The sequence below is a fragment of the Gopherus flavomarginatus genome, chromosome 9 (genome assembly GCF_025201925.1).
Source record: "Gopherus flavomarginatus isolate rGopFla2 chromosome 9, rGopFla2.mat.asm, whole genome shotgun sequence".
NCBI classification, from domain to species: Eukaryota; Metazoa; Chordata; order Testudines; family Testudinidae; genus Gopherus; species Gopherus flavomarginatus.
In genome coordinates, this window is record NC_066625.1 from 90,474,303 (window position 1) to 90,762,660 (window position 288,358).

A 288,358-nucleotide genomic window follows, 5' to 3' on the forward strand; every position below is an offset into this window, starting at 1 on the left:
GCGAGGACTGGCCCCCACCGGGGAACGGAGGAGCGGAGCCAGCGGCGGCCGGAGCGGGCTGGCCCCCAGGAGCAGTGACCCCCGGCCGGGCCGTGCCCAGCATGCCAGCCCCGCTCCGGCGCCTCCTGCTCCTGCTCCTGGCCGGAGCCCTGGCCCTGGCGCGCTGCGCGGAGCAGCCGGACGCAGCGGCGGAGAAAGGTCTGTACCCAGCGGGCGGCCCTGGTGTGCGCTTCGGGGAGAAGCCGCTGCCGGTTCTGCAGCAGGGCGGAGAGGGAGGGAGGCGGCGTGGGGCGAGCTGCCTCCCCGGGCTGGCTGCAGCCGTGTTTTCCGGAGGCTGCAAGCGGCTTCCCCCGGGCGCCTCGGGGTGGGAGCCGCAAGCTTTGCTCTGCTCCTGCCCGTGCGTCCCGGGAGAGCTAATTCTGGCCGGGCCATTCAGCGCGACAAGTAACGCTCCGCCCGCCGCCGGCTCTGGGCTCAGCGGCAGTGACCCCGCGATCCGTCTGCCGAGCGGCTGAACCGGGCGCTTGGCAAGGTCCTAGCTGCGGGGCAGATGGAAGGGCCCCGGGAAGCGGCGGTGCCCGCTGGCCCGGAGAGGAAGGGGCATTTGTCTAAACCTAAACGCTGCCCTTTCTCCAGCGTTAGCAGCCCTGTAATGGACCCGCAGCAATAAACTCCTGGCTTGCTGCAGGTGCCAAGAGATGGAAAGAATCGGGAAGGCTGGGAACCTTTCCTCCTCAGAGCCATAGAATGGTAGGACGAGAGGTCCCCTGCACTCAGGGCAGGACTAAGTATTACTTGGCCCAGACCAGCTCCTAGAGAGTCCCCCAGAGCCAGGACCCTTCATCACTCAGATTAGAGATGAGCAGAGACAGAGGAGGAACAGTGCAGATGCCAAAGAAGTCAAGAGGTTTGGGGAGATCCCCTGGTATACAGGGTGCTTTGGTACCTTCCCCTGGGGCATGTGCCTTGACTGGGTCATACAAGTGGAACTACAGTACAAGCGTTAAGTAGTCACCACATTTATCACTAGGGGGCAACTGTTTACCTAAGTAGACTTTGTCTCAGAAATCACATCCGCTGCACAGTGATTTTCCTGGGCAATCTCAGCACACTTTTTACTTTGTCCCTTTTGGTGTGACAGGCATTTTTTAATCTGTAAAATATATTTACAAGGACTGTTTGTTGCCTGCAGTATTGACAGACCAAAGGATCCATATGTCTTTGAGGCCGGTGTGCTGAATTGTGTGTCCTGTCCCTTTTATAATGGATACTCCTGGGGGAATTCTATGTCACTGTGCATGCACAGAATACATGTCCCCCGCAGATTTCTTTGCTTCCTCACAGAAAAATGACCTGATGGGGAAGCAAAGGGAAGCCACGAGAGCGGTCACATGCCCCTCCATGGCAGTGCAGGCAGGTCGGTTTGGGTGCTGGGAGCAGCTGGTAGAAACATAAATCACCATGGGGGCTGGGAGGATGGGCAGTCACGCATGTGAGAGTGACAATTGGGCCTTTTGCTCGCTATTGCGGCATGCTTGGCATGGAGGGGCAGGGCTTCGGGGTGTTTCTGAGGAGGTAAGAGTGGGGCAGGCTCTGTCCCCTCAGGCAGAACAGAATGTACACTCCTGGGGGAATTCTGCACCACTGCACAATGCAGAATTTTGCAGAAATTAATTTCCCTGCAGAATTTCTTTTCCTCCCACAGAAATGGGCTGCTGCTAGCTGCCACTAGGGGCCACTGGACCCAGCAGAGCCCAGCTCCAGGGCCAGATTAACCTTTTGTGGGCCACCATGGAAGCATTGGAGCATGGCGCAGGGAGGTCAGTCCCCAGAGCGAGGGGCCAGCCAGGGGCAATGGGGCATGGCATGGCAAGGGCGGCCCCGCTCCACCCAGTGCAAGGGCACTATTTACAAACCGGCAGTTACCCCTTCCCCTCGGGGGTGGCCCCATGCTGTGCCACACAGCCCCCCAGCCCAACACACACACCCCTGACTCCCTATGGCCAGAGCCCCCCTAACCCACTATGCCCAGCTCCCCCCACAGGCCCTCCCCACATAAATGCCCAGCGCCCTGCACACCACCCCTGCCCAGCGCCCCCCTGCCTATAGCCCCACCACAACTGCCCAGCACCTCCCCACAGAACCCTCACTCCCTCGTGGCCCAACACACACACATTCTCCTCCTCCCAGCCCAGCACCTCCCCCCCAGGCTCACCACAGACCCACTCCCCCATGCCCTGTCTCAGGGCACAGTGTGGAGCAGGCTGGGGCCCCTTCTGAACATGGGCCCAGCTCTGTGGAGCCACTGGCACCATTGTAAACCTGGCACTGCCCAGCTCGCACATAGAAGACACTGCTGGGGGAGGGAGAGGGAGCTAGCGGCTCCTGGCAGCTGTAGTTCCCAGCATGCCCTGAGGGAAGGAGAGGACAGCGCTCAGGGCAAACCTGGGACCAAACATCAGACTGTTCCTCCCTCTGCATCCCTGGGTTCGCGGGAGGGGAGCAGGTGTCTGGGCTAGTGGGGCCATGGCTGGGCTCTGGGGGGAGGAGGTGTGGGTATCTGGACAAGGGGAGTGCCCCGTGATTGGGCTGGGGGGGGATAGGGTGCATGTATCTGAGCCGGGGTGGTCCCATCGATGGGCTCTAGGGGTTAGGGGGTTCAGGTGTATTGGCTGCAGAATTTTAAAATTTGTGTGCAGAATTTTTTATGTTTTGATGCAGAATGCCTCCAGGAGTAAATGGGGTTTGGGATTCTCTTCTGCGATTGTTCATTTCTGTTAATTGTTAACTAATTTTAACAATTCTGTGGTTAGGTGATAGTTTGTGGCTTCTCTGGAACTCAACTCTGGGGGAACCAAAGTACACTTTCCTAGAGTACTGGGCTGTATTATTCATGTTTTCCTCTGTCAGGTGCTTCAGAGGGAATGACTAGAACAGGTAATCATCAAGTGATCCATACCTTGTTGTCCAGTCTGAGCTATGGGCAATCAGAAGCTTAGGGACATCTAGAAGCTGTGTCCTTGACCATCTTAGCTAATAGTCATTGATGAACCACATGAACGTATCTAATTCTTTTTTGAACCCTGTGATAATTTTGGTCTTCACAACGTCCTCTGGCTATGAGTTCCACGGGTTGACTGCATTGTGTGAAGAATTACTTCCTTCTGTTTGTTTAAAACCTGCTACCTATTAATTTCATTAGGTAACCCCTGGTTCTTGTGTTAAGTGAAGGGGTAAATAACACTTCCTTATTCACTTTCTCCACACCAGTCATGATTTTATAGACCTCTATCATATCCCCCCTTAGTCGTCTTTTTCTACATTGAGCAATCACAATCTTTTAAATCTCTCCTCACATGAAAGCTGTACCATACTCATAATCATTTTTGTTGCCCTTCTTTGTAACTTTTCCAATTTTAATATATCTTTTTTGAGATGGGACAGCCAGAACTGCACGCGGTATTCAGGGTGTCCATGTACCATGGATTTATAGGGAGGCAGTATGATATTTTCCATTTTATTATCTATCCCTTTCCTAATGGTTCCTAACATTGTTAGCTTTTTTGACTGACACTGTACATTGAGCGGATGTTTTCAGAGAACTATCCCTGGAGAGTCTAAGATCTCTTTGAGTGGTAGCAACTAATTTAGACCCCATCATTTTGTGTGTATAGTGGGATTATTTTTTCCAATGTGCATTACTTTGCATTTATCAACGTCATCTGCCATTTTGTTGCCCAGTTACCCAGTTTTGTGAGACCCCTCTGTAACACTTCTCAGTCAGCTTTTGACTTCACTATGTTGAGTAATTTTATAATGTAACGCCAATATTTAAAAAGGGCTCTAGAAGCGATCCCAGCAATTACAGACCGGTAAGTCTAACCTCAGTACCGGACAAATTATTCAAAACAATAGTTAAGAGTAAGATGGTCAGACACATAGAAAAACATAAACTGTTGAGCAATAGTCAACATGGTTTCTGTAAAGGGAAATCGTGTCTTACTAATCTATTAGAGTTCTTTGAAGGGGTCAACAAACATGTGGACAAGGGGGATCCAGTGGACATAGTGTACTTAGATTTCCAGAAAGCCTTTGACAAGGTCCCTCACCAAAGGCTGTTATGTAAATTAAGCTGTCATGGGATAAAAGGGAAGGTCCTTTCTTGGACTGAGAACTGGTTAAAAGACAGGGAACAAAGGGTAGGAATTAATGGTAAATTCTCAGAAGGGAGAGGGGTAACTAGTGGTGTTCCCCAAGGGTCAGTCCTAGGACCAATCCTATTAAATGTATTCATAAATGATCTGGAGAAAGGGATAAACAGTGAGGTGGCAAAGTTTACAGATGATACTAAACTGCTCAAGATAGTTAAGACCAAAGCAGACTGTGAAGAACTTCAAAAAGATCTCACAAAACTAAGTGATTGGGCAACAAAATGGCAAATGAAATTTAATGTGGATAAATGTAAAGTAATGCACATTGGAAAAAATAACCCCAACTATACATACAATATGATGGGGGCTAATTTAGCTACAACGAGTCAGGAAAAAGATCTTGGAGTCATTGTGGATAGTTCTCTGAAGATGTCCACGCAGTGTGCAGAGGCGGTCAAAAAAGCAAACAGGATGTTAAGAATCATTAAAAAGGGGATAGAGAATAAGAAAGAGAATATATTACTGCCATTATATAAATCCATGGTACGCCCACATCTCGAATACTGTGTACAGATGTGGTCTCCTCACCTCAAAAAAGATGTACAGGCACTAGAAAAGGTTCAGAAAAGGGCAACTAAAATGATTAGGGGTTTGGAGAGGGTCCCATATGAGGAAAGATTAAAGAGGCTAGGACTCTTCAACTTGGAAAAGAGAAGACTAAGGGGGATATGATAGAGGTATATAAAATCATTAGTGATGTGGAGAAAGTGGATAAGGAAAAGTTATTTATTTATTCCCATAATACAAGAACTAGGGGTCACCAAATGAAATGAATAGGCACCAGGTTTAAAACAAATAAAATAAAATTCTTCTTCACACAACGCACAGTCAAACTTTAGGACCAGACTTCAAAGAGAAACTGCTGAGCTTCAGTTCATCTGCAAATTTGACACCATCAGCTCAGGATTGAACAAAGACTGTGAATGGCTTGCCAACTACAGAACCAGTTTCTCCTCTCTTGGTTTTCACACCTCAACTGCTAGAACAGGGCCTCATCCTCCCTGATTGAACTGACCTCGTTATCTCTAGCTTGCTTGCAAGCAGATATATATACCTGCCCCTGGAAATTTCCACTACATGCATCTGAGGAAGTGGGTATTCACCCATGAAAGCTCATGCTCCAAAACGTCTGTTAGTCTATAAGGTGCCACAGGATTCTTTGCTGCTTTTTCAGTCAAACTGCGGAACTCCTTACCTGAGGAGGTTGTGAAGGCTAGGACTATAACAGTGCTTAAAAAAGAACTGGATAAATTCATGATGGTTAAGTCCATAAATGGCTATTAGCCAGGATGGGTAAGGAATGGTGTCCCTAGCCTCTGTTTGTCAGAGGGTGGAGATGGATGGCAGGAGAGGGATCACTTGATCATTGCCTGTTACGTTCACTCCCTCTGGGGCACCTGGCACTGGCCAGTGTCAGTAGACAGATACTGGGCTAGATGGACCTTTGGTCTGTCCCGGTATAGCCGTTCTTATGTTCATGAACATTTTTATTAATTTTTTGGGGTGGCAGTTTTGAAACAACTGTAATTAAAACAATCAAATTAAACTCTATCTATTGAGGAATAAATATTAACATTTGAGCTACTATTGCTTATGAAGTTCCTTTATGAGAATTTAAAAATTTATTTAACTTAAATAACTACTCACCCAGAAAACACTTTTTCTTGTTTCAGAGGGAGACTGTCTGCTCTTCTCTACTACTTGTCTAATAAAACTTTCATATTTATTTGGGATTGTTTCCTCTGGCACTTTTTGTAAGACTGAGGGGTTAACTCAGGTGTCCTGACATCATTCCAGTTTGAATAATTTTATCTGCTCATGTAATTTAGCTGCCTAAATTCTCCCTCTCCCTCTCAGATAATCTTCACTTCCTGTTCTGAATTACTGTGGTGTATTCCTTTGCTCTTTTAAACAGCTGACACTTATCATCCCATATGTGTCTCCAGTTCAGAGGTGGAAAGAATGATCCCTCCCTACTGGGAATTTGTAGAACCAATAAACATAATGTGCAGTGGGATCCTTTGGGATGAAATATCATCATCATCTTTATATCTGATCATTGCAAATGTTTTCTTCACAGAGACGGTTCTCCAGCAATATTCTGGCTATGACGTTGTTCATCCAGTCCGAGTTGATGAGAGTGGATCTTTTCTGTCCTATGATCTGGCTTATCGCGCAATTCACAAAAGGGCCCTTTCCTCAAGGAACAATTTGCTCTCCTTTTATGAGCTGCATTACAAAGGACAGCATCTAAAATTCAATTTAAGCATTAATAACAATCTCCTTGCTCCTGGGTTTGTTAGTGAGAGACGATATGGAGGAATCACCAATGCCAAGATCCAGTCTTATAATCACAACTTTTGTCACATGCTTGGAGAGGTCCAGAACTGGGCGCTGAAAGGTGGTTTAGCAGCTCTTAGCACGTGTGATGGGCTGGTAAGTGTTCCAGTTGAATCCTGAAAAACGGCACTTTAATCACAGGGATATCAAAGTATTAGAAATGATGGGTAAAATCCTGGCTCCATTGAAGACAATGGCAAAACTCCCATTGACTTCAATAGAGTAAGGGCTTTACCCTTCAAATTTGATGCTGAAGTTAACATCAAAGCTCCAATTGACTCCAGTGGTGCAGGTTCATGTCCTTTCAGCTTACTTATTTGGACTATGCTTTCTTGTCCTCTTTCAGTACTCCTGTGGAAAGTAGATTTCAGGTGTGAACCACTGAAGACGGTCATATCTCGTACCTCCTTCGTCTGCTATGGTCCAAATGTGGGATCACAAAGGACTACATTAAAAACAGCCAGTGCAGAAAGCTTAAAGAGATTTATGGTGAAACTAATGTTTTCTGGACATTGGTGCCAAAGTCACACTCCGCTATAACTAATTTAAATCAGTGAAAACAGCAGGTTTGCATAGGAAGCTGCTAAATTTGGGTCTGAAAAGAAATGACCTTTCCAGTGAAGGAAAGATAAAAGGTACAATAAATCCAGTCTGTTTCCATTTGTTATTAGACTAGAGCAGGGATCGGCAGCCTGTGGCATGCGGCCCATCAGGGAAAGACGCTGACGGGCCGGGATGGTTTGTTTACCTGCAGCGTCCGCGGGTTCGGCCGATTGCAGCTCCCACTGGCCACAGTTCGCTGTCCTAGGCCAATGGGAGCTGCTGGAAGCGGTGGCCAGCACATCCCTCAGCCTGCCCTGCTTCCCACAGCCCCCGTTGGCCTGGAGCGGCGAACCACGGCCAGTGGGAGCCATGATCAGCCGAACCTGCGGACTCAGCAGGTAAACAAACCAGCCCGGCCCACCAGGGGCTTTCCCTGACGGACCGCGTGCCAAAGGTTGCCGATCCCTGGACTAGGGGTCACAACTGCCTGCCTTGCTGAGAATTAAACAAGTCCAAGGGTAACATTTTCAACAATGCCTAAGTGACTTAGCACTCTAAATCCTATTTTCAAAAATGACCAAGGAACTTAGGAGTTGACGTGGAAGTCTCATTGAGTGCCCAGGTCATTTTTGAAAATAGGATTGAGTCTTACATCACTTAGGCACTTTTGAAAATATTATCCTCTATCTTGATCAATATCATTAGATCCAGACATCGCTGTTTCCATGCAGATGTCTAGGGGCAACAAATATTCTGATTGTCTTACAGCAGGCAGTGGAACGTATGAGATATTTGTCTTCTAGTGCCTGGCCCCCAGACAGAATAAAGGGACCGGCCGCTGCTACATATTGAGGAAATCCTTTTTAGCTGAAGTGATAGAGGCCTGAGGTTTTGGAGATAAGGAGGACTCTAGATGTGGTTCCCCAGCAGGAGTGTGTGTGTGAGATTCATCTAGTAATTGTGTCTGTTGCCCTGCAGCATGTTTTAATCTTAATGTATTTAAACAAAAGCAATATGAATCTGTGCATTGCATTAGTCCTCTGGAATGCGATGCTTTTTTAGAATCAATAACCTGGACAGGTCACAGATTTGTTTTTGTTTTTTAGGCATTTGCCACTGAAATTCTGTGACAAAATCATTGATGTTGTAGGTCAGATGCTCAGTTGGTGCAAGTCAGTGTAGCTCCATTGCATCTGGCCCCGAAAGCCCTCTTGCAGATTACAAAGCAGTGGGCAGCAGATCGAACTCTGCACATAGCATCAGTTCATCTGTTGGAGAAGGTGAAGGTAGTAACAGCTAAGATCAAATATTTGTAACTATTAACATTCAGCATAATGTATTTGGAATTTAAAAAGATAAAATTGGGGAGATGGTTAAGGTATCAGCTAATCACTGCAGAGATCAGGAAAGGTGTGATCACCGTGTGCAGGGCGTACATCATGGAGAGAATAGTGTAAGATGCTGAGCACATCCTGGGAGGAACAGAGGACCCTTAGTTCCTACTGAAGGGAACAGGAGCTATCAGTGCTCAGCATCTCCCATTACATTGCAGATCAGGCCCTTTAGTTGGAACTTTCCCCCTAAGTTCTACAACTGAAGAGAAGAGTTTCTGGATTTCGATGTAAGCCTGCTGAGTAAAGAGTAGGGTGGAGATGCAGTCTAGTTGCCTGGGCAACTCAGTGGGAACCATGGAGTTCTAATGCTGCTGCTTACGCTGACTGCTTCTCTGGCCTCGGCTGATTTCCAAATCTATGAAGTTGGGATGGGATAGTAAAACTACTCACTTCTTGAGATGGACAAACGCAGGGAAAAAATATATTCCCAAGCATTCATTCAGATAAGAGGTGAATTCCTTTAGGAGGAGCCCATAGCCCTTTGAGTCACATGTTTGCAAGTGTCTGAGTGAAATATTGATTGCCAGATTGTTCATGGAAAGGGGAAGTGTCATGAATGCTCATGTGAATGTATCTGCACATAGATACCCTATGCCAATATATAGGCAGACTGGAAGTGTTCACAGGGCCATCTTGAAAGCAGTTTATAGATAGGGGACTTATCCAGTCAGGAAACAGAAACAATACCAGATGACCAGCCCCATAGCAGGAGTTAGGCATAAACAAATACTCAGAGCAATAACTGTAAATAGTTCATAGGCTGAAGTATGTTCACATGAGCCATTCATCAAATAAGAAACAGATTAGTGAGAATTGAAGTCTATTTGCAGATAATCCAGAAACAAGGAACTAATGTCAACAAATGCATTGTTTGCTAGGGATAACTCAGCCAGCTCAGTCCCTTTCATAGGGGTGTTGATAGGACTAAATAGCTAGTTTGTAAAGAATAGTGATGAAGAAAATTGCAGTATAAATGCTAAGGATTATTATTATTTATTTAAAAGCAGACTTACTAAAGTAATGATTGATGGGAAAAATTGTTAGACTAGAAGAACTTCACAATATGTAGTTTAGCAGAGCTGGTGAGCGGCTATTTATCATATCATCAAGCTATTTAGAATCATAAGAGAATAAACAGTTTAATGCTCCCAAATCAGTGAGCTTTTCAATGTGGCTTTATATTTTTTTTAAAGCTAAACCTGAATTTTTCAGCAGACAGATGTTAACACCTAATGCCATACTATAATGTCATTTATAACAGTTGCTGAAAGTAATGCAGCATGAGCTGTAGCTTCATTATAAAGGATTAATCACATATCATTTGGAATTATGCTAAGAATTACAGTATGTAAACAAGGAAGACAATACAGTTCTGCAGAAGCTGGAACTACAGGGGTAGGACACAGTCGCTTACTTTTATATATGATGGTAATACTTTACATTCTAAACTTAATGTGGCTTCCATCCAACTTGTAATATACAAGCGACCTGACTTGAAATTTCTGCCTGTGACAAGATCAAGTGTAATTAGCATTCCTCAAGGCCAAATACCTCTGTTATCTTTTTGATCAACATCTGGTCTAGCATTCATTATTCTGTGTAAATTATAGTAATTACATGTTTAGTAGTATCTTTCCCCTGCCTTTCTAGCTTTGTGTTTTTATGACCACGTTTCATCTCTAACAGATGGTTTTTTAAAAAGACCATCTCACTTAGATCCTTGCTGTCCAGAAAATTAAAGTAAAGCAAGCTTTATTCCTTTGCCTGCTAAGGGTTTTATTCTGCTCTTTCTTACGCTGGTTTTCTGCCTGTGTAATTTCATCAACTTCAGTGGAGTTACTTCTGATCTACACCAGTGTAAGTCAGAATAGAATCTGTCCTGTGTATTGTACAGGAATTATGGAGATGAAATAAGGAATTATCACATGCAATATGGAAAAGTATTAATAAAATTGTAAATATTGATGTGAGCAAATCTCATCCATTAGTAATTTTTAATTTTCAAATATTTTACCAGGAGAAAATCTCCTTGTGATGAAACATGTCCCTTTTGAAGGATATTCTGGGCAGTTATCAGACAGAGGCCATGATACACGTCCACCTTCCATTATGGAGGGAAACACAATAAAACATATTAAGAAACTCATTGAAATCTCCATAAGGAATAGAGCTGTGTAAGGGACAATGTCTCCTGGAGCTCCCATCTCAGCACCGCTGTGGCTATGCCACTGATATATTGTAATCTTCCCAGAGACAGCATTAATATCTCGTGTTTCTGAAAGTCTCCTTGGTACTCCACACTGCAAAGAATGTACTTGGGGCACTCCTGTTCCCCTCTGAACACTGAACTACAGAAGCACCAGCACCATGCTTGTGGAATTACAGGAACCGTTCAGAGAACCATCCCGGTCTAGAGCTGAAATCCTCCCAGCACATTCTAGGGGCTGCCGTAACCCTCCCATACACACCCGACAGCTAGCTGTGCTTTACTGCACACGCGTGTGGTGTTTCCCCTCCACACATCACAAGTACAGATGAAGGCATCATTCAGCCATAAGATACATCTTGGAAACAATGTAACCTGAAAAATTAATGGTTTCATTCTTAAATGAGAAAACAAGTGAGGTCACACTGGCAGTGCTAACAGCTAACCCTCTGGGCCTTCGTTCCTTAATGTAGCTGCAGATTGTCATGGGTCCACTCACTGTAGGTGGCGCCTCCTCCTGGCAGCTCTGGGGAATCTTTCCAGGCCCAAAGTCCCCTTCTGCTGCTCGCTGCATGCCCTGCTGCTGCTCTCTCTCTGTGGCCACTCTCCTGCTCTGGGCCCTGCAGCCTCCTCTTCGTGACCAGGCGCTCTGACCAGGTCACTGTCTGTGTTTCTCCTTTCCCTGGTACCAAAGTCTCTCCTGTCAAATGGGCTCAGGAAGTCTTCCCATTCACTGCCAGCCGGTGCCGCTTCCTCAGTGGCTGGAGGGGAACCCAGACCCACCCCCTGCTCTGAGTTCCATCTCCGTGGCCTTTTCTTCCGCAGCCAAGGTCTGTTCCCTCCTGGACCTTACTACCCTTCCCTAAGCTTCTTCCCTACCTTCTGGCTCTCCCCACCCCTCTGGGTTTGCAGCCTCACAGCTGCCTCCCCCCAGGGAGTGACTGCAACCTACTCCCTGCAGCCTCTCTCTGCCATCAGCTTCCTGGCTTTATAGACGCCCCACCTGTTCTTGCACAGGTGAGCTTCCCCTAATTAGGGTCTTCCTCTCAGCCATACTTCTCTCAGCTTGCTGCCGAATAGACTAATTGGCCCATCTTGCCTCCATTAACCCCTTTAGGGCAAGTGTGGGTGGACACCCCAGCACACAGACAAGAGAGAAATCAACCAAACACCGACTGGAAGGTCACGTGAACCATCATTAAAGAATATGGCTCATGTGGACAAGAGCCGGAGACCCACGCTGTCCTTGGTGTCCCGGCCTTGGGATTTGCAGTAGAACCACTGTCTCCTCCATAGGCTAGAACACAATCTTAACTCCTACATTCGCCTGATAGAGCTGGGCCCAACTGGGAAGCTCTGGTCCAAATACGAACATCTCCAAAGTTTGGATAATTGATTTTTTTTATTAGTGTTTGTGGGCTCCAAGGGCAGAAGGCATCAGGCACACCAGGGTTGAGAGGCCATTCTGTTTGTCGGAGACATCATGGAGGATAGCAATAGACAGGACTAGGTGCTAGTTGGGTTGGTGGGGCTGGTGTTAGCAGCAGAGAGAAGAGAAGTGACACCATAAGAAATTAATTTCAGCCCCATGAGCCTGATTTTCAAGCTCCAGCTGAAATCAGTGGGGGCTGTAGATGCTCAGCGTCTGGAAAATCACAGACCCATAGTCTTTTCATGGAAACCTCTGAGTTACCACCACTAATTAAGGCCACAACCATGCAATTGGATCTGTACGGCTAGACCCTTGCACAAAGCCCATTAAAGACACTGAGGCCTTGCATGTGCATAAGGGCCTGTCTTTGTGAATCTGGTTGCAGGATCAGGGCCTAATTTGGGGGGGTAAATCCTGCTCTTCGGTGGTGTGCAGCTCCTGCTGGACTCTGACAGACCCAGCCTGTGCATGTGAGGTTGGCGCATGTGAGTAGCATTTTGGCTTCACTGTGGGATGAAATAGCAGGAGAAAAAAAGGAGTGTGAGGAAGTAGCCTACACCAGAGCACCTTTGCATGGCCTGGGGTCATGCTTCAGGCAGCCTGCCTCAGTTTCCCCCTCAAGGGGCTCCTTAAGGAAACTCCACACACCCTTTTTGTCCAGTCACAACACCCCCTAATGGAGTCTGGATCAGATAAAATAAACTCAAGGATGAAACTTTAAGTCCAAACCAAAGTCCAGCCATTTAACCCTCATCAGGTTACTCCCAGTCCTTTCCTGCCTGTAGTCTCAGTTCGCCATCCCAGGGATCTCCTCTCCACACTCCTAGTGGTCTGTAATCACCATCCTTCCAGGCCTTCCTGCCTGAGCTAGCCTTCCTGCTTTGCCAGGCCCTACCTGGCTATCGTCTCAGTGCCAAGTCCCAGGACTTTCTACTGGAGCCAGCCCACTCCTAGCAGTCCCTGCTCTCCGTCCTCAGTAGCAAGTACTCCTTCACTGCACTCGGCTTCTGCGCTTTATAGGGAAATCACCTGATCCATACCCAGATGTGCCTCTTCAGTAACCATGGTTGGCCCCAGGCCTCTGACCCTTAAGGGGCAGCCACCCTGTAACAATGAGCCATAAGTGCCAGGAAATGCCCCTTTTCAGGATCTTTGTAACGACAGCAAACAAACAGCATAGCAATAGCTCTGGCAGCCCCCAGGAAAGCGAATTCCGTCATGTCTGTGTAGGCCTTGTGGCTGGAAGATTTCCACCGTGTGGATCTAGCCCTCTGGGGAAAGGAGAAGCTAATTGCGTGGAGTCAGGGCACATGAAGCCCGATGAACTGATGATCATACTTACAAACGTCTCCTGGAATAAATGGGAGAGTCTAATAACAAGGCTTTATTGTGCCACATTTTCATCTTCCTTTGGTTTTTTTCTGTCTGTGGCATGCAAAAGTAATGAAAATGTCAGATCAAAAGCATAATAAACGAAGCTGAAAAGGAATGGGTTATTATGTAAGCATCCTACACAAAAATCCACTTCAGACAATCCAGACACAGAGCAGGGCCACTCCACAGCAATGAACTCAGCTAAGAACCCACAGAGTGCTGTTACAACATGAAGATACAGTCAAGTCACACAGCTAGCAGCACTGCCCTCCCGCAGCTCAGGGATCATCTGCTACTAAGAAACCTACAAACTCCTACCCTAAAGCTCCCCATTCCTAGGAATGAAACAGATACACAGAGCAAATTCAGAGAGGTTGAAGTCAGGAGAATGGGAACGTTGCCTAATAGTAGTTACTACGGATCTCGTTCGATATCACAGATCTGAGACTCAAACACAGAGCCCATAGGGATCAGCAGTGGGAGAGTTTATTAAACAAATGAAAGCATTAGGATTTCATTTCCTGCCAAAGGAAAGATGCCAATAGCACATGCTCATTGTACCGTCCATGCTATCGTTTGGCTCCATGAGTAACTCTGAGTTTCCTGGCTTTGGGTTCCTGCAGTGAACTTGGACCCCTGTTCCTCTGCTTCCCTAAAGATGTTCTGATGCGTGAGCATGAGAAGCCAGAGCCTGGAACTTTGGATTAAGGGTGGTTAAAAACCATGGGTGCGTAGACAGTGTAAATGGGCAGCAGCAACTAGCTTGAATTTAGAGGGACACCCTAATAAAAACACTGCAGTGTTCTACAAGAACTACTCAGAATACTGGAGTAGCCCTGTATAAGATGTAGCACTTTGGTCTGTTACAGAAGAATAACAGAACTTTTTAAATAAAGGCAGAAGCAAAGAGCGATTTTAACACAGGAGAGAAAAAGAAGCTTGCAACTGACTCGCACATGTAACCTTACTGTTCTTTCTTGGTGTTTTCTGTGTCTGTTTGTCTTCAGAAGCCTCTGTCTGTCTCCGTCTAAATCCTTACTGTTATTGGGCACCTCAGCATCAAACAGCCTTTCCGTTTGTTTCTAACTGGAGGCAGTTAAACTTTGCAGTGCAGGCATGAATTTTGCTTTCTGAATCTCAAATCTGGACTATGTTCAGTCCATGCTGGTTTGTTCTTCTGTGTGTGGGAGCTTATAGTTCTCAGCATGGATAAAGAGGCAAAAGCAACGTCTTTACAAAGCATCTATTTCTGCATGACAAATTCTGCAAACCCATCCCACTGTAATTGTTTTCACCATGAGTCAATGAATCATAGAAATCACACCGACTTTCTCTCCCCCTCCCAGAGAGGTGTATTTCGGCTCGCAAACGAAGACTATTTCATTGAACCTCTGGCTACAAATAAGCATGAGGACGGTACAGCCCGTCCCCATAGGATCTATAAACGTCATGCTCCAGAATATGAGGAAGAAGAGTTGATAGTGGAATCCAGCAGAAAGCGAGACAGGAAACAGCCCGATAACTTGGGAGCATGTGGAGTCCAAGGTATTTTATCTACTTTATTGCAGTTTCATAGTGAGTCAATAGTTGCTAGAGGAGAACTGATTTTAATAATAGGACAATGAAAGATAAACACTTGGGGTCCCATCCTGCTAGGTGCTGAGTGCCTTTGATATTAAAGCTCAGCATCTACCTCCTGTGCTAAAGCATTCAGCATACTCACACACAACTCTGCCTGTAAGAGGGATAGAAATTGAACATTAATTTGATGCTAAATCACACTGAAATTTGGGGGTTTATTCTGTGAATGTATTGTACTGCAGGTCAAGTGTACCAACTAGCAATAGGCTGGCTAAAAAGAAAGCTCTTAGGCCACCCAGAATATTTCCAGCAAAGACATACTCCAACTGCAAGTGCATTTATGCCCCAAAAGGGACAGAGCCAGAGCCTTCACGAAGTCACTAATGCAAGACAAGTTTTGAAGTGGACGATGCTCCGGTACTACAATGAGGGTAGCACAATGAAACTCTAGGATAGATAGATGTATCAATAGCGAAGAGAGTGCCAAGTTTCCAGAACTGTAGACAAACATTATTTCCACAGGCATTTGTATTATGGAAGGGCTGACCGCTTTTCAAATTTCTGGTCATGAGTGAGTGACAGCTGCTAAGGAATTTGCTTGTGGAGCACCAGGCAATCATTTTGTGGTATTCACAACTTGAGTCCCACGAGTAACAAGGGTTATGCTAGAGTGCAGTATTTTTATTGTCACATGGCAATCATTTCTCGTGTGCATGTGCTCAGGCACTGCAGCCCTAAACCACAAGCCACTGATTGCCATGTTTTTCTTCTTACTCCAATGTGAACTTTCTGCTTTGTGGTGACTGTTTGTTTTCTTGCAAATATCAGTTTGTTGTGACTTAGCCATTGGTTGGACTTTCAGAGTGGAATAGTGGCCCCACTGAAGTCAAATTCTTCCAGAGCGGTGGGCTTTTGGAATGTAGGTGGGGATTATTTGATCTAGAATAGCTGATCCAAAAGAGGAGAGACGTGAAGACTCAAATCAGCAGCATTCCTTTCCAAGAAGAGAGCGTGCCTGGAAAGACCAGTGGGCCATTCCATATATTTCAGCTTTTAAGGCCAGTAGGGGCCATTATGGTCACCTAGTCTGGCTTCCTGAATAGCACAGGCCACCCACTTCCACTTAGCTATTCCAGTATCAAGCCCACACCTTGTGGTTGAGCTAGCAAATATCTTTTAGAAAGACATCCAGTCTGAATTTAAAGACTTTAAGTGATGGCGAATCCACCACATCTCTCGGTAAACTGTCTCAACAGTCCATTATCCTCACTGTTCAAATGTTGCTCCTTAACTGTAGTCGAAATTTATCTAGCTTCGTCTCCAGCCACTGAAGCATGTTATGCCTTTGTCTGCTTGATTAAACAGCCCTCTCCTGTCAGGCATTCTCCCCATGTAGGTGTGACGGGTTAGATCACAGAACCCCTTTGGGGACTGCCAACTGATGTGCCAAGACTTCTTCTGCCCTTGCTTTCCCTGCCAGCCTGGGACTCCAGCACCCTGTCTTGTTGAGCTAGACACACCTGTCTGAACCAGCACAGACCCAGGGTCCGAACCACATGCCCCAAAGCTGCAGACTTCACTGAAAGCAAGTTAAGAAGTGTTCCAGTCTTTAACACTCAGATGCCCAACTCCCAATGGGGTCTAAACCCCAAATAAATCCATTTTATCCTGTATAAAGCTTATGCAGGGTAAACTCATAAATTGTTCACCCTCTGTAACGCTGATAGAGAGATATGCACAGCTGTCTGCCCCACCCCAGGTATTAATACATACTCTGGGTTAATTAATAAGTAAAAAGTGATTTTATTAAATACAGAAAGTAGGATTTAAGTGGTTCCAAGTAGTAACAGACAGAACAAAGTGAATTACCAAGTAAAATACAATAAAACCCACAAGTCTATGTCCATTACAGTAAGAAAACTGAATACAAATAAACCTCACTCTCAGCTGTTTCAATAAGCTTCTGTCACAGACTGGACACCTTCCTAAGTCTGGGCACAATCCTTTCCCCTGGTACAGCCCTTGTTCCAGCTCAGGTGATACCTAGGGGATTTCTTATGATTGCTGCCCCCTCTGTTCTGTTCCACCTTCTTATATAACTTTGGCACAAGGCAGGAATCTTTTGTCTCTCTGGATCCCCACCGCCCTTCTAAATGGAAAAACACCAGGTTAAAGATGGATTCCAGTTCAGGTGACATGATCACATGTCACTGTAAGACTTCATTACCCACTTACCAGCACACATGTGTACAGGAAGACTTACAAGGAAAACAGAGCCATCAACAGACAATTGTCCTGGTTAATGGGAGCCATCAAGATTCCAAACCACCATTAATGGCCCACACTTTGCATAATTACAATAGGCCCCCAGAGTTATATTTCATATTTCTAGTTTCAGATACAAGAGTGATACAATTATAGAAATAGGACAAACACACTCAGTAGATTATAAGCTTTGTAATGATCCCTTACAAGAGACCTTTTGCGTGAAGCATATTCCAGTTACATTATAGTCACACTCATTAGCATATTTTCATAAAATCATATAGAGTGCAACATCACAGTAGGTACTAACACACCATGATCACTGCAGCATCACCCAAGAGTTTCCAAATTACATTTTGTACCTCAAACATTGACTGTCGTATTGGACAGTAACTAGAGGAGATTCGATTTTGCAGGCTTGGTAGTGAACCTGTGCCAGCCTCAGAGGAGGAGACCTGCATCTAGTCCCTTATGAAATCCTGAGTCTTTTCACAATGATGCTACCACTCTCTTCAGAGGCGAAGGATAGCCTAATGATAAGAGCAGCAGCCTGGGGATTGAGAGACTCATAGTCAATTTCCTGCTCTGCCACAGACATCTTGAGTGGCCTTGGGAAAGTCATTTATTTCTCTGTGTCTCAGCTCCCCATCTATGAAATACTATTTTCCTACCTAACTGGTGTTTTGAGGATAAATACGTTAAAGACTGTGAAATGCTCAGTTACCGTGATAATGGGGAGCTGTGTAAGTATCTGAGACAGACATCTCAATTGCCAGGGCAGGAAGCAAATGGTATATTATCTGCCTTGTGCGCCAAGGCAGAAAGGTTTTAATGCACAGTTCATTGGTTACTAGCTCATTTGGAAAATTTGTAGATTGGATCCACTGCAGAACAGGTGAGACCCTCCAAAGCTGATCCAAGAGCCCAAATCTTCTCAGCACTTGCTGCCACAGAGAGTATCAGCAGCACAATCGCGTGTCCTTCTGACACTGAAGGAGATGGACAAGGGCTGGTTAATAATATTGGCTAATATTCTTCACATCCTTACCGTGGCTTCTCTGCGGCTGTGGAGTATAGTAGAATTCCGTCCAAGGTGAAGTAGGGTGCATGGTACAGAGCAGCACTGGACAGGAGCTGCATTTTGTTCCCTGTGCAAGTACAGTAAATAGCAGAGGAGCAGTAAATCTCTATGTGATGGGTAACTCTTAAGACACTATGGACATACTCTGAACATATTTGGGGCTTGATGCAGGAATCACTGGGTGAAATTCTATAGCCTGTACCATGTGGAGGATGAGACTAGATGATTCATAGATTTTAAGGTCAAGAGAGTCCACTATGATCATCTAGTCCAGAGGCCCCTGATCTGTGGGGCGTGCCCCCTAGGGGGCATGGAGGAATGTTCTGGGGGGCATTGCTGGAGCCTGGCCAGCACCCATGGGGGAGGGGTGGGGAGCAAGTGCCACTCAGCTCCGCTCCTGGCCCTGGCCCCAGCTGCTGGCCCTGCTCTCAAGGCTCTGCTCCTGGCCGTGGCTGCTGGCCCCATGCCCAGGACCCCCACTGCTGGCCAAGGCCCTTGGACGAGGCTCTGCTCCTGTCCCTAGCTCTGTCCTAGCCTCGGCCCCCTTTCCCCTGTCTACATCCCCTCTCCCAGAGCCGTGGCCGTACTCTACCACGTACCTAGGGAAAGTTTTTCCAGTGGTTAGTTACTCTCACTCTTAAAAATTTACACCTAGGACTGAATTGGCCTAGCTTCAGCTCCCAGACGTTGAACCTTGTTCAGCCCTTGTCTGATAGATTGGAGGGGTCTCTGTATCAGAAGTCTTTCCCCATGTAGGTATTTATACACTGTGATCAAGTCATCTCGTAGCCTTCTCTTTGTTAAGCTAAATACATTGAGCATCTTTAGTCTATCATTACAAGCAAATGATCCCTTTTGGCCTTAAAAATCTATTAATTTATTATAATGAATGAATGAGTGAATCCCCCGGGGCCTCATTTGCCCAGATGATGATGCATGTAAATTTCTACTAGAGTATGGACTAGTAATTTAGTCCAAATCACACTTTGGAAAAGAGCATGTAGAAAATCTGTAGGATTTCCATTACTCTGGTCCTACCACTTTGGATTATTAAAGAGGCTGATTTTATGTATAAAGCAATACCCAGCAAGGTAATGGTACATTCGCCATATATATTGTTTTCTGCCAATGCGTCCTGCTGCATACAGTGAACATATACATACAGCAGGGTGAGTATTTAGGATAGTGTTTGCAGTTAACATTATATACGCACTTCCTTTGGTGTCCAGAACTCCATGTTTTCCCAATTGCCCCACATCATAAGACCCACATAAGTCAAAGCTTTACAGTGAAGTTTGCAACAAAAATGAGTTCTAAGTAAGTTATTTTCATTAAACTTCCATGATGATATCTTAACACTGGAGACTTCTCAAATTATCTGGATATTTGAGATTCTTTAGGACTAGAGGGCAAACTTTCTCTCATTATTTAAAGCACAATGCAGACAGTAAACATGGACAAGTTTATTGTTAGTGAAGTAATCCTGAACCTTTCAAGCCTGGACAGAAAAGCAATTCCAGCTATTTATGATGCGGTTAGTAAAGCTCTTATTCAGCCTGTGATTGACCCTGACACAGGGGCAGTATCACAGGAGAACTCTCCACATGAGACTGCCCAGTTGCTATGTGTAATTAGGCCCATTCAAGCTTCCCTTCAGCATCATGCCATCTTTTTTCCCAGGTTTTTTTTTTTACATGAACGCTCTTGTTGTCTCTCTCCAGGGTGGAACTCCTGGTGGCAGGCCCAAGGGATTCTCAGAGGAATTCCTTCTCCTGTGCAGCCCCACAAAGCCTGAGGTTAGGTCTTGGTGACTTTTCTAGCTTGGTCAGGACCCTTGGAGACCTCTAGGATTTGGTGTGAGCCATCAATCCAGTTTATGGGGTAGTGAATTTATTGTATTAAGGAGCTGTGTCCCCTTGGCAGAACCTCTGGTGCTGCATGGGTGACAATAATCCATATTGTTCAGCCACTAGTTTTATTGATCTATCACGTATGTGCCCAGACATTCCTTGATGGTTGCCTAATAAATTGGTATATAAATAAAAATATTAATAACTCTGCAATGTAGGTTTCCTATTGCTGTTTGAGTTTCTCCATGGCCTGCGTGCAATATTCCAGGGCAGAGTTCCAGTAAAAGAACTTGATCCAAACCCACATTTGGATTTCTCTCCAATACGCTAATGCCACCAAGCAACAGAAAGAGTTCAGAGGCCTTTCTTCTAAGTGATCTTTTGAACATGTGGCTCGACAGAGTAGGTAAGAGGGAGTTAATGGTCTGTGAGTCAATGGTTTGTGTCTTGAGGGCTCTAGTGGCTTGGATGGGATTAATTCCTTTTTAAAATAAAAAATCCTCTTATATTCCACCAAGCTTTCAGCCATTATCGAAAGCCCATTCCCTTCTCCATTCTTCAGAATCTCCACAAAGCCTGGAGACGTCTGAGAAACGGAGAGAGAGATGGGAACAGAAACAGCAGAGGAAGCGAAGAATAAAGCAGCGCTCCATCAGCAAGGAGAAGTGGGTGGAGACCTTGGTGGTAGCGGACGCCAAGATGGTGGAGTATCACGGAAGTGAAAATATAGAAAAGTATGTGCTGACCGTAATGAACATGGTGAGTTCTGGGTTCCATGACCGTGAAATCTATTGGTGTCCTTGGAGGCCCAAATGTAACCCATACGGGTCAGTGGCATAGATACAGGTCATTTGAATTCCAGGGTTCAGCCCTTTCCAGCGATGCCAGTTGCTTGTGCAGGGGAGGAAGGCTGTGACTAACGTTCCCTTATTCCCCTATGCACACATGTAAGGCAGCTGACAGTTCTCTGCTTGGTAAACAAATGCAAGGTAATAGCCTGCCTTCATTTTGGGCCTGATCCTAAGCAACTGGTGTCAATGCAAAGATTCCCATTGACTTGAGGGAGCTTTGGATCAAGCCCTTCATGCTCACGACTCCTGAAGATTTCAGTGTTAGTACCACACATCAGAGAGGAGCTGCGGAGAAGATGCAGTCGTGTTTAGCAACCTCATCTAGAAACAGCTTCCTGCAGCTCACCAAATAATGCTCTGAGCTGGGGCCAGCTGACCCGGGACCGAGTGAAATACTAGCCTGGCTAGCACTGGGTACGTGAATGGCTTTCCTAGGAGTGTGTCACTGTGAACAGTTAAAGGGAAAGAGGCAAGTAAAGCAGCCAGTAATAGGTGATGAAAAACCCTGGCACAGAACTAGGAGAATGTATGTTATGTGCCGTAAGGGCTGTAATAAAAGTCAAACGCAGGCTCGAAAAGTTAATTACAGTAATTGCATTCAAATGCTTCAGCAGTGAACATTGCTGCTTAATCTTTCAGAGCTCAGAGATACATTTAATTGGAAGCTAGGTGGCAGCTTGGGTTAATGAGCTAGCCCTTCGCCTCCAGAGACCCACATTCAGTTTTGTCTGAGGTCACAAGTGAAATGAACTTTGTGATCTCAGTCTAGTCACCTGGTGCTATTTGCTCATATCATAAAACCACCAGACAGTTTAGAATAATTTGGCACAATTAGCCTGTTCCTCTCTTAACACAGTTCTGGATGTGGCTAGTGGTTCCAGCAGAAGACGATGGGGGCAGAAGACTTGAGTGCAACATCATTTACTCCATCATTAGTGACCAAGTTGGAACAGTTCCCCTTGAGAAACCATACACAATCATTACACAGTGTAAGCACATTCCCATGCACATTTTTGGTTGAAATTCACAGCTCTAATGATTTCCAGTAGCGCTATAGGCATGTCATTCTTGTTTAGGTCCAGCTCTGGGTCTGAACTTCCTTAGCTTTGAACCCACCCCTGATTCTAAGGAACTTCCGATTTGGGACTACACTACCCAACCGTGTCTTTTAAGACCATGCTTCTCTATCCGATGTGTTTGCCATGAGTATTGCAAGCAGAGTGATTGCTTTCTCCCACCCATTATTTTCTCGGCTGTTTATATTTCTGCAGGTGGCAGGTATATTCCATGATGCCAGTATTGGAAACCCTATCAACATTGCAATAGTTCGTCTTATCCTGTTAGAAGATGATGAGGTAAAAAGAAAACAATGTGACTCATATTTTTGGTCCATTTCCATCTTGGCAGCTGAGTATGCTTCTGTATGGTCAGTTGAGAACTGGCCATGAAAGCCGTAAACTCTCACTTTCATCTCATGTGCATGGCCAGAAAGATCTTGCACAGAGTAAACACAGGCACTAGAGATTTGATGCTGTGATTGCTGCATGGGTGGGATTCTCTTGGAAGCCAGTGGGAGTTCCACAGGCAGAGACATTGTAGAATCTGGCCCTTATATTGAGAAGTAGCCACTTATTCAGTAGTTCTTAAAGGATTCCTGACAAAATGCAAGTATCATCCTCCCCATCCAGCAACCTCTGGGAACTAACCCTACTGCCTACTGGACATGCCATTTTTCTCTTGGCAGCATTTCCATTAACATTAGAGGCAGGGTGGCTCCACTCTGGCAGAGATGTGACTGTGAGTTAGGGTGTTTCTCAGCAGATGTTGTAGTCTTTCTAGTTTCCAGAATTGGCTTTGTCCCATAGGAGCATCCCAGCTAGCAGCACTGTATGATGAATGTGAAACGTTGGTTGTTTGTGCTTCCCAGCTGCAGTTATCATTCTCAGCTAAGCCTGAAGTTGCTCAGCTGTTTGATCTGTTTCCCCCAGCTGTGTCCTTGTAAAAGATTCGACAACCTAATGGGAATATTTTCCTGCAGGTTTTTTTAACTCCCTTCACTAGACTGTCTAACATATCCACTTGATCATAGTCAAATGATAGTAAAAAAGAGGTGGATTCTGAGCTCAGCTATGTGGTGTAAATCTGGAGTAATTCCATCTAAGTCAGTGTAGTTACTTCCAATCTGAATTTGGTGTAACTGAGGTCAGAATCTGTCCCCGGTGTCTCTAAGTGACAAAAAGGACAACACCATGACAGCAGACTTTTACTTCCTTATGTTGGCAGGAGGATTTGAAAATCACCCATCACGCGGACAACACCTTGAGAAGTTTTTGCAAATGGCAGAAAAGCATCAATGTGAAAGGAGATGCCCACCCACTACATCATGATGTAGCTGTCTTGCTTACCAGGTATCCTGCTTTGTGTTTTCTGCGTGTGCTAGCTCTCTGGTTTCAGCAATTTACCAAGTAGTTAGAAATACCTACAAAGCTGGGAGATAGAGAGAGACACTAGGATCTAATGTGAGAGAGAGAGAGAAAGAGGATGCTATTTAAATTCCATTTTCCTTATGTGGGCCCTTTTTTGAGTCTTACACGTGTAACTAGAGATGCAACCTGCTGTTTTGAGATTAGCCTATTCCCAAAATCGGCACTAGCCTCAGAGTTCAGATCCAAATCTGGAATATGGATTCAAATTTACCAGCATCTGGGGCTGTTAAAATGCAGGGTTTTGGTTTGACCCCATCTCCATTTTCCTGACCCCCATCGGGGATGTTCACTTGTATAAACTTTCTATTTTGTCTTATGGATCAAGGCAGGGATTTGCAAAAGAGCATCAGGGAGGGTGCCTAATTCCCAGTGAAATCCTGTGGGATTTAGGCACCTAGATTCTTCAGGCTTCTGTGAGGATCCCAGCCCAAGTGTGTTTTCCTTATGGGTAAGGGGTACAGCCTGCATGCTTTAAGCCACTGCAGTCTGGTCTATGGAGATATCAAGTTGTTTCAGTAACTCCCAAAGCATTCACAAGCACGGCATCTCCCACAACACTCCCATTTTCTCCAGGAGATCTATTTTGCAGTAGAAATAAGACACTGCAGGGCAGTACATGCCTGTGGGGTTATTGTTATTGTCCTTCTTGGGTGGCTGTAGTCACAGCCATAGCTACCTGGGGTTGCCGTGATCCCCCAAGAAATGCACTGGCCTGTCGTGTCCCATTGCTTAATTATTTCCAGCCCCAGCTGTGCTTTTAAAGTCCAGTTAATGTAACCAAGCGCCTTTTGATTTTAAATTAATCAGGCTCCTTAGTAAACTGGGCTCCTAGGAGAGCAAATGGAAAAAGAGGGTCATAAATCTATTACATTCAGATGTATCCACTCTTTGTTTCTGTTTAGCCACTTAATATGTTGTCACCTTTTATATACACACTATATATGTTACAGCTGGGTTAGTTAGATACTATGTCATGTCCCAGGGTGGAACACCAGTGCCCAGTTAGCCATGGGAGGCAGATATAATGGCACTGTGCAAATTGTATCCATCAGGTACACAGTAGCGAGAGCCTGCTATATAGAAGTGAGACCAGAGTCCCTTCTATTCAGGGAGATGTTTACAATCCCCTACTCCAGGGGTCAGCAACCTTTCAGCAGTGGTGTGCCAAGTCTTCATTTATTCACTCTGATTTAAGGTTTCGTGTGCCAGTAATACATTTTAACGTTTTTAGAAGGTCACTTTCTATAGGTCTACAATATAGAACTAAACTATTGTTGTATGTAAAGTAAATAAGGTTTTAAAAATGTTTAAGAAGCTTCATTTAAAATTAAATTAAAATTCAGAGCCCCCCAGACCAGTGGCCAGGACCTGGGCAGTATGAGTGCCACTGAAAATCGGCACGTGTGCTGCCTTTGGCACATGTGCCATAGGTTGCCTACCCCTGCCCCACTGAATACAAACCTTGCATTGCTTGCAACATTCAGAGTTCCCCTTTCAATCTAATCGCTGAGCCCACTCCAGAGTTTTCAGACAATAGTTTTGCTCAGTTTTATTTTGACACTTTGGAAGGTGCTATGATTTAAATAACTGATTTGTCCTATGTGTGTGTTTTGTTTTTTCCCCTGAATGTAAAAGGAAAGACATCTGTGCTGCAATGAACAGGCCTTGTGAGACTCTGGGTCTCTCTCATGTGTCAGGAATGTGTCAGCCTCACAGAAGTTGTAATATAAATGAGGATACAGGACTTCCCCTGGCTTTCACCGTGGCACATGAACTCGGACACAGGTACTTAGGGATTTGTTTAATCTCTTTCATGACCCCTCTCCTGGAAAGAGACATTATTCAGCTCTTTAAAGAGTGCATGTGGTACAGAAAGTGGGAAAATATCCATCTGTACTCAACCTTGCCTTACGCAGGCAACCCCTCTCAAGTCAGTGGAAGTTCTCAGTTTACCCTGCGGGTTTTGCTCAGAGAGTTTCATTTTTAGAACTTTGTTATTTTCTAAGTTTAACCTGTCTCTGCACACTCCCAGGAGTCCCAGCTCAGTTACATTCATATGTCAAATCCAGTCTGACTGAACTCGGTGTCTCTGACTTCGAGGCAAGCTGAGTGGTGTTCTGTAAATGGGCTGGCCCAAGAGCAAACTAGAATTCGTGAAATGTTTTGAACAAAGCTTTTTAATTAGGAATTCTTCAAATTTAGTTTATTTATAGAATTGGTGGCAAATGTTTGGTTTGTTCTCCCAACCTGTTTAATGCAATTAACCTTTGGAAAGGTCTTTTAAATAATCAAATTAATACAGCTCCAGGAAACCATTATATATTTAAATGTTAATTTCATCTCATATTGCGAATATCACATTTCTGTGGGTAAGTATATATTATCTGAAGTTTAATTAAATCAGTGTGGTTCAATAGTCTCATCTTTTCCTTATTTGGGTTTGCAATAAGAAAGACTACTTCAAAATTCTTTAATATTTACATAAAAATATATATTTTAAGGAAAGTACCATGTATTGATACTGACTTAATGCACTGACTTGCATTAAACTTTGGACTCATCGATCCATTAATTAAATGTTTGTTTTACATTTTCCCCTCTACGTCCCCATTGGGTTTGATATCAGCTATGCCACATTGATCCTCTTCTTTGCAGACATTATTTCTTCCACATTATTTCAATTATATTTTTAGCAAATGCCTCAGAAATATACAAAAGTGAATAATGTGTCAAATTGGCTACTTACAGCCCTCGTCCAGACTAACCCGCGGCATCGGCGGGTTAAAATCGATTGCTCGGGGATCGATATATCGCGTCTAGTCTGGACGCGGTGTATCGATCCCCGAGCGCGCTTACATCGATTCCGGAACTCCATCAATCCTAACGGAGTTCCGGAATCGACACGGAGAGCCGCGGACATCGATGCCGCGCCGTCCAGACTGGTGAGTACCTCGATTTTAGAAATTCGACTTCAGCTACGTTATTCCCGTAGCTGAAGTTGCGTATCTAAAATCGATTTTAATTCCTAGTCTGGACGTGGCCACAGACAGCTACAGCTATAGTAAACCACAGCCTTTAAATTAAGTAACACCATTTACTGCCTGCTTTGTTGTCCCTGTCAGCACCTGATTCACTGTCTTTTATATCAGTTGCCCCTGGGAGCTTTCCATATTAGCTGTAGTTACTGCTGACAGTGTATAATAAATATATTTCTAATTCCATGCATTTCAGCGAGTGGGAAAGCAATAATAAAAGAATTATTAAGCTTGGCGGTTGTGCATTTGCAAAAGCACAAAATGAACCATTTGCGGGAACAAGGAGCTAGGCAGTGACTCCCCAAGGTTCAGACTGTGAACAGCATGTTCCTGTACGCCAGTGTCTGCAGTGATTATATGAGACAAATATTTGTTCATAGAGAACAAATTGGAAACAAGCTAATTTTCATCATCATCTTTAGGCAGTTGGGCTTAGCCAATCATTCTTGCACTGAATTCTCTGGACCTCATTCTGATCTCACTTGCACTGGATTAAGGCCAATGTAATTCAACTGACTTCAGTGGAAATACTCCAGACTTACACCAGTGTGAGAGGAACAGCAGGCCTCTGGGTTAGAAGGACGTAGAGTAACTATGGAGAGGAGATTATGAGGCTATAGTCCCTTCAGTTTTGTCTGTGGGCAAAATTTTCAGAACACCTAGGGGACTTACAGTGGGGCTTGGTGCTTTGGAAAATTGTACCCTGTACTGTATGGGTTTTACATATATCAGACAAACTCACTGGGCCAATTTTAAGTGCATGCCACCACTTGGGACTCCACACCGTGGGAGCCTTTCAGTCTTGCCAGTGTTGATGCCCCACTGCAAAAATTGGGCAATACTGCAAAAAAAGAGCTGCAAGTATCTGCTCGAATTTTCTCTAACTTTGCTTAGTCTGCACTCAGTGCCCTTTGTGCATTCACTTCTCAGGATCATTTGTGCAAGCGTGTTTTACTGGCAGCACTATTCACAGAAAGTACATTGCAAAGTTGAATGTACGAGTACTTGTGGAAACCAAATGTTAAATTCATACTTGTGGCTGTAGCATGCTTGCCCAATCAAGGAACAGAAACAATAGCCTGTGACTTATCTGACCAATCATAACTAACCAAATATAGCTTTAATTCAGCAAGAATCAAATACTTTCTGTGGTGTTAAAAAAATAATCACGTGAAAGTGCATCAAATTTCTAACAACTAAATCTGAGGAAATTGTGAACTACTCACAGGTGTTGTGCAATCAGAAAAGGAGGCTAACTGAGTGCTATATCATCTGTTGTGTATTATCCACTCAGCTGTGCTTATGGTATGTGCTGTCCTGGTCTCCACCCTGCCCTCAATCAACAGGCAGCAAATCCACCTCATGTCCACATCTCCAGTTCCAGAACTGAAACTCAAAATTGCCTAGGGAGGTTGTGGAATCTTCACCATTGGAGATTTTTAAAAGCAGATTAGACAAACCCCTGTCAGGGATGGTCTTCAGTGGTTGTTAACCTTTACTGCAGCCTGCACCCCTCTGGTTCTCAAAATATGTTCTCGCACCCCTTATCACAAATCATTGAAGTAGGTCAGTTGTTTAAACCTAGATATATCATAACATATATAACATATCATATCATATATCTATCGCCTTCATTCATAGAATGAAGGAGATAGAATTATATATTTATTTTAATTTCTCAGTAAAATTAAGAATACATGAAAAATTACACACTTTTTTTAGAATTGCATATTTATTATTATTTCTTTACAAAGGCAACAAATCCTGAATTTTTTCCTAGAATGGCAGGGGCACCATTGGTGCAAATTGATCCCCACACACCAACCGTTATCTTATGCTTAGATTTGATGAAACAAAGTATTTGTACTTACGTGCCTGTGCTTAATTTATGTTTTCGATGATTTACCTTCTAAAAAAATCTGGCATGTCTCACACCACCAGAAAGAGCATCTTGCAGCCCCAGGGGGTGCACACACCCCAGGTTAAGAACCACTTTAGACTCTAGATAATACTTAGTCCTGCCATGAGTGCAGGGGACTGGACTAGATGACCTCTCAAGGTCCCCTCCAGTCCTATGATTCTGTGTCTCCGTGCCCTGCTGCAGGCCCTGCATAAAGTGCAGTAACTGGGGGGATTCCCCACATCACCCAGCCACCCACTTCCCTCCACCCATGGATTAGTTATTGGTAGTCCAGTAGTGCATTAAGGCCCTCACTGCGACTGGAGCCCCATTGCGCTGGGCACTGTCTATACACCCAGGAGTCCCTACCCCACAGAGCTCACAGTCTAAATAGACAAGGCAGAGAGGGGGAGTAGCTTGCCCCAGGTCACACAGTGGATCAGTGACAGAGCCAGAAATAGATCACAGGTCTCCTGGTTCCCAGTCCAGGGTCCAGTCCATTGAACCAGTTGGGTTCACAATGACAGTGATGTAACTTTTATTGCATTGGATCTGGATTCATTACAGTTGCTGATGAGGTAAAGTCTCTGTACAGAGCAGTGGTGTGTTAAGAACAGAGTAACTGGGAGAAACTGTCATGGGGCTTTGTACTGTAAGGCTTGATGTGAATGTGCTAGAAAGCAAAGCACCTGTGTGGTTGTATCCAAGCATGCGGCTCACCTCTCCTTTGTGGGACTGTGCTCTTACACAGTTTTGGGATTCAGCATGATGGAAGCGGCAATGACTGTGAGCCAGTTGGGAAAAGACCTTTCATCATGTCTCCACAGCTCCTGTATGACACCTCTCCACTCACCTGGTCCCGCTGCAGCAGGGAGTACATCACACGATTCCTCGAGTAAGTCCCCTACCCTCTCTCCTTACCTTCCTTCAATATCTGTGCTAGCGTCAGGGCTCATCAGTCAGTCAGGAGTCTGGCGCCATAGTCAGAGGGGGCCTGGATGAAATGGAGAGCAGGTACAGAACACACCTGATTGCTACTGGCTGGCTGCCTTCAGCATGGGCTTGGAGTGGCTGGGCTGCCTAGTCATTGTTAGGCAGTTCAAGGACTTGGCAGTGGAAGGAGGACAAGCCTTATGTAGGGGTGAGGAGGGAATGGGAGTGGGGGTGGAAGTGGGTTTGCCCCTGAGGAAGAATTTTCTGGAAGAAGAAGAGGGCTGAAGTGTGGATGGACTTGGGGCCTGTGTAGCCTTGATCCATCCACACCAAGACCAACACTACAACAAGACTTGGTAAGGACACAGGGCCTCCAGAGGTGGCTTATCTCATCTACTGATGTCTCATGGTTAACATTCTCGGGATGCATTTTTAATCTTCATTGTGCTCTATTTTCAGTGCCTTAAAAAGAGAGCTGCAAGCCCTTTGTTAATGGAGGAAAAGCTCGGTTTTTTTCACTAGCACTTCTGGAGATAACTTCTCAGCCTCTACTGTAAATGGGATTTTGACTTCTTGAAGGAGCGCTTCTCACTGAAACGCAGCTCAAAAGGGCTTTCAGTCTTGGGTGGAGGTCATGCAGAAAGGACCATTCAACAATGAGCTGTAGATGTTCTTGATATTGGCATATCAAGGCAGAGAATGGGACAGAGGATTGGGACCTTTTGTAATTAGCAACCAATGTTTCTGATATTCTACAACAGTGTTTCCCAAACTTGGGACGCCGCTTGTGTAGGGAAAGCCCCTGTTGGGCTGGGCCGGTTTGTTTACCTGCCACGTCCACAGGTTCGGCCGATCGCGGCTCCCAATGGCCGCAGTTCGCTGCTCCAGGCCAATGGGAGCTGCTGGAAGCGGCAGCCAGTACGTCCCTCAGCCCACGCCGCTTCCCACAGCTCCCATTGGCCTGGAGCAGCGAACCACGGCCATTGGGAGCCACGATCGGCCGAACCTATGGACGCGGCAAGTAAACAAACCGGCACGGCCCACCTGGGCCTTTCCTTACACAAGCAGTGGCCCAAGTTTGGGAAACCCTGTTCTAGAACATGCATCACTTGAAATCTTCGGTTGTCTTCAACAAATGTTAGTGCCTGATGTGCTCTCTGTATAATGAGAACTGAGTGGAGGAACTGGGGGTGAGTGGAAATGTGCAACCTCATTCTTCCCCCATTTATTGCTCATGAGCCTTCGTGTGTCCAGACTCCATATCACTGGTATCTAATTTTGACAGCTGACAGAGAACCGTTTGGGGAGTAGAAAGGAATTTGCTTTCGGACAGCACCTTTCATAGTCAATGTATTCCCAAGGGGCTTTCCCAAATAGGGAGTTAGATGACGGGACTTGGGCACTGTGGAGCAAACATCGGGGTCCAGTTCTCTGAATTGCTGGTCCCCACCTTGAGATGCAGACAGCTGCCCTTCATTCCCATTGGATCTCACATCTTGCTGAATCAGGCCCTACGTGAATGACAGTCCATTCACAGGACTGACCATTAGAGCCCTTTGTGCAGAGTGGGAGTGGGCGTGCTGGATTGGATGCTAGCAGTGAAATCCTGGTCCCATTCATAGAATCTCAGAGTTGGAAGGGACCTCAGGAGGTATCTAGTCCAACTCCTTGCTCAAAGCAGGACCAATCCCCAGACAGATTTTTGCCCCAAATCCCTAATCAACAGGAATTTTGCCACTGACTTCATTAGGGCCAGGATTTCACTTTAGGGTTATTCCTGTCTCTTACCGAAAATAAAGCATTGTAGCAACGCCACTGATCTCCTTTCTAAACAGCCTCCTATTTTCTTTCCCACTGCAACACATGATCTATGACTGCCATCCAGCCAACCGGTGTCAACTCACTCTCAGGCTCCGGAGCGGTGTAAAACTTCAGTTACATTCTTTTCTACATTTCATTACCTCGTGCCATTGGCTGTTAATCCCGATTCCGAATGCACATTTAAATCACACAAAACTTTCTGGATTACATGTCCTTATGTCATGTCACATAAACGTGTGGTGTTATGCTGTATCCTACAGAAAAGAACCCGAAGCACTATAAAATAATGCATCTGAGGAAGTGGGTATTCACCCACGAAAGCTCATGCTCCAAAACGTCTGTTAGTCTATAAGGTGCCACAGGATTCTTTGCTGCTTTTATAAAATAATAGATGTTCTTTTGAATGCATGTGTTAGATTGTTGCTCTCAGTGTAGATCCTTAAGATGCATCCAATTTTCTCTATTTAATTACTAGTTGGGATACTCACAAGTGCAGCACATGTGCAGCTGTCACATGTGCATGCCCAGAAATACTGGTTCTGCTCTCACCCACACAAGTGTCACTCCGGTGGTTTCAGTGGAGTTACTCCTCATTTACACCAGTGCAAACTAGAGGACAACCTGGCTGAGATTCCAGCCATAGGGAGACATTGCAGTACCTGTGCTTTAGTTCATGTCATTTTCCCATCATAATGAACTTCACAGTTGGAAGAGTAGGAATGTAGCCACTCTATAGACCCTGCTCCCCACCCCTGCAATAGAAGCAGCAGCACAGTACAAGGAAAAAAGGGGGCAGCTCAGTCTGAAATGTTCCACCCCCCTACTGCCTTGCACTGGCAAACAGGATGGACAGCAATCTGGGCCCAGACAAGCACTACAAGTGCCTGTGATCTCTTCTGTTCTGCTTCTCAGGCATTCCCAGCGCCACTGCAAACATGACATGCGAAAACACAGGCACTGGCTTGTGCCAATTGCCTTTTTCATGCTCTCGCGACCTGGTGTTCTCATAGCAAAGCTTTACCTTGCTTTACCCTCTGCTCTGCACTGAGTGACTTTCCAAGGCAAACGAATTCTGTTTGTCTCTGGGCAGGAGGTATTCCAGGCTGCAGCTAGGCCGAGCCACATTCTTTTGTACAGCTGTTTATTTTTAGCACCACATAGCTGACTCTTCGGTTTGTTATTGGGTTCTTAAGCCTGGTGCCTAGAGATTTACATCCATCAATAAGTGCCTTGCATTGCTGGGACATTTCTCTTCATTATTGCAGGGAAAAGAATAAGGGGGCCTTCACGAAGCACTGCTAGGGGAAATTGTGCTCATCTGTAAGGAACTGAGCAGCCAGGCAGAAGGCCTAGCTATGGGCATGGAGTGAGGGTTGGCTGTGTCACTGATCCCCCATCTCAGGTACTCAGCTCTAAATGACAGCCAACAGCTCAAATACACAGCCTTGACCCTCAGGTGGTGTAAGCTAGTGTAGATCTATAACTTCAATGGAGCTATGCTGACTTTCACCAGCTAATGCTCTGGCCCTCTACTTTTAACTTCACTTTTAGAATAGGAATTTCCTGATCACCGTAACCTTGAGCTGCACTTCCCAAGAAAGAAAAGATTCATCTGGATGCATTTCCAGTTAATTTCTGTTTCTCTGCTCCCCCAAGAAGGGCAGCTCTTCCTTCAAGGAGAGAGAACACTTCAGCAAAAGTATTTCATTGTCTGTGACATCCCTCAGGCCAGCGAAAGGGGATGGTGTGAGCACAGAAATGTCTGTGTTGTTAGAATAATGTTGGCAGGAAAGTAGGGAGGTATAAGCCAAGGAATTAGACCCTTGTGACCCAGGCTTGCTAGATGTGCCTGTAACAGTCTTTACATTGAAAATTGCACTGTCCAGTTTTGTACAAAAGAGAGAAAGAAATCAATAAAAGATTTGAACATGTGAAAACAATGTGTATGTTAAATGGAGAGCTGCCCTGGGCATGCATCCATGTGAACCTGCCTGTCTTGCTCGGAAGCCTCCGGGCCTGAACATGTGAGGGGCTGAACAATTCACATGAAGATCAGCAGCACTCAGCTGAGTGAGGTCCCAAAGACCAGAGATGGCCTCGCCCTAGCGAGTCACCTCTTCCTACTCTCTCATTGTGACTAAATTTTTTTTTAAAGTGACCAGCATCTTTTAAATCTAAGAAATCCACCATGAGTCTGGAGGAGCCTATGAATCTTATTGCCCCCAACAGCTAATGGAGACCCTCCTTTGGCTCAAGAAATAGCTCTGCTGCTCTAGGATCCAAGGGTCGCTGGTGCAAGTGCCAGCAAAGCTGGCTATTGCCATGAGTAGTTCAAATCATCCTGCAAGGCAAGTCTGGTATGGGGTCTGACAGCTTAAATAATAGACTTAGGAAGCAGTAACAATTGTGCACTCGCAATCAAGTGCATTGTTAAAGTAGGGCACCTAAGTAGTTTTCTCTCTCTAGCCTTAGCAGAAGAGAGTATTAAGACTCTTCGGTGTCACCCAAAGGGAAGATGTTCCGTAGTGAAAATAGAAGACTTACTTTACTATGGGGGGAACGAACTATGCCTGTTTCCTGTCCCATCAGTGCCAGATTTCTCCCAGCCCTCTCACTGTCTAGGCCAAGGGAGAGAGAATACTTTGGACAGAGTGACAGAAGTACTCTTGGAGGTAAGGGCCTGGCTGCCAGTCTGACAGGAGCTGCAGCTCAATGACCCACAAAATGAGGGAGGATTTTGGCTTCCAAAGATGATGCATGAACACAGGAAAAGGGTTTCAAAGGCAGATGCCAAGAATGAGAAAACGAAGTGCTTGCTATCTTAGTGCCACTCCCTCTGTGTGATCTGAAAAGCAGGAGGCATCCAAAGGTTTCCATGTTGTGACGGCACTCTCTGGCTCAATGGCCATCAACTAGTCTAACCTCTTGTGTATCACAGCCCACCAACCCCAATCACACACCAACCCCAACCACACACCAACCCGAACAACCGAAATGAGACCAAAGTATTCCAGCCCACAGGAGACTAGACTAGCATGCGCCATAGGCAGGGGGGAGCTCATGGCATCAAAACCAAAATATCAGGAGTAATTATTCTTTGTCTGTTTGTTACAGTTATCTAGAGACTGAATGGCCGTACCAAATGCCATGGAGAGATCAAGGAGCAGGTTTTTTCGCCCTTGTTCTTTCGACTGAAGTTTCACATCAGACAGTGAACAAGCCAGGCTTAAGGAACAGCAATGAAATGCCATGGGTGGAGGTGACGCTTAGAGTCCAATTCTTACAGCTTGACTTGACATGGCACTGAATGCATTGTTTCCCTTTCTATAAAACACCTCTTTGATGTTTTTCCATGAGCAAGTAAAGAAAATAGCTTTGGAGCTGCCAGGCAGTGACTTTGCTCAACTCAGAAATGAATGCAGGAATATAATATTTCATTCCAGTTCAGTGCTATAGTACTCACAGAAATCTAGACCTCTCAAGCATAGTCTAGATGATGGTGTGTCCTAGCTAGAATTAGACTTAGATACATGTGGCTGGAAAGACACAACTAATTTCAAAGCAACGGTCTGTTTAAAAGTGTTGGGCACCTGTCCCGAAAGGAAAGTCGCTGGGAAGCTGCTTGTGGAAAAAGATCCATGTAATTTTAAATCATTGCGTTTTCAATGGGCTGCATGGGGCTGCAAAGTCAATGCTCTGTGATAGGAAGGGTGAGGAGATGGGCAGCCTTGCTGGCAGAGACATTGTGCGTTAGGCCAAAGGAGGAGTGCTGTCTGGGACCGGACTGGCCACACCCTTTGGAAACATATAGGGTGTCTATCCTGGGGGTACACGCTACTCACTGCGTGTTGTGGGGAAGTGTATCTGACTGTGTGATAGGCTGTAACCCCATGTAGTGGGAGGCCTTGTTTACGTGAGACCGGTGGGCCAGTTTCACTTAAATCAGTTTCTAAATCAATCTAGTTAACCCCCTGTGCAGATACTCCAATTCTGGTTTAAGACTGTCTTATTTTGGGTTAATTTAAACCTCTTCCCAGTCGCCTTAAGCTAAACTGCTATAATCCATGTGTATCAGAGTATCCAGGCAGGGGTTTGCATCAGGTGAATGAAGTTGGTTTAAATAAACTCCTTAAAGTTAAACCGGTGACACTTGTTCTTATAGACAAGCCCTTGGATAATACAGCAAAAGCATCTGATGGCAATGAAAGCAGATCAGGAACATTCCAGAATTAAAGGCCCACAGGGCATCCTCTAAATGTATCCTTATGCCTCACTGACTTTTACTAGCCTCTGAAGACTTTAGCATCTGATATACCACTATCAACAAACCTGGTCATCTTTGCTTCTGGATGTTTCAAGAGGTAAAGAACACGAGTGATGAGACTGGGGAAAGTGGCAGTGAGGAACATTCGCTCGTATGCATACAGTAGTAGCCACGGAAATGCAGCCTCCTTTAGAGGTGCTCTCCTCAGTACCTACCAGCTTCATTTTTGAGGGTTGTAGCTTGGAGATGCAGCTCTGAGGGTCAGTGAGCTTTGGTGCTGACCATCTGTATTAGTAGGTCATTGACATTAACTGTATGATGTATGAAGCACCAGGACATCTTTCATTAGCCCTGTTTGCTCTGATAAGACCCTTTCGTCTAAGTGATGAAACTGAGGCCATGACTTCCTCAGAGCGAGGAACTTGGCTGTGACCTCATTATACAGTTAAAAACCTGCCACTTGTTCCTAGTGAACATGCCGTTGGTTGTACTCCTCCAGGGAGTCGCTGAGATGCTTTGCGATTGGTGGTGGGATTCTCTTGTAGCTCATCTTGAGACAAGTGCATGGTACTAAATCAAGCAAATAGTGCTTGTCCTATCTGTGAATGCTCATCACTGTGGAAGTCAAGGGCGTTGTAAACTGACCTGAATTAGGACCCTAATGCTGAAGCAATAGGTGGTTGCAATTTTATAACAGCTCCCCCAGGAGTGCTCGCTGCTCAGATTGTGATTGGGTAAGGAGGTTCCAAGGAGTCAGGAGTTTAAAGCCTCCTCAGGCTGTTGCTACACGCGTCTGTTTTACTATTACACTTTAATAGCTGATTTCAGGTCATAAGGCTGGAGAGGATTGTGAAACTAAACCCATTCCAGCAGCAATATTGCAGGCTCAACCCTCTTACCAGTAAACTAGGAGTTACCCAGAGAAGCACCACTAGGTTTAAGTAGCCAAATGGTCCCTCACAGCTCAAACAGGATCCTCTGGTCCATATTCCCTTTCTGGTGAAGCTCTTTCAGTTTCCTAAAACCAGCAGGATTTGGACAGATGTCAAGATTTGAGACTCATTGGAAGACATTTTCTTTGCTATTACCTTGATTTGTTACACATTAGAGAACTGTCAGATCCTCTTGCGTCCTACTCTCATCTGCCCATTTCAAATGACAGCCGTTTAACCCTATCCTTTCCTTATCTCCCCACCCCCTGATTTATAGGTGCCCCATTCATATATTTAGTAAATTAGCATATTTTGCAAATTATTGCAATTATAACAAATTATAACCATTTCCAGCAAATGCATGTAACACATGTGCTTGCCAAGGGGCTTTGCCTTCTTCCTGCCCTGTGGGTATGAGAGCCTTGATTTCCATGGGGAAAGCTAATCACTAAATTCTCCCTCCCCAAGCCTTTCCCAGAGTATACGCACCTCCATTACAGGCTAAGGGAGGCATTTTTTCAGAAGCTGTTGTTAAAAGGACTGGAAGGAGATCTCTGTGTTTGAACCCCAGGCCTGTGCTCCAATTTGTTTTATTCTGGAAGAGTCAGGATGCTTCTGACTTGCTTTATCTGACTAGCTAACTAACTAAATAAATAAATACTAGCCAACATGTTTTTAAACAGACCAGTGTTTTGATGTAAGCTTGGCTCCTTAGAAAGACAGAGTTAAATCCTGGATCAAGGTCTGCTTCCCCACAGAGAAGACAAATTGACTTGTGTGCACTTTACTATGTGTGGGTCTCTTGGACAAGGCCTTTCTGCCGAGATCCCATCAGCTTTGCATGGTTTTTGAACTCTTATGGCATTGGCTTCCCTTGAAAAACTACCTGTTTGTCCCACATTTCCCCTCGCTCACTCTGGTGCATGGTGGTTGATGGCTGCTTTTCACTTTGGAAGCAGCTGCATTTTAGCAGAGCTGACTATAAATGTGACTGCACTGGGATCCTTATGTACTGAAAGCACTGCCTAATGGAAGACGATATTGCTGTTATGCCTTAAAATTTCCACTTCTCCAAAATACAGAACTTAAAAGAAGATTAAAGTTTGCCTATATAGCTGTTGAAAAGGATTTTCCATCTCCTCTAAACGCACCATCTCTGCCCTAGAATAATGCACTCTACCGGTTAAACTGTATCACCACTCATTTTGCAATGCAAGCACAGTGGCATGGCTGAATACATAACTTTCTGGATATCCATGAAGCACAAGGCAGGAGGAAAAAAAACTGTGATGGAGCGGAAACCATTTTATTTGTCTTTTTCATCTCTGACTTTATCTCCTCTATGGGGTTAAAAATCCTTTGTAACATAAACATCCTTAAAGATTTCTTTCCAATGCTGGTAAACATTTGTTTAAAAATATTTTGCCTGTCCCCTCCTGCTGTGGTGCTTTGAAACACCATTTGGACTTTGTTCCTGAATCTCATAAAACGGCTGCTAGTTATGTCTACATCTTGTGATTCTGTGGACGTAAACATTGTCACAACTTGATGTGCAACTGTTATGCTTGGTCTCCTACACATACTGGCATCCTCTTGAGCTCAGCAGCTGGCCTTTCTTAAATAACATTGAGTGAGAACATAAACACGCTGATGCCTCACGACTGAAATAAATGCAGCAGTGCAAAGTCTTTTCCACACACACATTTGCGATGCCCTTACTTGTCCTACACCACATAGGAAGCACCCACAATTTACTGTGCTAATTTTAACTGGGAATAGATTAGGTCTGCTAATAGATTGGGTCTGCTCAGTGGTTTGAGCATTGGCCTGCTAAACCCAGGGTTGTGAGTTCAATTCCTGAGGGGGCTGTTTAGAAATCTGGGGCAAAAAATCTGTCTGGAGATTGGTCCTGCTTTGAGTGGGGGGATTGGACTAGATACCTCCTGAGGTCCCTTCCACCTTGATATTCTATGAGTCCCTCCCTGACTTGCTAGTAAGATATCCTGGCTGTTTATTTCCATGTCGGCACTAACAGCATCTCTCTAGCTGACCTAATTTTGCAGCTCTTGACCTTAAGATGTGCTCCTTTCAGGGTAGCTGTGACAAGGAGCCTGTGCGCTATTATATTTTAAATGACCTGCAGAACTGGTGCTGTCTTTTCCACCTGATAATAACCATTGCACTGCAATGAGCTCTCAGAGACCTTTAAATGAAACAGGTAATGGAAGCTATTGTTCCATGGCTGGGGTGTGGAGTGGGACCGCATGCAGGTTCCTTGAGTAAGGGATTTATAGACAGGGCTTCAAAAGCACCAGGCACAAAGCCAGATGCTGGGAACAGGAAAAATTATCTCCCATAATAGGAACAAAGCCAAGAGCTCAACCCTTCAGTATGCTCTTGCAAGGAGAGAATTTAAAGTGCAGGCCGTCTGCCTCAAGCCTGCCACCTCATCAAACTCTAAAGGAGCAAAACTAATAAACAGAGCAGAGGAAACCAGTGCTGTTCCATCTAGGCTTAAGGAAGGGGCTGCAGACTCAGACTTCCCTCTCAGATTAACCTGGTACAAGAAAAACCCTGACAGCTGCTCTCAGGGAGGTGTAATTTTATAGCGAACATTTCTCATCTTGGCAGGTTGAGAATGTGTCCGAGCAGTATTTTGCTCTCCGCTTTGTGATAGCTCATTTAAGCTCAGTAATAACTTACTTGAGTGCTTTCAGGGTACCACAGTAAAAAGCAGGCTGCCTTCCCATCTTTGACAATGGGGTTTTAGGCTGGAGTTGTTTGTATTCAGACCCATGAGTGGAAGCTTTTTCTTCTCTTGCTTTAATGTTAAATTGAAGTTTTCAATGGGGTCTTGCACACAAAGTGGGCCATATCCTGGGAGTTTCACCACTAACTTCAGCAGGAGTAAAGTGAAATTCTGAAATACTTTACAGGCAGAAATAGAGCAAAGAGGTAGGTAATGCTTGGGAATAGCTGTTCTCGTGCAGCCAGCACAGAACATTGTATGTACATGCACCAGGGTAAGCGCTGGAAATCCTCACAGCCTCATTGGCTCAGCTGAATACCTAACATTGAGCTCACTGAAACCTCTTGGGCTGAGTGGTTGTAATTCCATTGACTTCTATGGAGTTGCCGCCACTTTCACCAGCTGTGCTGAGTCGGCAATTGTGGTCCGGAAAGCCCGTGAGAACAGGCTCTCCCATGAAATCTCGGCTCCAGCAGGGTATCAGAGCAAAGAGCTACTGGTGCTCACCAGCTGCACATGACTCATCGCTGCCATTTACGCACCAGAGTTATGACTCTTCCTTTGTTTTTAACAACAATTCTAATTTTCTACAAGAGCCCGTTTTGCTGGGTCTCTTCTTGCCCTACATTGATCCCCGTCTGCTTGATTCTGACTTGTCCGTTTCATGTTTGCAGTCGAGGCTGGGGGTTGTGTCTGGATGACCCACCTGCCAAAGAAGTGGTAGACTACCCCTTGGTTCCACCAGGAGTCCTCTATGATGTCAGCCATCAGTGCCGGCTGCAGTATGGAGCATACTCCGTCTTCTGCGATGACATGGATGTAAGTTGGGGTTGGGTGTTCCTGCAGCTTTCCTTTACGTAATGATAGAATTTGTGACTGCTGAGTGACAGTCTGAACAGTGAGAATCTTTGCATAGAACCTCACTCTCTGCTGGGGAAGGGATAAATAAATTCTGCATTATGAATTGTTAGCGGAAAAAAGACCATTGTCATCTTGGCTGAATTAGGAGAGAGGTTAGTTTGTTTGTAGAGCCCTCTGCCCCCAAAGCTCCCCTTCCAATAGACCCAAGGAGCCAGACTGACAGCAAACACACTGGTTTAAGGAAAGGTCATGTTAAAGGAGAGGAAAGTAAGGGGGCTATATATGGGAAAGCGAACATCCAAACGGCCAGAGAAAAGGATGGCCAGAAGGGGAGTTCTATAGACAAAAAGGTCACTGTGGCTTTCTTTGCTGACTGATTAGATCAGTGGGATAATTCAGTGTGTGAACACGTTTCCATTTCAAATAGGTCAGATTTGGGCTGGCCCTTTGGAATGCTCAGTAACCCCCAGGCTGTGTCCACACTTGTTCTCCGCAGAACGTCTGCAATACGCTCTGGTGCTCAGTGGGGAACACGTGCCACTCCAAGCTGGATGCTGCCGTCGACGGCACAAAGTGTGGCGAGAACAAGGTAATTAGAGTAAATTGTATTCGCAGCCACAGTCGATTCCTTCTCCTGTATGTAAGGGACAATGTTCACCACATTGGTTTATTATATAAGTCAAGAAATAGGACAAGTTGCAGAATGTAATTCCGCAGCATCAGAACTACAGCTGCGAACATACCTAGAAATGGATACATTCGGCTCCATTGGGTTTGTGTGTTCTGGTAGTTACTTAAACGTTCAGTACTGTGGAGTATTCAATCAATGTATGCTTCAAATCACCGAGGCAGCCAGGTGCTAATGTTTGCCATGTCACGGCTATCAGCATAGCTTTGCTAAGGTGAGATCTAGAAGGACCTAGCTACGTATATTTTTTCTGGTACATTGGGTGAACTTGCACAAGGATCAGCACACCTGTGCGGTGTGGGGGAAATGGAGGATTTGATCTCTTCTGCTTAACTTTAAAGGTAACGGGTAAAATCCAAAATTTTGCAGGCAAAAATACACCCCTGCATCAGAATGCTTAATATAGACCAAGTCATGCAGTCCTTACTCTGGCACAATTCCAGTGGCTTCCAGGGAGAGATCTGCACCAGTAAGAATGATGGGACTGGGCCCTAAATCCACTGAAGCAGCATAAGAGGCGGAGTCGTATTTTGCTCCATGACTCGTTCACATGGCAGCTGTTGGCCTTACGGGCCTGACTTTCCAAGCATTGCATATGCAACTGTAGCCTCATTCACACTCAACTTTCTTCCAGCCCAGCAGAGTGCAGCTAGAACTAAAGAGGAGAATTAACAACGAGATTGAGGCCACCATTCCACCTGCTTTTTTGTAGTAGCAGCACACAACAGGCAGAGAAATCCTTCTGTGGCCTAGGGCTAGGGTAGCGGCTCCTATGCCCCCTCTCCAGGGGCAGAGGCTATGGCCAGAGAGCAGCCACAACCAGCCAATCCCTGGCTGCTGTAATGACCCTTTGTGGGCTAATCCCAGTGAGTACATCACAGAGCAACCCCGAGATGCTTGTAAATTGCACCTTGGGACCAGGACAGTGACTTCGGGTTCAAGTAGCATAAAACAGAATAACTGTAACATAAAAACATTTGCACATCCCCCCTATCCTGAGTAGAGCTAAATGCAGAATGGCTGGTGCCAATAATCTGGCCTGAAGAGTTTAGTTCAATTCTACAGATCATGAAGGACTCCTGAGGCTTTCCCTGTAGAACCTGCCATCTTACCCATTCTCCATGTTAACGGGGTAGCCAGCTGGTAGAGTCTTTGTTATGACACCAGAACCAAAGCATTAATCTCAGGTGGGACACATGCTCTGCCTAGGCACTGCCAGGAAGCTGGACCGTGAGTTGTGGTGAAATAGGTGTGTGTGAAACCAGTTTTACTCCCATGTGCACACTCACTAACCAAGTGTCGCGGCATTTCCCATTGTGCTGTGATACACACTGCTCTCGTTCGGAGTTCTCTTCCCCGTGCTGCACATTCACCAGGCTGGGATTTGTAAACGAGTGCCGGTTAGTGCCTTGTAAGAGTATTGTAGAACGTCAGCTGGCCTCACTCTTGTCTGGGTTACTCTGCAGTGGTGCTTCAATGGAGAGTGTGTGCAGGTGGGCTACCGCCCAGACGCTATTGATGGAGGCTGGGGAACCTGGAGTTCTTGGTCTGCTTGCTCTCGGACATGTGGTGCTGGCGTGCAGAATGCAGAAAGGCAGTGCAACAACCCCACGTAAGTTAAGGCTCTTGCTTTGTCCGGGTGTGATTAGATTCATTAACTAGGTAACTTCGTTAGGAAAACCCCATTTACAGCACATATCTGAATATCTTCTTATCATCTAGCAAGGTATGACCGTGCCCCAAGCGCAGACCACTTGGGCTCTGGCCTAATGATGTCTCACGCAGTGAAACAGTAACAAAGCAGTGACCCCAGAGAGGGTATTTTCAAATGCCATTAATTATATCTTTTAAAACAGCATACCTCTGAAACAACACAAGCAGTTCAACTCATGGGGCTAGCTAGGAATCTGTGCAGTGGAAGGTCTGGGGATTGAGGTTTAGAGTTTTCTTTGTCTACCTTTACATACAAATCACTCATGATTAGTCCAGGCAGAAAGCACCTGAAATCCAATTCAAAGCAAAGGTAAAGACGAAGCACTTGTGAATGTAACACATATGCAATGTCTTTTTTAATGCCCAAAAGAACAAATGTTTCTTTAAGCAGATTCAGAATCACCGGGGGAAATTCCAGCACCATTTACTGCGCTTTGTTCTCAATGAGCAGTTTGCATACAGGTTATAACAAAGTGTATGAGGCACAACAAGAGGATTGCTTTCTGTCAGACTTTAATGTGGCAGTGGCCAAATGTGGCGTAACTTTCTAAGGTGGCCCTATAATCAAAGCATCTGATAACAGACTATGGTGTAGCATTGTCTGTTCCATGATTTCTGGGCTGACCCAGCTGGTCCCCAGATGTCTCTTCCTTCCCCCACCAGATAACTGTTGGACGGTATTAGAAACAAAACTTTCCCAAAGGTTACAGAGTCAGAGCCTGTGACCCAAGGTGAGGAGCAGGAGTTATAATGAACCATAGCGACACACTGGGTTTAAAGGATGTGGGGCTATGTCATGCCGTCAGTTCATAAGCAGAACTTCCCATTAAGTCTATGATGAGTTCTACTTAAAAGGCAATGGGGCACCATCTGGGCAAAAGATAAGAAGGGTTTTTAAAATGAGCCCCCAGAAAAAGTGCCAGGGCTGGTGGTAAAAAAGAGGGGGGATAATCTGTAAAGTGGGGACTGCCTCCAAGCTCCTTGCAGAGGAATATTTTCACAATGGTCTGTCCTTCCAAATGAGCTTTGAAATGACATTCCAGATTTGCAGAACTAACACAGACCTCACGATGTAGGTGCATGATTAACAGCACTCCCTCCCCCGAAGTGTTTTAACGCACACCCCTGGTTTTCTTGAGGTCTTTTGAGTACACAATCAATCACAACCACAAGAGCAATTTTATGGTCTTTACTTATTTTTCAGGTGGCATTCAGCCTTTCATGGCTTAAGGAGTTTCAGAATCAGATAAAGAAAGGTCTCTAATGAGCCCAGAATAGGTTCCTTGGTTAACCACTTTCACAAGTACATCATTTTAGCATGTGCAATTGAACTTGGTTTTAAAAAAAACTTTATGTAATCTTGTTTCTAGGTCAAGAGCAAAGTTTATGTTTGACATGAGTTTTGCTGGAGGAGTGCAGTTGTCGTTTACAGAGTGTTTTAAACACAACCACAGGCATGTGGGAGAGCAAACACTGCAAAGCTGGCAAAGCTCGCCCAAGGAAATTATTTGTTTTGGCTGCTGTAGGTAAATCTCTTTGGCCTTGCCTTTCAGATGGAGCAAACGTGTATGAATACGGCAGTTTTTCTTCTTTAGGTGTTTCCATAACCATAAAACATAAATTAATTTTATTTTCTTTAATTCAAGTTTCCTCTGAAGAAACTGTTCAGGGAAAATGTAACTTCCTTATAGTCATATGGAAATGCGCCATGGGAAATGTCACAACAAGCTCAAGTTGGCAAAGGGTTAAGAAGCAGGAAACAGCTACAAATAGTGCCCAGATGTGCTGGTAGCTTCCAAACAGAGAATAACTCTATTTACAGAAAAAGAGTTCTACTCATTTAAAAAGACAGAGAGGAGGGTTTTTTGGTTTTTTTTTTCTTTTGGAACAACCTTCCCATTCTACCGTAGAGAACAATGCAGAGCTTGGGCCTCCTACATGCACGGTGAAAAAACTCTTTCCATCATTTAGAAACTACTAGCATGGAGCATTGAGGACCTGATCTCAAACCCACTGAAATCAATTGAAATGGAAAGGTTCCCATTTATTCCATTGAGTTTTGAATCCTATCGGACATCAAGTGGCCCTTCCACCTCCCAGTGGCCCTGGTGGCCTCAGGACAGCCCTGCAAACTGCCCCTCGCCTCAGTGTCCCTTCTTAGTTCCACAATCAACTCTAGAAGAGGCTTTTACAAGTCCAATAACAATGCTCCTTAGGAATTAGTTTTTTAACAAAGTTCAAAATTAAACACAAAAAATTTTCCCTCCGGCCTTAAGCTGGACACTGCCCCAAAGTCCCTTGGTCTCAGGGATTTCTTTCTTGAGTAGGCTTCTCCCTGCTCCTCCTAGCCTGGCCTCAGGATCTTGCCTGTAGGAGTCTCTCATTCTCTACAATTTCCTGAGCCTCTCCCTCTCTCTAGCAATTTCTTGCTGCCCTTTGATTCTAATTAAATCCCACATCTCATCCCCGGCAGGCAGGTTAATTGTGCAGGCTGGCAAGCTGCAGCTCTCCAGTCCTTAAAGGGGCAGGCCACCCCACTACAATACCCTTAATGAACTGCCCTTCCACTATACAAATGGTGTGGAGATGGGGGAGGAGGTGCTTTCAACTGCAGACACGTGTTCTTGGCTGGGCTGTGATCCAGTCCTGCAGTCCTTGCTCACATGAGTTGCCTAACTGAAGCCATTGCTCATTTTCTTTAATAGCCCTCCAGACGTCTTTGCATTAATATAATTTTGAGCTCATCCTAGTTCTGCTGTAGTCCACTTTTGACTAATCACCTTTCAATGGTGGGAAAAAAGTTCAATACCCATAGCTCCTCCAGTTTTTGGCCTCTCTACTCAGACTCCTTACAGAATTGCCAAGTAGTGCCAGTTGTTCCTTCAGAGTAGATCTGAGGCCGATTGGGAGCAGTGCGGGAAAGATGGTGGGGACAGTTGGTTGCAAATGCTGACAATTTCCCCCAAAAATCATCATCATCATCATCATCATCTTCTTCTTCAACACATCTCTGTTTGAGGTCAGTGACTTTTGTAGTCTTCTTCCAAAACTCTTGATTGTACACCAGGCTGTCATGCAATTGATCTCTCTAAGGTCCACTGATATCGGGTCCACGTATTGATTCTTTGGCCTACTTTTGGTCATCTTCCATCCATGATGATTGCAAGGGCATTCCTATCAATAACACTCTCAGGTCTCCATTGGATACATCCATATCAACGTAGCATAGCCTCCCTCAACTTGTCTTCAATTGAGGCAACCCACATAAGAATCCTCACAACCTCATTTCATTTCCTTTCATGGAGTGTCCAACCATTTGATCATCTCAGCATCTTCATTTCCATGGTGGAGAGCATACCAATTCCTTTTCTTGTGACTGGCCAAGTCTGTTCCATACATCCCAAAAACACTGTGCCAAAAAATTCAAACCAGCTCTTCTGTTGCAATTTTTGGGAACTCTCTCTGCATCATATGAATTCCAGTGTTCTATATGTGAATAGATTGTTATGAAATCACTTATGCTGCTGGTATCAGGCACTTCGGCATTTATTATATTACAGATAGAGTTTGGCAAATAACAGTTTTTTCTCTTCACTGGAAAATTTGAAAAGTGAAAAAAAAATAGCTTGAGGTTAGACAAAAACATTTTTTTTTATTTTTAGCAAACTGAAAAGTTTGTAAAAAATTAATTTTGGGTCAAACAATGTTTTGTTTTGATTTTGACCACTTAACATTTTTGAATATTTTAAATTTTAAATATTTAAAAAATAAAATTAAAGGAAATTTAGAAACAAAAAGTTGTTTGAAGCCAAAAAAAAATCAAAACATTTCAGATTTTTGTCTCAAATGAACAATTTGACAAAATGGACACAAATTTGGAAAACATTTTGGTGTCCCCCAACTGCCTTTTTGCTTAAAATTATTTAAGATGAAGATTAAGAGGATTAAGAGAGAGTTTCAGCTGAAAAATTTCACCCAGCTCTAATTAAAGTAGCACCTATAAACAAACACCAGTTAGGGTCACAGTGCTGGACACTGAACAGAAAATAAAAGACAGTTCCTGCTCCCAAAGAGTTTACAATCAGTTCAGGTGACGGTTTATAAAAGGGAAGGGCCTGAAAAATAGTTCTAGTTAGTGTGCCTGGCTGTTATCGCTAAACTCGATGTAGGATTTGATGGGATATATTATTACACATCAGACCACGTCCCCAGTGATATCAGTTACACTGATAAAAATGACGAGTAACTGCTCACCAATATAAAACTAGTATAAGTGAGATCAGAACCAGACCCAATGAGCTGATGTGAATTCAAGTTAGGTTATGCAGCTTTATATATATTTCAGTTAGTAAAATATGGTATTGCTCCTTGCCACCTCTTCATGGTTCTGTGTGTGTATGATCTTTGGACCTTTTCCTCTGTCCCGGAAGTGTAAATAAATAGTCATGACAATTGTTCTACTAGCATTTGTTGGCCAAACATCTTTAAAAAAAATGTATCAAGGGCAAACTGTAGAGGTATGGGCAATACAGAGGTTTCTGTAGTGATGTGAACGATATGGAGACAAATGAGAACTCACTTACACCTGACTATTGAAAAGAAAACAGAGTATTCTACCTGGCAAAAAGTCTCTCCAGTGCTATATTAGTGCAAACATTTAGCACATAATAATCACATGCAAAATCAAGTGTGATGATCAAACCTTTTGTTTAGCATATTTGAGATTTTCACTCTTCTAAAGCACTCATGAGAAGGACATTGTTTCAAAGGAGAACAATAGACATATGGTTAACTAAACAATCACTGTAATTAATCGTCATTTTATAGATTTAATAACTGTGTTGTACCATGTGCTCCAGCCACCTGTCACAGACCATTAGACTCAAGGAAGGTAAGCGGTGGATGTTATTTTCACAGCACTTGGAACACAAAGGGCTCAGTCTTGCACCCACAGAAAACAATGTCAGTTTTGCCATTGATTCCAGCTGGAACAGGAGCAGACCCAAGGTTGGAGGCCTGTCCTTGGGAAAGCTGAAAAGTAGCACTCTCCAACACAGACCCAAAATGGGCCACACTCTGATCTCTGCTACACTGGTGCAAACCTGGAATAACTCCAATGAGGCTTCATTTCAAGGATAGAATGTTTCCATGTTTATACCTACATGACAAGAGGACAGGACCTGTGCCTTCTATTTATTAATACAGAAATAGACTTGATGACAAAAGAGGATCTCTGTTGAAATGTTTCCAATAGCTGGGCCATTTTTGACAAATGTGTGGCCAATTCAGGAAGATTCTGGTTCCAGTAATCCATGCTGTTAGCCAAAGCAATCTCATCAGGGCATACTTGTAAAGATGGTAAAATAGATGGCTTTATGCTCTGTGGAACGTAAGCAGCCAGTTTTATCTTGAGAAATGGCAATCATTTGTCAGTTACTGAAAACACTGAGGAGATGGCTGAGACTATAGGTTCCTACGTAGATAATGATTCTTGACTGCAATTGCAGGAAAGAAGGGCTTCAAACATTACCATTGACGCTTAACTTTAATAACCATTTTTATACCATCATAAAGTGAGGCCGTAAAATTGGCCATATTGGTAACAGTAAAGTCACACTGTGGAGGTAGATCCACAATGTACATTTGCTTTTTAAAAGTTTTACAAAAAATCTTATAAAGAAGTCATAGAAATTATTTAACTTGTGCTTTATTGTATTCTATTCTAATTTTTAAAAAGAAAATAGGGTTTTTTCCCCCGTTTGGCTTTAAATATTTCCCTGCAGTGTGGTAGCCCAGACAGTGCAACATTCTGCTAAGGCAGAAAAACTCAAAAGTGCAATTGTCTAGAAACAAACCCAAAAGGAATTAGTCAGGTTTCATTGTTCTAGTGGAGTGAAATGCAAAATGTAAACAAGCAGCACCCCCGATAAAAGTCAATTATACTTAAATTCGGTCACTTTCGCTAACTTAAATAGTTATTGAAAAGAGCTCAGATCCCACAAATTTTCCTTTGATGCCACAGCCCAGAGGTCTCCTGTGCTGTTCAACGTTGTGTTACAGCTCGGGAAGCTAGTTGTTTGCCCACGGCTGCCTGACTGGGATATTCCATAGAGTCAATGGAGAGGTTCAGCCGAACTGGAGGCCATTGCGACAGCCGTGGGCCTCAGGCTTCACACCTTTTGATGTAACACAGACACTGGCAGGGCCTCAGATCTTCCTCTCACAGCCAGGTCAGATTGGCTCTTTGGGAAAGTTGCTTCTGAATGCAGCCATTGTTTCAGGCCAGGGGGAAAAGGGCGGGGGAGAGAAGGCAGGAACCCTGCACTAAATTGTAGCTTCATTATTTTTTAATTGGTGTTCAGCTCATTTCTGTTTGAAAGTCAGAATTGTATGGGCTTATTTGTTCACGAAATCTGTTGAAAGATGAGCAAAGGACTTGGTTCCAGGGATCAAAGCTTCCTTCCCCAAGATGGCAAACAATGTTGCCTCTCTCTTTTTTTGGAGGGGTGAGGGGAGATGATGTAACCTGCCAACAAGAGAGCGAGGTCTTTCAGTAAAGAAATTCAGCTTGACAATGTTCACTTAGTAAAAGCCATCTTTGAGCTGCCATGTTAATAAACCACCAGCAGGTCAAGTTCTAATCCCAATGGGTCCAGAAGACACCTCTGCCAATTACATCATCAACAAGGTTATTAATCTAGAAACAAGTTGTATAGCAGGGATTCAAGGCTTTTTAAATTTCACTGTGGAAAACTGGCTTTATGATGGATTTAGGTTTAACCTGGAATGTTTGCTGCTTTTATGGAGTTTCTCAAAGATTTACGAGCAAAGAGCCTGATACATCATTCACTGAAGTCAGTGGTAAAGCTCCAATCAACCTCAGTGAGGATCTGCCCCAGAATAAAGAAATGTCCCAATAACTGACAATATATCAGCAGGGGAACGAACGAAGGGATGTGATTATAAGATACAGAGACACCAGCCATTGGTCCAATGTGACACAAATAACTTCCTTTTGTGGCACTTTCCATTTGGGTATGTTAGAGCTGCAAAAAAGTGAGCTCCTTATTTGTGTTACAGTTGTAGGTCTGTCTGAGGAAGGAGAATCATACTTATTAAAACTAGCGACAGATCTGAACCAAAACTACAGATCCAAACATACCAGAGCTTCACAGTTCAAATCCAGATCTGTCTCCCCTCTCTAGAATAGTCCTAATCAAACACCTGACTTCAAAGTTACACACTCAAAGTTACACACCTGACTTCAAAGTTACATACACCCTGAAATATGGGTATGTTCAGATCTGGGATGGAAGGCTGAAACTCTGAGCCATCGCTGGTTAGCACAGGTAATGCTTTCCATTCCATGTGATTGTAGAGTCCACATGGCTATGTTCTGCTCTCTGCTCTGCTGGGGTAAAGCCACTGAATACAGTGGAGTTATTCTGGATTTATATTGGTGCAACCTGTCATAGGGTATCAAATTATGTGGACTTTAATTGAGCAAATCTCCATTGACTTTAGACAGGGTTTTGCTTGACTAGGGAATCTGACCCAATGTGGTAAATTAAAAGATTAGCAGCCAATAGGGATAACACTGAGTAACGTGCTCCTTATATTCTATGATAAGTTAGTGAATTTCATCCTAATGTGTTGCACCTGCTTGTGTTTTCTGTTCTCCTGCTTTTGATAACAGACCAAAGTATGGTGGTAAATACTGCCTTGGGGAACGGAAGCGATTCCGGGTTTGTAACATGAAGCCGTGCCCCACAGACAAACCATCCTTCCGCCACCTCCAGTGCAGCCAGTTTGATGCCATGCTATATAAAGGGAAACTCTATAAGTGGATGCCAGTACCGACCAACAGTAAGTCCAACCTCCTGAGCCTCTATTTGCAAAGCTAGACCATTATTTTAAATTGATTTTACTAATGATCTGTATCAATGGTTAGAATCCATGCACAAGGCCAAGAAGTTTTATCTTTCAGTGCTGTCATAATTAAGGCATATTTATTATTAATTTATTATTTGCGTTTCTGTAGCATCTAGGAGCTCAAGTCATACAGTAGAACCCCATTGTACTAGGGACAAATAGAGAACGAAAAAAGGCAGTCTCTGCCCCAAAGAGCTGACATTCTACGTTGGCAGCACTTCAAGTGAAGGCGTCATAGGTGCATTTGCAGGTTTAGTTTATGGGTCAGAAGATGATTATTTAGAGCAGAGGAAAGTCCTGACAGTGCAAGTCGTGGTTCTGTAGCAGGGATGGGAGAAGACAGGACATGGGTAGAAGTGTGCAGATACTCTTGGCCGTGAAGGTTTATTTACAGTCTGTTTGGAACCCTCAGTCAATCCGTGTGAGTTGCACTGCCGCCCAGAAGATGAATACTTTTCCGAAAAGCTCCGGGATGCTGTCATCGATGGGACTCCATGTTATGAAGGGAACGCAAGCCGGGATCTCTGTATCAATGGGATCTGTAAGGTATGCTTTGGTGTAGTCTTTCTTTATGAAATGTGTCTTTGAGAACCTGTGCAGAGGTGCAGAGCTATTTTGCTGACTCACCCTAGAATCCAGGCCAGATGAATCCCCTTAGTTTCAACTCCAAGTGGCTCTCTCAGGAAGAAAGACTTAGAGGGAGAGACAGGAATCTAGCTGGGAAAAGTCCAGTTATGTTTGTAAGCACAAGACTGATCTTAGAGATTTGTTAAATAAAGGCAAACCCAGGACTGGTGTTACTGTTCGCTCTATTGTGTGTGTTGAGCATGTGAAGGAATGGTATAAGGGCTTTGCCTGCTTGCACCAAAACAGATGTTTTATTGACAAACTTTGTTATTATTTTCATGCGTGGGAATGATGGTGTCCTTCCTGACTCGCGTGGATGGGGTTGCATGAAGATAAGACATGGCCATATTTGGATCCATGTTGTGGATGAGATTTGGCCTTCAGGAATGGAAGTTAAACAATGGACACATCTGAACAAAAGAACATTTTAATCTTAATATAGAATCCAGACCCTGTGGGTTTCTGATTTTTTAAATTTTTATTTTCTGTCTTTGAAATGCTATAAAAACTAATACTGGCTTCAGGCCGAGCTCTGTTGACTGACATCTGGGAAGGACATTTCCCAAACTCACGATACCTAGAACAAAGTGCTGCCAAAGCCAACTGGGAGGCAGATAAGGAGGCATGACAGCCAGCCTCAGGAAGCAATTCCTTTGGCAGAAACACCCTTTGGCAAAACCATCTACAAGGTGTCGCTGATGAAGAGCAGACTGCACAAGTTTTGCAGGCTGTCTTGCTACTAAAACCCACCTCAGGACTGTCGAATCATGCCTGCCTTGGAATCCTGTAGGAGTCTTCTTTAGATTTCTGTGAAGACTTTTCCAGGGGACAGAGGGATGCAGTCTTGCAAAATCTTGCTCACACTCATAGCCCTTACTCAGGTGAGTAGTCTCAAGATTTGGGATATAACGAATACGCCTCATGTTTTATCAGAAAATGTTTTCACAAAGAAAACTCTCTATTTTATATTTTATAACTAAGCTCCATTTTTACTTATTAAAATAGAGTCTTACCCAGTGCCCAATGATGTTAACGGAGAGCGCCCCAAAGTCTTCAGTGCTCATTGGATCAGACATGTAGAAGGCAATTGGAGGCATCTCAGTTTTGCAGTCCATGGACCAAATTTATTGCTATCTTAAGCAGCTGCAACAACATGGACTTGCATTGACAGGGCTGCCCACTCTCTGAAAAGTGATGGTGGTTTCCAGGCAATTACATGTGAGTCACTTCCCTCCTCTTGCAATTGACATCACCAATACTGCCCAGAGCAAGCAGAGAAAGAGTGACCCAGACAGCACATGATTGGGATTCAGCTGTTTGATCAGAGTTCCATCCGTGGCAGGTGCATGGTACCTGCAGTAGCTCTTAGGTAAAAATGTACTTTGAAGGACTGCCACGAAGATGGGAATATGTACAATGTAGGGGTGAAACTCCCCCCCGTGCGGATGACCAGACAAGTCCTGACCTCCACTGAAATCACCCTCTGCTCTGTACAGAGGTGATTTGCACCCTCATTCCTTGGCCAGAGATGCTGTTTATTTGTGGGTCCATTGTCCAGCCCCTCTCACAGTTGCAGCACATGGTTTCATTTGCAGCCAGCTGTATCAGCCTGCAGACCACATAGGAGCAGATTTTCCATTCCATCGAGTACAATGAACCATGCAGGGATTACAACCGTTGCACTTGTGCTCCATGGCTGGGAGCTTCACCGCCTGGGTTAGCTGTGTGGAATAGTGGCGTGCACAGAGAAACAGTAGCTGGCCTAGTGCAATGCTCAGGCTTCTGTGTCAGCAGCATGCTCCTTCAGTGACTTGCCAAGAGCTCTCTCGTTCCCAGACGGCTTTCGCCGCCAGATATTCCCCAACATAATTAATGAAAACAAACCCAGCCGACTACAAGCACAATACAGGCCAAATTCACCAACAGCTTCCTTGTGCTTGGAGGGAGTTATGCCCTATCAGGACACTCCTTCTGTGGACCTGCCCTGTTGAGCCTGCTCATTCAGTGTTCCAGGTGGGTCATTTACCCTGCTCTGGCTGTAGGGGAAGTGGATCTGCAGACAGGAACGCAGCATCTGGCACTGACCTGTTCCTAGGAGCCTGGGAAAATGCTTGGGCTGGGGTTGATAGTGTTTATTTGGTATTAGCCTGTTAATACAAACAAGCCTGAAGGAGGAGGGTGATTTCTGGCTCTATACATCATGTGTTGACTGCACTAGGAGGAGGCTGGGAAGCCACCCATGTGTGCCAGCAGTGAGCTCGACCTAGAGTGAATGGATAAAAAAGAAACAGTCACCAGACAAGGGAAAAGATAAGTCCTTATCTTCCCGCTCATGTGGGTTGCTATGTACTCACCAACATCACTCAGAGCAGAAAGGCAGCTAAAAGCCGAGCAGCAGCGTGTTTGAACATACTCAAGTCTTGGCTGCTGCCAGTCGGAAAGAGAAATTACTGGACTCAAAAGAGGAAACACAGTGCTGCCTGTTCCCCTTTGTTGGTATTGCAGAACAACACCAGCACTACAAGACTTTCCCAGATCTGTGTGGGCTGCTGGGTCTTTGCACTCCACATGGCACAGAGAGGAGATGGGGAAATAATCAATAAGCAATTATCTTTGCAGCTGCTTATGTCAAAACCATTCATGAAAAATCTCACTCTTCCTTAGAAACAGCTATTCAGATTTTGTGGCCAACAGAGCCAGAGTCCAAAGCCCGGTGGCAGTTACTCTGCCGAGCAGTACTCACAGAGCTGGCTCCACTTTTAGTATAAGCTCAAAGGGTCGCAATCTTCATGTGGCACGTACAAGTGAAAAATGAGATTTAGCAGCCCTGTGCAAATGACAGGTTAGTCAGCCAGAGCTTGCGGCACACAAAAAGCTGGCGCTGTCTTAGTCTCCGACACCAAAATTAAAACTAACTCCTTGGCTCAGAACAGGCTCTTATGGTAGGAAAAAGTAACAACATTCTTTCCCCATCACACAAATAAAACTGTTTTCCTGGACACTACTGAACCCAAATGGGACAACTCGCCTATTCACACTGTGTGAAGGGGCACTTACCTCTTGAGTGCCTTCAAGTGTCTGGGTGTGGTACTGCAGACTTTTTCCCACCCCTGGCACCCGGTACAGGCTGCCAGCCAACCTGAGCGGGTCTTCAGTGGCATGGCCCTCTGGCCATATCACAAAGTCCAGATGAACCTGGGGGTATTAAAGAGTCCAGTAACTAACAGTCTCTTTGCCCCTGCTGGGGCCTTCATCCCTGGCTCTGGGCCCTTTAGATTTGACCTTTTTGTTCAGGCTCCCAAATGAGGCTTATCCTCTTCTTGGGCTTCATGGCACTTTACCTATGGCTGATAGGGTTGGCCCACCCTCTACTCCGGGTTTCAATCCAGGGACCCTATGCACAGCAACCAGGTACTGTTTATTCAATCTGTCACTGCTGCTTCCCTGGGCCCCTTGCTACTGGAACCTTTGATCTCCAGCCCTAACTGCGGGCCCGTGTCCCTAGGTCCTTCTCCCTCTGCAGTTGCAGTGTAAGTTCAGCCAGCCATGAGTGCTGTCTACTTGTCGGCCTTTGACTAAAGAGGAGCACCCTCCTTCACCCCTCTGCTCCCCACTGGGAACTGACCTGCTAAGGCCCCTCAGGATCTTTTATTTGAGCCTGTTGAGCTCTGACTGGTCATCACTAGCCCTTCTAGCCTTTGATGGACCAGGTCTTTCCTCCTTCCAAGATGGCCGTTCCAGTGAGGCCTCTCTAAGCAAGCCTAGAGGATGCAGCTTTGCGGCTTTTTTTTCTGCCCATCTTGCGGTTTCTTGGGACGGAGTGTAGCAGAGCAGCGGGGCCTCCAGCAGGGGACACGAAGGCCTGGTACACGCTGTCACACACACATACTAAAAGGACCCTTTAGGCATTCACTCCAGGGCTTTTATTGAACTAAAATCAAATGGATACCTTTGGTACTGAAGGGCGAGACACTGGGCACTGCCATCTGCATGTGAGTGCACACAGTATGTTAGCAGAATATAAAAAATCTCCCTGGCACTGCAGAGAAACTGCACTGGCAGATCTACCAATCAGAAGGCTGCCGTCTCCCAACTAAAGCATGGGATTTAGCACTAACGAAGTCCAACAATTCTCTTCTCCTATCTGACCAACTCCCTCCTCTTAGGTTCATGTAACAGAAAACTATGAAAGAAATGAGCAGAAAGGTAAAAGATTGGGCTTTTACAAATAGTATTGCATCCAACTTTACATCAAAATCGGTGTAAAATTGAAAGAGTGCAAACAAATGCTAGATGCTCACGGACAGGCCCAGAAGAAAATGGAAACAGGTATATGGACTGCATTCTTGTCAAGGTATGTGAGTGCCTAACTTCAAAAAGAAACCCAGGTGCTGCATATGCGACAATTTAATAACTTACCAACACGAGCTGGCTTTGGTGAATCTTTAGTGAACTGCCAGACCTGACTCCTTCATCCCTTCTGAGCAGGACAGATGGCAGGAAAAGTGGTCATGAGTAAGTGCACAGTTAGAAATCTGACACTGTATGCCTCAGCATAAGGAACATCCGGCTGGCTTCAACCCTGTGTAAGTGTTTGCAACTTCACTGAAGCTAAACAGGCTGCATCTACTTGTGCCCTGATCCCTAGATTAAGATGAACCGAACTTCAGGGCCGTTAGCTGAGGCCGCATTGTTTGTAAGAAGAGAGATGGAACCAGCGCTTGGATACTACAACTACACCCTGGGATGGTGAAGTGAAACAAAATAGAAGGCTGTAATAGAAATGTAATAACAATACATAATTCTTCAGTGATGGCCATGGACAAAACGGTTCAGGGCACAATCACCAAATTCATGTCACCTAAACATCCCCCCACCCCGTTCTCCTGGGACAGGCAGGGGCCTGATCGAGACCCCCGGATCAGCAAGGCTGCTCTCACTTACACTGGCAAAAGCAGTCCCCACTGGGCTATTGTGTTGGCTGAGTCTTGGCAGAACACAGCATACTCCAGCCCCGGACATTATTATTATCATTTGGAATTAATAGTTTTGTAGAGTCCAAGGAGCCCCAGCCACGGACCAGGACACCATGGTGCTAAGCACTGTATGTGGCCTTTCCCTGCCCCTAGCCAGAGCCCCAGCCTACCCCATGTACCAGAGAAGCAGGAGGAACTGCCTGTATGTAAGTTCAAGATTTCCCCCATGCCAGAATCTGACCCTTAATCTCCCTGGGTAACCCATGTATCTGTCTTCCTTATTTCGCATCCTACCAATGACAAATGGTACACTGCCAGGCAGGCTACTCAGTGAGCCTGGTCCTGGTCACATTCATTATTTCCTGTGAGGACTGGTGATCCCATCATGACTCTCTGTGTCTCGGGCACAGCTTGCTGGCACTGAGAGACACCTGCGTGCTGTGTGATGGAGAAACAGACCCATTAACATTATTACAGCAGGCTCCCATGCACTTTCTGAGACTCTGGAAGTGCATAATGCAGCTGTTGGAGCCAACAGAAATTGCACTTCTCTCATCATTTAAAACCAGAGCCTTGTGAAGAGATTTTCAGTACTGAGTGTGAGCTATGGGAGTTCTTGTGTTTCAGAACGTGGGCTGCGACTATGAAATTGACTCCAACGCTGTTGAGGATCGGTGCGGGGTGTGCCATGGGGATGGATCCACCTGCCAGACTGTGAAAAAGATGTTCGAGGAGAGCGAGGGGCTGGGTAAGGCTGTCTGTCACAACCATCTGCCAGCCTGTCCCTGAACTTTTGCTGGTTCCTGTTCTGACAGGGAACATTTGTGAGCAGCATGAATTGGTGAGAATGCACGGCACCTGCCATGTTCCATGACGGACACATTTAGGAAGGGAAGCAGGTCATTAAAGGTTAAACAAATACTAATAAGATATAGCAAGAAAAGGAGCTCAGAGATTTTGCAGGTAGAAGGGACAAATCCACCACACAGATCCTTTTCTCCAGGAACCCTGCAAGCTAAGGCCGGAGGCTGCTAGATTGGCAGGCAGGGGATGTGCTGTGGAATGCACGTGTGAGCAGCATGTACTCCTGGCCAGTTCATGCCAGTGGCGGCAGCATTTGTAGTAACTTTCTGGGGAATAGATAAGTCTTTACTTGGCAGATCACCATGCTGCTTAGGGGACACAGTGCATGTGGATGGCCCTGGTTTTTCAGGGTCCTTGAGGTACCCTTCAAGGTACTCTGCTTGACTCAGGACAACACAGTTACCTAGAGCGAGTCACTTAGCATCTTTGTGCATCAGTTTTCCCTGTCTGTGAAACAGGGAAAACTCCAACCTCACAAGGAGACAGTAGTTCATCACAGTTTATAAAGGGCTTTGAGATCCTTTGGCAGAAGGTGCTGTAAAAGTGCGGTGTACCGTTATTACTATTTATCATTATGTTTTTGAGCACCAAATTCCCTCACAACTTTTTTTTAAAATAGGAAAGCTCTGTTTCTGTTCCATGCTTTATATATTAAAATGCCAAGATGGTTTTTGTACAGATAGATAGAGACAGCACTTCTTTTCATTAAAGAAACATGACTGGAACTTTGTAAAGTATAACCAAGCAACCTTAATAACTAAACGTGGCCCTGAAAACTGAGCAAGTGGACAGAATGAGGTTAGGTCAAAGATCTCGCCTATTTGAATAAGAGAGAGAGAGAAAAAGATTCTGAATTGTTGTTTTAAATGATTTTCTTAATACAAACACCCTTAATCTGTAGATCCAGTTTTTCCCTTTATCAGCAGTATGGGGGGATGGGCAGGACTGGTTTACAAACAGGAACTCTTCAATAACGCAACTGTTAGGAAATTCCACAGGGGAAAGTATGGTCAGCAATAAAGAGAAAGTAAATTATTGGCAGTGCAATTGTTCTGAAAGGCATTGGCTATGACATGTAGGAAGCTAAGGGAGTGATTCCATCAATATCATTCATTTCATTCTGATTTATATTTGTTAGAGAACAAAAACTTGAAATCATCTTTTACTATTTAATCTTGCTCCTTTTAATATCACTGATACTTTTGCACTTGACTTCCAGGGGGCAAAGCTTTAGCCTTTGGAACAGAGACATGTTAAATTGATTATCATCCCAGTGTTTACTGCTTGGAGGAAAAAATATCCATTTACAGACCTTTGCTGCTAGGCCATTGTCTGCACTCTGTAGAGAAATCTGAGTTAGCTGGACCTCTGGGTTCACCTTAACAGAAGGTTTTAGAGGGTTTGGATGGTCAATGTGGACAAGGTAAAAGCACGTTAAATGCATTGGTCAAGGCTCAGTGGGGACACTTTCAGTTCTGCAATGGAATGGACCAGCAGAAAACACAGCCTGGCTCCATGTAAGATTCTGCATGTGGCTCACTGGAAAGAAAGATGTGAAAAATACAGGAGCAGGTATAAATACATGAAAGGATGGGGTAGCTTTACTAAGTGTGAGGTCAGTCTAACGAGATAAATCACCTAACAGCAGAATACCAAGGGAGGAAAAATAACTTTTGAAGTGGTAAGAGAGTGGCCCATTATAGACAGTTGACAAGAACAGTGGTTCTCAAACTGGGGCCACCGCTTGTGTTGGGAAAGCCCTTGGCTGGCTGGGCTGCTTTGTTTACCTGCCACATCCACAGGTCCAGCTGATCGGGGCTCCCACTGGCCGCAGTTCGCTGCTCCAGGCCAATGGGAGCTGCGGGAAGTGGTGGCCCCAGTTTGAGAACCACTGAACAAGAAGGTGTGAGTAACAGAAGGGAGAAATTAGTATTGGGGAAATGAAGTTTAGGTTTTGTAGTGACCCTGAATAAAGACTGGGAGTGGTTGGGTCATTACAAAAGCTAAACTTCATTTCCCCAATACTAATTTCTCCCTTCTGTTACAAACACCTTCTTGTCAACTGTCTGTAATGGGCCACTCTCTTACCACTTCAAAAGTTATTTTTCCTCCCTTGGTATCCTGATGTTAGTTGATTTATCTCATTAGACTGACCTCACACTTGATAAAGCAACCCCCATCCTTTCATGTATTTATACCTGCTCCTGTATTTTTCATTTCATACATCCGATGAAGTGGGTTTTAGCCCATGAAAGCTTATGCCCCAAATAAATTTGTTAGTCTCTAAGGTGCCACAAGGACTCCTTGGTTTTTTTTGCTGATACAGACTAACACCGCTACCCCTGAAACCTGGAATGAAAGAACTATTTTATCTGAGGCCCCAGGTACTCGCTGGTGCTGAAATCAGCAACTAAAAGACAAAATGCTCTGTTTAATCAGCTTGGCGGCTCTCATTGCTCTAGCCAGTTGACTGGAAGTGATTGATTTATCTGGCATGGGGTTCTTCTGTTTGTTCGACTGCCTGAGACTGACAGTCAATGAAATTCCCAGGTTACGTTGACATTGGGATGATCCCAGCTGGAGCCCGGGAGATTAGAATTGAGGAAGTGGCAGAAGCAGGAAATTTTCTGGCTTTAAGGAGTGAAGATCCAGAGAAATACTTTCTGAATGGCGGGTGGACCATCCAATGGAACGGAGATTACAAAGTGGCTGGGACAACCTTCACCTACGAGAGGACTGGAAACTGGGAGAACCTCACATCCCCTGGGCCCACAGGGGAGCCCGTCTGGATCCAGGTACTTATACGATGTTTTATTTTGCCATGTAGCCACATGTGACAGGTGCAAAGATCTGTGTGGGGCAGATCAACATGCAGCAAAGCTCTTCACAAATATAAACTTAGAAAAATGCCAGTGACAGCTAGGAAGGGCACTTAGTCCTCATTCGCTGATAACATAGCTCTGATTATTAGAAGTAGTATTATGATATTGTCTTGAGACAACAACCAAAATCTAGGCCTCACTGAGCTAGGGACTGTACATTCACTTAAAGTCCTTGCTCCAGAGAGCCTGCAATCTAAATAGACACGATGGACAAAGGATTTATCTTCCTTTTACAGAGGGGGAACAGATACACAGAGAATTAAGTGACTTGCTCAAGGTCACACAGGAATTCTATGGCAGAGCTGAGATTTGAACCCAGAGCTGCCAAGGCCTTATCCATAAGACCATCGTTCCCCTTGATTAGGGAAGTGTTAAGCTTTAAAGCAGAGCAAATGTCTTATCATTCCGAATTGGGTGTAATTTCTCTCCCAGTATGATTTCAAATCAGCAAAGCACAGCTGAGCCTATCAAAATATTTTCAATTCGTGGTAATTGCAGCCAGTGGAATAATTTTGATTTTCCTTGCTGAGTCCAATTTAAACAGTTGCTCTGGTTAGACAGCACACCTACAGCTATGCATAACAGAACCTGGCAAACCTACCACCAGATCCTGCCGAATGAAGTGTGCATTTGGTGGAGCTCAGAGCAACCGACTATTAAAAGTCTCATGCAAGGAAAACGTTGGACTGGTTATCACACCATCTCGCTGCTGCTTGAGCTGAGGAACGAGAGCACTTGCATTCGCCGTCTGCGGAGCCAAACCGCAAGTGCTGTAATCTCTTTATAGGAACTCAGCTGTACTGTGCTGGCAATCAGATACACCTTAGACTCTGGAAATCCCTTCTGCTCTTCCCTTTCGCATCAGAGCTCACAGCTGCCAGTGGGATTTCTCTATAGAAGAGCACAGTATGCCTAGTTCTCTCTGCTCATGGGGCAGTCAGAATTTCAGCACAAACTGGTGCTTTGACGGCAACTAGTAATCGTGCATGTTTCTTTGGGACCAGCTGTAATTAGCAGCCAGAAGGATTCGCTTGATCTGACACGCATATTTCCAAATTAGTGGGTGGATCCAGCCCATGTTCTTTGCAGCTGAAACTAATCCAAAGAGCAGCATTCCTCAAAACATTTACACAGGAGAGAGAATACTAAAAGAAATGTCTATTTCCTGAATCCTTTTTCTTATCTCATAGGGAAAGGGGAAAGAGATCACAACATTTTTAACAGGGTTAACAGAGCCCTCAAGATGCTTTGACATAAGACCCCTTGGCCTAGATGCCCCTTCCTGAATGCAGCAGCAGTGTTGGGTTGGTTTGCAGTGCAAGGCCATGACAATGCCATTATCCCATTACAATGCAGTATTGTGACCTGGTGGCATCTCGCCAACCCCTCAAGCATCCTGTAGCCAAGAGTCTTGGCATGAGGGTCAGCCCATGGCCTGCACTAGGGCACTAACTATGGCAGGGGGGAGGGGGCTGATGGATATATATACAAATATAACATTTGGTTTGCAGTGTTAAAGGCTCTGCAAATCAGCCTGCTTTGTGGGAGTAATGTCAGCTCCGGATGCTCACGGGAGTGAGGGGAGAACCACAAACGATGAGAATCTCTTACTCAGGGCAAAATCCAGACCCTCTGTTCCCCCCAGCCCCCAAGAGTCATGTTTCTAGGCTATAAAGAGGCATGAACACAGCTCTGTAATAGCAGCAAGAGGGAAGCACCAAGAAACTTTCTGAGGCAAACGGAGACAAAGATTTTGCCCCACTCTTATTTTAAGTTATTGTTCCCGAGGAGATAAGCCAAAGTTCGGGGCCTTGCAGGGTTGCTTTCATTAGAATAATACATTGATGATGTGTATCAGGTATATTCTCAATTCAATCTTGTTTATTTACCAGAAATGTCCCCAAAATCCTTTCTCCCTGAACACAGCAGACACAAGCAGCAGCAGGCAGTTTCCTTGCTCAGAAATCCCCAAGTCTGACACACCAGCAAGCTCTGTACCCACAAAGCCCTGTCCCTCTGCTTCCTCTCCGGGTCACACTCACAACTCTTTCCCCTGTCTTTCTGCCTCCAGCATACACAGCCTGGAACCAGTATCCCAGCCCTGGCGCCTGTCCCCAGGGAAACCCCTCAGCCCATGGTTTTGCTATGACCTACCATGCAGGCTAGTACAGGTGCTAGCCCCAAAGTCACCACCTGGTTTTACTACAGGGCTTGATTGTCCTTCCATTGAGCCTGAAAAAGAGTGCCTGCCCCATTGGCTTTAACGTGGTCTGTGATGGCTTTGGATCCCAGATCCCTTGCTGGCAGCCATCATCACCTTCCAATGTAATGTTACACAGGAATCAGCTGCAGCTTGAACTATTAATCTAAATTTCCATTTGGGGATTTCAAAAAAGTCTCATCTAGGACTTTGGAGACCCCAGTTCATTCCCGTCCTCGGCCACAGACTTCCTGCAAGATGTCAGGCAGGTCACTCAGCTTCTGTGTGCCTCAGTTCCCTGTCTGCGCAAAGGGGCTAACACTGCATCTCCCCTCCCAGGGCTATTGTGAGGATAAATGCATTAAAACGCGTGAAGTGCTTTGAGATCTACCAAGGAAAAGCACTAGAGAAAAGATTATTATTTGCCATCCATTCAGATTTTGCTCCTGTGGTTCAGCAGGTCACCAGACACCCTCCCCCCGCCTCCCCTCGAAGGAATTGGAGTTCTGTCTGCGTAATTCAGCAGGCTCTTGTTTGTAGGGAAGAGTCCTCTTCACTTCTGCCCATTCCCTTCATCTATTAATCTAATTACTTACTTTTAGCAAGAGCAACAAAGTTTCTTTTTCCTGCCCAAACTTCCGCTCAGTGTGAATCTGCCTCATATTAACTAGCATATAGGTTTGTGTCTTTCAGGTAGCCAGACTCACTTCACTAATGAAGTTTTGATCATTTTTCCTTTTAAAACACGAGCTCTCCTAGGAGTAGCCAGCCGTCCCCTCTCCCTCATGTTTAAATACCTTTCCAAACAGCACTACTCTGCAGTAAAGGCCGGGCCCATGTCACTATTTACATTAAATAACGAAATTGTCAGAAGTTTCTGATTATGCAGGCTCAAAATTTTATTCCAGTTGGATCTCTGCCAACTTAACTTCCAGCCCAGGAGTGAGTCTTTAAGTTTTAAAAATAAAGGGGGCTGATTTCTCCTCTCATTTTACACCACTTTGCACCAGCATCACTGTTTGACTTCAGTGGAGCTACGATCATTATAGACCAGCGTTGGCGGAGAAGGCCCATAAAATGCTGCCCAGAGACAGCTCCCTGAGGGGAAAGGAGCCTATACACAGAGTGACTGTGCAGTGGTCTCCTGGGGACATGCTGTGGGGATGGGTTTATGTGGAATTTGGACTTCAAGCTCCAACGCAAACCAGTCAGACCCCAGGACATTCAGAACAAAGCCTGACCTTCCCCTTTGCCCACATCCTGTCCGGTCATTGGCCGATCTCGCTGTGGCAGGAGCCAAGGACAGTGCTCTACCACGGTCATGAATTTTTGTTAGCTTTTGTCAACTCTTGAGTTTGGGAGGTGGGAGCGGGGGGAGAACATCAGAAATCATTGAATCATAGAAACATAGGTGTGAAAGGGACCTTGTGAGATCATCTAGTCTATCCCTTCGCTCTGAGGCAGGACCAAGTCAGCTGAGAGCATCCTGGACAGGTGTTTGTTTAACCTGTTCTTAAAAACCTCCCCCATGACAGGGATTCCACAACCTCCCTGGACCTCCCTGTTCCAGAGCTTATCTATCCTTAGAGTTAAAAAGGGTTTTCTACTGTCTGACCTAAAGTTCCCTGGCTGCAGATTAAGCCCATTACTTCTTGTCCTACCTTCAGTGACCATGGAGAACAATTGATCCCTGTCCTCTTTAGAACAGCCCTTAACACATTTGAAGACTGTTATCAGATCCCCACTCAGTCTCCTTAAACATGCCCAGCCCTTTTAGTCTTTCCTCACAGCTCAGCTTTTCTAAACCTTTTATCATTTTTGTTACTCTCTTCTGGATTCTCTCCAGTTTATCCACATCTTTCTTAAAGTGCGGCACCTGGAACTGGACACAGCACTCCAGCTGAGGCCTCACCGGTGTTGAGGAAACCAAGACAATTATTTCCCATGTCTCACATGCGACAATCCTGTTAATATCCTCCAGAATGACATTAGACTTTTTCGCAGCTGCATCACATTGTTGGCTCATATTCGATTTGTGACCCATTGTAACTCCCCCAGACCCTTGTGAGCAGTACGGCTCACCTACCATCATCCCCATTTTGTACTTGTGTGTTTGACATCGCTGCACGTAACAGAAAATGATGCCCTAGTTCTGGGGTTCAGCTAGGGGGACCTCAGCCTAGGAAGGATAGTTATTATTATTTGTGCATGTTCCTAAAAAGTCAGTGTACATTTTAAGAAATCCACTGCACAATTCGTCTGCTGGGCAGCAGGGATGGGGGAGGGGTGGATATAGGTCCTTTGCCCTGGTTATTGCAAATGTTAATTTCAACAGGCTCTTCTCTTTGCTTAGACTAGAGCAAACAACCCAGGGAGCAGAGGGAGCAGTTAATGAATTTCAGAGTTTATTCATGCCAGTGGTGAGCTGTTTACTTTAACATTCCCCTCCTTCGCCTCTCCTCCCCTCCCTCCCACTCCCATTGACAGGAAAGTCTTTTTTTCTTTTTCCAAATGATGAGAATGTGTATTAGGTTTACTCCAGCTGGTAGGTTCCTCAGGAGTTCTAACCCAAAAGTTCCCCACCTATCCTGGGCTCTCCTGTGATGGGGCTGGGCAGCCTGAACTCACGTCTGTTGTCAGCTCCCCAGGAAGCCTTTTCACAAACATGTATGTTTGAGGCACCTGAGGAACGCTCTGAATAAGAGCAAGACGTGAATCCCAATAAATCACTGCTCAATGGCAGTTACAGAAGGGCTGGTGCTTATTTGAAAATTGTCCTGTTCTGCAAACAAATCCCACCATTTTACTTGTCGCCCTACTCAATGTAAAAGCATTGCTGGAAGTAGTATTTTTCAGAGCTGCTTTATATTTTAATTGGCTGTGGCTGCGGCTGCTTGTGGGGGGCTATCAATCTATATGAAGAGATGGTCTGAAAAGTAACAAGGAAATCGAATAATTTTAAAGCAATTATTTCTATGTGGATTTCACAGAAGCCAATTCTCATCCCAATTTTCAGCTATGGATCTGGCTGCGCAAATGCACGTACTCACTGCTGCAGACACCAGCCCTGGTTGGTTTAACACAAAGTCTCCCGGTTGATGGAACCTCTTGATGCTTTTGAATGGGAGTTACCTGAGAACTGTTCTCTTTAGGACTATGAGCCTGACGCTTCTATTAAAGTCAATGGGCACTTGGCACTGACTTTCATGTCAGTAGAACCAGCCTCTACCCTCTTGTGGTTCATAGTCTGTTCATTTCTAACATCTGCAGTTCCACATCTGAACAATCAGTTGCCCAAAGGTTCACACAAAATGCAGCATACGATGATGCCTCTTTGAAATACAGCCAGAGCAAATCACACGTGGGCATTTGGGTTTATTTGTTGATTTAACTGCGTTATTCCGTTTTACTGCCCCTTAATACATGGAAAGACAGATTGCATCTGCTTTCTGAGCTGTGTTAATTCAAGGGGGAAAAGCAAAGGCAAAAGGAAATAAGACACTCCCTCGGTGCAAGGCAAGTTGTTCTCAAATACCTGAAGGGGAGGAAGGGGCTCCCTAGGAGTTCTTGGCTTTGTAATTTTGCAGATAGAATCTTAGACCACAGATTTCCCTACTTAATTATTTCCCCTTGTGTTTGCATTCCCGTCCTTTGCAGGCTGCCTGGGTAAAAGGTAATGACAGCAACAGCTGTCATGAGAAGCCTGCCTGTATCCTTTCCCTGGGATGCAGAGTTTTGCTGTATGTGTCAAATGGAACCCCAGCCCCCAGCATCCACAGCGTTATGACATTCCCTTCCACGAGTGGGGTGGGAGGGAGACGGGAGATCCTGGGGCCTAATCCTGTGCATCCTTGAACTCTGTGTTGTCATTTACGCCTGTGAAAGGTGAGGGCTTGCCTCTGCCTGCTGAAGTCAGTGGTGCAGGATCATGCACTCAGGGCCGTGGGAGTGTTTGAAATTACCACTGGTGTAAATAAGTGGGGAATTCTGATTGGATACTGTTTCATGCCCACTTTGTACAGGTGCACATGGCAGCAGAAAGTGCAAAGCAGTGGACTATCAGGCCCCATATTCTTATTGACCCTGTATTATTTGCATGTTATGTCAGGGATCTTCTATTTACAATGAATATATTTCCCATCATTCCTCCACCAGTTTTTGACAGTCCTTTTCCAGGAGGTAAATACTAGTTTCTGTCTCTACTTGTAAACAAACACCTGTAGGCAAAGTATCTCAGTCCAACCTGGGACACCCTTCCTCATGCTCTTGCAAACCCAAGCCTTTCTTTGCAGAAGCTAATTGTAGAGCAAGTCATGCGTTCCCAAGCCTAGCTGGCCAAAAGATCTATGCTATGCTTCATAGCACAAAAGAAGTTTTGCATAATTGGCCAAACTCTCAGGCAGCGTAACTTTGGCAATCCAGCCAGTGACTTTTATTTATTTAGCTTATATTTAATTAAATATTAACTATAAGAAGTGCCTGATACTGCTGCCATGTTATGGGACCCTCCCAGTCTCTTACAGAGTTTGACGAACTGGTTCAAGACCTCTTAATACCGTATTTTCATGCTCTTCATGGCACCTCATGCTCCCTTTAGGTGTCTCTTCCTGCATGTTGGAGCTACCAGTCTACCATGATGGGTTAGAAGTGGTGGTTAAGTAAGCAGCAACCTATGGTACTTTGGCCATATTCTCTGCTTTGATGGAAAGGGTAGTTTGATAAATATCAAGTAAGCAGATATGTTAATACATTTTTAGAAAGAAGTAAGAGAAATCATGAAGTTTTCTTGTCCTAATATTGTCAGTATCATTTTCCCTTGTTAATGTTAACTATTCAGAATGCCTTACACCAGAAAATCTCTGGAAAGCTTCCTGGGATTTGTAACCTAATTAAACCCTTCTGACAATGAGGTTTCACTATTCATCAGGAGGTTCTTGGAAGGAAGCCCTCTGCTGCACCAAAGTTCCAAGAACAACAGAGCTTTGGCGATAATGGAAGCACTTAGGCTAAGAAAACAAGGCTAAGCCCACAAGCTTTCATGAGTGCTGTGGCCCTGCTTATTGGTATGTGAGGCAGCTTGGATTGAATTTATATTAACCAGTGAATCCATTTCAGTCATGTGGAGAAAGAGCCCCACATTTCACATGGGAGGAATGCATAACATTTTTTCAAGTGTGTTTTTGCTAACTGAAGATTGTTCTGGATACTTTTTTCATCTCCGCTACTTTCCGTCTGTCTGTGCTAGCAGTTCTTAGACCATTGCAAGTCAGTGTGACACCATGCTGATTCTTTGCTTGATGCCATATCACCAGGGGCTACGGTCTCAACAGATTCTATTTGCTAACCAGAGTTGGGTATGGGCAGTATTTGGTTGGGAGTCCTCCAGGGAAAACCTTCAGGAAACGGTGTTAATCAGTGGCACTTTTGTCTCCAAGTCAGTAATGTGAGCCACCCAACTTTATTCAGATGTTTATGACAACAGTGGAAATGACGTAAGCCCAGAGACTTATTTTAAAAGCAAACGTATTTTACCTCCTCTAACAACGATTTAGCCAAAGTCCTCATTTTATGATTGACCAGCTCAAATGCTTCACAGCGATGACTTCTAGAACATGCTTCTGCCAGAAGATTTTTGTTCCCACTCTCTGTCTCTCTCGCATCGCCTATTAAAATACAAACTTTAATTGCATTCCCTTCCTGCTTCCTTCTCACACTGTCTTAAGACAAGTCAGTTTTAATGGTTCAGACATAACTGTTTTTCCTGATGTTCTGCCGCATCAGCATTTCTTCTTTGTCTTTCTCTGGGGTGACAACAGCCAGTCTCACCTACAGAGCCAGGAAAAGCGAGAAGCTCAGAAATTCCCATCATTTATAAAATTCCTTATTGGAGATGTCAGGAAAAGCAATTTACATGAACTAGCCTTCAGGCAGCTCAGAGCCAGGTAATCATGCAGCCATCCAATGGTTCCCCTCTGGTCCACACAAAAGTTCGGTATATTCCACAGAGTGAGGAAGAGGTCGTCCACTGAGTCTGCAGTTAACACAGTCTGTTCCCATTCTCCTTTCATCCAGTTAGAACTAAAGATGTATTTCAGCCTGCACTCTGGAGCCAAAACCCTTCTCCCCTTTGGAAAAGCTTGGCCCTGAACTTCATGGCTTGCCCTTTATATAAGTAACTGAACCAAACAACAAAGCATTTTGGAGAAAGGGGGAGGGATAGCTCAGTGGTTTGAGCATTGGCCTGCTAACCCAGCATTGTGAGTTCAGTTCTTGAGGGGGCCATTTAGGGATCTGGGGCAAAAGTACTTGGTCCTGCTAGTGAAGGCAGGGGGCTGGACTTACTGACCCTTCAGGGTCCCTCCCAGTTCTAGAAGATAGGTATATCTCCTATTATTATTGTTATTTTAGTCCTGATCTGGCCTGCACTTGGCAGCTTGGCCTCATCTCTAATAGAAGGGAAAGCCTTTTAACTATTTCCTAACCATAATACCCTTGCAATGGCTAATTTTAACACCACCAACCTTCACTAAGCTGATGTGGTGCTAGGAGGCACTGTGCTTCGGAGGGCTGAGGTCTGTCAGATAAAACATAAAACCAAAGTCCTGACAGTCTGGTTATCAAAGGTCCTCTGGCACTTCTATGGGGGAGGAGGGAAGACAAAACTAGAGGCGTGAGCCCCATGGATGTGAGTAGGTCTCCACTGGATTAACTACATTGCACCTACTGCAACTTCCTTGTTGCTTCACTTGGATTTGCCAGTTTTCTCACTCTATTCTAAAGCTACTGGGCAGCGTTGCTGGGGTAATTCTGATGGCTGAAGCTCAGTGGTGGGGAAGGAGCAGTGATCTTTATAAACACTTTATTTTTATACTTTTGAAAGCACTTTGTTGCTTGCAAGAGGTGCTGTGTGTGAGCTAGAGTTACTCTGGTGCGGTGTGCAGTTACTGGTGAGAATATGCTTCAGGTTGGCAGGTTGTCTGTGGGCGAGAACTGGCCTGCCACCCAAGGCCTGTGAAAGTGTGGGCTCTGTTGATCTATGTGTACCCAGAAGCCTCCTACTGCAAGACAAACCCAAGAAAGAAATCAAGAGGTCTCCACTGACCATCACATACAGTCCCCAGCTAAAACCTCTCCAACGCATCATCGGGGATCTACAACCCATCCTGGACAATGATCCCACACTTTCACAGGCCTTGGGTGGCAGGCCAGTCCTCGCCTACAGACAACCTGCCAACCTGAAGCATATTCTCACCAGTAACTGCACATCGCACCAGAGTAACTCTAGCTCAGGAACCAATCCATGCAACAAACCTCGATGCCAACTCTGTCCACATATCTACACCAGCGACACCATCACAGGACCTAACCAGATCAGCCACAACATCACCGGTTCATTCACCTGCATGTCCACCAATGTAATATACGCCATCATATGCCAGCAATGCCCCTCTGCTATGTACATCGGCCAAACAGGACAGTCTCTACGGAAAAGGATAAATGGACACAAATCAGATATTAGGAATGGCAATATAAAAAAACCTGTAGGAGAACACTTCAACCTCCCTGGCCACACAATAGCAGATCTTAAGGTGGCCATCCTGCAGCAAAAAAACTTCAGGACCAGACTTCAAAAGAGAAGCTGCTGAGCTTCAGTTCATCTGCAAATTTGACACCATCAGCTCAGGATTAAACAAAGACTGTGAATGGCTTGCCAACTACAAAACCAGTTTCTCCTCCCTTGGTTTTCACACCTCAACTGCTAGAACAGGGCCTCATCCTCCCTGATTGAACTAACCTCGTTATCTCTAGCTTGCTTGCATATATATACCTGCCCCTGGAAATTTCCACTACATGCTTCTGACGAAGTGGGTATTCACCCACAAAAGCTCATGCTCCAAAACGTCTGTTAGTCTATAAGGTTCCACAGGATTCTTTGCTGCTTCTATAGTTATGGCAGATTTGTTGCCAATGATCCCCTGAACAAGAGGCAACAGGCCAGATTCTGAGTTCATTTTAGGGTTACCAGATAGCAAGTGGGAAAAATTGGGACACTCTTTTTGGGGAAGGGGGTATTGTTGCGTATATAAGACACAGCCCCTAATGGCAGGATGGTCCCAATAATATTGGGACATTTGGTCACTCTAGTTCATGTACACCAGTGTCGATGAAGTAGCTCCGCTCAAAGTATTGGCACTGAAATTGGCCCAGAATCGGTGTGTTCTGGTTGAGCTTTTCAGCATTTAAAGACCCTCCCACATTGCAGGGGCCTAGAGCTCATGCTTCAGCCCGAGCCCAGAAGTTTACATGGCAAGGAAACAGCCCAGCCGCCCTCACGAGCCCAAGTCAGCCGGCACATCGAGCCGCATGTTGTCTTTGCTGTGTAGACAACCCCAAGGGCCTTGTGTATTGAACAAGACTCTCTCCAGTCCTCTCCAGATCCCTATGTTGAACGCAAATGTGTTTGTGTATGTTATGCTGCTGCATAGCAATGTCTTGACCTATAATAGAAGCCAAAAAGCCCAATCAATGCCACGTTGCTGAATGAGCTGTGACTTTGTCTCCTCACAGCTATTGTTCCAGGAGACGAACCCAGGGGTTCGATACCAGTACACGATCCGAAGGGAGCCTGAGCATGAGAATGAGATTCAGCCCGCAGAGTTTTCCTGGCAATATGGCTCCTGGACTAAGTGCACTGCCACCTGTGGGGCAGGTACGTTTGTCGATCTTTTCATGCAGTGTTACGATTACAATCAGCAGCTTTGCCCTCGCACGCTGCTTTACTATAGCAAAGGGAGTAGAGATGATTTTTTGTAAAGTATTCCATGCACATAGAAACCAACAAGTTCTGGTACAGCACATCCCATCAAAAATCAGTTTGATCAGATCTGTCTCACGCTAAAATATTTGCATAATCATCGGGGGTTACCACCACAGTTAAGGTACCAGAATAGGTCCAGTTCTCATGGGAACAGTGTGACCTCCCCAATAAATAGGTCTGAAACATGCCAGTTCTGGCTAAATCTCTATAAACATCATGTTTAAAGGGAACAACACAAAATAATTCATTTGTGCCACATTTTACATCACAACCTAGGAAATACACATCAGAACAGTTTGCTGACATTTGTCTTAGAAACTCTTTGGTCTTAGGTTTCAGTGGGTTTGTAACACAGAAACAGCTGCTGGGGTCATAAATATCCAGACCAGACCCCCTGTGGAGCTCAGGAGCTTGGAGTCTGCACTTTATCAGCTTTTTCCTCTTAACTTGGTGTCCTGTTACCATGCTGGTTGCCTGGAGGTTTCAGGGCCTTCTGGTTGATTCAGACAAAAGAGTTTTAAAGAAGTTGAATAAACATAAAGTTGCCTGTATTTGGGTTTGCACAACACTATTTTAAAAAAACAATTTCAAGCAACTCGCAGAGGATCAGACTTGAGAGATTCCATGGAAATGCCTCATCCAGCAGATCCCTAAAGCATGCAGGGCAGGGCTCATGCTGTTCCTTGATCTGTATCCGTGATTCGCCTGTCCCCTCCCCAAAGTCAACACACCAGGTCATCAGTCACCTCCCCCTGCCCTTTTCCCTCAGGTTGCCTTCCATTCCCTCCACAGCTTCTCCTATGCTCTCCTCCTTGCTCTGGTGATCAGTCTGCCTGTTTCAGGATGTGTGTAATGGGCTACTCACCACAAGGCACCCCCTCGCGGCCAGACGTCACAGCTCTCTCGCTGAGCTAGTGCCCCCTGCCGGGGTCACACCAGCACCGGGACTGTGTCTCTGCCTCGGAACTCAGCCCTGCGGCCGGGACACCCTCTTTCGTGCACCCTTTCCGGCTCCCAGTCGTCCCGAACTAAAAGTCTAAAAATGTCTCTAACGGAAACAAAAATCCTTCCACCCTTTCTGGGGCTTTTCCTCAGCCAGGCTTCAGCTCAGCCTGCTGGGCTCCACCACCCTTGTAGGCCCCCTTCCCTGTGACTGGCTGGGACCCCAGTCCCACCCTCTGCTATGGGGTCCAGGCCAGGACCCGCTCCCAAAGAGCTAGCTCCCAAACACCCTGTCACCCAACCAAAGTGAGCACCCCACATCTGACCTTTCAGCCCTCATCCTCCAAGGGAACCCACACAACACCTTCAAAAGACAAGCCTGGGAACTTAAATTCGCTACTCTGGTAGACTCATGCTATAAACCATGGACTCACCAGTGACTCTGATTTTATGGCTCATCACAACTCTTTGTAACACACCCCACTGTCTGCTCACCCTTAATTGCCCGCTTCATTTTAAATGTAAATGGTCTCCTATAGCGTGTGTAAACCCCTTAAATTTGACAATCTGCCCCACCTTGTATTTAGCTCAGACACTCTGTTTTCCTTCCCTAGACCTGAAGAGGAGCTCTTTGAAGCTCTAAAACTTGTCCTTTCTACCAACAGAAGTTGGTCCAGTAAAAACTATTACCTCTCCTACTCTCTCTCTCATATCCTGGGACAAACACCGCTCCACCACCGCCAATGTACATTTTGCAGTGTTAAATAATGACACTTGGTCAGGCTGCATGTAAACTACAAGTCCCAGTGAGTTTCCAAACTGTCAGCATTATGGAGACAATTTATCCCACAGTTAGAAGAGTGGGAGGCTAAGGGGTGTCTAGCTGTCTGTGAGTTTTACAGAACTACTTGTCCAAAATGAGGAAGGTTAAACTTTCAAGTATTTGTTACAGAGCTACAGCAGAGAGGCATATACATTGCTACATGTCTTTGAACTTTAGATTTCTTTCCTATGATCCCATGGCTTCCTTGGGAGGTTGAAGCTTTCGAGGTGTGTATGTGTGTGTGGTCCTCTATCTCCTCGCCAGCTTCTCAGAGGCAACAGAACACTTTGTTTTGATTTTACTCCATAAACAGAAATGAGAAGAATCTGTCTCTTGTTTTGGTTTTGGCTTTATAATGACATATTATCTTCCTTTCCCGTTAGTTTTGAGGGTGAGCGGTGACACAGCATGGGGCTATAATGAGAACTGTGGTCTAGCAGTTGAATGTAAAACTTTGCAAGGCAGCTACACAAAGCCAAAGAGGCTCACACTTGAGTGCACAGTTTGCAAATGTAGGCGCCTCCGCTGCACTGCTGACGGCCTTATTCAGAAGCCATTCTGGATTATATTATATTATTATTATAGTCAGCATTTCCCGCTGCTCTGAGAGTGAGAGAGAGATTCAGTGACCTGGGTACATGGAAAGTTTGTGGAAAATCTTGCATGATTTTCCTCTTTGTCTTTCACACATAAAGTATTTGTGTGTCCACTGATCCCTGTGGAAAGTCATTAGAAGCTGAAACGCTGCCTAGCACACATTCTTTATTTTGAAAGGACATATTTAAACCCACCTTAATGATCAGCTCTGTCAGGAAACTCGCCCATTTCCATTCTTTTAACTGAATTTTATGTTTTATGTGCCAAGGCACCTTCATTTTCCAAAGAAACATTTTTTCCTGTCCTGCAGTGGGTTCTAAGAAATCTGTTTCTAACTGAATTGTTCTTGTGATCAGTTGAGAATGTTTAAGAAGTCTGCATAGCCATCTCTTATAGCTCCTCTGAGACTGGTACCTTGAGATGTATGGACAGTAATCTCATAGGGCACGAGGCACACATCTTGTAAGTATTTTTGGAACTTCCAAGTGGTTATTTCTCTTTTTAAATAATTGTCAAAAATAAAAGTATCTGACCCAAGTACGTAAAGATAAGGGGGCCCAATCTTTGCTCCCACTGAAGTTCCTGGGGGATTTTCACGCTGCTCCATTCTTCGGTGGCAGTTCGGCAGTGGGTCCTTCATTCCCTTTCTTCCTCTTCAGCGGCAGCTGCTGAATTCCCGCCGAAGACCTGGCTGTGCCGCCCCTTTGAATTGGCCACCCCAAGCACCTGCTTCCTTCGCTGGTGCCTGGAGCCGGCCCTGCTAGTGGCCTGTGCCAGCTGCTTCAGCCAAAGAAACTCTGCACTGAGTAGATCCATAATAACTTATCCCCAGAGAACATTCCTCCCTAGCCCCCAACGGTTAGAGGTTAGCGTATGCCCTGAAACATGAAGGTTCCTGGCACATCTCAAACTCCTAGGCTTTTACACTGGATCTCCACTTGGTTGGGACTTGTCCCCCAACTAGCACACTGCTGTGTGATAAAGGATTGAGATACAAGAGAGAGAACTTTGCTCACGCATTTTTATTTAGAATCCATTTCACTTTGGGATTTGCTTGTTTGTTTTAGTTAATCATGTTTCAGAAAAGATGGAAGAGGAAATAAGGTGGCCATACAGAGTCACAGCTACCCAACCTGCCCCACTGAGTTGATCCTGATCCTATTTACCCCATAGTCAATCGGAGTCACTCTGTTGAAGTCAGTGGAGATGTAAAAGTGGTGTGAAATTGGAATCAGGCCCATTGATTTCCGTGGTAGGTGGGGGAATGTCTGAGAGGGTATTTGTTACTACCATCTAATGCCATAGGGCTTGGCTGCAGTGTCACTGTCTGTCCTAAGGAAGGAGCAGCACCTGGTTGTGCTATCCCGGAGCACAGCAGGAGTCACAGTTCTCTCCCTTCCTTTCCCTTGCTGCATGGGGGAAGCTGCATCAGTCATGCACCCAGCACAGCTTATTTCCCACTCGGCTTGTGCATGTCAGCTGCTCCCCTGCCCATCACACCTCCACCACCTGCACAGGAGAGGGAACAGCAGTCTGATGGCTCCACGCTCTCCTCTGCCCACTGCGATGCTGGAAGCATCATGCCACACAGTAAGGGGACCAAGAACAACAGTTTGTGCAAACTTCCCCTCGTCTGGCCGAGGCCCCTGCAGCTCAGGTTCGAAGGCCAGTGGTGTGGGAAAGCTCGTGCTTTACTTGTTCTGTAAATAAACAGGACTTCAGGCACCAGGGCTGCTAACCTCACACATTTCACAAGCGCCAAATACCCTCTGAAAATCCTCACTGACAAAGCTGAGCCAAGCGGTCTGGGAGTTTCCTCTTTTCAGGAGAGCCCAGGAATTCCCTCTGCCTCCTTACTTCACAGTGACTCGGTCTTATCATTAGTTACGCTCTCCACAGTCACGGCAGAAGTGCGTGCTGCAAGAATTAAAAAAAAAAAAGGGGTATCTCAGCAGCTTGTGGAACATGAGCTCATCCTTAGCTGCTTCTCCCCACCAGCGCTGCAGAGTGGATACAGGAAGCTCGATCAGATGATTTAGCCATTCACTGAGAGTGCCAACAAAGCAAGAGCTGGCTTCTTGCCAAACTTTTTTTTTTGAGACTGTTGCCAAAGTGCAGCTGTAAAAACCGATATCCAATCACAGACACAGGCTACCAGCCTGCCAGCTGGGAGTTGTCAAGGCTGCATGCTAGTGGGTCCCTGGAGTATGGTTGTCATTCGAACATTAAATGAGCCTCCACATCTCTTCCTTATTTGCAGGGAATCTTGGATGCTTTTGACAGCTTGTAGATAGGCACTAGCCCCAGAAGAACCGAAGCGCGAGCCCTGCAGCAGCTCACCAGACTAAGGGAGTATGGGGTGTTGACGGTTTCCACTCAGCTCAGCCGTAACAATACTACTACCAGAGGGGTTAGTGTTTCACAGCAGACACGTGGGTGAGATCTTCCACTGCTCACTCGGACAGTGGTAAAGTCCGCTGCTTACAGTAGGCATGTGGTAGGTGTCCTACGCTGGGAGGGTTTATTCGGAGACCCCGAGGTAGGCTATACGATTGAAAGCGCTGCTTTGAGAATCACTGCCATTTCCACACAACAGGGCCCTGTTCCTGATTAACCTGTAGGCACTACTGTAGTAAATGTGATTAATGATAACTAATACAAATATCTGGGGCTCACTTGTACCTCACCTCTGTGCAGAACTGTATAGCAGAGGCACCTTCTGCTTTCTCCAGCCCCTGCCATGAGCTGGGGCTAGGGGCCATGCCAGCCTTTGCATTCTGGCAGCACAATGACATGAGTCTAACACCACTGCTAGCTCTAAATCCCCCCACCCCCTCCCCGAGGAACAGAGGGAGCTTAAAACAAGATGATTAGCTCTGCCCAGCTGGTCCCTCCCAGGGAGAGCATAGCTGCACCCTCTTAAACAACAAGCCAGAAACCAGCTTCTCCTGGCTTTCCTGGAGGCATGGTGTATGAAATGCCCCTACAGCTGGATGGACCTTGAAGGACATAAATCCACACCATGTAGAGGTCAAGCATAGGAGTTTATTACACACACCACTGGCGGAGTGTTACCTTGCTATTAGGCTTAGAGACACTGTCAATCAATTGATTACAATAGAATATATAGATTTTCCATATGCAGGGGAACGTGACGGGGTAGGCAGTTCCACACCCCGGAATAGGTTTTGCAGCAAGACAAGATAGCACATTAGCCAACGGTTAAAAGGTTACATAATGTCTCTGCCCACGGTCTTAAGTTAGCAAGTTAACGTTTAATTAATACTTTGATAAAATGTTGTTACTATAAAATATATATATGTTGAATTCTGATTTGGGGTCCATAGGAATGGAGCAACTTCTTTGATGGTCCAACAAGTACATTCCTAGGGGTTAAAGCAAAGAAACAGTGAAAGTATATGGCAATAAAGATTGTCTCCTTTATGTCTTAAGGCAGGTATTGGTCCCTGGGAAGGGAGGTGGAAGGAAGCCATATTTTTATACTGACGTGCTAACTCTTCATAAACTCAAGGTTGGATCTGTGGGAAGAACGTCTCTACAGAAGAGACTAACATAATAACAACAGGGATCCTTTGTTCAATTTGCAACTCTGAATAAGACACAATTATTTAGTTCTTACCTCCAACACCTGGCAATTTGCTGACCGGGATTATTTTAGCAAAACAAGATTATCTGTTTACCCCAGCTTTCTCTTAGCTAATCACTATTTGCTAGGCCTCCGGTCTCTTGAACAAATTCTGGCCTTTGGGTGTGGAAAAGAGCTGGCACAATCCATAGACCAGATTGTTAAATAAAATGCACATGGATTTTAACCCTTCAGACCTCCAGAGCAAAATCTAACCCACAGCATCTTCTAACACCCCACTAAGCTCTCATCCCACCTGTGTGGAAAACCTCTAGAAAATGCAGCAGAAAACAACAGCCTTTCTGTAGGTTCTCTGAACCACCCTATAGAATCTATTAAGACCTGGGTTTCTTTTTGGTTCTGCTGCTGACCTGCTGGGTGACCTTGGCCAAGTCACAGCCCTGCTCTGTGCCTCAGTTTCCCCATCTGTCTCACGTGGATCATGATAATAATGCTGACCTCATACTTTGTAAAATGCTTTGAGCTCTGCAGATGAAAAGTGCTAGCTAAGAGCTGGGGGTTATTATTATTATTTCACTCTCTTTTAGGATGGTTCAAAAACTGATGGAAAGGACACAGTATAATTCTCTATTAAAAGTCTGTGGCCCACCCACTGGTGTAAATCAGCAGCACTTCATTGTCGGTCGGTGGAGCTACACCTATTTACACACACTGAGGACCTGGCCCTGTATGTATTTAGCATCATTTCTAGAGATCCCTGTTGGGTTCATCCCTAGTAAATTCCACTGGACTCTTCGCTGAGGGGGATAATTTTCTTTTCTGTCGCTGTTGAGTATAAAACATCTGTCTGTCCAAAGAAGCTATTCTATACCTCTCCTCCCTGCCTAATTCATCCAGCAATGCCACAGGCCAGTATGTGTGAGATGAAAGGCGCAAGTCAGATGCCAGAAATACCAGCACAGAGGCATCATCTAGTGAATGTGGCAATGGCTGCAACTTGCTAGCAAAGAGAACACATGTGTTTTATAACAGGCTTGTTGCTCTGAACTGTTTAAACACAAAGATAGATCATCAGCCATTGTGGAACAGAGAAAGCCCATGAGGTTCATTGTGGTTAGTTGAGATGATGGTAACCTGACCTTGCCAAAGTTTATTGGAGTCTAGCAAGGTTCATGACATGGTTTAATCTCTACCCTGCAGTTCAGTGGTTGGACGAGCTGGTGCTTTTGACATCATTTCTACTCTCAGCATAGACAGGAAGAGAGGAAGGATGAGGCTGTGGTACAAGGGCAGAAGTGGGAGTCAAGAGACCTGGTGTCTGTTCCCAGCTCTGGAACAAATCACTTAACCTCCTTGAACCTCAGGTTCCCTGTCTGGAGGATGGAGCTAATAATGGAGCACATGCGCTAAAAGGTCTTGGGAGACTCCATTGATTAGTGTTGGTAAAGTGCTTTGAGCTCCTCAAATGAAAATGCTATAAAAACACAGAGGAGTTATTTACTGGTCTGTTGTTCTCACCTGTGATTGCTAAAACCCGTCATCTTCTTTACTGTCCACCCTATAGCTACCCCCACAGAACATCTAACTCACTTCTTATCAGCCCAGTGCAGGTGGATCTCTCCTTGTGCTTCCCAGATCCCTTGCTTCCATCACCAACCCAGGCTACACTGATTCAAACACGAGCATCCTGGGTCCATTTCCACACCCTGAGCTAACCTAGCAGAAAATGACCAGCCACTATAAGGGCATGACAACGTTCCCTGCAATGGGTATTGATCATTTCAACTTTTACCAATGTTTTGTCCTGCCCTTCTGGCTGTTCTGCACTCCAGGCCTTTCTAAGGAAGACTCCAAAGCCCCGGTTGGTCTTACCGAGCACAGCGAACTGCTGATTAATTTATTCTTTTGCACCAAGGAAGTGTTCTTTCTTTCTGGTTCTAGTAGCTTCTGGGAAAGGGGGCTGAAAGGAACATGTACATTGATATACAGTCACCTTTCTGAAATAGTATCCCCCCCACTAGTAATTTCAGACCCTTGTACCTTGCAGTACATTCTGTTTTGGTTCACATGTAGTAATGAATTACTCCCTTTCCCAGCTCAAGAAAGAGGTTAAGGTTAGAGGCTAAGCCTGCCATGCTGTTAATGGGACTGCTTGTGCAAACAGTGTGACACCATCTTGTGATCCCATTAAATTCACTGGTCCTGCTCTATAGGGCAAAGGTCACCCCCTCGAGGAAATGAGATCTGCAGGTCAGGCCAGGTTTTGTTACCTCCAGGGGGACAAAGCAAGCAGCTGTTGAACTGGGGATTTTTATTTTTATTGTAACCTGCAGTTTATGGAGTTGTGGTCTGGGCCTAATGAGCGTTTACTGTAGGAGCCATGGCCTTTGTCATTCAGAGGTGATCAAGACTGCATGAAGAATCTAGTGTAGGTGACTGAGGGAGGGGTGCTCATCTGGTGTAACTCAGCCTAGCACCAGTCACTTTGCGCTTTCACCGTGGCGTATATATTGATGCTTATTGGTGAGATAGATTAGCAAATCCATCAATACACAGGGGGCTGGCACACAGCTCTCATGATAAGCTGAGCTCTCTGCTCACCTGCCACATACTGGAGTGCTTAGCTAGTTTTGAACACAAAGATTTTTCTTCAGGGAAAAAACCTCACCCAACTAGTCAATGTTCTTGGGTGTGCTAGTTCTGCATAAACAAACAGAAGCAGCAAAATGATTGTGAGCCAGTTTAGAGGAATTAGACGCACTGGCAGAAAAATAATAAATTGAAACTCAATTAGGAAACATGCAAACTATACATTTAGGGGGAAATAACCCCAAACTCTTATACTTGATAGAAGGGAGACACCTAGAAAGTCAAGATGCTGAGATAGTTACAGGTGACAATGGGCAACGAACCAGACATAAGGTTGAAATAGAATATGGATGGAGGAAAGGCTGGTGCCGTTTTGGGTTGTGTGTACAAAGGCAGATGTTCATAGAATTATAGGCCTGGAAGGGACCTCTAAAGTCCCCAGTCCTCTGCACTCAGGGCAGAACCACAGGTGTTTGTCTAACCTGCTCTTTAAAATCTCCAATGATGGAGATTCCACAACCTCCCTGGGCAATTTATTCCAGTGTTTAACCACCCTGACAGGAAGTTTTTCCTAATGTCCAACCTAACCCACCCTGGCTGCAATTTAAGCCCATTGCTTCTTGTCCTATCCTCAGAGGTTAAGGAGAACCATTTTTCTCCCTCCTCCTTTTAACAACCTTTTATGTATTTGAAAACTGTTTCCATGGCCCCTCTCAGTCTTCTCTCCTCCAGACTAAGCAAACCCAATTTTTTCAATCTTCCCTCATCGGTCATGTGTTCTAGACCTTTAATCATTTTTGTTGCTCTTCTCTGCTCGTTCTCCAATTTGTCCACATCTTTCCTGAAATGTGGCATCCAGAACTGGACACAATACTCCAGCTGAGGCCTAATCAACACGCAGTAGAGCAGAAGAATTATGTCTCAAGCTTTGCTTGCAATTGGCAATTAAGTAAGTTTTGATCCTTTGTACATATTATCAATGATTGCAAGTTGAGAAACCTTCCAGCTCCTCGAATGGTGAGCTCCCTCCACCTGCAGAGAGATTGGTTCACAGCTGGTGTTTTTTTTAATGTTTCAACTTGTTTATAATCGAAAGGAAATGAAGTTTGTCATACACAATGTTGTCATAGGTAATAATGAACAACATGCCCATTGCAGGAAGAGTCAGCAGGGGATCTTTCTTATCCTTTCACCAGATGCTTCCTATTTTAGCTAGTCAAGGTTATGAGTAAGTGGATAGATACATGTTTGTTCGTGCAAACAATTGTGTTAAAATAAGCTGGAGGGTCTGAAAAATTAAGCAAAACTCCTATTGACTTCAGTGAGGCCAGGATTTCATGTAGGGAACCTTGCACTCCTCAGCTGGAGTTATTATCATAATTACACTGTATTACAGAAATACTGCACCAGACGCATGACATGGGGAGCCTATCCCTGGGGGTCCAATGGAGATGGTGGCAGGTATAGATCATGTTACCTACATTGTTTCTGAGTCTCTTCTATTCAGAAATGCTCCGCATTGAGAAAGTCAGTTTATGCACCCCCGGCCAGAAGAGGCTGTGTGTAATTTACCTGATTGCTAAACCACATAGCAGAGAGCTTTTCCATTAGTGAAACCTGCACATTGTGCAGTTAAAAGAAGAGAGTAGCAGTCCACTTCTTTGTGTGCTGGAACTTTAACGTAGAACACCTCTCTGACTGCTGCAGAGGGACCTGTGAGGCAGCTACCACATGGGCTGCGTGCAGATACAGACTGTAAGAGAGTGAGCCACAGTATAGGTAGTCATTCTCTCCTGAAGACTTGATATGTCCTCTTTCTTCTTTGCTTTCCTTAAACTGAAAACAATACGTTGGCCTGCCTTGAGTGCAGGGGACTGGACTAAATGACCTGTTCAGGTCCCTTCCACTCCTGCACTTCTATGAAAAGTCAGCTAGACTGAGAAATGTATGCGTCACTCTTTCGGAATTGATTAACAGAGCACATGGAATGTGAAATTTCACTCAGAGTGAAGGGTAAAGTGTAACAAGGCGAATTACATTCATTTTACATTATTGAGCAAACTTTGATTTGTTTAAATACCGACTGTATTCAATGGACCAGGGAACTTATATGTCCTTGCTTATTTGGTGTTATTTCCCCACCACCCTGAGCTTTGAAAGTGAGTTGGCACGTTTCTTTTCTTCTATTTTTTTTTTTTTTGACAGCTACACATTTACAAGATCTTTCTACCATTGATCTGTAGGTTTCTGCTTGGAGTGCCCTAGATTGGATCTAAAGTCAGACTCTAAGAATTTATCTCATTCCGGCCAAACAGATAACACATCCTGCTTCCCTGGGGAAAATCTTGCATTGCTTGCTGTGTTTTTCATTTTAGACACTCGGTGCCCTGGGTAAATTGGTACTGTATCTAACCCTTCACCTCCACGCTGCACCGACCAGTGGGAGTTGTGTATCCAGGATTCTTTTCCAGCACTGTGCAGTTCCAGAAATCTGATCATGATAACATATCATGTATTGGGTTTCCTCCTGCCCGTTTCACATCCATGGACAATGCAAGCATTGTTCCACCGACAAGCTGGGCCAGTGCAGATGAGTGAGAGAGGGAGCAAAATGAAGTGGCTGCTGAGCAGAAAGTTGACAGTTTGTGAGTTTCATAAATGGTATAAAAGATTCTGGGCAGGCATCACGGACAAACTGCAGAAACAGACTTTTCAAGTCATTTAATTTTTAAGGATTTTTTCTTTTCTTCTTAGTAAGTCAAGTTATTTGAGGGCCTCCTGTAACATGTTAGCAATGGATTTTCAATGACCAAACACCTTGGGGTTAATGAAACAAGAGAATAAAAACCACACTACACCAGTGCCCGACTGATGTTTTTGTAGCTTACCATTTTAAAGGATCTATTGTGGGGAGTTCATTTTATTCCTCCTACATAGTCAGCATTATTATCTTTAATTTTTTATAGGCTACTTTTTTGGTTGATTTTAAATAGGGAGGGAGCTGCCAGCAGACTGGCTAACAAAGGGAATGCTCAGACAAAGGCGCTGGTTGTTCATACTTTATAATAAGTGCTGTGCATGTGTGTCTCAGAGCACTGCAATCTAAACCTGACATCTGCTGACCTGAGGCCCAAATCATTTCATTCCGAGGCCACTTAATTATAACATTCCATGCCTCAAGCCCCCTATAAAGGGGACCGATTGTAACAGCTACCTGCAGGTGTGCAGCTCAAACACTCAGCTCTTGACACGCCAAAGCCATTTTCAGTGGGGGCCCTGCTTGCCAAACTGAACCCGTGTTTGCTGCCTCTCTCTGTCACCAGGTGTTCAGAGGCAGATTGTGCACTGTGTTGAAAAGATGGCTGGGATAGTGGAAGAGCGGTACTGTGACTCATTAACCCGACCCGACGACAAGCAGAGGACGTGTAGTGAAGAGCCCTGCCCAGCCAGGTTTGCTTTTCTTTGCTTTTCCAGCTTCTCATTCTCATCCAGCCCTGGATGCTGTCACTACTTTAGCAGAGTGGCTGCAGAAGGGCAGAGCCTCAACTGGTGCAAATTAGCATCTGAAGTCAGCAGAACTGCACTGACCTACAGCAGCCTGGGCGCTGGCCTGTCTGTATAAAAGTGACCACTGGACTCCATGATTCTGCATGTGACTCCCTCCACCCTGGCATCTGGTAAGAACTATGGCCCCGATCCTGCAATTGGATCCATACAAGAGACCTTTTGCTCCTATGCAGAGCCTCACTGATGCCCATGTGAAGAGGCATTTGCAGCTTGGGCCTGTAGACAGATCCTCAAAGGTATTAAAGTGCCTAATTCCTATTGAAATCAATGGAAGTTAAGAGGAGCTGGGTCTGAGCTCCTCTGGGTTCAGACCTTGCTGGAAAGGACCATGAACTCACATGCTGCCCTGTAGATGACAACTCATGCCACACAGAACTGCAGATCCTGAATCCCAATGCCCTGAACTTTTGGGAAGGTTGAAATCCAAAACCCTGATCAGGAGCCAAGTTTCCCTAGCGACCCCCACTCCTCTGACCTCTAGGCAGGAGAGCAGTCCCAACTAGCCTCTGCTTTGCAAACAGCTTCTGTCTTTACACCTAAACCACACTCCAGGCTCTCAATGCCTGTGCAGATTGGAGTGTTTGAAATCTAGCTCAGAACGTGGAGATGTGAACATCTCTGTAATGCTGAGTGTTTCGTCTTACAAAGGAGGATAGATATTGCATTGTTGCTGGCAACAAACCTGCTAATATGAAAGCTCACTTCAGCTCCCACCTTTTCCCCTTTCATTTTCCTAGGTGGTGGGTTGGCGAGTGGCAGAAATGCTCTGCCCCTTGTGGTGAAGCTGGGCTCATGAAGAGGACGGTCCTTTGCATTCAAAGCGTGTGGCTGGACGAACAGCGGGCTTTGCAGCACACAGAATGTCAGAATCTCTCCAAGCCAGACGCCACTGCGCCCTGTAATAGGGATATCCTCTGTCCTGCTCAATGGGCCGTGGGCAACTGGTCTGAGGTGAGAAATTCAGAGGGTAAAGAGCACATTAGTCTCAGTTTCCTTGGGAAGCTTGAAGGGTCACTTAGATAAACATGCTCAGGGAACATTGGGCTCTGCTGGAACCACAGTAAATATTAGAGCAGTGGTTCTCAGCCGAGGTCCAGTGGTTCTCAACCCTGGGGATCTGTGGACTATGGCTAAGGGGTCTGCGAAAGGTGGTCATTACCATAGAACCATGGTTTTCAGCCTGTGGTCCAAGGACCCTTGGGGGCCCTCAAAGTATGTCTCAGATTTCCAAAGGGGTCCAGACCTCCATTAGAAAATGAAAAAAAGTTGAGACCCACCGGCTTAGAGAACTAATCCTTGATTCAGGTGGCTTGTTCATTACCGCACTCACATGCAAAGCACAGGGCCCTCTGGGGAATCACTACATCCTAGAACAATCTCAGCAGTGAAATACTTTACACAGGAGCTGGCTCAGATTAAACCATTTTAAAGAGGGGGGAAGGAGAGGAATTCAGACAGAAAACTCAGGTTGGGGGAGGGGCAGGAGGTGTCTAGCTCTCATTCAAACCCCACCTGTCAGACATTCCTGGAAATAGTTGGAGTCCTGACAATTTAAACATTAAAATTCATTTTAATTCTCTCTTTTTTTGAGGAGCTGCAATTATAAAAAACAGATCAAGTGAAAAGCAGGTTTGTGACCCAGACAGATCTTAAAATAAAGAATCATCACAAGGCTGTTATAATCTTTTTTCCTTCTTCAAATTTGGCTGTTTCCTCCATCAGGGACTAGCAAATACTCAGTGCTTGGTGCAAAGAATTAGATTGACAGAAATAAAAGCTTTTAAAGCCTTTTAAATATTTTGCAGCACCACGAGTTTCCACCCTAAACTTTGGCAGAATCTTGCAAATGTTTTGAGCCCACTGCAACATGGCGTTTTAGGGAAGTCACGAGAGTTTGTATGTGTGTACACACTAAGGCAGTGTTTCCCAAACGTGGGACGCCGCTTGTGTAGGGAAAGCCCCTGGCGGGCCGGGCCGGTTTATTTACCTGCCGCGTCTGTAGCTTTGGCCAATTGCGGCTCCCACTGGCCATGGTTCGCAGTCTCAGGCCAATGGGGGCTGCGGGAAGTGGCGTGGGCCGAGGGATGTGCTGGCCACCACTTCCCGCCTCCCCATTGGCCTGGAGCGGCCAAAGTTTAAAAGGGGCTGGCTGAGGAGCCTTCTGGACCAGTTATAGTGATTTTCAATAAGTCTTGGAACACTGTGGAAGTTCCAGAAGGCAGGAAGAGGGCTAAAGTTGTGCCAATATTTTAAAAGGGTCAGTTGGAAGAACTGAGTATTTATAGACCTGCCAACCTAACACTGATCCTGGGCAAAATAATGCAACAGCTGATATGGCACTCAATTAATAAAGAATTAAATGAGGGTAATATTATCTATGCCAAATATGGGTATATGTTTGATATCTTTTTTTGATGAAATTATAAGTTTGGCTGATAATGGTAATAGTGTTGCTGTAATATACATAGATTTTTATGAAAGGAGAATTTTTAAGCAATCGATAAACTCGGGGGTTGTGCCATATGACTGGAGGATTGCTTATGTAGTTCCTATTTTTAAGAAAGGGAATAAGAGTGATCTGGGTAATTATAGGCCTGTTAGCTTGACGTCTGTAGTATGTAAGGTCTTGGAAAAAATTTTAAGGGAGAAAGTAGTTAAGGACATAGAGGTCAATGGTAATTGTGACGAATTGCAACACGGATTTACTAAAGGTAGATCGTGCCAAACCAATCTGATCTCCTTCTTTGAGAAGGTGACGGATTACTTAGATAAAGGAAATGCGGTAGATATAATTTACCTAGATTTCAGTAAGGCGTTTGACACGGTTCCACACAGGGAGCTGTTAGTTAAATTGGAAAAGATGGGAGTGAATATGAAAGTTGTAAGGTGGATAAGGAACTGGTTAAAGGGGAGACTCCAGAGGGTCGTATTGAAAGGTGAACTGTCAGGCTGGAAGGAGGTCACCAGTGGAGTCCCTCAAGGATCGGTTTTGGGACCGATCTTATTTAACCTTTTTATTACTGACCTTGGCACAAAGAGCGGGAATGTGCTAATAAAGTTTGCGGATGACACGAAGCTGGGGGGTATTGCTACCACGGAGAAGGACAGGGATACTATTCAGGAAGATCTGAACCACCTTGTAAACTGGAGTAATAGAAATAGGATGAAAATACAATAGTGAAAAGTGCAAGGTCATGCATTTAGGAATTAATAATAAGAATTTTGGATATACGTTGGGGGCGCATCAGTTGGAAGCGACGGAGGAGGAGAAGGACCTTGGGGTACTGGTTGATAGCAGGATGACTATGAGTCGCCAATGTGATACGGCTGTTAAAAAAGCAAATGCGATTTTGGGATGCATCAGGCGGGGTATTTCCAGCAAGGATAAGGATGTGTTAGTACCGTTATATAAGGCGTTGGTGAGACCCCATCTGGAATACTGTGTGCAGTTCTGGTGTCCCATGTTCAAGAAGGATGAATTCAAACTGGAACAGGTTCAGAGACGGGCTACAAGGATGATCCGAGGAATGGAAAAACTGCCTTATGAAAGGAGACTCAAAGAGCTTGGCTTGTTTAGCCTGGCCAAAAGAAGGCTGAGGGGGGATATGCTCGCTCTATATAAATATATCAAGGGGGTTAACGTTAGGGAGGGAGAGGAATTATTTAAGTTTAGTACTAATGTAGACACGAGGACGAATGGGTATAAACTGGATATTAGGAAGTTTAGACTTGAAATTAGACGAAGGTTTCTGACCATTAGGGGAGTGAAGTTCTGGAATAGCCTTCCGAGGGAAGTAGTAGGGGCAAAAGACTTTCCTGGCTTTAAGACAAAGCTTGATAAGTATATGGAGGGGATGTTATGATAGGATCGTTAATTTGGGCAATTGATCTTGAATTACCACCAGACAGGTCTGCTCAATGGTCTGCGGGGAGATGTTGGATGCGATGGGTACTGAGTTGCTGCAGAGAATTCCTTCTTGGGTGCTAGCTGGTGACTCTTGCCCACATGCTCAGGGTTTAGCTGATTGCCATATTTGGGGTCGGGAAGGAATTTTCCTCCAGGGCGGATTGGCAGGTGCCCTGGAGGTTTTTCGCCTTCCCCTGCAGCGTGGGGCACGGGTCACTTGCTGGTGGTTTCTCTGCAGCTTGAGGTCTTCAAACCATTTTTGAGGATTTCAATAACTCGATCCTGGGATAGGGGTTGTTATAAAATTGGATGGGTGGGGTTCTGTGGCCTGCCTTGTGCAGGATGTCAGACTAGATGATCAGATTGGTCCCTTCTGACCTATGAGTCTATGAGTCTATGAGTCTATAAGGCATTTAACAAGTTACCACATGACATTTTGATTAAGAAACTAGAATGATTCGAAATCTCTGTGGATACATTAAATAGATAAAAACAGGCTAATAATAGGTCTCAAAATGTGATTGTAAACAGGGAATCATCACTGAGTGGGTGTGTTTGCAGCAGGTCCCACAGGGAACAGTTCTTGGCCTTTCACTATTTTACATTTTTATCAGCGATCTGGAAGAAAACATAAAATCATTCCTGATAACATTTGCAGATGACATAGAGACTGGGGAAGTGGTAAATAATGAAGAAGACAGGTCAGTGATCCAAAACGATCCAGATCGCTTTGTAAACTGAATGCAAGCAAACAATATTCATTGCAATATAGCCAAATGCAACATCATGCAGCTAGAAACAAAGAACGCAAGCCAAAGTTACAGGATAGGGACTGCTAGCCCAGAAAGAACTTACTCTGAAATAGACTTGGCGGTCATGGTAGATAATCAGCAGAACATGAGCTCCCAGTTCAATGCTGTGGTCAAAAGGCTAAAGTATGTTGTTGAACTTTTCCCGTGCTTGTTGGTTGCCACCCCTGTGAAGTTCCTAATCTCTCCCTCCTTGTGCCATCCTGATAGTTGAGATCAGCCTGCTGAGATCCCCTAGATTCAAACATCAGGAGACTGGGGCCAGAGCGTTCTCAATAGAGGTTTTCTACTCTGGGACTCAGTTGCCTTGTGCCTTAGCTGCCTGGGCTTGTTGACCTTCTGGGGTCACCTGTTTTCTCAGGCTTTGGTGTACATAATAAGGAATGGGCTGTAGACATTGCTCCTTGGTCTGGTTGTGTTCTTATGGTGGCAGCAGGGTGGTGTGAAATGGGCTTGGGTCCTGCTAAGGGATGTTAGTACGTCATAACAGGTTATTTCAGTGCTATTTTGTAACTGGTATAAATGTCTGGTAATGAACACTTGTTCTAAATAAACTGATCCTTGTGCCAAGCACATTCCTTACCCCAGATTCACTCAGATTTTACATTTCCAAAGAACCTGTAACCTACAGGAAACAAAGGCTCAGTCCTGCCCTTCGATACTCAGGCAGAGGCTGTAAGCTGCTGAGTCAGCAATTGATAAATGCAGGGAACATTGGGGCTGACCAAGGGTGGGGAAGATGCTTCACTGGGTCTGTCCTCCCACACCGGAGCCAGCTGGAATCATAGTGGGGACCATAATCTCTTTGCTAGTCCAGACCTGGCCCTCGGTTCCCCAATGGGGAGAGAAAAACTAGAAAATTGTGAACTGATTTACATTTACAACCAGAAAGGTATTTGAAAATCCTTCACTGACATCCTGAGAACAGAGTTAAAGAACCCAGTGTTTTCCCCAAAGCGTTGAACATGATATGCATATAAAACCAGAATGAAGATCCCTCACTGCAATGTCACTGCTACTTGTCCATCCATCCATCCAAGTTATTCACCCTGCCCCCCTTCATCGCAGTATCTGAGCACCTCACAATTTGCAATGTATTTATCCTCACAACACTCCAATGAGGTAAGGCAGTGCTGTTATCCCCATTGTACAGATGGGAAACTGAGGCACCAAGAGACTAAATGACTTACCCAGGGTCACACTGGCAGTCTGGGACAGAGCAGGGAATTAAGTAAGGCTTGTGCCCTAATCTCTGAGCCAAACTTCCTCTCTTCTCAACCATTGCAGTAGAAACACAGTCTTGAACTCTGTCTTAGTATGTTCATGAGAACGGGCCTGCTTTCCCCATATTTTGATTGACAATATTAATACATTTGTCCTTTTTAGTATATGGGCCAATGACACGAATGGTCCAAATCACAGCCCTCACTGGGCAACTAGGATTTCTCCAGTGTGGGCAAGCACCCAGGATAGACAGCCAGTGTGCACATCCTCATAAACAACTCCCACACTGCGTGCCCTCGGGAGAGGATGTGACCTCCACTCCACTCACTTCACTCCCCAGCTGCCTTATTGGTCCCTCAGAGAGACATTAACATGTGCCAAGGGCTAGCTAGCAGCATGGGGACTGCGGAAGCACAACGTTGGCACCTAATGACCTTTGCACATATGTAACGTATCCACCCCCATCCACACACACAAATGTTCACATGAGTCTGCCCCCAAGCACAGCTTGGCCAGACCCCACATAACTCTGCAAATAGTCTGAGAACTTAATCTGTGAAATTCACTTTGAATTCTGATTGCCTTGCTTTGGTCACTGTAAATTAACCTTTTGCCCAAACTGATATATTGTCAACCCAAATAAATGGTATTTCTATTGAAAGCCCCTGTGCTTAGGTTTGCCTTTCTAGTTTGATTGTGTAAAGGACTTCGTAATACATGAGTAATGCTACATAAATCAGTTATAATTAAGCATAACGATCTGTGGCTCATTAGAGCAAGTGTGATGTTAATGAAATTATGACTTAGATATTAGGTAGGACCTTATTTCCAGTTTGTGGGTCTCTTTTATACTGAATAATGTCAATGGGTCCATTATGTGCTTTCCCTCAACAAAATGTCTTATTAATCCTTGGTTTTCCATTTCCCAGGCCCACACCCATGTTATCACCCCTTTATTTAACAACCTCTGTCATGAGAAGGGCCAGAATTCATGGCAACTGCAGTTGGGGCTTTAAGATCATGTTAACCAGTCCTCTCCACAAACCCGAACTCCAAGAAAACTTTCTGGCCTGCATGTAGGCCAAGTTTCAGCCTAAAGCAAAATAGGCCAAGATATAAATACACCAGAAAAGTGGTTTGTAACAGAAATATGAATGGCCCTTTATTACAGGCTCACTACCAGACTTTTTTGTAATATATAGATTTCTCGGTACTGTATATCTACCCAGCAGAACGAACTGCCATAATATTTAGTAAAGCACTCCTGAGTCAAGTTGGTTGGAGAAGGTACAGAATTTTTATTAATTGTATGAACAAGCTGCTCAGTTCAAGCGTTTTCTGACTTCTGGCTTTACAGGCTCAGAGAGCTAGCACTGATATTAGCATAGTCACTCCCATGTAAATATTAAAGCATCTCATTTGCATAGCCATTCCCATGGTTCTATGATAATACACATCCTTACTATCATTTACTGACTACTGCTTCTCATGCTCTCGTTTCTGATATTTTCATTTCTTTTTCTACTCTAGTGCTCAGTAACATGTGGAAATGGAACACAAAGACGCCTTGTTTATTGCAGTAACAATACTAGGACTACTTGTGATCTTACACAGAGACCACTGTCAGAAACTACTTGCTCCCTGAAGCAATGCCAGAAGAAAATAGAAAATGCCAACACTGACTGGTCTGGCAGCGGATCTTCAAGCAGAGAACTATTTAATGAAATAAATTACATTCCCAATCATCACATTTCCCACTTCAGCCCCTCAATTCCAAATAATCCAAAATCCAAAGATGAGAATGTCATAACAGAGGAAGATTTTTCAAGCAGCAGTAACAAAAAGGAAAATGTGTTTGTGGATGATTTTTACTATGATTATAATTTTATCAATTTCCATGAAGATCTGTCCTATGATCCCCTGGGTGAGAAAGACATCAAGAGTGAGGGGTTTAAACCAGATGCTGAGGGTGATGCTTCTAATGAAATGTCTCCTAACATTCCGTATATTGTAAAACCAGAAGGAGAACCCAATGAAGGAAACTCAGCAAGACGTGAGACAAATACTTCTGCAGATGTGCATAATGAAGAAAAGGAAAAAAGTGGCATTGGAGACAATAAAACTCTCTTTGGTATAACTGAAGAACATGAGGATATCGGGACAGCTACTGCCCACTACATAACCCCCTCTTACATTGGAGATGAGGAGAAGGAAATGCAGACGCCACTTTCCGAAGATCATCCATCCACTGAAAATGGAACAAGCCTTTATTCTATAAACAGCCAGGATAATCTGGCCACTGATAAAACACAAGGAGTCCTGCTGACAAGGACCATTTCTGAAGAGGATGCGACAGTCACCATCCCCTCTGTCAGTTATCCTTATCTGGACATCCCCTCTCCACCACTGCCTGTTGACAAGGGCAGTGCTGGTGGAGAAGAGATGTATGACATTTGGGGAAGTACAGGAGAGCCTGGAAGCAGAGAAGAGGATGGTAAAAGCACAGAGGTTCCTGCTAACAACGACAGCAAAGATGATGGCTTGGCTGGTATTACCGAGCCAGGCCAGGAAGATACCAATGAAATGGATTTGATCATCATCGATGATGGTGACACTGGCTCCAAAACCGAAGATGAAGAAGCACAGGCCGGGATAACCGCAACAGCAGAGAGTGCAGACATGAACAGGCCCCCACATAACCTCCCTCCCCAGCCAACGACAAATGAGTCACTGCATCTTGCAGCTAAAGACACCCCTTTCCTCTCCACTGAACACGGATCTAAGCAGGAAACAGGAGGCACTAGTGAAGACACTCACCCCATTATGGGTTCATATAAGTTAGATAACAAGGAACCGGATGACCATACATCCCGTGCAGAGGATGTACCAAAGCAGCTAGATGATTTCAATGCTGCTTCACAGACGCCTGATACACGAGCAGCCGCCATGACAGCTCTTCCCCTGCCGAGGTCCATGCCTCCCCATGTGCATGAGCCATCCACACAAGAAATCAGGACACTTACATCAAACAGTCTAGCCCCCCAGGATGCCCAAGCACCAGCCGTGCCAGTATCCTCAGATCCAAACCCCACAGCTGGTCCAGAAGGGACGCTCTCTGCTTTGGCAGCCGAGTTCACCACGGCATGGTGGGTTGAGAGGGAAGCACATGAAATAGAGATGACTCATTATAGAAGGGAGGTGTTTTCTGACGTGCCCAGGGCCACCCATGCAGGCCCAGCCGAAAGCGCAGGCCCGAGTGGAAGCTCCCTAGGGGGCACCCAGAGGATATTTGCTAACAGGGATGGAGACCACGGAACGTCTCTCCCCACACCCAGCCTTCCCGAGCAGCAGCAGCAGGAGGCAGAAACAAAGGAGGATTCTTTCCTATTGCTCCCTGCTACCAGAGCAGCCACAGTAACGACCAGCTGGGAAGTTGGGCGCTGGAGTGAGGCAAGTACATCTGACACCTGTGAAAAGAGTAGCCCTGGCATTGTCTGGCAGATGGGCCCGGCCCTTTAGCAGGGCTTTGTCGTGTAGGGCTTACAGAAAAGGTACCTGTTTCACAGATCCGTTCTTTTCCTTGGCCAAGCTCCATTTCCATGCGTTAGCAGAAGGAATTAAGTGCAAGGTGGTGCTATGGGCATTTAGTCAGCAGTATGGGGTGGGGCACAGAGGTGCCCTGGCTGCAGGTGGAGACCAAGAGCAGGAAGCTGGCCAGAGCTTCCCAGTGCCTGGGTGAGCACATCCACTGTTACACTCCTAAGGGATGCAACCTGTCTCCCCTGCACACACTCTAGCTCTGCTGGCTGGTGCAACAGGGGGGTGCAGTTATACCTGCCCCCTTTGCGGCATTATCCTCCCACTGAGGCAGCCTGTGCCCCCCAAGCACAAAGCCTGGGTTAGAGCAGCCCTTACGTTGGCCTCGCAAGTGGGAGAGCAGGAAGAAGGCACCATAGTCCCTCCCACATGCTGTGCAGCCACTGGAGCCCTAGCCCTAACTTAGCCCTAACTTGGTGAAGCATGGAGCAGCCTGCAAAGTCCCATTGTGCACTAAGCCTCATGGGGAAGGGTCCCCCCAGTTCTCTAATGGGGGGGTGGCCCCACCCACCACTTCGCCCAGCAGCTAAATATATAGCACTGGCAGTGCGCCAGCTCCAGGCCACGAATGGGCTTCCAACTCCCTTCCACTATCTGTATTACTGGAGTGCCTGGGGGCCTGGCAGGTCAGGGCCCTGTTGTGCGAGGCTCTGTACAGACACACCCTAGTACGCAGGCCCTGCTCCGGTAAGCTCAGTTACACCTTTGTCAGAGAGAGCCTTAAAACATGGTAAAATCACAGAGTTTCTATTCGCATCACAACTACAACTTATCAGAAAAATCGTACAGCACCAAGTCTGCTGACTGAGCTACTATCACTAATTATTCGTGTCCCTTTATTACATGGTGATAGCTTCCTATGACTATTCTTTGGATAGACTTTGCAATGACAGACAAATGGCTGATGCAATTCATTGCATGGTAATAAAGTGAGAGTCAAAAAAGCACAAAGAGAGAATACCTTAGTGTGCCTGTCTGCTCCCCAGTATAATCCGAATTTCCCTCCACTGCACTTTCTCTATCGAGAACGTCCGTTACAGAGTTCACAGTGTGCAGTGGGTCATATGCTGCTCAAGGACAGCTACGTCACAGCAATGAAACAGAATTACACTGGTTTAACTGAGAGCACAATTTAATCACATATTCTGAACAGGGCTCATCAGTTCCTGATGCAGGGCTCAAATAATGCTCATGTTCAATGCCCTTTTTATACATCTTGTGTGCTCAGTTGTCTTATACTGATATTAAGGATTGTCCCCAAATTCTTAAGTTCTGTACGCAAACTTCTCAAGAATCTCCTAATAATTAGTCTTTAGTGCTACCTAACCATGAGAATGATGTGGGCTCTGGAAAGTAAGATGCTAGAGATGAGCCTAGAGAGAAGAACTAGATGCAGGCTCTACACTTTGGAAGGGAACTGATAGGAGAGAGAAGCTTATCAGAACTTGTATCACATAAAAAGACTTGAGCTGTGAACTACAATAAAAGGAATGCTTGGCCTTAAAGGAAATGAGGAGGAGTTTCTTTGCAGAGAGCAGTTAAACAAACAAAGCCAGCAATGCTAATTAAATGAAGCTCTAAAATTAACCAGACTAAATCCACCCCTGGTGAAATAAAGACCCTGGAGCTGCACCCACTTACCCTGTGGCTTCATGGCCCAGCAGGTGCAGCTGCTTCTTAATCAGTTAGAAACTCGTGGTGGGTAATGCCAAGTAACAGTCAAATACACAAATCTGTAAAGCATTTCAAAAGGCAAAGCTGGAGTGGAGAAGAAAGGATGCAGTCTCCTAGCCAGAGCACACACAACTAAAGTTATTCTAGAGGATCTCCTTTCCTACTCTTCTTCCTCCCAAAACACAAGGAAGCCTGAAGTCCTCTAGGAATTGATTAAAGAATGAGAATCTTGCTGGGGAATTGTAAACTAGCACAAACACTTCTCTAGCAGGGATAAAGTTCTCTATTCACTTCTTCAGAATGGTTTAAATGTTCTATAGAAAGCCTTTCAGTCTCTGTTACATTCTGTGGTTGTGATTCACTGTTGCATTGACAGTGATGTAACGCCACTGACCTGCAGTAATCCAGTGGTGAATTGGGCCCTGCAGGTTTTAAGACACATTTCTGCAGAATCCCATTTAATTTTTATTGCATCCTTGTGATTTCACCCCTGTCGAATTCCATAGGATTTTCCCACGAAGACAAGTTGTTTGCTTTGCTGCCTGTGTAGTTCCCTGATTGCTGAGTTTGGTTTCTGTGGGTGGGTGGAGGCAGGGGTTAATTTTTGCTCTGTTACTGACTGTGTTCCAGTGCTCCACAACCTGTGGCTTAGGAGCGAGCTGGAGGACAGTGCATTGTAGTACAGGCAAAGATGAAGATTGTGTTGCTGCAAATAAACCTGTCCCTGCTCGAAGGTGTTACCTGAGACCATGTTCCTCGTGGCGTATTGGAAACTGGAGTAAGGTAAACATAAATATACTTCCCTTCTCCTTGCCTTTTACTGGTGTCTCTGAGTATGTCTGCACTGCAAAGAAAAATCCACACCATCAAGTCTCAGAGTCAGGGTCAATTGACTCAGAGACACTGGGCTCAGGCTACGCAGCTAAGAATAGCAGTGTAAACATTCCTCTTGGGGCTGAAGCCCAAACTAGGAAACCCAGTGAGTGTAAAGAGTAACTAAGTGGGAACATAATAGCTCTGATTGGAAGGGAGTGAGCAAAAGTAGGAGTAAAATCCCTTAGGGTGGTTTGGGCTAAAGCTATTAAGGAGAGTTGTGGGGGGATATTGGGGAATACCTTGGCCGTGTTAGACTCTCAGAAAGTTTCACAAGAATCCCTCATAGCGTGAGACTTTTGAAACTAGACTGGACAATCCCATTGAGAATAAATGGTAGGCACCACTCCTGGAACGGCAGGATTACTAGAGATGGTTTTAACAGGCCTTAACTTTCAAGATCTGTGGGTGTGGGGACATGACCTCAAAAAGCTGTCGCCATTAAAAATGCAAATAGAATCCTCTGAGAGTGGAAAGTCCTGGTGGTGGTAGTCATGCTTAGGACCCTCTCCAGCTTGGGCCAGGTACAATCAGGGAGAGACCCAAAAGTAAAAACTGAAAGAGTTAATGAAGGACAGAGCTTGACAATTCATTTATTTAATATCTGGGTAAACTCCACTTTGCCAGAGAGATTCATGTCTGGACACTGTTACTGCCTCCGCTCCACCAGCATGACTCATTGTATTGTTTACCCAGTGCTCCAAGAACTGCGGAGGGGGGCTGAAGGTTCGGGACGTGCACTGCGTTGACACCAGAGAACAGAGGCTTCTGCGGCCCTTTCATTGTCAAGCTGTTTTCTACAAGCCCCCAATGCAGACTCCCTGCCAAACCATGCCTTGTCTGGAGTGGTATATCTCGTCCTGGAGAGAGGTGAGGGGATTTCCAGAGAGAGAAGGTGCACGCAATACATCATCGGAGATGGGCCTGGCCCAAACGTCCCTAGAGTTCAGAGGGTCCTGATGCAGCAGGCCTCTCTGTAAGGAATACATGAAGGCACAGATGGACCCAAGTTCTTTTCAATGTTTTAACAGCTGTTTGCAAATAACCCAACACTACCAAGTGTCTATTAAATGTTGAACTGCCAAACTGTGATGAAAATTGGGTTAATCTCAGACACGGGTTGAATGTTTTAATGGAAATTCCAGTAAGCAACTGCTGATCTATGTTCTCTTCCACTTGCCCCCATAAGTTTCCACAGGCAGATCAACAACCCCACAAACTAGGAGACTAATAAAGCTAGTGCTGTGTTCTAAACCCCTGTTGGACGTAGGAGAATCCCGCTGAAGCCAGCCATCTGCGGTGCCCACCAGAGGGTCCCCTGAGCAGGCTGGTGAAGGCACTCAGCCCCAAAATAGCTTGTAACTTATCTGTTTTCCTTTCCTGTTTTTTCTTTGTTTACCGGAGATGTCACTGAATGAGGCATTCTGGGATATCATTGGGGAGAAGCATTCTGGGATTAAAAGGGGACTTCTGGTATTTGTGAAGCCACAAAATGATGCATCCCAGGGTATCTTCAGTTGGAAGATTCCACAGATAAATGTTTAAATGGTTATTTAAATGTTATTTCTTCACTGATTTTCTCCTTCCCCACCAGTCTGAGCTTGGCACAGTCCTGCTTTCGTAACCCCCATGCTTACACTGCAGCATGAGATTAGCCCATTATCTTTTATTCCATGTTCATTTTTGCCTTCAGCTTTAAAAGTAGGCTGTCAGCTAAGTAAAGGAATCTGAAGGCCTTGAAATCTATTGTTTACTCTACACTCTCCCAGTCAAATATCTTCCTAACTTGGATCCATTTATCACTAGACGCCCCATTCATTTTCTTATCTGTATATCCAGTAAATATATTTTTTATCTGGTTTGTGATGTGATGTTTCACATCAGCACTTATTTTTCACTCCCTTCCCTGCAAATACATTTCGCTGGCTTTTACTTTTGCTTAGCCTCATAGTGCAGCATATACCGGCTATTATTTAAGAAGTATACAGTAGTACTAGTCAGCTGGTAGGCCACATTCCGCACTCAGTTCGGCTTGTGTGATTCTCGTTGATGAGAAGTCAGTGGGAGTATTGTGTGACCTGTGCTGTGGGCGGAATCTGACCCTCTAAGTATTTGGATCTAGGAAGTAGTAAATGTCTATGAGCTGAAATCTGCTGTGTTCTTATAAAGCTGTGTGTGCCTAAGAGTTAAACTTCAAATCAATTTAGTATCCTCACTTCCACAACTGAAATCACTCGCAGACAATAGTTATAATCAGAAAAATGGGCATTCAACACTGGAGGCAAATTTTTCTTAGGGCCACTTGACACTGTAATTCCATAAGAAACAAGTAAACGGGGTGTTTTTCCTTTTCTGTTACTCCAGACTGATTTCAATTTGTTGGTTTGTTTGTTTCTCCTTAGTGCTCTGAGTCATGCGGCAGCGGTGAGCAGGAGCGTTTAGTTACGTGTCCAGAATTCGGACGATGTGATGAAATGCTAAGGCCAAATAACACAAGACCCTGCAACACTCACCCATGTACCAAATGGGTAGTGGGGTCATGGGGACAGGTGAGCAAATGTTTAAGGGAAATAAATGTCTCCTGCAGCTGAATTTCTCTTGGGAATTAATCACGTGTATTATTTTTGAACAGCAGTTTTCCAGGGATTTAACTGTGGCCTGGTCTACACTACGGGTTTAAACCGTTTTTAGCAGCGTTAAACCGATTTAACCCTGCACCCGTCCACACAACGAGGCCCTTTATATCGATATAAAGGGCTCTTTAAACTGGTTTTTGTACTCCTCCCCGACGAGAGGAGTAGCACTGAAATCGGTATTGCCATGTCGGATTAGGGTTAGTGTGGCCGCAAATCGATGGTATTGGCCTCCGGGCGGTATCCCATAGTGCACCACTGTGACCGCTCTGGAAAGCAATCTGAACTCGGATGCACTGGCCAGGTAGACAGGAAAAGCCTCGCAAACTTTTGAATTTCATTTCCTGTTTGCCCAGCGTGGTGCTCTGATCAGCACGGGTGGTGATGCAGTCCCAAATCCAAAAAGAGCTCCAGCATGGACCGTACAGGAGATACTGGATCTGATCACTGTATGGGGAGACAAATCTGTTCTACCAGAGCTCTGTTACAGAAGACGAAATGCCAAAGCATTTGAAAAAAATCTCCAGGCTATGATACAGAGTCCACAGCACAGTGCTGCGTGACAGGCATAACGGAAAGCCAAAGAATCAAATGGACTCTCATGGAGGGAGGGAGGGGGTACTGAGGACTCCAGCTGTCCCACAGTCTCCAAAAAGTATTTGCATTCTTGGCTGAGCTCCCAATGCCTGTAGGGTCAAACACATTGTCCAGGGTGGTTCAGGGTATATCTTGTCAATTTACCCCCACTCTCCCTCCGTGAAAGAAAAGGGAAAAAAAATCATTTCTTGACTTTTTTCAATGTCACCATATGTCTACTGCATGCTGCTGGTAGACGCGGTGCTGCGGCACTGAACAGCAGCATCCTCTCCCCTCCCTTCCTCGGTGGCAGACGGTACAGTGCAGAAGGACTGGTAGCCGTCCTCGTCATCATCCCATGAGTGCTCCTGGCTGGCCTCAGGTGAGGTTGGCCGGGGGCACCTTGGTAAAAATAGGAATGACTCCCGGTCATTCCCGGCAGATGGTACAGAACGGCTGATAACCGTCTTCATCATAGCAACTGGGGGCTGAGCTCCATCAGCCCCCCCCCCTTCATGTCTAAAGAAAAGATTCTGTACTGCCTGGACTATCATAGCAGCGGGAGGCTGGGCTCCTCTCCCCCCCACCATTTAATGTCCTGCCTGGGCTTTCATAGCAGCTGGAGGCTGCCTCCCCCTCATTTTATCTCATTAAAAAGTCAGTGTTTCTTATTCCTGCATTCTTTATTACTTAATCACACAAATGGAGGGGACACTGCAACGATAGCCCAGGAGAGTTGGGGGAGCAGGGAAGCAATGGGTGGAGTTGTTGCAGGGGCACTCCCTAGAATGGCATGCAGCTCATCATTTCTGCGGGATCTGACATGGAGCAGCTGTACTCTCTGGTACACTGGGTCTCTAGTACACTTGCCCCATATTCTAGGCAGGACTGACTCTATTTTTAGATACAACACAAAGGAGGGAATGACCTGGGGAGTCATTCTCATTTTTGTCTTTGCACCCCCGGCCAACCTCAGTGAAGGTCAGCCAGGAACACCCATGACAGCAGCAGATGGTACAGAACAACTAGTAACCATGTCTGCTATCTTGCAAAGGCAAATTAATGCTGCTGTGTAGCGCTGCAGTACCGCCTCTGTCAACGGCATCCAGTACACATACGGTGACAGTTACAAAAGGCAAAATGGGCTCCATGGTTGCCATGCTATGGCATCTGCCAGGGCAATCCAGGGAAAAAGGGCACGAAATGATTGTCTGCCGTTGCTTTCACGGAGGAAGGAATGAGTGACGACATTTACCCAGAATCACCCGCGACACTGTTTTTGCACCATCATGCATTGGGCTCTCAACTCAGAATTCCAGTGGGCGGGGGAGACGGCGGGAACTATGGGATAGCTACGAGATAGCTACCCTGAGTGCAACGCTCCAGAAATCGACACTAGTCTCAGTACATGGACGCACACCACCGATTAATGTGCTTAGTGTGGCCACGTGCACTCGGCTTTATACAATCTGTTTTACAAAACCAGTTTATGGAAAATCGGAATAATCCCGTACTGTAGACATACCCTGTGACTCAGATAAGCATACACCTGCTATACTACCTGGTCTATAACACGGTTTCTGCAATCAAGCCCATACAATTGATAGTAGAGTTTATAAGGCCTTGTCTACACTTAAACATTTTGCCACTTTAACTATCCTGGCATAGTTAAAGCAGCCAAAAACCCCTAGTGTAGCTGTATAAAAGTGCTTCTACCACTCTAGCTTATTTTGGTTTGGCAAAATGAAATAAATGATGCTGGTATAAATCACCTTATACCACTATAACTGTGTCTATACTAGGGCTTTTCCCAATATAACGATGTCAGCAAAAAAATCACCCCCCGAACTGACATAGTTATGGTGGTAAAACTTTTCAGCGCAGACCAATGTCCCATTCCATGTCCATGTATCTGAGGCGTGAATGGAGACGTATTGTGAGTGACTCAGTTTCAATAAATTGTACAGAATATTGGCAAAAATAAACCACACTACAGAGTTTCTCATTGACTAGCTGTGCTGGGAAAAGGTACGCAGGGGCGGGGGGTGGGGGAAGACTCTGTTTCTAAAGAAGTCCTGTTTTGACCAGATACATTATAAAAACTGGACGAGCCAGGCCAGCTCTGAAGACAATGAAGGTTAATGGACGTGTGTTGCTAACCGTGCCTCATGTTCCACCAAACAAGAAGCCTCCCACCTCCTCAGTCAGCAGATTTAATAGCAGTCTGTTCACTTAGCGGAAGCTAATGAGCGCAGCAGCACCAGATAAACTGTGGGTTATGTACAATAGAAATGCCTTTGTATCCCATAGAAACAGAACTAACTGGAGCGGAGGATAAAAGAGAAATAAGTTCTACAACGACAGTGTAGGAATTTTGCTCGGGTGCCAGTTTAATCATGTGACTAGCGATGTAGCGTATAGCTATTTAAGTGAAGTCTCAACTCCAGCAGCAACATATAAAAATAACCCTTACTTCTGGATGCAGTTGATTATATCCCAGCTAATTAACTTTCTGCAGTGCACAGCTACCTGTGGTGGTGGCATCCAGCGGAGACAGGTGAAGTGCATGAACACAAAAACTGGCGAAGCTGAAGAAGACAGTAGCCTGTGTGACCACGAACAGTGGCCAGAGAACACCCAGAAGTGCAATCCCCAGGACTGTGACAATAACGAGTCAAGTAAGTGTTTAATAACTAATGCAAGGTCATATGGCTTCAAAAACTTCACACAGAATTCAGAGCTACGTCTTTCCAGTGAAATTAGCATTACATATTTGTCTCTTTGAGTGAGTCGAGCTGCACGAGGGCTTGTGCAAGGCTTTCCAGTGTAGAAATTCTGCATTTCATGAACTCTGCTGAGGTTTGGTTCTGATCTAAGGGAACTGTAGACAATTGAACTTTGCTTTCAGTTAAGAAACTCTAAAGTGGAGGATTGCATTCAGAATAAATATTTGCATTAAATCACTTCTGTATTCTAATGCAGTCTTGTTGGTAACCCTGTAATGATGCCACCGCTAAAACCAATTGGAATCACACACAATGTGGAGCCCATTTAGGAAAGTTGCAATAAAACATATTTTGTCATCACAACTTAGAATTATTAAGCCTCTAAAGGTCGACAGTAGATTAAATTTAACCATACTCAGACTTGTACCAGTGGGTTCACCTGGAGTAAATAAAGATATCGTAGCAGCCACAAATACACAGAAGCTGGGCCATATCTTCAGCTTGTATAAATCAGTAGCTTCCTTGCCTTCAATGGAGCTTTGCTGATTTACACCAACTGCAGATCTGGCCTTTCCAGTTAAGCATAGAAAATGTCAGTGCTGCTGTTCAGCCTTAGAGCCAATGATATTTCTATGAGGCAATAGGAATGGTTTAAAAACCATCCAAATGTTCCAGTTTGGTATACAGGAGAATTGGGCTTTTGGGGGTCAGTCCTTCAAGGTGCTGAACACTCTCGCCCAAGTCAGCAAATCACTTTAATGAATGGCACTGCTCACATGCTTAAAATTAAGCACATGCCTCAGTGGGTGGCTGGATCAGGCTGGAGGGCTGAGCACCAGGAAGGACTGAGCCCTTTGCACAGGGCTGCCCAGAGAGGGGGGCAAGTGGGGCAATTTGCCCCAGGCCCTGGGTCCTGCAGGGGCCCCCACAAGAATATAATATTCTATAGTATTGCAACTTTTTTTTATGGAAGGGGCCCCTGAAATTGCTTTGCGCCAGGCCTGAATCCTCTGGGTGGCCCTGCCTTTGCAAGGTTGTCCTTGTGATGCAGCATTGTGCTTTACATAATGTCCAACACACATCAGAATTTAGAAATAGCTTTACAAGAAAACATGGTTTTATTGGACTTGAAAATGTCTGGCTAGCTGCAGAGCAGATGTTGCATGAGGTTATCACATTTTCATCTCAGCCTTATTAAATAGCAGGATAGACTTTACTGTACAGGTGGGATTTTCAAAAGTGCTCAGCACTGGACTAACTCTGCTCTGATTGAAGTCAAAATGAGATTTACCATGGACGTCAGTAAGAGCTGTTAGGACAGCACCAATTAAAAGCCCCTTATTGACTTTAATGGATCTTGGATCAGGCCCCTTATTCTCTGTTTCTGAGATGGAGTATTTAATTCTGAGCAAATGTAGCAAAGAAATTTGAATTTACTTGGGGGAAAAAAAAGATTGAAGCTTTTGATTTGAACATCCATGCCCCCACCCAGCCATCTCGTTCTCTTTCCTCATCCTCTCATTGGGGCTGTCTAGTGTGTAAAATAAACACAACTAGTTCATATGTTATAAACCTTTGTCAGCCTGCAGTTCCAGCCACTCAGTGAGGAGCCAAGCATTGCATGGCGAAGATTTATTATGCCATTTCAGATATGAATCATGCACAATGCGCAGGGTGTCGTCTGAAAAGACAGAATGAAATTTCAGGTTCTCAGGCCTCCTAAACATCGGTACAGTGAACTTGCCATATTGCTTTACATAATTGTCCTGCCATACAGAGAAGTCCCCTCAGTACTGAGTTTATGAAGGAGTGAAGTAAGTTCCAGTTTTACAGTGTGGGACTTGGCACATCTGTGCAATAATGCAATTACCATATCGCCCGTAGAGATTGGAAACATCCCAGAACTCATACTGTACCAGACAGCTATATTGAACAAACCAGTAACTAGATTAAAAACTCAACATTTGCCCACAGGATCTGAGATCCCACAGCTATTTCCTATAATAAGTACAGGGAAATACAGTGCTGCATCATTTCACACTGTTAGTACATACTGTTTAAATGGCATGCACATCCTTGGATTTATGGTCTCTTTGCCCCTTACTAAGCTGTGCTCTGAAGATAACTGAAAACCGCATCGGAACATGCTGCGTTTTCTGGGTGCAGTCAATGTAAATATTGTTTCTAACAGAACTTAAAGCCTCCCATTGTTTGTGTTATCCCAGCCTCACATTTCACTCATGGGTAACTAACTGGAGGGCGCAGATCGTTAATGGCAAGCTGAAAGACAGTGGGCAAACCTAATCTTTTAGGGGGAAATCCTGCCCTGTCTCCACCATGGCTATGCAGAGTGTTGCCTGGCAAAGTGGAGCCAACACAGTTCTGCTATGTGGGATGGGAGTGATATAAAGAGAGAGGCGTATGCAGCCCTGTGGCATGGACATCCGCAGAGCAGCGGCTGCCAGATAGCAATGTACATGGGGCCGTTCTATTGGCTCAGACACTGCATAGACCTTCCTGCCCTGCCGAGGGGGCACGCTGCTGCAGCATCAGAGCTGCAGAACAGCAGTGAGATAGGGAAGGGAAGGGGGTTGCTTCTTTCCCCCAGCCCTTCAGTGCTACCAAGAAGCCAGCCCAGCTACTCTGGCAGGTTGATGGGCTGAGAACTGGGGCCTTTCCAAGCTATATTCCTTTATTACCTTGATAAGGAGCAGCTCTAATTCTTTTTATGCATGGCTTTAATGTATTTTTAGGACCTTCATTAACCCCTGATATTTTATTCTCTTTCCCTGTCCCCTTCCTCATAGTGTGACACTCGAACCATTTCATGTTAGGAGGAAATGTTTAGTCCCCTCTCAGATCCCTGCACTGGCCAGGAAAGGGTTGTGCATGGAGGAGTTTTGCCCAGTTTGGGGAGGTGGGGGCGGGGCTGTCATCTGTGAAATTAACATAACTTTCTGAAGGATGCTAATGCAATAGGAGATGACAGTCTTGCCTTTAAAATAATACAATGCAGAGCATTGATAGCAGATCGCTCGCACCTCCTCAGCAAGCTGGGGCGGCTGGAACATCCCTTTCACCTGGTTCACCACCCTTGACTCAAGGCAGGGTTTTAATACGAAGAGTTTTCAGCTAAGTTTTAGTCCTTTCGCTGTGAAATTGAATGGCCATAGATTTGGCACATTTTTAAACAGTGTGAGGATAGCATGTGTTTTTCAGCTCTCTACGTCTGAATAGCCTAGCCGATGGGAGTGTAGGTCTGCAGGGTCCTTGACTGGACTTGTTTTATAATGGCACCAAGCAATATCTACCGTGGGGAAGGCGAGGCAATAGGTCCAAATCAGGGTATTCAGAGGTTTCACGTCATTAAAAAGGAAGAGAGAGACATGTTGCCAATATGAAACCTCAGGCAACTGATAGTCCTTGTGGATGGAAAATCATACGGCAATATACAATGATTGTTCTCTTCCTTTTCCTCCCTTTGTTCTCATGATGAATAGCAGTGATAAATAGGCTCAAAATATCTCTGCACTGATACATATTTGGATGAGTAGCTTCCCCGTGGTAATAGGACTGTGTTTCTGTAAGCCTAGGAAAGCTTCATGCCAGAGGCATAGAGTGAGAAATGTGTGCCAAAGGGCCACCGCGGTCTAAGGGGCCATTTAACAAATGGCCCCCTGCTGCACGTTTCCTTGATTAAAGGACAGGTCGCAATGATCCTTGCAGGGTGAAGGCTGCACAAGAAGCACTTATTAACCCTTTCATGGCTCAAATTCATGCACACAAGGTGGAGAAAATTCTCATGCTTCGGGGGATCTCCACGATGCTCCTTTCCTAGGACAGTGGGAGTGTCAATGCCATAATCTAGCCCATTGCATCCAGCCAGCAGTGGATCTGGTAACCAATGTCAGTGGTACGAAAAACCATTTAAAAGAACCTTTAACTGGCAATTATTTCTGTCCATCATCAGAGCCGTGCATGGGATACAGCTGTGCCAAGCCTATGGGCTGCATGAGGTCCTTGGGCCAGGCTAGTGGCATTGCTCTTTCCTGCCCATCACATTCTCCCTGCACCCAGACTGAATTTAAACCATGAAAGGGTTAATAAACAGTCTGGAATTTAGACCCAGATCACACTGATTAGGGATGCAACTAGGAAATGGGGTGGAGAGCAAAGCTGGCTAATGAGGTTTCAGTGGTCGTGGTTACAATACAGGCATTTCGATGGGGGGTTAATGTGCCAGAACCAACTGATTGCAGCTGAGTTACCTGCAGTATAGATTGAACTCACCTTTTGGGGCTTCAAGCCAGAATGTTAGGCTAATGCCCAGGAATGGTTAGAGGCTCCTCTAAGAGCTGGGTGAATGCTGAACAGTTCCAGTTCATAGCCATGTGTTTTGAAATGCAGCAAAACTCAAAACACTGGGATTTTATTACTCTGAATGCAGGAATGCTGGGACAGTTTTGTAGAGTTTACGCAGAGTGACTGATACAACATGAGAAACTAAACCCTCTTCTGCCTTCTATTCTACCTCCACCCATCCTTCCCCAGGACGCAAACAAGAAAAATCCTTAAACTCTCACCATTTTAAACTATTGAAAGCAATCCAAGCATGTTAGTCCACCTGCCCCTGAGTTAAATAGGAGGCAGTAGGCAATTATTTTTCTGTGATCCATTGCACAGACTCTGAACTTTATTTCAATCTACTAGTACAAACAACTGTAACTTATTGAGACTGTGCTTCCCACACAAAATAAAGAATACATGCTGCAGATTCTGAGAACAGGGCAGTCACCTAACCTATTTGTGAAAACAGCCTGTGGAAATACAGACACGTTGACATGAGCTAGCCCTAAAGAAGTCATTTCTTCCCTAGACTCTTTTGATGCACATTTTCTTTTCATTTTGGTTCAGTCAAGAAAACATCCACCATTGGTAAACAGCCATCACTCCCTCACGCAGCCGTGGAATGTCATGGCCGTGGCTAGGTTCCAAACAGACTATGATGGAGTTCACAGGCAGAGTTAAGTGACTGGACTCAGGAGAAGCCTGCAAAGTGTCCCTGGGGGCAGCTTAGCAGGCAGTGAAGAATTGTGTTGTGTGACGCACTCAGGTCAGAGATACCTTGACGCTCGTGCCCTTCAAAACCTGCTGAAGCTGTGACTGTGTGAAGAGACAATGCCCCTTGCTCATTGTGCTTAGGTAGCGTCTGACAGCTGGCTCTGCAGCAGCTTTGCAAAGTCCAAAAAGCCAGCTTGCTATAAGTCACATATATTATTGCCATTGAGGACATGCAGTTACTATGAGTAAAAGGAGATGGACTATGCAGAGGAGGAGAGAAGTGGCTGCAAACCCTCTGACCCCACTTAAGCCAGTTTAAATATTGCTGCATCACCGATACAATGAGTTGGGAGCCCTCTTTGCTTATGTCCCTGACAGGCTCGAAGGAATCTCACATGCTGTGCTTGCACTGGTTGATCACACATGACCATATTATAACATTTACTGCCTTGTAAATCACGGTGTCCCCCACTCTCAACAATGACAACCGTGATCTGTCGTGGGTGTAACTGACACCAAGTAGGATGATTCTCAAAACTGAGCACAATCTCAGGATAGACTGAGAAGTCATTTCTGAATCAGTGAACCCTCCCTCCACGGCTGCCATTTCAAGTTCAAGCTTCTTTCTTCACCATTGAGGCCCTTCGCGGCTCTCCCTCTCACTACTGTCTTGTGACCTTACCTCTCTTCTCTCCACACTGCCAACAGTCCCAGTCTCAAACACCCGCCTGCCCATTGTCCCAACTGCTTTGTGCCTTTTTCCACACCACCCCTTGTGCATGGAACCATGCAAAGGGCAGCAGGGCTCTCTCCTCCTTTAAAACGTTCTCAAGAGTTCTACTGCAATGGCGGCAAGAAATCAGCCAACAAGTGATGGCTAGGCTGCAGGCAACACCAGGAGAAATGTATGGGTCAGATCCTCAGCTGGTGGAAATCAATGTAGCTCTAGGGCTTCGATGAATCTGCATTGGTTAATACCAGCTGAGTATATTTGCACATACAAATTATGCATACACATTGCGCATATTTTAGTGTTTTCTTTCCCTGTCGCTTGTCATCTTAGGGCCAGACCCAGTGAAGCAACACTGTTCACTTGGTGGGATTCAGGGCCGACTCCAGGCATCAGCCCAGCAAGCAGCTGCTTGGGGCGGCCGACAGTGAGGGGCGGCACGTCTGGGTCTTCGGCGGCGGGTCCCTCACTCCCTCTCGGAGCGAAGAACCAGCCGCCAAATTGCTACCAAAGACTGAAGCGGCAGCGGTAGAGCTGCAGATCGCGATCACACCTTTTCCCTGCTTGGGGCAGCAAAAACCCTGGAGCCAGCCATGGTGGGATTACGCATGGAATAAAGTGCTATGCACTCTAAACCAGTGGTTCTCAACCAGGGGTATGTGTACCTGGGGATACACCAGAGGTCTTCCAGGGGATCCGTCAACTCATCTAGATATTTGCCTAGTTTTACAACAGGCTACATAAAAAGCCCTAGCGAAGTCAGTACAAACTCAAATTTCATCCAAACAATGACTTGTTTATACTGCACTACATACTATACACTGAAATGTAAGTACAATATTTCTATTCCAATTGAATTATTTTATAATTATGTGGTAAACTGACAAAGTCAGCAATTTTGGAGTAAGAGTGTGCTGTGACGCTTTGTATGTCTGATTTTGTAAGCAAGTCATTTTAAAGTGAGGTGAAACTTGGGTACACAGGACTCATCAGCTTCCTGAAAGGGGCACAGTAGTCTGGGAAGGTTGAAAGCCATTTCTCTAAGCAACAGCATCAGATTCTACCCCTTAGATGTGTGTTTGTACAGGACCTTGTACAATAGCATCTTGATACTGATTGGAGCCTTCTGGGCACCACAGCAATATGAGTAATACAAAATAATTATTTGTAAACTCTTGGGATGTACGAGGTGATTAGAAAGAGACAAATGTGGTTTTGATGTTCAGGAAAAGGAAAGAAATATCTTGTCAACTACAACTCATTTTAACTCCTCATCAGACTATTAAGAGACTATGTGTGCGTTTATTAGAGAATAATAGAAACACTGGCAGTGAACAGCATGAACGTATCAAGACCTAATCAGACCAGACAAATGTAATTGCTTCTCTGATAAAAATTCAAAGTTAGTAAATGAAGGGAATTCATTAGATGTTATATACAAAAACCAAGGAAAACATTTGATCTGATGTCTCATGAAATCTTATTTGCAACATTAAATCAATTTGGCTCGGAAAGGAGCACTGTCACATGGATTTCAAACTGGCTGATGTGCCACATACAAAGGTAATGATAAACAGAAAACCTTACAGCTCTAGGGACTAGCAGAGTGTTAATGAAATTCATGCAAGTTACTAAATCAGGAGGTGATACAAAGAAGCGAGGACAGAGATGTAATAAAGTGAATAGAAAGAAAGGCAGGAAATAACAGTATGATAGTCAGCTTAGTAATAGCTGGAGAAATATCAGCTGCAATGCAGACAATCAGTGGGAGCCAGAAATCTGAAAAGCAGTAGTGCAGAAAGAGATCTAAGTGTGATAGTGGGTCGTAAATTAGCTACAGGTTTACAATGCAGTATGGCGAGAAAAGAGACCAACGAGATAGTGGCAACAGCATACAGGTATCAGTGGCATAAAGCAGGATAGAGATAAGTTCTTTCTAGGATAATCTGGGAGACAGCCAGCACATGGACTGTTGCATTCGATTCTGGGTAAATAGATATAGAGAAATTGGAAGGAGGTCAAAGATCATTAAACATTATTAGGAGGCTGGAAGGAGTGCTTTGCACAAGAGCTAAACAGAGCAACAACTAAGTGGGAATGTGAAAACTACCTACAAATGTCTGATGAGTGCAAACAGCAACAGGCAGATTGTCCTCTCAGCAATGCAAATCTGGAATAATGCCACTGAAGTCACTAGTGTTTCACCAGGGTAAAACTGGTTTGAAAGTAACCCCAAGGATGGGGGGGGACTGTTTAGTGTGGTACAAGGAGATAGAACTAGAAGTCATAGGATGTAGTTAAGAGAAGGAAAGTTGGAACTGAATATCAAAAGAAAACTTGCTGACAGGAAGATCTGTTAGATGGTGAAACAGCCACTCAATTTAGCGGTGATATCCCATCACTTGAAATGGCTAAGACAAACCTGGACTAAGCACTAGAAAATGTCCTGTCAAGCACAATCCTGCACTGATCCCTGGAGATGTTGGACTAGTTCTGGACATTTCTGTCTCTAACCTGAGCAAGGCAGACTATTTACTGGCTTTATTTACTTACCTTGGCTGCAGGCATAATGCTCTTTTATGTAACAGGCATTTTGTTTATTCCTTGCTCCTTTCACCTTCTGTCAGAGAAACATATGCATGTGCCTTGGTACTAGACAATCTCCTGTCTGCTGGAAATCTCTCTGGGGCTGCGAGGGTAACATTGCTGAAAAGCAAAAGCAACATAACAAGAGGATTAGATGTCACTGATAATCACATGTTAAATATTACTCATTCTTATCACTTTAATGTGTCTGGAAAGGAGCTTTTTGTCTGCCCAGAAAGAAACATTAAACCCTTCAGAGTTTTGTTTAACAAAGAATGTATTAAAAGCTAGTTCTAGTGCAAGCTGTAGAAGTGATAGCTGCTACTTGTGCCTAGAGTTGAGAAGTTCAGCTGAAGGGGTGCATTCAGTCTTTGTTCTAAATGGGAGGCTACACTGCAGTCCAAATAACTGCTCACAGGCTGCTGCTATCTCTGGAGATGCAGAAGGGACTGCAAAACAAATAAAAACCAAAAAAAGTTAGAAATAGCAAACAAAAGACACAAAGAGACTCAACCTCCACTAGACCCGTATTTATCGTCTCTTCAGCAAAGAAAATCCCTAGTGAACCTAGACAACCTGAGAAGTAACCTCGCCCATTTTTACATTTTCAGTAGTTGGTGGAGTTGCTTACATGCATAAGAACATAAGAATGGCCGTATCGGGTCAGACCAAAGGTCTATCTAGCCCAGTATCCTGTCTACCGACAGTGGCCAATGCCTGATGCCCCAGAGGGAGTGAACCTAACAGGCAATGATCAAGTGATCTCTCTCCTGCCATCCATCTCCATCCTCTGACAAACAGAGGCTAAGGACACCATTCCTTACCCTTCCTGGCTAATAGCCATTTATGGACTTAACCACCATGAATTTATCCAGTTCCCTTTTAAACGCTGTTATAGTCCCAGCCTTCACAACCTCCTCAGGTAAGGAGTTCCACGGATTGACTGTGCACTGTGTGAAGAAGAACTTCCTTTTATTTGTTTTAAACCTGCTGCCTATCCATTTCATTTGGTGACCCCTAGTTGTTGTATTATGCAAATAAGTAAATAACTTTTCCTTATCCACTTTCTTCACATCACTCATGATTTTATATACCTCTATCATATCCCCCCTTAGTCTCCTCTTTTCCAAGCTGAAGAGTCCTAGCCTCTTTAATCTTTCCTCATATGGGACCCTCTCCAAACCCCTAATAATTTTAGTTGCCCTTTTCTGAACCTTTTCTAGTGCTAGAATATCTTTTTTGAGGTGAGGAGACCACATCTGTACACAGTATTCGAGATGTGGGCATACCATGGATTTATATAAGGGCAATAATATATGTTCAGTCTTATTCTCCATCTCTTTTTTAACGATTCCTAACATCCTGTTTGCTTTTTTGGCCGCCTCTGCACACTGCGTGGACATCTTCAGAGAACTATCCACGATGACTCCAAGATCTTTTTCCTGACTGACTGTAGCTAAATTAGCCCCCATCGTATTGTATGTATAGTTGGGGTTATTTTTTCCAATGTGCATTACTTTACATTTATCCACATTAAATTTCATTTGCCATTTTGTTGCCCAATCACTAGTTTTGTGAGATCTTTTTGAAGTTCTTCACAGTCTGCTTTGGTCTTAACTATCTTGAGCAGTTTAGTATCATCTGCAGACTTTACCACCTCACTGTTTACCCCTTTCTCCAGATCATGCAGTCCGGAAAAAGCAATCAAAGCAATGTGAACCACTCGTTTAATATGCTGAGATCAGAGTTACTTGCAGCCTTAATTCATATTCATAGAGTTAAGGCTACAAGAGACCATTAGATCATCTAGTCTGACCTGCTGTGTATCAAAGACTTTTAAATTTCACCTGTTGCCCTTGTATTGACACAAATAACTGCTGTTTGGCTAAAGCATATCCTTCCAGAAAGGCATCCAGTGTTGATCTGAAGATATTAAGAGATGGAGAATTCACCACTGCCCTTCCTAGTTTGTTCCAGTGGTTAATCACCCTCACTGGTAAAATTATGTGTCTTATTTCCAAATTGAATTGTCTGGCTTCAGCTTCCAGCCATGAGTTCTTTTTATGCCTTTCTCAACTATGTTAAAGACTCGTTAGTACCCAGTAAGTTTCTCCCTGTGAAGGTACTTACACTCTACAACCATGTTTCCTCTCAGTCTTCTGTTTGATAAGCTAAGCAGATTGAGCTCTTTAAGTCTCTCACTGTCCGCCATTTTCTCCAGCCTTCCAATCACTTTTGTGGCTCTTTCCTGCAACCCCTCCAATTTTTCAACATCCTTTTAAAAATGTGGACACCAGAACCATACGCAGTATTGTAGTCTCTCACCAACGCCTTATGCAGAGATAGTCACCTCTCTACTGCTACTCACTACTCCCCTACTTAGACATCCAAGGATCACATTATCCCTTTGTGTCACAGCATTGCACTGGGAGCCCATGTTGAGCTGCTTGTCCACTATGATCCCTAAATCTTTGCCAGAGTCACTGCTTTCCAGGAAACAGCCCCTCATTCTGTAGGCCAGGCCTGCATTCCTTCTTCTTAGATGGGTAACATTTTGTTTGAATGGGCCCCACTGACCAAGTGATCTAGATCATTCTGTGTGACTAGCCTGTCGTCCTTAATTACCTCTCTGCCAATTTTTGTGTCACTGCAAATGTTAGCAGTGATAGAACCATTGAAGAGCATCGGACCTAGTATCAATCCCTGTGGAATCCCACTAGAAAGACCCCCATGCAGCAATGATCCCCACCGACTTCTACTTTGAGATCTCTCCGTTAGCCAGTTCTTCTTCTTAGCCAGTTCTGTATTGATATTGTATAGTGCTAATTTTTTAAAATCTGGATGTTGTGTGGTACTTGTTCAAATGCTGTACAAATGTCTCAATATATTACTTCTGCTCCGTGACCTTTAGCAACCAAACTTGTAATCTCATCAAAAAATGAAATCAGGTGTTTTTATAAGACCTATTTTCCATAAAACCATGTTGACTGGCATTAATTATATTCCTATCCTTTAATTCTTTATTAATTGAATCTTATATCATCTTTCCCACCGATTGATGTCAGAGTAACCAGCCTATCATTCCCAGGTCATCCTGCTTGCCCTTTGTGAATATTGGCACAACTTTAGCACTCTTCCAATTTTCTGGAATTTCCTGATATTCTAAGATTTATAAAAAATGAACATCAGAGAGCCAGAGATCACCTCCACCACCTCTTTTAGGACTGAGGTGCAAGTTATACAGGCCTGTTGCATTTAAAAATCTTTATCCTTACTAGATACAGTTTAACATCTTCCTTAGTTACTAATGAACTGGAAAGTACTTCATTATCTTCATGTAATACAGGCACATGATCCTGCTTACTTCCAGTAACAGAACAGAAATATTTATTGAACAATTCTGCCTTTTCTGCATTATTAATAATTTTACCATCTCCATCTAGTAATTGGCCTATAACATTGCTAGAATTTCTTTTGTTCCTAATATACTTTAAAAAAACCCTCCTTCTTATTGTCCTTAATCCTGCTAGCCTTGGATTTTCTCCTGGTGTCTTTTGCTTCTCTTATCAATTTTCTAGACTTAATAAACTTCTAAAATTTATATTGATTCTAATCTCTTCCCCTTTTTTTCAATTATCATCAATTGTTATGTGTTGCTTTTTTATTGTTAATTGCTATCTTCACTTCACCACCGAATCAGGATACGCTTTTAGCCAAAGGTGCCCTTTTTCTAGATTGTTTACTTGCGGCTTTTTGGCCCTCTAATAAACTCTTCTTAAAGAACTCCTAATGTTCATTCACATCTTTCTGTCCACATTTTACCTCCCAGTCAATTTCACTTATAATTTTCTTCACCTTTGGGAAATTAGCCCCTTTGAAGCACCGAGTATGTATATTACTGGTTGGGACTATCTTCTCCTTGCCCATATTGAATGTAATCAGGTCATGATCCCTGCTCCCTAGGCAACCTCCACAGGTCCAAAGTAAAGTTATTTCATGTTGGATGCAATAACTTTTGTATTAGAAAATTAACTTCTATATACTTAGAAACTCTAATGGTGTTTCACTACTGCTGCATGTAATTGTAAGTTCAAATTCATGTTTACATTGTAGATGCAATGTAGACTAGAGAAGTGCTACTAGAGTAGCGTCATACTTTTAAGGTTAATTTTGTCATTAAGTCAGGGCCAGTGTGCTACCTCAGGCTTAATCTTATTAGATAAGTACCTTTGGACCTGATTAATACTGTATTGGATTGGAGGAGTCCAAAGAAAAAGAAGATACGGAGATCTATATTTGTGATATACCTTGATTTTAGCAAAGCTTTTGATATGGTCTCCCACAGCATTTTTGCCAGCAAGTTAAAAAAGTATGGATTGGATGAATGGACTATAAGGTGGATAGAAAGCTGGCTAGATCATCGGGCTCAACGGGTAGTGATCAACAGCTCGATGTCTACTTGGCAGCCAGTATCAAGTGGAGTGTGCCAAAGGTTGGTCCTCGGGCAGGTTTTGTTAAACATTAATTATCTGGATGATGGGATGGTTTGCACCCTCAGCAAGTTGACAGCAGTCTCTTCCAACCCTAATCTTCTATGATTCTAAGTGGTGTTTGTGATGTAATTAGCTGGCAGTCTTCCTCGGAGGTCCTGATCCTAAACCCATTGAAGTTAATGGGAGTCTTTCTGTTGACTAATGGGATTTGAATCAGATCTTTCATATGAAACAAACCAATGGGCCTGATGATTTCTTGTAATTAATTATCTCCTTTCCAATAGCAGTGGTTTTCTGTCCAGATTCCATAGGGATAACGACGCCATTCTGCTTTCTGAAAGTCCCATGTTGCTTCAATTAAACACAATCACAAAGAATTATTCTTTACTTCCTGTCCCTTGATTGTCATGTAGCGTCGCTGGCAGGGTTATAATCACTGGAAAGTTCCCCCTCTCAGATGGCTGCATGTTAGTGACAAGTGATCCCTGTCTATACAGTCTGTAGTGCTATAAGGTACTTTAACACTTAAGGAATGTTCAGTTACATTCAATTAGTAATAGTAGTAAGGAAATGTTTGTGTTATTTGAACAAACAAAGAGAAAGTGAGACTGGCTGGACTACTATGGTGAGGGTCATATAAATACTGAACTATCTAGCCATGGATTTACCAGAATAACCATTTGGGTACATCTTCAACACACAAATGTCTATTTAAAAAAACAAACCCTAAAGTTCTTCATTAAAAACTATATGAATGTTTAATATAGCTCAGGGCAGGAAACATCAGTGGGAAACACAAACATTTCCTGCCAAACTATGATGAGTAACAAAACCTTCACGTGGCAGGAAGTGAGAGCTGTGTAAATCCACAGGTAGAAGGCATGGACATAAACTTGTATTCTCCTTTTTGACTTTAAGGAGATTTTACAGAACAGGAGTCATAAAGGCTGCGACATTTCTGTGTCTGTTAGAAGAACATAGAGAATGTTTCTGTAAAATAAGCTCCCATGATATCAGCAAAATCATTTATTTCTCTTTAAGTGACTGTGTTTATGTTGGCCATAAAAATGCAAATAAATTCAGCAGAGTTTAAAGGTTAAAAACATCATAATTCTAATTTTTAAAATAGGCAGCAAAGAGATCAAAAATAAACAAACATCTCACTTTTAATTATCTCTAATTAAAGAACGTCAGAACTAATTAAAGCCAGAATCCTGTTCGGTCTCCATGGCATAAATTAATTAATGATTGCATAGAAGTTATTTTTAAGACAGCTTCTAATGTTAAATCCCCATCCAGCTGTGGGCAAAGATGATCGTATCTATCTGTGTCCTTACATGACCCACAGAGCTGACATATTGGAGAACCACACACACTTTCACAGAGTTATCCTCATAGCACCCCGCCAAGGCAGTAACCATTTAATACCCCATTTTACAGGTAGGGACCTGAGGTGCAGAGAAATTAAGTGACTGGTCCAAAGTCAAACAGGAAGTATGTGGCAGAGCTAGGAGCTCAACCAAGATTTTTTGAGTCTCAATCCATTGCCTTCACAAGAATACCCTTCGTTTCTCCCCACAACCCTCTGTGATGTTGAGAGACAGCATATTGCAATGGTGGGCACAGTGTAAATGCTTCTGGTGATAAAATGTCATCCATAAAGCACTACGTTGCCTAACAGCTCTGCATCAGATCACACTCAGAACGTTTTCATATGACTGTAAGGGCTAGAAGTTACATTTATTTTTAAATGAAAGTTCAAATTCTGTGGGAACTGATGCTATCTCAGGATTGTTGGGCCAATGTTCTGCTCCATGGCAGCACAAACCCACCTCACAACTGGAGCCAGTTGGAGACTTATAGGAAGTGAAGGAGGGAAAACAAACCTCCAAAGCGCCCAAAGCTTCCAAGAAGTATCTGAATGTTCAGCTCCATCCCCAAACTGCACCAAGTCTCTAAAGCCTTCTGAGCTTCACCCATTACTGGGACAGGATCTCCAGATTCCCACTCAGTTATGCTATTGTGTCCTGTGCACACTGGGTAGCTTCTCTTCCAAAGAAGCAATGGAAAAGTAGTAGAGACACATGGGAGGTTGTTCCTGGGTCATTACCCAACCTGTTTCAAAATACTTTCAAGTCAAAGTCTAGTTCAGGAGCTGTGTGGCTAAGCACATTGTCCACTTACAGTTGTATTACTGTTCAGCAAAACGCACAGGTTGTGTGTAATCTCGTAACTAGCAGTATCTGCTGTAAGAATGCTTGGAACTGCAGCAGCATGAAAAATGAATTCCCTTTCACCTCTAGATTGAGCTAAATTTTTGGAGAGGGTGGTAGAAAAACACCCACAGTGCAGCTGTCCATGGGTAAATGGAAAATTTCAGTTTGCAAATGCTGGAAGCATTTTCAGTTTCCAGTCACAAAATCCATTTCTCCCCCTCGCCCGAAAAATCCCTGTCTGTGGGTGTGCAGAGATGTTCTTCTTTTCCAATTGCTTTGCTGGATGGGAACTTCCATTCAGCTATGAGCATTGCCTTCATATGAAAACCCCACAATTTCTTGTTGACTTTCAGAGCTATTATCTGGATGTCCCACTCTCTGACCACAGGTCCTAGAAGATAAGAGCAGTAGCAGATTTTGGAATATAGACAAGGCTGCCATCAAGATAAGAGAGCCAGCAAATGCCTCGGTAAAGCTGGTTGCTGTGTCTCTGCCCTTCCCTTTTGAGCCCCGGAGCAATGCAGAGGGTCAGCTCAGCCACATTAACCACTCTGTCATCAGATAAGAATTTCTCCAAACACTTAGGTAGAAAATTGGAAAAGAGCTATGCAGTGCATCTAGTTTTATTACAGCCTTGGAAGCAAACTAGGAAATAGACCCCATGGCAGGAATCCCAAGTAAGAGGAGCCCTTTTATCTAGATGGCAAAGCTGGTTGAAACACAAAGGCAACAGCTACTTTATATTCAAGCAAAATGACCAGGGGTAAATAGAGGAGCGTGTCCTCATGCCACAGTGAATGCCAGGAGATGCATAGTCATTGTGTATGATTCCTTTTGTTCATACCTCATCTGTCCAGGATAAAATGTCCCTTTGTTATGATTTTTCAGAGCAGTAAGAATATTGCACAGGTAATAGTGACATTGTTGATTAACTCTTTCACTTCTACCAGTGAACATCTGTTCTGGCCACAGGTTTCAGTTCCATATCGACTCAATGCATATGGTACATTGCTGTGACCCTGATCATGCAAACAGGTGTGCTAGCTTAGCCCTCTGGGCTAGTGCAGAGTCCCATTGGCATCCCTGGGTGCAGGACTGGGGCCTAGGCTTGCTCAGTACAGACAGCTGAGCAGAGGCTTTGTACTGGTCACTTCTGACCCTCAGCTACCTGAACTGCCATGCTGTGATTTCTCAGGGACACCCAAAGAAGAGAGGGCAGAATTTATGGCTGAGATCAGTATTGCAGATGTTGTCACTCAGAGGTTCACTCAGTGGGTTTTGCCACGGAGACGTCAGGATGTGTCAGCATCTTAAACCAATCCAGATTACTTGCTTTTACATTCAGTTAGGTCTTTTGGGGGCTTGCTTTTTTTTAAAACCTCCTCACCCATGTCCATAGCTGTCCGCACAGTGCCTCTCCAAACAGAATCTATACACACAGGTTCTAAACCATGGAAAAATGTGGTTTCCAATAAAGAGTCACAGACTTTGAACTCTAGTGGCACAAGTGATGCTGCCAGAATGGTCACAGATTTGAGTGAAGGGTTCAGTGTTAAAAGTGGAGAACAAAGGGACATTATAGGCTGCAGCCACTGTACAGTGTAAGCTCATTAATAAAGGTCACCTCTCCCTTAATGTGGAGAGGAATATGCACAATACACTCGTGTTAAACAAAGCTGAGATTTTCCCCAGCCACTTCAGTCAAAGGCACACTGGTTTAAATTAAAACAAAAAACAAAGTTATTAACTACAAAAAGTTAGATTTTATGTGATTATAAGTGATAGCAAACAGATCAAAGCAGATTACCTAGTAAATGAACAAAACTGCAAACTAAGCCTAAAATACTAGAAATATTGGATATGAATTAGCAATTTCTCGCCCTGACTGATGATACAAACAGGCTTGCAGATACTCAAGGCACAAGCTGCACTTGCTTTGTAGCTTGGGAGCCTCACCCTTGTTCCAAATCCTTTTCTTTCAGAACTTCTTTCAGGTGTTGAGTTGTGGGGGAGTGAAGGACCACAGATGAGGTCACTCCCTGCCTTATATAGCATTAGCATATGGTGGGAACCCTTTGTTCCAAAAACAGCTCCCAGCCCAATTTGTGGAAAAATACAGGTACCCAGAATGGAATCCAGAGTCATGTGGTTCTGTCACATGCCCTCACAGAGTCAGAGCAGCCATTACTTACAGGCTGGCTGAAATGTCCACAGGAAGGCTGAGCTATTCCACAGCCCATTGTCTTTGCTGATGAGCCATTAGCACCGTCTGGCTTCTTCATTGTTGTACCTGAAAGGCTGGCTGTGGGTGTTTTCCAGAGTGACCCATTTGAAATACAGATCCATAGTCAATTTTCATAACTTTTGATACAAAAATGAGTCATGCATATAAATAGGATAATTGTATTCAGCAAATCATAACTTTTCCAATGATACCTCACATGACTCATCTTGTACAAAATGCATCATAATTATGCCATAATCATCTCGTAATCATACAACCATGAAGCATATGGGGGCAGTGTCACAGGAAGCTACATCACACTTACAGCGTTAGATTGATGTAAGGCAGCTTACATCACCCTAACTCTGTAGCCTAGGCCACACCTTAGATGAAGGAAGGTGGAAGTGTTAGTAGAGGCGCCAACTGCACAAATCTCTGGGGGGATGCTTGATCCCCACTCTGCCCCAGGCCCTGCCCCCACTCCACCCCTTCCTCCAAGCCCCACCTCTTCCTCATCTCTTCCTGCCTCCTTCCCACCTGCACCTCCTGGATGCCGCTGAACAGCTGATTATGGTGGGTGGGAGGCTCAGGGGGTGGGGAGCTGATTGGCAGGGCCACCAGTAGGTGCTGAGCACTCACTGTTTTTTTTCCCATGGGTGCTTCAGCCCCAGAGCACCCATGAAGTTGGCACCTATGAGTGTCAGTCCAGTTCACAACATGCTGGTGTCCATATCACTGAAACCACTGTCAAAACTGGTACTGACTACATCACTACTGCTGAGACCACCAGAGGCGCCAAGCACTGACTTTGTATGGTGACTGGGGGCAACTTGCAATTCAGAGATGAGGCATACTGGTGGGGCAGCATAGGGAAGTAAGTCATGTTGTTCCTAACCCCACCCCAGGGGTATTATATCACAGCCAAGTCTATCCCAACTGGTGACACCATTGGGTTCATTGCCTTCTCTTTAGTCTGAAAGCTGAGAGCTAAAATGATGTTTTCTGTAGTCAGGAACTGATCCAACTCCCATTGACTTCTATGGAAAGATTCCCATTGACTTCACAGAGAGTTGGAGCAGGTCCTGTCTGTGGTAGTTACAGCTGCAGCTGAGGTCAGTAGTCTGCTCAGATACAGTGATGTAAATCCAGAGTAACTTTACTGACATCAATTAATTCACCATGTTTAAATAACTATGCTGAGCTATGACGCTTGGCACGTATATACATGTGCTCATATCACACAAAGGAAAATGACACAATCCACCATAACTTAAGAACCTATCTGAGTAGTTAACATGCTGCTGCAGAAACAAGGTCTTGAGGTTTTTTTTTAAAAGAGAGAATAAGAAAATAGTTCTTTGCTGATTAAATCTGCAGACCAGAAATATTGAGAGGACAATCCCGCTTTGCTAGGATTTACGGTACCATCTGCATTCTGTTCTCTGCCAAGAATGCTTTAGTTTAGCACATGACCTGAAATTATTATAGGTCATTCAATGATGAGCCTGAGCTGCAGGGGTCCTAATTTTTTTTTAATACCACTGTGAAACTTCATTGTGAACCTGCGTTTGATCCTGAATTGTATGGAAATGTGCCCCAGCCAAGAACTGTGCAGCATTAACTCAATTTTAAAAAAGGAAGGGTCCCATTCACACAGAACCCAATGGGGAAGTGAGTGCAAAGGTGGCTTTATACCATGTTTGTGTTATTCCCACCCCCATCCTGCAGCTGACCTGGGGCCATTTTGGCCCATGCCACAATTTAGGGCAGCCTCAGGACTGCTCTAAATTGTGTTTGGCTGTCTCTAATCCCATAACTCGGCCCTCATATATCCCCACTGAAAAAGAGCCTACCATTTAGTTTCCCAGTTCCTGGATGCCAGACTGACAAATACATTGATGTGCTGTGGGCTGAGTTAAGGACTGCATTATAGTGGAATCCTGAGGTTTGGGGAGTGTCATTGTATGTGAGATTTATTTACAGAGGGACTGAGTGAGTACATGTGCTTTGTGGGGTTTTAAGGCATGTTAAAGAAGGATCCTGCACCTAGGCACTTCCCTGCTTTAAGAGTTTGTGTGGATAGATGTCCCCTGTAAGTGGCCTTAATGTGTTTTTAGCTAAATTTTCACTTTGTGGGAGTTATATTATTTCTACGCAGATCCCAAAAGTTCTTAAACTTAAGGAGTAGCCCTAAAAAGAAGCTAATGCATTACACGGGCCACACAGCAAAGACTATCAAAACTCTTTCAGAAGTATGAAAAGAAACAAAATCACTAGGCAGAGTTCCTTTCTAACAGAACAACAATTCCATCATCTCCCATGATTAATAATGAAAAGTCCATCTTACCTTGTTGAGATGCTGATTTCTCAATTTTAGCCAGCACACTTGACCTAAGAACACACTTTTTAAATGTCTGGTTCAAAGTACAGCTACTTATTACATGCAACTCTGTGGTGGATTTTCTGCTCAGGGGACCTATTAGTGAAACGATTTCTCCTTTGGAGCCAGAAGGCTAATTTGGATCTAGTGAAAAATGTATTAACAAATAGCATCAGGAGGGAAAGATCTGCTGTTGCCCCAGCGTTAAGCTAGGCAGCTGGGATCTGTCAGCATTATTACCCTGTTCAGCAGTATAAACATGTTGGATAATGAGCAGTGTATACGTACAGAGTACCATTAAAATACTTTGTCAATTGTTGTGTCATTAAAACCAAACACTTCATTCCTTGTAAGTTGTCATCAACTTGTGTTCCTTCCCCTGATTCTCCCCACTGCCGCCACCTGCCTTTCCATAGCTAATAAATGTCACTTGCTGGAGTTAATTTAATTCAGGTGTGTTGAAGACCTATGCATCAGCCCCCCTGGAGCTGATGGGGCTGGTCAGCCGCGTCTGTTCCTGAGATCCTGCACTCAAATGAAATGGCAACGAAAGGTTTTCTTTAGAGCGTGCTGAGCACTGAGAATAGCTTTCCGAATTAGAAAGGAGCTAGGGAAGCATGCTCGGATCTCATTTGGGGTTTAAGACTGAATCAGAGCTGGGATTCTGGCTCCAATTAGAGCAAGGATTTCAGCCCCAAATGGCAGAAATTGGGACAGGAATCTTCTCTTCCGTTTTGTCTGGCACATTTCAAGGGCTTTCTAAAGAATACATCTTGTGAAACACGCTGTTAGCAGGAGAGTTTGGAACTGGAAATAGACACCTTGTGCTTTTGGAACATCCTTCCTCTGAAAAACATGTGGACAGAATCAGATCAAGAAATTCAAATTCAACCGTCACCGTTTAGTTTTGGCCTCATCTCTCATCATAAAGCCTGGTCCTGGAATGTTCTTTAAAGGGAAACATATGCTTACAGTGGGGATGCCTGTGGCCAGCAGTCTGTATGTGTTTTATTATAGACTTGCAAATGTTCCTCCCTCTGCTTGTGCTGCACTTTTGCCAACCCTTGCTCGAGCTCGGGGATTCCTGTGGCTCTCCCAGGCAGCCAGTACTGGAGTTCCAGTTGCAAAGGGAATGTTGTCCCCGGTGTTTACATTTTCTGTCCCTTATCATCTCTTGCCGAGGGGTAGAATTCTTGGAACCCCTTGCTGGTGCTTGTGAGTGCAGTGGGTCAGTTCTGCCCCCAGCAACGCCGCAACGGGGCACACGTGGGAAACAGAGTTCAGCACAGTGTTTTTACTCTGTTATTATTTTCACGTCATTTTTGTTTCATTTTTCCCCATGATGTTTGTTTCCGATAGTGTCTCTGACATGCCTTTAGAACAGCCAAAGATGACTGTTATTGACTGCAGCAGTGCCAAAAGGCCCCACCCCGCTCTGCTAGGTGCTGGACAAACACACAGAGATAGTCCCCACCCTGAAGAATTTATAGTGGCAGGGGTGGTTCCAGGCACCAGCGAAGGAAGCAGGTGCCTGGGCGGCCAATAGAAAGGGGCAGCACTCCGTCCGTTATTGGGGCTGCACTTTGGCGGCAGCTCAAACGCTCTGCTTTAGTCTTCAGCGGCAATTCGGTGGCAGGTCCTTCACTCCGTCTTCCTCTTCGGCGGCACTTCAGTGGCAGCTCAATCGGGTTTTTCTTGTTTTTCTTTCTTTTCTTTTCTTTTTTCTTCGCTGCTTGAGCCAGCCCTGTACAGTGTAAATAGAAAGCAAGTATTATTATCCGCACTTTACAGATGTTTTAAAGGGCTTGATTCTCCACTGCCCTGTACCTTGTCTAGCTATGTACCTTGGTGCAAAGCAAATGCACAATAGTTGTGCAATTTACTGCTTTAGTTTGGTGGCCTTTAGATCTAAATTTGCCCATAGTCTTGGGGGGCTGGGATCCAACTCTGAATTTCTCCAGAGTTTGTCTGTGATTGGATTGTGGGGTGGGAGTGTTGGTTGGTTTGGGTCTATCTTCTGCCGAAGCATGTAACACAGTATATGCACTCCTGGTACTTCTGTTGTTACTCTAAACACAGGGCTGATGGAATCACAGCAGCTGCATTGTTTTCTGATTTTAGTTCCTTCCTCTCCATGAGGCTGTTTACACTATGCAATGCCTTGTCGAACTCGGTACTAGTTAGCAAGTAAGGTGAGAATTAATATAGTGTTTGAGCTGGCCTCAAAAAAGGTGTATTAGAAATCACTGCATCACATTCTGATTTTCAGAATAATTTGTGCATGTAAGTCTGTGTCCTATTCCATGGATGGGGAAACAGCAATAAATGTGCCACTGAGTTTCCTTTATTTCTTGCGAAATACCAATAATATGCAGTCAAGAATTGATATTCCCAAATGATACTTTGTCACTGATTTCATGTAGGAGTGCTACCTGGTGGACATTTTATAATTATTTATCAATGCACTCAGCAACGTGAGGAGCATGGTAGCTGAACTCGCATGCTCTGACCCTGGTAATACTGGTTGTTTCTGCTGAGGTGAGGTGTATTGAGGGAGGGGCATAAGAGAATGGCTATAGGTGGGTGGACTTCACTCAGTATGGCAATCAATCCAGCATCTTTCATGGACACCTACTGCTTCTACATTTTTTCTTTAAAATGCACACACGCCCTTTCAACCACAACACATCCTCAAGGCTGTGACTTTGTTGTCTTCTGGATTTGTGCAATGAGCAGGGATGACAGGGTGTTTACCAGGGGTGGTTTTCAGATGGTAAAATCTTGGTTTTTACTGCCCAGGAAACACTAGGCAGGCCCAGTTCAAGACAATTTTTCTATTTTAAGAACAGTTTAATCAATACACAGCACATTATACGTGTCATGACTCATATTTCTGTTTTCAATATTATATAAACAAAAGTCAAAAACAGTCGATTATATGAAAACACCAATAATGCATTGTGGTTGGCTTGCAGCATTAAGCAATTAAAAGGAAGCAGAGTTGCAGATACCAGTCCAGGTCATTTGGCCGTGCAGTATTCTGTAGTAGAAGACCAACTTTGATATAGTGGCTAGATCAAGCCTATTCCTCAGTTTTGAATGGCTGTATCCAAAGTTTGAACAGATTAGTTCTGTGCTTGCTGAACTTGCTGGACACTGCTGCAATTATTTTTCCCAGTTTCCTGGTTTAACCAGGTTTAAGCTGATATTTACCAGTGTCCTGTCCTAAATTAGTTTTTCCCAGGAAATTCATAGATTCATAGATTCATAGACTCTAGGACTGGAAGGGACCTCGAGAGGTCATCGAGTCCAGTCCCCTGCCCTCATGGCAGGACCAAATATTGTCTAGACCATCACTAATAGACATTTATCTAACCTACTCTTAAATATCTCCAGAGATGGAGATTCCACAACTTCCCTAGGCAATTTGCCTAGGCAAATTGCCAACTCTAACATCAAATGGCACAACTGGATAAATAATAATAAATCTAATAATGATCATTCAGATGCAACTACAAAGCGGTATTTCATTCCCTAATTAAAACAGTAGATTTTCATATCACAGGGTGAATGTCTTGTGCAGTTTTTATTGAAGTGATCATGCTTTTTGATCAACTCATCCAGAAGATTCCTGCCCCACCCTCCCCACGAACAATCTCTGTCCAGATAACTTTTTAAAAACTAAATCCCAGTAGGCATTACTGCCTAGTGCAACCAATTAGAAGGCTGAAAGAATCTCTCTGTTTATCTTATGTTTTCTCTTACATCTGTATGAATGCATAAGCAGCTTTAGTGTTCTGGAGTCTCATCCTAAAAAGAATCTCACAAGGATAGAACTCCTTTGCTGGCTATTTAAATAGCTCTGTAAAGGAGCCTCTCTTGAAAGCCTTTGATAAGGAGGCCTTTCAATGAAGAAGTGAGACCTAATCTGAGCAACAAAATATTAACCCTTACTTAACTATTTTGAAAACATTCCAAAACATATCAAAGGCATTTTTCTTGCTCCGTTTTGTGGCATTTTTAGGAGACATACAGGAGAGAAGAGAAGAGCTGATGCTATAGGGACAGGGGTTGCTACAGCTTCTGGCTAATCCACTGCCCAGATTTTCTGTACGCAACTTGATTCTAGAAAATTTGGGGAACAGTAGAGGGTTTTTTGTGGTGAAGGAGCCCAAGCTCAGGTCTGTAGCAGAGAATAAAAATATGTATTGCACCCCCAAAGTGCCACTTATCAAATCTGTGTTCAGAGCTACTCTGGTGGGTAATTATCTGTTAAAAGTAGCCTTCAAAAGATAAAAGGAAAAAAACAAGAAGATTGGCCAATAATGTGACATAGAACAAATCTCCCCATCACTGAACATTTCATTTAACCGGGGTACATCAGCATGCTCCTTAAAGCACTTCTCTCCTCCTCCCCATTTTAAGAAATCATGTTTTACCCATGTTTTAACTCAGCCAACTTGAACTAACACTTCCCTCTCCTCTAAAGCAATCCTGCTTCCTGCAGTCCGGCTGTGTGTGCAACTCCTGTTGATGTCAAAACAGAGATCAGTACATGCCACCAATAAGGAAGGCCTAAATACTGCATCACTATCCCTTTTACCTTTGTATTGTAAAAAGTGTTGCTTATGCAAAATGGCTGCCCAGGAAGATTTATTTGCTGCAATAAGAGTATGATTATTTTTTCATTTTGGAGTTAATGCAACTTGCAAGAGTTTTGAGAATCCTTTAGCACGTGTATTTAAATTGGTTTCATATTTTGGATAGGAGGTCACAGGGTCGCGTTAAGTGACCCATTTAGACATAGTTGGCTCTTTCTCCCCGTATTGTTCATAGAGAATGAAATGAAAGAAAGCGCATTCATTTTTCATGAGTTTAAGAAAAGTCCTTCAGTTCTGGCTCTGCCTCAGCTCTTGGGAAAGGAGAATTTCTCTCTGTCATTAGATCCACAGACTGAAAAATGGATAATCCCTCTTAACCTCTCAAAAGGCACAGGCATTTTTTCCCTTTGTCTCCAATTCTCTAAGTCAGACACTTAGGAAGTGTTAGATGTAGGCTACGTAATTGGACTGTGCTTTAGTTCAGGGCTAGCTGTAAAATGGGACTGGTGTCACCTCTGACCCGGTGATGTCATTACTTGCTCTGGATGGGAACAGAGCACTTGCATTCAGAATGAAAACACTATTCTCCTTGGGGTCCGAATGTGTGACATCCTCCCCGCCCATCACTCCGTTATTTCTAGCTGAAGGGAGAAAACAACAACGCTGCTGCCAGTGAAGAAGCCATGGCTTAAAGAGGCTGTTTCTATTAATGTGTAACCCAGTTTAAAAGCAGATTTAGTGATCTCTGTTAACAATGGCACCTCTAGAATATGTTTCTCTTTAACCATTTGCTGGATTAGCCTCTCACAGCTATGAGCTGTCTGCAATTTTACAGCCATCATGTCTCCTCCAAAATAATCATCTCCAGAAAGGAAAGGTAAAGCTGTGTAAACGCTTATATTACAAAATAAAATAAAAATGTTACATGGTAAGTTGCGAGGAGCAAGAATGCAGCATGGACTAACAAGAGCCAGATCTTCTACAGAGCTGTAGAACATCATGCCAAGATTTCCAGAAGAAAACCACTAACGTTAGGCTCCGAATTCCATATTTAGAATAACTGGCCTGATTTTCAAAAGTGCTGAGCACCGTTGAGTTGAGCTGAATGTTCAGCTCTTATGAAAATCAGCCCACTAGTTTGGGTGCCTCTGGAATCTAACTCTAGTAGACACCCTGTATTGAAAATCTTGGCCCATGTTTCCATGGGTAAAACTCTCCTGGTTATTATCAGAAATACATTTAATCCACAAAATCTTCATGAGATTCTGCTATCTCTCTGTTAAACCTCTCTGAGACACAGAAAATTACCAGGTCTTTCTCAAAGTCTTTGATTTGCTTCTCTCAAAACAATTCACATTTTACAGTTCCTTGCAAGAAGTGCACAGATCCCCACAGTTAGTTGCAAACCACTCTTTTTGCATTTACAAGCAAAGTATTGCATGTGCTTCCCATGCAGGAAATGGTGCACATCTTAAAGAGGCAAAAAATTGGAATCCTAGTATATTCACTGGGCTGTAGCTCCTATGAATATGTCAGGTTTTGGATTCCTGTCTGCATTGGTGCTGGAACTAGGAGTGCTGGGGGTGCTACTGCACCCCCTTGATTGAAGTTATTTTCATCATATCCAGGGTTTACAGTTTGTTTCAATGGCTCTCAGCACCTCCACTATACAAATTGTCCCAACACCCCTGCCTATATGCAGCATGCAGCCCAAGGTGCTTGTAAAAAGCATGAGGGAAGACAGGTCTCTTTATGGCTTAGATTAATGGGCTTTCCAGTTTATAAGTCTGGCCAACAAACCCTTGCATGAGGACAGCCACCAAAATAAGAAAAGGAATTAATTTAATAGCATTGTGGCTATTCCTGTTCCTGCAAAAACGTTAAACATGTTGCAAGATAATCTGTGGTAAGCAGCTTTTTTTAAAGGTAATTTAGTGCTGACGAATGACTGAACGAGTCAACAGTAATGCAAGTTTCCCCACACATCTCTCCTCAGTGTTGGATTTAGGCCACTGAAAATAAATCTGATATTATTATTTGTATTACAGTTAGCAGCTAGAGCAGGGGTTCTCAAATTGGGGGTCAGGACCACTCAGGGGGTTGCAAGGTCATTATGTGGGGGGTCATGAGTTGTCAATCTCCACCTCGAAGCCCGCTTGCCTCCAGCATTTATAATGGTGTTAAATATATTAAAAAGGGTGTTTAATTTATTAGGGGGATTGCACTCAGAAGCTTGCAGTGTGAAAGAGGTCACCAGTACAAAAGTTTGAGACCCACTGAACTAGAGGTTCCAACCAACACCTGAGCTCCAGTGTGCTGGGTGCTGTACAGACACCATAAGGGACAGATGTAAACTCTTTTCAGTCCCTACCACCTGAAATTCCCTCATCTAGAAAGAGTCCCCTCCAAGGAGAATAGCAGCAGGCTCCAAAACAAGGAACAGAATCTAAAGAAATGGAAGTTGTGTCTTTATTTTTCTCCCTATCCCTTCCAGGGCTCTGATGTGACTGGCACGTAGACATGAATTGTATTTATTCTCCATCGTCTCAGCCTGCCACAGTCCACGCATGAGATCCTGCCTAATGCTATGGGGAATAGTCCCTTTAGAAATGCAGACATGGGGGACTGTGATATCAGTTGTGATGGAAAGTAATCAACAACAAAAGTGTTAAACCATTTTCTGACTGACTGGCACGTAGACATGAATTGTATTTATTCTCCATCGTCTCAGCCTGCCACAGTCCACGCATGAGATCCTGCCTAATGCTATGGGGAATAGTCCCTTTAGAAATGCAGACATGGGGGACTGTGATATCAGTTGTGATGGAAAGTAATCAACAACAAAAGTGTTAAACCATTTTCTTTAATGACAGCCCACAAGAATCTAGTTTCCTGGTTGCATGCATACAATGTGCACCCTGACCTCTGCACTATAACCCTGTATTTACTCGGGGCCGGGGGGAGGGGTCCTTATCAGACTTTGGAATGTAGTAGTTTGTTGGAGCCACTGTAGAACAAGGACTCATAGACTCTCATAGACTCTAGGACTGGAAGGGACCTCGAGAGGTCATCGAGTCCAGTCCCCTGCCCACAAAAATCTAAAAGGGGAGTAACAGTGCAGGAAGCTTATATCACTTAATTTATACCTTTCTTTTGGTGACTGTGCATGCTCCAAGTTATGTTATCTTCTCCCTCTTAATACAGTGACCAGGGACAGAGCTTATTTTAAAAGGGCAGAAAACTATAAATAGAAGGGCATATTTTCTCTCTTTCTCAGTCTCACACACAAATATACATTTACCAAGCTGAGCAATATGTATATATTCAGCTAAAGAGGCTATCAAAGGCTGGATTAAAGAAGGACATAATGGAATGATATTTGGGGGGGAGGGAATTTTCAGTGGCGTTCTGCCAATCTGTGTGATCTACAGTCTATCAGCTATAAAGAGCCTACATGGACTTCAGCACAATTAAGCCAACATATTGCTACATGCTTACTTGCTCTCTAATAAATGTATTTTTTAAACAACAGCTGTTACAGCTGGAGCATTTCACTAATGCTTGAGTGGAGTGGAGCTATAACTGGGAACAGTAGGCCCCAATTCTGCAGCTGACCCCATACATGGCAGCTCTGAAGTCAACGGAGCTCCATGGAGCTCTGCCCATCCGGAGACAATTGCAGGATCAGGACTTTTTTCTGTACAAGCTCAAACCTAGAGGGAAAATATCCACAAGTCCTCTCAGTAATGAATCCATCCTATACTCTCTAGTTATCATTCCAATAGAATTAGAATTGTAGGACTGGAAAGGACATTGAGAGGTCATCTAACCCAGTCCCCTGCACTCTTGGCAGGACTAATTATTATCTAGACCATCCCTGACAAGTGTTTATCCAACCTGCTCTTAAAAAATCTCCAATGATGGAGATTCCACAACCTCCCTGGGCAATTTATTCCTGTGCTTAACTGCCCAGACAGTTGGGAATCTTTTCCTAATGTCCAACCTAACCCACCCTGGCTGCAATTTAAGCCCATTGCTTCTTGTCTTGTCCTCAAAGGTTAAGGTGAACAATTTTTTCCCCTCTTCCTTGTAGCAACCTTTAATGTACTTGCAAACAGTCATCATTGCCTTCTCAGTCTTCTCTTCTCCAAACTAAGCAAACCCAACTTTTTCAATCTTCCCTCATAGGTCATGTTTTCTAGACTTTTAATCGTTTTTATTGCTCTTCTCTGGACTTCTGTCAATTCTGGACTTCTGTCTTTCCTGAAATTTGGCAACCAAAACTGGACACTATACTCCAGTTGAGGCCTAATCAGCGCAGAGCAAAGCAGAATTATTTCTCGTGTCTTGCTTACAAGACTCCTGATAATACATCCCAGAATGATGTTTGCTTTTTTTGCAACAGTGTTACACTTTTCACTCATATTTAGCTTGTGCTACACTATGACCCCCAGATCCCTTTCCGCAGTGCTCCTTCCTAGGCAGTCATTTCTCATTTTGTATGTGTGCAACTGATTGTTCTTTTCTAAGTGGAGCACTTTGCATTTGTCCTTATTGAATTTCCTCCTATTTACTTCAGACCATTTCTCCAGTTTGTCCAGATCATTTTGAATTTTAATCCTATCCTCAAAAGCACTTGCAACCCCTCCCAGCTTGGTATCATCCAGAAAAACTTTTAAAGTGTACTCTATGCCATTATTTAAGTCATTGATGAAGATATTGACCCAGAACTGATTGCTGTGGGACCCCACTCAATAATTCCTTCCAGCTTGACTGTGAACCACTGATAACTACTCTCTGTGAATGGTTTTCTAACCAGTTATACACCCACCTTACTGTAGCTCCATCTAGGTCGTATTTTCCTAGTTTGTTTATGAGTGGGTCATTCAAGACAGTATCCAAAGCCATACTAAAGTCAAAATATACTACCTCTACTGCTTCTTAATCATATCTATTCATCTTTGAATTATTTTCTTTAGAGTAATCAAATTTAAACTGTTGAATTCTCCTTGAAAAAAATAAAACATTAGCTGATTTACCTTAAATATCTTTTTTAACAACTCTCTTTAAGAAATAGTAATTGGTTTCTAATCTCAGTGGTCCATCCGAGGGAGCAATGCAGTCATGGATTAGCCTGTGCTTTTATAAGAAATATTACAAACATTAGGCATATCTTGCCCTCTTCCTATGGAAAATACAACAGATTTCTGTGGGAGTGCTGCACCCAGAAGAATGTGCCCCATAATAAACAGAGTAGGTTATGATTGTTGATTTATTTACGTGTAGCAATTGCTCACCCAGGGCTCTGAGTTTTGTACAATTCAGTAGGTCAAAGGACCATGCTGAGATTGTGTTCCCGCCTCCAGAAAAAGAAAGGGAAAACTGGAGGAAATGTGAAAGGGATTCAGAGTATTGAAAAAGAGAGAAAATGGCCACATTAGGCATCCGCCAAACGTAAAGGGCCAGTTCCCAGAAAGGCATGCTGGGAAAAAAGTTCCTCTGTAACAGGACAATCCTGGACTAAGGGAGTTAAGAGACCAGGAAGTCACCAAGCAAGGAGCCCTGGGGAAAAAGCTGCATCTGTGTTATGTCCCTCTGTGACATAACAATCACAAATGAACTTCCCTGGTGACAACCTACGTCAACAGGTTAGCCTAATTACAGAGGAAAGTTGGTCCATTTGACATCTCACTGTTACACTGGCTATCCTAAATTCACCACCTTGGTAAACAAAGATGACAGTCATAGTAGCCACACACATCACATGGTTAGGCCACAAAGATCATCCCATTGAACTCTGTTCAGGTGAGCTGGCCTCTCTCTGAATCACAAAGGTTCCCCCCCACCCCCACCCCCATCCCCATCCTCTCATGAACATTCAAATAGACTGGAAACTCGGTCCAACTGTGGTTTGCTTTTACAAGGTGGAGTCTGTGGGTGTTGAGAGCACTCAGTACCTCTCATCAGATGCTCGTCCTTTGCAGGATTGGACCCCATAGTGAAAATCGAAATTCATTGCTATGAGCTGTTTTAAAGCTTTGTAATCTACAACACTCTGAATTCCCAGGGTCACTCATAGATGCCTGTTTCTAATTACTGATATGAGCACTTTAGCCAACAGAGTGAAAACAAGGCTTGTAAATGCTCAACTAGTCAAGCTCTAACAAGGGAATGATCCTGCTCTCACTGAAGTCAACAGGAGTTTTGACATTAAGCTCAGTGTGTGTAGGATCCAGCCAGGGCTTAATCTGTAATGAACGCGGTGCCGTGGCTCAAGCAGTTTTTTTCATTCATAACTGATGCAGCAGGGCTCTGAACTGCCAGGCCCAGAGGTGCTGGGGCTCTGAACCGCCAGGCCCAGAGAGGCCGGGCTCTGAACCGCCAGGCCCAGAGGTGCTGGGGCTCTGAACCGCCAGGCCCAGGGAGGCCGGGCTCTGAACCGCCAGGCCCAGAGCTGCTGGGGATCTGAACTGCCAGGTCTGGAGGTGACAGGGCTATGAACTGCCAGGCCCTCCTGGCACAAATTAAGCACAGGATCCATCCCTAAAACCTTATTAATGGGCTAATCACTGCAGCATAGACATGCTTTTCAGTGCCACAAGAGGGAACACCAAGGCTGGAAGTATTGTGTTAATGCCAATGCATCGCACACTGGATACATGCCTGAAAAGAGATAGGAAGTTAGTTTTTAAAAACAAAAAAAATGCCTTCTGGTCACTGGCTAGAAGTCCCAGTGCTGCTAGACTGACATTCTGAGATGGGATTGCTTCAGCATTAGAAAAATCCAGTCACAACTTTACCATCACATAGGTGAGAAAATGTGTTACATGAGAGGGATATATATATATATCTCCATAGAGAGAGAGATAAAATTTATTTGTGTACACATTAACACACACACACACACACACACCCCGATACATACATACACCTCTACCCTGATATAACACTGTCCTCGGGAGCCAAAAAAATCTTACCACATTATAGGTGAAACTGTGTTATATCGAACTTGTTTTCATTGCCTGGAGTGCGCAACCCTGCCCCCCCTCCCCCCCGGAACACTGCTTTACCCCGTTATAGCCAAATTCGTGTTATATCGGGTGGCGTTATAGCGGGGTAGAGGTGTATATACAATTTTCTGTGATAATGTTCGCACAATTTATTTCAATATGACGATAGTTGAGCAGCCCTAGAAGAGGCAGCAGACTGGGAGAATGCTTTTTCAAGTCAGAACGGGTACTCAGAAAATCACAAAGGCCAGAGGTCAGAAGCTTAATTCTCTGGTTATGTCAACTCAGCTCCAAGCTAAACTTTTCCTTGTTATTACAAAACCTGTACCAGGAAGTTTTTGCCCCCTCCAGCATAAAAGTAAATGCCTATGTCTGAATGGCAGCAGTTTAAATGAAATTTAAAGTGACTTTCATGCCAACTTGAAAAAACAACAAGTTTTCAGTTCCTAATGTGTCAGCAGAGCTCTGGCTTTAGCTAGCCTTTTTTTTTTTTTTTTTAAGCAATTGCTCTAGTCTAGAGATCTGGAAAAGCAGATTTTTTTCCCAGCACAAGAACACGCATCTCTCTTTCCATGGCTATTAAGTAAGGATAACAAATAGGGGTAGGTTTGTAATGGTCCTTAATTCCTGTGGTTAGTTGTTCCACGGCCTGAGGCCAGCCCTTGAGAATGCTCAATCTGCTGCACAGACCAGGTTTAGCCTGATGGTAGAAAGCTCCATTTTGCCTGAGGAACAGAGTTGACTACCACAATCTTCATCACGGCATTTTATGCTCTTTTAAATATCCTGGGCCCAGGCCACTGAGAGCCATGAGGATAAGAACCAAGAACGTGTCTGACTCTCAATTCTGTTGGAAGCCAGTGCAGAGAGCAGAGAGCAGGTTGGATGTGCTCATGGTAGCCATTGCTGAGAAGATGCAATGCCATGTTCTTGTACTAGTTGGAGTTTCCATAGGGCAGGTGATTTCCTGCCCAGATCTATCGCTTTGCTGTAGTCCAGCCAGGAGGTGACAAAGGTGTGCATAACCAAGGCCAGGTCATCGTCCACCAGATGGGATGGAGTCTCCTACCGTCAGTGTGCTATGCAACAGTCTTTTCACCTTGGTAATCTCTGATGATTTAATTAATATAAACACTAACTGGTCTTTATGATGACATCTAATCTTCTTGAGGACAAGAGGACTAGACAGACCCCTTGCGAGTTATCCCATCAGTGTACAGGGACAATAAATGCAATAGAGGGGTCACTGCTTGGCTCACACAAAAAAATTAAAGCCAAGTGAAAAGTAAGGTAGGCAGAAAAGTTATGGTGACAGTGTGTGTAACATGTGGCCAAACACCATCTTCAGGAAAACCATCTGGAATAAATCTTTTTTGTTGTTGTTTGATAAAAATCACACCTTTGTGGCTAACACATGTATAAACAGTGGAATATCAAATATGAATAAGAATCTGGTGTTACCTCGAACATGGCATTAGGGAGACCATTACTGGAATATTGTGTCCAGTTCTGGAGTCTGCAGTTTAAAAAGGATACTGACAAATTGGAAAGGGTTAAAAAAAGAGCTACAAGAATGATTAGCGATCGCACAGTGGAAGACTGAAGAAGCTCAAGCTATTTCGCTTAGTAAAGAAGATTAGACTGGACTGTAACCTACAAGCACCTACATGGGGAGAAGATTTCCAATAGCAGATGGCTCTTTAATAACAGACATAGGCATAATGAGATCCAGTGGCTGGAAGCAAGAGAAATTCAGACTAGAAACAAGATCCAACATTCTAACAGTGAGGGTAATTAATCACTGGAACAGCTTGTCAAGGGATGTGGTAGCATCGCCTTCATTTGAAGTCTTATAAGCAAGACTGGAAGGCTTTCTAAAACCTGTAGCCTAGCGCAGTTAGAAGTTAAGGACTTGATACAGGAATCAACTGGTGAAATTATCTGGCCTGTATTATCCAGGAAGTCAGACTGTGATCATGATGGTTCTTTCTGGCCTTGAAATTCTATGAATCTATAAATAAGTGAAACATTGGAAAAAATACACAGTGCCCAATGGACGTCAGTCTCAGTATGTGCCCTCGGTGTTTTAGTGCCAGTTACCCAGGACTGCAATACAAACCTTATGGGAATTCTGGCTAGCTAGAGCGCTGCTTGGTTACAGCACAGGGTATTTTTTAGGCAAGCTGTTTAAACCTCTTTTGGATATTTTTGTCTTTTCATTTCCACCTATTTAACTTCAATGCTTAATGAACATTATGGAGAGCTCAAGAACTGTCATCTTTGCAGCATCCCTTCAAAGGACACATCTTCTGCTGCTTCTCTCTTCTATTCAATGTTACTTTCAAAGCGGAAGCTCTGTAAGTGCGGAGATTTTAGAGGCAAAGCTGAGAAATTCCACAGGAACCTGAAATTAGCAGGTTTGGGTTAACCTGAGATCATTCCTCTTGTTGAAGAGTAAATGATTACTGAATCCTGTAGAGGTGAAATGGTTTCACTTGCGTAAGTGACTGAGATAATGGCATAAGATTGTGATGGTGAGTTTGTGCGTTCAGTTTTAACCAGTTTTATAACCCTGCCGGTCAATGATCTGTTAACATTTCCTTCACACACCTTTACTTTCAAGGCGGTTGCTCCAGGCTGAAATGTGCAACATTTTTAGAGGGACAAGGTGGGTGAGGTAATATCTTTTATTGGACCAGTTTCTGTTGGTGAGAGAGACAAGCTTTCAAGCTTTCGCAGAGCTCTTCCTCAGGTCTGGGAGATGAACAAACATGTTGGTATAATTACGTCACTCGGGGGTGTGAAAAACACTTCTTGCCTTAGCTACCACCTCTTGGGCACCTCTTGGGATTAAATACACACACAGGAGAGCACCTTCTGTTGATTTAATAGCATCTTCACTAAAGCGCTACAGCAGAGCAGCCATGCCGGTGCAGCCAAGCCCTAACTTGGGTCACTGCTAAATACAAGGTGGAGCAGATTGTTTAGCACAAGCAGTTAACACCTATTTCGAGAGACCATTCAAGGTGAAGTGGCCAGTTAACCTGCCTCCAGTCATAGGGAGGAAAAGGGAGCGGAGAAGCAGCTGTGGGGGGCGGGTTAGTGGGTCACAGATTGTGGTAATGAGCCTTCAATCCAGTGTCTCTCTTCAGTCCATGATTTTTAGTGTTTTTGCAAAGTTTTTATTTTTCCTCAGAGGCTTTGGAGATATTCGGGTTACCTCACAATAGACCCATGCCCTGCAGTGTCTGGGAGTGGGAGACAAACTGCTCCGGGCACAAGTACACCTCTACCCCAATATAACACCACCCGATATAACACCAATTTGGATATAATGCAATAAAGCAGTGCTCTGGGGCGCAGGGGGCACACTCCGGTGAATCAAAGCAAGTTTGATATAACACGGTTTCACCTATAACGCAGTAAGATTTTTTGGCTCCCCAGGACAGCGTTATATCAGGGTAGAGATATGTCTTATGGCCTGACGGCAGAGAGCAGCAAACGTGCTAGAGGAACCACCTCCCCATGGGGCCTGTACGCCAAAGCTGGGCTGCTGCTGCACAGGGATAAGTGCTGTGAGGAGGGGAGATAGACTGAGACCCTAATTCCCAGGGAGCTCATTTTGCAAGCAGTGCTTTCAGAATTCAACGCCTAGTGACATGGACATGTTTAGGAATGGGAAGCCAAGCTCTAATGCCTGGGATTTGAAGCTAGACAAATTCAGAAGGGAAATAAGGTGGAATTTTATTATTATTATTAATTAGTAGTAGTAGTAGTATGTTTAAGTGAGGCTGATTAGCCATTGGAACAACTTACTGAGGGACATGATGAAGACTGTGTGACTTGAAGCCTTTAAACCCAGACTGCATCTCTTTCTAAAGGGTTTGCTGTAGCTGAAGTGGAGGTTAGGCCTTGATGCATCATTTCCAGGATGGAATTCTCGGGCCTGTGCTGGGCTGGGGTCCGACTAGATGGTCATAATGGTCCTTTCTGGCCATAAAGTCTGTGAAGCTATAAACACGGAAGAAGCACAATGAAGTTACTCCACTTTCTTAATTGTCTGTAGTTCTCTGTGAAAATACCTGATGTCTACGAAAAAAACACTTTCTGACTATTGAGCCAGTATGGAAGTGTCCTGTGGTGGCTCCTGAAGTACCAGTTCTGCCGCGATTTTAAATTCCGTACTGAACAAACCCCTTAAAGCAATGCTAAGGATCTGCTTTATACCCATAAAACTGAGGGGGGAGAGGCCAGATAGGGCACTCCTTGGCTCAGGGGCCAGACGGGGGATATAGACTCTCTGGGCGCATGGGCAGGTGCTGAACACCATCACATTCGGACATCTGGTCCTGTAGCGAGGTGTAGGCCACTTCAGGAGACAGGTGGAAAGCAGCCCCTCAGGTCCACCAGGACTATAGTGCTAGCCTTTGCATGGTGATTGGAACGGGGGCAGTGGACAGCTCTGGGTATCCTGTAAACCTAGGCAAGTGCCACTCACAACCTGGCCCTTTGTGTACAGAAACGAGCTAGGGAGCAGATTTCTCATTAAGATGTTGAGCTGGTTCTCACACACTGATGGGGAGTTCCTGAAAACCCCAGCCTGGGCTTTCAAACCCCACCCCCCAGCAGCCAGTGATTTGAGTACAGCTCAGCTTTCCAGGAGTTTGAATGGATTCCGCAACTCTGCTGACTGGGCTGAAAGTTGTAACCATGCAAAGCAACCAGCTTCTAGCTAGTGGGGGCTCCCTTTAAGTAGATGCCCTAAAGGGAAGGATAGGAGAGGTAGAGTGTTTAAAGAGCTTTTCACCAGTGAGCCAGCAAAATGAATTAGTGGATAATGGCTGGCATTTAGGGGCTTAGTCTATTGTAAACAAGTTTTTCAAGCGCCAAAGAATGATTGCCAGGCAGGAATAGCTGAGGGAGAGCAAGAGAGAGAGGAAAGATCTCCACTGAAATAGGAAATTCGTTATTTACTAGTGAAAAGTGCAAAGTTATGCATTTAGGGACTAACAACAAGAATTTTGCTATAAGCTGGTGATGTATCAGTTGGAAGTGACAGAAGAGAAGAAAGACCTGGGTGTATTGGTTGATCACATGAGCTGCCAATGTGATGCATCTGTGAAAAAGGCTAATGCAATCCTAGGATGCATCAGTCGAGGTATTTCCAGTAGCAACAGGGAAGTATTAGTACCAGTATACAAGGAACTGGTGAGACCTCACTTGGAAAAGTGTATACAATTCTGGTCTCCTTTGGAGTGGGTGGGTGAAGTTCTGTGGCCTGTGATGTGCAGGAGGTCAGGCTAGATGTTCATGATGGTCCCTTCTGACCTCAAAGTCTATGAGTCTATGAGAGGGTGTTGCCCAAAAGTAGACAACACAGAGCGAATTAGCAGATTACCACCACCACCCATCAGATTTAGACTTTGGGAAGGAGTCACACTTTACTGTAATCATTCCTATAGATTACAGGGGGGAGTCGAACTAGACAGAGGTGATGTGATTTAATGGTGTTTAACGTAGCCGTGTACATGGGTGGCACATGATTCCTGCATTTGGGGAGGCTAGGTGTGAGTGCCAGAAGCTCCCTAGAAGTGGGGCAGCCCACTGGCACCCAGACTGTGGCATTGCCCCCTGCTTGGCCTCCTCCCCTAAGGCTCTGCCCGCACTCTATCCCCATTCCACCCCAGTCCCCACTCCCGCTTGGCCGCCTCCTCCAAGTCCCCTGCCGCTCGCGCTGTTCTGCCCTCTCCCTTGAGGCCCCCTCCACCTGCCACTCCTCAGCAGGTTGGGGGCGCCTCAGCGGAGGGGGCAGAGAGGTGTGAGCAGCAGGTGTGGAGGATCCTTGCAGGAAGAGCAGAGGGGGCCTCAGGGGGAAGAGAAGCAGCGTGGGTAGGGCCATGAGGGAAAAGGACGAGCGGGAGTGAAACACCAGAGCGCTGAGCCATTTGAGGTTTGCCCATTGCTAGTTAAAGTTTCATGGCAGCTTGGAATATTTCAATTCACCGAGAGGAGCATTAATCTGGTGAGTATGACGTGAACTCACAGATTACCTTGCTCACTGAGCTGATTGATTCCTGTGCAGTATACATCTAATGTTCCCACTGAGACAGAAAGAGTATTAGCATACAAACTCAAGAGGGGACATTGTTTGCATTTATTAACAGCTGACCGGTGACTCGAACAAGATTTGGGGTACACTGATGGTTTTAAATCAGGGTTTGAAGATGGGAGGATTAGAGGCAGTTCATAGTTAGACCAGCGGGGTTTTGTGACTATATTGTCAAAGAATGCTGTTGTGATGCGGTAATCCATAATGGACAGTATCTTAAACCATAGCTGATGTTGTTCTGATTAAAAGCCATCCAGTTAGTTCATGGTGCTCTTGTAAGAATGTAAAAGAACTCAGCACTCCTGTGAAAATTATGTGCCATAAAGATTCTGGGGATGGAGCATTCATACCCCGAAGTCACCTGGAAGCATTCCTCTAAATTCCAGTAGTAAAGTGAATGATTGGCATCCACAGTGCTGCACTGTGCCACATACTTATGATATGATCGACCTTTATCGTATAATTCACTGATTTGGAAATAAAGATAGGAGAACAGTTAAGGGACAGATCCAGGCAGATAAAATCATTGGTACAGACCTGCCATGAGTCCCACTAATAATAATACTTTGCATTTATATAGCACTTAAGACTTCAAATCCATTTCCAGACATTAACTAATTAATCTCTGCAAGGAGCTGAATGATATCCACTCCAACTGACTTCAGTGGGACTCGCAGCAGTACATGTCTGATTAAAGAGCCTGCTGTAAAATTGACACATAACAAAACTTAGCCACCCCAGTGCCTTTTAGCATCCCAAAGACAGGCAGCATTATCCCATGAAGTCGCTGTGGGGGAGGATTCTGTCCCTTTGATGTCAGCACAGTGTCTCGTCCCCATCTGTGCAAATCCTGCTACTCAAGCTTTGTGGTCCCATGACTGATAAATAATGAATAAATACAAGAATTCTAATTGCTTGATTTTGCTAAAGGTGATGTCAAAGGTCTGATCTGCGATGGGTGAGTTTCCATTGGCACTTAGATTAGATGGGAACAAATATGAACATTCAGCCCTAGGGGAAAAGAGGACTCTGCTTCCCAGGGCTGTACTGCTCTTTGTTCCTTTATTTACTATAATGTCAGCCAAATACAGACTTTTGTATCAAACCTTGTATTCATGCTAATGTTATTTCTGTCTCTTCATTCTCTCTCCTTCAGCCTTCATCTGTGAGCGGGACCGCCTCACGTTCAGTTTTTGTCAAACCCTAAGGATTCTGGGAAGATGCCATCTTCCAACTGTCAATGTGCAGTGCTGCCGAACCTGCCGCCAGCACGGTCACAGTGCTCGGGATCGTGGGAATGAACGTGTCTCCAGGAGGTGAAACCATTTAGGTAGAAGGACCCTTTATGGGGAGGGGAAAAACAGAGCTGTAGAAGCTTCAAGAGAACATACATTATGCAGTGAACAAAAGGAACTCCTTAAAACTAGGTTTTGCCACATGGTCTGTTCATATAGCAATGCAGAATGTTGCTACAAGTTCCTCCACTGGGGATTTTGTATGGTGCTCTTTAAAAACACAGGGAAGATTTTTTCAGTTTTTTTGTAACTACAATACATGGTGCTCAAATGATCAGTCTGAAAAACAGAGCCTAGCTCTCACTAGACAGCAATCATAGCCCTGCTAGTTACCATGGAGAAATGTACTGTTTCCTAGCAAGTAGCTGAAAACAGATACAATTTTCCATATTTCATGTCATGCCTAATGTTAGACAATCTACAAGAAAACATTTTAGGAAACAAACTTAAAACAGAATAGCAAACGTTTTGGGGAGCTCTCTCTAAAAGATGTATGGTGCTATCATCTGACATTTGCAGCTTTTGGTTGGTGTTGGCAGGCCAGCACAAAACTCTCACTAAGTGACTCTTTATTATTATTAATTATTATTATCTATAAGTGAGCATCTATCATTCCAAACAGTGTAGTTTTGGCCTTTTTTCCCCTTTTTCCTTTATTTCTAGAGGGACTCAAAGCTGGCAACCCACTTTTGTAATGTACTTAAGAATGTTTACAAATTGAAGTTAGCTCACCATAATTTAAGAAACAGAGACAGATCAGAGTGAGCAAGGAAGAAAAATACCTGCACTTGTCATTTTCACCAAGAGTATTAGGCTTGCAGATTGTCCAGTATGTCTGAGTATTCCTTACCCTTTTAATGCTGCTGGTGGTTTTCTGTGTAAAAGTGAGTGTACATATGAGGGTGTTTTGATGGAAGGTAGAGGGGTGAGGACATCAAACCATGACTGAAGAGACAAATTTAGGTTGGAGGAAAAATTACATTGTCCCCGGCATATATTTGTAAAGAGTCCAGAGTGCTATCCTAGTCTAATTCATGAACAGTGTATTAAAACTGCATCTACTGCTATTTTACCTTCTCCACATTATTCCTCTCGAAGGCACGAATGACAAATTGGATTGTTAATGGCATAACTGGATTTCTGCATGTGATTACAACACTTTGTATAAGTTTGGTGGTTAATTAAGGTTTTGTCTTTGTTTCTACAAATTTAAAAATCTTCTTTCTGCTTATATAGCTTTAATTTTGTTAAAGTTAGTTGATTCTTTTAATTAGACTGTCCAATATTGTACAAGGAAAGGGTACATAATTATCAAGACAGGCATTGTTCTTATCTGTCCAGGGTCCAACAGTGACTGTATGTTACTCCCTCAGTGTATTACGAAGGATGTATTATATTGGTCCCTGGAAAAGGTCCAAAACATTTTGATAAAACTTCATTTGTATGTTACTCTTCAGGATACAAAAAAAAAAGACCAAATAATTGTAGACAGTGAATAAGTTCCTACTTGCACTGAAGTAAATGGGATTTTGCCACTGATTTTAATTGAAGTAGGAGTGAGCCCAGTATCAGTTAAATGATGTTGTGCAATACAATTGTACAGTTCAGAATAAATGAACCTTTTTTAGTGCCACCCTGATTTGTACTGTATGAAGCCATTTTCAGTACAAGTGCCAAGATGACAAGGGAAATTCCTGTGTCTAATTTGTATGTAAACTGCAGCCCATCACTCTACCACCTGTATTTTGTTTCGTTCCAAGGTGATGTAAATTTTTTATATTTAAAGAGATTGTGTACGTTCCTGTTGTATTTCCCAGCAATGGTGCCGTCCTATGCATCATTTGGTTGCATTCATCAGGGCTCTAAGACTTTACTGAGAAATAGTTTCTAAGTTTGTTGTTTTTTTAAATGCCTGTAGCTCACAAGTGTGTTAAATTAAACTGTTACAAAAGGAAATTTAATGTCTGCAGATTTCTCTCGCTGTTCAAATAATTTTTCATTAAAATCCTGTAGAGAAAATGTATGTACCATGATAGCACTGGCTGCCTGACAACTTTCCTCTTATCTATAGCAGAAACCAACAATCAGGATGCTTCTGAAAATCCTTTGAGGCTGATGGAAATTATTATTAATTTTGTGATTAAAATATAAAGCATGTAGATATATGCAAATCTCGGGTAAAAATGTGCAAGTGCCTAGGTGGCTTAGGACTCTTTTTGACTTCAAAGTCACTTAGGTGCTTTTGCAAATTTTATCCCTGTGACAGACAGGTTATTTTCAATGATAGTCCACATTTTCAAGTGACCCAGGATGTCCAAAACACAGGTGACTAGTGTTTGGCCAATTTGCTAATTTTGACACTTTGATGAACATAGGTATCTTACTTGGAAATCTAGATGATCACGCTCCAACAGAATTGATATTTATAAGTTCCTGCTGAGGAAGAGAAATCTAAAGTAAAAAAAGAATTGTTTTCAATGGTGCATACATCCCATGCCTCTAGAAGGAACTAGTCATAATGGCTTCTTCCCAGTCATTTGTTTTTACTTATCATGGAGAATTCTCATATAGCTGCAGTGATCTTCCCTAACATGCGAGTTATAAAACTTGCCTTTCAACATGTGACCCTCCTTTAAATGAGCATTGGACCAGATCTAGTGGCACTAGTCACATTTCATCAAGAAAACATGGCAGCCTTCTGAGCTACTGAAACTCTGAGCTACTGAATTGACAAAGATGGACATTGTACAAGCAAATATTGCAACAGAAGTATTCATTCAAGTACATTTCATTCAAGCATAGTATCAAACCAATCAACAGCTGCACACCAAGCAACTGTATACATGCTGCAAAAATATTCCTACAGCACTTTCCAATTCAACGTCAGGGTAGAAAAAACACCACTGGGTTTTGCTACATCCTCTAATTCAGAGTGAAACCAACAGAATAAAGAATGTTTCCAACTCTGGGTGATGTATTCTGCTGTAGGTATTCTGTTTGTGTGAGGACAGTTTGGAGCTCTCTGTCGAATCATAGACTCATTGGCATGGTGTACATATGCCTTAATTATTTGCCATTCTTTGTTGCCTTTTGGAGGTCAGTTTGCATACATGACAAAGCAGAGCAGAATTCTAGAGCAATTTGGCGTCTCTTGGTCCATACAGGTGGCGCCTCTGTAGCATGCACAGCTGTATATACCTTCCCTTACATAGCCTCAACCGTTCAACACCTCTGTCAAAAGAGACAGCAGTATCTGTGTGTTTAACTTAGCCCAAGAACTCAGGGGCTATCCTGTAGCTGTCCAGAAGGATTCAAATGCCTGAGAATAGCCTGTGCCAAGAATAACCTTTTCACCACAAAACGATGCTTAGTGTACTAACTACATGTGACAAACATGTCCATTACTTCTGCGCCCCTCGACTTTGTGCGCCTGAGGCAAGTGCCTCGCTCGCTTTGCCCTTGTTACAGCACTGCCATTGGGAACCCCTTTAGTGAGATAGTGTTAGCTGGTTGTCATAAGAACAGCCAGACTGGGTCAGACCAAAGGTCCATCGAGCCCAGTATCCTGTCTGCCAACAGTGGCCAATGCCAGGTGCCTCAGAGGGAATGAACCTAACAGGTAATGATCAAGTGATCTCTCTCCTGCCATCCATCTCCATCCTCTGACAAACAGAGGCTAGGGACGCCATTCCTTACCTATCCTGGCTAATAGCCGTTAATGGACTTAACCTCCATGAATTTATCTAGTTCTCTTTTAAACCATTATTGTCCTGACTACAAAGAACATAATGGATGTTCCTATGGCCCAACCATTACAAAGATCATAGTTCTTTTATACTGGAAACATTTGTGCTGTGCACAAAGGCAACCACAGATCCAGCTCTCGTGAAACCAATGCCTCTTTCACCCGGTCCTGTAAAGTCAAACAACTGCTTTGCTCTTGGGGAGTTTAAGCCTGTGAGGGCTACAGTGATGAAATATACTCCCAACAGCAGAAGCCACAGGTTACACGTTGGAGCTTTGTGCACCAGTGCAATAACATCCTGGCAGAATTTCCCAAAGCTGTTAATGTAGCAAACCTCTAACTAGCCCTGCTCTCCAGGTCAATGTGGGGGGAAATCAGGTGTCCCTTGGTTATCCGACACAAGCCTCAGTTTGCCTTTCCAGAGAGAACCCACCAAACAATTAGACTAGTGTTACCTCAGTGCAGGGCCGGTGCAACCATTTAGACGGACTAGGCGGTTGCCTAGGGCGCCGAGATTTGAGGGTGCCAAAAAGCGCCCCCAAATTTTTTTTTAAATGGTTGAGCAGCCGCTGCTGCTGGGACAGAGAGGGAGTCTGAGCTGCCAGCGGCAGCCGGCAGCCCAGGGTGTCCCCCGGGTCAGGGCACCTCCGCGGCAGCCCGCAGCCCAGGGTGTCCCCTGGGTCAGGGCGCCGCCCCGGCAGCCAGCAGCCCAGGGTGTCCCCTGGGTCAGGGCGCCGCCCCGGCAGCCAGCAGCCCAGGGGCAGGGTTCCCCTGGCCCAGGGAAACCCCGGGCTGCTGGCTGCCACGGAGGCGCACTGACCCTGGGTCAGGGCACCGCTGCGGCAGCCGGCAGTCCAGGGTGTCCGGAGGGGGCGGCAGGCAGCTCCCATGGAGCTGCCGCAGTCGTACCTGCAGGCGGACAGTCGGCTGCTCGCGCGGCTCCAGTGGACCTCCTGCAGACACCACTGCGGCAGTTCCACCGGAGCCGCGGGACCAGCGCGCAGGGTGATGAAATTGCTGTCCTCCTAGGGCGCTCAAAACCCTAGCGCCAGTCCTGCCTCAATGAGGGCAGCTAGAAAACACATGGGTGCCACAGAGCCAGTGCTAGGCATAAGCAAATTAAGCAATTGCTTAGGGCTCTGAGCAGCTCCAGGGGGCCCCATATTCACTTTGTATTCTATATTGTGGGGGAAAGGCCCCAAAATAATCCTCCGTAGGGCCCCGAATGGGCTAGCACTGCCCCTGGGATGCTGCTTACTAGCTGTAAGGGTGAACACTCCCTTTGCACCACCTCCACCAGCTAAAGCTGCCTGGGGACGTGAGGGAGGAGGCATGAATGTGCACCTGGAAGCAATTTTGTTTTAGATTTCCAGTTGCATACTGTGGTCCAAATTACACCTCTTCAGGCTGGAGGCGTGAGGTGGGCCAGAGCAATCCTCGCGCAGTGCCCACGTGATGGTGGCAGAAGGCACCAGGCCTGTGAACAGGGAAGGTGAAGAAGGTGACCCTTGTGATATTTCAGTTTAGAAAAAGCTGCACCATGCACCCCGCCCTAGCCAAGGCCAGATTTACACCGTACGCGCTCCTAGGCACAGCACCTTCAGCGCCCCTCCCCTGCCTACAGCTGACCTTTGTGTTTGTCCTAAAAAAGGGAACTTTTCACCCCCTTTTCACTTTCAGATGCCCTTAGAATGCTGGTGCCTGGAGGCACGGGCCTACTGTGCCTAACGGGAACTCCAGCCCCGGCCCTACACAGCCCTTCAGGTGCCATCAGGAGTTAAGGGAGGCAGGGCTGCAGCCCTGCCTCACTCAGACATGCACACTGCTACTGCTGGCAGTGACCCAGTGCAGACATTTGGGAACTCAGGCAGCCAAACTGCACACGAGACGAGGGTGGGAAAACAGACTGGAAGGAGGGGGAAGGATCATGGGGATTCCAAACATCCAGGAAGTGGAGGAGGCAAACAGGAGGGGAAAGACTCCCTCCCCAGCAGTCCAAAGTAGGGGGCCAGGAGAAGAAACATGCTGCGCCTTCCCAGCAGCCAGTGGGAGTGAGAAGAGATTGGAATCAGAGCACCACTGAATAAATATGACTTCCCACTCACTTAGAGCCTTCCCTCTCACAAACCTGACCCTGCACTGCAGCCTTACAGACATGGCGTCATGGCAATACTTAGGGTACATCCAGTATCGGCGGGTAGCGATGGATTTATTGGGGATCGATATATTGTGTCTCATCTAGATGCGATATATCAATCCCCGAACGCGCTCCTGTCGAATCTGTAACTCCACCGGAGCGAGCGGCGGTAGCAGAGTCGGCGGGGGAGCCGCGGACGTCGTTCCCGCGCAGTGAGGACAGGAGGTAAGTCGAAATAAGATACTTCAACTTCAGCTACGGTATTCCATTAGCTGAAGTTGCGTATCTTACATCGACCCCCCCCACCACCAGTGTAGACCAGGCCTCAGTGATGTTGGGGGCCTCGCTAATGATTAGAGAGCCAAGCAGTCAGCCTAAAGCAACCAGAAACAGCCTCCCCTTCGAGGGGTACTGTGACGGGGCGGATCGGCCCCACGCTGGTACTGCGGGGGTTAATCCTTACCGCCACGGGTCCAATTTCTACATTCAACAGGCATGAGAGGAGAAATGAGTGTAAAAAGAAGTTGTCCAATAAACGAAATTACCTCACTCACCTTCTCTCTCTACAAGGCAATTAGCCTCTGGCCTCTGCTCCATACAAACTCTCCCAGAAGCACCAACCATGTAAATCATACCTTACTCCTGCCTAGCGCAAAAGAGTAGAGCCAGTGCCCTCCTGTAGGGACCTGGTCCAAGTTAATTTAATTGAATATTTCAAGAACTGTAAACCACAAAATGTCTTAGAGGATCAATATATCCGGATCGGAGCTGTGCTCCTTAGAAATACAACTAGTTCCAGCTGTCACAATACTCCACTTGGAGAGCACTGCATGGCTTTGGGGGGGAAAAAAAACTGGTGAAGGCAAATTCCAAGCACTCAAATTGTGAGCAGTTGGAACTAATTTAAACCAAAAGCACAGCTACAAATCTAGCTTCACAGACCAGATCCATGCCAGAAACCCAGTAGACATTCATAGTGGTTATTTAAAATGCTGCAAGAGAGTTTATCTGCTTTTAACTACTCTACGGGGATCCATAATATGCAGGCTTTCCATTTGATTTCCAAATACATGACAAGGTCGACATCTCAGGAGGATGCAAATAAAAATGTATGGTAACACAAGTAATAATTTAAGATATTTTGTAGTGATCTGAAATAGCTGGTAAACTGAGATAACTGCAACTCAGGAAGGGAAAACACAATACGTAATTTATTCAGAACCTGTCTCTTAAAAGCCTGTCCTCATGAACTCTGGCAATGTCCAATATCAGTATCCATTTTAGAAAAGGGTGATACTAACTGAAGAATGACACCTTCCCACAGGTGCTGGAATGAAAGGTGCTGGCTTGAAGTGGTTTCCATCATATTCAGGGTTTACAGTTTGGTTCAAAAGCTCTCAGCACCGCCACTATACAAACTGTTACAGCGCCTCTGAGGTTCCCTGCTTACTCAGAGCATAAAGTTAACCACATGCTTGAGTGCTTTGCTGAAGCAAGGCCCTAATTACTATATGGGTCTGATTCACATTCCATTGAAGTAGACAGAGTCTTTCAGCTATCTTCAGTGAGAGCTGGATTGGAGCCTAACTCATGCATTCTCGGGAGCATATTAAAGACTCTCTGAAAAACAACAAAAGTTATTCAAATGTCCAACAAGATCAAAAGAAGTGTCTCTCTTTGGTGGCATATTTTGCTTTGAAAGCTAATCAGCTTATCACAAAATTGTTTGCCTCCTAATTAACCAGCATTATCTTTAATGTAACAAAACAATCAAAGAATCCACTTTCCTAATTATTCCTTTTGATTTTTGTGATACCAAAATTACAATAGATTGGTTATAAAATAAATACTTGGTTCTGAGTTCCAACCACCAACACATTTCCATTCATAAGTATTTGGCAGAGACTGCCAGCCATTACATTTCTGAATCTTTGCTATTATACCCTTCTTTCCCCACATGATCATCAAAGCTGCATGGCCATTCATAAAAATCTATTACAAGGGAGGGGTTTGTAACATTCTATCTCCATTGTGATCATGAGAAGTCTTCGGCTTACAACACACCATAGATGCAGACATTTCCACATGCAGAAATTTCATTTTAGTCTGCACGTGGAAATAACCTGCATGAGACTGACAATCCTTAAGAAATATATGTACCGTGCAGTCTTTGTATAAGATAAGAGGACTGTAATTTACTGAAACAGCCCTACCCTTTTAAGCCTAGGGTCTGCCATCATCAGCAGCCCATTCCACATGATGGTCCAGAGTCTAACACGAAAAGTTTTTTTTCCAATCTACCATGACAAGAGTTATTATCCCTACTCTGAAAAGTTACTGAAAATGGCACCTTTATAGTTGACAGATCTGTTCCCTGTGTGCAGAGTGAGATCAATTGTTTTCTACTACTTTTTACCCGTGTGAGCTCTGCAGAACAAACACAACTGAACGAATAAGCTGCTTTTCTGCACCAGCAACAGAATTGTTTACTGAGTTGCAGACTGCAGGGTGAATCAATAACATCTGTGCAAAGCTTTTCAGTGTACAGGTGTCGCTGGAGCAATGTGGCTGCACAAGGGAGAATAAAAGTACATTTTTTGCCCCCAGAACCTTTTTTTTTTTCTTTTCAGGTGTTCAAGACAGGAGCTCAGGATGAGTTTACAGAGATGATAGATAGAAAAACCGTCTTCTTTATTGTAAACCTACCATATCAGAACTGGTGTCACAGACACACAGCTCCATGATGCTGCTTATAGGGTCAATTTTCAGAGCAGAACTGTACAATGTCTTTTACTGAATCAATTGTCAAATAAAATCTCAGCTGGCACTCTGTGTAATGATTTAATAAATAACACATGAAACAAACTAGCATTGTACATTGAGGAGCAATAGCAGGAATTTTTATCATTATTATTATTATTACTAGTTAGATTAGTGAAATTCTAGCCTCGCTTCAATATATTCCCCCAAGGATTCCTGTAGATGCTCAATTACGCAATCATTGTTTTAGTTTTTTAAAAAGCCAGTAGATCATGCCAATTTAATTTGTCATTAAATTGAAACAAATTCAGACACTTGATTTGTGGCTCTGTGAAGCTTGTAGGACAGGTTCTTTCCCTCTGTGAGCTTTGACAGTCAACTGAGTGATGTCAAAATGAAAGGGAGCTTTTTTCATGACATATTCAAAAAGCCCTGGGCTGGTGGGATTCCTTAGAATGACCTCAAAGCTCAAGTCAGTCATTCTAGTAAGTAACGAGGAGGCCAGTGGCACCTTAAAGACTAACAGATTTATTTGGGCATAAGCTTTTATGGGTAAAAAACCCACTTCTTCAGCCACTTCTTCAGATACATACATTTGATGAACCAGGTTTTTTTACCCACGAAAGCTTATGCCCAAATAAATCTGTTAGTCTTTAAGATGCCACTGGGCTTCTCATTGTTTTTGTGGATACAGGCTAACACGGCTACCCCTGATACTATTCTAGTAAGCACCGTTCTCAAGGCTGATGTTATACACCAGGAGTGGCCAAGCTTACTGACCCTGCAAGCTGCATATGACAATCTTCAGAAGCTCGAGAGCCAGGTCACACTTGCTAGGCTAGGGGCTTCAGCCCTGCCGGAGGCACCAGCTGGGACTTGGGGTTTCAGCCCCACTCCTATGAAGCCCCGAGCCCCAGCAGGTGCACCATGATTTTTTTGGTAATTTAATTCTAATGAAGATTTTAAGGAAGAGATTTTCTCCAGTAAATGTTAAGTGTTTTGCTGAATCAGGTCTTAAGTTTCTGTTGCAATGAAGGGGGCTTTTCTAGCTAAACAAGAATAAAAAATAAATTGAAATGTAAATATTTCCATGCATTTTGAGTTCAGAGTTCATCATTTCCTGTTGAAGAGAAGCCAAGTGTTTACTGGGAGCAACCTTTATAAATGGATTAACTTACTTTGCTCAGTTAAATAGCAACATTCTGCCTAGACTTTTGTAGCCAAACAACTGTATTAAATTTCTCTTATTTTCTGACTTTCTTTTATCAGTATACAGGCACTGCAGGGGCATTACTAGAATGAGAACTGCCAATGGGAGTCTGAAAATGCATGAAAATAATTATACACTGAAAACGTCTCACTAATAACAAAGATGGTCTCTCAAAAAGTGTTTAAGTGCATCTTTAAAAAAAGCCAATTTACCTTTATTTATAAAAAAAAAGAATTACAATAGAAAAACAGGGACAGAAAAACAAAAAAGTTTTAATTAATTAATTGTAAAATTAATTTTGTTCACTTACATGAATGTTAAAATGAAATCGTTTGCATTACTATTTTGTCTTCAACCTACAGTCCTGTGCTGCTAGGATGTTTATAGGTCACAATCCTTGAGTATATTTGCACTGAATATCGAGTTTCCTCTCAATGATTTGGCGAACATCGAATTATTAATTATTTTGCCACAATTCTTAGCAGTCTCATCTCACTTCCTTGGCCATGTTCATGTTGTTTGTACTATGGGGAAAGGTGAAATTGCAGCTCTGCTTAGTTTCTGTGAAAATTACAATGGCGCGCAGGTTACCAGAACATGAATACGTGGTCCCTACTCAATGTAGCCAAGGCCATATCTGCAAACCAAGTGGAAACTGATTATTCTAAACATACTGTAAAAAGGATATTTTAGCATGGTATCCCCATATCAGTGGTTACATACATGCACACGACATAGACAATGGTTTACAAGCTGTGCACGTTCACACAATGTGCAGTTCTTTACTATGTTCTGTACAAAGGGACAGTTTCTGTTACTAGTGATGGATATACGTCTTCATGAGTGTAGAGTGAAAATACATCTTACCTACAGTCTGACTGGGAGCTGTTGGATAACACTCCCTCAGCCAGGAACACTGGTGCCCCCCAGCACTCCCCTTCATGGGTGACAGGAGGCCCCGCTTCCTAAGATGATGAACAAATGAGGGATGAACAGGAAATGTGAGACATTTTCAAAGTAGTTAGAACAGAGCAGAAATTATTTCAACAGTATCTGAATTTTTCATTCTCCCCCAGGGTTTCTTAAATGGTTCATCTGCCCGCTGCTATTAGATCCTGGTCCAACACCAGGCTCTCTTGGGGTTCTCTTGGCGTCATTATTTTGAGCAAGGCTCTTCCTGGTCTCTCATCGCGATAGCAACTGTTCTTACTCAGTGTTTCTGAAAGGACATGTGCTATTAATAGCATATAAAGAATAAAGACCAAGGTAGCACTTTGTTTTATTAAAGATTCAGGATAGATATGCAAAAAGAACAGGAGGACTTGTGGCACCTTAGTGACTAACAAATTTATTTGAGCATAAGCTTTCATGGGCTACAGGACACAACTAATTTGTCACTAAAAAATGCTTTTGATTGATTACTTCAGAAAGATTCTTTTGAAGACCAACTCTGCAAACCATGTATGCATCATTTACCACAGAGTGGGGGATGAATCGCACAATTGAGAGTCAGCCAATTCACCTCTGCAAAAATCTAAGAAGCCCATTCTGCAGATCTTTTGGCCACTCAGTTTTAGTTAGCAATCTTGAAAATGTTTGGTTCTCCTGCCAAACTGAGGGAGTCTGCAGGAGAAATTGTTCTGCGATCCTAGGCACATTCTAGTTGCCTTTGTACAGTAGGGGCTATGAATAATCCCGGCTGTAATAATGGGCTTGATCCTGCCTCCATCTGAATCAGTAGTCTAACTGGCACTAAGAAGTTACCAGTTCTTTGCTTTTCCTTCCAACCTTCCTCTCCTGAAGTGCACTATTTAATTTGCAGCAGCTGAGTTTAGGCTGTAATATGGGGTGAGGGTGGAGGATCTGTCTTAGTACCTACACAAGTGTCACTTGAAAATACTGTAAACATCTTTGGAGGTATTCCAGATTAGGTTACGTTTCACTGACATTTTCCACTGTACAAGAATGGAAAGTAACCTCTGTCTCGTCTAAGGCAGAAATTTTGCAGTGTACTGGGAGCCAGTGGCTATTATATAAAGGGTTTGGACAGGGAAGGGATGGGACACACTTTTGCTTCCTGATTGGAAATGGAGCATATGACCCTCACATAATAGGGCAGGAACAGAGACAGCCCAGGGACCCATCCTGTCCAGAATGGTATGATGACAGCTTTGCTGTCTCTAGCCTCTTGTTATAAAACCTAAAAAAAAGTGGTGTCAGAAGACAACTCCTGTGCAAATAAAATCTTATAGCCGGGGTCGGCGGGCAGAGGGATCATTGTAAAATCCCCTCCCAGCCTCCTGTAAAGGCAGTCATGCTGGTCAGCTATCCTAGGCACCAACCCCAATATTTCCCTCTTAATTTTAAACCCCAGGTCATCCAGCTTTTACTGAAATATCCTAATACTATCTGACTCCAGCCCTTCTTGGGAACATGTTATCCAGCTCATTGCTTCACTGTAAGACAGCTCTTTAAATCTCTTCCATACACCAATGCTTTGATATAGCCAAGCCCCCTGGTTCTGCTCTGTTGTGGTTGAGTGACAATAAGAACTCTGAATTACTGCACAAGAACGCTTGCTCTGAGAAGAAAATGGGCGTAGTTAAAGGGATGCCTACTGCGTGATGCTGCACAGATTCTAGTCTTGCTAGAGACATAGGTGGGAATTCATGTTTTTCCTATATAGCTTTGTCACTTTTGCCTTCATTAGGGTGACCAGATGTCCCACTTTTATAGGGAAAGTCCTGGTTTTTGGGTCTGTCTCTTATATAGGCTCCTATTACCCCCCGCCCCCATCCTGATTTTTCACATTGGCTGTCTGGTCACCCTAGCCTCCATTTGATTCCATGCCTGTTTTATAGAATAATCAAGAATATTTCACCCCAGTGGATGGAGTTTCAAGACATTATTTCTTACACCTGGAAGAACATGTCCTCAACAAAATGTTCTTGGTAGACCAAGTTGCTGGAGGACCTGTTGTAATGTCTCATTTCAGAGTCTGGTGAAAAAATATATGAAAAAAGGATACAAATATCTCCAAAAGACGTGACTAAAAGACGACACGCTGTCAAACTCTCAGCTTTCTCTTAGGAAAGCCACAAGCAATGTTTAGCATATAAAGATTTCATCCATCAGGGCTTGTCTACACTTGGAAATTTACTAAAATAGCCATTCCAGATTAGTTATTTCAGCATACCCCCTCTGCATGGACACTCAATATATACCTCCTGCTTCAGCGCTCATATTTCTGTATTGTCAAACCAATAACCAATGTAAACTGATTCTCTGAGGTCTTTCCGATCACCAGTTTGGTGCACCTAGGATGCTTAACGCTGTACAGAGCATTAAAGAGTGAAATCCTGGCCCTGTTGAAGTCAAGGGCATTTCACCCAAAATGTTTAGCACCTGAGCCACCCTCCACTGAAAGCAATGGATATGTCTCCACTGACATTACAAAGGAGTTAGACTAGACCATTGGAGGAAGACAAAACCTGCCTGGCGAACAGAGACATAGTAATAAAAGAACATACCGTAGTGGGTGGGGGTGAAAAAACAAGTAATTATGTAGCTAGTATGTTCACATAGCATTCGTAACCTAATTGTATAAGCACCACCCATCAGTTTCCCATAGACCAGAGGAAATCCAACAGCAAATGTCCAGGGCCATTGAGACATTCTGAGTTCTTTTTAGGTTTAAATTTAGGTTTCCTATTATGTCTTAAGGGACCAGCTCTTCCCTCCTCCGCTCTCTGTAAACTGTTACTATTGTTCACAGCCCAGTTGTGGTGCTGCATTGTTATATTATTAGCAATGTGCCAGAATGTCCCTAGGTAGCAAAAAACAACTTATTACTCACGCTGGGCCTGAGCCAAAGCCAAATGGAAAGGCTACCACTGACTTCAAGGGCCTTGGATCAGGCCCTAAGGGTATTTCCCCATCTCCTTTTGCTGCTGTGCCTATGAACCTCGGAAAGACAAATAATTGGGCAGGTTGCCATGAAGGAAACTGTACATGAAATGGAAACTAAGAGCTGGAAGAGGCTTTGAAGAAGTTTAAAATACACATGGCTGGTTCAGGAAACAGAATGTATGGTAAATACAGAGACAAAAGCACAGAACAAATCTTTAAAATGTGTCCTGGGATTAGACTCACTAAATGTGAATTTAGATATTGTACTGATACATTGGTAAGTGCTCACGAGGCAAAGCTGGGCTCAATATTTCCCTGGACAGTCATCTCAAGAGCTGCCTGTTGGCAAATCTCTGAGATCAGCCATGTGGGTGAACGAGAGATAAATGTAGACCCAGCTTTTCCTGTCAGGGCATTTCGACTGTGCTCAATGTTCACTGAGTTTGATGATGCCACTGCGAGCCCTAGAAATTCAATTCCAGCCACAAACATAGCCTGTGACTGAGCAAGTCTCACCTTTTTATCCAAAAGCTCAGGAGTTTTCACTTTAAGGCGGCAGTAGTTATCACAGCCCTGATCAGAGCTGGAATGAGGAGATCAATGCAGCCCAACCCTCAGCTGCTGTGATTGGGCCCTGATTTGAAACTCATTGGCCTTTCCAGGGGTCAGTCATGTAATAAACAAATCATTGTTCTAATGAATACAGATCTGTCAGGTCCGATGGGCTCCAGACTGGGTAGCGATCCCAAAACAACCCCACTGCACTGAACTAGAGATCGGAAAAGACAACACCGCCTTTCAAACTGCAAAGCGGAGACTCAGGAAATCAAAATAAGTAAATCCTCAAGCTACTGAACGCTGCAACATTCTCATGCACTGTGTTTTGTAGTGGTTACATTGTTTCATTGACAAATGAGTTGGAATAGCTTTGTAATAAAATTCAGTGATTCTTGAACTCATTAAAACTCCTTGTGGTTGTACATTGGCTATTTTGATTGTTAGCCCAAAATCCCAGCACACTACCTGAGCAGCCAGGTTGTCATCTGCTCAGGAGCTTGCTAGAGAAAATGGAGATCTAGCCCCATTTGTTTGCTTTTCCAGTTACTTTAGTTTGTGTATTGGACAGCACTCCATGCAGAGTGAGTTTGTCCTGTTATTTGTGGAGGGGAGAGGTTGTTTTGTTTGGGAGGGTGGGTAGAGGTGCTTTAAACAACATGGTTTGGAAAGTAAAACTTCAAGTTTTTGTTGTGAAGTAGCCGGTCTGATCTTTCTGGGCATCACCTGATGTAATGAAGAAGTGGGCTCTGATTATATAACTGCTCTGCTTTCTGCTCAAAAAATATTACCTAAAAAATGACTGCATCAGATTTAGCCCACAAACAACTTTCGTGGCTGAAAGAACTGAACACTTGCAAACAGAAGGTTCTTTTTTCCTAGTCCATGAATCAAATGCAAATAGAAACAGCAAGGCGTCTGCACGCATCTAGCTGGAACTTAATGGCAAATCTTTTCAAGGTTCACAAATTGATTTAGTTGAATTGAAAACAGCAAAATGTTAATTAAGGATTTCATAGGCCACTTCTTTGTTTCCATGTACATTTGAAATTTACTCATGATTATGTAGATGCATCATATAATCCTAAATAACAATATGGAAGTTCCGGTTTGTGGGGAAAAGATTTAATACTCAACACTTTACTTCTATGATTTCCAAAATTTGCCTTCTCACATTTTTAATTGTTAAAAACAATAGGAAATGTTTCAAATGGCTGGTTTTGGGGAAGTTCCTTTCAAACAGGAGAGTAATTGCACATCTAGATCAAAGAGTAAAAAATCAAAATCAACCAAAAATATCCAAAAATAAAAAAAATGAGGAAGAATCTTAGTTCATTCAACAAGAGACTGCAAGAGGTTGACATTCCAATCTTCACATTCCTTGTAAAATGTCAGACAAAAGTACACTTACATTCTCCATTTTAGAGAATTACATTACTCATCTCACCTCCCATTGTACCCTAACATCAAAACAATCCAGCATCCCCAAAATATTGTAATTTTGCCTGCCATAAAACTCTGGCACCTATTATCTCCCTGGACTCCCTTCCAAACACTGTGAGAGCTTGTATTCACACCCCAGCTTCTTCAAAGATCAGAGCCAAAAATCTGTGCACTGTAGTCCTCCCTGATAAACATAAAAACATGAGCATATTTAAACAATCTTTTTTTTAAACTTCTTCAGTGCACTATCCCATATGATATTTCTCTGACCTTAAGGCTATTAACATAGGCTGAGCATTAAGTTTTGAAATATTCATAAGTGGGCTTTTCCTATATTTCCCACAGAGGAAACAAAGCAAACAAAATGTCTTTTTAACTGTGTTTCAGCAAAGTTTCCTAAAATCCATTGTGCTACTGTGTTTTGGCAGTGGCTTATGACAGCTAATTACCAAATGCGGAAAGATTTACACAGAAGCTTAACATGCGATTTTTGGAGTAACACATCATAAACTAAAGACAGGCTTTTTTGGACAAGGAAAAATTGTCATGGTACAGTGGGGTTTTTTGCATGAAACTATTGTTATCTATGTACTGATCTATTGAGAAATCCCTCCAGGAGGTAGCTTTAGACTCAGAGTTGGAATGGATCAGATTGGGCAGTTTATATTCTCTTTGTTACCTTCAGAATGCAACAAGTTGCCTTGTAGGCAAAAGAGGTTTGGAGTAAGAGCTGCACACAATGCATATTTCACAATGTCAATATGCATTCCAAGACCCTTTCCCACAGTTACCCCCAACCTAGCAGATGTACACAACCAGACTACCAGTAATTAAGGACGGCATTAAAGACACAAGAGAAATGCCTTCATATTTGTGGTTCCATGGCATCTTTTATAAAGAACTAATAACAAATACAAATTATTCCAGAGAATAATTGGGCTCTGTAATCATTTGATTCTAAAATAAAGGTTTAAAATATTTTCCTTAAAGACATGGTTCTTAGTTAGTCGTGTGTAGGTTGTGTCAGCAGCACTGGGTATGTAGAGGTGATAGTAAGTTATTCAAATAATGCACTGTTCTGGACAGGGGATAAGATCTGGATTTGTATTAAGAGTTTTGTAGAAATGTACAGTAAACTCTCCATACAATCCAGGCCATTCATGCTTGTGGAGCAAACTTTTAATTTATTTTCAAGTGAATAATATTTTTATGGTAATGACAGAAATGCATTAATTTAAATGAAGCCACCTTTTCAAATAAAAAAAGCAGAATTTTATTATCTGCCATGCAGAGGTTTGAGTAAATATGTTCAGATAAATACATGGCTCAGAAATAAATGACTCACAATTAGAGCTAGTTGAAATTTATTCATCATGAAGTTTTGTCAACAACAAAAAAAGACTTTTCTAGCTATACAAAATATTTATGGAAAATGTTGTTCCATGGAAGGTTTTACATTTTTTTTTCCAAATATAATCAAAAGCATTTGGGCTTTTAGTTCAGGGGATTTGGTAGTGCTGTACCTTTCTCTCTTTCTCCCCCTCCTTCCCTTCCTAGTGGAATAAAAAGGTGAAATGAAGAGAAAGGAGAAAGAGGGGAACAGCAAACAAAGTTTTTCATTTAGATGAAAAATCAAAAGTTTTCATGAGAAATTTGGAAACAAACAAAACCTTTTCATGGAAAATACCATTTTTCAATCAGCCCTTCTCAAAATATTAATCTTAGCTCAGTCTTAGTAAGTTAACTAAGCTTCATTGTCCCCTAGTCATATGGACCATTGGGGTTTCCTTAAAGAAAATGTGATGCCAGTAGCTACAAAATAAAGTAAAGCAGGAAGCCACTCATTTCAGCTAGACAGTAGAGTAAATCATCAGCTAGTGCCCTGACTAAGTAACCATGCTGGGCAGTGGGGATTTCCATAGAGCAATGTTGGAGGAATTCTCACCCGAAGACTATGGGGCACTCTGCAGAGACCAGAAATTGGAATAGCCTCCACAGCCATAGGTCCCCTCTTCTGCAGTTGAGGGGAGAGTCGGGTGATCCAAACTACCTCCCCTGGGCACCCTGATGCAGGAATCCCCTGGGGAACTTGGCTCTCCCACCACCACACTGGGGATATGCACTTCCAGAATGGCCACTCAGAAATCCTCCTTCCTGGCCTATGCAGCAGAACCTTATCAAGGAGTAGGGCACAAGATTTGCTCCTGTATACAACATAACAGTGACTTGATGGGAGAGACCCACACCAGAGCAGAGGGTCTGAAACCTTCCGCTATCCTCTTCCACAAACCTTGCAAAAGTTCATGTTCACATCTGAATTTTGCTATTCTGGCCCAGGGATGTCCCAGCTCCTCCAGCCGCTCCTTGAACAGAACTCCCATTAAAATGTGGTCTTCTAGGATTTTCGGACCCAGCGAATGGAGACTAGAAAGAACACACAACTGTCATGACCTAACCGCTGTTATTCCTGACAAGCATGGACAAGATCCAAGAGAATGTAGGCCAGGTAGTTTAACCTCTCTGAATTTGGAAAGCTGTTGAAATCTACTGTGGATAAACCAGTGGAAAGCGACTTTGAGGCATGAGGATTAATTAACATAATCTAGCACAGATTTAAGGGAAGCACTGTGTGGTATTCTAAGTCAATGTCGCTGACTATACTGTATTGCAAACCAGGCGAATATACAGCTGCTAGCTTTGCTAGTGTGTGGAGCGAAGCCATGCCACTTAGGGCCTGCTGCCATTGTCCTTGCCCAGGCCGAACTGCCACGGAAGGATACACACTAAATACTCCACAAACACTAACACTACAAGGAACTGATGAAAAGACAGAGAGCTGAACACTTTAAAGCTGTGAAATAAACCCATTGCCGCAGAACACGGTGCGTCATCATACGTCTGCGGAATTTACTTTCCTCACAGGCAGAGCTGGGGCTGGCTGCAGTGTTTGGATCCAGATCTGAGCTGGTGTAAAGCTGAAGAGAGTTTCACGCTGGTGTTCTAGTTGGAGCCATCTGACTGTGCCATGGAGTGAAGACTTGGAATTCACATCCTGGCTTCTTTTAAGTCCCAGGGACTTTGCTTCTGGTGCAAATACAGGGCCGTTTCACAAAGGTGGTAGATCTTTTGTGTGGACTCCTACATTATTGGTTTTAGATCTATAACTTCTAGTCTTAACCCAGTTGCTAGGACATCTCTGTAGTAAGGAGTGTGCATATGAGTTAATGTTAACTATTTGCATGATTTTGCATCTAAAGGATATTGTCAAGGCTGGTTTGCCTAACCTTTGACTGACTGAACACATGAATTCATTTTACCTCTATGCAAAGTTCACATGCTTCTCTTAGGGGGAAATTTTGCAAACTTTTTTTCTAGACCAAATGGATGAAATATGAACAATGGGCGCTGCGCTCTCTGTTACACAGCCTGGAGGGAAGCAAAGGAATGGAGGGCCAGGCGTAAGGTGCTGTACACCTGTGGGAGGGAAGTGACACCTCCCTCCTTGCTCCCCAAGCTTGAACGCTCTTGTGTGGCCACAGAGTGGAACAAGGCAGCAGCTTCATTCTAGGTCATGCTCCTTTGGGACCTTTCAGGGATTTGAATGATAGCAGTGGCTAATTGATGGACATCAGCTCTGGCAGAAGTCCTGCTAATGTGTGATTGTAGGCCGGGGGCCAGGCTGTCAAAGGAAGAGAGAGCGCTAACAGGACAGCTTAGTGCAATAGACCCTTTATGTGGAGACCTAGATAGACGGTGGCATAGTGCCTGCTTTCCAAGCAAATCATGTAAGTCTCTGCATTTGGGGGAATGGGGAAAGGTGGGACCTCCCCTGCTTTTCCCATGAGGTTGCTAACCACTCCCCTCAAAGGAAAAAATAGCTCTAGCAAGCCCTGGCTTCAAAGTTGTTTGGGGATTTTCATTTGCCTTCTCCCACCATGGATTTTTCCTTGAGAGGGCAGCAAAAGCCCTGCACCGAAGGGCAACTCTACAATAACTGGTTTGTGTGTGATGGTGGATTAGGAGGAAGACCAGTTTCCTATTCAGATTCCCAAGGAAGGAAGAAAGAAAATGGCGGGGGCGGGGAGGACACACACTGTATCTCTTGAATGAAATGGCTGAACAATGGGTCACCCCACAAGGGGACTTGGCCTTTTAATAATCAGTAACTCCATGGAGAAGGCTGGGAGTGAAGAAATGGTGGCCAGATGAGAGGAAGAAAATATCGGGACACACTGGGAGGGGGGGTCACTGCGAAATATTGGGACAAATTGCGTCCTGACCAAACATCGGTTGGGACTTGGGACAAACGCCTAAGTATCGGGATAGTCCTGATTTTATCAGGATGTCTGGTCACCCTAGGTGAAGATAAGAACACTAGGCCAAGGAGGTGTTGTGTTGGTAGATACTCACACACAGAGCTGGAGTCAGGTTTCCAGGAGGGAGAGTCTAGGCTGCAACTGATTCCAAGTCTCTCAGATCCATTAACTGCCTGGTAAAGTAAACACCCATTTAGAAATAGAGCAACTGTCCAATAAAGTGGAAATATCTGTGTGACTGGAAACATTAGCTGGGGAATAAGCTGAACTCTTTTGGCCTTAGTTTTGCCTGTTAAATATCCAATGTCTTTTGACAGGCCACAGATCCCTCTGGCACGAGAACCTGAAATCCCTGAAAATTACTTTGCAAGAGATGGGGAAACTGGAAGCCTCTGCTAACGCAGCCGCCGCATTGGAATGCTGCAGTGGGGTTCTCAGGGCCAGATTCTGCTCATTTTTATGCCCTTTGCAACCCAGCTGACATCACTGTGGGACGCACAAGGCATGAAGGCAGAATTCAGCCGTAAGTGTCTGAAAGGTGCTGAGTGACTACTGGGAAGTGTGGACCTCAGTGGGAGTTAAGGGTGCTCAGCACTTCATAGGATCAGGCCTTAAATCCAATGATTGTCTGGCTTTACCCGAGTGTCTCCTACTCTAGGTCCTCTGTGCCCCTCAAGCTGCCTCTGAGTGATGATGCAACCAATGGGCCCTTCACTACTTCCATCGCTCTCATTGGGAGTTTTGTCATTGACTTCAACAGGAACTGGACCCAGCCCACTGTTCTGGAGACAGATGTGGTAGATGTAATTCCCATCGTAGCATTCTCACTAACTGTGTGAGTACGAAAGCCCAGGCCTAGATCTGTCCTCATAGCCCTTCCTTATTGGGTTATGTATGATATGGAAATAAAATGGGACAATCCGATTAGGAATTTGTGTTAGGTGCCTGTGTCCTATGTACAAAAGGAGAATAAACCATGCCACAACCCCCCTGGCAGTGGTCTCCCAAACAAAGCTGTAAGACAGAGGAAAGGGGGACTGCCAAACTGAGAACCTGATCCTGAGATTTTATGATTGGTATCATTCACGGCTCTACTGTTTCTTGCTACTCAGGTAAAATGTGCTCTGGTCTGGCCTGGGGGGCACAAGAGGATTTGGGAGGACATGCATCAAGCGGGATTACTAAATGCAACTGAAATAACCAGGCCTCTCTAATATAAACAAAGTCCAAGGTCATGCCTGTCATCAGATCACTAATCAAAGCAAGCGACTCGTCATGAATGGAGTGCTCATCCATGAAAACAACATTAGGCTCCAGCTGAATCCAGCCATCTTTAACGGATCCTACAGTGGAGCGTTTTACTGTAACAAAGGGAAGAGCCGGAAAAACCAGATTAAATTTGGACATTATGAAATCCAAACACCAGAGACTTTCAACAGACCAGTGTACTGTCCATGTCTGAGGTGGAAGGGAAGATGCCAAGAACAGCAATGCATACCCATGGAAGTAGGAGCAAACCTCCGATCAGTGATGTCTCAGTAATGAAGGTAATAGATGCTGCTAGAAATTCAGCAAGCCAGAACAGGCACACTGCCACCGCTGGACAGGAATGACCATGGGATGGCCAGCAAGGGGATAACTTTCCACAACAAGGTTCGTTTTTCCCAGCGGAAAGGCAGGAATACAAATATTTAAACAGGAGAAATGGAGCAAAAATTGAACTTTCCCTTTTTTCAGCCTTCTGCACTTGCACACCAAGATTTCCTTAGGCCAGAGGTCCCAGGAAAAAACAGAAAATTCCAGCATTGAGCTTTAAACAAAGTGGTAGGATATAGAGACTTCCCCTGCTAGATCTGTAATTGAAGTGGAGATGAGCTGCTGTGGAATTTTACGAGGAGCTGTATACACAAAACTGTCCTTCAAATCTCCCCCAAAAAAACCCCTTCTGCAGAACACTCGGTGGTTAGCCAGATGTGTGCGGTGACTGCTGATTGCCACATTGATCACAACTGCCTCATTGTTACCTTCTCTTCCCTCTGCATGTTTCTTCTATGCATCTCTTGCCTTAGGCTTAAATTGTAAGCTCCTTGGGGCAGAGATGTCTCTTTCTTTATCGAGGGAGAGCACCACACATGTACAGGCCTCAAGGCACTATTAGAACACAAACAATAATGCTTATGCATTGAGCACTTAAATACTGACCTACCACTCCGGGCAGTGACTCAGCTCACTCCTTACCAACCAGGAACAGGGTGCTGAGCACTTAAAGAGTCAAAAAAGCAGAAAGAATAAAAAAGCCCAGCACTTGTGTAAGAGTGTCAAGCCCCAGGTGGAATCCCATCCAGAATGGACTAGTTAACTCCCTGCTTAGATCTTGTGAACATACAAGGCAGAGCACACTGAGCAGAGTACGCAAGCAACGCTAGGGACTAGCCATCTCCCTGGCCATGTACAAGAAATGCCATAAAACAGTGCCACTTGCGAATTATATGGGAGGTGAGAGAAACACGGGCTGGAAATGGACCCAGATTGGGGTTGTCCCTCTTTGTTTGCCACAGCTGTAAAACCATTTTTTGCACCTCTTTGGCAATAATGATACTCTTGAAAACTTCAAGAACAAAACCATTGAGGAAAACTTGCTGATAGTCTGTGCTTTCTGTTGGTGAACCAGCTGATCCACCCCATTCTTTATTAGTTATGCAGATACCCACCCTGTGTGAAGAGGTACAGTTCCTAAGTTAGCATGGATATAATGCAGCAGCTAGGAGTCTGAAATATGTACACACGCAGGCGGATCTTTTGCCTTCTCCCCGCCCACACTATCCCTATAATCTTACAAGGCCACCTGGCCATTCATCATTCACACAGCAGGCACAGTTAGAAAGTCTGGCAGTATGGTAATAAAAGGTACAACGAAATAGGAAAGAATCATGCCAGTTGCCATAAAAAAAGTTGCCTCCCAACAAACTAGAGATACTATATGCTGATATATCCCTCTTTGTACTTGTGGTGGGTATAGCTACAACAGGAGATGGTTGAGTTCAGGATCCTGACAAAAGGAAGAAAGGAGAGCAGCAGAATACGGACCCTGGACTTCAGAAAAGCAGACTTTGACTCCCTCAGGGATCTGATGGGCAGGATCCCCTGGGAGGCAAATGTGCGGGAGAAGTGGGAGAGAAAGGACTCCAGGAGAGCTGGCTGTATTTTAAAGAAGCCTTATTGAGGGCACAGGAACAAACCATCCCGATGTGCAGAAAGAACAGCAAATATGGCAGGTGACCAGCTTGGCCTAACAGAGAAATCTTCAGTGAGCTTAAACATAAAAAGGAAGCTTACAAGAAGTGGAAACTTGGACAGATGACTAGGAAAGAGTATAAAAATATTGCTCAAGCATGCAGGGGTGTAATCAGGAAGGCCAAAACACAACTGGAGTTGCAGCTAGCAAGGGTTGTGAAGGGTAACAAAAAGGGTTTCTACAGGTGTGTTAGCAACAAGAAGGTGGTCGGAAAAAGTGTGGAACCCTTACTGAATGGGGGAGGCAACCTAGTGACAGATGATGTGGAAAAAGCTGAAGTGCTCAATGTTTTTTGTGCCTCAGTCTTCACAGACAAGGTCAGCTCCCAGACTGCTGCACTGGGCAGCACAGTATGGGGAGAAGGTGAGCAGCCCTCGCTGGAGAAAGAAGTGGCTCAAAACTATTTAGAAAAACTGGATGAGCACAAGTCTATGGGGCCGGATCTAATGTATCCGAGGGCGCTGAGGGAGTTGTCTGATGTGATTGCGGTGCCATTGGCCATTATCTTTGAAAATTCATGGTGATCGGGGGAGGTCTCGGATGATTGGGAAAAGGCTAATGTAGTGCCCTTCTTTAGGAAAGGGAAGAAGAAGAATCCAGAAAACTACAGGCCAGTCAGCCTCACCTCAGTCCTTGGAAAAATCATGGACAGGTCCTCAAGGAATCCATTTTGAAGCACTTGGCGGAGAGGAAGGTGATCAGGAACAGCCAGCATGGATTCACCAAGGACAAGTCATGCCATACCAACCTGATTGCCTTCTATGATGAGCTAACTGGCTCTGTGGATATGGGAAAAGTGGTGGATGTGATATATCTGGACACCAGCAAAGCTTTTGATATGGTTACCCACAGTATTCTTGCCAGCAAGTTCAAGTATGGATTGGATTAATGAAGTATAAGGTGGATAGAAAGTTGGCTAGCTCATCGGGCTCAATGGGTAGTGATCAACAGCTCAATGTCTAGTTGGCAGCCAACTATGAATCTATGAGTGACTCAGGGGTCGGTCCTGGGGCCGGTTTTGTTCAACATCTTCATTAATGATCTGGATGATGGGATGGATTGCACCCTCGGCAAGTTCGTGGATGACACTAAGCTGGAGGGAGAGGTAGATATGCTGGAGGGGAGGGATAGGGTCCAGAGTGACCTAGACAAATTGGAGAATTCAGCCAAAAGAAATCTGATGAGGTTCAACAAGGACAAGTGCAGAGTCCTCCACTTACAACGGAAGAATCCCATGCACTGCTACAGACTAGGGACCAACTGGCTAAGTGGCAATTCTGCAGAAAAGGACCTGGGGGTTACAGCGGACGAGAAGCAGGATATGAGTCAACAGTGTGTCCTTCTTGCCACAAAGACTAACAACATATTGGACTGTATAAGCAGAAGCATTGCCAGCAGATTGAGGGAAGTGATTATTCCCCTCTATTCAGCACGGGTGAGGCCACATCTGGAGTATTGCATCCAGTTTTGGTCCCCCCACTACAGAAGGGATGTGGACAAATTGGAGAGAGTCCAGCGGAGGGCAACAAAAATGATTGGGGGCTGATTTATGAGGAGAGGCTGAGGGAACTGGGATTGTTTAGTCTGCAGAAGAGAAGCGTGAGGGGGGATTTGATAGAAGCCATTAACTAACTGAAGGGGGTACCAAAGAGGATGGAGTTAGGCTGTTCTCAGTGGCAGCAGATAACAGAACAAGAAGAAATGGTCTCAAGTTGCAGTGCGGGAGGTCTAGGTTGGATATTGGGAAAAACTATTTCACTCGGAGGGTGGTGAAGCACTGGACTGGGTTACCTAGGGATGGTGGAATCTCCATCCTTAGAGGTTTTTAAGGTCAGGCTTGACAAAGCCCTGGCTGGGATGATTTAGGGGGTTGGTCCTGTTTTGAGCAGGGGGTTGGACTAGATGACCTGCTGAGGTCTCTTCCAACTGTAATCTTCTATGATTCTATGACCTACAGGAAGTCTGACAAGTATCTCTCATGCTTAATATAGGCATGATACCATATACAGATCAAGGCTTATTCTGAACCAGAAGTTTCTGGCACATCAATGAGCACACTAGCCCTCCGGTTTCTTAGGTGTTACGGAACAGAGCAAATAAACATGGTCCTGCTATAGCAGACAACAAAGAAGGCAGTACAAAGAAATCTCTGCAATTGAGAATTCCAAAAACAGAGAATAGAGCTAGACATGCAGTGGAAAGACTGGAAAGCACATCAGACAAAGAGACAGAAAGTCTGCAAATCAAAGGCCTCGTGGCCCAGCAACAACAAGGTACACCTGACATTTGAGTCACAGCAAGTGTGCTGAGCATATGGTTGCAAACTGAACACAGATTTAGAGGCTTAGCAAAAGAAAACATACTTTGACTGGGATCCATTTGTGTTGCTTTTATTTTTTGATATGTAAAGAGGGCTCCAAAGGCTTTTTTGAAGAACAGCAGGAGTCTTATTTTCTGCTTGTTTTTACATTCAGAATTCAGGTCTTGGCTCCCCTAGAAGACACTGGACATGACTGGAGAACTAGAGGAACAAGGAAGTGAAACCTGACTAACTGAGAAGTGAAGTGAGTTTTACTGAAACTGACTAATACTCTGATGGGAATTGTTTGACTGGTTGGTGTTCAGAGAAAAGCTGTCTTGGTTGAGGTGTCCCAGCTCCTTCAGGTAAAGGCTGAGAGAGCTGCCACCCACATCTATGAGTCAACTAAACTCTCCAACAGAACCAGGGAAAACAGGGCCAGCTTTAGGTCGATTCGCCCAATTCCCTGGAATTGGGCCCTCCGCCTAAGAGGGCCCCGCACCAGCCCCTAAGAGGGCCCCACGCTGGCGCCTTTTTAATTTTTACTCACCCGGCTGCACTCCGTGTCTTTGGTAGCATTTCGGCAGTGGGTCCTTGAGTGCCGCCGAAGACCCAAAGCGAGTGAAGGGCTCGCTGCCGAAGTACCACTGAAGACCTGGAGCACCACCGGGTGAGTACAAATCGGGCCCCGCACTTGCTAAAGCCGGCCCTGAGGGAGAACCAGACTTGGCAATCCTGATACTTCCACTGTAAAGAAAACAAGAAAAAAAACCTGTAATCATTTTAGGAGGACGGTAACAACATCTCTCTTTTCTTTATATGTCCTAGAGCACCAAAAAAAGGGCACCACCCCATTAATTTTCTTCTGAAGACCACCTTTAAGGAATTGCACTTTGGAGCTTTTGGATGACTGGATAGTGGTCAGCACGTCAGGTCCATGGTAACTCATCAGTTTACTTGTTTTTCATTAACACTAAAATATGACTCAGTCCTAACTCGGGCAATTCTTCCTTGAAAGGTTTGCCAGAGCAAGGGCTATTGGATCTGGCCCATTGACAGAAAGACAGAATAGTGACAGCAAAGGAAAGCGAATATGTCCCTCCAAAACTAGCAGGAGACAATCCTTGATGGGAATTGGCCTTCGTACATGTAAGCAGAGTCAGGATAAGCTCTACCCTGACATCTGGTGGAAAGAATGTCAGAGAGTGTATTTGCATAGGCACGCCTACCCGAACCCAGACTGCTGAGCGGTGGGACTGCTTGGTGACAAATGACTCACCCTCAGTTGGGTGGTACTTGCTAGACAAGGGACATGGGTTCCAAAACCCAGTGAAGTAGAGAGGCTGGGGACAGGTATCTGTGTCTGGTGGTGCAGTCTCCTTGTGGAGCCAGAAGCACCAGTTGCACCCCCTCCTCTCTCCACTGTGGAATGTCAGAGTTGATTTTTTTTATTCCCTCAAGAATCTAAATACAGGTTACTGAGCTGAACGCCGTTTGGGCTAATGGTGCACTAGCACTGGGGCTCCCCCACTAAGAGCTGAGATCACTAAGAGTTGAAATCACAAAAAAGCTGAAATGACTGAGCTGAGAGCACTGAGCATTGTGCTAACTAGTGGGGGAGCCTGAAGATATGCTGTGGAACAGAGCAGCTGGCGGAGTGGAGCAGTTGCGGGGACGGCTGGAGTGGATCACGGGACAGCTGGTGGCAGCAGAGCGGAGTAGCTGTGGGACGGGTGGAGCGGCCCACAGAGTGAGCAGAGCCGAGCAGTTTTGCAGAGCAGCTCATGGAGCAGAGCAGCTGGTGGAGCGGAGCAGTTCCTGAGGACGGCTGGAGGAGCAGAGTGGAGCGGCTGGTGAAGCGGAGCAGTTCGTGGAGAAGGCGGAAGCAGAACCCACGGAGAGGCAGGGCAGTTGGCCCTGGACCACGTAAGGTGCCCCTTTCTACCCAGGCTGGGGGGAGGGACCTCTACAGATAGACTCTCGAACTCTGGGGTGGCATTGACCAGAGACTTTTGGGTTGTTGGACTTTGGGGTGATTGGACTTAAAACCCTAAGCGGAAAAAGGACAGTGGCAAACGTACTTGGAGGTGGGTTTTTGTTTATGGTTTGTGTTATAACCCTGTTTGTGGTGTTTCTCCAATGGGATGCCGCATTGATTCCTTCCTTTATTAAAAAAGATTTTGCTACACTCAGACTCCGTGCTTGCGAGAGGGGAAGTATTGCCTCCTAGAGGCGCCCAGGGGGGTGTGGTATGTGAGTGTCCCAGGTCACTGGGTGGGGGCTCGAGCCGGTTATGCATTGTGTTACTGAAACGGAACCCCTGGATACTGAACCCGGCCCTTGTTGCTGCCAACTAGAGGGGCAGAAGGGTTACATACAAGCCACTCCATTCTGACAGGTTAAAGGTTTCCTCCCTCCCCACCCAACATGTTTTAGGTGGGCTCTGCTCAATGGGCTGCTCTTGCAGCAGGAAGGAAGGAAGCATCACTAACTGGAACAGAGAAAGAAAATCTCAGAAAATCCAGACCACAGTCCCACTCATGGAGCAATAAACTCCTTCAGGGAAACACTGAAGAGTTTGAACTTCCATCTTCTACAAACTCCAGCACAGGGACAGGCCAGCGCATTTCAGACTCACTCAAACATCATTGGTTCAGACAGTTACATTATGGGTTGCGCATTCCCACTCTGAAAAAAGATCTGATCCAAGTCAGATAAAAAAATGATCTAATGAAAAATCAGTCTCCCCAGGTACCCTCTTGGGCGAGCCTATCTTTGGGTGAGTTCCTCTAGCCCTAAAGAGAGCACAGATTTCCTTTTCAGCAGGAAAAAGGTGGTTGGTTTGATTAAAGTTTTCATTGATGATAGGGGGAAATAGTTTAGGTTGTTAAATGAGCAAAGCCTGAAAACATGAGATTCACCAATAGATTTGCCCATCTCTACTCTAAACCAGTCCCTGCAGCTTCTTCTGCATTAGCACAATGGTTAAATGAGGGCTGGTCTATACTGGTGGGGCAGGGTGGGGGTTCGAACTAAGATACGCAACTTCAGCTACACTATTCGCCTAGCTGAAGTCGAAGTATCTTCGTTCAACTTACCTGGTTGTCCTCAAGGCAGCGAGTCGACTGCCGCGGCTCCCCCATCGACTCCACTTACTCCTCCTGCTGAGGTGGAGTGTGGGCGTCAATTAGCGGATGGATTTATGGCGTCCAGACGAGACGCGATAAATTGATCCCTGACACATCGAACAGTACCCGCCGACACGGCAGGTAGTATAGACGTACCCTCATGAGACAGGAGTATCACAATGCGTCCATTCTCTCTCCATTAGGCTAGAATCTACTGCCAGAATGGCTACTTTAAAGAGTGACATTATGAGAAGTACCTAGATCTCTTTAAAAAATATGCAGCTATTTCTCTCATTCCCGGCCTATGAGAGGAACTTAGTGAATAAGTCATAAATATTTTTTCAATTAATTAGTTTTGCCTCTTTCAGTTGGTGAATTGTTTGCAAAGAAATCACAATTTTCTCAGTGATTTTGATTTTCAGATGAAGTCAGTGAATAATCCTGCAAGTAGTTCTTGATCTGTACCTTCCGAGGTCCATAAGGATCGCCAGACCAGGGTCAAGCTATTCTTTTGTCCTGTCTCCAGCAGTGGCCAGCACCAGAGGAAGATGCAAGAAATGGCATAATAGTCATTTATGGGATAATCTCTCCACAGGGGAAGTTTCTCCCTTCCTTGGTGCAAATATCCCCTATTTATAATTCCAGGTGTTTTGGAAATGGACCACAGGGCATATTTCTATTCTGATTGGCTGAGTACAACCTTTAGAATCAGATTCCACAGACAATTTATTATAACTGAAAAATTCAAAATCATCTCTCCACAAATATTCTGCAGTAGTTGCTTAACATTTGCTGTTTTGGCAACCATTCCTGCCAGTAAATTAATTCACTAGAATATTCATGGAAAGTGCACAGAAAAGTTGTGCACACACAGTCAGGGGGAATGTGCTGAGATTTAAACTATAGCCATGAATCATTTTCTGTATTCAGTCAACTCTGTCTGTGATTGGAATTGTCATGACAAATCAGCCCAGTTTTGCAATAGAAAATATTACATTAGCAATAGCAATTTTAGGTGACTAGGGTAGTGTCTCCATGCACTCATACTAGAACTATAATTTGAAAACATCTTCTCATTGTTAAAGAAACAAGATGGGCCAAATGAATCCATAGCATCCATGTGACTTCAGGGGAATTGTACCAGAGATCAGCGTGACGCAGTGTTCCCTCCAGGATGAGTGATTTCTTGCATGTGTCTTCAAACAACAGACCAGAGTACTTAGATACCTGCTGCGGGAAGTGTTAATCATATCTTTGACTGTATGGAACAGTCACTCAGTAGCGTTCCCGGCAGATGGGGTATAAAGGCTGATCTCTGTGGAGCAGCTCTCGCTTACACTGGAGTGAATTCAGCCCATAGAGTACACCATTAACAACTGAGCACCCAAATTACATGTGCTCTTTCAGCAGACATAATCATGGGATGTGAAACCACAGGCTGCAGTGCCCGGTTCCAATGTCTCATTATTTAGACAATAAAGTTGCTCTTTTTGCTTTTCACATCCATCTTCTTCCTGGGGAAAGAAGAACTTCCACATATTTTTGGGTAAGAAAAGATTCCATTCAGTGACATAATGCTGCGATAGCAACAATGGAGAGCTAGCAGGGAGACTCCTGCCAAACCACTGTTTGCACAACCAGTCTCTTGACTTATTGCAGCTCTGACTTATTCGGAAGGGCTGGATCCCTCTGCAGCAAACCCACACAAACTCAGTCGCTTGCAGTTGTTTCTTTGGACATTACATTTAGCTGGAATGGAGATTGTGTTGTCGGTGTTGCCTGAATTACTCCAAAAGCAGAGTATGCAAATGGCTCTTTTACTTATGCAGACAAGATAAAATGTTTACTTCATATTAGATAAGCATCTGCTTTTCTTCAAATAGAAATATATATGAACTGTGTGCTATAGCAAGACACTCCAGCACATTACTGCAGTACATGGGGCTATTAGAACACAATTATATTGTGATGGAACTAAAAGAGAAATCATCTTATGTAGGGACAAACTGTGTAAGAGCAAAATCCTGCGAGACTTGCAAAGTCATTGGAGGCTCAGAACGCAGTGGACATGCCGTGGCGGTTCTCTGCAGTGGAACATAGACAGCAGATATAGTGGGCCTGTTGGGGGCCTAGCCAGGGGGTGCCACATAAGGGGAAATCATCAGGCTGCATTCACCAGCCTTCCTGCAGAACAGAACGGCTGTGGTTCAGCTGCACATTAGCTATGGGCTGTGGAGGATTGAATCCCTCCATTACCTGCCTTTGAGCACATCTGAGTGCGTGCTCTGCTTGTGTTACTTGGACTGTGCGCCATCAGCCATCTTGTTCTCCGGAATCTGTGCACATGCACAAGGACACAACATTATTCCATAGTATTAGAAGTCTTGTAACAGACTAGTGAACCTGACGTCCCATTGGATGACATCTTTTTAGGATATCAGCATCGCTACTCCCTTGTCGCCTACATCCCTATTGTTTTGGTCATTTTGCCTCTGCTGCACTATCCCCTTCTCCAACTTAACTGTCTTGCCTTTATACCAAATAAACAACCAACATCTGATTTTGAGATTGCCTGACAAGATCAGCTCTCTGAGGCAAAAAGCTGGAGGCTACATAGAGAGATGATTTAAACATTTACTGAAAACAAGATAGAAACATCTGAGCGTGAGACAGGTTCGATTCATATGTTCTAATACTTTGATTCATCAAGGTGTTACAATACTGTAGCCAGGTATAGAAGGATTTCTGAGATAAAAATTACTTTATTATTTAGACAATGGTGGTTGATTTACTGATCATCTTAATATAATACGTAACATTTGGATTTTATATTGTAATAGTCCAAGGCCAAGGTTACATGAAGTAAGTTTGCCTACCTACAGTGAATTCATCTGGCTATGTGATTATTTAAACCAAAGCAATGAGTTTGGATTACTCAAGGTTCAGATAATAGGTCTCTTGAAGGACACAAAGAATGTATTTTTTCCCCATCTCCATACAGTTCAAAATGAGAGTGAAAAAATCAGATCAGCTTTCTGGGCATAGCTAGTGAATGACCTGTTGGACTGAAAAGTCATGTCAATATTTTAGTAACTTTTCTCTGCTGTGTAAGATTTCTACAGTGGGTTCCTTAACTTTCATATCCATTCACACTGTGCATATTTGTACTGTACATGATATCAAAACCAGTTGTGTGTTCCTGCAAAAAGGAGGGGTGTCGGTCCAGCTCTGAACAGAAACCCTGGGAGGAAGAAAGTACATGTTCATGTGAGGAGGAAAGAGTGTAAGGGAACATATCTGAGCATCTAAATCTGATGAAAACTTTCGTTTCAGTGACAGAAGGAAACAAACAAATGAAATGTAGTGCTATAAAATGTGTCTTCTAGCAAAGCAGGAGAGTGAACATAAGTCATTTTAGTGATGGCTTTCAGCACAGGCTGGACAGGCAGCTCCCTAGGGACCCACCATTCAGAAAGACACCGTGAGTGTGGGAGACATTCCATGGCAAAAAGAAGCTGTCTGGAGAGAAGATCCCTGCACCTCAATACTCCATCCTTAAACCACAGGTTACAGGAGAGGTCAGCTGACTACCAGAAGACAAGTTCCCTGCGCTAATCAGGGAGCTCAGGGAGGAAGGAGCTCAAGCTGGCAGGGACAAAAGAGAAACATGATTCCAGAGGGAAAGGGATGGGAAAGAGACAGGACTCACACGAAGTCAGGACAGTGTGGAAGTTGTAATAAGAAGTTACTAATATTGGAGTAACTATGGACACAAGATGATGTGTGGTTAGTCTGTTTGTGACTGTGCTAATATTTATGTTAAGACTCTACACGCAGGGCCGGCCTCAGGCATCAGAACAGCAAGCAGCTGCTTGGGGCGGCCAACACAAAGGAGCGGCATGTCTAGCTCTTGAGCGGCGGGTCCTTCCCTCTGAGAGGGACTGACAGACCCTCCGCCAAAGAATAGAAGGAAGCAGCGGCGGTAGAGCTGAAGTGCAGCCGATCGCTGCTTTTTCCCCCCCCTTCGACACTTGGGGTGGCAAAAACGCTGATGCCAGCCCAGTCTACACAGTGTGAACTAGTTTCAGAAGCTTGAGCAGCATGTTTGTGGAGGGATTTTACAGCAATGACTAAAAGATACTATATGGCCCCAACCCAGCAAAGAATTTACATATGTGAATAGTCCCAGATAAATCAAGGGATGCCCCACTCAGTCTTATAAGAGGTAAGTAATATTAATACAAGGGATTGTTGCCAACTCTCATTATAGTTGATGTTTTCCTCAAAGCCCCAGCTCTCAGGTTCATCTGATTAGAAGAAAATCTCTACTTCCATTTTTTTTAAAGGATTTTTCAATCTCACAATTTTGGGGCTCTGGCTGACAATTTTTGAATGAAGAGGTTGGCAATACTCAAAAAGGTTCTGTGATGTCGGACAATTGATTTGTGAGTGCCCATGAAACGGCACCAAAACAAAATTACCCTTTATTTGAGTCTCCAAACCACCACGATGTGGACAGGATCTCTTCTGGCCATTTTGCATACCTAGCGCCTGAAGCTTAAGTCATCTGACGGTATGAGGAGACATGCAGGAAACAACACAGTGGGCAAAAGTACATCTCACTTCTGGCGGAGAAGGGTCTGATCAGTGGAGAAAAGGAAGGAAAACAAGAAATACAGAGGGAAAATAACAAGGCTGCCCATTGCTGCAGAACCTGCCCCCCAGAACGCTACATTTGGTTGTTCCAGAAAACGGGTGCTGCAAGCTTGCAGTGAGAGTAGGCTAAGCTCCTCAGTAGCTCTTGTCCAACACCTAGCTTAAAACAAACGGAACATCAGTGGTTCCCCACTGAGAAAAAGCAGGTTGGGCCCATAAACAGGCCCACCAGAGAACAAACATAGACATTGAAAAAGGAGTCCCATGGATTTTAAGTCCCTATATTTATCAAAGCCATGCTAGTCTGTTTAGAGCTCCTGCAGTTTCTCAATCTAAGGTTTGTCTACCAGCTCCATTCCTGATCAAACTCCTCAAAGGCCACCCCCCTCACAATGCTGTCCCGATTTCAGTTCCTGCTGTTTTCCCTGGCCAGATTTCTGAGCTTCTCTTCTTTAGTATAAATTTGCTAAGCCAAGGCCCAGGACTTATTTTTATAGCCCCACTCCCTATCAGGGCAGAAGCCTGGGCTTCCCAGGTGCAGTCTATAAGTGAGGGAGGAAATAGCTTCATCAGGCCTTAGAGAATCAATACCACTCATGCTGGCTAAACCCACCACAGGTAAACTTCTTGGGAAAGTGTCTCAATCCAGTCTCAGACTATTAAACCACAGAGATGGCTCACAGGAGTCTGTCTAAATATATAACTAGCTAAAGGTTTGTGAACTAACCTTTCCATAGTAGCCTAATTGATTAGTACCTGCAGTGGGGGGTGTGGCATCCCCCCCAAATGGACAGAGGGACAGCCATGACCGCTCTCTGCTGGGTGAAGCCAGGACACCCATGCCTTCCCCACCAAAAGCAGAGGGGGGGGGGCAGGAACCAGAAATATAAAAAGTGAGCCCTCCAGCTTTCTTGGGGAAAGGAACAGGATATCTTTTTCCTGCTGCTAGAGCTTGGAGCAGACAGGGCTACTACAGTGCCTGAGACCTGGAGGGATTGCAGGTTGCCAGAAAAGCTGAGGCACTGTTGGGGCTGCCTTTGGCAGTTTACCTTGGTGAGATGACTGATGACTCTGAAACCCAGGTTGCCACCTTTCTAATTGCACAAAACTGAACACCCTTTACCTGCCCCCTCTCTGAGGCCTTACCCCTACCCTTGTTTCAGCCCATCTTTCTCTGTTGCTTTCTCTCCCCTGCCCTCACTCACTTGCTGGGGGTGCAGGATGGAGTGAGGGCTTTGACTGTAGGTGTGTGCCCTGGGATGGGGATGATGGACTTGGGGTGCAGGAGGGGGCTCTTGGCTAGTGCCAAGGAGTTTGGACTGTGGGAGCAGGCCTTGGGGTGGGGGAAGGGGTTGAGATGTGGGAGGGGGTGTGGGCTCTAGGAAGGAGTTGGGATGTGGGAGGGGGTTTGGGGTGTGGGCTCTGGCTGGTGCCTACTTCAGGTGACTCCTGGTTGGTAGCACAGAGGGGCTAAGGCAGAATCCCTGCCTGCTGGCTCCATGCTGCTCCCAGAAGTGACCAGCATGTCTGGCCCCTAGGCAGAGGCACGGTCAGGTGGCTCTGTGCAGTGTGTGTGCTGCCCCTGTGACTCCCATTGGCTGTGGTTCCTGGCCAACGGGAGCTGTGGAGGTGGCACTGGGGGTGGGAGTATTGCAGGGAGCTCCTCTGGCTGCCCCTCTCTGCCTAGGAGCTGGTGGGAAATGCTGGCCCCTTTCTGGAGCTGTGTGGAGCCAGGGCAGGTAGACAGCCTGCCCTAGCCCTGCTGCACTGCCAACGGGCTATGACAGCCTAGTCTATGTCATAGCCCGTTGGCAGTGCAGCAGGGCTAGGGCAGGCTGTCTATGTGCTGACCAGAGCTACCAGGATCCCTTTTCAACTGGGCGTTCTGGTTGAAAACCAGATGTCTGGCAACCTGTCCCTTGAATGGGAGTGTAGGAAGTGGCCTAGGGAAGCAGAATATAGTTTGGCTGTGTTGCTGACTGACCACTGGCTAACGTGTTGTGGCTGGGCTCCCTGCTGCCCCAGTGTCAGACCACTGCCACTATTAGGATCCTGGGCTGGGACCTGGTGGGGTTGGGTGGGCCTGCATCCCCTTGCCCCCTACCACCTCAGCTGGGGGTGGCAAGCCCCTCATTCAAGGCCAAGAGACCTGTGTTTGTCTGCAGTCTGCCAGAGACAGAACCCCTGACTAGTTCCCCTCCCTGCCTCAGGGCCTGGGCTCTGAGGTTACTAACTGCTCTATCCCACTGAGTGGTTGAGGCCCTGGTGCTAATTCCCAGGTGCTAATTCTGAACTGTGCCCCTCCAGGGGCCTTGTTGCAAGGGGTGCGGCCTCTCTCCCAGACTGAGGGCAGCTGCAACTTCCCTACAGTATTCCTGCTTGCATTTCATTCTGCTTTATTTCCTGCCTGGCAGGAGAGGAACAATTCAGTTCCAGCGGTGAGCAGGAGCGTTGCATGAGGAAGTGTCATGAGCAAGGTCTCCCTTAAATGCTGCATGGACCATTGGTGTTCTGTGAGCATCCCAGCAAGTCCTCACTCACTGGGCCCAAGCTGTGCTGAGCCATAAAGATCCTCTCTCAGGATTGCCAGGGAGAAAACTAACAAGGCTCCGTGAGCAGAGGATAACCCAGAGTTGTATGAACTCAGGGCAGAGATGGTGTATGAACTAGTCCATGTTGTGGCAAGTCAGGTGACTTAAACCCAAGGTAAAGGAATGAGGCAGCTGCTGGCCTGTCCTGGAGGAAATGCAGACTGGGAATAGCCAATGGGATCCAGAAAGGTGCTTCAATGCCCAAGACCTGGTTTTAGGAACCACTGTGAATTCCCATTCAGGAGCTGCTGACCCGCTTAGGCATTTAAACGCACTCCGTGCCTACGTTCTTCCTCTAGGCGTGCGGACCAGGCACCTATGTCCTGCCTCAGCATGTTTTCTGCTGCCCCATGAGAGAGGTCCAGACTCCCATTTCCTGCCTAAGCCCCAGAGCAACTCACAAATGGGAAAGAGGCTTTTGGCTGCCCACCCCCAGGGGTGGGGAGCCCTGACTGAGGGCAGGCGGAGAGGACAGCCCTCCTTTATAACCCTTTGCCCTGGGGCTAGGGTACTCACCCAGGATGTGGGAGACTGCCAGCTCAAGCCCCCTCTCCTCCAGAGGGGGAGGAGGAATTTGAAGCGGGATCAGCCGCCTCTCAGGTGAGAGCCCCAACCAGCAGATTATGGAGTCACTGTGACTCTTTCTTTCACTGGCCCCATTAACATATAAAGATTCAGTTGCTTAATTAAAGTGAACAGCTTCAATAGGCAGGGTTGTCCCTATGGGGGTGTGGGGTCTGGGACAACCCTCCCCCTCTGGCCCAGGCCCCATCCTGTCCCCCAAACCTCCATCCCACCCCTTTCCGGCTTCTGCCCTCTCCCCTGAACAATGCTGGGAGCCAGCGGAGTGAGGTGGGCTGGGGCCAGGTTGCTCGCTGGTGCCAGGCCCCCTGCTAACCCCCCAGGCTGCCCTGGACTTGAAGAGCAAGGACCAGGGCGGTTGCCCCAGTCTGCCCTATGGATGGGACGGCTCTGTCAATAGGAGAGATTGCTGGAGCCCCATGTCAGAATTTTCCATAGCCTAGTGGTTGGAACACTCACCCAAGAGATGTCTGGGCCCTGTTCAAATCCTTTTCCCCCCTTCCCTCCCCCCTCAAGGAGGCACCAAACTTGAAAGTGGGGGTTTCCCACATCCTGGGTGACTACCTTGGCCACTAGGCCAAAGGTTGCAAGGAGGGTCTCCCCCTCCCAGCCCATTTTGCACACAACTTAGGCGCTGAATGCCTATCTCCCCCTCTTTTCCCCCATTCATGGATCACAAGCAGAGGGAGGTGCCTTCCTACAGCCCAGACCTAAGCACTGTGATGTTTTGGGGACCACCCATACTGGTAAGGACGTCCATCACCCCCTCCCCTGTAAGTGGAGTGCCTTGGTGCCAGGCAGCTCTGGTTCAGAAGATTCCTGACGCCAGGACCCTGCCCACATGCACAAAGTCTCACCCTACAAGGAGTAAGTAGGCCAAGGTAACACCTACTGCTCTTCAGTCACGAGTCTCCCCAGATCCATCCTCCCTGAGCTCTTAAGTACCAGACATTCAGAATGTTCTCCCTGGTTCGTCACCCCTGAGGAGTGACACCAGCCCCCCAGTTATCACTGACTGTGGTGCACACACCCCACAGACTTGCGTACCAGCTAGCTGCTTGGGAGAGAAATAAACAATTCATTTAATAGACAATGACATTAAATAAAAGGGGGGAGCAAATGTTACAAGTTATGCAGAAAATAACTGGGGGGAGGGATAGCTCAGGGGTTTGAGCATTGGCCTACTAAACCCAGGGTTGTGAGTTCAATCCCTGAGGGGGCCATTAAGGGAACTGGGGTAAAAATCTGGGGATTGGTCCTGCTTGGAGCAGGGGGTTGGACTAGATGACCTCCTGAGGTCCCTTCCAACCCTAATAGTCTATGATTCTATGATTCTAAAATAAAGAAAGATGCAACTTTAGGCTTGACACTCCCACAGTAGATAAAATCTCTTTTCTAATCCAAGTTACCTTTGAACAGTTCCCTAGTGTGCACCTCCCTAGCCAGTGGATCCAGTGTTTCATGGACAGCTTCCTGTCCTCAGTTTCTGGATGGATTTCACTTCAACCTCCTTTTATTTTAAAGGGATTTATAGGATTGTTTTCTTCAGTCAGTATAATATTCAAAGTGGGAAAATTCCCAGTTGTCTCAATGTCTTTCCGTTAACTCCAATGGCCCATCATTGTCTTTTCCTGGGTTGTACAATGGATCAGTAAGTCAGTCCAGGTTTGTGTAAACAGCCGGTTTCAGAAGCCTCTCTCCCTCTCTGATTGCGCTTTACCCTGCTGTGAGGTAGAGCCAGAGCTTACAAGCACAGTTCGCTCTATACACAAATACAGAGATTCATAACCACACCCTGATGCATAACTCATAGTGATTAAGTTTAGAACATTACAAGCGTTTATAAAAGACCTTGCTCAATATACTTCCATAGTATGATGACACAACATACAACCCGCTGGTTCAATTGCTCATTCTCGGGGCCTATCCCTTGTTCTCTCCTTGGGGTGGCAGGTACCTGTGACAGTCAGGGCCCGAGAGAAGGACGGGGCTTTGCACATGCCCCTCTGACCAGCATCTCCCATTGCCTGGCTTAGGTGGCTCCCTGCTGGCTTTGTGGATCACTGCCTAAGGCACCTACCTGTCCCTGTTCATTGTATAAGGAGCCTGGATGCCGAATTCAGACTTTGGGGATCATGTGTTCCTGTGATTTTTTTTTTCTAATTGCCTGAAAGTTAGGTGCCACAGCACTCAGTGCTATCATGCCTAAGTCCCCCTTGGGACCCTGCCCAGCCTGCCTTGTGAAGGACTTGAAGTTCAGTTGCTCAAAGTCATTTTTTTGTGCAACGTGTTGATCCCAGGTAGAAAGCTGGACAAAGACCAAGCCCCTATATGAGCTTGGTTCACACTCTGGCTCAGGAAGCCCAGTTTCTGTTTGTTTGTTGGACTGGGACCAAAGAGGCCTGAGTATCCCTGTCTGTAGCCCACCTGCCTGATCAGAGGCCCCTGCTAGGAGCTCTCCAGGTAGGCTGCATGGGGTGACTTTGTTACTGCCTACCAGAGGGAGGGATAGCTCAATGGTTTGAGCATTGGCCTGCTAAACCCAGAGTTGTGAGTTCAGTCCTTGAGGGGGCCATTTAGGGAACTGGGGTAAAAATCTATCTGGGGATTAGCCTTGCTTTGAGCAGGGGGTTAGACTAGATGATCTCCTAAGGTCCCTTCCAACCTTGATATTCTATGATTCAGACAATTTAATAGCCATGTAAAGACAGTTTCCCCAAGCCTGTATGCTCCTATAAGCACCTTGTACATATACCTGTCACATGGGCCAACAGCACCATGGGAAGGGAGAACATGTAAGTGCAGGGATTGTTGCACAAGCATAACCACCATTGACTCCTTAATGCCTATTTCATCCAAGACACTTAACATATTTGATTCCTCTTTTAAAGATGTAAAACACTAGCCTGGTGTCCAGATTGCTGCCTGTGGAATCAGTCAGCTCAGCAGCCCCCACCTGAGCCCTGTTATTGAGTCCCTGAATATTATAATTCTCCAATGGACCCAAGACCCAGAAAGCCATTAGCCATATGGGAGAGCGGAGCACTCTGAGAAGTCAGACCGCATTTTCTGAGCTTGCTCTCAGAATGCACGGAGTGCTGCTCTGGCTCACTAGTGCCCTCTGCAGTTGATTCACATTATTTCTGATTCTTTTATTGTAAATATGAAACATTGGTATTGCAAGAAGGTTCTCTTTCTCTGAAACAGGATCCTGCGAGGATGGGAAATGTCATGTTTTCTTCCCATTGGTTTGGGAGTGGCCAGAGAACTCCACATGGGCCTGTATGACTTGATCTCAGAACTAAAAATTAATGGTAGCTTAGGTAAAAGTGATCATGCCTTGATCACATTTATAGTGTGCAAGAGAAATGAAGTCCAGACTAGTTATAGATAGATAGATAGATGGTGCACTAATAGGGTCAATTTCACAAAACTGAAAATTATGTGCCAAATCAGCTGGTATGAAAAAAAATTATAATTGATTATTGGGAACTATTTAATAACTCTTTACTAGATGCCTAAAAAGAAACAAGGATATGCAGGTTAAGAAACCAACTTGGTTTAGAGGAGAAGTAAAGGCATCAATAAAAAAATAATATATAACAAATGGAAGAAAGGGGAATTTTATAGTAATGATATAAATGAAAAGCTAGGAATTGTAGAAAATTGATAAGGGAAGCAAAGAGACACAAGGAGAAATTTATGACCAGCAGAATTAAAGACAGTAAGGAATAGTTTTTAAAATTAGGAACAAAGAGAATTCTGACACTGGTATCAGTCCATTACTAGATGGAAATTGTAGAATTGTCAATGATAATACAGAAAAAGCAGAAGTGTTCAATAAATATTTCTGTTCTGTATTTGGGGAAAAACAGATGATAGTCTCATCACATGGTGATAATACTCTTTCCATTCTACTAGTACCTATAGAGGATACAAGAAGCTAGTATAGTCAGACATTTTTAAATCAGCAGGTCCAATAACTTGCATCCAAGAGTTTTAAAAGTTGTAAAAGAGCTTGCTGGACTGTTAATGTTGATTTTGAGTAACTCTTAGAATACTGGAGAAATTCCAGAAGACTGAGGAAAAAATGGCTTTTGTGCTAGTTTTTAAAAATGGTAAACAGGATGATCCAGGTCATTGTAGGCCTGTCAGTCTGACATTGATCCTGAGCAAGATAATGGAGTGGCTAATGTGAGACTCAATAAAGTAATTAATTAAAAGAGGGTACTATTAATATCAATTAACATGGGTTTATGGAAAATAGATCTTGTCAAACTAACTTGAAGGCCAAAACTATAATGGGGTTCAAAAAAGAACTAAATAAATTCCTGGAGGATATGTCCATCAATGGCTATTGGCCAAGATGGTCAGGGATGCAACCCTGTGCTCTGGGTGTCCCTAAACCTCTGACTGCCAGAAGGCGGGAGTGGATCACAAGGATGGATCATTTGATGATTGCCTGTTTTGTTCATTCTCTATGAAGCACCTGGCACTGGCCACTGTCAGTAGACTGGACACTGGGCTAACTGGACCATTGGTCTGACTCAATATGGCCATTCTTATGTTTTTATGTGAGATTGCATGTTTGGTTGCTCAAGGCAATAGTGTTGATATAAGATACATAGACTTCTGTAAGGGGTTTGACTTAGTACCATGACACTTTGATTAAAAACCTAGAACAAAATTAACAGGGTGCACATTAAATGGATTGAAAACTGGCTAGCTAATAGGTCTCAAAACGTGATTGGAAACAGGGAATTGTCATCAAGCAGGTGTGTTTCTGGTCAGGGTTACCTTATGCAATTGGGTGCATAGGGTGACCATGACTGGAAACACACCCTTTACTGGTCACCCTATGCAATTTAACATTTTTATCAATGACTTGAAAGAAAACAGAAATCGTCACTGATAAAGTTTGCAGGTGACCCAAAAACTGGGGAAGTGGTAAATAATGAATCCCTTTGTAAAGTGGATGCAAGCAAACAATGTGCTTTAATACAATTAAATGTAAATATATAGATCTATGAACAAAGACACGTACTTGATAGAGGACTCTATCCTAGGAAGTACTGACTCTGAAAAAAAATGTGGGGGTCGTGGTGGACAATCAGCAGAACATGAGTTCCTAGTCTCATGCTGTGGCCAAAAGAGCTAATGTGATCCAGGGCTGTATAAACAGGGAATCTTGAGTAGGAGCAGAGAGGTTATTTTATCTCCAGATTTGGCACTGGTTCAACCTCTGCTGGAATCCTGCATCCAGTTCTGGTGCCCACAATTCAAGAAGGATGTTGATAAATTGGAGAGGGTTCAGAGAAGAGCCACGAGAATTATTAAAGGATTAGAAAACCTGCCTTGTAATGATAGATTCAAAGATCTTAACAAATAGAAGGCTAAGGGGTGACTTGATCACAGTATGTAAGTATCTAAGTGGGGAACAAGTATGTAATATTGGGCTCTTCAGTCTAACAGAGAAAAGTCTAACGAGATCCAATGGCTGGAAGCTGAAGCTAGACAAACTCAGACTGGAAATAAGGTGTAAATTTTTGACAGTGAGGGTAATTAACAACTCGAACAACAACACCAGACAAAAATCATGGCGCTAACAAGACACACACTAATTGTCACTGCTCAATCACTCTGTTTTTAGTAGTCTTCCATCCTTCATCACATTTTCTATTTAGACAGTAAGCTGGTTGGGCAGAGAACTTGGACCAAATTGTTCTCTCAGTTACAGGAGTGCAAAGTCCACTTGTTTCCTCGTGTACCAGAGCAGGTTTTGGACTGTCATAAGACTTGTCTGTTCAGCACCGAGCACATGCTGGTGTTCTACAAATCATTATCATGAGTAATAATGTGTGTGTGTTTTTAAGAATATTCATTCCATCTGAATTTGTTTATGAGCTACCTATCAGCCACAATATTTTATTTGATGTGTTGTTCTTATAGATGCAAATAATATATATTAGGGCAAGATAAGATAGCAACTCCTCTGCCAATCTGAGAATCTTAATCAATATACTTAAGACTCCACCCCAATACTTCCTCACTTTTGAAGAATCAAAAATATTCATGATTTCTCAGATCAGTAGCTTTGGGATGTCAGATTTCTAGCTAATAGTGTTTCTGAATATGAAAATTAGCCTCCATGTTCCAATGCCAAAAAATCAGTGGGGAAATGACTTATCTTGGGTCACACCAGAAAAAAATAAAGTGAACTGTCAAACCATTCCATTTCTCCTCCATAAAGGGCAAAATTCTCTCCTGAGAGTTGACAATGTGTTTCTCCTGGATTTTGAATTAAAAATCTGAAATGGCAAAGGTTTAACAAGACATTTTGTCACTACTGGATAATCTGACTAGTGCTAGAGGTGGGATTGAACCCTGATCAGAAAAGCATCTATTTTTACAATTAAACAAAGAATAGACCCCATAGCATACTGAGGGGTGAGGTTAAAAGATGTGCAAGTCTTGATTTGCTGTGAGGCTAGAAGAGCAAGAGGGGAGAGTATCCTTTGAACATTTCAAAGTTACACTAATTCCTTACGTTCCTGGAAGATGTATTGATTGGTAGGTAGAGTTGGCCCACACCAGAACTTTTTCTCCAAAACATCCCATCTTCCAACTTGGTTTGGAGAAAGTGGATCCAACCTAGATTTTGACAAAACCAGACCAAGGAGGATTTGCCATACCAAAACAGTTTCCTCAGCCCATCTCAGTTAGGGACTACAGACTTCACTTTATTTTGATGAAGATTTCTTATAACTTTGTCAATAAAGTATAGAATAAAATCTAGTACCTTCAAAACAGATTCCTGGGGGATGGGGGAATCAATCTGCTGAAAACTTTATTTTGGTGATATAATCCAAGGCTTTTCACTGACAATCAGTCACCCAGTAAATTACCAAGCAGGTCAGTCCAAGAAACAAGTCTCATATCTCGCAATCATAGTACTTAAAGTAATCTCATTGCTCTTATTAAAGGTCTTCATTCTAGAGGGAAAATATGTATCATCTTGCTGGAAAAAAATAGGAGTGAGCTTTCAATGTATTAGCTGAACAGTAATTCCATCTGACGGTAGTGGGTTTAAATTAATATGTCTCTTCAGGATATTTATCAGTCAATAAGAACTTCTCTTACAACTATTTTTATAACAGAGCACATGTCTAACTCTGATGTGCTCATACATAAATACATTTTCTTAAATGCTCCTTCAAAAGGCTTTCAAGCAATAAGAAACTTGATTTTTAAAAAAAAAAAAATTTCTACAGAGACTTCATGTCAACTCAGAAGGCATCCTTTCCTCTCCTGTAAGAAATATAAATATAAGTGGATGCCTTAGACTTAGCACTAAGGGAATACTTAAGTTAGATCACCATAAACTTTTTTTTGTTTGTTTTTGGAGAGCTGAGGTTATGCAGTCTTTATAAGATTCTCCTTTGAAATTCTTCCAAGTGTTTTTAATACAGGATAGCAATCACTGTATGCACCCTTTCCAATTCTGAGTACCAGTATAGGAATTTTTTTCATTATTTTTGATGGAACTTCATCACTTGAAGAAAAATAATGCTTCAGACTGCTATTAGTGTGGTTTAGAATGAGATACTGCTTCATTTTTTAGCAGTACAGAAAGGTCATATTAACAAAACTTGCCCTGAATGATATTTTCTCTGGAAGTAACCTCACTAAAAATGTGTGTGTTTTCTATTGGTGCATTACAGTAATATTAGTCCATGCTGGCCATTAGTGAAATCCTATAGATGAACACCAAAGCTCTTAAGAAAAATGTCATTATCTCTTCCAAATTTATGTCTTATCATAACTATGTATTCTAGCATGGTTAGAGCTCTATTATATTAATTTTATATAAAATAAAGTATTGATCTGAAAGTCAGATTCCAAAACAGAAGGTTTATTGGACAACAGGAACACAGGTTACAGCAGGGCTTGCAGGCACAGTCAGGACCCCTCCACCGAGTCCTTCTGGGCTTTCAGGGTGCTTGGATCCTAGCTAGGATACCCTGAATTCCGCCCACACAGCCCCAAGCCCAAACTCAAACTGCTTCCCTCCTGCCACTCCCTTCCTTTGACCCCTTCCCGGGCAAAGGTGTCGACCTTTCCCCTCCCTCACCTAGCTCAGGTTACAGGCCCTGGCATCATCCATCCCCTAAAGTCCTCCCCTGCTCTCCCGCTCCCCACACAGACAGTCCCTACTGCATCACATCTCTCCCCCCTTCGAGACTGAACTGAGCAGGGTCACTCTGCCCAGTGACCTGGGGAAGTTCAGGGTCCCCTCTCCGGGACAACGCATCCGCTGTCAGGTTGGCACTTCCCTTCACATGGACCACGTCCATGTCATAGTCCTGCAGGAGCAGGCTCCACCTCAGGAGCTTGGCGTTGGCTCCTTTCATCTGGTGCAGCCAGGTCAGGGGAGAGTGGTCGGTGTACACGGTGAAGTGTCGCCCAAAGAGATATGGCTCTAGCTTCTTAAGGGCCCACACCATGGACAGGCATTCCTTCTCGATGGCCGCGTAGCTTTGTTCCCGGGGTAGCAGCTTCTTACTCAGGTACACGATGGGGTGTCTCTCCCCCTTTTCATCCTCCTGCATTAACACCGCCCCCAGTCCCGTGTCTGAGGCATCGGTGAACACCATAAAGGGTTTGTCAAAATCTGGGTTTGCCAGAACTGGGTCGCTAACCAGAGCCTCCTTCAGCGCCCGGAAAGCCTCCTGGCACTGCTCAGTCCAGATCACCTTGTCTGGCTTCCCCTTTTTGCACAGTTCAGTGATGGGGCCAGCTATGGCACTGAAGTGGGGCACGAACCTTCGATAGTACCCCGCCATCCCAATAAAGGCCTGGACCTGTTTTTTGGTTTGGGGAGCAGGCCAGTCTCTGATCACCTCCACCTTGGCTGGTTCCGGCTTCAGGCAGCCGCTCCCCACCCGATGGCCCAGGTAAGATACTTCAGCCATCCCCACCTTGCACTTCTCAGCCTTTACTGTTAACCCAGCCTTCCGGAGTCGGTCCAGGACTTGTTTAACCTGGGACACGTGGTCCTCCCAGGTCTGGCTGAAGACGCAGATGTCGTCAATATACGCCACGGCAAAACTCTCCATCCCCCTCAGTAGCTGATCCACCAGGCGCTGGAAGGTGGCCGGCGCTCCCTTGAGGCCGAAGGGCAGGGTAAAAAACTCATAGAGCCCCAGAGGGGTGATAAAGGCCGATTTCAGCCTGGCATCTGCGTCCAGCGGCACTTGCCAGTAGCCTTTGGTAAGATCCATAGTGGTGAGGTACCGAGCACCTCCCAGCTTGTCTAGGAGCTCGTCAGGCCTGGGCATAGGGTAGGCATCAGATACGGTGATGGCATTGAGCTTTCGATAGTCCACACAGAACCGGATTGACCCATCCTTATTGGGAACCAGCACCACTGGCGAGGCCCAAGGGCTGGAAGACGGCTGGATCACCCCCAAAGCCAGTATGTCCCTGACCTCTCTTTCAAGATCCTGGGCAGTTTTACCAGTGACCCGAAAAGGGGAGCATCTTATAGGGGGGTGTGACCCGGTCTCCACCCGGTGGACAGTCAAATTAGTGCATCCAGGCTGGTTGGAAAACAGCTGTCGGTACAGATGCAGCACCCCTCTGATCTCAGCGTGCTGGCCCGGGGTCAGTTGCTCAGAGAGGGGAATCGCCTCCAGGGGGGAACCAGCTTTTGTCCCAGGGAATAGATCCACTAAGGGGTCATCTCCTTGCCCCTCCCAATGTCCACACACGGCCAACACCACATTCCCCCTGTCATAGTATGGTTTCATCATGTTCACATGGTACACCCGACGGTGATGTGCCAGGTTTGACAGCTCCACCACATAGTTTACCTCATTCAGTTGCTTGATAACCTTGAAGGGCCCTTCCCAGGCGGCCTGGAGTTTGTTTCTCCTCACGGGGATGAGAACCATCACCTGATCCCCGGTGGCGAAGGCACGGGCTCGTGCTGTGCGGTCATACCAGACCTTCTGCCTCCTCTGGGCTCGGGCCAGATTCTCCCTGGCCAGGCCCATGAGCTCGGCCAGTCTTTCCCGGAAGGTCAGGACATACTCCACCACTGACTCTCCCTCGGGAGCGGCCTTCCCCTCCCATTCATCCCTCATCAGGTCTAGGGGCCCCCTCACCCGCCTTCCATACAACAGTTCGAAAGGTGAAAACCTGGTAGATTCCTGGGGTACCTCCCTGTACGCAAACAGCAGGTGAGGTAAGTACTTGTCCCAATCTTGCGGATGCTGGTTCATAAATGTTTTTAGCATCATCTTCAGCGTCCCGTTGAACCTTTCTACCAGCCCGTTGGACTGGGGGTGATACGCTGAGGCCCAGTTGTGCTGGACCCCACATTTCTGCCATAAGGACCGGAGCAGGGCCGACATGAAGTTGGACCCCTGGTCCGTTAAGACCTCCTTGGGGAACCCCACCCGGCTGAAAATTGTCAGCAGCGCATCTGCCACTGTGTCTGCTTCGATAGAGGACAAGGCCACCGCCTCGGGGTAGCGAGTGGCAAAATCCACCACCACCAGGATGTATTTCTTCCCTGACCGGGTCGTCTTGCTGAGGGGTCCCACTATGTCCATGGCCACCTTCTGGAAAGGTTCTTCTATGATGAGTAAAGGCCTCAAAGCCGCTTTCCCCTTGTCCCGGGCCTTCCCCACCCTCTGGCAGGGGTCACAGGATTGGCAGTACTGTCGGACATGGGTAAAGACCCCAGGCCAGTAAAAGTTCTGTAGCAGCCTCTGCCTGGTGCGCCGGATTCCCTGGTGCCCTGCGAGAGGGATGTCATGGGCCAGGTACAACAGCTTGTGACGGAACTTCTGGGGAACCACCAGCTGCCTCCTGATCCCCCATGACTCTACTTCCCCTGGGGGAGCCCATTCTCGGTACAGGAACCCCTTCTCCCACAGGAACCTCTCCTTGCAACCTCTCCTCATGGTCTGTATCGCACTAAGGTCAGCCCGGTCCCTGTGCTTCCGCAAGGAGGGATCTTTCTGCAACTCGGCCTGGAACTCAGCAGCTGGGACAGGAATGGGGACCGGCTCTCTCTTGCTGGCTGGGTCTGAGGCCGCAGCCTCTCTGCACCATGCCCCTGGGCGTTCCCCGCTCCCTGAGTTAGGGTCCTGCACCTCAGGTCGAGTACCTTCCCCGTTTTCGGGGTGCAGTGCCATTTGCCGACTCTGACTACGAGTCACGACCAGGGCACTCTGGGTGTTACTAGGCCAGTCTTCAAGGTCCCCTCCCATTAACACGTCAGTGGGCAAATATTGGTGTACCCCCACATCCTTGGGGCCCTCCTTGGCCCCCCATTTCAGGTGTACCCTTGCCACGGGTACCTTGAATGGGGTCCCGCCCACGCCCATCAGGGTCAGGTAGGTGTCGGGCACCATCCGATCTGAGGCCACCACCTCGGGCCGGGCCAGCGTCACCTCTGCGCCCGTGTCCCAGTACCCAGTGACCTTCCTCCCATCCACTTCCAGGGAAACAATGCACTCTTTCCGGAGGGGCAGCCCCGCGCCCACCCGGTAAACCAAAAACCCGGAACCGGGAGCATCCATAGGTGGTATGTTGCCAATCCCCCTTTCCTGGGAATGTAGCCCCTCCTCCGATTGGGTTTTTACCCAGTCCACCCTCTGCGGGTTGGGTCTGCTTGGTCTGTCCCTGAGCTTGGGGCACTGGGCCCGTATGTGACCTCGTTGGCCACAGCGATAGCAGCCCATATCTCGTGGGTCCCCTTGAGTGGGTCGGAGGGACCTGCCGCTGGATGTTCCCCTTTTGGGGAGGTTCTCCATAGGCCCCCTTTGGGAGGTCCCATGTTGACTCTCTCTCTGCGTTGAGGCAGGCCTGCTCCTTCAAGACTCCTCCCTGCCATCCGCTGCCCGACTGTCCACAAATTGGTCGGCCAGCTGGCCTGCATGCTGCGGGTTCTCCGGCTTCTGGTCCATCAACCACAGCCTCAGGTCGGCCGGTGTGTTGCAGGGAGAGTGAGGTCCCCCCATGATGTCATTGTCACCCTTTTGCATCTTCTTCCCACTTGCTGGGAAGCTCTTTTGCTGTGGCCTGGGTCAAACAGTTCCCACTGTGCAGTGCTCTCTCTGAGAGTTTTCTATTATACACAGTTCCGAGGGTAATCCTTGTGCTTGTGTGCATTTCCTCAACGAGCCATTAATATTGTTTGACCTTTTTACTGTTGTACCTGAAAGGCTGCTTGTGGGTGCTTTCAACCTCTCAACATGTTCAATAACACATACATAGCTAAACATCATAACTTCACATACAACGATAGCACATACAATCCAGTGAGATATTAATGTCTAGCAGAGCGAGACTTTTGTACTTTGTACAAAACATATCCTAATTACATGACAGTGATGAATATTAGGGTGTCAGGGTTTCACACCACCATATTAATACAACATTACAGGAAATTCCCACTGTCAATTTGTCATTCTTTTTTTTTTTTAATTTTGTCAACCAGCTTTATTTTTAATGCGAATTCTGTATGAAGGAAGTTGGGCAGAATTTGGAGGCATTATCCAGCTCTGAGGGAAGTAGTTATGTCTAGTGGTTAGAGCCATGCACTAGCAGTAAGGAACCTGAGTTTTATTCTTTACTCTGCCATTGCTTTGCATTGGGCAAGTCACTTAACCTCTCTCTGCCCTGTTCCCCACCTATATAAAATGGGAATTGTAATACTTACCCAAGTTCTTGAAGCTATGTAGATGAGAAAAATGCTAAATGCTAGGTATATATTAGTAGTAGTAGTAATAACTGAACTGAAGAGAACCTTTCACTCCTTTGAGGTTTTGCTCTTTACTCACTACATTATCAATTTTTCCCCAATTACAGCCAATCTAAAAAACAATTTGTATACAGAGCTGCTCAAATTCCTCTGGACAATAGAAGCTGGACAATAGAACCCAGAAACTACCCCATGTATATGCAGCTCTCTCAACTACTATCTAGATACAAGTCCCAAGAAAAAGATACAGTACATTAAACAGCCACCTGCTGTCTTAATTCACTTAAGGATCCATTTATGTATAAATTTTACCCTCACTTATCTTGTTACAGTCAAAAATCTATTTAAATTCAACATCATTTGATATTGACTGAGAATCAGTGGGGAAAAGCCAGGAGTTTGGGGGACTTTGATATTGGTTGAGGAAACTGAATAAAATAACTCTCTCGTATTAAATTTCTAACAAAATAAAGCAGATCAATACCACCATGGGGATGGGAGGAGTGTTCTCTTTCCAAAGCATTTGGGGCTTTGTTATGGTGTCTTTCATGAGTTAGACACACTTACATTTAAATCAGAATACAGCCAGTGTAATCTGAGCAGAGATTACTCGGTTATGATCTGTTTTTTCAAGGGGCTTCGTTATAGTGATTGATAGGCCTTAGTACCTAAAACATACATCAGTTTATTCTTTAAAATGTGGGGGGTGAAGCTCTCTGACTGTTGCGTGTTGTCCTGCAAACTCAGTTTCATTCTGATAAACTAGCAGGACCTTCTGAGACATGTCATGTGTATGATAAATCAAGCTGCTGTTTCTGAACCATGGCAAAAACTAAACCTGGAAGAGAGAGAGAGTGTGCGCACACGTGCGCACGCACATGCACATACCAGAGGTTTGGATGGGGTGCATGTTAATCCCTTCCTAGTAACTCAGCTAAATAAATCACCAACAAAACCTCCTTTGTTAAGCAACAATTTTTATAATTTTCTCTAACATATGAAGACACAGTGCCATCCTCTCCCCTTTGATATCATTCACTAAACAGGAAGATGTCCCCAGAGAGGCAGAGTAGCTGGCTTACTCATTCAGGGATACTATCAATTTTTCATTTTCTTTTGCATCTTCCCTGAATGGAATTTGTATTTTCTCTGTGCAAGCAAATTTCACTTGTTTCTACAGGCTGGCCCTTTCCCCCTGGGATAGTACACTGTCTGGGCACTTGCGATGGTAGGGGTGTAAGACTGTGAATGCAAGTTTTCAGGGCTTTCTTTCCATTAAACACACACTGGCACTAATTTAGAGCTGCCCTTTAAGAAAATGCTTATTTGATCTATGAGCCATGGTCTCCCTTACACAGGCTTCTCCCAGACAGTGGGCAATAGATTCAGTAGATTGTGACTTGTGGCATTTCCTGTTCATTGTTCTTTTGGAGTTTGGGGGCAGGAAGGTCAATCCCCTCAAATCGGAGTACCTCTGTGGTGCATGGGGATCCAGTCTCCTTCATAACACCCTCTCTCTCCAGCAACATTGTTACAGAAGAAATCTTTAGCTAACTGCACCATAGCCTGCACAGTAGCAGCTGCAGAAGGATCAGCATTAACACCTGATCAGATTTCTAATCCAAAATCTTTAGGGTAAAGCTGTAGAGTCTCCAACAATCTGCTAAATGAAATTCTGGTCATGGGGTTTTCATGAGGGCCCCCCCCCTTTTTTTTTTGGATCATCACTGTCCTTCATAAAATGCAGACATGAGAAAAAATAGGAGAGCTTCTCGTTTTGATACATTAAATATGCCTTAACTCAGGCAATGAAACCATGATTTATGATTGAAAATGTCTAGAAAGCAAGAAACAGACAAAGGACTCAAAAAGCTTTGGGCTGAGGTAAGCAGTACATTGTCAAAATGAATTTGGCAAATTAAAATGCACACCACCACCAATATACTGTACAGTAGGGGAAAATTAGTTTCACCGGTTGATAGTTATTGAGGTCTGTTTTGTAAAAACTAATATACAAAATGGTATGTGCAATTTCCCTCATTTTTTGCTCTCTGGTATTGTATCTAAGAGGATTCCAACCTCTAGGGGAGTTAGCATTGTCCCATTCTTTCATAAAAAGAAATTTCGCCCACCCGTTGTAGCTTGTAGGCTAGTTGGAATTCATTTAAATATCATTGTGCCTTCAGACTGGCTTTATGAGGCTTATTATTAAAATGGTTACAAAATCCTTGAAATCTCAACAGATGTTTGCAATGAATTTCAAAACATTTGCAACAGGGTAACAGACCAAACCTTCTGTAGCAATGACCGCTTCCTGAGGAACGGTTCTCTAGTTTGCTCTGAAACCAGAGAGTAAATATCACATATTGGCCAGATGATCTGCTCTGGCTTCTGACCGGCACATACACTTACACTATGCAATGAACTGATGGGAGGTGTCAGTGGTGTCCTTTTCCCCTACCCACCCACATGTTGTGGAGGCCCAGGCCCCCCCACGGTTCCATATGGGGACAGGTCACCAGCAGTTGGGAGGGTGCAGTAGGAAGATTGCTGTGCAAGGTATCATCTCTCCAAGGGGATTCCAGCTCTAGATTCATGGTGACATCATTTGAGGGTGGTTCCCTCACTACAGTGTGAAATTCCTCTCACTGGAGAATCTGGCCAGCAGCAGTTTGGTAAGTTAGGGTCTGTCACTCACGCTGTTAGAGGGGCCAGAGCCAGGGGTGGCTGAGAAGCACTGCAGAACCACAAGAATCTAGCTGCTCTCCATGGATGCGTGGATTTGTGGGCCAAAGCCCATTCTTATTTTGCAGAGGAGCCAACCCTGGGAACGAGCACACTCAGACTGAGTTGCCTGGTCTCCTGCATGGGAAGAGTTGACCCTCTTCATGCTTATAATGAAGAAAAATCCCAAATGAAAATGTTTCCCTGCTGAGAATTTTTTAATGTATTTATCAGGTATCAAAATAAATTTCAGCACCTTCTCCTTTGGGTCTTTTGAATTTTTAAAAATCTTCAAATTCCTCTCCCATGAAGCTACTCTGTTTATATGTAATTCTGCAATTTACAGCAACATCATGTTTCTTACATTAACCAGATTGGACAGCAAACACTAACTTAGTCACCTACAGTACAGTTAGTGTCCCTCTTAAAGACCAAATTTCTTTGACTTGAGACTGATATTCCCCGAGATGATTCACATTAGATACCCAGGTTTCAGGATATTAGAGTCATGAGAAATTCTCCCTGTCCTCTACCCCATTACAATTCCAGTCAGACTAAAGGACTGAGTAGCCTCTTACTGCAAATGCCTAAGATTAGCAGAAGTGGGAGTTCTCAACATCTGGGCTGATGGGTGAATATTCCATTATATATATTGAGAGGTTATTCAACAGTCACCTGAAATATAGAAGCATATTTTAGTCCCATTTTTCAGAAGCCTGCTACAGAAACAGGTGCATTTTTGACACTCCTGGAGCCCCCATTCTGGCTTATTTTAATTGTGAAGAGATATGGGTACAAAGCATTTGAAGTTAGGTCTGTTCAAAAGGTGGTTTAGCAATTTTACATCCTCTGTGGTACAGCTGCCTAAACTTAGAAAAAGCAGTTCTTCTAAATATTCTGGACTAGAAGTAGACAGTTTGATCAGCAATCACGGCTCATCTGTGCCTGTGGCATTCGTGGCTTTCTGGCTTGCCGGGTATGTCCCCTTCCCAGCCATGAAGTTTTACAGCCAAGGTTGGATGAATTTGTCTGGTGACCATAAAGATCAACAGTAGCTTACAAAACAAGTATCTGATCTGCAGGAAGAGCTTTGTGATGGGGCTGTCCCCGCCTGGTGTGCCTGCCTTAATTTCCCCTATTATTTCAGAGTCCCCAGTAACTCCACTCAAGCTTTCCATGTATAACTAGCCCTTGGCCGGGTTAAATTTATTACAGAAGTCCCATACATTAAAATCATAACAAGAGTCCCACTACCATAATCCAGCACAGTCCAAAGAATGCATTCTGTCTTTGAAATCCTAACTGTCCATCAACACCACGTACAGCTCCGGCATTTCACACCACACCCCAGCTCCCCAGCATGGTGCTAGCATCTTTCATCATACCTCACTCCAGCCGCTCTAGCTGGGGTGGTACTTTGCACTATTTCTTTCCCAGGTATGGTTGCAGCTCCTACCCAGAGACATCATTAGCCTCACCACCATCTTTTCCCAGGTCTCTGGCTCAGAGCCCCACTCTCAACCTTCAACCCCTCCTCCTCTCTGACTGCCTTCTGCTTTCTTCAGCCTGCTCTGACTCCACAGCTCATCTAGGAATTCTCACTGTTCCCTCCACCAGGGACATCCTCTCCCTGAAGCATTTCACCCGGCTCTGCTTCAGAGTGCTCCCTCTGAGAGCTGTGGAGTCCCCACTCTGGATTATGAACTCTCTTGCCCTTGAGCTGGCTCCCACCTATACCTCCCAGGGCAGCCCCACCCTCCTCCTTACACACAGCCAGGGCCCAGCCGGACTGGAACAGGAGAGCTGGGCACATTTCTCTTAAGGGGACAGCTACCCTATAACAAGCCTTCAAAGCTGCATGAAACAGCATTGTAACTGCTGTAATTGAAATCCAACTACACATTTCAGTAAGTGGAATAAGTAAGAGATGAATTCATTATATTTTCAACATTCACTAATTGACAGCATTCAGTATTCCGTAGTGGGTTTCCATTTGCTAGTGCAAATCAGAGAGGTTCCACTGCTTCACATTTCATACTAAGCAGTTGCTATAATGTGTCTAGATTAAAGCCAGAAGGGACCATTAGATCCTCTAATCTGAAAGGCCATATCATTGAATCCAGTTACTTTCGTATAATTAGTACTAAGGGGGCAGAGCAAGGTGTCAGGAAAACTATGAAATTCAGTTCCTGCTCAGATAGAATGCCCAGAAAATAGCCGTTTTCTCTCTCTATGTCGCAGATCTCCTGGGGTGGGTTCCACAGAGCAACTGTCAAGATGACCACTGGCACTTACCCACCTTGCAGTGTCCAGCTCATTACTCAGGGGACTTTGGGATGCCTTATGTCTGAGACATGTTGTCCAACTAAGCTGCTTCACAGAAATAGATGATGCAAGCAAGACTGGGTAAATCATTACCAGGAGATGGCAAAAGTGATCATTACATCACTCCTTCAGCAAATTTTCTGAAAAACCAACATGCAAGTCAATCAGTTGCCATTATTAGTTCTAAAGAGTTCCATAGAGTCTCATGGTTTAATATAATGTAAATTACTATTTAATTGTAGCCAGAACCAAATGGCAACTGTCCTACATCTGTATCGTGTAAGAACTATCAGATGGTCTAGTGGATAAAGCAGTGGACTGGAACTCAAGAGACCTGCTGAATTCAATTCACTTCCTGTGTCATATCAGGCAAATCATTTAATCTATGTGGTGCCTCAGTTTCCCCATCTGTAAAATGGACAGAACCATCTTCCCTTACCTCACCAGGTGTAGAGAGAATAAGATCCATTAATGATTGTGAGTCACTCAGGTACTACAGTAGTGAAACTATGTATGTTGATAAACACAGGGCAGATCTCTGAATCTTTCAGGGGCAGTTTACTGCTTACAAGCAAGATGAGAGGAAGACTGATTATGTTTATAAAATTAGTTCCAAACACCAAGGACATTTTGGGTGGTCTGTGCTTTTTTTTTGCTTTTTTTTAAAAATGTTCACGTATGTCAGTTGAAAGAAGACTTTTTCCAGGCCCAAAGACATCCCTGCTATACATATATGTGCATTTGCGCTCATACTCATTCTCTGGGGGACAGAGCATAGTTTGCCTTTTGAATTAGTGGCTGCTGCCTAAAGGTTCTCAAGGTACTATAAACAATTACTGCAAATAAAAAAAGTGTTTATTTTTCAAGAAAGAAGAAAAGAAAAAGAAAGAAAACCTAGCCCCTTGTCTCAAGAACTCCAGCAACATACAATTCATTTAAAACCCAAAAGAATGCAGTCCTCACCATGTGTCAAGCAAGAGATGCTGGCCAATCCAGCAGCACCCTCCCATGGTTCCATGAGGAACGGCAGTGCTGCTCTTCTGAAATCAAAATCATAAGCTCTCCCCCTAGGCAGAGGAAAGGTGCGTGCTAAGGAACATGTCTGGTAACCTTATCTTCCCCCACCATTTCTAAGAGCACATACTATACATGCAGATAAAATTACATCACCACTTACCTGCAAAGAATATTAAATTAGAAGCACACTTTTAAAGGGTAAATTGGTTAAGTTTACGATTAGTGAAGGAACAGTCAGAAGTCATCCCAAAAAGATACATGCAGAGAAGCTCCATACACAAAAGTTAAGTGTATCATATCCATGGCAGCCGTAGCTGCTCTTAACTTCTGAGAGTCAGGGCTGGGCAAAATTTTTTGTACTAAAACCTTTTTTTTTTTTTATTGGTGGGTGGGGGAGGAGGGAGACAAAAAAAATGCAGATCCAGTGATATTGAGATGTTTTGCAAATCCCATGATGCCAAATTGTTTCAGTTAAAAAAAATTCCAAATATGTCAAAAGTGTTTCATATTGACAAAGAACTTAAATTTTTCCGTTCAAAATGACTTGTTTCAAAATTTCCTTTTAATTTTTTTAAACAATACAAATATTTTAAATGGCCAAAATCAAAACATTTTATTTGACCCAAAATGTTTTTCACCCAATTTTTCAAACTGTCAGCAAACCAAAAAACCCATTATTCACACAGTTCTAGTAAGCTCCACAGCTCTCAGTTTAATAAGCAGGAAATGCTACCTTCCCTCACCTGTACTGTAAAAGACTTAAGAAATGTAAATGAATTAGTTGCTCAAAAGTTTATATTAAGATCTAGAGCTCTCTCTCCAAGCAGACCATTCTTTGCAACAATTGCATCACAAGATCACAGATTGTAGTGGATTTAGAGGCAAAGTTAAAACTAAACAAAGAAACTTCTGAAATCCTCACAAATTTGAGGTCAGTTGGACATTCACTGGGCTTTTTGCATCTCAGTTCAATGTGTTCTAAGACATATACTTCCATTTAGAGCACACAGGCAAGAAAAAATTGTAAAGGCTAGCAACTCAGAGCAACCAAAACCCCACTTTGAACCAAAAAATAAAAACATAAAAAAACCCCAAATATTACTTGCTCCTGACCTAAACTTAAAAGCCATGTATTCATGTATAACTAAATAAGAGCAACCCAGAATTCCCTACTCAAAAAATCATGTCTATGACCTCCAATGATCATGCCACACTGTTTATAACAGTGATTACTGCCCAACCAGTTAAACCCTTCACCAGAGTCAATTCCACCTTTGGGCTATATTCTATCACCTTGCAGGACTCACCAGGACGGCTGCAGGAATTTTACACAAAGGCAGAATTTGGCCTGTGGAGCGAAGAATTTTGCCAATGGGGAAAAACAAAGCTCTTATCTTAAGGCTGGAGACAGCAATTCAAACCCTTCTGAGGAAGAAACTGAGGCACATTTATCTTTTCAGTCTCTTTCCGCCACTTTTCCCTTGCTCAGATTGGTTTATCCTTTTATTCCATCCCTGCAATTCTTTTCCCATGTCCCTTACAGAGTTCTTTTCATATACATTGTCCTGCTTCCTACTTCTCTCTTCCTCAAAAGGATCCTGCTGCTGTCACTGCGCTTTCTTCAGACTTCTCCAGCTATCCAAATCCACCTTCAGTTGTTATAGAATCTCCAACTGCCTAACTGCCTCAGAACTTTCAGTTCCAACATCTCAACTGTCATTCCAAACTCCTACAGCATCTTCCGATTACAGTATCCGTTCTATTTTAAAGGGAGGCATCACCCAAAACATTCTGCTTTTGCTTTGCATAAGACAGAGGATGCAAATATCACTCTGGGTACAGGACATCACCTAGAGCTCAAAGTTAAGGCAAGTTGTTTCCTTTTGGATGGCACTAAAATCTCCTGCTACTTTTGAGTTTCTCCTAGGACTCTGTTTAGTCCTTTGGATCCATAAGCTCGTCAGGATGTGTGTACTTGCCTAGCTGTATACATCACCGCCTACAAGAGTACTTCAGAGATGTAGTGAGGATTTATTATGTTTGCAATAGTTACTTGAAAATGTAAACGCCCTGCATATGCATAGATATTTCCATTCAATAGCGCATATAAAGAAACTGAGAAGGAAGATTCGTTTTTATTTTCAGTATTTCTCTAAGGATATAACACCTCAGTTTGGCTATAAAAATTGACAATAGTTTTCTTATTTAGCACAAACATTTCAGACTCAAGTTGTCCTCAGACAAGGTACCTTAAGAAGAGTGTCCTCTTTTGGTCCAATAGGTGAACACAGCTGAACCACTCAGTAACAGTGATCATAATATAATTAAATTTAACACATTTGTAAGGTAGGGAGGCAGTGAATACCAAAGAAACCCACCACAGTAGCATTTAATTTCACAAAGGGCAACTACATAAAAATGAGGAAGCTAGTTAAATGGAAATTAAAAGGAATAGTCGCAAGAGTAAAATGTCTGCAAGCTGCATGAAAGCTTTTTAAAAACACCATTACTAAATGTACACCCTCCGTCTCTTCCCCAAAAATGTAGGACCACCAAAAAATGCCACCATGGCCAAACAATGTGAAAAAGGCAGAGGTAAAAAGGTATACTTTAAAAATTGGAAGTTACTCTCTTTTTCTATTTTCCTGTCGGATTTAAACACTGGCAAGTCAAGTGTGAAAGTATAATTAGGCAGGCCAGAAAAGAATTTGGAGAGCAACTAGCAAAAGATGCAAAATCTAACAGCAAAAAAATTGTTAAGCAAATCAGAATCTCAGAAGCAGGACGCCTGCCAAACAATCAGTGGGGAGCACTCCCGGAAGAAAAGCTTGTTGCAGAGAAGCTAAGTGAATTCTTTGCATTGGTCTTCCCTGTAGCGGATGTGAGGGAGATTCCCACACCTGAGTCATTCTTTTTTGGTGACAAATCTGAGGAACTGTCCTAGACTGAGGTGTCGATAGAGGAGGTTTGGGAACAAATTGGTAAATTAAACAGGAATAAGTCACCAGGACCAGATGATATTCACCTAAGAGTTCCTTCAGAACTTCTAACTGTGTGTGTGTGTGTGTGTGTGTGTGTGTGTGTGTGTGTGTGTGTGTGTGTGTGTGTGTAACCTATTGCTTTAATCAGCCTCTGAATGAGAATAGCTAATGTAACACCAATTTTTAAAAAAGCCTCCAGAGGCAATTCTGGCAATTACTAGTTGGTAAGTCTACACGGCTTTTGTAAAGGGAAACCATGCCTCACCAAATCTAATAGAATTAATTGAGGGAATCAGCAAACACGTGGACAAGGGTGACCCAGTGGATATAATGTACTTGTACTTTCTGAAAGCCTTTGACAAGATCCTTCGCCAAAGGCTCTTAAGCAAAGTAAGCAGTCATGGACTAAAGAGAGAGGGTCCTCTCATAGATCAGTAACTAATTAAAAGACAGGAATCAAAGGGTAGGAATAAATTTTCAGTTTTCATAGAGGAGAGAGGTAAATAGCAGGATCCCTCAAGAATCAACACTAGGACCAGTACTGTTCAACATATTCACAAATTATCTGGAAAAAGGGGTAAACAGAGAGGGGGCAAAGTTTGTAGATGATACAAAATTACTCAAGATAGTTAAGTCCAAAGCTTACTGAGAAGAGTTACAAAGAGATCTGACAACACTGGGTGACTGGGCAACAAAATAAGAGACGAGATTCAATGCTGATAAATGCAAAATAATGCACATTGGAAAACATAATCCCAGCTACATATACAAAATAATGGAGTCTACATTATCTGTTCCCACTCAAGACAGATCTTGGAGTCACTGTGGATAGTCCTCTGAAAACATTGCTCAATGTGCAGCACCAGTCAAAAGGTCTATCAGAATGTTAGGAATCATTAGGAAAGGGGTAAATAATACAGAAAATATCATAATGCCACTATATAAAGCCATGGTAAGCACAAGCCTGGAATATTGCATGCAGTTCTGGTTGCCCCATCTCAGTAAAAGATATATTGGAATTGGAGAAAGGGCTGAGAAGGGCAACAAAAATCATCAGGGGCATGGGCAGTGGGTGAACCCCACTTCAGGGAGGCTAACCAACTGACCCGCTCCTTCTGCCCACACCCCACCCCGCGCCACCAGAGGAGCCCCAAGGCTCCCCCTCCCCATGCTGCCAGAGGAGCTTTAGCTGCCCACTGGTAGGCCCCCCAACCCGAGCCACTGGGCCGACTCCTGGGCTGGCCTGAGCAGCTGGCAGGCAGCCCGAGCTCCAGGCCGCCAGTAGAAGCTGAGCCCTCACTGGCTTCAGGGGAGACAGGAAGTGAGGCAGGGCCTCATGGCGGAACATGGGCAGGGCCACGGCTTGGGTTAGGGGAGGCTTAGCCTGCCCTGGCCTTTGATACCTGCTGCCCGTGATTAGGGATATGGAACAGCTTCCATCTGAGGAGAGATTAAAAAGACTAGGACTGTTCAGCTTAGAAAAGAGATGACTAAAGGGGGATAGGAGAGTGGTCTATAAAATCATGACTGGTGTCGAGAATAGGGAAGTGTTATTTGCCCCTTCACATAACACAAAAACCATGCATCACCCACTGAAATTAATAGACAGCAGGTTTAAAACAAAACATAAGGAAGTATTGCTTCACACAGTCAACCTGTAGAAGTTGGTGCCAGGGAGATGTTGTGAAGGCCAAAGCTATAACTGGGTTAAAAAAAAAAAAAAAAAAAGGAATTGCATAAGTTCCTGGAGGATAGATCCATCAGTGGCTATTAACCAAGATGGTCATGGATGCAACTCCATGCTTTGCTAAATCTCTGACTGCCAGACGCTGGGATTGGATGGATCACTCAGTAAATCACCCTGTTCTGTTCATTCCCTCTAGCACCAGCCACTGTCAGAAGAGAGGATACTGGGCTAGATGGACTGCTGCAGTGACTCTCCTGAAAGGGGTACAGTAGTCTGGAAAGGTTGAGTCTGATGTGGCTTGCGTACCCCCACATTTCATCTCACTTAACTACTTGCTTACAAAATACAGACATAAAAATACTAAAGTTTCACACCGCTATTTACCAAAAAATTGCTGACTCATTTTTACCACATAATTACAAAATAAATCAATTCAAACACAAATATTGTACTTACATTTCAGTGTATAGTATGTAGAGCAGTATAAACAAGTCATTGTCTGTATGAAATTTGAGTTTGTACTGACTTCGCTAGTGCTTTTTTTGTAGCCTGTTGTAAAACCAGGCAAACAGCTAGATGAGTTGATGTACCCCCTGGAAGGCCTCTGTGTACCCCTGGTTGAGAACCACTGGACTATTGGTCTGACCAAGTATGGCCATTCTTATGATAATGATGAAAAAATGCTTTATTAAGAATTTCAAACACTGGAATTCTAAAAACATATCCAGAAAAATCAATCTTTGAACTACAACAGAGGACTTGTTCCAATAACTATTTTAACCAGAGTTTACAGTTCCTAAGTAATAAAGAAGTGATATTTAAATTTGAAAAGTAGAAGAAAGCACAGAGTATGTCAAACATCCTTCATAATAATATTGAATAAATACATCTATCAACCATGTAGAGAAAACATAACAAAGCTAACTGTGATTGAGACAGGGCAGGCACATAGCGAGGTTGGTACCAAACCTGGTGTTCTTTCACACTCCAGAGATAACTAGAAGAACAAAAATCAATTCCACCTAAAAGTAAATTTGAAATACCAACCTCTATTACTATTCTCTCTCTGTGCTTAACAGCAGCAGATGTTTCTGCCGTAACCACAATCAAACTGGCACACAAGTAGAATTGCATGTTCAACAAAATTTGAATATAGATACTTTGACGTTAAGGTGATTAGAATGGTATAAATCCCCCCAAAAGAATTATTCTTATCACGAGAGATCTTTTGGAGGACTCCATCATTTATACCTTTTTTTTGATACATAGAAAGAAATTATTAGTGCAACAGACCAGCAAAAATAAATGATATAAAAATAGAGACTTTTACAATATTATATGAGCATTCAGTTATACAAATAAATACAGAAAGGTTCCTATAGTAACATGAATCCATAACAGATGGAAGAGTCTGGAATCATAGATAGCATGTTCTTGTCTTCATAACTGGTCACCAACATAAATTATTAATAGCATGGTCTAGTCTTGGCTATTCTCAACTTCCTTCTCATTATGGCAAAAATGCTGCCCATACTGCATATAGGTGGCTCTAAGTAGTTAAGTGAACAGTAATTGAATTTCAAGTCATACAAGTTGGAGCTATTCAAATGCAAGCAGTTCTTTAAAAGGAAAAATAATTATTTTTTGATGGCAAGAGTAAAGACAAACTATAGTATAGGCTGGGAAGACACTGACCAAAGTAGTATAGGAAATATCAATTCCCTTGGAAATACAGCCATCATATAACTTGGAAAGGAAAGCATCATTTAATTTAGTGTAGAAGTTTTTCTAAAAACATTAAAAGAATCAATCATACTCATTAGATAATTTCTAACTAATACATAAACTCTTCTTGAGTGACATTTTTTTGTATGCAAGATGTTATGCTGTTCTGTACTGGCTACTGCAGAAAATGCTGACTGATGCACTTGATTAAAGCTTAACATAGGACAGGTTTCTGTGCACTTTCATTCCCCCGAATTACTTTTCTGTGTTTTCCAGCATGTGTTCACTCCCTAAATATTTTATAGCGTTTTTTTTAAATTATGTTTATTCCAAATTGCAAAGACAAAAAAACTGCTTTTAATACTTGTTCTTTTCCTAATTAATCCAGATTCTTACATGATGTACCTATCTCAGCACTGAGTCAGTTTATGGAATTTCAGGATATTACATAAAGCTATATAAATAAAATCTAAATTGACTATTTTTAAATTTAACTTATTTATCAGCTATAATGGTACTTGATTAGATTTGCTGTTTTCTAATTATTTCATTTTACCAGAACCAATTCCGGACAGAAACACAGAAAATACAAGCTCCAATTGACACTAATGACTGGTAGATTGAGTAACTTACAAATAAATAAACTAACCAATATGAAAACAGTCAGAGATACTGTTTCATAAACATTTTATTTTTACTTTATCAAATGTAGTTTAAGTTATAGATATACTTTAGATTTTATAAAAAAAGAGAAAGTGTTACTAGTCAGGCACTACTACAGCATTCTTAAATCTTTGCAGAAAGGAAGGGTAGGAGATCTTTTAGGTTTGAAGATTAGCAGAGAGAGAATCAGTGGAGTTCTACTGTATCTAATCTGCTAGTCCCATGACTGAACTCTGATCAGATTTTAAATCAACACGCCTCAAACAATTTGCATAAACAAACAAAACAGCAATGAAGTGGTTAGCATGTGTCACTCCATTTGCTGCTAAAATCTTCTGAAAAATTCTATTAATTCACACTGACATTCTATTAATATCATTTGGACATTATGGCCATACAAGAAGTGCTTTTCTTGCTGACATTAGAATCAAGGTTAAAGAAACGCAGAAGTATTCATTTAATACTTTTGAGTTCACTATTGATCTGTTCACCATTTATAAAATATATTCATGTTTAGAGCTTCAGCTAACGTTTTACATTTCGTTTCTATTTTTATGAGAAAACATTTTACCAACAGTAAAAACACTTGAGCAAAACGTTTATTTCTCTGTTTGTTACCATGCCAAGAGAGTTCGTAAAATTAAAAGCACAAATATTCAAAACAGGAAGTGGTTTTCATTATAAGAATCAATTTTTTAATTTTTTGTTTATTTACAGTGCAATGATTGAAACACATTCAATTTGAGCACAGTGGAAATTTAACCTGCAAAATTGCTTTTGTATCACAATGTGCATCAGAAGAAGGCAACACAGCTGGTTCATAATAACTAGTTAAAATATTTATCTTTGAACAATGAATATTACAAATTCTTTAGAACACTATACACGTCACCTAATTTTATATACTGCTAGCCTTCTTCTTATAATTTACATTCACTTTATAAATGGTTTCTTTTAAAAATCACGTGGAAGGTACAAACAAGGTAAGTATTAAACTCAAGGCCTTGAAGTATTACAAATAATTAAACCAATGTATCAAAATGATCATAGCTCTGTGGTTACTGTAGCTGCTAGTCAGGTTCTGTAACACACTGCTCCACAATTTCGCGCAAGTTTGGATTCTCCATTGCAGCTGCTACTCTCTCTTTGTCATTTATTTGCTTGTTGACTGCAAAATATCAGATGAAAAGTTAGTCAGAGCCATTTGACTGAGCAATTCTTGTATAGTAATCACTTTGTGCTAGATACTTGACTCTGCACTGAGCTAGGTCCCTGAAATCTTTGTAGACAAGAGCAATCTCAAGCAATGTGAACGGGAGGCAACAGACAAAAGGAATAAGAAATGGATTGCGGCATCTTTCTTCTATCTTATTTTAATTTTTAAATACTTATAGGCGGGACTATAATCACTTTGCTCTATGGTGAGGAGGACTAGGATCTGTATAACAGACTTATCCGAAGAAGTGCAGCGCAGGTAGAAATGGAGATGGCAAGATAGATCTGTTCAAGAGATGCTCCTGGCATACCGAAAACACACAGGAGTGGAAAAATGACATGAAAGTGGTGTTGAACTGGGAATCTTGGATGGAACAAAGAGGGATTAGAAGGGGATGAGGGGCAGAGAGGCAAGTGGGAGAACGATCACACACAGCCACTAGACATCACTACCACTTCCATGGCATTTCTAGTCCAGGAAAGGAATATGTAACACCCTGTTTATGATGACTATTCTGGAGTCCTTAAGTAATATAAAATGTGCAGAGCCATATCTGACCTTAAATTCCTCTTAACCCTTCACAACAACTGGACAATATGGAACAAACAATGTATTTTGCTTCCTTGTAACAGAAAAGCCATCATTGAGACATATTAGCACTAATACTCATTTCTTACATCTGTGTCTATATCGTGATCTTGGGTAGGAATCGTCAATGATGAAATTTTACGAGGTCTAAATTTTGCTTTTAATTTATTAGGCGCCAACATTTCTGTATTTGGGAATTCAGCTACCTGTTCCCATTGAAGTTTTCCTAAAGTTGCATAGATTTTAAGCCTAGAAGGTACCATCAGGATCATCTAGTCTGACTGCCTGCAGAACACAGGCCGCAGAATTTCACAAAGTGATTCCAGCATCAGGTCCATAACTTCTGGTTAAGCTAGAGTGTAAAAATCAAGAGTGGATGTTTAATAGCTCCAACTGATGGAGAATCCACTGCATCCCTAGGTAAATTGTGTCAAACTGAATTTCTCTAGTTTCAGTTTCTAGCTATGTGACTGAGAAAAAAAGAAAAAAAATCCCAAGCACACTCCAAATTTTCCATGTTAAAAAAAAACCCAACAACATTCTATTCAGGTTTAGAACAAAATAAGTGAAAGGTCAAAACCTGGCATGGGCAGAGTCTTTCGTGTTTATTTGGAAAAAAGAATCTGATTTTATTTTAATAAAAAGACACAATTTTATAATTGAGATTTTCTATGGCACATGCTTGCCAGTCCAGTTCCTCCACATTTTAAAACCATAATAAAAATAGTCTAGCATTAATACAAGATTGCAAGATCAACCACTCAAAGTCAAGAAATTCCAGAAATTTACTTAGCAGCACATATGCAATACTTCCTATTTATTTCCCCCCTTTTTAAAATGTAATCCTCAATATCTACAGTAATATATACTAGATGTGCGACATGAACAAGTTGGAATTTCATTGCAGCAACTTAAAATTTGAGATTTCCCAGTGGCGTGCTTCATCCTGCAACTCTGACACTGCATTAATTCCTAGGGTGGTGGGCCACACACAGTAATTCAATTTATAAAAATCCACTTACTGTCCTCCTCAGTGGAATGGGCACCTTCAGATATATAAATTTCCAACTAGATAAGAAATAAACAACGTTAGCCATGCACATGAACAGCTGTGCTCCTGCACACTGTTGGAAAAGAGAAATCTCTGTACAAAGGATGCACACTGATTTAATGATTAACATTTGTGAACCATCCTAGCCTGTTGTACACAATAGGCAGGTCTCAAGCTTTTTCATAGTCTAGATTTTACGAGAATGTCTTACAGGCATCTCCCCTCCAATTCACAGCCCTATTGGTGATCACGCCTATTGGTGATCAAGCTGAGATAGCCATGCAAGTAACTGATATGGTGAAGTATTTCTAGGAAAGCACTTCAGTGTATGTTTAGTTTTCTTTCAATGCCGTTAAGCAGCTGGAAACAGGGAGGAGAGCCAGTGCTATCTTGCCAGCCAGCTCTCTGTAAACCACAAGCTAGTGTTCTGTAGAGCTTGATTTAGGAGCTGTTTGTCTAGAAGCGACAGGAACTGCAACTGTCACTTCCATGAACAGCCTATTTAAAACACATTTGGAAAATAAGACCCTTTCCGGGAGGAAAACCCAGGTGATATTTACCACCCCCCATTCTTTAAAGCTCCTTGTCACATCACTCTCAACTTTTGCCAGTGGGGACTAATGGGGCTCTCCTGTGAAAGTGTCAATGCAGCGTGATGCTGGCCACTGCCAGATGTTATATTGGACTAGGTAGACCACTGGCCTGATCCAACATGGCAATCCCTGTGTTCCTATTTAAATTATAGGAATAAGAAATCTCATTTCAAATCTTGGCTCCATTCCTACCTCCTCAGTGCTTACAAATTCTCCGAGCAAACTCACTGTAAGATCCCATTTCCCTTTATTCATTTTTTTGTTTTGTTTTGTTTTGCAGAGAATCTTCACATGAACTGTGGAGGGCACCTTTATTCCTTAACTGGAGTCAGAATTCAAACTGATGCTAGCACATTACTCACTATCTTACTTTCAGGTCACCTTGTCTCGTTTACTCACTCAGGAATCATTGGGGATAATAACAACCAGTTATTCCGAAAGTACAAACCAACCCAGTAACTAGTTAAACATTAATAAAATTCACAATGCCTGGACGCTTTGAAATGTTCCTGTGGCCCATAATACATTCCCTTGAAGGCATTAGGAGGACTTAGATAGATATTTGGGGTTGTTTGTTTTAAGATGTCCTGTATTTTCCACAATCCATTCCCACCATGTGCACTATTTAAAAACACCAACAGACCTTTTTGACCACAATTTTAAAACTAAGTAAGCAATCTTGCAGTTTGTTTCGTTTTTTAAGTTTGTCATTTGGTATTGGGCATACATCCACACACAATCTCATATGAGAATGGTAGAAATGAATACTTTACCTTGTGCTTAAAAGGCAAACATCTCTGAAGTTTTATTCGCAAACAAAGCCCTGTTTAAAAACAATAAAAACCATTTTTTTCATTGGCAAGTTCAAGGAGTTCTGTGGATGATTTAAACAATTTTTTTGGTCTACCTAATTTCCAGTGGATATACATCTACATCACAAAAGCCATCAATACAACTGGCAATTGTCACTCCTGCAGCATTCTCAGCAAAAAGACAAATGAATGACAACGGACACCCTCTGACTCCAATATATGGTTCTTCCAGATCATCGAGGATCAGGCAGGATAACAGGGAAGCCTGTTTGACCTAGAGAGAGACTTTAGTCTCCAAGCACCTTAGAGAACTATCACTCCTCTCCTCGTCTACATTCCTGTACTAGAGGTTCTTTCTCACTATTGTGGCTGCGCTTAACTTCTGCGGAGTACATAATGCAGCGATTTCTTTCGGAAGACTGCTGAACTTCTAACAAAAGAGAAAACAGTTTGAAAAGAACACAATCTTGGAACAACTTGGGGAAGCAGGAAATTCTTCTGTCTCCCAAGTGTATCGTCGACCCCAGGAAGCCACCCCTTGCCTAATTTTCAATGTACATTAAATTATTTGTTGAACTCTGAACATGTGCTCACTATGATACAAACCACAGAAAGGAAAGTCCTTGCCCTAAGGACCTTACGATTTAAATCTTAGATTAATCTAAAAAACCAGCAAGTGACACATCAGTAAAAAGTATTGACTGTTTACATTATTGGTTCTCAAACTGGGGCCGCTGCTTGTATAGGGAAAGCCCCTGGTGGGCCGGGCCGGTTTGTTTACCTGCTGGGTCCGCAGGTTCGGCCGATCGCGGCTCCCACTGGCCGCAGTTCCCCGCTCCAGGCCAATGGGAGCTGCTAGAAGTGGCACGGGCCGAGGGACATATTGACTGCCGCTTCCAGAAGCTCCCATTGGCCTGGAGCAGCAAACTGCAGCCAGTGGGAGCCGCAATCGGTCGAACCTGCAGACCCAGCAGGTAAACAAACCGGCCTGGCCCACCAGGGGCTTTCCCTACACAAGCGGCGGCCCCAGTTTGAGAACCACTGGTTTACATGTAACATTCAAACACAACGTTATCTAACTTAGGTCTTTCTGTTGTACCCATCACCATTGAAACTATATGCTTTTAGTGATAAATTAGGAGATTAGATTTCAGATGTTTCTCTCTAGGTTAGTTGCATGTAATGTGTTCATCTTCGTAATCATTAGCACAGGGCAGACAGATGAAAAGGATGCTTGAATCCACTAGAGAGTATGACATAACAGGCAAGCACCCAGTAATTCTTTGGGACAGAATACCACTACGAGTATGTGACCCATTTTTAAATGACCTGGAGATTCGTCACTGGACTGACCAGGAGACACTCTCAGTTACAGCAATAACTACCATAACTCTCCCAGCTACCAGTTCCTTTCAGAGAGTAAATATCCAGGCAGTTATAGACTTCTTAAAAATATATTTGTTTATTCTAAATTGAAAGAAAGTAAAGAGTGCCCATGCACAGGTTCTGAGCACCCTGCCAATTAGTTAAAACAAAATGCAATACCATCAGCTCAACTCTTCTATCAAGCAGCAGTAGAAATACCAACATCTCAATATATTGGCCCATGCCTCAAAAATCACTTGAAATAAATAGGCCCTCCAAGATGCCCTGGAAGTCTGGGCTACTTCAGAGCAGGGACAGGAGGGGATTCCAGAGTCCTGGGGCCTTTATGGAGAACACCATGGCAGCCATTCCCCTCTCTATTATATCTAGGCTTGGACCAGATTTTTAATTGGTATATGTCAGTAAATGTTGATCTCAATGTACACATACAGATCAATGAAAAATATATTTCCACTGATAAAAATAAAAATTTACAAATAGGTACAGTAAGAAAAATTATGCTTGAGAACTTATTTGAGTTTGATTTACGGATATTTACTTTAGATATTTTGACACGTGATGTTGATGATGTGTGTTTTAATGGTTATAAAGCTTTTACTTTTTGAATCGCAACAAGTCATTAAATAATTATCTGACCCCCCGCCATTACCAGATGAGCCCAGCCCATAATTTCCCACAAATGAAAAGTAAAAAACTGTAATTTTAAAAAGCTTAAAAATAAGCATTGATATTATCTGTCAAAACTGAAAAAAGAAAAAGAAAAAAGAAATTCAATTCTGCCAAACCCGGTTCTCTCAAGGAGGATAGAAATTCAGCACCACACAGGCCGTAACTCTCAGTAGGCTGGTCCCAGGCTATTTAGGGCCTAGTAGGTAAAAAGACGTAAAACACCAATTTAAAAGCAAGTAGTCTGTGCACGAGAGGAACTCTGACAAACTGCTTATGGCTCGTACTCTAACATGTGCTGCATAGCTGCTTAAATATACTTGCTGTAGCTCTTTTCTTTTACGGAATGAGGAACTGGAGAAACAGAGGTCACTCAGAACACAAGAAAACAAAGCCTGGGGAAATCAAACCGTGGCAGTCAAGTTCACAACACTCTAAACAGTCAGCTACTTTACTTCTCAAAAATCAGAATACAAATCTTCAGACTATTTAAATACATATACTGTAAGTAATACTCATAGAAACTGTTTTTTGTAAGGGCTTTTCTACACCAGCAAATTGCCTGGAATAGCTACTGTGGAATAGTTATTCCACACTAACCCCCAATATGAACACACTTATTCTACACAAAGGCACTAAGTGTGGAATAGAAGAATGTCTATACAGGGAGGTACCATGACCAACTACTGTGCTTCAAATTCACACCCTATTTTATCTCAAAATTGCCTCCCTGTGTAGATAAGCCCATAGTAAATAATTAGGTAGCTGACAGTTCTAAAATAGGCCAATTAATTCGCTACCATTTGTACTTCACTTTCCCATACAAAGAAGTGGGGTGATATTTCAGCATGATTTGCCTCTTGGTTAAATTCAAAAAACACTTATTTTCCTTTAAGGAAAAAAAGTATTTAAAATGTAATATGAGAATCCTTTGTCTGTGTTAACTTAGAATTATAAAGCTTGCTAATCTTGACATGTTATATCTAAGCAGCATAACTTCAGAGAGCTGAAGTCTAGTTTCATCACAGGAAGGAAACAGGATAAACAACATCTCAACTAAGCACATAATCAAAAAAAAATAAGCAAGAGAAGTAGAATCTTGTTCTACTTTGTGATCTTTTAATAGTACATAAGAGAGTTTATTTTTATTTTTAAGATCTGACAAACCGCTTTTCTTTAAACTTCTGTAGTAATGCCGGAACCATGCAACATTTCGGACATACCCTTCTAGCCCCAGTAAAAATCGACTCCTATCAGCTATTCATATTCAGGAGGATACAAGCTGGGTAAATATACAATCCCTAGATTGTAATCAATAAAAATTAAAAATATAACTTCAATTTTTAACAGACCTAGACACAGTAGTTATCACAGATCTAATCCCATTGTACTTTCTTCAGTGAAGTTTTGCGTGAGTAAGAACTGCTGAAGAGAGCCTGATATGTTATTTCTCTTAAATCAGTGAAGATTAATCTCTCGAGACAAGACTACACCATAAGCCACATTGCTTTACTCTCTATTCATCATATACTACCAAGGCACAGTATTACTCAACAATCACAGTTCCACATGCATTTCAACACTAATGCTTCCCCTTTCCCCATTATTTCTAAAGTCTGGCCACCCGTTATCTAAGGAAACCTTCCGCTGCTTAGCTAAGAAGCAAAAAGGCAAATACTGTGACTTGTTAAACATTTTAAAACACCTAGAGCAACAGTAAGCTGTTAAATGGTTTACTTCCACACCATATTGCAGCTACACCTCTACCCCAATATAACGCGACCCGATATAACATGAATTCGGATATAATGCAGTAAAGCAGCGCTCCGGGGGGGAGGGGCTGCATGCTACAGCGGATCAAAGCAAGTTAAATATAACGCGGTTTCACCTATAACACAGTAAGATTTTTTTGGCTCCTGAGGACAGCGTTATATCGGGGTAGAGGTGTTTATTCAGAAGTTGTGCTATAGACTACCTTAAAGAGACTAGTCCAATATCATTGTCTGCATTACCATATGTAGAAAACCTCTGGCTACACTGAACTGTAAAACAGTGGTAGGTCCATATCCACAACAATACTGTTCAAGCTAGTATGGCTAGGAGCTAATAAGCAGCAATCATGTACACGTAACTCACAATTCCTTTTCTTCCTCTCTTAACTCAGTGCTTCTTGGAACTACCAAATCATGAAGAGGATTTTTGAAAGCCATCATCCCTGAACAAGACCTACAGGAGCTTTTTGCTTCATAAAACGCTATTCGATTTAAGAAATATTGCAATATTTCTTTTGACTGCTTTGTATAATGTTTTCTAATACACAAGTCCAAGGAAAAAAAAAAGGGAAAAAATACTTTATTTTTATTAGCGTTACTCAGACGAACCTCCATTGCATTTGGTTTACTGCTGCACATTTTAGAAGAAAACTATTCGGCCATTTAAGGAAATATGAAGCTTACCAATGAGCGTTGCCAAAGAGCAATGAGGTACTGTTGGTGTAAACCTGATAGTAACGAGATATTCATCTTCCCCTATCTCGTGCACTTCAACACAACTTTCCGTTACCACTTCCAGTTCTTCTAAAGTGTTAGGCTTCTCTGGATCCCGGATAGTTCGAATTATATCTAAAGCAGAAGGACATACACCAGAAATGAAATACTTTTTATAAAGTAGATGATTAGGGAAAAAGTCGTAGGTTTTTAACAAGTTGTTCTTCCCAGCCTAATTTTTTCAACTCCTCTCCAGGAGAGGCCTGGTTACTGAAACATCTTGCTGACTCAGTTCACCCAAGAAAAGCACAAACCAAAGCATCTGCATCTTACCATGTCTGCTCCTCTCCATACAGTGCAAACATTTCTACAGTTCATGGTCAAAGAACATAGCATTTTACTACCTACAAATGGAGTTCATCAGCTCTGCACTGTTTTGATAGGAAAAACACAGTCCTTACCCACAACACAGTATGAATTTAGTTTATAGTATTATCTTATTACATCAAACCCTTTACACAGGGCAATGTGATTGTTGATACCTCTCTCTTACTGAAATTGGTATGCTTAGCACTTCACAGAAGAGTAAGAAAATAAGATCCTTGACTTGAGGAACTTCTGATATATGTGTCAAATTTTGCAAGATTCTAAGCCACTCTTACTCCCAAAAAAGTCAATAGAAGTTGGAGAGACTAAGCATTTTCCAGGATGAAGTGCTTACAGTGTATATTCAAAACTATTACAAATGCTAAAGGATAATTCACAACCCGAAAAAGAGGTATCCTCCTGTTCATAAGTTTAGATCTTCCGATCACTGGACAGAAACAAATCTATACGATTTTTGTGAACAAATATTTACAGTGAGGAATCCATGAACAAATGACAGAACAAAATTTGTTTGTATGATCTGTCAACAGTTGCAAATAAAGAATAAATTTGTAAAAATCATTATCTGATTAATTTCAGATTAATTCAACCTTGTTAACAACTTTTTTTTTTTTTTAAATCAACCTACTATAGATGTGGCTGGCTGGAGCCCATACTACAAACCTAACCTGTTTTTTTTTTTTTTTTTTTTTTTAAAAGGGGTATGCCATGCAAACAACCTCAAGCTTTCAGTGGAAAAGCATTCCAGCAATGAATGAACTCAGAGTGTGCAAAAGGACTTTGATTACATTGTCTGAGCACTCAGTGTGGTCATCTCAACTGGCTTTATATTCTGCCCGTAGACGGCATGAGAAGTCATTTTCTAAAAGTAACATCTCAAAGCCCTTTGGTGAATACAATATTCTCCCTACATGTGTGATAGCATTTAATGCTGGCAATAAAAGCTAATATTGAATCAAATACCGTAGTCACCTTTTCACAAACTTGTTAATATATAAATGGGCCAAATTCAGCCCTGTTGTAATGCCACTAACTACAGTGGAGTCACACAAGGGCTGAAACTGACCCATTGAACTTCCTGCCATGAAGTTTTACTGATAGTCAGTGACTCATCAGTTTACACAGTGAATTAATGTATGTCCAGGATGATCTGCTGCATAATAAAAATCAAGAATCAGAATGCCTTCTTCCCAGTAAAATTCATCTCTGAACAGTTTTAAGATTTTAGAGTTACTCAGGGCTGCCCAGAGGATTCAAGGGGTCTGGGGCAAAGCAATTTTGGGGGCCCCTTACATAAATTTCTTTGCAATACTATAGAATACTATATTCTCGTCCCCTTACATAAATTTCTTTGCAATACTATAGAATACTATATTCTCGTGGGGGCTGCTGTGGGGCCTGGGGCAAATTGCCCCACTTGTCCCCCACTCTGGGCAGCCCTGGAGTTACTTAATATATTAAAAAGGCTGTTTCAGATAGCATATGGGATCCAAATACTGAGTATCTGAAGTGCAGCTAACAATCTGAATTAATACCAGTGAAAAGTATGCCACTGATCACCCACTCAAATCTGCAAACATTCCCCTCTCCATCAGTAATTATAACAGAATGGCTCTAGAACGGTGTGCACAAGGGCTTCAATCTGGCCTCCAATTCAGTATTTGCTATCTTTTGCCCTTCTGGCTACAAACTAAATCTAAACTTGATTTATAATGTATGGAAGAAATGCTTTTGCCACCAGATTTGGTTTTAATATTTAGATTGTGAACTAGATGACTTGTGGTTTGGAATTGCTCCTATGTTTATAGGAAACTACTACTACAAACACAGTATTTTTATTGCATTGTTTTACAACTGTCTTGGAAAGCTGGAGATTAAGGATGGAATTTACAAAGGAGCTAGAATCCATGTAAAGAGCCACAGAGGACCCTAAAATTGGATAACAAATATTTAACACCTCAGCAGAACCTTTACTAGTTACAATCACTAGGATAAAAGTTACAGGAGCTGTCAAGACTCACCTTCTGAGCACATACTGACTGCCCCCACCCATCACTTGCTCCTTAGGCCAGGGCTCCTCTCCACCCCCTGGCCTCACCCCCCTGCTCCTCTCAGCCCCCTGGCTGGACCTAGTGCACCTCCGGCTCTGGGCAGTCTCTGCTTCCCATCACCTGTGGGGCCCTACCGCTCTCCCCGGAGCTGAGCTGTCTGGGACTGGTATAGAAGCCTGAACAGTCTCAGCCGGGGGTGGGGGGGGGGCGGCTTGCCTGCATCTTGAGAGAGCCTGGCTGGGGCAGGCCTTGGCCTGGCTGATCATGCCACTCCTGAGGGGCCACTGAGTGCGGCCAGGAGTCAGGGCGTGGTTCTCTGGGGAGTGCTGGGCTGTGAGGTGGCATGGAGGATCTGTGTGTGTTGAGGAACCAGGGAGTTGGGGTTCTGTGGGGGGTGCTGGGCAGTTGTGGTGAGGCTGTGGGCAAGGATGGTGTTGTGCAGGTGCTGTGCATATGTGTGTGTGGGGGTGCTGGGCATAGCAGGTTCAGGGGGGCTCTGGCCACAGGGAATGGGGGGGAGGGGTTCCGATATTGGGGGCGGAGATAACTGTGTGGCACAGCAGGGGCCTGCCCCCAAGGGGAGGGGGCATGCTGGCAGCACAGGGCTGGCTGGGCCACTGTGCATCTGGCAACTGCTGGTTTGTAAATAGTGCCCTCGTGCTGGGCTGGGAGGAGTGGGGCTGCCCCTATCATGCCATATCCCATTGCCTCTGGCTGGCTCCTCGCTCTGGAGACTAATGTCCCCACAACATGCTCCACTGCCTCCATGGGGGCCCACAAATAAATTTAGCACCTGACCCACAAAAAGTTAATCTGGCCTGTCAGCCCTTTCTGGAGCTACTAGTCTCATGTTAACTGCCAAGGGTATCTGGCCTGTGCCCTAGCCAGATGGATGAAGTAACAAGATAACGTCCTGGTGTAAGTGACCCTGACAGTGGTTCACCTTACACCAGAGCTGAACAGCGGGGACAGCTTCCCACCCTCCACAGATCTCAAGGCCAGGTAGATCCTCAGGCACCTCACTCTCTGCCCCACTGCACCGGGGCACCAAAAACCCATCCCAAAGCTCCCAGTATCCAGAGCACTCACCGACCCCTTCCTCTAGAGCAGCCACCCACCTGCTGGGGCACCAACCATCCGTCCCCAGGACAACCACCTGCCAGGAGCACCGCTCCCCCCAAGGCACCAATGCACCCAGCTGCCGGGGCACCAACCCATGTGTCCCTCCCCAGAGCAACCACACACCCACTGGGGCCCCACTCCCCCCAGGGCACCAACCCATGTGCCCCTCCCCAGGGCACCCACCCACCTGGGCACCACTCCCCCCAGGGGCACCAACCCACGTGCCCCTCCCCAGGGCACCCACCCACTGGGGCCCCAGTCCCCCCAGGGCACCAACCCATCCGCCCCCAGGGGCACCAACTCATGTGCCCCTCCCCAGGGCACCCACCCACCCGGGCACCGCTCCCCCCAGGGCACCAACCCATGTGCCCCTCCCCAGGGCACCCACCCACCTGGGCACTACTCCCCCCAGAGGCACCAACCCATGTGCCCCTCCCCAGGGCACCCATCCACCCAGGCACCGCTCCCCCCAGGGCACCAACCCATGTGCCCCTCCCCAGGGCACCCACCCACCTGGGCACTACTCCCCCCAGGGGCACCAACCCACGTGCCCCTCCCCAGGGCACCCACCCGCCTCACAGGACTGGACGGGACTGAGGGATCGCCTAGCCCGGTCCCCGCACTCGGGGCAGGGCTAATTACCTAGAAGCGCCGCTCCCCGCTCACAGCCCCGCGCCCTGCCCAGCCCAGCCCCCCTCTCCCCGATAGTCACCATACACCTCGAGCGCTCTGTCCTGCTCCATGGCCGGGCTGCCCTGCGCATGGTACCCGCTATGGAGCCCGGAGAGCCACAGAACCCTGCCCAGCGTGTGCGACAGCAGCCCGGACACCAGCGACATCCTTCCGCTCCGCCATCGGAGAGAAACAGCCCCGCACGGCCACCGTCCCTGTTGCCCTCCTCGGCCGCTTCCGGGTAGGTGACGGCGAGCGGGCGGGGCCAGGCCCCGAGGGGCGGGGCATAGAGGGCGCACTGGGGAACTGGCAGGGCTTTAGGCTGGGCTCGGGCTCTTAGCGGCGGGGGAAGAGCGGGGAGGTCAGGATTCTCCACCCCACCCAGCCCGGCCGTGGTGCGCAGCTGGGCCAGGGGCATGTGTGTAATGGGCACGTGTGGGTGCAAACCTGACTTGAGCTTTGCAGCGATTCAGTGTGTTAAAGCCCTTCCCAGGCTGGGGAGATCAGCCTGGCAGTAGCTCCTAAAACATTCATGCTTGCGCAGGGTTTGTCATCAGCCTTTGTGTGGGGTGCAGCCCCTGCACGGTGACACAGCACATTCTAGAGATGTCAGTAGCAGAGTCCTCCCCAGGAATTGAAATTAGAGAGGGTGTTTGAATTTACGGGGAGGGGGAAAGAAGGGTTGGAAAACGACTGCATTGGCAAAACTGGGGGGGTAGCTAGTTGACCACTGGAGGAGGATGGGACAGTTGGGGGTTCTAGAGAAATCCCTCAGTGCTGTCAGTTCATTTGTACTGTAGTTTAGTGGCTGGAAGTTGAAACAATCTGGATTTGAGCAGGTCTGAAATTCCATCCAGCACAGGGCAAGAGTGGTACCTAGGCACTGATCTTGCAACAACCTCTACTGGCACAGTCCCCTTCCTTGCAGCTGCCAACTCAATGCGGAATGGGGGCCAGTGTACAATACAGTACAAAACTGATCAGCATCTAAAATAGCGGCTGCAGCAGACGTAAAGTCCCAGATATAAACCATTTGTTGGGATTGTTGCTCCTCTGCTTTTCCTGCAGTGAGAGCAAGAAATAGGTTAACTGGAGAACAGCCTTGCATCATAGATACATGCACATCTATAATCCCAGTTAAACCAGCCTCTGACTTTATAGTTTGTGAGGTGCACAATCTAACTGCTGGAATTTAAATACTGTTGTAGTACTTGCTTTGGAGGACTACTAGATGTTATTGTTTTATTGCCAGTGCGTATTTTACACCAGGAAATTTTATTATGGAATGTCTTTGTGGGGGAAGGAGTCATGGAAATGTTTTAGGATATTTTGAACCTATTAAATTTGAGAGTTTCCCCTCAAATAAATGATGTTAACACAAGCACAGGAGTAGAGTAAAAAGCTTCTGGCCCTCTGCTTTGAGAAATCATGCTACTTTCAAATATTAGTACGCTGTAAGATTTTCAGAGAGCAACTGATAAAGTGGTAAGCTTCATTTCCATTACAAAATGATTAGTCAAGGTCAAACCAGTTAGGAGTTACAAAATAGAAAATGGATGGTTGGACAATGGGAGTTATGTGTTAAGTTTGATCCAGGTTCTAGGCCCCTTCTAAACTCCTTGAGTCCCAACTGCTTGGTCAAATGTGTGTGTCCCCAGGCTCAGTGACTATGGCCACGTCCAGACTAGGAATTAAAATCGATTTTAGATACGCAACTTCAGCTACGGGAATAACGTAGCTGAAGTCGAATTTCTAAAATCGAGGTACTCACCAGTCTGGACGGCGCGGCATCGATGTCCACGGCTCTCCGTGTCGATTCCGGAACGCCGTTCGGATTGATGGAGTTCCGGAATCGATGTAAGCGCGCTCGGGGATCGATACACCGCGTCCAGACTAGACGCGATATATCGATCCCCGAGCAATCGATTTTAACCCGCCGATGCCGCGGGTTAGTCTGGACGAGGGCTAAGACTGCATCTGAGGTTAGGAGCCCATCGAAAACAGAAGTCACAGCATATAATGCTTCATCTAAAATGGACTAGCTAGCAAGCAACCAATCCAGAGATCCTCATGATCTGAGCAGACAACTCGTCTCATTATGGCGTGGCCTCATAGGCTACGTCCAGACTACCCGCCGTATCGGCGGGTTAAAATCGATTGCTCGGGGATCGATATATCGCGTCTCATCTAGACGCGATATATCGATCCCCGAGCGCGCTTATATCGATTCCGGAACTCCATCAACCCCAATGGAGTTGTGGAATCGACAGGGAGAGCCGCGAACATCGATCCCGCGCGGTGTGGACGGGTGAGTAATCCGATCTTAGATATTCGACTTCAGCTACGTTATTCACGTAGCTGAAGTTGCGTATCTAAGATCGATTTCCCCCCGTGGTGTTGACCAGCCCATAGACTACCACTTTCGATTCACATGCTTCTGGTTGCACTGCACAGCTAGTACGTACGAAGACTACAAATCCCAGCATGCAATGCTCCATGTGGTCACAAGAGATAGTCTTTACCGCAGGGCATTCTGGGAGTTGTAGTCTCAGTGGAATGTCCGTTTCCTAAAGCGAAGAGATTTCCGGGTTTCCTCGACCCAGCGAGTCTCGTCGTCCTCTTGCGTCAGACTGGCCGGAAGTAGTGCTCTGCGCAAGATGGCCGCGGCCCGTGTGCCCTGGCTGAAGCCGGAAGTTCGGTCTGGCGGCCCCTAGGAGGATGGAGGGCGCGAAGGGGGAGCTGCGGGTGCTGCTGGTGCCCCTCTCCCGGGAGGCCCGGAGCCCCCAGGCGGACACAGCCCAGGCCAAGCTCAACAGGGCGCAGGACGCTCTGGGAAGCCTGCTGGTCTCGGGGGGGCTCCACCTCAGGTCCCTGGCTTGTGACAGGGCTGGCCGGGCCCGCGGCAGCCCCATCCCGGGACCGTGGGCGGAGTAAGTGGCGGGGCCGAGCGCAGGGGTTGGGGGACCCGTCGAGCCCAGGATCCGCGGCGCGTGGGGCTGGCAGGCCGGGATCCGAGCCGCGCTCCGGGCGGCGCGCTGCAGTCTGCTGCTGTCGGCGCTTTAACGCCGTCTCGGGTTGTTGGGCGGCGCCCTGACGTGTCCGGGTTTCTCCATCTGCTGGGTATTGTTTTGCTGATCGTCACAGGGCAGACGCAAAGCCTGTTGTCCAGGGCCGTCCTCAAACCCTCACAGCCCGAAATGTGGGAGACTTAATGGAAGGAGCGAGACTGCAGAGGGCAATGCTTCTGTATCCTGGGAAATTTCCCCAAAATCTGGGCTTTTTTGAGTAAAACGTTTTGAATGAAATTTCCCAATTTCCCAGTTTCCAACATTTTACTCACAAATCCCCAGGTTTGGGGAAATTTCCCAGGATATAGAAGCACTGTAAAAAACTCTTATCTGGGAATTTTTCACCAGATTCGGGAAATTTTTAGCACTAGGTTGGGAAAAGTTGGCATCACGATATAGAAGAACTGGGAGAGGGCTTGCTGTGACCCACTAGCTCCCTCTGTTTCTCCTTTGACTGCAGAGGTTTTATCCCTGGGATAAAAATGAGGAGTCCAGTGGAACCTTAAAGACTAACAGATTTATTTGGGTATAAGTTTTCATGGGTAAAAAACCCACTTCTTCAGATACGTACATCTGATGAAGCGGGTTTTTTACCCACGAAAGCTTATGCCCAAATAAATCTGTTAGTCTTTGAGGTGCCACTGGACTCCTCCTTGTTTTTGTGGACACAGACTAACACGGCTATCCTTCTGATACTTGTCTCCCTGGAATGGCTTTTCCAATATGTGCTAACTACTTATTGCTAAACTATCTGTTCCACCTTGCATTTGCTGTAACTCTGGGAGAGCTTTTCGCAGACTTGAAAAAGAGCTCTGTCACTGTGTAGGAGCTGGAAAGCTTGTCTTTCTCTCACCAATATAAGTTGGTCCAATACAAGATATTATTTCACCCACCTTATCTTTCTGAAGCATGGCAATCTCCTCTGTCTTGGAACAGGACAAACTGTTAAAGCCTGCCTGAAAATTGAAGCATCACTGACAGCTTAAAAATCACATTATGAAAGTGTTGTGCCTATTATTGTTACAAGTAACACTTATGATCACTATAACTAAAATAGATAAAAGAGCAAGAAAATATTTTTTCCTTTTTAGTGTATATTTTGGACATTTGATAGCAGTTTGTGTGTATATTTCACTTTTTCTGTCAGTGCCCTAGTTGTGTGTGTGTGTGAATAAAACGCCACAGTAGGTATTTTTAAACTGCTTTATTATGTTTTCTGAACTGTGGAATCTGCTGAAGTTGGAAGAGAATAATGTGAATAAACGTAACATTAAATATTGTTATTAAATATAGCTTCATGTGGGAGGATGCAGAAAATAATGATCCACAAGGAAACAAGCCAAAACTCCTGGCTCTTAGTAAAAACAATGACCTGTTTGTCTATGAGCTCAATAGAGAGGATGGAAAATCTGACACAACTGCCTTGTACAGCTGGAATGAAAAGAGACTTAAAAAACTTCTGGAAGTTAAAAATATTAGTGAGTACATTCAATGTATATTCGGTATTTTTAATCTCTTGGTGATTATGGACCCAATCCTGCAACAACTATTAACATAAGAATGGTCTGCAGGATTGGGCCTTAGGAAGGTGTAAAATATTTTCATGCTGTCATTTTTAATGTTGTGGGTTTGGAACTCATCAGTAATGCTAATGAATTTGTTGAATGGCAATGATATAAATATTACAGACGGTCATGCACTTCACTTTATCAAATGAAAATAAGAAGGTACTATAGTTGAGACTATTCTCCCGGATCCTGCAGAGACTTAAGCGTATACTTAACTTTACACTGTGACTAGCCTGTTGAAGTCTCAGTATAGAGTTAAGCAGCTATGTAAACCTTTGCAGGATTGGGGCCTTGAAACATTAAATAAGTTTAAGATCCCCTGCCCTGAAGTCTCCTTGCTAAAATATTTTATTTTCAAAATTAGTATTTTTAGTGCCTATCAAAATGTGGTTTTGTGTTCCCCATGTTGTCTTTGTGTAGTAGAAGTTGGTTAAACAAATTAGTGCTATTCTTGAAACTGTTCTGACCTCAGTGATCTTGGCACACTACATTGATCAAAAGGCTAAGACAATGAATTTAAGCTATATAAGTGTCTCTTGAATCAAAATGACCAATTTGGATGTGTAAAAAAAATTGATTCTTTAAAAATAATTTTACAGGTCTTTCTTCAATATCGTCTGTGAGGATTCTGTCATTTAAAAAGAACACATCTTTGCTGCTGTTGAATAACTTTATTCTTGTGCACCTTGACTTTCCTGGAGAAGATACAGAATTACAGGCACTTGACTGCTTTATCCTTGATTTGTCTCCACAAGCTTTGGAAAGAATAACAGATGTGAACTTTTGTAGAGGGGTTCTATTTTTGTTAGATAACTCTGGCTGGATATGTATCCTTTGCAATGGACACTGTTTCCCAATGTAATTGATCAAAAAAAGTAAAGTCATACTGTGAAGAAAAAGAATGTGGATAACAGGAAAAAAATATTTCTTGAAACCCTTTCAGGATTAAACACATATTTTGTGAAGGAAATTCAAGCCTCACTATTTTGACGTTATTTCATCCATCTAGTCCATGTGATAGCATAGTTCAGTGTGAAAAGCTGAAGTACAACATGGTCTCACCAGGCCAGTGGAACTTCATTATTACACTGTAGATGCCAACTTTTTGGTCTCTTGTGGCAGGATGATAGCCATTTGTTTCACAAACTGTTCAGCTATCTCTATTCCCAGCTGATTTTTCTTACACTGTGTAATAATCCCATTATTTTGTTCTTCCAACTGTGTTTTGCAATAAGCAATTGCCAAAAAAATGTGAATGCACATTTAGAGAGGTTCAGGGTTTTTAAATAGTATTTAGATTTTAATTGATTTTTAATTACATTCCTAATGGTTTTACAGACTTATACTAGTAACGTCAACATATTTGTTTGAAGCAATTTATAGGTTGTACTTTCCAAGACAACTAGATACAGTCATTCGAATTTGATCACATTCTGTAGCTTGTTGTCCTGCTAAATAGCAGTGGTACAATTTCTCATGAGAGACTGGAGTCCATTCCATCATTTTTGGTGGCTGACTTCTTGTTAATGCTCCTACTCCATGCTCTTGTCCAGAATTCAAAAATAGGCTTGTGAACATTTTTCAGGCAGTCTCTCACCAATACTCCAATATTCATTACGTTAATTACTATTCAGAGAGATTGTTTTACTTCAGTTTCAATCCACTCAGTCTGTTATTTCAACAACCTTGCAATTTGTACTGCCAAAATTTAAAAAGACCTCTTCTGCTCTAGTCATTGTTAATTAAAACTGTACTTTGCACAGTTTTGCTTTTATAATCAAAAACACGTCAGAGAGTGAAGTTTGGGGCAGTAGGGAGAGTGGATATAGAAATAGTGTTCAATATGTGCTCTATTGGCATAGAGTTTCTAATTAAATTGACTGTCAGCTTTTTATGAAGCAGGGCACATGGCACACTTTGCATTTGTACAGCACCTAGCGCAATGTGGCTCTAATCCTGATTGGGCCTTTGAGTGCTACTGTGAAACATCCTAAAAAATTAATAATTATAAATATCTTGCTGTGCAAGAACTTGAAGACTATATACATATACACCTACCTTGGGAAACAAAGTACAAGAAATTCACTGACCTATTTTGTTATGTATTGTTTGCTTGTTGAATAGTTTGAAACCTGTCACTTTCTTTGACTTTGGTGTAAAGACATATTTGATACAGTAGATGGTGTGCATCTAGCAGATGTTGACATTGCACTCTTCCAAGCAAACGTGGAGGATGAGAACAAGAATACAACCATCTTATCTCCCCTCACTTTGGTAAAGGTGTCGCACGATCTCAACGTTGCTGTGATCATTAATTCGTCTAATTATGCCATTTCTATTGATCTAAATTTGTATTTCAGGTATGTTTGCTACAAAATTTTAAAATACATTTTTATGAGGCTAGCTAGTTTTGAATTATTGCCAAGCTTGCATCTGTTGCAGTCAGAATCCAAATTCCCATTAGTGTCCATTTGGGTCGGACTGGGCCCAAGACATAGTAAAAGCGTATTAAAAAATCATGTTTCTTCAGAGTTTGCAAATCAGCGAGCTTCAGCATATGTTCTTCCGCTTGAGCAAGCAGAACAATAGTCTTCGCGTACTATTGCTAGAAGAGGTGAGGGATATATTGTGGTTTTTCAGATAGCATTGGGTAGTAGCAGCTCCTTGAAGTATCTACAGGTATTATATTGGAACTGCTTAGCAATTTAAATTTACCACCTCTATTTGATAATTGCCGACTGAAGATTTGACCCAGCAAGAATTGCTCACCTGAAAGAAGATTGCAGAATCATACTCTGGGTTTGTATTATGTGAATGCATTTATATGAAATGCTGTTGAATTTAGAGAGAGGACCACTTCTCTGCAATATTATCTTCCAGTTTTTCATCAGAATAATTTTGTGACTTTATAGAATAAATATAAAAATTTGCATTTTAAAAAGTCATTAAAAGTTTTGGAGGTTGTGTAACTGCAATTATTTTTAGTATCTCTATTTGCAGAGAATTCCCTGGGCATTTATTTTGTAAGAAAATTTTTCAAAATCTTCCTGTGACACGACTGGAAGGAATTGATGAAGATGACCTTGCTAGCTCTGACTGCAGCATGAAACTTACGAGGTTTTCTTTCCGGACAGACAGGTTTGTAAATATAAATACCTTCTAGCACAAGCTGTTACAGTTTCTCCTGCATCGTAATCTAGGTCAGAGGTTCTCAAACTGGGGGGCAGGCCTCCCTGGGGAGGCATGGAATGTATTCTGAGGGGGCGTGAGAAGCTTTAGGAAAAAAATGTGCACATTTTACCCACAACAGTGAATAACTAGCAAAGCTCATTCCTCCACACACATAAGATCCTCCTTCAGATGGTGCTGTGCATTTGACTCTAGATAGCACTGTGCATTTTGACGGATTTCTCTTAAGCTTCCATAGTATTATACAAAGTTGTTGCCATCTGTACGTTAATCCGTTTGCTATGACACGGTGTGCACATTTAATTGTAAGCATTGACTGCAATCAGTTTTGTTTTTGATCTTATTACAATAGATCATTGGCTCTGTTTGAATGAATGACTTACTGTTTTTAATATTTAGTGAGAGTTGCATGTTAGTTTTTTTTTTTTAAATCAGTGTATGTACTTGTGGGGGCAGGAAGGGGTGTAAACTACAGACACAAAGAAGGGGGCACAATCAAATAAGTTGAGAGCCGCTGATCTAGGTGATTCACATATTACTAGACTACTTAATTTTAATTAAAAATTTAGCAAGTTCTGAAATCAGCTGTGCACAAATTTGTTAGCTCATCTTAGTTTAAAAATGATGTGGTCCTTAGGCCACTGCTAGGGAATTAGTTAGACAATCTCAGTCCATTTTCTGTAGGCCACTAACCAACCTTGAGACAATAGTGTCCTTGTCATACTACTTTGACTTAGATTTTAACCAGTACCGACAGACATAGTGTCCTATTACAAGTCCCCCCAGAACTTTTTGTATGCTAGACATAGATGAATACATATCCTCGTCCTTAAGAATGGCCATGCTGTGTCAGACCAGTATCCTGTCTTCCGAAAGTGGCCAGTGCCAGATGTTTCAGAGGGAACGAACAGAGCAGGGTAATTGAGTGATCTATTCCCTTTTGTCCAGTCCCAGTTTATGGCAGTCAGAGACTTAGAAACACCTGAAGCATAAGGTGGCATCCCAGACCTTGGCTAGTAGCCATTGATGGACCTATTCTGCAGGAACTTATCTAATTCTTTTTTGAACCCACTTACACTTTTGGCCTTCACCACATACCATGGCAAAGAGTTCCACAGATGGACTGTGCATTCTGTGAAGCAGTACTTTCTTTTGTTTCTTTTAAACCTGCTGCCTATTAATTCCATCAGGTGATCCCTAGTTCTAGTATTATGTGTAAGGGTAAATAACACTTCCCTATTCACATTCTCCATGTCATTCATGATTTTATAGACCTCTATCATATCTCCCTGTAGTCATCTGTTTTCAAAGATGAACAGTCCCAGTCTTTTTAATCTCTCCTAATACAGAAGCTGTTCCATACCCCTAATTGTTGTTGCCCATCTCTGCACCTTTTCCAATTGTAATAAATCATTTTTTGAGAAGGGCAACCAAAACTGCATGCAGTATTCAAGGTGTGGGCATACCATGGCATTGTATGCCAGCATTTTGATATTTTCTGTCTTATCTATCCTTTTCCTAATGCTTCCGAACATTCTATTAGCTTTTTTGACTGCCACTGTACATTGAGCAGATGTTTTCAGAGAACAATTCAAGATCTTTATTGACTGGCAATAACTAATTTAGATCCCATCATTTTACATGATGATGTTTTCCAATGTGCATTACTTGCATTGTCAACATTGAAGTTCATCTGCCATTTTGTTACTCAGTTTAATGAGATCCCTTTGTAATTCCCTTTGCAACTTTGGACTTAACTAGCTTGAGTAATTTTGTATTCTCTGCAAATTTTGCCTTTTCACTGTTCACTCCCTTTTCCAGATCATTTATGAGTATGCTGAACAGCACAGGTCCCAGTACAAATTCTTGGAAGACCCTGCTATTTACCTCTCTCCATTATGAGAACTGACTATTTATTCCTACCTTTTGTTTCCTATCTTTTAGCCAGTTACTGATTCATGATAGGACCTTCCCTCTTATCCCATGACAGCTTACTTTGCTTAAGAGCCTTTGGTTAGAGACCTTCTCAAAGGCATTCTGAAAGTCCAAGTATACTATATCAGCTAGATCACCGTTGTCCACATGCTTGTTGACTTCTTCAATGAATTAAAATAAAAATAGTCTGAATGTGTCTTGTTCACATGTATTTTAATTTTAGTATTTTAACTATGATGTTTAGCTAGTCTTAGAGATAAACAATATACCATTAATATTAAGTTCTTAAACCCAAAGCTGTAACAGCTTTATGTAGTCAGAATAGTTTTCTTTATTCGATGAATGTCTTATTTATCAAAAAACCTTACGAAGTCCTTGAGTAATTCTATGAGAAAATTAAAAACAAAGATCAACACTGAGCTTAGTGAAATTTATGAGCTAATGTTGCTGTAAGCATACAACTCAGTTGCACGAAGTAAATAATCAGTATTAAAATAGTTTTAGATAGATTACTTTGCCAGTATTTTGAGGGTGGCGTGCAGGATTTTGGATCTTGTCCATAAATCTTAGTTTATGTTTTTTGGTCAAAGTAACCTTTCAAAATTGAAGCCTGTAAATTACTTTCATTGTCATGATTTTGGTGGTTGTACGTTTTTCTCTCTTTCTCGAGGTCATGGAAAGCACACTTGTCCTCGCTATATAACACATCAGAGAGACCTGACTCTCCAAATTTGGTGCCTAACATTTGCTTACCTTGGTACCAGTACCTTCCCCATCTTGAACATTATGATTATAAAATCTGTGACACATCTGAAAAGATCTTGTCCTCCATACCACAAGACATTGCCTATATCCTTTCCAAATCAACAAGGAAAGATTATGCAAATATCAATGACATAGGAAGACAATGGAAAAAGATCCATCCGGGAGGCCTAGAAGAAATGATGAAACTTGAGTGTAAATCTGTGACAGGATTTAGTGCACTGTTTGCATTATCAGCAGGTGACAAAGGATTGACTGTTGCTCTGTGGGACTTAGAGACACAAGATGTGACATATTATCATATTGGCAAAAATTGTATTTATGTGGATTGCAGTGGAGAGGAGCAGTTGTGTGTCATTCAGACAGGTGAGTTTTTTGGTTTTCCTAATATGGTGAAGACTTCTGTTGAAAACATTTTGGTCTGTACTAACAATATGCTTCCCCTGTCTACCTAATATGATTCTCTCCAATTCATAATGCTTTTCTGCTGAGGGTGAGTGTCGTATAGGGCCCTGCCAGAGCTTTGTGGCCCTGTTTTAACAGAAGTTCAGTATGTGTAAATTAAACAAATTGGCGCATAGTTTGTAATTTTTTGATATACTGATTTAGTATGAATTTCCCAGTTACAGTGAATAATTACATTGTATAGAAAAATCTATAACCATCCAATTTTATTTTCAGGGTTTAGATAGGAAGTACAGTTATATTTGCTAAATCTATGCTTTATTTTAAACCCTGCTATTTAGAACATTAAGTTTCAAAGACAGCAATTCATCATATATCTTGTTGTAAGTGAGGGGCTTCATGAAAAGTTTAGTGCCAGATCCTGCTTTGAGTTATAGATTTGCACCTCATATAAACTCCACTGGGAGTTGTGTATGCTATATTTTAAGGTAGAGTTTGGCCCATAAAACGTGGACCCTTCTTCATGGCTAGGGTTGCTAACTCTGAGTGAAGCTGTTCCGGGAGATGTTTCCCCACAACATGACAATGTCATTTTCTTAAAATCTCCTGGATTGCTTTCAGTGGTCTCCTGGAGATCAATGCTGATTCTGGGAGACTCCAGGCCAATCCTGGAGGATTGGCAACCCTACTCATGGCCTGTGGCCCTGAATCTGAATCAGACTGGGGGCTTTTTCTTCAGTGCATTTTTCCTTTCTTTTTTGGCTGCTTTGTTTCCCCTGTATTTTCCCTTAGTTTCTCCTTATGGTACCCCCAGCATGGATGTTTTTACTTTTGCTGTGAAGTGAGCTAGTGGCAGCCTCTTTTGATCTAGGAATGGGCCTTTTGTAGTTGCTGCACAAGCAGGTAGTTCATGCTTTCCTCATAGGTCACACATGCAAACTCCGTGGAGTGCTTAGTGAGTTTCCTTTCCTCCATGGATCTTCATTATGAAACCCAAATCTGTCTACTAGCTGATATTCTTAGTATAGTTTACATCGTATTAACTAGTTTGTTAAATGCATTCCTTTATCTGCTGGAGAATTTTATGTTTTGAATATCTGAATTTGACCTTAAACCAATGATTGTTTTTTTCTTCTGAATCCCTGAACCTCTCTGACTTAGTACCAGGAGAGAGAAGGTAGGTGAGATATTATCTTTTACTGGAGCAGCTTCTGTTGATGGAAGGGACAAGGAGGAAGGAAAGCTCTGTGTAGCTCAAAAGTGTATACCTTCCACCAATAGAAGTTGCTCCAATAAAAGATATTACCTCGCCTAACTTGTCTCTGTCATATCCTCGGAACAAGGCTGCTACAACAACACTGCAAACATAAATATTAGGTAGGAAAACACAGATTCTATAGATATTTACGTAGGTAAATCACTCTGCCCAGGATGCCTTCCAAACAATGGTCCTCTGCTGTGTCACTTGATTCTCTGACTCAGGGTATGTCTACACTACAGGATTATTCCGATTTTACATAAACCGGTTTTGTAAAACAGATTGTATAAAGTCGAGTGCACGTGGCCACACTAAGCACATTAATTCGGCTGTGTGCGTCCATGTACTGAGGCTAGCGTTGATTTCCGGAGCGTTGCACTGTGAGTAGCTATCCCATAGTTCCCGCAGTCTCCCCTGCCCATTGGAATTCTGGGTTGAGATCCCAATGCAAAAACAGTGTCGCGGGTGATTCTGGGTAAATGTTGTCACTCAATCCTTCCTCCGTGAAAGCAACGGCAGGCAATCATTTCGTGCCCTTTTCCCCAGGATTGCCATGGCAGACGCCATAGCATGGCAACCATGGAGCCTGTTTTGCCTTTCGTCACTGTCACCATATGTGTACTGGATGCTGCTGACAGATGCGGTACTGCAGTGCTACACAGCAGCATTCATTTGCCTTTGCAAGGTAGCAGAGACAGTTACCATCCCTATTGCACCGTCTGCCATGTCATTGTAAAATGGTGATGAGATGACAGTTATCAGTCATTCTGTACCGTCTGGTGCTGTCATGGGTGCTCCTGGCTGGCCTCGCTGAGGTCAGCTGGGGGGGCATGGACAAAAATGGAAATGACTCCCCGGGTCATTGCCTTCTTTATGTTTTGTCTAAAAATAGAGTCAGTCCTGCCTAGAATATGGGGCAAGTGTACTAGAGAACCAGAGAGCACAGCTGCTCCGTATCAGAGCCCCAGAGATCCTGCAGAAATGATGAGCTGCATGCCATTCTAGGGGGTGCCCCTTGCTTCCCTCCTCCCCCAACCCTCCTGGGCTACCATGGCAGTATCCCCCCCATTTGTGTGATGAAGTAATAAAGAATGCAGGAATAAGAAATACTGACTTTTTAGTGAGATAAAATGAGGGGGAGGAAGCCTTCAGCTGCTATGATAGTCCAGGCAGGACTTAAAGTGTGAGGGGGGGAGGGAGAGGAGCCCAGCCTCCCGCTGCTATGGTAGTCCAGGCAGTACAGAATCTTTTCTTTAGACATGAAGATGGGGGCGCTGATGGAGCTCAGCCTCCAGTTGCTATAATGAAGACGGTTACCAGCCGTTCTGTACCATTTGCCGGGAATGACTGGGAGTCATTCCCATTTTTACCCACGTGCCCCCGGCCGACCTCACTGAGGCCAGCCAGGAGCACTCACGGGCTACTGCTGCTGCTGGATAGCAGTCATATTGTACCATCTGCCACTGGGAAGGGGATGCTGGTGTTCAGCGCTGCAGCACCCCGTCTACCAGCAGCATGCAGTAGACATAGGGTGACATTGAAAAAAGGTGAGAAACTTTTTTTTCCCTTTTCTTTCGGGGGGGGGGGGTGGGAAAGGTTAAAATTGACGACATATACCCTAAAACACCCGGGAAAATGTTTTTGACCCTTCAGGCATTGGGAGCTCAGCCAAGAATGCAAATGCTTTTCGGAGACTGCGGGGACTGTGGGATAGCTGGAGTCCTCGGTACCCCCTCCCTCCCTCCATGAGCGTCCATTTGATTCTTTGGCTTTCCGTTACGCTTGTCACACGCTTGTCCAACGCTTGCTGTGGACTCTGTATCATAGCCTGGAGATTTTTTTCAAATGCTTTGTCATTTCGTCTTCTGTAACAGAGCTCTGGTAGAACAGATTTGTCTCCCCATACAGCGAACAGATCCAATATCTCCTGTACAGTCCATGCTGGGGCTCTTTTTGGATTTGGGACTGCATCGCCACCTGTGCTGATCAGAGCTCCACGTTGGGCAAACAGGAAATGAAATTCAAAAGTTTGCAGGGCTTTTCCTGTCTACCTGGCCAGTGCATCCGAGTTCAGATTACTTTCCAGAGCGGTCACAATGGTGCACTGTGGGATACCGCCCGGATGCCAGTACTGTCAGTTTGCGGCCACACTAACCCTAATCCGACATGGCAATACCGATTTCAGCACTACTTCTCTCATCGGGGAGGAGTACAGAAATCGGTTTAAAGAGCCCTTTATATCGATATAAAGGGCCTTGTTGTGTGGACGGGTGCAGGGTTAAATCGGTTTAATGCTGCTCAATTTGGTTTAAACGTGTAGTGTAGGCCAGGCCTCAAACTACATTCTTGTGTTCTCTTCTGCTTCTCCTGGACATGAGCACATGTAATCATATAAGCAAAATCCTTATCCACCAAAATATGACTGATTTCTTTGCGGTGTTTGGACTTGAGGATTTCTTTCAGGAGTGCGACACTAGATTGTCATGCAAGTATCTCAGATTGATGTATTTTTAGTTTTGATTAAAATACTTATTATTTTGTATGAGAATTTATTTCACCTTGTAACTTTTATGTTTATATACTCAAGTTGTGAGTTTACAGATGTTTTCTTTTGAAAGTTGTAAGAAAATTAGTAAGATGGATGTGAAAAGATGATGGTGTGACATTCTCTCCTCAGAGAGCCCAGAACCGTAAGCTGCTGTGTTACCTCTCTGCCTCAGCAAGAGAGAGCTTTGCTGGTGCTTAACGGTGTCAGCTCCCAGCCACACCAATCTGTCTGTCTCACCAGCAAACTCTTTGAGGCTCTGCCAGCCATAACCTTGCCTTGCAGGTGACATTTAGTGATCCCCAGTTCCCAAGTTCTCCAGAGACGTCTCTCTGCAGTATTCAGCTTCTATCACTAGACAGCCACAGAAATGACCAAGTCTGCTGCTTCCAAAGAGACTGTGCACACCCCAACCTGTTAGTCTACTTGAGGACCCCACTTACTTTCATACGCAGCACTGAGATGGTTCAGAATAAAACTAAGCATAAATTTATTAACAAAGAACATAGATTAAGTGATACTGAGCAAGAGAAAGAGACAGGTCTGGTTACAAACAAAACAAAATCTCGCTTGAACTTGAGCAAGCTACAGTCTTTGCCTATGCAGCTTTCTCACTTACATCAAGCTATCAGCATCTCCAGCCCCTCAGGCAGGAGGATCCTCCAATTGCAGAACCAGAGGGTGTTGGTCCCTTTGTTCCCAAAGTGATGGATAACAAAGGAGTTCCCTCTCTTTCCTTTTATGGTCCAGAAAATCTTTGACATGTATTCTTTGATGAGTAAAGCCAGACAAAGTTTTTCCTCCCTGGTTGCTTGTTCTTTGGGGTGCAGGTGCCAAGCCACTTCTTCATCTTCTGGTCAATTTGCTTCCTCAATTGGCTTGATCATTTTGTTTACCTTAGAGGTAAATGACCTTTCATTGTTCGTGGCTAGTAATAAAGCCATGCTGTTTTCTCATCCACCTGTTGGCCTGATCTGTGCAGACTGGTAAATCCACATTACTTTCACTAGGACAGACTTAATTATCAGCTGCTTCCACAATTTATTTTAAGAACGTATTTCCAGCACACCTACGTAACTGTGCGTACACCACCCATACATAGATCACACAGTGATATTCATGACCCGATATTCATGTCACCAGGTATATGATACTTTACAGGACGTTGCTTGGCTACATATTCAGCAGTGTAATGGATGTACCCTTTTCCAGTTGGCATAAAGGGGCATCACAGATGGAAAGTTCAGTTTTAAAAATATTAAATGTAAACAATATATTGACTGTCATTTTGGTTCTTTTATTTAGAGCATGGACTCTCCTTGATTCTGTTTGGTTTAACTCAAGAGGAATTCTTGAATAGACTGATAATCCATGGAAGTGCTGGCATTGTAGATTCTCTTTGTCATCTCAATGGGTGGGGAAGATGTTCGATTCCCATACATGCGTTAGAGGTAAAATAAAATGTAGTTCCTCTATTATAGATGAGGAGAATATGTCCTTAAAGTAGTATAAGTAACTTATTTTAGTCTCTCATCATTAATAATGATTTTACCAGTCCAAGAAACAAACAAACAAACCCCACAACAAGTTGAGTTAAGGTTAAGAATGTGTAAGTGTGTATCAGTCACTTAAGGGTAAAAAAAAAAAAAAAGTACAAGAATATTGTAGTTATTTAAAAAACGAGCATTGGAAATCTAAGAAAATAAGGAAATGTGAAGTAAAGGCTAACATACTGTAGAGAGAGTGAATTTTTTTTCCTGGATGAGAGCCCTGAATGAGTGCATGGAAAAATATTGGTCCTGAAAGCATTTATACTGATCTGCCAAATCAACATGTTTACAATTATCTCTTTCCTATGATTTTAACAGTTGATATTTCACAGGTCACTAGTACTAGATTTTTGCTTTTACCATTTCAGCCTTACAGATCCAATATGAAAACTTATAAGCTCAAGCACAACATTAACATTTACTTGCCTGGCAAAGCAAACAAACTGCTTGTCTCTATAGAATTTTTCAAGGCTGCAGTTCCATCTTTTAAATGAGGGCATTGGTTAAAAGTCTTGATGGCTGGTGAAATGTTGGACCTTTGAAACTGTCAACCTACACTAGTTCCTTAATAGTGTCTGACTATTCAGTCCAGGATCTTCGACAAGTTTTATTTTATTTTTTAAACCCTGATGAGATGTATAATATTCAGTGCTGAATTGGCACTGTGCCTACATTGCTTTATTTTTTTTCTATCCCATATGCTTCACTTTATTGTCACTGAACTTAAAGAAAAAATATTAGCAGTAATTCACTAATGCACCTTTTTAGAATATTCGTGACAGTGTGGTTGCATCTTTCTTTAGGCCGGTTTGGAGAACCGTCAGCTAGACACAGTAGACTTCTTTTTAAAGAGCAAAGAGAATCTTTTCAATCTTACTTCAGCCTGCTCCTTACCAGAGCAATCTACCAATATCACACCCCAATTTTACTTGAAAAGTAAGTCAAATATTTAAGCAACATTAACATTTCAATTTAATTGCTTTTTTTATTTGTAAGTAGTTATTTTTTTGTTCGGTCAAATTGCCACTTCATTTATTCACACTCTGGTGTATGTTTGGATGGGAATACTCTGTCACTAGGCTTGTCCCCTCCAAGTGAATGAGAGAAAACTCGTACAAGACTTTCAATATTTAAGCTGTTTGTGTTCCAATATTATACTACTCTAAACATTTTTAATGTGAAAAGAAAGTGGTGTATTTGCAAAGTGTGACTGGGTTAATTACACAATGTAAAAGATTTTGGTGACTTACCTTTCTGGCCTATTAGTTTGAGTCTTGTTATGTAGTGTGTTCCATCATCTTTTATTGTGTATGTGGTTTTAATTTCCTATATGATTATAGATGTGGAAGAATTGAAGCCAGCTTTAGATTTACTTTGCTCAGCAATCAGAGAAAATGATTTGGAAGCTCAGAGTAAACACTTCTCTGAGCAGCTGCTAAACCTTACCTTGGCTTTCCTTAACAAACAAATCAGAGAGATTTTTATCCACACAGAAGGTAAGATTACTAACATGGATAACATGTAGTAGTACATATCTGGCTTTGTTTCCATGAGGAAAAACTAAATAGCACATCTTTATTTTTAAGATTCCCAAACTCTGTGCGCAGGTTCTAAGTTTTTCAAAACTATTCTCTTAGGATTCTCACTCTGACAAATGAACTTGGGCTGGAGATTAGATTGAATCAGAGATCATATTTACAGGGAAGTGGGAAATGAAAAGTTGGGCTGAATAAGTTGCACTTGTCAGCTGAAATAACTAAGATAAATAACTGACCAAGCTCGAGGACAGTAGGGGTCTGATCATGCAGCCCTAACTCATGCGTAACCCCCATTGAACTTAGTGGGAGATTTGCATGTATAACGATGTAGGATCGGACCCTAAAAGGGCCAATGTGTAACATAAGAGTTGATATCTCTGAAAACTCTTAATCCTGAATTCCAAAAAGTAGCTAAGTATTATTTCCCCTGCTCCTTTCATCTGTGGAAGACTTTTCCCTTTCCCTGCTCTCCGGGTTACAATCCCGCTTCCAAAGCCTTGTATCGTGATCTTTCTAGCCAAAGAAAACAAGGTAGGACTCTTTAAAACCTGTAAATGCTACCCCCATATCAACTGAAAGGATTGTTGTGGACCAACACAGTGGTTCTCAACCAGGGGTCTAAGGCCCCCTGGGGGCCGCAAACAGGTTTCAGGGGGTCTGCCTAAACGTACAGGAGTTTTGTAGGGCCAGCATTAGAGTTGCTGGGGCCCAGGGAAGAAAGCCGAAGCTTAAGCCCCACCGTGTGGGGCTGAGGTTGAAGCCGAAACCCAAGCAGCTTAGCTTTGCAGGGCCCCCTGTTGTGTGTGCCTCCGGGCTGTTGCCCTGCTTGCTGCCACTTAACACCAGCCTTGCTTTTAATCTAGTGGATTTACAGAAAAACAGTTGTTGTGCCACAGCTGGGCCATGGAGTTTTTATAGCATGTTGGTGGGACCACAGAAAGAGAAATGTTGAGAACCCTGGACCAACACATTGGCTCACTCTCCCTTCTTCTGAGGCTGAGCTCCTGTCTCAAGAGTGCTTAGTAGTCCATGCCAGACAGCGGGGAAAAGAGATTATAACTTAGAATCTGAACTGTGATCTCGTGCAGTAGTGCACAGAGCCACGGGGAGGCCATGACAGTCATTTTAACATGTTATGCACTATAAGTAAGGCTGAGTGTCTTTCACAGAAATCACCATGACCTCTGCAGCAGCCGGTGCAACTGACCCTAGGGCCATGGGAGAAGCTTGGGTGGCCCCAGGGCCAGCCGCACCGGCCACTGCTCAAACAGCCCCAAGCAGCTGCTCCCAGGCTCTGCTGTCCCAGAGCAGTAGTCTAGAAGCAGCAGCGGTGCCCTGGGTCGCCCCCTGCCTGCAGCAGCAGCAGTGGCGGGGCCCCGGACCACCCCACAGGAACAGCAGTGAGGCCCCAGACCTCCTCTCCACCAGGAACAGCAGTATCTGCCAGAGTTCACCCCACCCCACCCCACCGCAGCAGCAGCAGCAGTGTCCGCTGGAGCTCCCCACCCCCCAGCACCTAAGATTTAGTTAAGGGTATTTATAGTACAAGTCATGGACAGGTCAGGGTTCCTGACTTTTTGTTTATTACCTGTGACCTGTCAATGAATTTACTAAAAATACTCATAACTAAATTGTAGCCTTAACTTTAAGTAGCACTTGAATGTTATATTAAAATGTTTGTATATTTTAAAGGTAACTTTTATAAATAAGAGTTGGTTGAATACTGTATAACTTTAATGTCAAAAATTAGGGCTCTGATCTTGCAGTCAAATCAATGCAGGTGGGCCTTTGTGGAGCACCACTGATATCATGGGCTTGCCCACACAGATTGGGGTCTCTGTACCAGTGTGTTTTGTGATCACTGAGATCAGAGATAAATGCTAAATTTTAATGAGCTATAAGGTTAGAGCTGTAGTGTTCATTTTTATTAAAGTGGCCCACTGTTGTCCCCTACAGAACTCGATGAGTGCTTGCAGAAATGTGTGGATATTTTAACTACCTACATTATTGAACTTAGAACATTTATGATAAAGTTTCCTCGAAAGCAGAGAAATCTCATAAATATAAGATGTGATCTTGATGAAGACATTCCCAGAATAGAACAAAGCCAGATGTGGGAAACTCTCACTCCGGAGGTAAAAACAAATAACCAGTTTGGAGATGTTAAATTCCCATGAAATGTATTAAAGGAAATGATCAGCATGGAGTTATCTTCAAACTACTGAAAAAATCAGCAAAAATTAAATACACTTGGTTTATATTTGCTATTCAAATAATTGCTCAAAACAAAGAGCACAAGGATCGTAAGCAATGTAGCGTGCAATTTCTATTGGAGAACAGATCTGTAGAAATTATTATTATTGTTTTCTTTTAGCAAGTTATTTTTGAGGCCATTTTAAACAACAGAATACCAGAGGCTCAGACATTCTTCCGAGTGAATCAGAACCCTGCACAGAATCTTCAAGAACTGATTCAAATAGGTTTTGAACTTGTTTATGACAGTCTTCTAAAGGGTAATGTCAAAGAGGCCTCAGAACTCATAAGGAATATGGTGAGTGATGTGTGATTAAAATATTGATAAATCTGAAAGAATTTCCTTACGGCTAAGAAACAAACAAATGTACATTAGAAATGGTTTTTTTCTTAGCTTCCCACAGCTGTTATGATTGCACAAAACTTATTTTGAATATTAAATAATCTAATGAACATTATTTGTAGGAAAAATTGTCCACTAACATTCCTTCAAAACTCTTATGTAATATGCTGTGAATTTGTTGTGACAGATACAATGGTTAGGAAAGAATATAAGGACAATTCTTTCAGTTGAATAATGAGGAGTTGTTAATAGCTTGTTAAATACAGTTAATATAGCTTTCTGCCTGCAGTGTTTAGATATAGTATGCTGCTACCAGCTTTGTATAGAAGAGAAGTAAAATGTTTTTCTTTGTTTTTTCCTTGCTTTTTCAGTGTGTGTTTTGTCTGAATAAAAAGAACAAAACAAAACAAAAAATCCTAGACCGTCAAGTCTAAAATGCAGCTACAAGGAAGTGAAAGTTGGCAGTGTAATAACTTTTCAATCTGGATGACCTATCAAGAAGCTGAGTAGAACTCTCCTTGCAGGAGAGGGAAAGGAAACAGCTTATCCTTATTTTTTCTTTACTCTTACTGGTTTCCTTGTGGGTTTTTAGTCTTAGAGCCCCTAAAAGACTTTCTAAAGAAGTGAAATGCATAAGAACTCTTCGGAGGGACAGACATTTAGCAAACTAAAGCATTTCAGGAATGGAATTAGAGAGTGTTCTCATGGGAGATGACTTTGTCCCAATGCAATTTAATCATTTTTACATTAACTAGGTATCTTCATTGTCTTTCTGCTGCACAGCTTCTCTTCTCATTCATGACTAACATTTAATGCCACTCCATCTGTGGAATTCAGAGGTGGTCCACTATTGTTAATTTTTATTTTATCTGATATAAAATACATAAATTCTAAATGAAGTAGTTTCAAAACAGAAAACTAAAACATTCTGTTTCAACCTTGTCGAAAAGCTTTGTTTAGATTTTTTTTCTTCCCAACTAAAATGTTGTCAAAATAATATGTTCCCGCAGAAGTCTGTGATAGACGAATTGGCATTTTGCAACGGAATATTTCCCACATTATTCCTTAAATTATAATGCTCTTGTTTTAAATAGGAGGATCTTCCATTTCTACCTATTATTCTACTATAATAATTAACTCTGCTTATCCTTTCCACTCTACTTCTGTGATTCATTGCTTGCTACTTCTCATTAGTGATGAATGAGGATAGAAGTTGTGCAGCAGAATAAAAATGTTTGTTACCAGATAATTTTCTTCATTAGCAACTTTTCTCTTCATTCTACTTGTTACCCCACACCCTCCATATTCTGGGAAATGATTGGAATATAATTTATAACCAATTAAAGTTTTGCTCTAAAGGGAGACTTATTTAGACATGTAATCGCTTTAAGTTTAATAGATCAAGGTTTTGTAATAATAATAATCAGTTGCTGAAGGGTTTCTCTGCCTTTGGAAGAATTTTTTCTCATGGCCTGAGATGAAGAGTAGGGTTTAGCCCTGATGTCTCCAGCACCGACAGTGGCCTGCCTCCGAATTCCACAGGAGTGGGGGTGGGGGTGGGGGCAGGGAGGCATTACCCATTAGTGATTAGTGAGAGAAACTGCTAACAGAATATTATGGCATAAAAACATTCTCTACTTATTGCCTTATGTTTTGAGTTCAGTATACCCATGCTTAGTATACATAGGGGCATGCATTTTCTGGACTTAAACACTAACAGCTGGCTATACATTTTATATCCAAAGGGATTAGAGAGATCAAACGGGCCCCAAGGCATTTGCAGTACTTCTGTTGGCTATATGCTGACTAGAGGAATGGAAGTACTGAATTCTCTCTCTTCTAATCTGTGGAGGGAAATATTATGGTGCACATATTTTCTTTCATAAGCACAGCATCTTCAATCTGTGTTCTGTCTTGAGTGACGAAAACTACTTCTACATATAGAATTTGTATTACACTGTGTGATCTGTAATGGAAATCTGATTTTTTTTATAGGGTTTTGATGTGAAAGAGCAGTTGCACAAGATATGTTTCTACACTATTGATAAAAACATACGTAACTTGTTGGTAAGTGGAGAAAAGGCTTTTCTGACTTAACTGGTCTGTGCACCTGATGATGTAACGTTTTGTACATCTGTATGTAGAATACACACTCTTCACTGTTCCAAACCCATCTAATACAAACTCTATTGTGCCCCCTGCAACCAGCACCAGTCTTAGATTTGTCATTGCTTTTTTTGCCATCTGCAGTTGAAGTTAAAATTGGTTGACGAGACAGATTATCCTGTCCCTGGTGTATTTCTTGCATGACTTTATACACAGGATGAAATTCTGATCCCACTGAAGTCGCTGTCAAAACTCTCTTATTGACTTCAGTGGGGCCGGGATTTCACCCACAGTCTGTTACACACTACACTCACAGATCCTCAGGTTCCTTCCCTCTGGATCACTTCTGTCTTAATGGTTTATTATCAAAGAAGTCAGGAAAAAGACTACATTCTTTTTTATGTCATGACAATAATTTATGAAATATATTTGTGATCAAAGGCAGTATTTTAATTGTACTCACAGGTGAAAGTGTTGCAAGAAGAAAACTATTTTTCTGAAAAAGAGAAGACAATGATAGATTTTGTGCATCAGGTTGAAAACTTGTATTCAGGATCCTTCCAAGACAATGAAGAGATACAGCCTCTTTCAAGGTAACATGGTTTAATTGCCTTTTTATCTTAAATTAACAACATTGATGCAGTTTTTAATATGCTAAGAACTATAGCAATCTGAGACGTGTATTCTATAGGTTTTGCTGTGGTAACAAATGTAGATTTTTGTAATTCTCCAACTACAGTGTCATGGAGTTCCTGTTACATAGTGTAAAATGTTTTTAAGAGCTCTGGAAGCTCTTCATGGACAGGATGCTTGTTATCATGAACTTAGTGTAAAATCTTTGCAGACTACTCTCGGTCTATTATTAGTCTTAGAAGGATACAATTTTTTAATGGCAAATATCAGTAAATATTTATTTTGGTATATACACAAACCAACAAAAATATTTCCATCGATCATAATAGAAATTTACATATAAGCAGCATTTTCTTTCTTTGCCTGAGAACTTCTTAGAGTCACAATCCAGTGATTTAGACTTTGGAATTAGGCTTATTACAAATGGACTAGCAAGCGAATAGTAAAAATAGGTATGATTTGTTGATTTAAGGATGCTTACTGTGGATATTGTGATGTGATGTTGACCATTTGTATTTTTAGTGGTTTATAAAGCTTTGTTTGAATCTTGGCATCTACTGTCATTAAATAATTGTCTGGCTCCTCCATAGCTTTTGGTAACTGTGAAAATTTAAATTAATAAAAATCTAAAAATCAATTAACATTGATATTATGTCAATTATTTAAAAAAAAAAATCTGCCAGGCCTTCTTCTTACTGTCAAATTAGTGGAGGCCTTTTTATGTCATCACTACTGTAAATAAAACAGTGGCTTATGCTGCCAGTGGCAAAAAAAAAAAAAAAAAAAAAAGGCTAATGCGATCCTTAGATGCATAAATGGGAATCTCGAGTAGGAGTAGAGATTAATTGACCTCTGTTTGGCACTGGTGTGACCACTGCTGAGTCCAGTTCTGGTGTCAACAATTCAAGAAGGACATTGATGAACTGTAGAGAATTCAGAGAGGAGCCATGAGAACAATTAAATAGTTAGAAAACCTGCCTTATAAAGATCAAGGTCTTTTGAGCTTAAAGATCAGGTTAAGGGATGAGTACCTACATGGAGAAAAAATATTTGAAAATGAACTTCTCGGTCCAGCAAAGATAAAACTTGATCTAATGGCTAGAAAGTCAGAATAGAAATGAGGTGTACATTTTTAACAATAAGGGTAATTAACCATTGGAACAATTTACCGAGGGTCATAGAGGATTCTGCATCACCAGCAATTTTTCAATTAAGAATTGGATGTTTTTCTAAAAGAACTGCTCTATGAATCATTTGGGGGAAGTTCTATGGCCTGTCTTATGCAGGAGGCCAAATTAGATGATCGCAATGATCCCTTCTGGCCTCGGGATCTATGAAATTTATACTATTGATAAAATAACTAGGTATATGAAACCAAACTAATGACATATTAAGGCCTACTGGATGCACTGCTGACTTACATTATGGTATTTCTTTATTCATTGCTTGAGGCACAATAGATGGCAGTTAATTTTAAAAAAGTGTTTTTGTTTTGATTATTTTACTTCTGTGGGTAACTACCATTTGGAACAATCCTGCTCTGGCAGAGAGATGAGCTCAGTGCCTTAATAGGACCTTCCATTGTTAACCTCTAATGAGAAGCTGTAACATTCGGTGAATGTCTTTGTGTGTTGCGAAGCATTTATCCATCTATGTCTTGCACTAAAACCAATGGTTTTGCAGTTACCTGTAATACTGCTGTTTGCAGCACTCACGGGAGAGGTGAGGCACCAGCCAGTACAGACTACAGGTGCCCTACCAATGTTGGAATCACATGGTGAACCCTTTACTAGAGCTAGTGCAGCGTGAATAATTGACTTTTTGGTTTGCTGGCAGTTCTGAAAAAGATTTGTTTTGTTTTTTTTTTAATTATTCAGTTCAGGATGAAGCAAATCTACGTTTTTGGCAAATCGAAAGAGTCAGAAAAAAATTCATTTTTGTGTTGAACAAAATATTTTTAGCATTTTTAAGAAAATCAAAGGTCATGAAGAGCTAGATTCACAAAACTGAGACGGTGGTAGTGCTTGTGCCCATTTGTAATTGTTAGCCCAGTGGTTAAGGCATTTACCTGGGATGTGGGAAACCCAGATCTGAATCCCTGCTCTGGAGCAAGGACTTGAAACCAGGTCTCCCCATCTCAGTTGAGAGCCCTACTCTTTGGGCTTATAGAATCATCCTCACTCTGCCCCAAAAATGACAATTCAAGTATTTTATGAAAAAGTAGAACATTATGGGGTTCACAATCTGGTCCTTTATTTTTATCTTCTCTCATGATAGTTCCTTTATGTTAGGTTGGAACACACATTCTCTAAATATTAATGTTGCTGTTCAGGTGAATCATTTTTGTTTCAACGCTATGAGTGTTCTATAATATTGCAAACTACAGAACTTTGAAATGAGAACATGCTAAGAGGCTTTATTAATATCATATTCATTATCAAACACACTTATTACAGTGCATATGCATGGTATCTCAGTTCTGTTTTTACAGCATTGAATATTTACTACTGTGCCTAGCAATTAAGTATCAACCTCCTCCCTTACATTCATTTGTTCTGAAGATACTGGTACATTATAAGCATTCCCAAAATCTTTTTTGACGATACAGATCTTGTTGGCATCCCTTGTAAAGCAGCACTAAAAATTATAAATAACAAAAAGTTAATGAATTTGTTAAATGTATCAATATTGTGAACTACAGTTTGTAAGAAGTTTAGTGTAACATCTGAATAGGTAAATATTTCTTCCAGTTTCAGGAATTGGAAAAAAGAACAAGATCTGTCCAGTCACACAGCTGTTTTAGATACATTCTTGACTTGTGACAAACCTCAGAATCACAACAGAGAGCACAGAATTATGTTAAACTGGGGTCAGTGGTGGGATCAGCATATTCAGGAAATGATTCTTCTTCCCAAAAGATCACACGAAGGCAAGTATTCCAGTACTAAGGAGTTGAATAAATTAAACATTGAAAACTAAAGGTACCTTTGTGGCACTGAGTTGCATTTGGGCTGGTGGAGCATAGATGTGGTGAGTTCAGGAAGAGCAAAAGGGAGGCTCAGAGTCAGGTTCACTTTATTTTCGCAGTTCCATTATGAGGAAAGGTTAATTTGTGTTTTGGGAGAAAAAACTCAGATAAATTTGTGAAATTCATTTGAACCAGCCTTAAGAATGTGAGCAAGAAAATCAGTCTACCCTCTGATGCTTTGGGGAAGAGAGGAAAGAGACTAACCAAAAAGGACTTCTCAAAAGAATTTATTAGATTGTGAATGACTTGCAATATGTTTTTTGTTCCAGAAAGCTTATTATATTGGAACATTTTGTTTTTCCACCATAAAGTTCTAACTAGTTATGACAGTGTATTTAATTTAGCTTTGTATTAGTAAAAGAAGAAACCTTGTATCCATTCACAAGGTGTACATGTGTGACTATAAAAGGATTACTGTTACCCTAAAGGGGTGTGTGTGTGTGTGTGTGTGTGTGTGTGTGTGTGTGTGATTTTCTTGTTTTTTTTTAAACACAGAATTCAAGTCCTGTAATCCTGAGGTTCTTTGGATGTATCTGACATCCCAGCATGATTGGCTTAACATTTGCTCATGGATTGAAGAATCCCAGCCACATAGTCATACCTCATTTCAACAGGCTAACTGGCCTTCTATGACACTTGATATTATTGACCAAAATACATTATGCAGCAGCTATATGAGAAATGAAATATTAGACAAGTTGGCTAGGTATGTGTCCTCAGTGTGTTAATACTAAGTTTACCTTTTTCTGGAGAACCAGAATCTGATGGAGAAAAGTATGTGTGTAAAATCTTAGATGTACACCTCTATCTTGATATAACGTGACCCGATATAACGCAGTAAAGCAGGGCCCCAGTGGGGCGGGGCTGCGCACTCTGGTAGATCAAAGCACGTTTGATATAACGCGGTTTCACCTATAACATGGTAAGTTTTTTTTGGCTCCCGAGGACAGTGTTATAGCAAAGTAGAGGTGTACATTTAATTTTTAATGATGTGTTTTTTTTTTTTATTTAAATAGATTTAACCATTTACGAAGTGTGGGCTCAATCCAGGATTCTTTGCGTGCCCCAAACTCCCATTAAATGTAATATAAGTCTTAGAGGCATACAAAAATGCACAATTGGCCCTGAGCTCTCATTCACAACAGTTTCTACTTCCTGTTTTAGCTGCCACAAATCCATAAATGTAATATATCTTTCTCTTCCACTTTTTCACAGTGAACTCCATCAGTTAAACTAATATATAGTGCATTGTAAGGAAATGTACTTTTGCATGTTATGTTCACTTCTGCACTAAAACAATTCAGTGTCAGCAGAAGATCTCTTATTTAGCCATTCACTGAAGACATCTTCAGCTGAGACAACTGCTTAATTTAAAAGCGTATGGTTTCTCTTTTTCTTGCTAGAAATGGAATTTTTGTCCCATCTGAACAAGAAGACTTTGAACTCCTCCTCCTAAGACTGATCCACATAGGAGGAGTGATGCAAAATCCACATCCTGTTTCAAAATACAATACTGCGAGTGGTTTAGATTTCCATTCCCATTTCATCCTGTATTGTTTAGAACGTAGTCTGCAGCACCTGTTATACACATATTTAGACTATTACAGGTACAAGTACTTGGATTTATTCATCAGTATAAAAAAAGTTTTTTATATGCAGATCTTTATAAAAATGGAAGCTGTTAAAATACAAGCTTAAATAGTTGATGAGAATTTTCCAGTGCAACTTAGGTCCTCACTGTTTGGGAAGGACTGTTTAAAGGTGGTTAGTACAGAGTTTACTAACTAGTAAAGAGTTAGTACAGTGCTGACTCGGTGAAAAGTTTGGAGAGCAAAGATACTGAGCTTTGTCCCATAACTAGCACTGTAATGATTTGCCATTGTAATTGCAGATTTGGCTCTCAGATGTAATCCAGAGTTTAACACTGAGCTCAGACTATCACTTCTTGAGTTCCTCTTGCCATCTGATGTTAGTTTCCTTTGCGTCATCCTTGATGGCAACTGTTTTCATACCATTTGGCATTTAAGGGGAAGCATTATAATTGTGACCATTTGAAACAGAGCAATGATTTAGATAATTTGATCTTAATAGTGAGTTAGTGCTATTATTCATTTATTTATTTATTTATTTTATTATAAACAGCCGCCAGTCTGGATTAGGCTCAGATATGGCCAAACTCTTGACACATGTTGACTGCTAAATTCATTGCAAGATTACATCTAAATCAGAACTAGTTAAGGCTCTGGGAGAAGAGAAAATGTATTTGCTTTAAGAACTATTCCCTGCTCCGAGTCCCTCTGGCTAAGGACTAAATAGTAGTTTGAAGCAGATCTTATTTGTTGAGATTACTGTTCTGTCTAGCAGAATGAAAATTCCCCAGAAGTCGTTGTTAGGATACGTCCATTCTTTGGGCTGGGAAATGTAACTCCCATCTGCTTAATGCTCTAAAAATAATGTAATCACGGCGGCACAAGCAGTGAGAGCTGCTCCAAATAAGCACCTCGGACAGGCATGTCTTGGGGCAGCAAGCCCGTTCCGTTGCTCGTGCTGCTGTGGCTACAGTCTGTTCTCAGTGTGCCAGCTCACTGAGAGTTCAGCAGGTATGACTCCTCAAGCCGGGAGTTACACCCCTTCTCTGAGTCTAGATGTATCCCTAGAGGGAATGGTTGTTAAAACAAGTGAGAGAGTCCGTAGATTTAGTTCTTTTAGAAATGCTTGACCCAAAGAGTGCAACATAGTAACTGTATAGAGAAGAGGACGGTGATTGTACATGCTGCTTTTTATGAATGCATTCATTATGCTACTGTTCTTGCCTTGTTTTCAGTTTAACTCCTTCGAATTGTCCTATTTTGGATAAAAAAGAATTGCATGAGGCTCACCCCTGGTTTGAATTTCTAGTGCAGTGTCGAGGGGTTGCCAGTAACCCAAGAGGTAGGATCCCAACTTTCATTCATTGCATGTTCTTTGGATGAACTTATCATGTGTAACGTCAGCTGGAGGCAGCGATGATTGCATTAGTTAGTAAAAGTCTGAGCAGAGACAGTGCACACAGCAATACATTTACCGCTAACGCTTCCTCTGGGTCTTCTGGCATGTGCTGGCTTATCAGTGTCTTAGATTATATGGTCCCCTTGCAAGGATGGTTTTTAATCAATGTCCCTGAACGTCAAAGGGACTTGTGCTCTTAAGTCATTTAGATACTTGGGAAATCCCATTCATCTTTGACAGGGCCAAACATATCATCATTGCTTAACAAATAAATAACTCTTGAATGAAGCTTGCATTTATTATTTCAGAAAATATGTACACTATAGGGGAAAGAATTGCTCTGTAATGCATTGTAAAAATATGGGACCTGATTCCCATCCTCTTTCTATAGGCTGAATTCCTATTTAAGCTCAATAGGAACATTGTCAATACATTAGAGGGGTTTTAGGATCCTGTCTGCCCATCTATATAGTGTGCCATCTGCATGAGTTTAATAAAGTACTTTTTCTTAATCCTGAATCAATTTTAAAATTATTAATAATTTAATAATCTGATTGTTTTTTCAGAGAAGAAATATCTCACTTTTCTCTTTTTTCCAGATCCAAAGATGATGTTTCAAGCTAGTCTTGCAAATGCTCAGATCTTGATTCCTAGTAATCAAGCTAGCGTGAGCAGCATGCTGTTGGAAGGACATACACTTTTAGCACTTGCAACCATAATGTGTGCACCTGGCGGTATAGATCAGGTACTTAATATATAACAAATTATATGTCAGCTATTTCTGGAAACTTACTCCTATAGCTAGGAGCTGAAAGCCCGTGCTGTCACGGGGGTATAATTCGTAAAGTCACATGTGTTTCAAAAAAAAAAAAAAAAAAAGGGCTGAGAACTTTAAAGTTGGGGCTGGTGACAGACTGCAAATCCCAGTGATGATTGAACAGGTAACGTTCTAAACAAAGAGCTCTCAGCCATGCTTGTAGTTGTTTCCATTGCTTCACCCCATTGCTTCATTTCCATAGGCTTCAGAGTGATGATTTGGGTTATTGTGTGTGCTGGCTGTGTTGTGTGAGCAGTTGTTGATTTGTGTGTGGGTTGAATTGTGCTGGGACAGTTGTGTGGGTGGCAAATCAGGGATATATGCTGTGGTAAGGGGCTATGTCTGGCGTTCTTGCATATCCTGCTGTGTTGTATTGTTGTGCTAGATCTCTGCTGATTTGTGTAGGTGGCAGTTGCGCACACAGTCGGGCTGGGTAATCCACTTTCTGTTCTGTCTCCCTCACAACCAATGAAATTGTTTCATGCAAATTAGATGTAGAGTAAGGTAATTGGTTGAGTTATCTCTGATATCACAATGGTCTAGGACTTCTGGTATGGCATAGATACCTGTCTTACTGTATCTGAATAATGTGCAGGTGTAATTTGTAAAGTCAAAACGAGAACTTAATTTGGACAGTAACAGACCACAAATCCAAGTGATGATTGAACCTGGTGATATTCTGAACAGAAAGGTTTCAACTATGCTTGTTATTGCTTCTGTTATATCACACTGACTCAGACATTTAGGCTTCAGAGTGACACGGATGTGATAATCCTGGTCTCTTTTTACATAGATTATGAAAACAAAATGGGATGTTGTCTCAACTCAATCCAAAGAAATACACAAATGCAATCACATAACTTCCTTTCACAGAGATGAGAGTATTCCTTTGGAGTAGTATGTTTCACTAAATAATGAAAAATTGATTAAAGGTTACTCTAAGTTGCAAAATAATGCTACTGATGAGTATAATACCTTTTTTTAAGAGGTCATGTTTTAGGTGTAGATAACAATGACGTACAGAAGCCTTTAGGATTGGCTCTTAGGATGGTTGAATGTGTTTCTAATTTTTTTCCCTATACTTTTTTAAAAGTAGCTGTAGTTAATAGATATTGACAGATTTATTTTCCACACTTATACTTGATATCATAGAAAAGTTTGTTGTACATGTCAAAGTATGTGCCCTTTGTTTCACTTAGTCTGATGAAGTGTATACTCTAATTTTGTACCACAAAGTCTGTGCTCTGATTAAACGGTGGGACTTAGCTGGTGTGCTATTTTGCTCTGAATAGGTGGGATTCCGCTTCTGCTTTTCAGTTGTTTGTCAAGTTGTGAATCATGGCACGTGTCATAAACTGATAGTTAAGAGTTAATAGAACAGAAGTACTTCATATCTCTTTTGCCTGTAAAGGGTTAACAAGATCAGTGAGCCAGGCTGTCACCTGACCAGAGGATCAATCAGGGGACAGGATACTTTCAAATCTTGAGGGAGGGAAGTTTTTGTGTGTGCTGTTAGTGTTTGGTGGTGGTTCTCTCTGGGGGCTCAGAGGGACCAGACGTGCAACCAGGTTTCTCTCCGATACAGGCTCTTATAAGTTCAGAATCGTGAGTACTAGGTAGATAAGGCGAGTTAGGTTATGTTTGTTTTCTTTATTTGCAAATGTGTATTTGACTGGGAGGAGTTCAAATTTGTATTTTGCTGAAAGGATTTTAATTTGTACTTGTATACTTAGGCTGGGAGGGTATTCCCAGTGTCTATAGCTGAAAGACCCTGTACATATTCCATCTTAAATTTACAAAGATAATTTTTACTGTTTTCTCTTTCTTTAATTAAAAGCTTTTCTTGTTTAAGAACCTAATTGTTTTTTCATTCTGGTGAGACCCCAAGGGACTGGGTCTGGATCCACCAGGGAATTGGTGGGGAGAAAGGAGGAAAGGGGGAGAGAGAGATTAATTTTCTCTCTGTGTTAGGATTACTGTCTCTCTCAGGGAGAGTCTGGGAGGGGGAGAGAGAAGGAGGGAGGGAAGGTGCATTTTCCTCTCAGTTTTAAGATTCAAGGAGTTTGAATCACAGTGATCTTCCAGGGTAACTCAGGGAGGGGAAGCCTGGGAGAGGCAACGGTGAGGGAAAGGGTTTACTTTCCTTGTGTTAAGATCCAGAGGGTCTGGGTCTTGGGGGTCCCCGGGCAAGGTTTTGGAGGGACCAGAGTGTACCAGGCACTGAAATTCCTGGTTGGTGGCAGCGCTACAAGTACAAAGCTGGTAATTGAGCTTAGAGGAATTCATGCTGGTACCCCATCTTTTGGACGCTAAGGTTCAGAGTGAGGAATTATACCATGACAGCACGTAACAGAAAATGCTGTGTTTATTGGTTTATTGTTTTGTAAAGACTTAAAATATAAGCATGTTTAATATCTTTTTATTAAATATACCGCTTCATGTTTCAGATGTGACTTCATTTAATACAAACAGTTTAGTTGTTTGTCTGTGTATAATAGTGCAGTAATTGCTGAAAGTGGTGTTCTTAGAATAATTCTCAGGGATATCCTTGGATATTTTTGTGGACTGTAAATCATGAAAGTTTTCCAATAAATTCAGCATCTAGTGCCCTGTCTTGCATTTCTTGAACACCCAATATATTTCTATTGATTTGAGGGAGGGCGGTTGTTTGGGATCTTCAGTTTCAGGTGTGCAGAGAATGCAGGATTGTGCCCATGTACAGTAACTTTTTTTTGTTAGTGAAATGTTCTCTTCTTATTTCCTCTCAATCTAGGTTCTTCAGAATGAAGATACTGAAAAGCCTCTGAAGAAGGTGGATCCACAGCTGTTAAAAATGGCATTGACTCCTTACCCCAAACTCAAAGCTGCTCTCTTTCCACAGAACACTTCACACGGAATTTTGCCACCTGATATCTCACTCTACCATCTTATGCAGGTATATATAATGCAGTGTAAATTAAGCTGCATAGCAAAGTGAACATAAGAATTTCAGAGAAGTTCCGTTTTGAGCTACGGACAGTTTGAAAGTATGTGTTCCCAGCTCAATTTATTACAAGTGTGAAGGAGTGACTTGCTGGCTGGTCCATCCCCTCATGACTAGGCGTGGCGTAGCAGGTGCTTCTCCTCTCATGCCCCCTGCTGATGGGTGCTCCATTCTTTCAGTGGTCTGCTTCTTCTTGTAACTCGTCCCTCCAGACAGGTCCAGTCCCATCGCATCTGGGTAACAGGAGTCCCACAAAACAGTAGTCCGGTGTCTGTACACCAGGTCTTCAGCCCAGCTCTGGGCTCAGTGGCCCTTAACGCTTTTTATCTTCAGAGGCTTTCATCACATTTTTCAATGGTTGGTAAAGTAACCCAGGCCTTCCCTTTTCTCTAGATTCCAGGCTTAGCTAACATTTGCTTCCTCATACTCTATGGTGGCTCCCTGAACTACTGAGCCTGTCTCTAGGCCAGTGGTCCCCAACCTTTTTGTGGCCAGTAGCAAGCACATTCATGTTTTCAGAAGAGTGTGGCGGGCGCCAACAATTACTCACGTACAGGGCCAGCTCCAGGCACCAGTGGAGCAAGCACGTGCCTAGGGCAGCACATGCTATGGGGCAGCATTCTGTCCATTCTGCAGAGTCGGAGTGGTTTGGGGTTTTTGGTTTTGGTTTTTGGGTTTTTTTGGCGCCAGTTCTGGGCAGTGCAGAGAGAAGCCAGAGAGAAAACGGGAGGACAGAGAACACTGGCACCAGCAGCCTGCAGCCCCAGAGTTCTCTGTCCCCAGGAGATGTGGTGCCGCAGCTTCTCTCCCCTGCAGGGCACTAGGTGGGCGCGCATAAATGCCCTGGCGGGCGCCATGGTGCCCATGGACACCACGTTGGGGTCCACTGCTCTAGGCCCTTTTCCTCAGCCCCTTCCTGAGATCACTCCTCCACAGATTATTCGCCCCTTCCCAAACTCTGCAGAGCCCTTTCTGGCTCTTGTACTGAGTGCAGGGCCGTCTCCAGGCACCAGCCCAGCAAGCAGAGCATCACGTTGGGCTCTTCAGTGGCAATTCGGTACTGGGTCCCTCCTGCTGAAGAAGAAAGTGGTGCGGTGGAGCTGCTGTTGACGCGGCTCTTTCCTCCCTCCCTCCTCTTCCCCTCCTTTTGCTTGGGGCGGCAAAAACCCTGGAGCTGGCCCTGACAGAGTGATGTCTCCTAGGGCTTTTACCCTGAAGACCCAGCTCCTGTCTGTCTCTCACAAGGCGAGGGGTGTGTGTGTGTGTTTGTCTCTCTCTCTCTCTCTCTTTCCTCTGTAAACCTGACTCCCTGGCATCTGCCCTTTTGTCAAGGCTTACTACTGGAGTTTGCTCCTCCTCTGTGGGTTCCCAGTGTCTCTCTTAGCCCTTTGCCAGTGTTCCCTCCTCAGGAGGATCTCAAGGCCTACTCTCCCCCTACTTCCTGTCTCCCAGCTTCCTCTCACTGCTCTGAGCTGCTCCCTGCGTGAACAACACCTAGTTCCTCCTTAATTGCATCTGATAATGGATTGGTTCTTATGCCACTAAGTGGGCTCATTGAACCCTCAAGCTCCTGTTATCCCTTTCGCTGCCAGCGTGGAGCATACACTTCATCAGAACAAAGATTATGAAACTTATATTAAAGCATCCCTGTTATAACTTTATAGATACTTTTAAAATGTTGTTTGTAAAGGCTCAAACCCAATCATTTATGGAAAAAGTCTTGACTACTCTTCAGTGTCTCCTAGGCTGACTTGATTTCACAAATGAACGTAGAATAATATACTGTTATATTTTACTCCGTGCAAATCTTGGGGCTGGGACTGACACTAAGGTTTAGGCCAAGATTTTAGACAGTGGGGGCCTGAAGTTAAGCACCTAAATCTATATTTAGGCACCTAAATAAGCAGCCTGATTTTTCACATATGCTGCAACTCCAAGCTCCAATGAGAGCTGGTGGTTCTAGGATTATGTTATTAGTGGTTTCAATAGGCAGGTTATCAGCTGTCACTGAAAATGAGAGTCCTGTGGCACCTTATAGACTAACAGACGTATTGGACCATGAGCTTTCGTGGGTGATAACCCACTTCGTTGGATGCATGAAGTGGGTGTTCACCCACGAAACCTCATGCTCCAATACGTCTGTTAGTCTATAAGGTACCACAGGATTCTTTGCTGCTTTTACAGATCCTGACTAACACAGCTGCCCCTCTGATACTTGAAAATGAGAGTTATTTTTTAAATTAAGTGGGGGAGGAAGGAGAGTGAGACCTGGAATGAAAGGATGGGTGAAAATGGAGGGACCGCATACAGTCAGTCATATGAAAGCTCCTTGTTGGTAGATCTCCTTGGTGTAAGATAGGTGGGTGGTGAGATGACCCCCTAATAGCTGGGAATAGTCTACTGGACTAGTAACTACTAGAAAAGCATTAGGCGCATTAAGGCTACCGTTCAGCAAAGCACTTATGCACGTGCTTTCCCACTTAAGTATGTGCTTAAAGTTGCAGTCACAATCAGGTCACATATGAGTTGAAAATATTTGTTTCTCAGGAAGAGTTGCCCAAGATATTTGTTACTGCAGCATGAGCAAGCACTTCAATATCAACTGCTATAGATACCTTATGGGGTTTTGTTCTACTTGGCTTTAAAATCATAGTGCTTTGAACAGTTTCTCTGAATATATTTTGTTTTTAATTTTTCAGTCATTAGCGCCTTTTGATCCCACTAAATTATTTGGCTGGCAGTCGTCAAATACTCTTGCCATAGCAGGTAATTGATTTTAAAATGTAAAATATTTGTGTTTAGGCTGCAAACTGTGAATGAAGTACTTTTCAGTGGATGTTACAATTTTCCCCTTGCTGGGTACGCACCTTGTTCAACCCCGGATCTCTGAGGTGCTAGGACATCCCTCTAACTTTCCTCTCGGGACACTTGCCTTTGAATATCCTGGCTGCTTTCCCTAATTCTATTTTGAAGGTCTTCCGGAGCTCTTCAGAACCCACCAATTGACTACACCTCTGACCCTGGGTTTGAAAAACCACTAAACTTTTTTGACCAGAGTAAATATAACATAATCATAACAATAGCTTTCAGCAATTTCTGCAGGACTGCTGGAACAATTTGTATAGTGGCGGTACTGAGAGTCATTGAACCAAACTGTAAACCCTGTGATATGATGGAAACCACTTCAAGTCAGGGGGTGCTGCAGCTCCCCAGTACCCCTAGTTCCAGCACCATTGACCTTCTATTTCTTATTCCCAGAGGGAATGCCTAGATTTAGAAGAGCCCGGCAGTGCTTCCCTCCCAGAACACAGTCTAGCTACCCAACCCCCTGGTGATCCTGTTCCTCCTCTCTGCTCAGGAGCCAAATGATGACCCATCACATTTAAAACCCCTGAAGTTCTGAACATACAGCTGGGATGAAGCTTCCATCCAAGAATCTGAGACTTTGTGTCTCTGTGCACCAGTGACCTGTGCTCTTTCGGTCTTCAGTGACATACCCCTATAACAACACTTAACAATTTTGGTTGACAACATTTACCCACAGCATCTCATATCATGCCATTTCAAGTTAACATATTCCTTTCTCTGCTCAATAAATTACTCTTTTCAATAGATATTCCTTTATAAAAAGATTTCTTATATTTTTCTAAAGGTTTTGTTTTAAAATGATTGTTTACAATGGTGTTATTGGGTTTGGCTACAGCACTTAGTTTCTGCAAGATCGAATGGGGAATATCTGAATATTAGTGGAGCTTTTTCTACAAGAAATGTTTTATAAAACAATAATCTTTACAAATCTACTGTGAATTAGATAAGTAACATGTTCCCTCCCTCTCCCTTATCTCAGTTTACTTAAGTGACCTGCCCATGACGATTTAAATAAAAGTCAATGTCAGCATTCCAGCTGTACTGGAACCAGAATTAGAATTTGAGTGGTACTGGGAAGTTTAATCATTTAAAGCAGAGCTAGTGTGGTATTTGGTTTCCTCTTCCATAGAAGTTGTTGAGTAGCAGAAAGATATCTCACAATTTTTAAATCAGACATTTATGCAATTAAGAAACACTGTGACATTCTTTCCAGACATCTCAAGTGACCTCCCTCATTTCTCGTCCCCTGATTTGGTAAACAAATATGCCATAATGGAACGACTGGATTTTTCCTACTACTTGCACCATGGACGCCCATCATTTGCTTTTGGTACCTTTTTGGTCCAGCAATTAGCAAAGAGCAAATCCCCAAAGCAGCTGTGAGTATTTAATAAGTAATAGTTACCATGTGACTGTATAGAGCAGTGGTCTCCAAACTTTTTTGATTGCGCACCCCTATCAGTAAAAAAATTTTGAGCATGCACCCTCTGCCGCGCTGCAGAGCCGGCTCTACCATTTTTGCTGCCCCAAGCAAAAAAAAAAAAAAAAAAAGCTGCTCGGACTCCCACCCGAACTGTCGAAGCGCAAAAAAAAACCAACGCCCGAACTGCCGTGCACCCCAAAGGATCCTCTTGTGCACTGCCTGAGATGCACGCACCCTTGTTTGGAGACCACTGGTATAGAGGCATGCTAGGAAAAAATTAAAATGAGAAGCAGGACTGTCCTGCTAGAAATACTTGCAGCTTTCTATCTTGAAATGTCATTTATCGTATATCACATATAGATGTTCACTACAAAAATCATTTTAAAAACAAAAAAAGTAAAGAGTAGTGAAAATGAAAAGTATAGATTAAGTGGTTGGATGATGGAGTTTTAGTCCCAAGGAAGTTGATTTTTGAAAATTACTTTATGTAAGTGAATTGGGATATTGAGTGTTTGTATGAGTTCGTATACAAGGGGCGGAATATAGAAAGGATTGCCTTTGGTTAATAGGTTGTTGGGTGTGTGATTAATATATAAAGTCTGCTCTTGAAAACGAAGGGCATCTAGTTTCTTCATACACATGCCAAGTCTGTTTACCATGTTAATGATTGCAGGATTGGGCCTAGACTTGAAAGTTAACATTAGATAAAGGGGAAATGCCTGTTGTTTTTTTTCTTTCCTTATCTGTTCCTTCACTAACTGTATTAATTTCCATTTCCCTATTTAAACTAAAGGAAACATAAATCAAGTGTGAATTTAATCTCACTTTTAATTTATAGAAGTTATTTAGCTAAATATAAAATGCAATTCCAGAATCTGACACACAAATAAGAAGTCAGTCTTAAAGTACATTAACAAAAACAATAGGAAAGGTTGCTTATTTTCATCTTCAGTATCTGTGGCATTTTATTTGTATTAATTAGTGTAAAAATGACACCATCAATCTGAAATCTAATAAACTTCAAAAAGTTAAAAGTAGTTACACTTACTACACCTGCCTTTGTGTCTCCATCTTTTGTTGCTGTGTGAAACATAAGCAAAAAGGTAACTTCACTGGCTATATGAGGGAAGCAGTGAAAATGTCTATAAGGGAATTGCTGCCAACTGTACAGACTAAACACTTGGGGAAATAGATTATTATTTCTTCTCTGATCTCTTTGGTATAGTAATTTTTGGTGTTGCTTGTAACATAGTCAGACAGAAGTGTGTCTAATGTAACTGTGTCACTTTTAGTGTGGATGGGGTTTTGGTAATATATGAACATTCATATATTCACTTACTTTTTATGGTACAAGGATCTGGAGCCGTTTTCTCCTAGTGCCTGAACTGAAAGAGCAACGTTACTGGGAGACTGTTCAAAGAAGGGGCATCTTTTGTCTATAGAGAGAATGTACTTTGATGCTGGAGTTCAGGTCATTTTTCAAGAAGAAATCCCTGCCTGAGGTTGATAGCAATGTAATGCTATTCATTCCTAACTTTAACTGCACAAATTTAATTTATGTAAATAAACGAAAGCTCACCCCATGACAAGTGTTAATTCCTACTTTACTACCAACCTGCTGGTTTAGAAAGATCTTCTAGAGAGTCAAAGCTTTAAAGTGCTACTATTTAAATCATACATTTTTCTGTGCTCTTGATAATTCCAGTCCTGTGTTGGACTATAGCATATGACTCCCTGTTCACTATTGGAAAGTATTGCAGTCACTCCATTTGCCAGATTATAACATCAAAGTAATTATGTTGTTACATTTCACCTGGGCAAAGCCAAAGAGGCATTAATGTGGAGTCTTTAAATAGAGGATGAGATTTTTCTTATAGTTCTATACCTCTAAGTACCCTATATTATTATGCTAATTACTATGGTAATATATAAGTACATATGTGAGTTTCTGTATGTATATATGTGCATATATATTACCATAGTAATGACCAGGACTAAAAGAAAAATCTCATCCCCTTATCTGTCTACCCCCCCACACTCTGTAGGTAACAAATGAAACTTTTATCACTCAGTATTTGAAATAAAGTACATTCTAAATATTCAGTGGGAGTATTCAGGTGCCATTCTGAGCATGCCTTGGTTACAGTGTCACTAATAACGTTGCCTGCATATCAGAATCATTTTTCTAAATTATGGAATCATTTTCTTTGGCTTCAAGGTTTTATAAAAACTTATTGAAACAAATTGTAAATTCTGGCCCAATTTTAAGGTATGTCCATTTAACATTTTTCATGTGGGATGCTTTATTCTCTTTCCTATATTGAGGTCCACATTTGCTCTAGGCAGTTACCGTATTTCCAGCACAATTAAACTTATTCCAAATTCAGTTGATTGTATTTTTCAGCAATTGTAGGTATTAGTTTATATTGTGAATTATTGTGTTTTGAAATTTCAGTCATAATTTCTATTGAATTGACTTTAACATTTCCTTTGTTTTAGGATTCAGCAAGCAGGGAATGAAGCCTACGCTCTAGCTCTTTCTTTCTTTTATATACCTTCAATAGGAGCAGCATGTATTTGTTTTCTAGAGTTACTTGGTCTTGACAGCCTTAAACTTCGGGTTGATATTAAAGTTGCAAATATAATTTGGAACTTCAAGTCTAGAAATGAAGATTCTCAACACAATTTAATAAGAGACTCCTTGGGTAGAGTATACTTTTTGCATATTTTATAATTATTGAGCAGTATAAAACAGCTATCGGAGGATGAAGGCAGTTATGTGCCCAGCCTGAATAATGTCCAAGAAGTGTAGGAGGAGCACCCTTCCTTTAAGGGGTTAAGAGCTTTGCCATTCTTACATACCCATTTTTCACTAATCTGTGGAGGGGTAATCCCATGGTTAATCCAGACTCAGCTGACTGATAAAATAGTAAAGGGTCTGTGTGCCAAAGGGGCGGCTGGAACTGGAACAGTCTGCATGACTCATATGCAACACTTTGGTGTCAATCTGCTACCCAAAGGTATAGAGTAATCGCTCTTCCAAAAATGGTAGTCAGTTTTTGTTTAATATTGTAACATAACAAGATGATTAGAAGAAAAATGCCAAATTCTTCCTCCCCTGCTGCGTTCATTCTGTAAACTACGTAGGAATTAGATATTTGAACTTGACGGTGAGAATTTTTCTAGGAAGAACTTAAATTAAGAAAATTACATTTTTAACTAGGGTTCCATGTGATGTAGCTTTTTTCTCCAGTTAGGAATCCTAACTAGTTTTCTGGTTTGTTTAGTTTTTATGTGATAAAACTCTTTAAAGTGTGTTTATTTAAATATAGGACAAATTTTTCAAAAGTGCCTAAGTTAGGAGCCTAACTCTCATTTTCAGAAGTGATGTAGCGACTTAGGAAAATTTACCTAAGCACTTTTGAAAAATTTCCTTACTATAATGAGAAAACAGAGCCCCAGTAATATTCTTTTAATTTTTTTAAATAGTTGAAAAGCTAACAAAATTGGTGGATGGTGAAAAAACAGCAGCAGCAGAAGTGCTTATCTCCTTGGAAGAAGCTTTTTGGGATAAAATCGAACATCAAGAAATAAAGAAGTGAGTGAACTACACTTTTAATGCTCTTTATACTGGCCAACTGACATAAAGCACTGAATTTTACCCTCCATGTGGTCAGGCATTACCATGTGTCATAGAGACAGCTACTCTGCATGGCAGGTGCAATAAACAAAACCTATGAGCAACAAGTGTTTCCACATGCTGGAGGTAAGAAATGAGTCCCCTTTGTATATCAAATACCGTAGGCAGTAGGCCTCCATCAGCACTCGTAATAAAGAAGGGAAGCTCATTCATAACATTGACTGTGTTACCTTTACTGCTGTACTGGGACTTCGGAATTAGGAGCCAAGAGTGATTTGAAATTCCTCGCAAAGGCAAAATGGTTGTGAAAATTGGGAGTGTGGATGGGCAAAGAATGTAGGGTTAGGCTCCCAAGATCAAATCTGATCCAGTCCCTACTGAAATCTCAGGAAGGGAATCTTGATTCATTACAATTGGAAGACCTGCCTGCATCTGTAGCTGTTAAATACAGGAAGATGAAAGGACAATTACTACTTAAATAATTAAAAGTGTACACATTTTTTTTAGTTAAAATTCTTTCATTTCTGTACAGAACATCCAGTGACTCTAGAAGACAGTGGTCTTTGGTGATGCAGTTCTGTAAGCTCCATGATATCAAACTGAGTACATCTTACCTAAAGGAATGCGCTAGATCCAATGTCTGGCTGCAGTTCCTCATCCAGACCCAGATGTACAGCTACCAAATAGATGAGGTGAGCTACTGTTTAATTTAAAAACGACAAGAGACATTTTAAACAACAGGCATTGTAATTGGTGTAGTCTTTGTTTTAAAGATTTTTTTAAAGCACATCTCTCTTTAAAGAAACAACATCAAAATTAAATCTAGTCAGTTTAATGATGTTAGAAATTGTTTCAGGCTCTTAAATTGCCCAGGAATCTCCCTATCATTTTTTTTTTTTTTTTTTACGGTCACATTTTCTTGCTTTTTGCATAATATTTTTCTGTCCTTCCTATTGCTATGTGAAAAGCTGACACAAAAAGGAGCAGCGGGCTTTACAGCAGAAGCAGTAATGACTATACACAAAGTACTGTCAAATACACATGAATAATTGGTAAAATAGAAGTTTTTATTCTAGTCTTTTAATTATATTAACATGAGGAGTTAATTTCTATCAGTAGTAGGTATAGCTGAACCTCAGAGTTACGAACACCAGAGTTATGAACTGACCAGTCAACCACACACCTCATTTGGAATCAGAAGTACACAATCAAGCAGCAGCAGACCCCCCCGCCCCCCAAAAAGCAAATGCAGTACAGTGCTGTGTTAAATGTAAACTACTAAAAAAAAAAGGGAAAGTTTAAAAAAAATTTGACAAGGCAAAGAAACAGTTTCTATGAATTTCATTTAAATTAAGATGGTTAAAAGCAGCATTTTTCTTATGCACAGTAAAGTTTCAAAGCTGCATTAAGTCAATATTCAGTTGTAAACTTTTGGAAGAACAACCACATAATGTTTTGTTCAGTGTTATGAATATTTCAGAGTTCGAACCAACTCCATTCTCAAGGGAACTCTGGGGTTCTACTGTATAACATTTTCAGACAGAAGTGCCTTAATTTGAGTGTCCTTTGCGGTGAGCTGGATTCATAAATACCTGTCCAAATAGGACTTAAATCTGTTTTAGTTTTACTTATGGCTGTGGTATGTTCGTCCTGGATTTTTAGGTTTAGTTCATTTTTTAAAATTAAATGTTTCCGTTACTATTTCTGTATTGGAGATATATTAATATTTGCAGCAGTCTCATTTGTATTAATAAACTAAATGTTTTGTTTCACAGATAGAATGATTAATTAATGGTATTGTCGTGGTGCAGATATTTATGCTGTAATCATATTATGTGTTTTGGGAGAGTTTCATAAGTCTTCCACTTTTACCGTGCAACATAATCTTTAAAAACACCTGATCTAGGTAAAGTCTTGTACAAGTAGTTGATCACTCGTTAAGTGGGACCTAAAAAAAGTCAGGCTTAGAATTTGTATTTATTAAGCTAAAAAGCTTCTCCAGAAGACCAGAGTCTCCCTTCTAAGAAACAGCTGTGAACTGCAAATACACTTCAATTATGGACTAGTTTAAAATAAAATCAAGGTATTAAAATATATTCACACACCCAGTTTAACTATCTGTTGTATAATCAGCATAGTAACTGAGAAGGTTAAATTGATATTGCCAGAACTTCTGAAATATTCATAAATATATTTGCAATTTTTACTGTCTGTAGAAGACACATACTGTAGAATTTTTCAGTCTTGTTACACTATGTACATTATACAGCGTTGCTGTGGTAATCTTTGGCAGCCCACATGTATAATAAGAACCACTGTAGGTAACTCCCATTGAAATTGGTGAGATTTGAACACGCATATCTGGCACAGTCGGCCCCTAAGGTATCTTTTCACAAACACTAGCATATTGTCTCTTATACAAACAATTCCAGGCTGGAATTTTCAAAGAAGCCTAAGAGAGCTAGGCTCTCAAATTGTGTTGCCAGTGGGGAGCTTAATTTAGGCTTCTTTGAAAATCCTACCCTGAATGTTTTCAGAGTAGAAAAATATAAGTAAGTGTGCATTCACCTGCAAATAAACCTCAGGTAGCAACTCACTGAAAAATTCCTTTCCACGATATACCGTCTATGCCAGTGATGTCATTCGGGCTGAAAAGGTGTGTATGTTTTATGTAAAGGGAGGAATTTCAATATTTTATCGTGATACTGTGCATTTCTAGAACATTTTCATCTGTAGATCTCCAGCAATATACCTTGTAAAATTGGTTTGATAAAATGCCTTCTGTGTTTACTTTTATTTCAAGTACACAACAGCTCCGCCCCTCCTTCCTCCTCCTCCTCCCCCCCTTGCTCTCTGAAAGTTTTCTGTATGTAAATGCCTTTGATTATCTTTTCTAGGTCATTTCCATTCTTCAAGATTTCACTCCCATTTTACAAGATCATTTGATGCTGGCCTTTGAGAACTTGCAGCGCTCTTGCTGTGATACAGGGAATCATCACATCAACCACACCAGTTCACTCAAGACTGAACACAGGCAGAGCGAACATACAAGTGATCTCTTTCAAATTCTGTTATGCTGTCAAGAAAGTCCTAACCCTGGGTGCTATCTTTTGGCTGAAGGAGTGAGGCACCATGCTCCCTTCTTGAGTGTCTTAGCAGCCTGTTTTCAGGTAAGAATTATTCAAAAGTGTTTCTCTTTTAGAGGTGTGATGTAATACAAGGAAAAATCTACACATCTGAGAATTCAGAAAATTATTTCACATACTTATGTCAGAGGGGAAATATATAGGTTGTATACACCAAGTATTCCTCAATTATCAAAATAATTTGATTAGTATGACCTGTCATGACACATTTCATGTAGTGTTTGACAGCTCTCTAGCTAGATTACTAAGCAATAAGAGAATGTCTCTGACTTTGTTGTCTATTTGGCAGGATGCCAACATTATTCACTGTCTCTGTGTTTGGATTATTACCTCTGTGGATAATGTTACTGCTGCTGAAGCAACAAACCATATTCAAGGCTCAGTAGAAAATCATAAATGGGATCTTCATGACCTTTCTATCATCTGGAAGATGTTTTTAAGAAGACAAAAAAGTAAAACTCTCATGAATGGTTTCCGGCTCTTTCTTAAGGTAATGACTTACATAGGTATTTTTAGCCTATATTTTTTTCTGAGTGTTTAGATCTCCTGTACTAGAGATTCTCTTATTTACATAGAGGAGGCTTTCCACCCTGTCTTTCAAGTTATTTGCAAGCTAATCCACTGTGCTACTTAGCCCTATGAGAAAATATTAGACTTGGAAAATAAACAGTTACAAACTTGCAAATAATTTGTCAGGTTTATATACCTTTTTGTAAACAACAAACCGAGACAACAGTTGTTCTTACACTGATTGATACAAACTTTCCATTTATTAGACAAATATACTTTCAGTGGAGTTTTGTAACCTTTTTGTTATCTTTAAAGGATTCCCCTTTATTACATATGCTGGAGATGTATGAACTGTGCATGGACTACAAAAAATACAATGAAGCCAAAACCAAACTCCACAACTTCCAGACAAGTCTTGCAAATGTAAGCAGATGTTTTGTAAATGTCTTTGCTTAGATGTCATCATATTACAGTTTCATGTTTTCTGATGCCATAGGCTAAAACAAAAAAATAAGAGTCTTCTTAACATAATTCAGGAGATGATTTTGGAGTAATACGTGTCCAACATGTCCTCCATCATTTCTACTTGGTGGAAACCCTGAATTTTGGAGTAAAAAGGAGCCAGTTGCTTGAATAAACTACACGCACTTCTAAATCAGTACATTTTAATTATTTAAGGCCAGATTGTGATACCCTAATTCACAGGAAGGTAGTATCTTACTCCATGAGCAATCCCGTTGACTTCAGTGGGATTATATGATGATCCTTAAGGTGCCCAGGACTGAGAGTCACCTTGTTACCCACCTGCTGTCAGTAAGAGGGAGACCTGCTTGTGCTTCAGTGGGTGTCATCTCCCTGATACTTCCAGCCTGTTAATCACCCAAGCAACCTGGTCTGACTTATGCCAATCCTTACTTTGACTTGCAGGTTAACAGCAGGTGCACTCACAGTAATACCAAGTCTGCTGTTCCCGGTGAACAGTGCAGACACCTGCTTGAATGATTCTACTCAAGATAATCTCTTTGTAAAATACCACAGCACTGAGACATATTTATAGTGAAAACAATCATAAGTTTATTATTAAAGATCAAGGTTTTAGGGATAATGAGTAAGGATAACGGAAACATATATAAAACAAAATCATAGCGTGATTCCTGGAAGCTGAATTTAACAAGCTAACTGTTAGTCTAAATAAGTTTATCTCAACCAAAATATCTTTAACAGCATTTCAACCAAGCCTGGTTGAGATCCTATTTTCCTTAATGTAATTGCACTGCCCGATTACTTCCTAGCTGCAGGATAAAGGGATGTCTTCCTGGCCTTCCTCCTAATATTTCCCAAAGTTCATGGTCTGTACTTCAGAGTCAGGATGACCCCCACCCCCTGGCCATTTATTCTGTTGTACTGCTTTCCTGCTGCGTTCCCATCCCCCACTGACTTTGTTTGTAAATGACTTCCTGTAGTGTTAATTTACTGTGCTTAATTTACATGCAGACTAAGAGAGACAGGTGAATAAACATCCATTGTCAGGGAAAAAGCTGTTTGTCACGTCTGCCTTCGTGCGGACTTAGGAACGTCCTTGTTTTGCATATGTACATGAGTCCTTACACAAGAGTTGTTTTCACAATGATATTAATGACCAGCATGATTCTGGCTTTTATTTAAGACCTCACTTGAAATTCTTTGGTGAACATGAATGTACACATCAGGATATTCTTGTAACCCCCCCTTGCTAGTAGTCATTGAAGGGTTCTTAGGGTCACAGATTCCTTATAGTGTAAGGTACTGTTCGTGGTGAGTAATGGTGTCTCATTCTCCAGGCCTAGTAAATAGCATTAATTCTAGTAATAAAGTGAAAATGATGGTGCTGATAAGGTGGTAACTTTCAGAGACAATCTTCTTGGGCTAAACAGTTGCTCTTGAATATATTGGCTGCTTTCTGAAAAATGGAAGTTTTCCAAAGGGGCTGCAAGATCACCTTGGTGCAGCAATCTCAAAGACCACATTGACTTATTCTTTGAAAACAAAGTTACACCTAAGCAACCCCATTAAGGCCCTGATTCAGCAATTGGTGTCAGTGGGACTGAAGCATGTGTAAATGTTGAGCACATGCTCAAGTCCTTTGCTAGATCAGCAACTACCTGGGGACAGAATTTGGCTCACAAGTTGCTGAGACTCAGATTCATAGAGGGAATATTTGGAATCGTGTCTTTACTTGTTTTCTTTACATTGTCAGAGCTAGACATACAACAACTACTCCTGCTCTCCCCTCTATATCTCTTTATTCTTCCAGTTTTCTTGGTTTCCTGAACTAACATTTCATGTCCCTAGTGTTGATTGTTTTCCTTCTTGTAACTCAAGTCAAGGCTAGGTCCGTTTCTTTTTCCTACTCAGAGCATCATGTTGTGACCCCATGTAGTGGGTATGTATATAAAGCAATGGGGTACATCAGGGCTAATGAAGGTTTTTTTCCTACCTATCCATGATCTTTCCAACATTTTATCTACTCAATTGATACAGATTTTCAGGGGAAATTACCAGAAATCTTGTCTATAAGCACAGAAAGTGAACTATTTCCAGATTAAAATCAAGATATTGGTGATGTTGCAGCACTTTTTTTTTTTAGAGCCATATCTTGTATATTAGAATTGGTGTTGTCTAGTTTTCAGTGTGACCTCATCTGACTAGAAACAAGTTGTATTTATATTCACTGCAGAATATGCTTGTAAGAAACTTACAAATCCTTTTTATTTAAACAGCTTAAAATTGCAGATAAGCCAACACCTTCAGTAATGTCAGTGCCATGGCTGGAGTCACAGGCATTCTTTCTTCTTGAATTGATGATGCAGCAATGTAGAACACAGTATGAATTAGGAAAACTCTTACAGCTCTTTGCAGATACAGATAAACTTCTACCTGATGGTAAGGACAGTTTTTTGTATGAGATGGTCTGGTTGCTTTAACAACTTCAAAATGCATTAGAATGATTAAAAAAATCTAACCCTGTGAGAAGTGTACTTTAAAAATTACAGGTTCTGCACTAATGTTGTACTGTAGCTTGGGTTATGTTACTATTTATTTTTATGGAAAGAGGAAAACATGATAAACTTTTATTGTAAATCTGCAGGTAGTATTGTACTATAATGTGAAGGAATTTCTGAAGGCAGCCGGTGTGAAACTAGTGAGAAGTGTATTGAAAATGAACAGAAATGTTCCAGTTTTAAACTGAAAATGCGTTGTGATCATATGAAAACTTCAGTATGTTAAACATATACATATACTCCATTCCCCACAGGCTTACATGTTGTTGAAAATGTGTATCAGTGACTTCTTCAATTAAAAAATAGCTGCCTTAATATTTGTACTCTCTCTTCTGAAACAGGCCCAGATGTGAAGAAACTATGTGCACTCAGTCAGATTTTGAAGGATTCATCTATATCTATTAATCGCTCTATCCTGACCAGTTATGACACAGAACATTTTCAGAATGAATGCAGATCAATTCTAGAGCAGCTGCAAGAGAGAGGATTGTTCTCAATGGCGAGGAAGGTTGCTGAATTAGCTGAACTGCCTGTGGACAGTGTGGTTATCCAAGAGGTATAGTATAGTTATCTAATGTTGTTTTTTTGCGTAAAGTAAAATGTTTACACAGTCAAGTTTCTTTTCTGGTTGTTAAGCTTCCATACATCTGATAGTATCAATAGTGTTACTTTTCACCAACATGAGGATGCCATCCAGAAGGACCTAGAAATGGCATGTGTAAATTGCCTTAATTTGAAATATTAATTCAGTTTATCTGCTAGTCATCTGAACGTTCAGAATGCTGTGCTGAACAAAATAGTGACATTTTATTACTTGCTGGATCATTCTGTTATTTGTATTTGTCCAGCAAAACAGATGTGCCTAGTACTTTACAGACTGGGACTGTAATTCAGTATTCTAGTGTTCTAATATTGGTGCATATTTATTCAGGAAATGAGAATTGTTTCAGTAGGATAAGTCCTTTACAGCTTTTATGAATTTTGCAGGTACTTCAAGATTTACATCTTTTAAAGCACATTGGACAGTGGCATCAAAAACAAACTAGAATTGACTTCTGGAAAAAATGTCATGATAGTTTTATGAAAAACTCCATCTCCAACAAAGCAGCATCTGACTTTTTCTTAGCTCAGGCAAACATAGTGTCTGAATCTTCAGCTGATGAGAAGGTAAATAACATTATGGAGAAACATCTGCTGCTTACCTTGGCTGGCCATTGGCTGGCACAGAGTGACTCTGTGGCTCTGGACAAATTAGAAGAAATAGAGAAACAGATCTGGCTTTGTTGCATTGCACAACAAACCTTAAATAGAGATGATGGATTGGTCAAATCAAGATTTTCTCACCAGGTTTCAGTGAGTGGTGAACTTTCCTTTGATAACTTAGCTAAGGAGTTTTCATTTTCCAAGCTAACTGCTCTGAATACATCAAAATATTTACAACTTGATGGTCTTGCATTCCAAGATATGTCTGAAAACATGCTGGGTAAAGCTGAGGTAGAATCGCTTAGCTTTCTGATTGGTCGTCTTCTAGATGAAGGAAGCATACATGAAGCCAGCCGTGTTTGCCAGTATTTTCACTTTTATAGCAGAGATGTTTCATTGGTATTGCACTGCAGAGCACTGGCCTCTGGGGAAGCTGATCTAAACAATTTACACCCAGACGTTCGCGCTATTCTTCTAGTTGGAGATACAGCAGATGAGAAAGACACACCTCAGTCCAGAAGATTACAGAGCAGTAAGTAATCCTAGCAGTCATAGAATCATAGAATATCAGGGTTGGAAGAGACCTCAGGAGGTCATCTAGTCCAACCCCCTGCTCAAAGCAGGACCAATTCCCAACTAAATCATCCCAGCCAGGGCTTTATCAAGCCTGACCTTAAAAACCTCTAAGTGAACTGCAGACATTTGACAAGTTGTCAGATTTCTATAGATTCCTCCTTGTGTAACAAAATTAATTTCCCCAGAAATTCTGGGGGATTTCTAACAGCCCATACTGAGCATATATACTTCAGGCAAGATTATTCTATAAACAATCTCATGTCATCCCTTGAATATCCATTCTTAATAGATTTGCAGTTTTCTTTAGCCAAAGTGCTACAAACAGCAGAATGCTAATCTACATTCCTGCTTTTGGAGTACAAATTTTAGATTAGCTTGAATGTAGTTTATAGTGCTGCAGAGTGGGGAAGATTTTTTTAATAATACATTTTTTATTAGTACATTTTTTTCCCAATATTTGCATGTTATAAGGGAACATTGTTTTCTATTAATAGTGCAAAAAATAGTGATAACATCTTATGTTATAGAATCATAGAATATTAGGATTGGAAGGAACCTCAGAAGGTCATCTAGTCCAACCCCCTGCTCAAAGCAGGACCAATCCCCAGATTTTTACCCCAGTTCCCCAAATGGCCCCCTCAAGGATTGAACTCACAACCCTGGGTTTAGCAGGCCAATGCGCAAACCACTGAGCTATCCCTGTGTGTGTGCGTGCGCGTGTGCGTGCGCGCGCGCGCAATCTTAGTAAAAATAATTCTATCAGCGAGAACCAGAATGTTTCTTGCTAGAACTAAATGTATTAACCCCATTTTGAGGCTGCAGAAAGATAGCTGAACACTGTCTGGGCTGCTTTATATACTCGTATTCAGATGGTTTTAAGAATTTCACAAATGATGTTGTATTTGATAATACTGTGTTGTGTGGTGGATTTTTAATGATGCTCATCTCCTAAAACATCGTTAAGGTCAGGGCTGGCTTTAGGCCAATTCCCCCAAATCAAGCCCCATGCCTAAGAGGGCCCTGCGCCCTAAAGAAAAGCACCTAACTTTTTAATTTTTACTCACCCGGCGGCGCTCCGGGTCTTGGGCAACATTTAAGCTGCAGGTCCTTCAGTGTTGGGGAAGACCTGGAGCGAGTGAAGGACCCATTGCTGAAGTGCCATCAAAAGACCTGGATCGCCACCGGGTACGCAAATCGGGCCCCACACTTCCTAAAGCCAGCCCTGATTAGGGTAACTCTCCCATTCTTCACATATACTGTGAGTTCAGTTTTTAAGGATTGAAAAACTATAGCACGTGATGTTTGCACTGATTCCTGGAGTTTTATTCTAGGCGTGAGCCTTTGTTTTTACAAGCCTGACCAGTGTGCGTTTTCCTTTGAGATGCACGTTTTCAGTATTCACTTTGCTTCCAGCCTCAAGCATAGAAAATTGGTCACATGTCCTGGCTCCATCCCCAGGTGATCTGGTTATTACCAGTCTGAGGACTCTAATAGATGAGTGTGTTCATGGGAGGAACTACTGCAGACAAGTCCTCTGTTTGTATGAGCTTTCCAAGGTATGTGTCTGGCAACATTTACCAGAACTATCATGTCGCTTGTCTCAGGCCAGCCCACAGAGTTATGGAGACTAAAGCTATTGTGAGGTCACAAAATAATTTACTAAGTGCTCATTCCTGAACACTTTTGAGCGCTGAAACGAAAAATATGGGGGCTATTTATCAAATGGTAACATGCCCCACTACTTGGACAAATCCTCCATACGATCAAGTATTGAAATGAACAAAACCCTTCTGATCTGTCATCTTACTTCACTAAGCCAAATTCTTACCTATCTCTCTTTAATTGGCCTATTTTATAATGTGCTAAGAATAAACTGTTTTAGTCATTTTGATACTTTAAGTCTAAAAATTATGTGTTGCCTTCAGAAGGCCTAACATCAATTTCAAACCTGAGTGGAGGGCTGCAGCAGAGATACAGCACAGAGATAGTCTGCAAACCCTCCGTTCTGTAGCAACTGTCTACTACAGGGATGTTTGCAGGTGGGCCCTGCAGATCCGCTTGGCTAACCCCGGGTATGGCAAAAGTAGTGGGCTACATCCGCTGCTGCTCCTCTTCTTCATGGCCTTCCTGTGTGGCTGTAGCCCAGCTGCCCAGGTTGGGCAGAGGATTCTGCTCCAGACATTCTTTGTCCCTTCCCCAAGATTTGCCCCTTAGTTTTGGAACATAGCATTTGCACTGCTGAATCAAACCAGCAGCATATCTAGTCTAGTATCCTGGACACATCAGTGTCTACTTCTTGTTTCTGAGGAGCTAGCTATCTTTACATGTAGTATTCTTTTTAAGCTGGAATTTGCATCTTTTGCATTGAGGCTTTGGGATTATTTGGCGGTGAGAAGGTAAATCTGATCAGTGAACACTGTGGAATGATCTTTAGTAAAACAAGAAAATTCTAGCTTGTGAAAGCATTTTTTATCTGTTTTGATATAGTCCCCAATTAAGAAACAGAACAGCTGTTCAGCACACATGTAACTTAAAGCAGAAAGTTAAACATGCATTAAAATGCTTTCTTGTATCAAACCCTTAGTAGTTAACATACACAAATCAATGCAATATTGATTTGTACAAAGATGGGTTAGACCAGGGGTGGCCAACCTGAGCCTGAGAAGGAGCCAGAATTTGCCAATGTGCATTGCCAAAGAGCCCCAGTAATACGTCAGCAGCCCCCCATCAGCTCCCCCACTCCCACCCCCACCCCCCCGCTCCCAGTGTCTCCCGCCCACTGGCAGCCCCACCGATCAGCACTTCCCAATCAACTGCTTTGTGGCGTGCAGGAGGCTCTGTAGGGGAGGAGCGAGGGCACTGCAGGCTCGGGGGAGGCGGGGGGAAGGGGTGGAGTGGGGGCAGTGCCTGTGGCAGAGCCAGGGGTTGAGCAGTGACCCCCCCCCCCCGGCACACTGGAAAGTTGGCGCCTGTAGCTCCAGCCCCGGAGTCGGTGCCTGTACGAGGAGCCGCATATTAACTTCTGAAGAGCCACATGTGGCTCCGGAGCCACAGGCTGACCACCCCGGGTTAGACCTACATCTGCTTTTTTTACACACAATTTTGAATAATCTTGTTTGTTTTCAATATGATAGAGCTTTGTTGGTGAATACCTGCTCTGTCAGGTGCATTTTTCTCTATGTAGCATTTTTAAAATGTGCTGTATGCTTCTTAGGAACTGAATTGCTCCTACGGTGAAATATCAGCCCATGATTCTGAAAAGGTGCTTCGAGCGATCCTTTCATCCCAGCAGCCTGACAGATGCAAGAAAGCCCAGGTGTTCATCACAACACAGGGTCTCCGGTCTGAAACTGTGGCAGAACTTGTGGCTGAAGAAATCATGCAGGAGTTACTGGTATCTTCTGAAAGGAAAGGTGATGATGGTGGTTTATTGTGTGTTTCACCTCTGCATGCATCTAATGTCCTTTTTAAAAACTTTTTGGTTTGTAAAGTGTGTGTGTGTGTGTGTTTGTGTGTGTGTTGGAAAAACACTTGCTGACAGTGTATATGTGGTAACTGTAGTATTCAGTGTTTGTGCAATACTTTGAAACTGTAAAGCTCTATTCATGCATTAAGTGTTGTTAGCTGTTTACCTTGTTGTATCCAGTGCTTTGTTGCTTTAATGAAGGTTCTTACAAACAAGACTTTTAATAGCAAAAAATGTGCTGTTTTTGTTTTTAAATAACAAGTCATGGCCTTAGTAACTCCAACCATCTCCTCCATTAATTTCTTACAAAGGCAAGAACGGGAGAGTGGCCTGGTATTTTAAAGATTTGTGTATTTTTTTTTAATGGCAAAATAAATAATATTTTGCTCAAATAATGTGAATTGGTTTGAATTGTTTTCTATACTTGGTGTGGCTTTTTTCAGCTGTGACAAAGTCAGTGTATTTTTGGATAAGAAACAACCAATCTCCGCTGTAACAAACAATATAGCCATGCAGTGGGTTTGTATTGGATTGATCTGGCAAAACAAAAATGTGTGACTTTTAGACATAAATGATTGGACTAAAAGGGCCCTCTTGGGATTATATCATTCCGGCCTCTGCATCAGGCAGGAAGAGGATACACTATGTTTTCCATAAACGTAGGCTTACCTTTCCTCTAAGAACAATTAGCATTTGTGACATAACTGTCTGTGTTTCTCATTGTATGCACAGGGCAAAAGCAGATTGTGAACCCAGCTAATGAGACTCAAGCATTCCTAGAGTTGGCCAAATTGTGCAAGGATCATACACTGGTTGGCATGAAGTTATTGGATAAAATTTCATCTGTACCTCGTGGAGAACTATCTTGCAGTAAGTAAATAGTAAATAATACTATATGTAACTAGCATTTTAATAACATTGACTATTTTGGGCTCTGTATCACATCATGAAGTGTTTGGAGCACTTGTGAGGGGAATATTCATTCTTCATTCTCAAAACTTGGCTTTCTGTTTTTAAAAATCTAAGAAAAAAAGCGGGGGGGGGGGTTTGGCGGCAGGGTAGGGGTGTAATTAGCTGGATTCTATTGTAACACACTTTCAACCTGTAACTTTTACCAAGATTTTTTTTCTGAATAAAGCTCTTTTCAGGCTGTATTATCCTTTTTCTCAGAGTGACATGTTCAGTATTTACAAACCTTACTTAGCCACTGCTGGCTGGCTGCCAAAAGTATCCCGCTTACATTTTGTAGGCGTAATTAGACCATGTCCACGAATGGACAGCTATACAACAGGAGTGAAGTTTTGGCCAAAGACGGCCTATAAATATTTAACAAAGAAATGTGTAAAATACCACGCTGTTAAATCACCTTCCTAAGAATTTGGCCAGAAGACTTTTCTAAATCCATCCACAAAACTTTAAATAACAACTTATTGATTTGAGATTTCCAAGCTATCAGTACAAGAACTTCTCTTCAGTCTTAGAGAGAATAGGGAATTCCTGTATGGATGCCCCAGGTACTTATGCTTTGATCTATTTCTTGTGAATACATTTTGAAATTTCTCTTTAATAATTTTTAGGGTTTTTAGAAAAAAAAATCAGTAATTTAAAGATCCAGACAGTTTTCCACTTCAGTATAATCTTTCATTCGTCACTTTTATCCCACTGGACTTGCACTGTCACCCAACCTTAACTTTGCCCCCTTATTTTGTTCTGTTATGGAGATATGATGTAGGACAAATGCTGTTTTCATATACTGATTATTAAACTTTAAAAAGGGGAAGTCCCAGGGAATATTCAATTATGCCAGAGTTCTCTAGCTTTTCCCATTGTAATTTCTGGGTATTGGAGTAGAATAACATTTTTATGAATGGCATGGGAACCAGTGATTAGTCTGATGTTCTGAAATGTGTTGATTACATGGTGGTTAAGGTTTTTGTAACTTATGATGCACCTTGCATGTATTTGTCATTTATGTTGTGTAGTAGCTAACATATTTTAGGATGAATGATAATGTAGAGTGTGTGTTTATTTGTATTGTGGTTGTGCCTAGGAGGTGTCATGGAGCAGGATCTCATTGGTCTGGGTGGTGGTATGGTGTATTAAAACTGATTCTCTAGAGGAAGAAGAACTGCATAGTATGCTGGTCGTTTCCTGTTTTAACTTTTTGAACACGGTTTTGCACACCTTGAGGGCGACAGAGTGATTCCAGTGTAATGATCATGGATAAGCAAAATAGCTTCCCATTTCCTTTTCTGTCGGTGCCTGGGAGCCTTCTTACCTCTTCTCTTCCTTGGGGAGAGCATCCTCTTCCCAGCCACCTGTTTATATCCCTGCTCCCAGTCCATGGATAGTTTCAGATGCGACAGTGAAGGGCACTGTCACACAAGCCTGGATACGTGCAGAAAATCTTATCCCCTCCCTTCCCCTGCCCCGCAACGTTTAATAATGTAAAACACCAAGCGTTCTGCTTCCAGACCCTGCCCATTAATCAGCCAAATGTGAATCTTTCATCTGTGCTCTTGTAAAATGGTTTATCTACAAACTGATACATTTAATCCATTTTCAATTGTGGATGAGTGAACTTGTTCCATATCAGATACCACCTGGATATCACATATATGAATGGTCTTTTCAAACCAAGATGCAAAACTTTGGACCTTAGTGTGGAAAAATGGACTTATTGCTCCAGTGTCCTCTCATGGCTGGGCATGATATAGCAGATCTTTTTTCATCTACCACCCTCTGCCACTCCGGTCCTTCTGTGGTCTCTCTTCTCCTGACCTGACCCTCCAGAAGTCTCCTCTTCTGCAGTGTCAATGTCCCACTTGACAAGTCATTGATAGAATGTCTTCCGTTCCCCTAGGGCTCCTCTTCTGTTCCACGCAGAGTAGTGGCCTCACGGCTCCTCTGGAGACTTCTTACCAAACTCAAAAGCAAAACACAAACTACAATGGAAGCAACTTCTTCCCCCTCCCTTGCACTTACATTTTTAATCCATCCTGGGTCCCTCCCCCGACTCTCCATTCTTCTGCAGCATGCTGACTCTCAGGAGTTACCTCCTGGGGGCCTCGTCTGTACTCTGGATCCTTCATTCCTATCTATTCCAAGGCTGTCTGCCTATCAGTTGGCCTCCTCTCAGGCCCACTTCAGGAGTCTCCTTCACCTGATGCGCTCTCCCATCAGGACCTGTCCGAGGGTGTAAACGCCCTCCTGAAGCTCCTCTTCAGCTGAATGCCTCCCTGAGTTTTTTCTCTGTAGGCCTAGGTCCTGCCCTTATGTCAGAGCTCATCACTCAAACATGCTTCACCCTGGTGGTTTCTGTCTCTCTCTTCAGGGTCCATTCTGTACTGCTCAGAGAGGGACTGCAGTTATTTCCTTCTCTCTCTGTAGCCACCTCCTACTCTGAGTTTCCTGTCTTTATAGAAACTATTCAGCTTCCCCTGCTGGGAGTCATCTTTCACTGGGCCTTAGCAACCCTCCAGGTGTAACCATGTGGTGTTAATTGGCCTCTCAGGCCCACACTAACCCTTTCATCCTCTGTGTGGGGTAGACCCCATCACACTTGCCTTTTTAAATTGAGAACTGACCTGGCATCATGGTGGCTGGTGTATACATTGCGCTTTTGTTAAGCGGTCTCCTTTCCTTGTAAGGATTATATTCACGCTGCAGAGAATAATCCAGAGGATCAGATTCTAGCGCCAACTGGAAAACCACACTGAATGTGTGCCGTTACAGAAGCTGTCATGGGCTAGATGCCTCCAATTCACTTCTAGCGCTTGTAACTTTAAAATGATAAATCATCTGCCAAGTTAGCACCGATTTCAACAGAGATGCAATGACTAACTTGCTCAGCTTGTTAACTGAACCACCACATTTTCTCATTCTCTAGCTACAGAGCTGCTGATTTTGGCCCATAATTGCTTTAGTCTGACATGTCACATGGAAGGAATTATTCGAGTCCTGCAAACTGCTCGACTTCTCACGGAGGAACACTTGGCCCCCAGTGAGGAGTACGGCCTTGTGGTATGTGTCCATCACCATATTGTGCGAACCACACTCTGTACACAGCTCTCCATGCAATGGTAGCAAACCAGATGAGCATGTGGACTAGATGGCTCATGGAATTGGAATGCAAAGCTTTCACCTCTAGGTCACTGGTCTTTGCCCAGCCTACATGTATAGATACCAAAGGTTGTTACCTTTGTGATGTGTGTTTTGTGGCCTGATGATCATAGCTGCTCATGGCTACGTTTCCACATCACAAAAGGATCACCATAGTAGTTGGTTTGAAAAATTGATGAGGCTGTGGCAGAATGGAGGGGTAGGGAGCATGCAATGTCTTGGTTTTGGAATTTCAAGGTTTCTCAGACACTGTTTTGTGAAATGCAATGATCCACATTACCAAGCTATCCTGCATCTTCTATTGCTGCTTAGTAAAGGCCCCAGCAGACTTGAGACGTGCCTGCTTAGTGACATGAGATGTCATTCCAAGTTGGAATTAGTGTAAGGGACTGGAAAGCTCACTGCATGGATTGCACTTGATAGAAAGCTTTACTTTTGGGGTCTGGTCATTTGGGCTGTTGATCATTTGCCTTTTAAAACAAAACAAAAAAAAAGAAAATTTTCAATTTTTAAGAAAGGGGAACAAACTAACCCTAATATACACGGCTGCCTCTTTGTGAGATAAGATTTTCCATCATCCACTGATCTTTATGCCATTCTCTCTAAAGGTCCGACTCCTTACTGGTATTGGAAGATATAATGAAATGACGTACATATTCGATCTGCTGCATGAGAAGCATTACTTTGAAGTGCTCATGAGAAAAAAGTTAGACCCGGTAGGTGCAAAAAACAAAACAAAAAAACCCCCCACTAATGTGTGTGTGAGAGTGAGTGAGTGAGAAAACAGATACCTTCGCTGCCAGTACATTATCTGGGGAGTTTAATAATTTCTGAGTATTAGGACTGAAATCTCACCCTACAAAGTGAATGTCTTTAGATGGTTGATGAATACAAATCACAATTTTAAATGAAATACTTTACCGTGTTTTCTTCTTTCTTGCATATAGTTATTAAGAGACTCATATGGTTACTTTAACAGCATAGATTGTCTCGTGATGTCCTGGACACAGTAAAAATCAGTGTAGGAGGGAAGGAAAACAGCTATTTCTCACAACTCCAGTAATAGAAATTCGGAGGACACTATGTATTTTGTGCTGGGTTGGACTCTTTTTGTGTTTTACATGACAGACACTCTGTTACAGAGTGCTGACTTACAATTAAACGTACAAAAATATGGAGGCTGCCAGATGTTAACAATTCTGTTAAGTATATAATTAGGAGTCTGCTATTCTCAGTGATACTTTAATCATAGTCCCATTATGTGTTGAAATGTTTCAGGGGCAGCTTAAGGTGGCGTGGATTTGATTTTCCTTGCAAGTTCTCTAATAAAGCGCAAATCTCTGAATACCTGTTCTGATGCCCTTTCTCCTAACTAGAGTGGAACTCTGAAGACAGCTCTGCTAGATTACATAAAGCGCTGTCGGCCAGGGGACAGTGAAAAGCACAATATGATAGCCCTGTGCTTTAGCATGTGTCGAGAAATTGGAGAGAATCATGAGGCAGCTGCTTGTATACAGCTTAAGCTCATTGAATCTCAACCATGGGGTGAGTAGGAATTATGGAACCACGACTAAGTGTGTTTGAATATAGCGTCTCGTACAAGCGTGTTGCATTGCTATGCATCATCAAAAAATGGCTTAATTTAAAATCTTTTGTAAATTAAGGGCATTTTTTCTGTTGGATGTATTGTTGTGTAAGTGAGAGATGGCTGGTAAGCACAGTTCCAGTTGCCTTCCCTGCTGACCTGCACGTAAAAATGGAAAAATCCATGTCCATCAGCCGGATGCACTGAGTGGCCCAATTAGCCTGGCTCAGAGGTATTATTTGGTTACTCTTCCTTTCCAGAAAGTTGTGGCGTTCCTGGGTTTTGTGCCGGTGGAACACCCCATTAGCACCACTAACCAGGCGTCTCCCAGTGTGTTAGGACATGATGCAGTTTTCAAAGTATTTTCGACCTTTGTGGGTAGATACTTTAGCGAGCCTAAGCTTCCAGTGATTGCATGTAGCTCTGATGTCATAGTGAATGGAGCATGTAGGAGTGTCACTGTGGAACAAGGCCCAGTGATGTAAAGGGATCTAAAACACTTGAGTTCTGCTGAACGCTTTCTTAACCTGGTTTGTTGAGGGCAGTCTACACACATGACAAAAGCAAATGAATATTTTGTATTTGTTTTCAAATCACCTTTAAAACTCCTGCTTAGATTCTTGTAATTGCTTGGAATTTTGTTCTGTACGCAGCAGAGCAGCATTTCTTATGCTTTCTGCAGAGTTAGGGCATGAGATTCTTTCTAAGATATTTTGGCATGTTGCTGCCTTCTGAAATGTCGGTAGACAGAAATTTTTAAATATGAATTACGAAAGTGTTCGTTGCATATTGTCTGCTGCTGCAGCTGTAAAAGCCAGGAGTGCTTGCTTTAAAGTTCTTTTTCCATTTCAGAAGAGTCTCTCAAAGATGTGCCCAACTTAAAGAAACTGTTGATGAAAGCTCTGACACTCTTTATTGATGCAGCCGAAAGTTATTCTAAGGTAAATTGAGATGGAATCTGAACTTTGAAAAGTATTAATTATCAGCATTGGCCAAGTAAGGCTGAGAGATGGATTAAGGCTGAATAGCAGGCAGAGCTTCCCTGGGAGTGATGCTCAGAGACCCATCCTGGTTGGAGAGGAAAAGGTGCTTTTGAAGCAGCCGCCGGTGATGTGCCCCACTGCAGTGCCAGGGGAAGAGAGATCCCTCTGACAGAGCCTAATACCTGAACCTGCTTATCCTCGTGACCACTGAATCAAAGAGTAATTTATTGCTCCCTGCTCAGCTTTAATATCTGGGATTCTATTTAGAAGCTTTCATCTCATGGGAAGGAGAGAATCAGTTGGCTTTGGTGCTGAGCTAACACTTTTAACTTGGGGTGAGGGAAAGTAGAAGAGTGTTAAAGGTGTGATCAAAGACTGGCCTCCACGTTACAATAAAAGTGAGTTGCTGAGTGGGGCTTCATATATACGTTCATTGAAAGTGATTAATCAAAGAAACTGCAGTGATTTACAAGACAAAATACTAACATAGGTCTGAAGCCTCCAGAGCTGTGCTTGGGAACATGTACCACAGATTCCCTATAGAAACGCTACTCCAGAGCTTGGTTTTGCTTTTCTGTTTCGACTCTTTAATTAGGATTCCTGTGTCCGCCAGTCCTTGCGCTGCAACCGGTTGACAAAGCTGATAACTCTCCAGCTTCATTTTCTGAATGCCAGTCAGAGCACGATGCTGATTAACCTGAACAGACAGAACCTGATGGATTGCATCATGTCCTTGCCCAGATTCTACCAGGTATGGTGACCGAGTAAGGGATGCTGCCTCAGTTTCACTCACCACAGCACTATAAAGGCTCACAAGGTGAAATGCTGCTCCCCAGATTGAGAATAGAAAATATGTTTGAGAATAAAGACAGCTGGTGGCAGTGGCCATGTTACAGGCAGGTGGCAGCACCTGCAGCCCCAGCAGTGTGGGAAGCCAATGGGAAAAGGCATTTTACTTCTCAGCTTCTGTAATTCACTCAAGGGAAGAAGGTCCTCAGACAGAAAGGAGGACTTTTTAAAGAGAACAAATAGCCCTTCAACACCAGAGATGGACCCTCCCTCCAACAGCAAGTTGAAGTGAGAATATTCTGGCCTCTTTGGCTTTCAAAGTTAAAGGAGATGAATTCTCCAGACAAAATATGTTCCCCAGTTGTGTGTCCTGTCCTTCCATCCCCCTCTCACCATGTTCTTAAAGAAATGTTAGAAGACCTGCCACTCCGTGTTTATGTGTTAGCTACAAAAGGATCTCTCAGAACTTGGTGACTGGGCAACAAAATGGCAGATGAAATTCAGTGTTGATAAATGCAAAGTAATGCACATTGGAAAACATAATCCCACCTATACATATTAAATGATGAGGTCTAAATTGGCTGTTAGCACTCAAGAAAGAGATCTTGGAGTCATTGTGGATAGTTCTCTGAAAACATTCACTCATTGTGCAGCGGCAGGCAAAAAAGCTAACAGAATGTTTGGAATCATTAAGAAAGGGATAGATAGTAAGACAGAAAATATCATATTGCCTGTATATAAATCGATGGTATGCCCACATCTTGAATACTGCATGCAAATGTGGTCGCCCTTTCTCAAAAAAGATATGTTGGAGCTGGAGAAGGTTCAGAAAGGGCAACAAAAATGATTAGGGGTGTGGAACGGCTGCCATATGAGGAGAGATTAATAAGAATGGGACTTTTCAGCCTGGAAAAGAGACGAATAAGGGGGGATATGATAGAGTTCTATAAAATCATGACTGGTGTGGAGAAAGTGAATAAGGAAGTGTTATTTACTCGTTCTCATAACACAAGAACTAGGGGTCACCAAATAAAATTAATAGGCAACAGGTTTAAAGCAAACAAAAGGAAGTATTTTTTCACCCAACACACAGCCAATATATGGAACTCCTTGCCAGAGGATGTTGTGAAAGCCAAGTCTGTAACAGCATTCAAAAAAGAACTAGATAAGTTCATGGAGGATAGATCCCTCAATGGCTATTAGCCAGGATCGGCAGGGATGTCCCCTTAGCCTCTGTTTGCCAGAAGCTGGGAATGGGTGACAGGAGATGGATCACTTGATGGTTACCTGTTCTGTTCATTCCCTCTTGGACATCTGGCATTGGCTGCTGTCGGAAGACAGGATACTGGGCTAAATGGACCTTTGGTCTGACCCAGTATGGCTGTTCTTATTTTAATGTTTGAACGTGTTTATATGATAATCTTCTGGGTCTATTACAAATTCCTGTCTTCCCCTTTCTCTCCTCTCAGGGCCCCAAACTGCTCCAAATTCCCTTTAACTTCAGTAAGAACGGAATCTTCTAGCCTTGAATTTCCCCCCATTCTCAAGTTTCTTCTTCCCTGTCCATCATACCTACTCCACACTCCACAGCCCTGTTTATCTATAGTTTCACACTGACCCTTCCATTCCTCCTTAAAAGAATGGCCTTGTGACAACAGTGTAACAGCTGAGCCAGAGAGGCCATGGCAGTCTGCACCTGAAATGCTTGAGTACTGCCGAAGTGCAAACAAAAGCAGGCAAAATCACATGGCTGGAAAGCTTCATCAGTTAAACCAGCTTGTGGCCCATCCTAGTCAGTAATTCTGGCATGTTCTCCTTCTAGGCTGCTATCGTGGCTGAGGCTTATGACTTTGTTCCAGACTGGGCTGAAGTTCTGTATCAACAAGTGATTATAAAGGGTGACTTCAACTACCTGGAAGAATTTAAGCAACAAAGGTTACTCAAATCTAATGTGTTTGAGGAGATTGCGAAGAAGTAAGTATTTCTGCAACCCTGCCTGGCTATGCCTTTTGGCTTTCTGGCAAGTGACTTCAAAGAGAGTGGTTTGATTTGTATTTGCTTATAGAGTACAAGTCATCTGGCTCGGTGTCGGTACAGTACCCTGCTTGGGGAGAGCAAAGTTCAGGAGGAATTCTTACCCCTTATCTCCAATCTTAAGCATGTTGTGTTGTGGAGACCATGTGGCTGGCCCTCTGGAGCACTGTAAAGTAACCTACCTGCCTTTCTAAGAGCAGCAGTGCTAGGTTGGGCTCTGAGATAACTCTTTGCTCTGCCTTCCTTGCCAAGTGTCATGGTGGAAGGAGATCTGGGAACGTTGAAGTGTAAAATGGTGATCCCAAAGGGAGTGGCATGGAGATCCCCTGAGTACTAGCTGTAGTTGAGTTTTGTTGTTCTCTCACATGACCTTCTCTCAAGATAGTAGATACACTGTTTCAGTAATTGTGCTATTTGCAGGCCAGTGTGAAAACAGGTTTATATTAATTCATCAATGCTTAAAGTCAATTCATAACAGAGATCACTTGTTTTTATACGTACAAAACCAGAGTTTTTGTTGAGGTAAAAAATTATTTCCTGAGTGAAACTAGTTACAGTGTTGTTCTTACTTTAATTGATCTCGCAAACATGTAAGAAATTAGCAGCTAATTCTTCCGTTGCATAGTCATAAGGAGAAGTTACTGTAATGCCATCAAATTAAATATGTTTCAATCATCTCTCACATACCCAGCTCAAATCTTGATCCTTGTACCTTCTCACTGACTTCACGTACAAGTTGGCAGACTCCAGCCCAATCTATAGCTCCTATCTGTAAAATTATAACTATCCAGAGGTGGTGTGAGAGTTAGAGTTACTGACATGCACACAAAGTAATTGCTGTGGAGGGGAAGGAGGATTGTGTGGCTAGCACAGGCGGTCAGGACACTTGGATTCTATTGCCAGCTCTGTCATAGACAATGCTGTAAAAGCACCTTGGCTGAGTAACTACCCTACGTTATTGCTGCCACCTCTCTTGGGTTCCCTAAGCCTTGTTCTGTTGGCCCTTTAGTGCATCATGTACAGAATTAAATTCACTGCTCCTGGTGGCAGGGTTCATGGTGCTATTTACTACATTGGGAAGCACTTCGCATTCGATAGCACCTGGTGTGCTCTCAGCCATTTAGTGTGGTGGAGAGAACTTCCTGCAGAGCTCCGAACTCTTTAAAACCTAGTCCGATTTTTTTCTTTAACAAATGTCTAGCTTTAAAATAATCTTTGCAGAAGAGTACGGAGAAGCAAAACACAAATCCTTTCCGAGAAAGGTCTGTTCCATCTCCACAAGTTCTCTGCCCCTCACTCCACAGCCTGCATTTTTCTTTAGATATCAAACTTCTTCGCATCTCATGTGATAATCTTCAGCTTTGTCAATCTTATTTGTGAGCTCGTCCTTTCTCCCCTTTTAATATAACACGAAATTCTGTCTCAGGGTCAAACAGCACCAGCCTACTGAGACGGCTCAGAAAAATCTGAAGACTTTACTAACCTACTGTGAAGACATCTACATGTACTACAAACTGGCTTATGATAACAAGTTCTATGATGTGGTAAATATGCTTTTGAAGGACGCGCAGACTGGCTGTTGTCTAAAGGATATGCTGGCAAATTAGATTCCTATGGCTTGTACCGTGATTTAAGAAAAACAGAAAAATCTTACTTTAATCCAGCTCCTGGTCACTTGTTTAACTCAGTATATACTGCAAGGTGCCTTAAAAAATATTGGTTTCAGTATGTGAAATTTACCATAAAATCCCAGCACTGTTTTGAACGTCCCTGAAATGCAGAGACTATTAACCCAAAGTTGTTTTGGACAATAAACAATTCTTAATATTTAAATCAGAGTTTTGTAAAAGCCTGCTTGGTGGGCCTAGAAGATGGTGCTCTGGCTAGCTGGGGTTTCAGCCAGACCTTAGTCTAAAATGTCTTTGGCTAATGTAGGGGCATGGATAACTGGCTTCAGCAGGAATTACATTCAAGCCTCCTTAAAAACAAAGAACTGACTAATTTTGCAGCAGTAAGATCCTCAGCATTGATGTGAGTTGTACTTACAGTAACAAACTGAACATCAGATCAAATATTTATCTGCTTAAAATAGGCTAATGTTCTGCAGACCTTACAGGACCACTAGTGCTGGTAGAATACTTGAAACATTCATATTAAAAAGTCTCTTGCCTATTTTTCCAAAATCTTCAGCGGAACCAGTTTGCCTAGGATACTCCTCTAGTGCTTTATACAAATGAGATTATTTTTACCTGCCCACTGTAAGATTTATAGGAATACCATAATAGTCAATGACAAGAATGGACTACCTCCGTATTCACAATCAGCTCCCTACTTAACAGGGTTAAGATGTTGGTATGTGCTTTTAGAGTACACTCTTCTTTTACCAGTGAAATAAAGGAGAATTTGCTACATGAAAGTATGTGGGGGGGGGGGGGGTGCACACAGAGTACCAAATTGTCTAACATTCACCCTATACAATTTGTTTTGTTTGCTTCTATATTTGTATTATAAAATCTTTAAAGCCTCTAGCATAAGTACTGATTGGCTGGGAATAAACCTCTTTACAGCTGTATGCATTTTGGAAACTATTGCTTAAATACTAGTTCCTAATCTTCGTGTCTTACATGCAAAAGTGAATCACCACTGCCTGCTTTGGGGTGTGGGCATGTGCACTAGTTAACTGTTTAAGGCAAACTTATTCAGAAGTTTTTGGAAAATGAGGGGAAATCTGTTTCCAGTTTTCTGAATAGGTCCAGAGCTAGCTGGAAAGTGTAAAATCTAGACACTTATTGTCCAGAAATCATTCCCTTAAGTGTTCTGACAAGTTCTGTCTGCAGCACTGTCAGTGGCGTTCCCAGGTGGTGGCCTATCACTGTAGCAGGAATAGCAAATATAATAATTGGGCTTGGGTGTCTATCAACAGGCTGTTTAAGAATGATCCATCCATCAGGAAAAGCATCTCTGATCTTTGTGACACTGGTATGTAGGGGAGTGGAAGGGCCTAAGTATCCCTATTGTAGCAGGCTGTTTTGCCTCAATATTCAGCCCCCAATTGCACTGCTCTGTCGCAATGGAACTAGTGCAACTCAGTTGAAATGAAGGGCTGGAGTTTCATGCTTTGCGTCCTCACCACTGGCTAAGAACATCTTCATCAGAAAGCTGCTCAATCTCACAGAAGTATTTTGAGCACAGAACTGCCTTACTTTTTCAGACGGGCTTCAGGTAGGGTTAAGTTAAATGTTCAGTATGACGCAAATGCTATTTACCTTTGGCCATACCAGTGTATTTTAAAAGCAAAGGCTGATTTCTGGAGTTGGGTGTGTTGGTTAGAAGTTTTGTGTTTCCATCAAACTGTTTACACACACTTCAGAAACGGGAAAAATTGTCCAACTGTAGCAAACAGCTTTTCCTTAAGCTGCCAAGAACATCGAGTAGCATAGTCACCTTCAGCAATGTTCCCATTCACCCACATACTGCAAGCTTCAGACAATTTTGTCTTAAGTGCTAGGATAATGCATTTTTGTATGATTAAGATTCTGGTAATTTGCTCCTTATTTGACTGTCCTACCAGATATACTGACTATTGGAGTTCCATATTTCTTGCTAGTTAATGATCAGCTGAAGATTCTTTACCCAGTCAGTCCATAATATAAGGATTAGAGGCTCTTGCATCTAATTAGATAATAAGATTATCTTGAAGGTGCTGTGTACTTTACAGCAAGCTGGAACTAAGTTTCACAGCTGCTTCCATTCTTAAATTAAAAAATGGAGGTTTAATAGAGTTATAAAAACTGAATTTAATATAGAAACATTATTGAAGTCAGGGACTAGGTACATATATATATACACATCTATAGCTGCTTGCAGAATTCAGGCTTGTTTGACATGGTGCAGTTTTGTTTGGAATAAGCACAGCTGGCTCTTTCAGCTAATGTGATCTTCACAGCTGACAACTAAATTTCATCTTTAAGAAACATCCCACTTAGATAAGTGGAGTGAGTGACTGCACTTCATTTTGGGCTGTTAGTCTGCACTTGGTTCACATTTTCAAGTTTATTTTAATAATAAAGGCTACAAAATAACTTGAACATTGATTCCTAAAGCACCATTCTTCAATTCTACCCCACAGGCAGCTGAATTTCAGTTCACACATACATCACTGAAAGACTTTTTTTTTGAGCAACAAAGTAGTATTGGGGTTAGGGAGTACCACGGGTAGAATGAAGAAGCTACCAGCCAATCAGTCTCTTCCAGGTAAAATATTTTTTCATAGAAAAAGCAACATAGTGAGGATTTGTTATGCCTGTTAGCCAAAACATGTTTTAAAGAAGGTCCTGTCAGATCAGGGCTACATCTTTAAAGTGATACTGTATAGTCACAAGGTAAACAAAACCACCACCCCATACATTAGAAATTGGCTGCCAAAAAGACCAAAAGCAAGACCACTAAGGTTGAGCAATAAAAAGGTAGCGTCATGACCCATCTTAACTGGTATAATTTGAGACAACAGTAAATTCTAGTGACACCCAAGAGGCAGAGACATACCTGTCAACTGTGCCTGGAGGTGGTGGAGCATCTACAGCCAGAGACTCCATGACTTATAACACTGGGGGAAAAGTCAGCAAAATAAAGACTGATCACATAAACCTAGACTTAGATGCTAGAGACTTCCACAGCATGTAAAAATACAGGAGAGATAAAAAGGAGGAAGGCTATGGAGCTAGCTATACCTCTGAGCCTTCACTTGTCTCTAGATGCATCCATGTCTGACTGAGCTCTAGCCCTGTAACAGTGTACCTGGCAGGCTTTGCTTCTGATCCTCCAGCAGAGGTGCGAGAGTGTGTTTGCCAGGAACAGCTCTGGGTGCTGAATCTCCCTCTCAGTAGTGTGACTGTTCAGTGTCTGTTGATCTTTTGGCTTCAAGCCTTGTAACTTTGGCTGGAGTCTGGAAGTAGTATCACCCCCGCTAATAGCTTGGGCATTATCCAGCAATGAGCCCCACCATGTTTTGCAGGAGATGGCTTATCTAGAGACATTGTGTTGTCTCCCTTTGAGGATTTGCAAACATCCCTGCTATTTAACTTATACAAAAACAGTAAATATTCCAGTATAGCCAAACACTATCCCCATAACCAGGTTACACACACAGTATTCAGGCCCCCACATTCCAGTAAACAGTTTTAAAACTACAATTCTGGCCCTTAACATAATTCCAGTTTTGTTTAAGCTGGGGCTCTCTGTAATGCAGAAACAGAATGACCAGAGACTACAGATTAAGAAAACTTTAGTCACCATTTTGTCAGCACCTCACATCCTCTCTCTTTAGTTAAGGGGCAAGTTTCATCAACTCCTCCCATATGGAAATCTCCAGAGGTCCACCAAGCCCCATTCCTGACATTAAGGTTAAAAACTAAACAAAATTATTTTGTGCTGCATGAATCTGAATTTAGTGTTAGATGTCCTAATTGTTTTTGTAACCTTAGCTTGCAATTTTTTAACAACACAGGGTGTAATGGTATGTCGTTTTAAATTGGTGCCTTAGATTCAACTAAGGTTTGGGAATAGATTTTAAATCATGGAGCGCAGTGCTGAACACACTGCAATCCCATGGCCCAAGTCTGTTTCATTATATTGCCAATTTCAAGGCTTACCCATTTGGAACAGAAAGTAAGCCACACCATGAAACGGGACATGCATACTATACGATAGGGACAGGCTGCCCTGGTAGTCGCTCACTGAAGCAGACAGACACTTCAGGAGTAGTAGAGATTCTTTAGGGGGCATGTGAAGATCAGGTAAAGGTAGCAAGTGAGTTATTCTGAGAGGCAGGCATTTAACAGGCATGAAGGGCTGAACCCTTCACTAGTAATCATGGTGCATTTGGTAACCAGTCTTCAGCTTATGTTTTGCTCCTGTTGGGTCAGCTTTCTCAGACTGTTGCCTATCTGCTCATAGTCAAGAGAATCCTCTTGTCAGCTTAGCTATGTGGCCCAGAAACACTGTTCTAGAGCTTAGTTAACACTAAAATAAGTACTCCCAATACGCAGGCTCTGAAGTCCTCACAACAGTGATTTTATTAAATTAGTTGCTTTATAAAACATTGCAGATGTCATAATTGTTAACATAACAATTTGCCCAACTGTAGTAACGGTTGCAGTTTGCTAATCAGGTTTTTGTAAATGAAAGAAAATGGTAAAGTCCTGTGAAAGTTCTATCACAGCCCATGAGAACAAAGAAAGTTTGGTTCTCAGACACTTAAACCAGGCAGTTAACTGTTAGAATAATCAACCCGTACAGCTGCATTAGTAAATAAATGTCAACTAACTGCTTATACTCAAGATACCACAAATCATTTTTCAAATGTAACAAGGAACTATTTTCTTGTTTTGACCAAAATAAGTTTTATTTTAAAATGTCAAGCTTTGAAAGAATGGGTGTGTATCAAGTGATTAATTTTCAGGTGCAGTATCCTTACTTTGAAGTTAGCAGTCCCCTTCACAATCTCTGGAAAAAAAACCAAACAAACCAAGCTCTAACTTAGACAAAGCAATTTTAATACTAAGTGCACACCATGCCCTTGCTGCAAACTGCTTTTGTTCACAAGATAAATCATTCAAGGAGGTACAGTTAAGGCTGTATTACTAAACTGTGCTGGTAATAATACAACTTTTGCTTTGTTGAAATTCATGTCCAACTTTGTGGTTTTGTTACTATGAAACCAGATAGCAACAATTAAAAACATTATTAGAATTTTGTTTTTTCTTTGATTTATGAAGGAATTGAGTTTCATCATTTTAACCCCTTGATGGGACAGGTATCCCAATGCTTTAGCACCACCCTGTCAAAGGGTTAAATAACCAGCACAAAGATACTGCACTTTCAATAGTAGCATTTGGCAGAATTTAAAGGAAAAGAAGTTGTGCTACATGTTTAAGGGTTTATGGGCAACAAAAAGACAACACAAGGGAAGATAAATGTCACATGAAGTCTTCAAAATCTTGCACGTATCCTCCATCATATCCTCCATAATCTGCCAGATCATCTTTCATAGTAGCCTTTAAACCACCTCCAGGCACAACCCCTTTTTTCTTCTTTTTGGCTTTACTTTGCTGAGAAAAGACCAAAAAAGATTTGGTTTATTTTAGAGTCAGTATTAAATGTAACATGCTAATTTCCTAGAAGTGCTGGTAAAACATAAGAATATTAACCCTAGGATCCTGGCAGTTTCCTATCTGGGTAATTAAATACCGCACACTTCAATTCCCCTGTACTTGTGATCTGTTAGTTGGCAAAAGTGTTCACTTCCTACCATCTAATGTGTGTGCGCTACTGCTGTTGACCCCAGAGGCAACGGAATTTCAGTTCAACTCTTATTCATGGCCAAAACACTACGTCTAGCAGACTCACTTCACCATAATCAGAATAGCAGCACGTACTCTATGGTACACTGAAACATCCTTCACCAAACTTGTTACACTATATGCAGCATAAGTTTATTTTCCTGAAGGAGAGGCACTGTCCCAGTGCAAAAGTTATAGATATTCAGTTTTATACTGTTACTGATTTAGTTGGTCGGAATCTTTATTTTAGGGTTTTAAATGGCTGCCCATCACTTTAGGATCAGAGCATGTAAAGTCAGTAGCAAAAGCCCTAGTGAATTTATAGAGTTTCTAGTTCTCTTTTAAGGTAAAAACTTTGCTTGGGTAGGGTCTTTTCAGTTGGTTGATTTAAAAATGAAACATGGTTCAGCCAAGATCACTTACAAGTGATATGTTGTGAGTTTACTCCAATACTTTAAATCAATATTCCAAAGAGCTACAATATTGCGAGTTACTGGGTTGAGAGGCAAGCTATTTCTTGCATGCTAATATTAACCACTTTGGTACATTCTTTGTAAATGGATGTGGCAAAGATGTCAGGCACAGAAGGATTAATAAAAACATTAGCTATACCAGAGAGAACTGACATCCAAATCTGAGATGTATAAAAAAAGGGTAAGGAAAAAAAAGCCAAGTTTAGCTTCCTGATGAAACTCAGCTAATAATATCAGCAGTAAAGCACAACAGCATAACTGCACCTGCCCTTCTCTCAGTTTTGTACATAGAAGGGAACGTTCATATCTCTAAAAGTCTAGTTCTATTAGATATGCAGAATTAATTTGATATCACTTTACAGATGATATTTTATGGCCAAGTTTATACTGTTAATCTTCTCTTGAACTAAACCATTTATTGTTAATTGCCACAAGAACAGTTTGGAGAACATGCCTAGAAAGCATTTCCAATCACCCACCGATTTTGGGTGGAAAAGTAGCAGAGTTGTGCATTTATGGAGCACTTATTATTCACACTGAAGGCCCAGAAGCAGGTTGCTTCCTTCACGAACTCCCTAGTACAAGTTTTGAAACCAGTCTCATTTCAATTATCTGCTGGGCAGTATGGCTTGGATTTTCCAGTGAATGTTCAGTTAGCGATTTTTTAAAATTCTGGTCTCACTGACATTTAGCTATGCAATTCCCTCACAACTTCAGCGTTATAACTTTTGCACAAGAAACACATTTTACACAATTTGTATAATCACAAAGTACCAACTATACTATAATTTGATAGTGTTACTACTCACTTAATGTTTTCCACTTAAGTTGTATGGCACACCAGAGAGGCGTACTGACATGCTATCTAGTTCTGTTATCTGCTGTTAAGTTGCTCTGATCCCATTGATCTTAGTTTTATTAAAGGTTGAGAATAAAGATTTAAATTACTTCCATAAACACATTTAACTAAGATTCTAGTTTTCTGGTTCGAACTAAAATATACACTTCTCCCACCTGTCCAGAACAACTGGACACTTCCACTTCTATTTCTACTCCAGCACAGACACAAAAAATTGGAATAGAATCAGTGCAAAGATGAGAAGGGATGAAGCTAACTATTACTGGCACAACAGTGCTTACTTTACATGAGTACACTTGTTTTAAGTTTATGGGACACTCCCAAGTTTAGCCCTGGGACAATATCCCAAATCAGAATTTCAACTATCTTCTCATTAACAAATTAATTAATTGTGTTAAGTCAAAAGCACATTTGACTTCAAAGCCTAGAACCCCTTAGATTTATTGAAGGTGCACATCTTAGTGCATATTGGTAGTATGCAAGTTATGGAAAGACAGGATAAAAAGAGATGCAGATGTCTTACCTTCTCTTGTTTTTGTTTTTCACTGCATAGCACTGTCAAAGCATTTGTGATCTTTTTCAAATCATCAACTTCCACTACAAAGAGGAAGAAAATTAGACTTCTACCAAGATTGTTTTCAGAAAAGCCTTCAAATAATCACTGAATACTCTAAAATCCAGTAAGTGGAGATTTATATCTGGTCCTTTACTCCTTTAACTGAAGTCAAAACAGTGAAATACATGCAGGGCAATGTTGATTCTCAGCACCACAGTCTAGGATTTCACATCCCCTTGATAACTTGTGTAATGGGCAGCATAAGATGGCCAATGTAATCAATACATTTAGGAAGCCAACATTTGAATACGGCTTATGCTTCAAGGTTTCAGTTTGCCATCAGTAGGGTTCAGCAAGTGATTCCCCTCCCCCCCCAATTTTTTTTTTTTTAAATCTTCCTCTGGATCATCAGGGATGGCTATGGCTGGGACATTGGAGGGAGGAAGGTGTCTCTGAGAGGCCACTGGGAATTTTCTCAGGTGCATGGCTGGCTGGTTGGTTCGTACTCACATGCTGCTCAGGGTCTAACTGATTGCCATACATTGGGTCTAGAAGGGATTTTCCTCCAGGTCAGACTGGCAGTGATCGCGCGGGGGAGGGGGGGGGTGTTTCCAGGTTCCTCTCCTGTGTGGGGGTGCTGGTCTCTTGCAAGGATTATCTGGGTCTCTCATTTTCCTGCCATTGTGGGGCCTCAAGCCCTGCTGCACTTCAGTGCCTCCTATTATCTGTCTTTGGCACATAAATCTAGTCTCCTGTGGGCTGTAATACCTGGTCTAAATTTGGTTGTTCAGTATAGCTTGCAGGTGCTGGGTGGCATTGGTGGCCCACGATATACAGAAGGTAAGACTAGGTTATGTGGTGGCCCCTTCTGGCCTTAAACGCCATGAGCAGCACATTATGCCGCTAGATTTGTCATATGGTCAACTGTGTCTAAAGGTCAAATGGTTTGCCTAAAATAAGTTTGAAGGCTTTTAGAGAGAAGCATCCAGAAGGAGAGGGATGTTACGTGCACTTAATGCTCAGTTTAACAATCCTTCAGGTTAGAGGATTTGGACTCCAATTTAACAGTTCAAAATCAGTTGCAGTAGGCCAACCATCCAATGTATTTATATAGCACAAGCCACAATATCAAATTGCCACTACACTGAAGGCCAGGATGTACAAGCACAGGAAAAAGGGAAGTCTCAAAACAGAATTATGCACCAAAGTACCTCAGCCAGCTAAAGCAGTGAAGACAAGTCAACTGTAGTTTTATTTCAACAGACAGTTATGTTTTGGAATTTAACTGCTTCAAATTTCCAGTGTTATATGAACTCAGTTTTGATCTCATTCTTCTGCTGAGCTATTCAGAATTACATGGATCGGGGAGTCTTTTCCTCTTCTTGAATAGAGGTTCTGCAGGGCTGTGTAAGACTTTGCCTGTATGTTAAAGTGGGCTATTCTGACTTGACAGTACCAGTCAGAGAAGATCAATCACAGAGGAAACACCACCTGCGTTAAAAGAAGAAGAGCATGCAGGTGCTGATTCTCAGTCAGGCAGTAGTCAAAAGTAGTCTCTGGGAGG

The 288,358-nt window shown here is 43.3% G+C and overlaps 4 protein-coding genes and 2 long non-coding RNA genes across 13 annotated transcripts in view; 3 read left to right on the forward strand and 3 right to left on the reverse strand.

Annotated features, from left to right (window-relative positions):
* Positions 1-6,173: 6,173 nt before the first annotated feature.
* On the forward strand, positions 6,174-139,683 carry ADAMTS7 (ADAM metallopeptidase with thrombospondin type 1 motif 7). The gene is made up of 23 exons (XM_050967329.1): positions 6,174-6,647; positions 14,847-15,045; positions 20,840-21,036; positions 22,400-22,483; positions 23,412-23,536; positions 25,250-25,399; positions 29,301-29,444; positions 39,923-40,067; positions 40,606-40,698; positions 42,264-42,409; positions 50,207-50,376; positions 50,855-50,988; positions 56,673-56,793; positions 59,460-59,704; positions 70,560-70,701; positions 82,691-82,817; positions 83,672-83,885; positions 90,405-92,324; positions 94,776-94,928; positions 95,715-95,888; positions 97,421-97,567; positions 100,746-100,905; positions 139,520-139,683. Exons 1-23 carry the CDS (start codon positions 6,174-6,176, stop codon positions 139,681-139,683), a joined length of 5,628 nt encoding a protein of 1,875 aa, XP_050823286.1.
* On the reverse strand, positions 109,304-162,516 carry LOC127058019 (uncharacterized). Of its 4 annotated transcripts, none has more exons than XR_007776258.1 (4): positions 162,445-162,516; positions 159,828-159,906; positions 120,611-122,387; positions 109,304-109,450 (listed from the first exon to the last, which is right to left on the reverse strand). It is a non-coding gene; the product is annotated as an uncharacterized LOC127058019 (long non-coding RNA). The 4 variants fall into 4 exon arrangements; XR_007776261.1 differs by lacking the exons at positions 109,304-109,450; positions 120,611-122,387 and adding exons at positions 139,646-139,704; positions 150,378-150,475; XR_007776260.1 differs by lacking the exons at positions 109,304-109,450; positions 120,611-122,387 and adding an exon at positions 139,634-139,704.
* Positions 162,517-202,188: 39,672 nt separating this feature from the next.
* On the reverse strand, positions 202,189-215,455 carry CIAO2A (cytosolic iron-sulfur assembly component 2A). Of its 3 annotated transcripts, none has more exons than XM_050967370.1 (5): positions 215,252-215,455; positions 210,950-211,114; positions 206,403-206,452; positions 205,008-205,053; positions 202,189-203,349 (listed from the first exon to the last, which is right to left on the reverse strand). In XM_050967370.1, exons 1-5 carry the CDS (start codon positions 215,376-215,378, stop codon positions 203,252-203,254), a joined length of 486 nt encoding a protein of 161 aa, XP_050823327.1. In that variant the 5' UTR covers positions 215,379-215,455; the 3' UTR covers positions 202,189-203,251. The 3 variants fall into 3 exon arrangements, with proteins under 3 accessions (XP_050823327.1, XP_050823328.1, XP_050823330.1); XM_050967371.1 differs by having other exon boundaries at positions 215,182-215,395; XM_050967373.1 differs by lacking the exons at positions 205,008-205,053; positions 206,403-206,452.
* Positions 215,456-217,912: 2,457 nt separating this feature from the next.
* SPG11 (SPG11 vesicle trafficking associated, spatacsin) lies at positions 217,913-280,138 on the forward strand. The gene is made up of 40 exons (XM_050967374.1): positions 217,913-218,141; positions 219,573-219,757; positions 220,447-220,674; positions 222,009-222,207; positions 222,848-222,985; positions 225,642-226,099; positions 231,247-231,392; positions 232,295-232,427; positions 232,832-232,987; positions 234,986-235,164; positions 235,404-235,580; positions 237,621-237,692; positions 238,197-238,324; positions 241,115-241,293; positions 241,888-242,098; positions 242,796-242,999; positions 244,217-244,323; positions 244,980-245,125; positions 247,971-248,132; positions 250,880-250,946; positions 252,262-252,427; positions 254,971-255,176; positions 255,961-256,069; positions 256,644-256,803; positions 259,009-259,281; positions 259,547-259,747; positions 260,083-260,190; positions 262,527-262,689; positions 263,150-263,364; positions 263,796-264,543; positions 266,001-266,143; positions 267,802-268,000; positions 268,786-268,923; positions 271,943-272,076; positions 272,784-272,891; positions 273,552-273,720; positions 274,613-274,701; positions 275,339-275,494; positions 277,355-277,506; positions 278,993-280,138. The coding sequence occupies exons 1-40, from the start codon at positions 217,930-217,932 to the stop codon at positions 279,171-279,173; spliced, it is 7,305 nt and encodes a 2,434-aa protein (XP_050823331.1). The 5' UTR covers positions 217,913-217,929; the 3' UTR covers positions 279,174-280,138.
* Positions 280,139-283,617: 3,479 nt separating this feature from the next.
* Positions 283,618-288,358, reverse strand: part of EIF3J (eukaryotic translation initiation factor 3 subunit J) — a 24,639-nt gene continuing 19,898 nt past the window's right edge. For all 3 annotated transcript variants that reach the window (XM_050967364.1, XM_050967362.1, XM_050967365.1), the window contains 2 exons: positions 286,762-286,835; positions 283,618-284,675 (listed from right to left, as the gene is read on the reverse strand). In XM_050967364.1, the coding sequence (XP_050823321.1) occupies positions 284,544-284,675; positions 286,762-286,835 (206 nt within the window). In that variant the 3' untranslated portion in view covers positions 283,618-284,543. The remainder of the gene's footprint in view (positions 284,676-286,761; positions 286,836-288,358) is intronic.
* The window catches only part of LOC127058018 (uncharacterized), a 16,851-nt gene continuing 15,314 nt past the window's right edge, over positions 286,822-288,358 (forward strand). Inside the window, exon 1 of the long non-coding RNA XR_007776257.1 lies at positions 286,822-286,918. This is a non-coding gene — a long non-coding RNA (uncharacterized LOC127058018). The remainder of the gene's footprint in view (positions 286,919-288,358) is intronic.

What these genes read in the sequence shown, in the direction of transcription:
- ADAMTS7 (XM_050967329.1), top strand. Translation starts at nt 6,174, where the DNA reads ATGATCCCTCCCTACTGGGAATTTGTAGAACCAATAAACATAATGTGC. An exon ending in CACTGCCACCTGTGGGGCAG is followed by an intron (nt 70,702 to 82,690) that starts GTACGTTTGTCG and finishes CTCTGTCACCAG; the next exon opens with GTGTTCAGAGGCAGATTGTG. An exon ending in CTGTGACAATAACGAGTCAA is followed by an intron (nt 100,906 to 139,519) that starts GTAAGTGTTTAA and finishes TCTCTCCTTCAG; the next exon opens with CCTTCATCTGTGAGCGGGAC.
- CIAO2A (XM_050967370.1), bottom strand. Translation starts at nt 215,378, where the DNA reads ATGTCGCTGGTGTCCGGGCTGCTGTCGCACACGCTGGGCAGGGTTCTG. An exon ending in CTCTTTGGCAACGCTCATTG is followed by an intron (nt 206,453 to 210,949) that starts GTAAGCTTCATA and finishes GTTTTTAAACAG; the next exon opens with GGCTTTGTTTGCGAATAAAA. An exon ending in CCATTCCACTGAGGAGGACA is followed by an intron (nt 203,350 to 205,007) that starts GTAAGTGGATTT and finishes GATATTTTGCAG; the next exon opens with TCAACAAGCAAATAAATGAC.
- SPG11 (XM_050967374.1), top strand. Translation starts at nt 217,930, where the DNA reads ATGGAGGGCGCGAAGGGGGAGCTGCGGGTGCTGCTGGTGCCCCTCTCC. An exon ending in ACAGCTACCAAATAGATGAG is followed by an intron (nt 256,804 to 259,008) that starts GTGAGCTACTGT and finishes TATCTTTTCTAG; the next exon opens with GTCATTTCCATTCTTCAAGA. An exon ending in GTCCAGAAGATTACAGAGCA is followed by an intron (nt 264,544 to 266,000) that starts GTAAGTAATCCT and finishes CTTTGCTTCCAG; the next exon opens with CCTCAAGCATAGAAAATTGG.